Source organism: Peromyscus maniculatus, chromosome 22 (assembly GCF_049852395.1).
Source record: "Peromyscus maniculatus bairdii isolate BWxNUB_F1_BW_parent chromosome 22, HU_Pman_BW_mat_3.1, whole genome shotgun sequence".
In the NCBI taxonomy this organism is placed as follows: Eukaryota; Metazoa; Chordata; class Mammalia; order Rodentia; family Cricetidae; genus Peromyscus; species Peromyscus maniculatus.
This window is the reverse complement of record NC_134873.1, coordinates 8516975-8796373: the sequence shown is the minus strand read 5'-3', so window position 1 is coordinate 8796373 and position 279399 is coordinate 8516975. Positions and strand designations below refer to the sequence as shown.

Here is a 279399-nt window from a genome sequence, read left to right as displayed (position 1 = left end):
TGACCCGGCCTGATCTAGCAGAGGGAAAACACAGACAACGAAAACTCAGTAGAGCTGCAATCCTGTGGACCCCAGACAAGCGGAATTCCTCGCCTGATCCTTCATTTCTCCATTCTGGAAACTGACCATCTCCTGGCCCCCTACCCCCAGCACACCTTCCCTTCCATCCCTGGGGTGTCAAAGGAAGTTCAGCCTGGTTCTGGGACGGTGACGTTTGTAAAACGCAAAGTTGAAGCGTTTTCAGTACAGAACAGGAAGCGTTTTGATTTATAGTCATTGAAAGAAGCTTTGGCGGCAGCGGCGGGGGCTGCATGGCTTCGCGGAGGCCAATCAGCACCAGGTGGGTCGCGGCCCCAGGCAGGTTAAGCAAATGCGTCACTTTAATAACCCGTGGAGGTGGCTGGAGCCATTAGTGAGAGGGGAGGATAAATACCACTTGAAGAAGCTCTGGAATCGCCGGTTTTATCACCCAAAATTGTTCCCGTGCTATTTACTTTCAATTTAGATTTTCGGGAAAGTGGCTCTGGGTACAGTTATGTATGAAGGAGGGCGACCGGAATTGAAAAATGACCTGATTTCGCCTTCTGAGCCTCGTGGTTGCTTTTGAGTCATTGTCCCTGTATCTAGTGGGGACCAGGCTCCGGTGCCGATGCTTGAAGAGCCACTTGACATCCTGTGGCCTCAGCTGGCTTGCTGTTGGGGAAACTGAGCCTTGGAGGGAGGTCCTCAGGGACAATATGGCTCTGTTTCACAGCCTGCTCCCACACAAGAGCTTTCATGGGCTCTCGTGGTCCATGGGAGAAGTCTACTAAAGTTACATTTCACACCTGGGTGTGATGGGGCCACACCTGTCATCCCAGCACTGGGGGCTGAGGCAGGAGGATGGTAAGTTTCAGGCCAGCACTGACTGTGTAGTGAGATCCGAAGTCAAAACTAAAAGCAAATATACAGACTGAAAACAAGAACTGAGAAGTGGCCCCACGAGCAAAGGCACTTGGCAGCAAACGTGAAACCCGAATTTGATCTCTGGGGTGACCATAGTGAAAATACAGAACTCCTGATGAAAATGAGCCAGGAGCACAGGTTCACAGATTGCACCTCCAACAAGGAGGAGCCTGGAAACTGCTAGGCTAGGTTAGAAACACATGCAGAATGACAGACAGAGATACAATTGCTGTGGACAGGGTTGGTGGGAATGCAGACCACAAGGAGGGATTGCTATGTGCCTATCAAAAAGCTCAAAGGATAAAAACAAGGCAATAGAAATCCTGGCAAGGAGGAAAGAAAGGATTGTTCAGACACTGCTTAGGAGACAGCATCACAGGACAGGGTATACACACAGCACACGGAAGGCACTGAGACATGCTGTCATCACAGGGCTGGGCAAACTCAGACCCCAGCCAGCCCCGCAGCCCCTCACTGGGAGATTCCAGGCAATGGGATAACCACAGAATAGCATCTGTTCTTGGTTTCATGAGAGAGGCTCACCTTGTCTGGCTAGGTTGGGCTCAGACTCACAGTCCTTCTGCCTCTGTTTCCTGAGGGCTGGGTGGCAGGTGTGCACACCTGTGCTTGGTGGCTTGCACAAGGCCAGGGAAGTTGGCTTTTTTCTGTTAAATTGCTACTCTACCTCCCAGCTTGGCATCAACTGGGAGTTCACAAGTCTGTCAGCTTTCCATTGCTGTGACAAAATGCTTGAGATACTCAGTTTAGAAGGACGGAAGTTTATCTTGGTTCACAGTCTCGGAGGTTCTAGTCCATGGTCAGTCAGTCATGATGTTTTGGGTGTGTGGGAGAGGCCATGAATCATTACAGAAAAATGTGATGGGGAGAGCTGATTACTTCATGAGAGTCAGGACATGGGTGGAGAAGGGGAGAGAGAGAAAGAGAAAGACAGGACAGATGAGAAGAAGGGAGAGGGAGAAGAGATGAGACAGTAATGGGATTCTACAACCCCCTTCAAGAGCAGTGACCTAACTTCCTGTCACTCACCCCCACCTTACAATAATGTCATGGGTTGGACACCAAGTCACCAACATTTGTGCCCTTTTTCCAACATCTCAACTACAGTACCGCATAAGGGCCCAAAGCCACAGATTCCATCCTCCACCTTCAATTCTTTCTATCTTATCTATGGTTTGGTCTTCCCGGGCACAGGAGATCCCCTGTGTCAGCAGGTGTATGGGAATGGTGGCTTGGGACAACCCCCTCCCACTGTTGTTAACAATCCCATGTCAGCTGAGTCATGATCCCTCAAAGATATCCACATCCTGATCTCTCCAACTCATGACAATATCACCTCACAGGGAAGGAGGGGTTTTTATAGCACTTCTTGAGACAAGAAGCCATCCTGGAGCATGTGGTGGCCCAGTGACATCACAGGGAGGCAAGAGGACCAAAGAGCAGCCAAGGCAGAGATATTAGCTGGGACTGAGTTTACCTGGCAACCAGGAGGCTGTAGGTTCCCACCCTAGAATAAAACATCCCAGAGATCAGCTTGCTTAGGGACTCTAAACCCATCACCATAGGCAGCACCTCAAAGTTGGAAAATACAAGGAACATTACTCCCTTGGAGCTTCAGAAAACATTGCTCCCAACACATTTTAAAGTTCCAGCCTCCAGAAGTCTAAGATAAGAAATGTGTTATTCAAAGCCACTATGTTTGTGAGAATTGGCCGCTGCAGCCGCAGGAGATGAAGACAGATCCCACGTGGGGAAAAAAATGCTATGACTCTTACCCACATCCAATTGGCCAGATCATATCACATGATCACACCCAAGACCACAGAATCTTGGGAGTGCATTCCATGGCTAGTCTGTCACACCCCAGGCGATTTGGTTTTGTGAGATGGGGGCGGATTATTGGTGGGTGTCAGGTTTTCTGTATTCAAGGTCAGCCCAGGCTATGTGATGGGGTGTGGGCCGTGAGGAGAGCCTCAGGAGGGAAGAAATTGAGCTGGTGATCATTAAGGGAGCACAGGAAACCCAGCCACATGAAGCTAGCCATGTCAGGAAAGATGAAACACAGTCTAACCATGTAGGGACACAGGGAATGGGCCTGTGCCCTTTTTCCCAGGACAGTGCCCAAATCTCTCACCTCAATCCCTGAGACCTCCCAAGCCTGGCCTCTTTCTGTTGTCTCTCCACCCGCTAGCCTTTTCCCACAGCCTCTCACCTCTCTCCTATCACCATCTCCCCCAAAACTGTTTCTCTCAGCCCTGCCCACCCCTCCACCTGCTCATCCTGGAATTCAGCTGATTCAGTCTCTAGCTCTTGGCATCAAATTCTTGCCCACATGGTGCTCCCTGCCAAGCACAGCCTCCTACTGGTCACCATTTCTTCAGCTTTCACCATGATAAGATATGGAGGTGGAATGTGATTCGAGGACTTGTCACCGAAGGAGCTAGGGTTGGAGGGTGATTCAAGTGCAGAACTCCTGGGGCAGAATGCACTTGTGCACCAGGAGGACAGCAGGGCAGTTTGTGTGACTGGAATGGTGGGAAAATTTTTGTTTATGTTTCATTTGTGGTTTTTGAAACAGAGTCTCATATAGCCTAGGCTGGCTTTGAACTTGCTACATAGCCAAGAATGGACTTTGAACTCTTGATCTTCCTGCCTCCACCTCCCAAGTACTGGGATGATAGGAATGCAACCAGGTCTGCTGATATTTTTTAAGATAAAGATGGAATCCAGGCTTTGAGCATGCCGGGAAAGGGGTCTACCTCTGAACTTCCCAGCCCTAGAAGTTGGAGCTTGATTTAAATGCAACAAGGGCTTTGGTATGTCTTTGTGCAGCCATTGCTCACTATCGCCTGGTGCATTTGAAGGACTCAGTCTGTCTCCCCTCACCCAATGTCCTGAGCCCCCAGGTTCTCTCTCAGAAACCTGTCACCTGAGCCCATTGGCAGTTGTTGTGGTGGCTGGACCTGGTGCTGGCTCTGTCTTGACACCACTCACACAGACTCACAACCAAAGGCTCAACACAGTTATTATAAAATATTAAAATTACTCACAAAATAAATTATTCACACTCCTCATGTTCCTGCTTGCAGGTGTTTAGGGGCTAATGAGGGTTTTATTTCAGTGCAGAATGGAGACGGGTCCTCAGGAATCAGAGTCACGGGGATGGGCCACACCTCACACCACAGGGACACTGAGGCACAGGGGAAGTCGGGCAGGCAACTGGCTCCACGACCTTCTGTGTCTCAACTAATCTTAGCAAACTGGTTGAGGTGGGGTGGATGAGCGGAGTTTGAGGTTTCCCCTTCCTGAGGGTGCATATAGAAGTGCATGGAGCTTTGAGCATCAGGAAGGGACGAACAGACAGACAGACAGACAGACAGACAGACACACTTGGGCAGAGAGGAAGTCACTGAGCTGGAATGAGTCACAAAGGCTGAGCAGTTGGACTGTGTCAATGCAGGAATTCTCCTGCATCAGCTGGAAGCTGACTTTGGGCAGGGAAAGCCCCTTTCAAGGCTACTAGTAAGAAGTAGGGGACACACGGGCCCTCCGGGACCCCCAGCTACACTGCACACACTAGAGACTGGATGGAACCCAGTCCCCAATGGCTCCACACTGCACACCTGGGTCAGACACAACACTTGGCTTGTGGTCCCAGCCCCTCAGCATCATGGGCAGCAACTCACTGTCGTCCATGCCAGGGAGCCCTGCCCCCCCTTTACTGTTGAGTAAAGTGAGGCTGACACAGGCTCCATCTCAGAACCCAGTGCCACCAGGTGGGCCCTTCTAGGCAGTCACCTGACACCGCTGTGCAGTGCCCTCGGGAAGCCACACGTCCTCTCTGCCCAGGGTGTGTGTGTGTGTGTGTGTGTGTGTGTGTGTGTGTGTGTGTGTGTACGTACCAGGGAGGGACTCTCTCTCACACATGACGGGGCTGTCCTTAGGCTGAGGCCACAGACCACAGGGTTTTGAGCAATTTGGGGTACAGGGCTCTCTGCTTGGGAAGCCCCTGGCTCCTCTGGCCCTGCTCTCCCCCTGCGGGAACATACTCGCCCACATGAATGCCTCCCTCACCCACAAGTCTCTGCCACTGGCCAGCACCCTGTCACACTGGCGGTCCTACTGAACGTCACCCCATTGAGCAGGAGACAAGTCCTCATGTCACCATGCATGGTCGGTGTCTGCAGCCCCCCTCCAGCCCCCTCCAGCCCCCTCCAGTCCCCTCCAGCCCCCTCCAGCCCCCTCCAGTCCCCTCCAGCCCCTCCCAGCCCCCTCCAGCCCCCTCCAGCCCCCTCCAGGCCCCTCCAGCCCCCTCCAGTCCCCTCCAGCCCCCTCCAGCCCCCTCCAGCCCCCTCCAGCCCCCTCCAGCCTCCCTCCAGCCCCCTCCAGCCCCCCTCCAGCCCCCCTCCAGTCCCCTCCAGCCCCCCTCCAGCCCCTCCAGCCCCCTCCAGCCCCCTCCAGCCCCCCTCCAGCCCCCTCCAGCCCCCCTCCAGCCCCCTCCAGCCCCCCTCCAGCCCCCCTCCAGCCCCCCTCCAGATCTCTCCACCCTCCCTCCAGCCCCCCTCCAGCCCCCTCCAGATCTCTCCACCCTCCCTCCAGCCCCCTCCAGCCCCCTCCTGATCTCTCCATCTCCCCTCCAGCCCCCCTCCAGCCCCCCTCCAGCCCCCTCCAGCCCCCTCCAGCCCCCTCCAGCCTCCCTCCAGCCCCCTCCAGCCCCCTTCTAGTCCCCCCTCCAGCCCCCTCCAGCCCCCTCCAGCCCTCTCCAGCCCCCTCCAGCCCCCCTCCAGCCCCCTCCAACCCCCTCCAGATCTCTCCACCCTCCCTCCAGCCCCCTCCAACCCCCTCCAGATCTCTCCACCCTCCCTCCAGCCCCCTCCAACCCCCTCCAGATCTCTCCACCTCCCCTCCAGCCCCCCTCCAGCCCCCCTCCAGCCCCCTCCAGCCCCCTCCAGCCCCCTCCAGATCTCTCCACCCTCCCTCCAGCCCCCCTCCAGCCCCCTCCAGCCCCCTCCAGCCCCCCTCCAGCCCCCTCCAGCCCCCTCCAGCCCCCTCCAGCCCCCTCCAGCCCCCTCCAGCCCTCCTTCCATATCTGGGGAGAGGTGAGAGTGGCAGTGAGGTGCTGATGGCCGGGGTGGTTATTTGACTGATAAGAGGCTCTGCTGCGACATGATGCTGGCAATGGCTGGCGAGAAGCGTTTCCCACAGCCTCCTGCCCCCTTCTCCTCCCTAAGCATTATCCAGCACATACTATGTACCACCCCAGTGCACACAGCAGGCGCTATGAAATGCACCCAAGGCGCTCTCTCCTTCAAGACCCATCGTCTCAGGAAGCCCACCATGTGATGAGAGGTCTCCCTCCCTCCTCCTGGCGTGGGCGGTGAGGGACTTCATCTGGTCCCCACGGCTGTCACTCAGCCCCAGTCAGAAAGGCGACAACATGGTTGCCATGGAAATGAAGAAGCACCCCCTCCCCCACGGAACAGATGTGTGAACCAGGCACAGAGTGACCCAGGCTGGTGAGTCAGGACTAGGGGGTTTCTGGCTCCCCCCTCCCTGCCCATCTCTGGCTCCAGGGGGGAGGCAGCTTCATGGTGCACAGTGAGTCTGTGAGAACCCAGCTTTCGACCCAGAAAACCTGGCCTTTCCGTACCTCAGTTGCCTTATCCAGGAAATGGGCATGAGGACCACATCTGCTTGTTCACTCCCTCTCACACTGGAGAAGCTGGGCTGGGCTGGGCTGGGAAAGAGGCAGCGACCCTCACAGGCCTCTAAGCGCTATGTCTCATCTAATCAGAGTCTCTCTGCTCTCTTGTTCTGACAATGGAGAAACAGAGAGGGCAGGACACTGTCTGAATGTCACACAGCCTTCTATACTGAGCTGAAGTTCCAGGCTCTGGCTATTTATGCAAGTGACAAATACTGACTGACTACTGTTGGGAAAACTTCTGTTCCCTCCAGATCCTGGTCTGATTCCACCCCACAGAGATTAGCAGGAATATCACCATGATTGGTTCAGGGTGACCATGTGACCTGGGCCAAGCTGACCAGGATAAGCCATACACAGTCAAAAGGTCAATTTCTGCTTCTCAGCACTGGGGAGGCTGGGACAGGAGGATTGCCACTACCCAGAGGCCACCACACACGACGAGGGGCACATGGTGTCGGCTCATGGAACCAGCCGGACCTGAACACAGAAACTTCTGGAAACCCCGGCTGGACTCCTTCGTAGGAAATAATGGTGACTATCATCCAAGTTTTAAAAACTTTGTTTTTAGCTATGTCTGTGAGGGAGGCGCCCGCGGAGGCGGGAGGTCAGGCACCACAAAGCCCCCATCTCAGGCGACTTGAGCAGCCCAAGGCGGGTGCCAGGACTCAACTCAGGGTCTCTGCGAAGAGCGTCGGGCACAGTTGACCAGGGAGCCCCCGGCACCTCAGTTTTCATGTCATTGTCGCCCTTGGACACCCTGACAGAGGCGGATACGAGCCCGACACCTGCCTGACTTATCAGGGCCCTTAGCACAGAATGTCCCCGTGTCCCGCACCACCCACCGCAGCCTGCGTTCTGCCACTGGACATGTGAGTCGCCGCTGTGTCCCACCATGCACAGAGCCTTTGCACGCGCTGTCCCAGGCCTGGGGCGCGGCGGGGGCGAAGGAGGTGACCGTTCTTGTTGCTGCACTGTGGGGAGAGGATGATTGACAGGATGGGAGGATTCAGATGAGCCGGAAGGGACTGGAGTGGCCGTTTGCAAGTTTTGGTATTCATTTAGTTCGTCTGAGACAGAGTCTCCTCACTGTGTAGCCCAGGCTATCCTGGATCTCTCTCTGCAGACCAGGCTGGCCTCTGCCTCCCGCGTGCTGAGATTAAAGGTGTGCGCCACCACCCGGCTGGAGCATCCGTGCGGAGAAGTCGGTGGGTGCGAATGTGGCCCCAGCTGGGACCTCGCAGCCCCCAGGGAGGGTTATGGAGGTATCTCCGTCATGAAGCCCTCTGGGGTTGCCCCAGCTAACCCTCAAGGGCTCAGATCGGTCCCCCAAGTCCCCCGCGGGGCTCTCTGACCTTGGCACACACCGAGGGTGGGTTTTTATCCCAGGAGCGTAACCCAGAGCAGGTAGCATGAAGTGACAGGTGTCCCTGGGCCTCAGTTTCCCCATCTGAGTCAAGGCAGAGCACTGGTATTCGTGGGGGAATGGGCTGCCCGAAGGCTGCACGGTTGCCATGGTTACGCAGCAGGCACCCTCCCCCACACCCCCCCAGCCCCTCACCCTCGGACCAAGCCTTTCCAGGGACCAGCGGCTCCCGGTGTCATGGCAACTGTTTCCCGGCACCCGCTGCGCTTCCTCATTGGCTGAGCCTGCTGCCAGCAAAGGTCAGCCCAGGGGGTCACTGCTAGGGCCCCCGCATCTCCCTCCGAGGTTTGGATGGGAATCTCGGTTTTAACTCTTTGGCTCCCAGGAGGCCCAGGGACCGGATAAAACCGCCTCAAAGGAGAGTTTGTCTAGGGGACCCTAAGCCACGCCCCCTATACCCTCAAATCTCAGACGCTCAGGAACAGTCTGGGCCTCCAGGCGACCTCTCTTGCTTCTAGAACCTTTATCTGGCACTGGAGTCTGTGGAGACAGTAGGATCAGGGCTAGCCTGGGCTACTCAGCTAGACTCTGTGCCCCCCACCCCTAAAACCATCAAGATGGCCGGGGTGTGGCTCAGCCACGATGCCTTGCAAAGGCCCCGGGGCTGCACCTGATGCGGACACGAACCAGCCACAATGGCCGCGTGGCCCAGGTAGGGGTCAGAGGGGAGAAGCAGGGTGCGCGTGGTCGTGGGGTGTCACGGTGCAGACGTCATCGCTGGGCCTCCCGCCATTCCGGCTCCCTCCAGCTGCCAGCCACATGTAGCCCAGATGTTCCATCCCGGGGACATCTGTCAGGCAGCGCATAGCAGGAGCTCGTTGCGGACAGAAAAACCCGCAGCAGGGTTGGGGGCGGACCTGGCCCCAGAACCCAGCAAACTTCTCCCTCTGTCTTTGACTCATGCAGGTGCTGAGCACCGACTGTATACCAGACACAGTCCCAGGACCAGACAGTGAACAAAACAGCGGCAAAAGTGTCTGTCGGTGACTGTGAGGGTCAGACAGAAAAGGAGCAAGGTGACAGCCGCTGGGTTCAGCAGCTGTGCAGAGGCCCAGGGGCGGGGCCGGGGCGGGGGGCCGGGGCCGGGGGCGGGGGGCGGGGCCGGGGCCGGGGGCAGGGCCGGGGGGGCGGGGAGGGGGCGCTCATCACTCATGTCCCCAGCTGTATCGTTCTGCCGCTTTCCCGGTGACTTACCAGGGAACACACAGGAACCTCTCCAGTTTCTAGAGCTCTGCCATGTGTCCGCAGAACCGAGCCCAAGAGTGTGGGTCCCCGCTTTTGCTCCTGCACCCAGCAGGAGGGAGCCAACCTCGGGGGTGCGTGGGCTGTTTGTGGAGATGTGTAGTGGTCAGCGAGGCCGTGCCAGCCTGTGTAACAAAACCGCTTTCAGATCCCAGGCCGCAGCGCAGGTCGGCCTCCTGCTCACAGGTGCTCGCTCTCTGTCCTCTGAAGGACTTTCTAGCAAACGCTTCACTCGAATTCTTTCATGGATTTCCAGTCGGTACAACCTTGAGGCTAGGGAGATGGATCACTGGGTAAAGTGTGAGGGCCGAGTTCAAATCCCCAGAACCCATGAAAAAAGCTGGGTTCAGTAGACATCCAATCCCAACACTGCAGAGGAGACAGGAGGGTGAGTCCCTGGACCTCACTGGCCTGAGGAGTGAGAAACCCCCGAAATAAACCAAGGCAGGCGGATCTCTGAGTTCAAGGCTAGCCTGGTCTACATAGTGAGTTCCTGGCTAGTTAGGGCTATGCTCTGAGACCCCGTCTTAAGAAAACAGAGCAAATAAAACACCAAATAGCTCTTCTGTCTTACCAAATCCTAGCATCCCGCAGTGCCCAGCTTCCATGGCCCCAGAAGCAGCAGGGGGAGACTTTCTGAGCACAGTGTGACACTCTGCAGCCAGGATTTGCGGCTCTGGGGAACACATCCTCACTGGACATTGTCCCCAAGAACGCGCTGTGACTTCAGGCTCCCATGCTGCTCTCTAGGACCCCAGCTGAGCCGGGAGACCACAGCTGCCAGGTGACCACGAACCATATATAATGATGTGCGGGGTGACATTAAAACACTTTCCGCCATGGTCTGGGCAATTAGACTTGGGGCCATATATATAAAGCCATGCTAATCACTTGGTTCGGACGATTAACGGACTTCAGAGACTGATAAACTCGAAATGTCACCAGCCTGGGGCGGGGGCCAGGTGAGACCTAGTCTCAGTCCGTCACATGGGTCAGCTCAAGTTCCATGGACAGAGAGGTCAACTAGCAAAGGAGATGTTTCTAGAACACCCTACCCTCCCACCCCATCTGTGACATTCTCTGAAAGCAGCCACTGGCTGCAGAAAAACAACAGGGCTGTGTGTCAATAAAACTTTATTTATAAATACAAGCCAGGGGCCAGATTCACCTGAGGGCCACAGTCCTAGGTGCTGTGAGTGATGAGGGAGTTCCTGGTGGGGAAGGAACTCCTGTCTGCCCTGATGAGATGTGTCAAGTAGGCAGAGGATGTTCCAGATACAGGAAACTGTTCTGAGGTGGGAGCTGGGAAGGAACTGCAGGGGAGAAGAGTGGGACCCCCTCTGTGCGGCAAGTCCCATGGTCTCCTTGGCTTTTGTGGGTGACAAAATTCTCGAAATGGGCCTGCAGCACACAGGGACACAGGAACCAGTCTCTGCTGCCTCCAAAGAGCCAGCATCCATTGAGCACTTACTGTATGCCAGGGCATGCAGACAGTGAAAATTTAAAACTTTTGTGGTGCTGGAGACAGCTCAGCTGCCAGGGCACCAGCGGTCCTCACTTCTTCCCACAGCCTCTGCCCCTTAGAGGTCCCACCACCTCCACCAAGTAGAGCCATGCTGGGACCACACCTGTAACCCACAGGCCCTGGAGAACATTCTGGATCTCAACTACAGCAGAGGCTCGGCAGGGGACAGCCTCCCCATGCCTAAGTCTCCCTGTTTGCCACATGGAGTTGACGGTTCTGCCCGCAGGCATTTCTTCTGGGTCTGTGTCATCCAGGCTGGCCCAGAACTTGTATGTAGCCCAGGATGGCTCAGAATCCCTGATGCTCCTGCTTCAGTCCCCAGGCTTCTCAGAGCTGAGAAAGGGCCTGGAGCCTCCTGGGACTTCGCAACCACCCAGCAGGCCTCCCCCCGCCCTTGCAGGAGCCCCTCGGTGTCCCCATCCCGGCGTCCCCATCCCGGCATAGCCCCGCCTTCCTCAGAGCCATTTAACCGATTACAAAGATTCTATTTTTATCTCCAGGAAAATTCAATTATAGACCACGACCTTTACATTTCTTCCCAGGCTCACGTGGGCCAGGCCAGGGTGCGAAAGGCTTACGCTTGCGCACTGAAGGTCATCACTCACACTGGGACGGCAGCCAGGAGAGAGGAGGCTGAATGGGGAGAGGGAGAGGAGGAGGGAGGGGAGGAGCAGAGGGGAGGGGGAGGGAAGGCTGAGGGGTGAGAGAAGCTGAAGGGGGTGGGGAGACTGAGGAGGAGGGAGGCTGCGGGGAGGGAGACTGAGGGGGGAGACTGAGGGGAAGGGAGGCTGGGGGGGAGAGGCTGAGGGGAGAGAGTCTGGCGGGTCTGGGGGCTGACGTGTGTGGGTGAGGCTGGGCACAGGCCGGTGCCGGGTGGCTGATAGGGATCCCAGGCCACTGAAGTCTTCCAGGGGAAGGTGTCTTCTTTTCCATTGTTTCTCTGTTGATTACCATTTTCTGCACACAGGTTCACTCTGTAGCCCAGGCTACCCTTGAAATCCCCATGTGCTGGTCTTTCTCCATCGCCGTCCACACTGGTCTGCAGCGGGCCCGTGGGAAGGCCTCTGCAGCCAAGGCACTGACCGACCTCATTTGCCAGACTGTGACTATAGTAGGTGCTCAACGCACGGGCGCATCTGCCTTAAAACAGGGCTACCTCACAAGGAGGCTGAGGGGAAGAGACACGGGACCGTGGAGACTTGGGGAGGCAAGAGAATCTGAGCATTGCCATCCATCCGTCTGTCTGTCCATCCATTCACCTACCCATCCATCCAATCATCCGTCTGCCCATCTGCCCATCCATCCATCCATCCATCCATCCATCCATCCATCCATCCATCCATCCGTCCATCCATCCACCCATCCACCCATCCATCCATCCATCCATCCATCCACCCACCCACCCACCCACCCATCCATCCATCCATCCATCCATCCATCCATCCATCCATCCATCCATCCATCCATCTGTCCATCCATCCACCCACCCACCCATCCATCTGTCCCGTCCATCCGTCCATCCATCCACCCATCCATTCGTCTGTCCATATGTCCATCCATACATCCGTCTGTCCGTCCATTCATCCATTCATCCATCCGTCCGTCCATCCATCCATCCGTCCGTCTGTCCATCCATCCATCCATCCATCCATCCATCCATCCATCCATCCACTCACCCACCCAGTCGCCCCCTTATCATCCCATCTATCCATTCGGTTCCTCCCCGGTCCATGGCCTATCACCTGTCTTTCTCCCACACCCTGGCTCTGGTCCCTCCTCTGTTGCTCTGTCACCTGCACCTGCTTCTGCCCCAGCCCCGCCCGGGTTGGTGTCCTGTGCTCTGCTTTCCTCCGCTGCCTTCCATGTCACTGGCTCCCCCTTCTGCTGGGGACTCCCAAGGTAATGACGTTAGGTGCAGGATCCCACATTTGGCCTCCTCTCCAGTCCCAACGCCACATCGCTTCCTGTGTGCCATCTCCAGTCGTCTCTAGACTCAGTTTCCCACTCTGGACATTGGGGTTCCAGGTACCCCATCCAGAGAGTCGCCCTGGGATGTAAGGGTGTGTTTTGTGGTTGAGTCTCCCACCCCATGACAGATGCTCCGTTCATCTGTCTGTCCTTTTCTTGGGACACAGAAGCCATTCGGCTGCCGCCCCGTTTCTGCGAGGAAGACACCAGGTTAGGTCCTCATGGAACCCCTGAGCTGTTTGCTTCTGATCTCCAGGAAGATTTAAAAAGAAAATTCTAGGAGCTGGAGAGATGGCTCAGTGGTTAAGAGCACTGGCTGCTCTCCCAGAGGACCCGGGTTCAATTCCCAGCACCCACATGGCAGCTCACAACTGTCTGTGACTCCAGTTCCAGGGGGCCTGACACCCTCACACCAATGCACCTAAAATAAATTAAACAAATTTCTAAGTCTGCTTTCACAGGCCTCGATCCAGGAGCTGGGGGTGGGGGTAGGGCACCAGGGAGAAGCCACCTTGCTCGGCCTGGGACTTCCTTGATTGTCTGGCAACTGGTTCCTCTGAGAGGATGATTAGGAAGCAGGAGACACCTCCCCTCCCTGCCCCTCCCAGGCCCGGTGTGGTGGGAGTACCCCTGACCTGAGGGACTCGGTTTCCCCAGGTTGCGTCACCTGCTCCGAGGCTGGTCCCTGGAGGCAGGGGAGGGAGAGAAGAGAGGAAGGGGTGAGGTCACCAGCTAGGAGATTACAGGTGCCGACTGGGGCTGGTGCCAGGAGCCTAGGAAACCCGCTCAGCGCAGAGGAGTTGTGCTAATCTGCTCTGGCCCTGAAGAGCACGCACTGTCCTCGGGGCTGGCTGCTCCGCTGGGCCATCCTGCTTTGTAGATGAGGACAATGCATGATGCACAGAGAAGGAGTGATTTGCAGAGTGTCACACAGCAGCTCACAATCATAAAAGAGATTTTAATCACATTTCTCTGCTGTTGCGGATTCAAATGAATTTACAGGGTGCCAGCCACACAGCACCCTGTCCCAGGGGCCACTATCACAGTCACCCCGAGCGTCTGGGCCCACATGTTTACCCACCATGTTCTGGTTTTCCTCACATTGTGTCCCCTGTGTTCTTCTATACAGTCACTTTTTTTTTTTTTTTGACAGGGTTTCTCTGTGTAGCCCTGGCTGTCCTGGAACTCACTCTGTAGCCCAGGCTGGCCTGGAACTCAGAGATTCACCTGCCTCTGCCTCCCGAGTGCTGGGGTTCCACCCAGGAGGGGGGCTCCAGTTTTCTTTCTGCCTTGCACAATTTCACAAGCAATGGTGCACGGAGCTGATGCTGGGTACGGCGACTGTCACCTGGCATCCTGGCACCTGGGAAGCTGAGGCAGGGGGACTGCTGTGAGTTTAAGGCCAACCTGGGCTACACAGTCTCAAGACGACACCTAGGCAGGTCCACTCTGTGACCAACTGAACGACTTGTCACAGTGTCCCCTCTCCCTCTGCCTTGCCGGGGTCCCTGCCAAGTGCTAAAATGGGCAGTGCTGTCCCAGCCACCTGCAGACATAAACTGGAGGGACACCAGGCCAAGACTGGGGGATGGCCAGGCTCGGGCAGGGGTGGGCCAGGCCAGGTGTGTGGACAGCCGCCCAGGAGAGGCTCGGGCCAAACCCTCTCAGTTGCCTCTGTCTCAGCAGTCTGTTGTTACCAAGTGTGGACGTGGGCAAGGAGGGCAGAACGCAGGTGCAGGATGCGGCTGATGGGCTCTGAGGTCTCCAGGGCAGCGCTGGCACCAGCCTGGGGCTGAAGCTGCAAGTGAATTGATTTGGACACCACACAGGAGCCTGGAGCAGCCAAGTGGCAGCCAGGCCACCCGTAACCCCAGGCCGGCAAGGTTGCTCCATCCTCTCTTAGAAGAGAAAATGGAGGGCTAGAGACAGGAAGCAACTTAACCCACAGCCACAAGGTGAGAAGCCAACATGGAAGGTTCCACTCCTACCTGTTCAGATAAGAACAACAGCAACCCTCCTAATGCCAGCCTTGGAGGTTACAAAGTGGTTTTCTGAGCAGAAGCTGCCCCTTGCTCCTGGGAGCACGTGGGTGTAGCACACAGACCACCATGTCTTAGTCAGCTGCTGTGGCAGACATCACTAATCAACAACGGAACTCTCCCCAGGAGCCAATGAGCAGACATCACTGGTAGACTGTAGCACTTGTTTTCCTCTGAGACTGATGCTCAGAATATTCATTATTTTTTAATGAGACATGGTGTCAGGTAGCCCAGGCTGGCCCTGAGTTCACTTTGTAGCCAAGGATAGCCTTGAACTCCTGATCCTCCATGCCAGGTGAGCACCACCACGCCAGGTTCCTGCGGTGCTGGGGACAGAACCCAGGACCTCTTCCATCCTGAGCCAACACTACCCACTCAGCCACCTCTCTTGTCCTCAGAATCCTGACACCGCGGCAGAAAGCTTTGGGGGGGGGATGCTGCCCCTGCGTCTTCCAGAACTCTCTTTTTAAGCTACAAATGGAACCCACCCCCCTTCTCAACAACAAAACTAAAAAGCAAAAATGAAAGCAAAGCAAAAAGACTCAGGGAGGGTCCTGTGTGGACCCCGACATGACCCCGAGGACTCTGGCCTCGCGGGTCTCTGTCCAGAGTTGGCACTGAGCCTCGAACTCGCGCCAGCCCTGAGCAGTCGCTTTGTGGCTGTGGAGGACCCAGCGCTGCAGTTGCAAGGCCAGGAAGTGTGTGTTTTTACACCCGGGCATTCCCCGGCCTCCGCTGTGTTGGAATACCCCGTCCCTTTCTCCTCCTGAGAAAAGAGGATTTAAAAATAATTTTCTTTTTAGTTTTTCCGCCATCACTCGACTCTCAAGTCTGCATCCGAGGGGGACGAGGCCGACACATGCTGACTGCGGCTGACACCGGGAAAGTCTCAGTTATACCACCAGGAGTGTGTGTGTGTGCGTGTGTGTGTGCGTGTGTGTGCGTATGCGTGCGTGCGTGTGTGTGCGTGTGTGTGTGCGTGCGTGTATGTGTGCGTGTGTGCGTGTGTGCACGCGTGCGCGTGCGTGCGTGTGTGTGTGTGTGTATGTGTGTGTGCGCACACGTGTGTGCGTGCGTGTGCGTGTGTGTGTGTAAGGTTGCCCCTGGGCTGACCTGGTGACACCGGTGAGCAGGGTCATAGGAAAGCATAGGAGGAACAAGGGGACAATGGAGGCTGACAGGGACAGGAAGCTGTGTGCCAGGGTCCGGGTTCAGCCAGAGCGGGGCCCCGGTTCCGTCTTAACAGATAAATATTTAAAATGTGTGTAAGTCCTCGTAGGGTCCCAACCAGCCAAGGCCCATCCGCACCGGGAGCGTGGAGCCCGTCCTGGAAGCGTGCGAGCCGGGCCTGCCCCGTGGGGGGCTCCCGGGCGGCTTCTTCTCGGGAGCCTTTGATGCCAGGGCACAGGGGGCCCCATCTGGACGTCCAGCCCCCGCCTCCCTCCGCCCAGGCTTGAATCAGCTGCATCCCGCGAACGAACAAAAGATGGGTTTCCTCCCCTGGCTGTGCTGTGCGACGCCAGGCTGGTGTGCAGCCTCTCTGCGCCCGTTCTGTTCACAGAGCACCAACCACGCGCGGTGCCGGGAACCGAGGGGGGAACGGCCCTGGGGTTGCGGGCGGCTCCTCCAGGGTCCGTCTCCTGCAGCCGCCACCAGGGGGCGCCGGTGAGCAGGGCCCGCTCCCTCGGCCCTGCGCTCCACGGCTCCACCTTCCAGGTCGTGGGCCAAGACCTTCCAGCAGCCCACGCTGTCCACGCTGCCCGCCCTGATCACGCTGCCCACGCTGCCCACGCTGCCCGCCCTGGTCACGCTGCCCACGCTGCCCACCCTGCCCACGCTGCCCGCCCTGCCCACCCTGATCACCCTGCCCGCCCTGCCCACGCTGATCACCCTGCCCGCCCTGGTCACGCTGCCCACGCTGATCACCCTGCCCACCCTGATCACCCTGCCCACCCTGATCACCCTGCCCACCCTGATCACCCTGCCCACGCTGCCCACCCTGATCACCCTGCCCACGCTGCCCACCCTGCCCACCCTGCCCACCCAGATCACCCTGCCCACCCTGCCCACGCTGCCCACGCTGCCCACCCTGCCCACCCTGATCACCCTGCCCGCCCTGCCCACGCTGCCCGCCCTGCCCACGCTGATCACCCTGCCCACCCTGCCCACGCTGCCCGCCCTGCCCGCCCTGCCCGCCCTGCCCGCCCTGCCGCCCGTTCTCCCGCTCCTCCAGCTCGGGGCCCCGCCCCGGACCTTTCACAGCAGCGTCCTGGCCCCGGGCTCGGCTCTCACATCACGGGCGTCCGTGGAGACGTCTGGGCCGCTGTGTGGCGCATTCAGGGGGCCGCGGCTGCAGGAGGGGACGTGGGAGGTCAGCCTGGGCCAGTGTGACTCGGTCTCAAAAAATCAAACAAAACCGAACTCGGCCCAGAGCCCGACAACGCCTTTCCTCCCCGAGCCTCAGTTTCCCCAGCTGTCACAGGGGCAGGTGACGGGCCGCATTTTCTGGGTACCCCCGTCACGCCTGGCCGTCCCGACCCGGTCCCAAGCCTCCCACGACGGCAGAGACTTTGTGTTTGTCGGTGTGGAGTGTCCGTCCGGGGATGGAACTCAGGCCCTTTGCCCAGGTTATGCCCTGACCCTGCCCACAGCCCTCTCTCTGTAGCTCAGGCTGCCCTTAGGCTCACTCCACAGCCAGACTGGCCTTGATTCCCCGACCCCCGCTCTGTCCCGGGTGACAGGCCGCCACGGTGCTGGGGACACGGCCCAGGACACCGCAGGGGGTCACAGGGCCCCACCGGGCCAGAAGAATCCTGTCTGGAGACGCTCGGTGCTCCCCCGAATCTCAGCAAAAAAAACCACTCGGGAAATAATTACCCGGTTCTGGAAGTTGCCCAGAGGAGGGTGGGCGTCTGGGGAGAGCCCCTCCGCCCCACGCGTGCAGCGGGGAGGGAATGTTCCGGAGCGCACAGACTCCACCCAACAGTGAGTCACACCCCCCATGTGTCAGGGTGGGCAGAAACCAGAAGCCTGGAGCCTAGGTCAGGACACCTGCCGGGCCCAACCGGGCCCCTCCAGAGAAGACTGGATCCCACCGGTCTGCTCAGGCATGGTGGCTGCCCAGCGCCTTCCCTCAGGGGCTGCAGGCACAAAACCCACGTCGCAAAGTCGGGCATTGGTGCATCTTGTTACCTGAACCAGGCTTCGAGCCCCTCACTGGGGGATTCTGGGCGGGGCTTCACCCTGACCACGCCCCCAGCCCTCACTGGGGGATTCTAGGCGGGACTCCAGCCTGACCACGCCCCCAGCCCTCACTGGGATTTCTGGGCGGGGCTCCACCCTGACCACGCCCCCAGCCCCTCACTGGGGGGATTCTAGTCGGGGCTCCACCCTGACCACGCCCCCAGACCCTCACTGGGGGTTCTAGGCGGGGCTCCACCCTGACCACGCCCCCAGCCCCTCACTGGGGGATTCTAGGTGGGGCTCCACCTGACCACGCCCCCAGCCCCTCAGTGGGGAATTCTAGGCGGGGCTCCACCCTGACCACGCCCCCAGCCCTTCACTGGGGGATTCTAGGTGGGGCTCCACCCTGACCACGCCCCCAGCCCCTCACTGGGGGTTCTGGGCGGGGCTCCACCCTGACCACGCCCACAGCCCCTCACTGGGGATTCTAGGCGGGGCTCCAGCCTGACCACGCCCCCAGCCCCTCACTGGGGGTTCTGGGCGGGGCTCCACCCCGAGGTGGTTGGCAGGATGCCTCTCATCCTTCCTACAGCCCCAAGTCCCCAGCCCGGAGCCCCACACACACAGGACATCAAGGTGCACAGAGTAGGGAGACTCATGGGAAACCAACCACGGGTCCTCATGACATCATTCCTAGGAAACTGACAGTCACTTCAGCACAATATTGAGAACAATCTGTCAGGAATGGGGGTTGGCGAGGGTCGGTTCTGGGCACCAGGCTAGGGCAAGGGCACAGCGTGTGCGAGGGTCCTGGGGTGGCCCGGAGCCTGCGTGGGAGGAGCGCGGGGGAGGCCCTGTGGCTGCAGCCACGCAGCACGGCGGGCCGCGGCTGCATGGATAACCCACTTTGAGCTGATGTATTGTGACCTGTCCGCGCCCTGTCAGCTGCAGGCCGATTGTCCTGTCTCTGCTTTCCTGTACATTGCATTTAACACGGCCTGGCTGTGCGGGTGGATGAATGGCCGCCGGAAGCTTCCAGACGCTCAGACCCGCGCGCTTTACACGTTCCCCTTCACTGCTCACCAGGACCCGGGGGGCCGAAGCGGTTACTCAGCTCGGACAGACAGGACGAGACCTGGTTCCCTCCCTGATGGACGGCCGGCCCTGCAGGCCCCCAGCTCCACAGTGTGCGTGCCTACCGCGTGCAAGCAACCATGCCAGACAATGCAGGGGAATGCCAGGCTGGGCACCTACTGTGCGCAGCCAACCACGCCGGGCATCGCCACGGAGCGCGCAGGTTTCAAGTGCCCAAGCAGCCACACCAAAGCTCCGGCACCCACTGTGCGCAGCCGGCCTCGCCAAGCGCTTAGTGTGGACCGCGCAGGGCAGACAGGGTCACCCCGCCAGGCAAGAGGACAAGCGGGCCCCGCAGACAGACAAGCCGGCCTCCCTCGCCCGGTGCCGGCCTGGGAAGCCCTGTTCTTAATTTAGGCGCCTTGTCAATTATTCATGACACTCTCCCCGGTTTATGACCCGGTCCTCCCGCCCGCCCGACGCCAGGCTCTGGCCCAGCTCTCCAGCCCCGGCCCGAATGAATGGATTCTGCAGGGGAAAAACCCGAATTGTAAAATAAAATCGGTTTGTTGCCTGAGGCAGGAGGATCTCGGTGTATAGCCCAGGCTGGACCCGCAGCAATCCTCCTGCTGCTGCGGTCTGACAGGCCGGCACCCCCACGCCCGTGACAGCTTTGTTTTGAGGTTGCCTTCAGTCTTTTGCTGTGTTTTTATTTTTTGGCATGTCTAGTAGCTCCGCTGACATGCGTGTGCACATGTGTGTGGAGTCGGGTTCCGCCTCCCTCTGTGGGACCTCGGGGATCGAACTCAAGCACTCAGGCTTGGCAGCCAACACCTCTATGCACCGAGCTATTTCGAGCCCCTCTTTGATCTCATGTCAGGGTCTCGAACTCATTGTTAGCCCAGGCTGTCCGGGAACTTGACATCCTCCTGCCTCAGCCTCTTAAGCCAGCAAGCCCGGCTTGATGGGAAAGATTTTAGGGAAAGGATCTTTTGCCCAATGGCAGCGGAACGGGAGGGCGGAGGCAGGAGGATCAGGTCGTCCTCGGCCACACAGAATTCGAAGCTAGCCTGGGCTACAGCACACCTTGAGTTTGAAGGGAAGGCAGGGAGGCCGGCCGGGCCCACGTGTCCCGCGCCCCACGTGCTCCCGCGGCCCTCTAAAGGCTCCCACGGCACGTGACCCAGCCGCGCCTCCTCACTGGGCCTTCCGCGGCACGCATGCGCAGTTCCCCACACGGCCAGCCCCGCGGCCGCCGCGGCGGAAGGGTGACGTCACCGGCTGGGGGCGCGCGAGCCGCAGTGGGTTTTCGCCCCGCCCGCCAGGCAGCTCGGGCCGCGCGCGCACGCGGAGTCGCCGGAGCCCGGGCCGACCCGGTGCCGGGAGCAGCATGCGGAGCCCGCAGGTACCGGGGTGCACGGGGCGCTCGGGGGTGCACGGGGGACACGGGGGCGGGGCGGGCGGCGCCGGCTTTGTGCTCCCAGGCTTCTCGGCCTTTGTGCTCCGAGGGGGTCCGGGCTGCAGCCCCGTCGGATTCTGCAGAGGGCAGAGGGATTGGGGGACCGGGGAGGATGGGGATGGAGGGAGACGGGGACCGAAGGAGATGGGGACCGAGAGAGATGGGGACCGGGAGGGACGAGAACCCGGAGGGATGGAGGCCGGGAGGGACGGGGACCCGGAGGGATGGGGACGCGCGGGCGACTTGGCGGGTGCCCAGGGTCGCCGACTGCACCAGCCGGGCGGGGACGCGGTGCGCGGTGTCGGCGTCGGGAGCTGCGGACGGGGCCGGGCACCTCGGCACACCTGGGGCTCCAGCCCCACCCTGCCGCGGCCCCGGCACCCGCCCCGACCTCCCCCAGGCCCGGGATCGGGGCTCTGCGTCCTCCCGTCCTCGCGGTGTGGGGCCCCGTGGGGATCCCCGGAGAGCCAGCCTGCGGCCCTGAGCCCCCCCCACGCACCCCGGGAGCCCCCCGGCTGTCTGAGGGAGGTGACGTCACCGGGGGCGGGGCCTGGGGCGCAGGTGGAAAGGGGGTCCTGGAACGAGGACCCCGGGTTGCAGCGCGCGCTGGGTCGGGGCCAAGTTCCCCGGTCTTTGTGGAGCCTCCTCGCCCCCCAAACCCGGGCACCACTACACACTAGGATCCTTTTGATTGCCACACCCCCAAAATCCTGTTCCTTTACCCCGTTTCCCTGCTCTCCAGGTGCCCCCCGAAAACCTGCAGCAGGTGTAAGAGCGCCCACATTCCGGGTCACCCCCCCACCTATCCCTCCATCCAGTCGAACCCCCTAATGGTCACTTCCCTGGGGTGTCTCCTGGCCTGCCTGGGATTCCCTCACCCCCACTTCATCTCTCCGACCCGAGCCAGGAGAGTCCTCCCTCCTCAAAAAGCGTCCTTGATGCTCAGGGGGAGACCTCTGAGGTGTCCCCATCCAGGACGGGCACTTGAGGACCCTACAGAGCAAGGGGTACTCCGAGGGCCTTAGACTGGGGGACACGGCGTCTGCGCCCGTCTTTCTGCACTGGGTCCTGGCTTCTGTGTCTCCCTCCGGGTGCGGAGAACCCGCCGGCTGTCGGCTTTGTCTGGGCTAGCCTGGGACCCTCCTCCTCGGGCTCCTCATCCGAGGCCGGGCGTCGGAGCTGCCATTTGCATAGCTCCCCTCCCCCTGCCCCGTCCTTTCTCCGCTCTTTGTGTCCCGCCCCCTGTCAATCTCCAGCTGCCTTCTGTCCCCGCTCCTGCCTTCTGCCAGCTGATTTCTTGGCGGTGGCAGGCGGGCAGCTGGGGCTGGGGGCGGCTTCGCGCCCGGCCAACCGCAGAGTCCCCAGTTCGGGACAGTGGGGGGACACTCGGGTCCCAGACGATGTCCGCGCCGGGCTGGCTCTCCGCCTCCCTGCCCATCACCGCCGTCTCCTCCAGAGACCCACAAAGTCCCGTCCTGTCCCCTCCGGGGCCCCAGGGAGGACGAGGGGGACACACCCTCACCATGACATTGCATTTCTTCTTGGGGACGGCTCCCCCACCCCCAGTCCCCCGGGGGGAGCAGCCACCGCCACCGAGACCGCCCCGAGCCGCCTCCTAATTGGGCTCAGGGCGGACAAACCGCGGCGGGAGCCCGGGCCGCCCGCCCGCGAGCGCCGCATCCGCCGTCCCGCCGGGAGGTGACATCGGTGTCCCCAGGGCAGGGGGCTGTGGCGGGTGCCGGTCCAGAGGCGCCCGAGGGGGCCAGCGCCGCCGGCCGGGCGTGGCCGGGCAGGGCTGTGTGGTCCGTCCCGGGGGTTGCCGTCAGGGGTCCCCGTGGTTAGGGGGGGTCTTTGTGGATGGCAGGCGCAGAAGGGGACCCCGCACCCCACGGCCGCCCTCGGTCCCCGGTTGGCACCAGCGCGTGCACCGTGACCTGTGACTCGCGCGCACTTGACCCGACTCGGGGCCTCTGGGGCTCTTGTCTCCACCACCCTAGGGAGTCGGGGTGTCCCTCGTCCCTCCCTCGTGGACTCAAAGGCGGCCGAGCCCCTCTTGGTGACTCGGTTTCCCCTGCCGTCCTGACTCTCGTTCTCCACGGTGTCACTCGGTGTCTGCAGACCTGTGGCTTCACTGCCGTCTCACCCGCCGGGTGGCCCCGCCGGGTGGCCCCGCCGTGGTGGCCAGGAGGATGCGCTGTGAAGGCGCGCGGTGGCTCCGGTGGCCGCGGCCCCGCAGCGCCCCTTGGCCCCGCTCTCACCTGTTCCCCGTGATTGTCTCAGCCGCCGCGTGGGGGGGAAGGAGGGGGCGTCGAGAGAGTTCGGGGTGCGGGCGAGCCCGAGGAGACGCCTAAGAATAAAGACGGATATTTATAAACCCGCCGGCTTGGGGCACAGGGAGCGGCGTCTGCCGCCCTGGACTTGGGGTCTGGTTGGGTCTGTGGACCGTTCAGTGGCCGTGGCTTCCTTTTGGGGGTGTCTCTGGCTCCTGCGGGGAGCCCTCCGCCTAGGGTTCCTCCACACGAGGGAGGATGTGCACCGAAGGCTGGCTGTTTCCCGTGTGCTGTGCGTCCCCGGGCTCGGCTCTGGCCCTCTCTGGTCCAGCGTTCCCGGTGCACTTGACATCCCAGAGCCTGGAAGTCCTGGGTGGAGGAGGCCCCGGCGCCCTCCCTCTATCCTCGGTGGCCCAGCTCGTGCTGGGGGCGCGGGGCGAACGGGACGGGCGGCCACGCGGTGACCGGACCCACCGAGGGGTCCCCAAACAAAGGCGCGGGCTGCGGGAACAGGAGAAATCAGGAGAGGGGGAGGGGCTGCTGGGAGGGAGGGGCTGCTGGGGGGGGACCCCGGGTGGGGGTCGCCCGCTCGGTGTTCTCACCAAGGGACACTTGGACTTTAGGGATTAGGAACTGCGGTGTGCGGGGGCGACCAGAGAGGGTGACTGAGTCCGAGGCCGCACAGCACGCCAGGGAGGTCGGGGCTGCCCCACTTGGTGTCCGGGGACGCGCGCCCCTTTCCTTATCCGAGGAGGGTGCCGGATAACCCGCGCTCTTCTGAAGGACGCAGATCGGGGGTCCGGCGGCCGGGCTGGGCGAGGCCTGGGGCGCGCCCCGAGCCTTGGCCCTGGCCCCCGGCGGATCCGCGCGCGCAGGCCGCGGTGGGGGCCCCGCGTCCTCCACTTCCACCTCTCGCTGCTGTCATTTTGTCCTCGTCCCCTTCCTTCTGCGCTGACTCCCCGCCCCGCCTCTCGCCCTGGCGGAGGAGCTGAGGCCGGGGATTGACGCCATTTCAACCCCTAGCTGAGAGTGGAAACCCGGGTTCGCCCCCACCGTGCCCCTCCTTTTGGCCGGTGACCCCCTTTGCTTTTCGGTGACCTCGCTGCTCCCTGGTGCTCGCGCTGTGCAGCCCGGCTGGGTTCCTAGGCCTCTCTGTGCCTCTGTGTCCGCCGCCGCCCACGGCTGTCCCAGGCACCCAGCGGGGAACCGCGACCCGGTGACCTTGCACGCCCGTGGGCCGGACGTCGCCCCCGTGGGGTCGTCTCCTCGCGTCTACACCCGTGACCAGCAAATCGGATGCGGGGTGGTGCCGCGCCGCCCGGGCCGGGGTCTTCGTCACACAGAGGCCGCCCGGGGACCACGGTTCAAACCCCGCCTCTGCTGCTCTGAGGCTGTGCGGCCTGGGGCAGCGGCTGGACCTCTCTGTGCCGCGCATCGCTGCGGATGTGTACAGTGGCCGCTCAGCAGCGTGGGGGTCGCGGTGAGTCCCTGGCATCCCCCTGCCTCATCCCCAAGCCCTCGAGCCCGATGACTCAGCGTTGCAAACTGGGGCGTTCCCCGCCGCTGGCTGCCTAACCAGGCCACCCCACTTCCGCGGGGAGGCGGGGGGTCCCCAGACGACGCCCAGAGCCGTGGAGGGGCCAGACTTGGGGGTTCCAGGTCATCCTCGCTGTTTGGCAGTGCGGGGCTAGCCTAGGCTAAGGTGAGCGCTCGCTGCCAAGCCCGGGGCCCTGAGTTCGAGTCCCAGGGGTGGTCTGCCCGCGGAGCGCCCTGCGGCCCTCGTCACGCGCGGGGCGCACGAAATGGATAAAATGAACCATTGAACAATTAGAAGAGGAAGCCCTCGGCCGTTCCCGGAATTCTCCGGGGTTGAGCAGGGACGCTGGGTCCCAGGCCACACGGCACCGGAGCAGGGGAAACTGAGGCAGAAACCCAGACAGGGCAGCTGCTCAGAGCCCGGCAGTCACCCCAGGAGGTGGAGGCATCGGATCAGGAGTTCAAGGTCGTCCTGGGCTACATGGGGGTCTGAGGCCAGCCTGGGCTACACCGCGTCACTCAGTTGTCTCACCGAGTCCACCCGTGTTTGCTCCGGTCCCGGGTCTCGGGCCAAAACCACCTGATGGAGCCGCAAGACCTGGGGGCACCCCGCTTCCCTGCACCCCGCTCCCCTGCACCCCACACCCCGCTCCCCTGCACCCCGCTCCCCTGCACCCCGCTCCCCTGCACCCCACACCCCGCTCCCCTGCACCCCACTCGCCCGCACCCCACACCCCGCTCCCCTGCACCCCGCTCCCCTGCACCCCACACCCCGCTCCCCTGCACCCCGCTCCCCTGCACCCCGCTCCCCTGCACCCCACACCCCGCTCCCCTGCACCCCGCTCCCCTGCACCCCACACCCCGCTCCCCTGCACCCCACTCGCCCGCACCCCACTCCCCTGCACCCCGCTCCCCTGCACCCCCACTCCCCTGCACCCCGCTCCCCTGCACCCCGCTCCCCTGCACCCCACTCCCCTGCACCCTGCTCCCCCGCACCCACTCCCCTGCACCCGCACCCACTCCCTCGCGTCCCACGCTCCCCCGCACCCCACTCCCCGGGAGCCACGCACGTGCCTCAGTTTCCCTGGCTGGCAGTGGGCTGCGCCTGCGTCACCGCAGGGACCCTTCACTGGCGCCGGGTGACTGACCAGGCCACAGAGAGGGTCGCTCAGCCCCAGGGCCGGAGGGGGACCCGAACTCCTGTTCCCGCGGCCCTGCGGCCGGCAGCTGGGGTTCCCGCCCCCCCCCCCCAGGGACGCGTGCCAGGGACGCTGTGTGGCCGCAGGCGCGCAGTGCCCTCTCTGAGCCGGTCTGAGGGGTGGCTGGTGACCCCGTGACCCGGGCGCTGTGGAGGCGGAGTCAGGGGGCCGCCTGGGACTCGCTGGACCCACCCCCAGCCAATCAGCGAGCTCCCGCTGCAAGTGGGACGTCCCTGACAGCCAGAGGTCCCAGGTTCAAGTCCCGGGCCCGCCTCTCGGGCCTCAGTTTCCCCTGAGGCCTCAGGCAGCGTGGGGGTCCTGTTTCCCTCCCGTCCTCCCCCTGCCCCCTCCCGTCGTCCCGCGCGGACAGCGCCGCTGGGGCCTGGGGGAGGGACCTCCTTCCCGAACTCAATTAATGAGCCTGTTAAAAACTATTTATTTTCCCTGACATTTGTTTACGGAGGAGAAAGAGATAAATTGGCGGCGGCGCCAGAGGGGCCGGGAGGCTGCGGGTGGCTGGCGCTGGGGTCCCCGCCTCGGTGGCCCCGTGGGGCCTGCGTGGCCTCAGGTCACCCGTGCGTCCCCTGCAGCGTCTGCACCCCCTGGAAATGTGTGGAAAGGGGAAAACGGCTGGAGCGTGGAGGAGGTGGCGATGGCAGGTGCTCACGCAGCTGCTTTTGAGCCACGAGGCTTCGTGGGCCTTGCGGGTGGGAAGGATCACCCCGAAAAGCCGGGGTTCTCTAACTCAAGCGCTCTCTGGGAACGGTTCTCAGGCCCACGAGGGTGATCACGGTGGACTAAACCTAGCAGGTACTGGTGCTGTCCCAGGCTCCCCGCTGGGTGCTTCGAGCACAGTACCCTCCAGAATGCGTCCAGCCGGGCTCAGGCTGACGCGCTCTTGGCAGGAGAGCCCTTGGGGACCCCTCCCTGTTCCCTAGCGCCCCCCACCCTGCCTGTCCGCACCCTCGGGCCTGGCTCTGGGTCTGTCAGTCTCTTGCGGCCTGGGACTTTGAGGGGAAAAGCGGTTTCCAGTGTCCCCAGGCCCTGCGAAGCCCCCCTCCCAGCCCCCCTCAGTCAGCCCCACCTCCTCTGCGCACCCCCCTCCACGGCTCCCACTCTCCCCGGGTCAGAACCCCGGCCCTGCGCCCCCCCAGCCTCCCCCAGCTCGGGCTCCACCGGCCCCGGGGCCTTTGCACGGCCTCTGCCCCAGGACGCGCGTCCCCCCTGCACACAGGACCCCCCTCTCCACAGGACCGGCCCGCCCGCCCGGCAGGGGCAGCGGCCCTGGCTCTGTCCTGGTCCCTCCCGGCCCTGGAAGTCCCCGGCCGCAGCTCCTCCTCCCGCCCCCTCTTCTCACCTCGGCCTCCAGAAATAGCCGCGTCCCGAGTTCCGGCGGCGCTGCCCACGGATGTGACGCGCTGCCCCGCGGCTGCAGAAATAGCTGCTGAGGGGATCCCCACCCCCCGTGTCTGAGGAAGCCGGGCACCCACGGGGCCACGGGGGGCCGGGGCCGGGGCCACCGAAGGGGTCCAGCTGGCAAGCGCAGGAGCGCGAGTGCTGTGTGACCCCCGGCAGCTCGGAGGCCTCTCTGTGCTGGGCAGCGGGGTCGGTGGCTCCCAGGCTGGGGTCGCCTCCTGCCCGCCTGGGGTGGGGCCAAGGCCACCCCGCCCGATGCCCCCTTCCGGCCTCCGTGGGCACGGCACCCACGTGCGCAGACACACAGAAGGATAAAAACGAATCTTGTGTGAGAGCGTCTTCGGGGTGTGAGTTCGGGGCCGTGCAGCCAGCTTGGCACTCACAGGACCCGAACGCCTGGATCCCCAAGTCAAGTGGCCTCTAGGGGTGCAGAAGGCTGGGTTGTCTGAAAGGTCGGGGCTGCGGGGCCGCGGCCCAGAGAGGCCAAGCTGCTGCCCTGAGGTCGCACAGCCAGGGCGCAAAGCCCCGGCTGAACCCAATGCTCCAGGTGGTTCGGGCCGGAGGCGGGAGGTGGGGAGGGCTCTGAGCCGAGGGGCGGACAGATTGTGGTGTGAGGGACGGGGCTCAAGTCAGAGACCGGGCAAAGGCAGCAAAGTGGAAGTACTTAGTCCAGCACTCAGCATGAACTCAGATCAGCACTTGGGGCAGGCAGCCTGGGTAGGAAGCTCTGGGCTGCAGGGTGCTGACCGAAGGCCACTCAGCAGGCAGACACTCCCTCCCTCGGCAGACACCCCCTCCCCCAGCAGACACCCCCTCCCCCGCAGACACCCCCCTCCCCCGCAGACACCCCCCTCCCCCGGCAGACACCCCCCTCCCCCGGCAGACACCCCCCTCCCCCGGCAGACACCCCCCTCCCCCGGCAGACACCCCCCTCCCCCAGGCCTATTCCCACCCCCGGGGCTGCCAACCCCAGCTCGGTAGTTTCCAGACCCACCTCCCCGTCTGCAGCCAGGCCGATGCCAGCTGGCCAGGGCCCCGGGGTGGGCGGCCCCCTGCCTCCGCCCGGGGTTCCTCCTGCCCCCCTCGCCTCCCCCTGTACTCCCTCCGATGAGGGAGGGAGGGGAGGGAAATTACACGCGAACATGTAGAATTAGTTTAGGATCCGGGCCAAGAGCCACTTGCGCTTGGCCGGGCATTGTGGGTAATTCATCGCTCATCGCCGGAGAGGCCGGGGCGGCAGACAGCCGGGGGCTTTTGTTTGAGATTCTGCTGAATATATGATCTCACTCCGGGCCCGGGACCCCTCCCCGTCCTCAGACCCCCGCCCCGGCCTCAGCCCGTCCTCAGCCCCCCAGGGCCCCCCACCCCATCCTCAGACCCCAGACCCCACCCCATCCTCAGACCCCCAGGGCCCCCACCCCGTCCTCAGACCCCCAGGCCCCCACCCCATCCTCAGTCCCCCAGGGCCCCCCACCCCGTCCTCAGACCCCCAGGCCCCCACCCCATCCTCAGTCCCCCAGGGCCCCCCACCCCGTCCTCAGACCCCCAGGCCCCCACCCCATCCTCAGTCCCCCAGGGCCCCCCACCCCGTCCTCAGACCCCAGACCCCACCCCATACTCAGACCCCCAGGGCCCCACCCCGTCCTCAGCCCCCCAGGGCCCCCACCCCCGTCCTCAGCCCCCCAGGCCCCACCCCGTCCTCAGCCCCCAGACCCCACCCCGTCCTCAGCCCCCCAGGTCTCACCCGTCCTCAGCCCCCCAGGGCCCACCCCGTCCTCAGACCCCCAGGGCCCACCCCGTCCTCAGACCCCCAGGGGCCCCCACCCCGTCCTCAGACCCCCAGGGCCCCACCCCCATCCTGAGCCCCCCAGGGCCCCACCCCCATCCTCAGCCCCCCAGGGCCCCACCCCCATCCTCAGCCCCCCAGGGCCCCACGCCCATCCTCAGCCCCCCAGGGCCCCACCCCCATCCTCAGCCCCCCCAGGGCCCCACCCCCATCCTGAGCCCCCCAGGGCCCCACCCCCATCCTGAGCCCCCCAGGGCCCCCACCCCCATCCTGAGCCCCCCAGGGCCCCACCCCCATCCTCAGCCCCCCAGGGCCCCACCCCCATCCTGAGCCCCCCCAGGGGCCCCCACCCCATCCTTAGCCCCCCAGGGCCCCACCCCCATCCTCAGCCCCCCCAGGGCCTCCCACCCCATCCTCAGCCCCCCCAGGGCCCCACCCCATCCTCAGCCCCCCAGGGCCCCCCACCCCATCCTCAGCCCCCCAGGGGCCCCCCTACCCCCATCCTCAGCCCCCCAGGGGCCCCCCCCACCCCCATCCTCAGCCCCCCAGGGCCCCACCCCGTCCTCAGACCCCCAGGGTCCCTCCAGAGAAACTGGGCTCAGCATTCAGTGTCTCCCACCCCAAGGGCCCGTGTGGGATCCTGAGGTCTCAGGTTATCATCACCCTTGGTGTTTCCCCACCTTGGTGGTTTTTGGGTTTTGCCGGTTTTACACAGTTTTTTCGTTTTTCAAGACAGGGTTTCTTTGTGTAGCCCAGGCTGGCCCCAGAGATCCTCCTGCCTCAGCCTCCCACGCTGGGATTCGAGGTGTGGCCACCGTGCCTCGTGTCTTGAGGGGCGGTCTCTGGGGTCACGGCCCACGCCTGGCTTCTTCGGTGGGTGCTGCTTTCCATCTCAGGCCTTGCTCATCCCCCCGTGTGCTGTCTCCTGCCTGTAGCACCCCCTTTCCCTGCAGCGCGGGCTTGGGGTTCGGATCACGTGAGCCCTGAGGCGCTCCTGTAGCCCAGGCTAGCCTCCAACTCCTGGCAATCCTCCTGCCTCAGCCTCCCGAGTGCTGGGCTGACAGGCATCTGCCGCTATGGTGACCGGACCCCTTCTCGCTCTCTTTCCGGCCACTGCAACCAGGATGCACTTGTCCCCATCTGCCTTCCGTGTTCAGCTGTGGCTGCCGGGACAGTGTGCGACCCTGCCCTGTGCCTCGACTGCGTCACCCCCAGTGTGTGTGACACCCTGTGTCCTGGACGGAGTCACCCCGTGTGACACCCCGTGCCCTGGACGGAGTCACCCCGTGTGTGTGACACCCTGTGTCCTGGACGGAGTCACCCCGTGTGCCTGTGTCCTGGACGGAGTCACCCCGTGTGCCTGTGTCCTGGACGGAGTCACCCCGTGTGTGTGACACCCTGTGTCCTGGACGGAGTCACCCCGTGTGTGACACCCTGTGTCCCGGACGGAGTCACCCCGTGTGCCTGTGTCCTGGACGGAGTCACCCCGTGTGCGACACCCTGTGTCCTGGACGGAGTCACCCCGTGTGTGACACCCTGTGTCCCGGACGGAGTCACCCCGTGTGCCTGTGTCCTGGACGGAGTCACCCCGTGTGTGTGACACCCTGTGTCCCGGACGGAGTCACCCCGTGTGTGTGACACCCCGTGTCCCGGACGGAGTCACCCCGTGTGTGTGACACCCCGTGTCCCGGACGGAGGCACCCCGTGTGTGTGACACCCCGTGTCCCGGACGGAGTCACCCCGTGTGTGTGACACCCCGTGTCCCGGACGGAGTCACCCCGTGTGTGTGACACCCCGTGTCCCGGACGGAGTCACCCCGTGTGTGTGACACCCCGTGTCCCGGACGGAGTCACCCAGTGTGTGTGACACCCTGTGTCCTGGACGGAGTCACCCCGTGTGTGACACCCTGTGTCCTGGACGGAGTCACCCCGTGTGCCTGTGTCCTGGACGGAGTCACCCCGTGTGTGACACCCTGTGTCCTGGACGGAGTCACCCCATGTGACACCCTGTGTCCTGGACGGAGTCACCCCGTGTGTGTGACACCCTGTGTCCCGGACGGAGTCACCCCGTGTGTGTGACACCCTGTGTCCCGGACGGAGTCACCCCGTGTGTGTGACACCCTGTGTCCCGGACGGAGTCACCCCGTGTGTGTGACACCCTGTGTCCCGGACGGAGTCACCCCGTGTGTGTGACACCCTGTGTCCCGGACGGAGTCACCCTGTGTGACACCCTGTGTCCTGGACGGAGTCACCCTGTGTGTGTGACACCCTGTGTCCTCGACAGCGCATTCCCCCCCCCAAGTGCCCTGCACTTATTTCTCTCCCTTCCCTTGAAAACAACTCCTGGCCTTTAATCCCAGCACTCAGAGGCAGGAGCATCTCTGTGAGTTGGAGGCCAGCCTGGGCTACATGGTTAGTTCCAGGACTTCCCGGACTACATAGTGAGGCCGAGTACATAGAGAGGAAAGAACCCCTTTAGGCTAACTGCAGCGGAGCAACCGCCCACCCCACCCCTGCAGGCTGACTTCTCCGGCCTCACAGGTTCGCCCCGGCAGATCTGCCACCAACCCCGCTGACGGACTCGCGACTCTTCCTGTGGGGACCCCAGTGTTTTCTTAGGTCATCGCAGAGAGGGTGTCAGTCACTTTGCCAGTAACACTCTGCTCAGAGCCTGGTATACAGTAAGCACTCTATAAATGCTCATCATGATTGTTGTTGACCCCTCGAACACTGCCCCTGGGTTTTGCCCCTCCCCCGTCCTCTTCTGATTGGCTGTTCCAGCCACAGGTCCTTTGTTCTTGCTTGCCTGTCTCAGGACATCACCGTTCCTCCCTCTTCACGGAGGACATTCCCTGGGATATCTGAGTCTTGCCTCGGTTTCCCTAATCTTCATAGATCTTGAAGGCATAAAATTCAATCCCAGCCACCAAATAGCTAAGGCTCCTGCGCATGCACCAGGTGGGGGAAACTGAGGCCAGAGAGTAGCAGAGGCTTGCTCAAGGCTCCAGAGATGCCCCCTCTTCCAGCCGGGCTGTGGTGGGGGGGGACGACGGGGGGGCGGAGGGACAGGGACGGACAGACGGACGGACTGCAGGACTGCAGTCCCCGTCCCCCCAACAGGCGCTGAGGTTGCTGGGCCACAGTGGTGTCACTGGGGACCCCAGCTGCAGCATTCGGGACCTTCCAGCACCGCAAGCCTGGGGGTCTGTCGCCCTGGTGTATGCAGTTGGCGTCTAATGTGAACCTGTTTAAGGCAGAGCCACGTGGCACTGTTCAGAAGAGCCCACGTGTGGCGGGGCTGTCTGGGGGACCCCACCAGTGCCCTGGTGCCGAGTGGGTGTGACGTGCGTGAGGTCGGCGAATGGGGTGCTGTGACCCTGGGGACCTGGATGACACAGCTAGGTTAGAGGTCGGCAGCCGAGGAGGCTGCGAGTCCCCAAGTGGCACAAAGAAGTAAAACCCAGGAACGTGTGGAGGAGGGTGTGGGGGTGAGGAGGGCCCGGGCAGAGGGTGCAGCTGTGCAAAGGTTCTGGGGTAGGAAGGAGCCTGGCATGGTGGAGGAGCAGAGAGGGAGGAGGGAGGAGGGAGGAGCAGGGAGGGAGGAGGGAGGAGCAGAGAGGGAGGAGGGAGGAGGGAGGAGCAGGGAGGGAGGAGGGGGGCAGGGAGGAGCAGAGAGGGAGGAGGGAGGAGCAGAGAGGGAGGAGGGGGCAGGGAGGAGCAGAGAGGGAGGAGGGGGCAGGGAGGAGCAGAGAGGGAGGAGGGGGCAGGGAGGAGCAGAGAGGGAGGAGGGAGGAGCAGAGAGGGAGGAGGGGGGCAGGGAGGAGCAGAGAGGGAGGAGGGAGGAGGGAGGAGCAGAGAGGGAGGAGGGAGGAGCAGAGAGGGAGGAGGGAGGAGCAGGGAGGGAGGAGGGAGGAGCAGAGAGGGAGGAGGGAGGAGCAGAGAGGGAGGAGGGAGGAGCAGAGAGGGAGGAGGGAGGAGCAGAGAGGGAGGAGGGGGCAGGGAGGAGCAGAGAGGGAGGAGGGAGGAGCAGAGAGGGAGGAGGGAGGCAGGGAGGAGCAGAGAAGGAGACAGGGAGGAGCAGAGAGGGAGGAGCGGAGGGAGGAGCAGAGAGGGAGGAGGGAGGCAGGGAGGAGCAGAGAGAGGAGGGAGAGAGGAGCAGAGAGGGAGGAGGGAGGCAGGGAGGAGCAGAGAGGGAGGAGGGGGGCAGGGAGGAGCAGAGAGGGAGGAGGGAGGCAGGGAGGAGCAGAGAGGGAGGAGGGAGACAGGGAGGAGCAGAGAGGGAGGAGGGAGGCAGGGAGGAGCAGAGAGGGAGGAGGGAGGCAGGGAGGAGCAGAGAGGGAGGAGGGAGACAGGGAGGAACAGCGTCACTGTGCCTAACCACACCTGAAAGCCTTTTGGATTTAGCCCAAAGGAAAGGAAACCCATGGTGCCCTCGGGTGGGCGGACCTGGCAGGTGACAATCGCTGGCAAGGAGCAGGGTGTGCCCCGAGGCTGTGCGCATGGGTGGGGCAGGCGCAGGGTCCAGTCGGCACACGCTCCTGCCCCGGGTCACACATTCTGTGCTGGGCGGGGCAGCTGGGAGGACGCCACAGGGATGGGCCGGTTCTTCAGAGGCCGCTGCCCCCGGTGTGGTGTTGGGTGCTGATGGGATCGGGGTCCTGCCCCTCCATGTTGCCTGCGGACCCCACTTAGAAGCAGATTCAGATGCACAAGAACGTCCCAGTGAGTCACCCCGTTATCAGACGTCTTCGGCCCAGACCATGGGACACGGGGACTCCATAGTGAGCCTGGCCATGTGCGTCATGGGGCCCTCGACCATACTCGGGGACACTCTGGCACGTGGTCGGGAAGATAAACCCCGATGTCAAATTGAGGTGTTACCAGGCGTGGTGGTTGAGGTCTGTTGTCCCAGCACTTGGAAAGCTGAGGCAGGAGGATTGCTGCAAGTTCAGGACCAGCCTGGGCTACAGAGTGCGTAGAACAGAACCCAGTGCAGACATAGGCCGGAAGGAAGTAGCTGCCTCAGGGCCTTTGCACTGTCTGTTCCACCCCACTGTAGCGCTGTTCCACCCGTGGGATGGTTTTGTCTGACTCGGTGACTTCACCCAGGTTTAAACTCAAAAGTCACCGGGGGACAGTGTCCGAGGGGACCCAGTGTCGCCCAGCCCTGGAGCCTCCGGGCGCGTTTCCTGTCATGTCGTGCCTGTGGTGGGGCTGCTCCTGGCCCAGCCCCCCCCCCTTGTCCTCAGCAGCCCTGCACGGAGTGGGTACTCGGTTCGTGTTCCCAGGAAGGACTGGATGCCCACGGCCAGGGACACTGTTTCTGCCCTGGCCCTGTGGATTCTGGGTAACTTTTATTTTCCCCTTTCCTGCGGACGTCTGCGGATTTTTTTTCTTGCACGGGACTGTTTCATAATTAGAAGAAAAGTTATTTTGAAAAAACAAAAATTACCCCCCAACATCCCAGCTGCGGGAGCCGCTGACGAGATCCGTGTCCCTGTGTCTGTTCCCCAAGGGTGGCTTCCTCTTGGTGGCGATGGAGGATGTAGTGAGGACAGGTTCCGGAGCCCCTGGGGTCGGTGCTCACCTCCGAGGGGGCTGGGTGCTGGCTGGCGCTGGTCTTCCCTACCCTCGCTTCCCATAATAACCAGTCCCTGGAAAACTCACGGGGGCTTTGGAGTCTACCCGGAATCCACCTGCCCGGCCTCCATCCTGGCCGCCTGACTCTGACCCCTAGTCTTACCCTCCTGCCCACGGCTCTGTGGCGCCCACCGCCCTCAGGGTTAAAGCCCACAGAACCCTGCCCTGTGCCTCCTGCTTCTGCTTCTCTGCCCTTGGCTCCAGCCACAGGACAGGCTCAGTGCTCCCCGGGGCCTTTGCTCCAGTGCATCCTCTCTACTTGGAACATTCTTTTCCTGGCACCCCCTGGCCCGCCTTTCCATATGGATCCCATTCCCACACAGCCCCTCATTTATCCACATCGCTTGTTCCCCACCCCAGCCGGCCGTTTCCGGTCTGCCTCTTGGTCTCTGAGGTGATCGGCTCGCTACAGTAGACTCTGGGAAACTTTGTTTTACCGGAGACACCGATGTGACAAGGACAGGAGTGAGGTGGCTCTCTGCTGAGAGCTTCCTGGGTGGCCCGCCCTGTCCTGATGCTGGCCGGGGTGGGGGTGGGGGTGGCAAATCCCAGCTGCTCCCGTCTGGGGCCCCTCTGATATAGAGACGGGTCCTGTGACCAGCTGATGATGTATAGGGCCGTGAGCACTGTGACAGCGTGCTTGGGGTTCCACAGACCGGGTTGCCCAGTAGAGAAGGACACCTGGCCCAGATTTCGCTGACTCCCATGGTGGTGGCTGTGTCCCAGCCCAGTGCGGTTACCATGGTGAAAAGGGGCGGGGTGTCAGTTCCATACCCTTGGCAAAAAAAAAAAAAAAAGACCCAGGCTGGCTGGGAGTGAGCCGCTAGTCCTTGGCTACTGTCCCCTGTGTGCTGGGTGGCCCAGGGGCTCCTCCCTATCCGCACCACTCAGCCCAAGGGGCTTGGGCTGGTAGACATCCTAGCGCGTGCTGTGGGTTGCCTGGGCCTCTGCATGCCTGGGCCCGGCCAGGCAGGCATTTTGTTGATTTTGGAGACAGGCTGGCTTCACACTTGCTATGTGGCCGATGGGGCAGGCGTCTGGCCCGGGGTTGTCGTCTACAGGTCACTGTGTCCTATACCAACTGGGTGGCAGGGGACTCCAGCCTTGCCGTGTCCCAGATGTATCAGAGGGCCCTTAAGCTCGTGGTGAGCCGTCCGGTTGTGTGTGGGTCGTCCTGCTCTTTGGGACCCGGGGGAGGGGTGAGAGCACCGAGTCCCCTGCGCGGCCCCCAAGCCTCCGCCAGATCTGAAGCCAGATAGGCTGCGCGCAGAGGGTGTGGGAAGCAGCATCTGTTTCCAATCTGGCCCGCGGTTGGGCGGGAGCCGTGGCCACCAGGTCCCCACGTTACGGCCCCTAAGATCCCAGGGGAAGCCAGGGTGCGGGGACCAGAGGTCTGGGCTGGCTTGGGGCTCCTGGACCACCTCTGGCCCGGGCTGCATCTGTTGCTATGCCGACGGTGCGGCTGTGAAGCGGGTCTGGGGTGTCAGTGGAGGCCATCCCCCTGCTGAGACTCACGGGTCATTCTGCCTCACTTCTGGCCGGGTCCCGCCCCCTGTCCCCCACCCCACCCCCAGGCCCTCAGGAGCCCGGGCGTGTGCTATAGCGGAGCCAGGCCTCCGGGAGCCACGCCTCCAACCCGGCTTTGTGGCAGAAAGCCACGCCTACCGAAAGCCCCGCCCCATAGGGCCCTACAGTCCACGCCCCCAACCAGCCAGTCTCTCCCAACGCCATCGGAATCTCCGCCCCTGGGAGGCCTTGGGGTCTCCTAAGCCCCGCCCCCAGACGCTCACCAGAAAGCCCCGCCCCAGCCCTTCCCTCCTGCCTTTGCTCTCAGCCTGCCACAGCGAAGCTCCGCCCCCGATTAGCCTTCCTCGGGAGCCTCGCCCTCGGCCTTCCTCCAAGAAGCCCCGCCCCCGGCCAGCCTCCTCAGAGGCCCCGCCCCAGAGCTCCCCCTTCCTCCTGAATCTGCCCTCCGTCTGCCACTGTGAGGCCCCGCCCCCTAGCCCTGTCTCCTCGGAAGCCCCGCCTCCTGCCCCCTCTCCTCGGAATCTCCGGGCCGCGCCCCCGCAGGCCAGGCTCCGCCCCCGGTCCGACCACTGCTCCGCTGCCTGCGCCAAGTCTCCGCGCTGCGCTGTGCCAGCGCTGACGGACGCGCGGACGGACGCGCGGACGGACGGACGGTGCAGCGAGCGGCGCAGCCAGGACCTCGCAGCCGCGGTGAGTCGCTCGGGCAGGTCGTGTCCCCCGCCCGGCCTTTGTCACCGTCCTGGACTCCCCCACAGAGCCTGGGGACCCCCGCGTCCCTGCGCGCCCGACTTCGGGAACGCTCGGCCGCGATCGGGGACGCTCGGCCGCGATCGGAGCCGCTCGGGTCCCCTCGGCCACGCGCGCGCACCCGGCCCGCACCCCTCTCTTGGCTGAGCTCGGGACCGTTATGCTCCGCGGTCCCCTCCCCCACCTGGGGGCGGAGCCCGGGGACCGTGGAGGGATCAGGAGGGGGAGGGGCGCACGGAGCACAGAAACTTTCCCGCTCGCCGCCGCGCCCCAGGGCTGCCTGCACCCTTGTGCACCTTGAGGGTCCTGAGACTCCAAGGGGCCCCGGCCACGCCCACCGTGCACCCCACGACTTCACTCCTGGGTCCCTCCTGCCCCCAGGTCTTCAGCAGGCTGGCATCTCTGTCTCCTGCCCGCAGAGCTCCGCTCTGCACCCTCAGTTTCCCCTTCTAGAGCAAAGGGGTGCCTTGGATAAAGCGTCCAGCGAGGTTCGGGTATGCAGTAGGCGTCGATGTGTGTGCTGCGACTTTGGTTTTAGTCCTTGCCGGGGAGGAGTGGGGGCGGGGCTGGGAAAGCGTATTTGGGACAGTGTTTTTGAGATTCCACCTGGGGTGTCTAGGTTGACGACCCGGAGGGCTGCGGGCTGGGCTTTGATGCGGACTGGGGAAGGACGTGCAGTTTGCAAGGGAGACAGCAGGACGGACTGTGGTCGTGGTGGACGTAGATGGGAGCCACGGAGGATTCTGGAGAGGAACTGAGACCCAGCCCTGACGGGGGGCGGGGGGGGGGGGCGGGGGTTGTCTTGAGGCTTGAAGGATGTGTTGTTGGGGCCGTATCTGAGAAGGGGGCATCTGGTAGAGGCTCTGAATCGTGGGTAGTATGGAGAAACTGCGGGATGGGTGAAGGCCCCTGAGGGCCAAGCCCGCAGCCGGGAGGACCTTTCTCAGCAGCCAGGGACGGACGGCTCCTCCAGCCCGGCCCTTTGGGGACAGCAACCCCCTCCTCAGCCTCAGTTTCCTTGACCGGTAGGTGTGATGGGTTGTTCTCTGGGGTGGGGCTTGGAGCTCAGGCGGCTCCCACCCATTCCTGGCCTTCATGTCCACTCCTCAATGGATCCCTGGTAATTAGAGCGGCTTCTGGGCAGGGGAGGGGGGGACAGGCCTGAAGGACTAGTTGACTAGCGGGTTCCACTGCACATCCCTCTTGGCTGACCCCCCAATGATGGGGGGACACACCCCCACACCCTGGTATCCCTGAATTCCCTTCCAGGGCCACCCAGGGAAGGGGCTTGAGAGTCATGGGACTGTCGGGGGCTCCAGCTTCCTGTTCCCCAGGGCTGGGAGAGGCATGTCTAGGCTCCAGGAGACGCCCCTTGTGCGGGTGACCCAGAGCCTGTGTGTTACCCAGCCTGGGTTATAATCACCCTTTTATGCTCCCGGGCCGCGTGGGCACACAAAGTCGGCTCCAGGCCCGCGTGACCTGCAGCCTGGTGCCTGCTCTTTCCCTGAGGTGCGGTATGGGAGCCCCAGAGCTGGCTGGCTGGCAAGACTCAGTCCAGACTCCTCCCAAGCTCACACCCCAGCTGAGGCAGCCTGGGAGAGCTCTAATGCCTCCCTGAGCCTCAGTTTCCCCTTCTGTAAAGCAGGTGGGACTGCCTCTAGCCAGCTTTTGAGAGCAGTGAAGTCCTTGACTAATGGCTAAATGGGTGGCCAGGACCTCAGTTTCCCCAGCTGATAATGATGGATCTACATCCAGCTGTGCACAAAGGCCCTGGGACATGGTGGACCAACTTGGGGTGACACAGTGTCCTCCCCCCCGAAAGCCTTCAAAGAGGAATGAGGTGTGACACCCTAGAACTTTCAATATGCGTGGGGATGGTGTGGGGACTTCGCTCAGTTGCTCTTCTCTGCCTCCACCCCACATCCCATCAGGTCTCAGGGTGGATGTAGGGGCGCCCTCCCGTCCCCTCCAGCCTGTGTCCCCATGTGGCACAAAGCTGGGACCCCGAGAGGCCAGAGTAGTGCCGCCTTGGGGAACATCCCCTATACATGCCCCATCTGGGGTGTTAACCTTGGGACCTCCCGGGATTTGAGCTTGGCTGCTTCCTCAGTTTCTCCAGAGGTTCTCCCAGGGCTTGTCCGGGTGGCCTGGGCCTGACTGCCCTTGTCCTCGCTGTAGCCAAGCACAGGCGCCTTGGGTTGGGCTGGCATGGGCAGCCGGTCGCTGGCTGGCATGGCTCTCCTTCCTGAGTGTCTGGGGCTTTGTCTGTCCACCTGGTTGCCAGTAGATTGAGTCCGTGGGTGTTGTGTGCAGTCTGACCGTGTGGACCTGGGGCTGGACTGCTGCCCCCATGGGGCAGGGGCATAGCTCTGAGGGCTGTGTTTGGTGAGAAGGGCCTGGTGGAGGACACCCAGCAAGCCTCACCCCAGCACCCTTGAAGGGGGTACTGACCCTGACCATGCGTCTCATAGCTGTGGTCCTGGGCCCTGCTCCCAGGGACCTCTGCATATTCGCCTTGTGGTCTGACTGTGCAGAATCGGACTGGATATGGAAGCGAGGGCATCCTCATCTTGGCAGCCTGACTAAGTGAATGTCAGGGTCTGATGTCTCTGTGTGTCCACAGCCTGACTATGCCCAGGTCCGCCCGTCATCTGACTGTGTGCCTAAGTGTGTCTGCTGTCCGACTGGCCGTGTGTATGTCTGTGTGACTGTGGTCTGACTGTGTGTGTAGCTAGCTCCCTCTTGCCCTCTCCCATCCATCCTGGCTTGCACTAGGCCGTGAACTGGCCACTGCAGGCCCTGCCCTCTCCTGGAGATGGGTGAGGCAACCACAGCTGGGTATTTTGGGAGACACAATCACAGGGCCACCCCGTCATTATGTGCCTCTCTCCTCCCAAGGCCACAGCCTGGACCTTCCTGGGGTGTGGTGGTCACACTATCTGGCCTCTCCTTGGCCTTTCTGCCCCACTGCCTTAGCTTGAGGCCAAGTGTGAACTTCAGGACATGGGAGAGCAGCTGGTCTTGGGTTCGAGGTGTGCCGGAGGGATGCTGTACCCGAGAACTTAGGTCTTTATAGGTGGGTGAGCTGGAGACTGGCCGCCGTGTGGGATGCTGGGTAAATCTGTCATTTCCGGACTGGACAGTGGACTGGCTTGATGAAATGGGACTCCCCCGGTGGGGGAGAGGCAGCATCAGCTGCCCTGGGGGCCCTAGGAGCAGAGGCTGGGCAGGGCAGGGGCGTGTAGAGATGGGGGGGGTTGGAGACAGCCCACACTAGAAGCCAGAAGGTCAAGGTCCAAGCTTGGCAGGTCCATTGGTGGGTGGGGCTCAGTGTGTGGGTGGAAGTGCCCACAGGGCCCTGGCTTCCACCCCAGCACCAGGGAACTGGGAAGCTGGAGGTGGAAGGGTCAGGAGTTCAAGGTCATTGGCTGCCCAGCAAGTTGGAGGCCAGCCTGGGCTACAGGAGATGCTCTCTAGAATTGTGTGCCCACCCAGGACAGGGCAGTGATCCCATCCAGACCCCACGCGTGGGTCCCTGGGTGTGGCTCCCTCTCCCAGAGCCACCTGCCGGGCATCCCTGGGTTCCTGCTCCACACTCACTGCCGCTCTGCTGTCTCCACAGACGCTGCCCCTCTGGACACCTCCGCTTGAGGCCTCTCCGTGAGGGACGGGGGGTGGGGCGCCGTCCCCCACCAGGGCGGAGGCCGCAGGCCACTGCCAAGCATGGCGCCCACCTGGAGTCCCAGTGTGGCGTCCGTGGTGGGTCCCGTGGGGCTCTTCCTCATACTGCTGGCCAGAGGATGCGCCGCGGAAGGTAAGAGGCTGGAGTGGGTGGACCTGGCTCTGTCTGTTCCAGGCTGTGTGTCTGTTCCAGGCTGTGTGTCTGTTCCAGGCTGTGTGTCTGTTCCAGGCTGTGTGTCTGTTCCAGGCTGTGTGTCTGTTCCAGGCTGTGTGTCTGTTCCAGGCTGTGTGTGTGTGCCTGCAGCCCCCAGCCCAGGACTTCCCGACGAAGCCCAAACAGAGCCTCCGTGCTGGAGGAAGGGGCCTGGTGCCTGGATGTGTGAAGGGCCTTCTACAGCAGAGGTGGTAGTGACCCCCAGTGGGTGGCTCCGTGTCAGGTCAGGGAGAGAGGGCACGGGCGCCAGGGTTTTGGAGGCATGTAAGAGTCTGATGACACTCTTGGTGGAGTTGACTGACCATGGAAAAGTCTGGAAATAAAAAATGTTGATGGTCTGGAGTGGTGGCACACGCCTTTAATCCCAGAATTTAGGAGGGAGGGAGAGGCAGGTGGATCTCTGAGTTTGAGGTCAGTCAGCCCTGGCTGATTAGTGAGACCTTGTCTTTTAAAACAAAAACAAAACAAAACAAAACCAAAACCAAAAGGGTCTGGAGAGATAGCTCAGCGGTTAGAGCACCAGCTGCTCTTCCAGAGGACCCCAGTTCAGTTCTCTGGCAGCTCACAACCATCTGTGACTCCCATTCCAGGGGATCTGATGCACCCTTCTGGTTTCCAAGGGCGCTGCGTGTGCACACACAAATAAGTCTTTGAGAGTACTGGTGTACGTTAGACACAGTCGGGATCTCATTTTAGTTATTGTGGAGACGGATGCAGGGCCTCAGTGTGAACTCGACACCAGGATCCATCATCATGTAGGAGACCCCTACCCAGGTGACCTTGGAGGGTAAGGGCAGGCCAGACCACTCTCCTCGGAGGAAGGGGCAGAGCGGTGAGGCAGCTGTAGAGGACGGGGCACTGGGGACCCAGACAGCTGGTCCGGAGGTGTGAGGAAGGCGGCGGTCCTGGACAGGAGGACCAGCCTGGGCGTGGGTGATGTTCTGTGGCCGGTGTGTGAAAGTGCAAGCCAGGTCTGGTCTCCGAGGCTGCGCTGTTCGAGCCCGGAACATGGGTCTGTCCAGCTGGAGGCCCTTCACCTTGAGCCTGGATGGTCACAGGCACCGGGGCCGGCGCTGAAGTATTCAGTGGGTTCAGATGGTCATTTCTGATAGAGACATGGCTCTGGGTCCAGGGGACTGTCCCAGGCTGGCGGGTGGGGGTGGGGGTGGATCTAGGGCAGATGTCCTGTCCCAAGCCCCGATTCTCACATAGGCAGAAATAGAAAAGCTGAGTCTCTATAATGTCCGACCTCCTGTGTGGACCTCAGTCCCTTCTGGTGATGGGGCTGGGGGACCATGGCCCCCTTTATATAGGAGTTGCTGTCTCAGAAGTGGAGTCCTGTGGGGCTGGGTTAGACCCTTGCTCTGCCCAGCGTGAGCTGGGGGCCGGGAAGGTTGGTGCCCCTCTGGGCCTCTGCACAAATGAGGGTGAGGATCGCCGTGAGCCCATCCAGGCCCCGTGCCGAGGGGACGCAGTCCCTCAGAGCTGTGGGTCTGCCCTCACAGGCCCAAGGGGGTTTTCCTTTTTGGAAAACACAAGCAGAGATGGCATGAACCCACAAGATCCTGTCTACCGCAGCGGGTGGAGCAGACTCTGCAGGGTTGGCTCAGCGCCCAGAGCCAGACGGACTGACGGACGTCCACTGGGCACCAGGGGTCAGAAGGCAGAGGATCAGGGACGCATGTTCTTAGAGGTCACCTTAGGGGTCACAGAAAGAAAGAGAGGCGCTGTGGGGACCTGGGCTCACCAAAAGGGGTCGGTAGGAGGGAACAGTTCCACAGGGCTGGCTGGACTGGAGGACGTGCGGGATGTGTCCACCTCTGAGCAGGGCGGTCCAGCCCAGCTGGGGTGACTCTCCCCATGCCTTGGATAAAGACATGTGACCCCAGGTCGTTCCTGTGGGCATCGGAGGACAGGCCCCATCTCAGGGCTTGGACCAGACCTGACGGGGGCCAAGGGGAAGCAGAGACCTGGGCTGTCAGTTCTGAGTTCTCTGGAGATCCTTGTGGAAACCCATTAGTACCCCTAAATCTGTAGCAGGGGGTCACACGCAGCAGCCTGGACACTCTCTTGTGGGGGGAGAGGAGGCCGGTCAGTCCACGTGGCAGCCCTTCCTGTTGATGGCTCAGTGGGCCCCAGAGGCCAGTGGACCCCCTCTGCCCAGTCCTGGCGCACTCGCAACGCCTTTCCCAGTTCCCCTTTGTTGGGTGCCTATGTCGCGTCCCCAGCTTTGCGTTGGGGACTTCGGGGAGGAGGTTGCAGCTCAGCTGTGATTGATGCACTGTATCCAGGCCTGGGCGACGCCGGGCTGCTACCAAACAGCCAGTGAAAGGGAAGCCTGGCAGAGCGTCTTCCCGCCTCAGATCCCCGGGCGGGCGAGCATCAGAGCAACACAGGCCTGGGGAGTGGGTGGTGGGTGGGTCCGCTTGGGGCCCCTCCCCAGGCCTGTGCCCCGCCTCACGCCACTCTCTGGGGCCCTGGGTTCTAATCCTGACTCTGCTCATCTTTTACATTTCTTTTTGGTTATCGTTTACGTATTAATTACTATGTGAGCATGGGCTTGCCCAGGCACGTGACCAGGAGTGGGAGGGCCTGGTGGGCCCGCCAGTGCCTTAGTTTCTCACGAGTCCCATTAAAGAATTAGGGGACGTTTTGTTTCTTTTGGGGGTGAGTCCAGGTGTAAAAGGTCATCACTGAGGTGACTCTCGGGTCGCCGAAGGGCCGCGTGTGCACGTGTGTGCGTGTGAGAGTCCCTGAACCCTCAAAGCTCCCCTCTTCTGAACCTCCAGAGCCACCCAGGTTTATCAAAGAGCCCAAGGACCAGATCGGCGTGTCGGGAGGCGTGGCCTCCTTCGTATGCCAGGCCACAGGCGATCCCAAGCCACGGGTGACCTGGAACAAGAAGGGCAAGAAAGTGAACTCCCAGCGCTTCGAGGTGAGCTGGGGCTGGGGTGGGGGTGCCACAAGGCGGCCACAGCTCCCATCCTGCACTCCCCACACCACAGGGTTCCCTGGTCCACCACTCCATGCTGTGTGTCGTGGAGCAAGGCCTTGCCTTTTCTGAGTCCAAACTCACACCCCCACCTGGGAGGAAAATTCGCCGAGCTGAGCACACGTGACCACGTGACCACGTGACCACGCCCTGTAATCGCTGTGGGCTTCAGGCTCGGCTCCATCCAGGTGTTTGGCGTGGTCCTGTGGGCGTCTCCTGGCTCCTCCTCTTTAACTGTGACTGATCCTGGGTGGTGTCTTATGTGCCCAGGGACTCGCGTGTCCCCCCAGCACACACGTGACACCCAGCGCTGATGGGTACCATGTGTCTGAGGCGGCTACTGTCCCCACCCCAGCAGCCCAGTCCTGCTGGAACCCGCCCTGGGCCCGCCTCGCCTCACTGCTCACCTGTCCCCCGTTGTGTGTCCCCCGTTGTGTGTCCCCGTCCCACATCCCGACCCTCCCTCCCCGCAGACCATTGACTTTGACGAGAGCTCTGGGGCGGTGCTGAGGATCCAGCCGCTGCGGACGCCCCGGGATGAGAACGTGTATGAGTGCGTGGCCCAGAACTCGGTGGGAGAAATCACTGTTCATGCGAAGCTGACCGTCCTCCGAGGTACTGGCCCCCGGGCGCACAGTCCCCGAGCCTGGAACCCTCCTCGTTGCCCGTTGCTTTGTTCTTTAAGGACTTGGGTTTGTCCGCCCCCAACACGGCCCACCCCTGTGGTTTGTGTGGTTTAAATGTTTGCACTTGGTGGGTTTCAGGCTCTGCTTGATCTAGGTGTTCAGTTAGTGCTGTCTAGTGTCTGTCCCTGTGTCTCCTGTGACCCTCTGTCCCCAGGTAGCTTGGGTCACAACTGCCCTGCCACTCAGAAGCAGATAGCCATGGTTGGTCTCACATCCACTGGAGCCACCAGTGGGCCAGCCCCCACAGAAGAACGTGGCAAAGGGTGGGCCCCCCAAAGGCAGGATGGAACAAGCCCAACAGCCTGAGCCCCGACACCCTGTGCCCTGGCTCTTTCTAAGGGACACTGAGATGTCCCTTTAACACTGGCACCAGACAATGGTTCAGAATCCAGGGCAGCCACTTTGGATCTGTGTAACCCGGGCCGGGTTAACGAACCTGTCAGAACTGGGGTGTCTGTCCCTTAGGGACATTGCATTGTGGCCATGAGCGTCTGCCCAGGGGCATTGCAGGTCCCCAGGGGCTCTCTTGTGAAGCCGGGACGCAGGGCCAGTCACATTGGTGAGAGCCCTGAGCCACCCCAGGGCCCTGTGCTATCGGGGGATTCCGTCACTTCTAACAAGGGGCCCCACAGTGCGCTCTGCGGGCAGGGGCGGAGCTGGGCAGAGTCCACACCCCCCAGGGCCCTCCTCTCCCTTCTCTCTTTGGGATATTTTTCGCCTTGACCTTTCCCGGCACAGACTGGGCAGCCAGCCTCCTGCTGCCCCTGCCAGCTCCATTGTCGACACTCGCAGAGTTGGGACTCACTGCAGCCATCACGCACAGATCACTGGGAGTCTGGAAAGACTCTCCAGCCCCCTCAAGCCCCAGACACCCGGCCACCTCCCTTTGTTCTTTGACCATTGCCTACTTCCCACACACACTCAGGAGGCCCCAGGACAGACACCCCCCCCTCCCTCCCCGGCCCTCGCAAGCCAAGCTATGCCTCCTGCCCCCTGTGGGCTGCTGGAGCCAAAGCCATTGCGCCTGCCTCCCTCCCTCCCTCCTTCCCCTCCATCTAATGATGACCCAGGGTGTGGCGTGTGGGGACACCGGGAAGTGGGCCCTCCCCAGCTCTGTCCCCAGCTGGCTGCTGCAGTGCACACATGCACACGCACACACACACGCACTCACACATGCACACACGCGCACACGCACACACACATGCACACGCACACGCTCACACACACACACACACACACACACACACAGGACCCTTCCGGGCTGTCTGGAGCCTGCTACACCTTGGTTGTGTTCCCTACCGGGACAGTGGCTTCTTGTTCACTTCTGTCCCCTGCCGCCTTCATGGTGCCACCACCCCAAGCTTGTGACCGTTACGCTCCCCTCCACCCACAGCACCCCGAGTGCTCCTGAGAACCCAGGCTTCCCCCCAAACACTTTCAACCACAAGCCAAGCGGCTCCCATTGCAGACACCAGTTTTGGTGTCATGGCCAGGGACGTGCCACCCATGACAGGGCCGCCTGCGTGAGAGGCTGTGCCCGTCACACTGTTAACACGGCAGACGGTGCCCCAAGTTCTTGGTCCTTGGTTTATCCCGTCTTTTTCTTTTTCTTTTCTTTTTTTCTTTTTTCTTTTTTTGGTTTTTTGAGACAGGGTTTCTCTGTGTTGTTTTGCGCCTTTCCTGGGACTCACTCTGTAGCCCAGGCTGGCCCAGTTAGGGACGTGTCTGGTGGCCCCCATGCTGGCTCTGGTGTCCTGTTGCCCATGTGCGGCACGGGCCCCTGCGGTGTCTCATTTCCACCTGCCATCGCCAGGGTCAGTGGCCCAGGCTGGTCTCTCCTCTCCGTCCTGGGCGACGGGGTGTCGGACTGGGATTCTGCAGTGACGTGGTCAGGTCCCAGTAAACTGGGTTTGACATTGTGGAGGGGACGTTTGGGTTCTGAGAAGTTCTGGAAGGATCTAGAACAAGTCCAGGGGACGTTTGGATGGAGGCAGGTGTGGGGTTGAGTTGGGAGGAGGGGACTGCAGGGGTAGGAGGCCCGGGGAAGGGTGACGGCTGCTCCAGCTGGGATGCTAAGGGGCCGGTGTGGGTGTCACCTCTCCACGACACCCAGTGTCCCCATCTCTAACTGTCCCAGGAGCAGTGTTAGCCCAGGTTAGCCCAGGTAATTGGGAGCTGTAGCAGGTGATGGAGAGCCCTCTGTGCTGGACCGTCAGTCGAGCCCATGGTCCTCCAGCTCTACCTACAGCAGCCATGGGGGTCTCGGGGCGTAAGCCAGAGGGGGTGGCGGGAGGGTGGCGGCTTGGACTGCGGCCACCCAGGGCCCATCCTTAGGGCGTTTCCCACAATAACCAGACTCCTGTCCCTTTTTCTCCCCGTCTTCACACCCCCAGAGGACCAGCTGCCCCCCGGCTTCCCCAACATCGACATGGGCCCCCAGCTGAAGGTCGTGGAGCGCACACGCACAGCCACCATGCTCTGTGCCGCCAGCGGGAACCCTGACCCTGAGATCACCTGGTTCAAGGACTTCCTGCCTGTGGACCCCAGTGCCAGTAATGGGCGCATCAAGCAGCTTCGATCAGGTGGGCACAGGTGGCCGACGGGATGCGGGTGCCGTCGGGTAGCAGAGGGCCCACACCTGGGGCCTGGTGGGGATGGGCTGGTACGCGGCATGGGTGGCCGTGACCCGAGGATGGGACGTGGTGCACACGGAGCTGGCTGGGAGCAGAGCTCAGGCCCAGCACTCAAACCGCAGGGCGCCGCAGAGGCCCGGGTGGTGCAGGGCTCTGGGACAGGCAGTGTGCACTGTGGGTGAGGGCGGCGGTAGCCAGTGGGTGACTGCAGGGCACTGGCAGTGAAGGCAGGCAGGATGTGATCAGTCAAGGTAGTGGGGAGCCACGGGGGGGGGGGGGGGCAGAGCAGTCAGGTGCAGGGCGCCAGGGGAGCTGGGCATGGCGGTGACCAAGGGTTTGCAGCACCAGGAGATGGAGGACCCCAGAGGCTCCTGGGTGTCCGCGGTGCTGAGGGCGTCAGAACCAAGCAGGTAGATGAGTGTCTGTCACGGTTTCAGCCAGCTGGGGAGGCCTGGGATGGAGGCCAGGCTGGACTGGTGAGGCTGGGTGGTTCATGGTGATGTTCCTGCAGAGACCCCACTTGGCCCATTGACCAGTCTGTGTGTCCGTCTGGGGCACGGTGCTCCCTGTCACTTGTCTGTCTGTGTGCGTGTGGCTCCCTGAGTGGCTCACCCTGCCTCCCGTGTGTGGGCAAAGGACAGGGACTGGGCCCTCCGCACACGAGCGTCCGCTGGCCCGAGTGTCACCTGTGACCCCTGTATCTCTTGGTCTCCCCAGCACCCCACGCCAACCTCTTCACATTCTCCCTCGACTCCCCCAGCACCTCCCTAGCAAGGTCGCCCCTCGTCCTCGGGAGGGCCACTCCGCCCTCCCGCCCCGAAGTCCCCGAGATGGCTGCCCAATGGCAGCCGCAGTGATCTGCTCACAGCTCGGGAGCCCTGGTCCTCTCAGGTGTCCCCTGACCACCCCGTGGCCACGGTCCAGGGGCGACAACTAAGCATTGTGTGAACACACCACCCTGGGAGCCGTCCACACCCTGTGGTCCCTCCTCCCTTGTGCCCATGAGCAGATGCCCAGTGGCCGCCCTGTGACCTTCTTCTCTCTTCTCCTTCTCTCTGTAACGCTCAGAAAGCTTTGGTAAGTCCTCGCCTCTCTGCCACGCCAACCTCTAACGGTCCTGCCACCCCTCTGCCCCACACTAACAGCCACCGTGACAGTAACTGACCCACTGCGTGTGGCATGTGTACTAACGCCCTCTCCTGCCCCCCACGGCGGGCTGAAGACAGACCCCACCCATAAGGAAAAGAGGAAAAACGCCACCGGCCCCCAGGCTGGGGTCCTCGCACCTCAGGAGCCCCCGCTCCCAGCGGGTGGAGTGGGCTTTACTGCCGAAGATGCTGTGTCTACCTGGAGCGTTCATTCTGACACCAGCTGCCAGGCCAGTTCTTGCTAAAGTTACAGTGACTGGTACCAGCTGATACCCAGAACCATCTCAGTGAAAGTGGAAAGGAAACGGTTCCTTTTCCCTGTGGGGATCGCAGCATTAGCAGTGCTCTGGACCTCGGCCACTGTAGTCCACGCAAAGTTAGAACCCATGTGGCCGTTCCTGACGCCCACCACACCGCTGACAGGGTCCCATTGACTCCCACTGACAGAAGGTGGGGAGGCCTCTGTCCCTATGGGGCATCATGGTTACACGCCTTTAACCCCAGCACTCAGGAGGCAGAGGCAGGAGGATTGCAGTGAGTCAGAGGCCAGCCTGGGCTACAGAGTGAGTTCCAGGCCAGCCAGGGCTGCACAGACCCTGTGTGGGATATGAAGGGGGTAGCAAGCACACAGATCAGGGAGGGTTCGGGGTGCATGTCCACAGCTCAGAAGGTGTGAGACATGGTGTCCAAGCCCTGATGCCTTCTGCCAAGAGGCTGCTGGCCCTGCTTGGCTTTGGCCCCGGGAAAGGAGCAGCATTAGAGGCCGCGTGGGCACTCCAGCCTGGAACCTCCTCCTCCCTGGGTGTGGCCGACCCACAGCCGGCTTTTTCCTCTTTTCCTTCGGGATCGAAAGAGGCCACGGGCTCCCCCCACCCTCTGCTCCCTTCCCACATCTCCCTCTCAGCCTTGGTGACACCTGTCCCCACGGCACCGTGCCCGGCGCTCTAGTGCTAACTCCTGTCCCTCCCTGGTCACTAACAAGACTCCTGGGATCCTACCGCTACCCACCCCTCCCCATTTGGATTTCAAAGCAACCCCTTGCTGGAACCCCCAAAGTTACTTGAGGGAAGAGGCGCAGTCTCCCTGGGGACGCACCCAGACCTTGGGAGGCCGCCTGCAGGAAGCACCCGCCCCGAAGTCCCACAGCCCCAGCCGGGAGCCCTCAGGAGCTGGCTGCAGCCGCACTGCCCGGCAGAGGGACAGGGGCGGCTCCTGGCCCCGCGGCCCCTCTCCTGTGGCATTCACCTGTCTCTCTCTGTTTCCCTTGCAGAAAGCACCCCCATCCGAGGTAAGAGGTCTGCCCCTCACCAGCCAGCCCTCAGATCTCACTAGCCCCCACCCGCCACACGGCTCCCCCCACATCCCTCTGGTGTTTGTGTCTGTCTGTGGTTTGGGCTGAGTGTGGCTGCAGGGGACCGTGTGGGCACCCAGCTGCAGGGACAGGCGCTGTCTCCGGGGTCCACCTGAACCCCTGCGCCTGCAGAGTCCACGCACAGCCATCTGCCATGAATTGCAAAAGGGCCTTCTGAGATTTAGGGGTGATCAGACTGGAGGGATCAGAGAAAGGAATTCTCCAAAGATGGGTCTGATACCCCGCTTCCCCAGGACACATGAACACAGACCCAGTGCTGATATACTGTGCTGCCTCAAATAGGTTTCCTACCCTCTCTGGTCTCTGCAGTAGCCTTGAAGTCGGTAGGAAGCATTGTATGGTGGCCATCATCCACCACCACCCAAGAGTGGACGTGGGTGTCTCTGGTCCCCGTTACTCCTGGGGTACAGCTGTCAGCAAAACCAGAGAATGTGAACAGCAAGTCTGGACCAGCAGGGCTTGGAAGCCCAGGGTTCCTGCACGTGGCTGTTGCTGCATGGATCTCAGGAGGAGCTGGGATGCAGGCTCAGTAGGAGCTGGGATCCGACATACTGAGCCAGACTCTCTTGCCTTTGCTCTGCCATAAATCAAGCATGGTGAGGCAGGCCTTTGTGGCAGGCGTGGCTGCCTCCACCTCACTTTCTGTTTTTAGTTTGTAAAAGTTAAACTGTTTCACCGAGGCTGAGATTCCAAATGTCCCTGTCTGCTGTGAGGGGGAGAACCTGGCTTTAGCTTGTTTGAGATGTCCTTGGGGGGAGCGTGGCCTCCTCCAGGGCCCTGTGGGTGCAGGTGACCACAGCTCCCTCTCTGGGTCCTCCGTGTTGTTGGAGTTCCGTGTTTGTTGGACTTGGAACGAGGTCTCTCGTAGCCCAGGCTGGCCTGAGGAGCAGGCTGATCTTCCGCCTTGGGCATGCACCTGGCTCAGAGGGCTGGGACCTCAGATGTGGGTCGCCCTGGGCCCCAGGCCCTGGAGTGAGGAGGCTGGGGCTTATCGAGGTCTCTCCGCCCTACGCGGGGCTTCAGACTTGAGATCTGACCCACGCCACTATGCGTGGGACCCCAGTGCTTCACCCAGCAACTGTCACCCTCGGCCCCGAGGGAGGACCTGTTCCTTTCTGCTGACCAGCAGCTGCCCTTGAGGGGAAACCTGGGCTCACTGCCACCACATGCCAGTCTGGGTGGCCTGTTGGCCCACAGGAGGCTGGGGTGGCCTCTGTTTCCTCCCCATGACCCTGGGAGTGGCACCCCACGATGCTGTGTCCCGTGGAGCCCCTTCGTCGGTGGGCAGTACAACTGTGGCACCAGGGGGTGCTCGTTGGGCCCAGCCCTGACCCAGTGGTGTCAGTCATGGCCACGGTCCCGTCCCTGTCCCCGCAGGTGCCCTGCAGATCGAGAGCAGCGAGGAGACAGACCAGGGCAAGTACGAGTGTGTGGCCACCAACAGCGCCGGTGTGCGCTACTCCTCACCCGCCAACCTCTACGTGCGAGGTAGGGAACTCCGCCAGGCAGAGGCAGGGACCCACCGTCCCACCTTCCCATCCCTGGGCTCCCGGCCTCCCGGCTCCCCTGTCCTGTGCCGACCCGAGCAGGAATGCCCTGACCCCATCCGCGGGGTCACTGGAATGACAGTCACAACACTTTGGGGGTCTCACTGATGGCAGGGTGGGTGGGAGCAGAGCTGGGTTTGGGGGGCCGGTCTCGGGCCTGCAGGGCTGGGGGAGCCTGAGGGCCACCGCCCGCCCCCCCCCCGCCCCGTCACGTCCCCAACCCCCAAGTTGGCTTGTGTGGTGTGTGTGCCCTCTGTGTCCTGCTGGCTTGCTTCTCTGACCCTGTGGCCTCCTCGTGGCTCCCTGCTTCCCTCCCCGTCCGTGTCCAGTAGTGAAGACTGGGGGGCTGGGGTCTCCAAGCTACCCTCCACTGGCGTCCAGAACCCAGTGCTCGCTCTAGAAGGAATAAACCCAGACCGTGGGAGGCCAGGGCCACGGCTCTCACCCGTGCCTGTGGCTTGGTGGCGAGACATGCTGCCCAGCCCTTGGGACCCCATGTGGGTCTCAGAATCCCAGGCTCGCTCAGTTGTGGCTGGAAGCCTGGGGTCCTTGGCAGCCGCCTCCCCATGCCTCTGCCCCCAGGGGGCTTCCCGCAGGACCCTTGGTGCGCCCTCCTCCATGTCCCGCGGCTACTCCGGGGACGCCCATCGCTTGTATCAGTTGACCTGCTCACCTTCCTCCCCCAGCCTCAGTTTCCCTGCAGCGCCCCTGGCCTTCATCCCTTTCCACCCAGGGAGGCCGGCAGGCTGTCCTTCCCCCTCCAGCCCTTGCCTTCCTCAGCCCCTAGTCAGCTCCTTTGGGTCCTGGCTGTGGGTTTTACATCTTGGCTCCAAGCAGGAGGCCGTGTGGCGGGAGGGTGCAAGTGGATGGGAGGGGGGCCAGTCTGATCTTCTGCCACCCCGGCACCCGGTGAGTTGTGGTCCCTGCAGGACTCTAGCGACCGGTCTTCATCTAACTTGTGTGTGTCTTCGTGGACACTGGGGATGGGGGGTTGTGAGTCTGGTTCAGAAAAGAGGGGACGGCAGGGGTGGAGCGGGGAGGGTGGAGCCCTTAGTGAGGGTGTGAGGAGGGCGGAGGGCCCTGTGTGTCCCGGCCGCCCCGCCCTGGGGGCAGGTGAGGGTCGGGAGAGCTGGTCGGCCCTGCCGGCTGTGCTCGGCGCTGAGCCAAGACAGGGAGCTTTATGTTCTTTTTCCTTTTTTGATTTTAATTTTTTTTATTTTTTTGGTTTAAAGAAAAAAAAAAGCAAACGATTGCAGCTTTAGCCGTGGGAAGTCCTCTTTTTACTCTCTGTATCTCCCCTATTTTTTCTCTTCTCCCCATGTCATTGTGCGCATCAAACCCCCTTTACATCCCTCAGAGCTTCGAGAAGGTTGGTGTGGTTTTTTTCTTTTTTACTTTCTTTACCCACATTTTTACATTCTGAAAAAAAAATAATAACAGCTGACACGTGCTCACACACAAGAAGCACACGCAGACACCGCGCAGACACACGCACACACGCACACGGAAAACGAATAGCAAAACAGACGTAAAGTGGAATGAGGTACCGAGCCTAAAGCAAACAACCCAGAAAGACACACAGACGTAATGTCGGCCGCCGGCGCGGCCGGCACACGCGATGCTTGCATTGTGGTCGCCTCTGCATCCCTTGGTAATGTTGTTGCTAAGTTTTTTGCACTCCTCGTCGTCATGGTAACTTGGGCCTGATGCATGCTGGGAGAATGTAAAAAAAAAAATTTCTCTGCATGCCACTCCCGTCAGTTTGGTGGACCCCGGCCTTCTGTTGGAGTGTTTGTCCTGTTCGTTTGTTTTCCTGGTTTCTTAATTTTTTTATTTTTTTAAACTTTTTTTTATAAGTTTCGTTTTGGGGGGATCGATTGCCCCCTCCTCCGCTCTGCCTCCCTTCACTGGACGCCCTTCTCCCCCAAAGCGATGTCTTTGGTTCTGTCTTGTTTTGTGCTGTTTGGTTTTGGTTTCCTTGGCCTGAGCTGTTGTGGTTGTTACCAAACGCATTGTGAGTTCAAAGCCAGTGTTCCTGTCCCAGCTGTCACCCAGAGGGCGGAAGGGGTCCCACAGCTGGGATGCTTTGATGAAAAGTGACCACGTAGGCACCACAGGACGGGCAGGAGTGGGGGCGCCCGGGTCACCTGGCTTCTAGTTGACGTTTCCCGTTCCCTCCGGGCGGCTGGCAGAAGGACATCCCCAAGGGCATTTCCCATCCTCCTGCCTCAGGATATTTAACACCCTGCTCTCCCAAAGAATGCAGCCAAGGGCTGCCGGTGCCCGAGTCCCGCTCAGTATCGGCCAGCCCGGAAGAGTGGGTGCTGCAGCATCAGAGTCTGGAGCACTTGGCGGAAAGTGCAGAGTGACCGGCAGTGGCTTCACGCGTGCCGGCTGGGCTCATCTGGAACTGCCCGTGGGGGGCGGGGAGGTAACGGGACAGACTTTCGGAGAATCCCTGGCCAGCGAGCTCACTCGTCTGGTCTGCAGCGCGCGCCTCTGCCTCCAGGGCGGTGCTAGCTGCTGCTCCCTCCTCTCAGGCTCTGGGTGCAGCCACGGGTGTGCGGTCCCTCAGCGTGGTCACTTCTGGTCACCCAAGCATCAGGGCTGTGGGATTCCCGAGAAGACCAGGGGCATTTGGGGCGTGGCCGCTCCCCACTCTCTCTTTTCCTCCACTCTCTCCCTCCCCTTTTGTCTGCCCCTCCCTCTTTCTAAATTCCGTTTTTCCTTCTCTCTCTTAGCTCTCTCTTGCTCTCTCTCGTTCTTCTGAGATCCACACATCCACTGTCTGTCCTATCCACAATAATAAAACCCCTTTCATGCCCAATTCACTCTCCAGCTGAGGACCAAGCCCACCCCCCCACCCCCGCCAGGTCACCCTCTCTCCAGCCTCCTCTCTGCCTGCAGCTTATTACATCCCAAGCGCTGTCAGCAAAGGTTTAGATGCCTCAGGAAGGGACCTTGTTGCTCCTGCTCTCAGCCTGAGCCCTGGCAAAGGAGGTCCTGGCACACTGTACTTGGGTGACAGGGACCCCTGAGGGCCACCTGGGGTTGGTGCGCAGTGCCGTCAGCCCGAGGCAGGTGCTGATGTCCACATGTGTGACCTTGGCTGTTCCTGTGACTTCTTAGGGTTCCTGGTCCTCATGGGAACTGTGAAGTTCCTGATTGCTTGCTGGCTCTAAGAGCCAACGGCGTCATGTGCCCTGGGTGGAGAAGAACCCGGGTACTCACAGGAGTTGAAAGGCGGGGAGCAAGGGCCCCCCTCCAGCTGTAGGTGGTCAGGTGCCCCCCCGTGCCCTCTGTTTAAATGTGACAGCTTAAGGGACCGTGGTGAGACTTGCCTGGCTGCAGCCTGTGGGGGCTGCCTCAAAGAGCATCCCAGTGCAGAAGCCAATCCGCTAGCCCGGGGCTGTATGGTCTTCACTGGTGGTTTCCCCAGCCCTGTCCACTGCGGGCAGGCGGCTCCTCTGGGGCCACTGATGTCATTTTCCCCCTGTGACTTTCTCTGAGGAAGTCCTGGGGCCCAAGAGGCAGACAAGGGAGCCTGGAGAGACAAGGTCCCTGGCACAGAAGTAGCCACCAGGAGAAGAGCAGCTGGCCTGCGAGGCCTGCAGAGTGACAGAGCCCCAGCCACCCCCCCTAAGTGGCAGGCTCAGCTGCTGAGGGGGCCCAGGAGCTGTCCAGTCCTTGACCTCTGAGGACTAAATGGCCAGAGCCCTATACACGACTATTTTTGAGTACACATTCTGTACCTCTCTGGGGTTTCCCTGAGGAAAGACAGTGCCAGGAGACAGACAGATGGCGTCATTGCAGGCTGTTCACATTTTCCTCATCAGTAATTTAAAGCTGTGAGCCTTTAACAGGTTCTCAGTTTAACCGAAAAAGATGGCACCCACAGGCACCCATCGGGGTACAGCATCACTGAACCATGATGCACCTAATCCAGTTAATGGCACCTCCCCACCTGCTGCAGAGGGCAGCCTCCCACCTACAAGGGCCTTGAGATGGTGCACATTCAGGCTGCCCAGTCCCTGCTCGGCCCTCGGGCTCACCTGCTCTGTTCCTGTTGCCCGGGGAGACGCGTTGGCCGTTGGTGAGGCCGCACCCATGTCCTGGCATTTGCCTTCTAGGTCCCTCCATTCCCAGAGTGGGGCTGGGGATAATGGGGCCGGGCCCTCCTCTCACTTCTCATGTCTCCCCGGTGCTTCTGTGGGGTCTGTTGGCCAGCTCCCCATTCCGACGGCCCCTGACCGGGGAGGTGAGGGTACACCATCCCCATCGTCCTGTCGGGTCTCAGGGTGGGGAGACTCCAGCGGGGTCTGGTGGGGGCGCAGGGGCTGCCCCACAGGAACACTGAGCACTGACTGACATGTGGCCTGCTGCCTGCCTCACCCCTGCATCTGTGTCCCTGTGGCCGGGTGGGACAGACATTAGATTACACCTGGTCCTTGGGAGAAGCCACAGTGTCCCACGGCCACAGTGGTGGGTGGCGATGGGGCCGTCACTTGGCAAAAATGTGAGGGAGCGAAGAGGCTGAGACTGGGTCCCCCATGGGACAGCTGGGAAGTGATCTGTAGTGGAGAGTAGACCCAGCAGCCTGCCACAGCCACGGCTCAGGGCCCTCCGGGCCTTCGTGGGGCAACCTCATGGCCAAGGGAGCTGGTGGCAAACAGGGAGGCAGTCGGGGAGGGTCTCAGGAGAGTGAGGGGGGAGGGGAGGGAGATGAGCTCTGAGCTTGGCCCCTCCCGTCCGTGACAGGTGTAATCTAAGCTTAACTCACCCCCCACCCTGGAGGCTGCACAAGCCCTCGGCACCCCACCCCCCAGCTCCCATCCACATATCCATTTTGGAGTTCAGAGAACCAGCCACGTTTTTCTCTCACCCCAAAATGCCCCATAGACCCCCCCTCCCCCACCTGCAGCTTGCTCGATGTTAATCATGTGACACTGTCGGACCCCTTACCTAGCGCTTCAACCAGATCACCTCACTGTTTTGAGTTTTCTTCCCCACTCACCCCTCCTGTCCCTGCCCACCCACCCCTCACCCTCAAAACCCCACTTTTGAGTTTTGGTTTCTGCCTCTCTTCCTGCCTGGGGGAGGGGCTGTCTCCTGGTTGCTTTGATGGTTTTTCAGTTGGTTTGATTTTTGTTTTTTTGCCATGTGAATCGGGGTTTGAAGCGACCATCCCCTCCTGACCTGCCACCACCACCCCCACCCCTGCCACCCCACCCTCCTGACCCCACTCGCCCACGCGGGTTCCCCCTGCTGGGACCCTCCCGGCTACTCGGTGACCAGAAGCGCTGGGGACCAGAGCCAGCTGGAGCGTGCCGAGGACCAAGGCTGGTGTTGCCCCTTATAACCCGCCTGGACCCTCCTTTCAGGTCGGTAATTTGGGGCGGGGGTCCCGCGGGGCCTGTCCGTCCCGTGGGCTCTGTGCCCACTTTATATCCTAACGTGCACCTCAAGCCTGCAGCCGAGGGGTGGAGGAACAAGGTGGGCGGGCGACGGCCCAGAACTGGGCAGAACACAGCATCAGCCACCACCCCACGGGCGGAAAGGTGCACAGAGAGGATCAGAGCCCACAGCACCTTCCCCGCAGACTCTGGCACACCAACCCACTTCCTGAAGGACATAGGAACCCACACGGGCCGTGGGGCCAGTGGGCAGCGTGGCGTGACTGCCCCAGACACCTTCGCAGCCGATTGACACGTCCACGTAATGATGGGGCTGTCCACTGATAGTGGCTGCCGTTGACCTGAGAGCCGCCGGCCATTGAACCGGCAGGAGCTGGCCATTTAACCTATAGAGGCTGGCCGGTTAACCTATAGAGGCTGGCTGGTTAACCTATAGAGGCTGGCCGGTTAACCTATAGAGGCTGCCATTTAGCTGATAGCCACCGGCCATCCAGCGGACAGTGGCTAGCCACATCAGGGACAGTGGACGTGTCCTTGTGTTCTTGTGTCCTATCCAGCATTTAATGGCCGCAGTCACAGCCCTGGATGAAAACTCTATATTCAGGTTGCCTGTGGCTTCTGTATTCTGGAAGCTGAGGTCTTTTCCACACAGCAGTGCCCTCAACATAAACTAAAGTCGGGTCAGGAATGAGCAAGGCCTCCGGAACAGACATCTGCTCCTTTTTGAGGACAGAAGTGAGCCCTGTAAGCTCTGGGCTCTGCCCCTTTGGGGTTCCACACATTTGCATAGGAGCCTCTTGCGTGTGACAGATACCCCTTGGCCAGGGCCACGGCTCACTTAACTGAGGGCTTTTGCCCTCTTCTGAGTCTCCAGTAAAGACGCACGTTTAACAGGACCCAGATAGTGAGAACGGGACATTCAGCTGTCCTTGCCGGTCGTGTGCGAGTGGCGGAGTTTATCAGGCTTTGAGGGCGGCAACTGCTCATTCTCATTAGCTTCGTCACCTCTGACCTGCTGTCTCCTCTGCAAACTGGGCTTGTTGAATGGGATCCAATGAGGCAGATGTGCAACGAAGACCTCCAGTTCCAGTGTCCGGCTCACAGGCAGTTGTAAAGTGCACATCTGAGCTGAGGCTGACCCATTGCCTTGAGATAGGCCAGCAGCCTGGGCTATAGAGCAAGACCTGTCTCAACAGATGGCTGTTGACTGACTGAGATAGCAGATAGGTGACAGCTGCTGGGGTGATCGATGGCAGCCATGAGTGATAATAGGTAACCAATTGAATCTCTTGTCACTGGGGGCCTGGACAACAACATCGGCAGCCACCTTCCTGGGTTGGGCGCCCTTGTGGGCTCTGTCCCCTCAGAGGCCGTTCCTGCAGGTCACCTCTGCTGATACACGGGGGACTTAGACCGGCGGCGGCGGCAGCGGCGGCCTCTGCCTCTGGGTTCTAGTGTACTGTGCCCTGAGCGAGGTTCAGGGGTCTAGAGAGATGGGGTTCTGGGCCTGGGTTGGTCTGCCCTGAGGAAGCCTTCTCTGGGGGCTCTCGCCCCTTGGGTGCCTCGCTGCCCAGCCGAGGCCCCTGGGTGCTGGGTGGGGAGGCTGGATGCTGTGTTCTGCTGGCGGGGAGGGACCCGGGCATCTCCCTGGGGCAGCCACGGCCCTCCTCTGTTCAGACCCCGATTTTCAGCCCCACACCCATTCCATGTTTCTTCTTGCTTGGAGTGTTGTTCCTTTCAGGCACTTTTGTTTGGTCTTTAGATTTCTGTTTTTGCTTTTTTATTTTTTTTTTGAAATTTGTTGCCTCCCCCACCGCCTCCTGGTTTTGGTTTGGACGTCAAATGCCGTTTTCTGTCCTGGATTAATTAGCCTCTCCACACTCATTCCCACTCATTCCGTTTCCATGACAACGCAGCCTCAGCATCTCCCACCCTGAGCCTCGCTGTGGATGCTGGCAGCAGGTGGCCGGCTGGACCCCGGTGCCGCCACCCCTGCTCCTCACCCTCCACCCAGCCCTGTCGGAACGGTGCCCCCATCCCTGCCCCGCCTCTCCCCTCCAGCCTGCATGGCCCCATGTCTTCCCTACCCCTCCCCTCCATCCCGTGTCCTCCATGACTCTGGACTTTTTGTGGGGCTACGTTTTCTGAAGGGCTCCAGCCCGCAGACCTTCACTCCCATCTCAGTGGCACCCCTGTCCCTGTCTCCTTTGACTTCTGCCTGGATTCTGGAAACAACCTGGGGTGTCCACCTGAAGGGCCAGGCTGGAAGGAACGGCACAGGCTGGCTTCTCCCCATCAGTAGAGCAGGCTAACCCTCTAACAGCGGTTACTGGCAAGTGCCCTCAGGCTGTGCCCCAAGAACTGTGTGACAGAGGCGTGCCGATGGCCTTCACATGTCCTCCTAGGTTGGGACTCAGCTTGTCAGAGTCTCCACACACCTCAGCTTTCACTCCTTGACTTCCTTGGGCTCTGGCTGGGTGTCACTCCGAGCCTCACCCCTGGGAGGAGGCTACTCTTTGAAGCTCGGGTCCCTGTGAGTGTCCCACACCCACCTCAGAGCCCACCCAGCTTCCGAAAACGGAGCCCTGGAAATGTCCTGCTGCCTTCCAAGCCCAAGAGGCCCCTGCAGAAGGTGGCATCCATCCCCACCCTCTAGGAACGCAGCGAACATGCCCTGTCCCCAACGTTCCAGCTCATCGGCTCCTTACTGTTAAGAATTCTCAATTATGAGTTATTATTAAATATCCTATTTATGGTTCTGCCAGGGCTGATGTGGCAATGTGGCCAGTCACATTGCGTCACATCTGCTAGAGTACCATGCAGCACTGAAGTGGGTCCTTCCCCTGTCTCTCTGTCCCTGTCCCCATCCTTCTCTCTCTCTCTCTCTCTCTCTCTCTCTCTCTCTCTCTCTCTCTCTCTCTCTCTCTCTTCTCTCTGCTTTCTCCCACCATCCTGAGATCCACACCCTCCTTTCATCATCCCCCCTCTCCCTTCTGTCTGTCTATCTATCTATCTGTCTATCTATCTATCTATCTGTCTATCTATCTCTTCTGCATGATGTTTGTGATTTTTGAGAGCTGCATCTATTGACGGAAACTTGTCCAATCCGACAGAAGCTTCAAGCTTTAGGAGGGTTTCTAACACCCCAAAACCACAAAAATTTCATTAGCATTTTTCTCATCTTTCCCTTGGGGATCGGATCAGAAGGCCATGGGGTTCCCTGGTCCTCTGACCTCCCAGGCTCCGACCTTTCACGATCAGGTTCTGTCCTCGTCCCCAGGAGGGTGGCAGGCCTCACCCCTGCAACTCCAGTGTGTGTCCCCCAACCCCAGCACTTGGCACCAGAACCTTCTAGAACCTTCCATGGTAGTTGCCCCTTCTCGGGCGGCCTCACGGGAGGCCTCCCACTGGAGCCACATCTCTCCACAAAGATGAGAAACTGCCGATAAATTTTTGTGTGTACCTCTGTGCTGCGGCCAGCAGCTGCTGGTCGGGGAAACCCTGTTGCTATGAGATAACGCTTCCTGTCTCACTCTCGGTAGCTCTATATTGTTTGTGAAGTTCCTACCTTTGAAGTTTCCTTTGTGTTGGAATTTGTTTTTATAATATGTTTGGTTTAATTTTTTTTTGTTGTTGTTCTGTTTTCATTTTGGGGAATGAACGACCTGGGGACTGTAATGGCCCTGTTTATATTTAAATGGTTTTCTACCCTTTTCCCCCTTTTTTCTCTTTCCTCCTCCTCCTCATCCTGTCCTTTCCTCACTCTCCTGCCAAAACCGCCGCCTGCGCCCCCAGTCCGCCGTGTGGCACCCCGCTTCTCCATCTTGCCCATGAGCCACGAGATCATGCCCGGTGGGAACGTGAATATCACCTGTGTGGCTGTGGGTTCACCCATGCCCTACGTGAAGTGGATGCAGGGTGCCGAGGACCTGACGCCCGAGGATGACATGCCCGTGGGCCGGAATGTTCTAGAACTCACGGATGTGAAGGACTCAGCCAACTACACGTGTGTGGCCATGTCCAGCCTGGGTGTGATCGAGGCGGTGGCTCAGATCACTGTAAAATGTAAGTCGGGTCCACAGCGGGGGGTGCATGGACGTGACACTTCCCTGACCCTGACACCAGGGTGGGCGGGGCTGAGAAGCAGCCTGTGCCTGGCTAGAGGGTGTGGGACTCATGCTGGGGATGACCCCAGGCCTTCAGAACTGAGGCAGGAGGGTTGGAGGATTTGAGGCCAACTTGGGCCTGCACAGCAAGCGTGGGACCCCCGGGTGAAGCTCTCGTTTCCCAGCAGGGTCAGGTCTGCGGAGGGGTCGGTGAGGTGGGAGTTGGGGGTTAAACAGGTGGTTCAGACACTGGTGGGGGGCAGCCTGGGCCAAGACCCTGGACCCTGGAGGGGACCAAAGACCCCAGTGGCTTGAGTTCTCAGTGAGAATCGGGGCCCAAGCCTGAGGGCTTGTGAATGCCGGCCCTCCACTTAGATGAAGTGAGGTGTTTTGAAGTGGCATCAACGTTTGCTTGTATCTCACGGCTGTACGGCATCGAGGCTGTACGGCATGGGTTCGGTCCTCAGCTCAAAAAAAAAAAAAAGTTGGATATGAACCCCGGCTGGTGGGAAAACAGGTGGAGATGACAGGAGTGGGTGTCATGATGTGAGCAAAAGCTGGGGAGGGCAGGAGCCACGTCTGTGTAGGGACAAAATTGTGGGGACGAAAGTGTGGAGGGGAACTCCTGAAAGAGTGACCCACAGGGAGAAGGCAAAGCCACACACAGCTCCTAACGAGAGACACAGCTCCTCTGTAAACGTCTTCTGTTTCCACAGACTGGGGGCAGGACAGGGTCTTACTGTGTAACCCAGGCTGGCCTGAATTACCATCCTCCTGCCTCCGCCTCTCAAATCCTGGGATGGCAGGTAAGCTCCATGACACATCCTGTAAATGCTGTCCTGGTGGCCCATGCCCACTACCCTGGCACTCAGGAGGTGGGGCAGAGGGTCAGTGCAAAGCCATCCTCAGCTACATAGTGAGGTCAAGGCTAGCCTGGGTTACCTGAGGCCCTGTGATTTTATTTTTTGAAGTAAATATCTTTTAACCTTACATTAACTTTTAGTTTCTACCGTGTCCACTCCTCTGACATGGTTGTGTGAAAGTCAGCCATTTACAGGGTTGTTATGCTCTAATAAAGCTTTACTTAAAACTTTGAAAACACGAGTGACAAGATGCGATGGGCGGGGTTATCAGGCTTGTGTATTTGCTGAGGACGCTGAGCTCAGATGGGTGTGTGATCTCGAGTCATCCTCCCTCCCTCCCTCCTGCAGCTCTCCCCAAAGCCCCTGGGACTCCCGTGGTGACAGAAAACACGGCCACCAGTATCACGGTCACCTGGGACTCAGGCAACCCCGACCCTGTGTCCTACTACGTAATTGAGTATAAGTCCAAAAGCCAGGACGGACCGTATCAGATCAAGGAGGACATCACCACCACACGTTACAGCATCGGGGGCCTGAGCCCCAATTCCGAGTATGAGATCTGGGTGTCGGCTGTCAACTCCATCGGCCAAGGCCCCCCCAGCGAGTCAGTGGTGACCCGCACAGGCGAGCAGGCGCCGGCCAGCGCTCCCAGGAACGTTCAGGCGCGCATGCTCAGCGCGACCACCATGATTGTGCAGTGGGAGGAGCCGGTGGAGCCTAACGGTCTGATCCGCGGCTACCGCGTCTACTACACCATGGAGCCCGAGCACCCGGTGGGCAATTGGCAGAAACACAACGTGGACGACAGCCTGCTGACCACCGTGGGCAGTCTGCTGGAGGACGAGACCTACACCGTACGCGTGCTCGCCTTTACCTCCGTGGGCGATGGGCCGCTGTCAGACCCCATCCAGGTCAAGACGCAGCAGGGAGGTGAGGTCTGGGGAGCAGGTCCCCACACACCTGCCAGGGGTTTGTGTTGGAGTCAAAAAGGACGGGATCAGCCGGGCGGTGGTGGCGCACGCCTTTAATCCCAGCACTCGGGAGGCAGAGCCAGGCGGATCTCTGTGAGTTCGAGGCCAGCCTGGGCTACCAAGTGAGTTCCAGGAAAGGCGCAAAGCTACACGGAGAAACCCTGTCTCGAAAAACCAAAAAAAAAAAAAAAAAAAAAAAAAAAAAAAGGACGGGATCTGAGCGCCCGGCTTCCCGGAGGCCGGCTCATCTGTTTATCGCTAACTGCCAGCTGCCCCCTCCCCCACAGTCACGGGGAGGAGACCCCACACGCTGTCACCACAGTGTGTCCCTTTCCAGTCATAAGTGATGCACAACTTGAACCCCACCACGGAGGGAAGGGGCAGAGGCAGGCAGGTCCGTGGGAGTTTGAGGCCAACCTGGTCTACCCAGCAAATGCCAGGCTAGCCTGGACTACACAGTGAGACTCTGTCAAAATAAAAAGAATGGGTGAAAATAAACGCCCAGCCCCAGGCAATTTCCATTTGTCCTTTCCCTGCAGTAATTAGAAAGGGTGGCAAGTCCCGAGCAGTGTTCCCCCTGCTGGAAGAGAAGGGTGGAGGTGACTCCAGGGTGTGGGCACTCAGGGGAATGCAAACCGTGGCTGGTTGTGGGCCGGGCCGGGCCGGGCCGGGCAGCAGTGTTGGGAGCCTGGTTTGGGGTTGGAGTTCCCTGGTGAGTCAGGTGGCCTGTGGAGACCGGCTTCCCCACCTTCCCCCCGTCCTGCTTCCCCCAGTGCCTGGCCAGCCCATGAACCTGCGGGCAGAGGCCAAGTCAGAGACGAGCATCGGGCTCTCGTGGAGCGCTCCGAGGCAGGAGAGTGTCATTAAGTATGAACTGCTCTTCCGGGAGGGCGACCGCGGCCGAGAGGTACCTGGGCATGGTGGCTGGGAGGGGACAGCTGGGGTGGGCCACCCACGCGGGCCTCCATGGCCTCCGGTCAGCACTGGCTCCTCACTCACCCCTGCCTCTCCATCTCTCCTGCCCACTCTGCCCACCTCGCCTCTCTCCCGCGTGTCCCTCACTTTCCCTCTCCGCCCCCCACTTCTCATGGACTCTGTCTCCCTGCATCACCACTGCCCCCCCCCCCGCCCTGCGTCCCTCCACCCACTCCCACCCCCCATTCTCAGGTGGGCCGCACCTTCGACCCAACCACGGCCTTTGTGGTGGAGGACCTCAAGCCCAACACGGAGTATGCGTTCCGGCTGGCGGCGCGCTCGCCGCAGGGCCTGGGCGCCTTCACCGCGGTCGTGCGCCAGCGCACGCTGCAGGCCAGTACGTGTCTCTTGGCGCCTTGTCCTTGGGGAGGGGGGCCGCAGTGGCCACTGACACGGCCAGAGCCCCTGGGTGGGGGCGGGGGTGCCTCCCGCCTGGCCTGCCTCAGCCTTGGCCATGTCTGCCTGCCGTGCCTCAGTTTCCCCAGAGCAGGGCGGGTCTCCCCATGGAGGTGAGACCAGCACTGAATGGCCACCCAGCCACTGGTTCCTCCTACTCTCCCTGGACATGGAACCGGTCCTGTCCCCAGAACGTCCCTACAGGGCCCCAAGGCTGTCCTCCCCGAAGGCCCAGGATGACTGTCAGGTCCCCCTCAGCTCTTCTCACCTCATAGGGGACGTGGCTCTCGAAGCCTCAAGACAGGGTCTCCTGTGGCCCAGTTGTTCAGCCATATCAGTGGGGGGGGGGCACGTGTGGCCTGACACAAGGTCCCGGGTCCCTAAAGCAGTCTGCTGTGCCTGCCCAGTCCCGTCACAGATGAGTCCCCTGTCACTAGGTTGCCGTCTCTGGGCCACATGGTGGCCCTAATGTCCCCCACCGTTCCCACCGCTCGGCTCAGCCCTCACGGCCCCTTGGGGCCGCCTCACCCTGCCTGCTCTGCTCAGCTTGGCCGGCGGCGCGGCCTCTGCCGCTGTGGCTCCCTGCACCTCCCCTGCCCCCCCAGCCAGTCACGTGTGGCCACCAAATGTGGTTCCGGAAGCTTCTGCACTGTGGTGGCCCTCACCCACATGTGTGTGTGCATGGGACTCGGGTCCCTCAAGGGTGATGTAGACTTGGGCCAGGGTTTCTCTGAGGGCATGGGCCACGGAGACCCGGTCCCCCGCCAGCCTGCTCCCCCACCCCCTCGCTGAGCCCCAGGTGGCTCTGAGGTGGTGCTTGCCAGGTGGAGGTCAGTGAGGGTGGCCTGTGGCCTGGAGCCACCGAGCGGCCGGTAGAGGTGGCCCACAGGTGAGTATCAGCCGGTCTCAAGCGACTCACAAACACAGCCCACCCTGCGTGTCCCCTGTCTGCCCTGGGCCACACACGTGGCCCAGAGGAACCTCCAAAGAACCCCAACTGGGTACCATGCAAACATGTCCCCTCCTGAGACACCATGCAGGTTGGGCTGGATTGTGAAGGTCGTGACCTCCGAGGTCACCCAGAAAGCGTCTTCGGCCCAGCCATGTGCGTTCCAGGGCGGCCCCGGACAGGGAGTGGGGGAGCAGGCTCCCCACTTCTCACCCCGAGACCCAGGGCCAGGCGTGTCCCCGGGGCTGTGGGCTCATTAGGCCCTGCCAAGGGTAGGTGCAGGTCTGCCTGCTGGCCACTGCGGGTGTCCCCAGACCCCGCCGTTCCCCGCCGGCCGGCCGGCCGGGAGCTGCAGAGAGTCTCTCCCGGCCATGGGCCACCGAGAGCTCATAGCCTTGTGCCCGGCGCCGCTCCCTCTCGTAAGAAAGTCTGTTAAGTTAGCGCTTGAAGAAGTGGAAGGTAGGTAAAGACCAGGCGTCTCTGCGAGGCGTCTGTCTGTCTGTCTGTCTTTCTTTTATGATTTTTTCCATCATCGCCACCATCACCCTCACGCCTTGTTTTATTATTTCGGTTTGGTTTTATCGCCTTACCTTCCTCCTGTTCGCAGCGGAAGCACCCTTCCAGCGCATCCCCCAGCGGCTTATTTTGTTTCCATCACCCCTGCCTGACTCCCCACCCCCCACCCCGGGCACTTTGGATTGGGGTGACTGGTCAAGAAATGGACCCTGCCCCATCCCATGGCTGCCGTCCAGTGTTCAGGAAGGGGCTGGAGGTCATTCCCGGGCCCACAGCAGCCACCATCTTTGAGGACACAGCTGTGTTTGATTCTAGGTCCCAGCGTGGAAGGTCAGGGACGCACGCAGCATCACTGACTAGAAGCCAGACTTAGGTATGGCAGGTGACCCGCCCAGCGAGCCAGGGCAGATGCCGGCAGGTGCAGGTCCGTGAGCCGCCTACCTGCCACCTGCACAGGCTGAGGTCTGTGGTCTGCAGCCAGACCACCATAACTGACAGCTGAGCCTGAATCTGAACCTGCTCTGATGGGCTCTGAGGTGGTACCTGCTCTTTCTGAGACTGCTTCACTGCCTGCAAGATGAGATCTGCCCTGGGTTTCCAGGGGCATTCAGAGCTAATGCATAAGTACAGAGTGGAGTCTGACACCTAGTAGGTGTGCAGCCAATCCCAGCAGCCAGATCAGTGGGCTGTGGAGCTGGGTTTCCTGTCTGTGGCCTGAGGCAGGGTTCAGGAGTGATGACTGAGTGTCTGTGGGTCCTGTGTCGGAGCCTCCCCTATGTCCAGCAGACCAGGCCACCGAGAGCCAATGTCAGGACCCATTTCAAGCCCCAAAAAGGCATCGGGTGCTGTGTGCACAGTAGGTACATGGCATATATTATCAGTAATTTCCACAGTTTAGCCTCTGGCCCATAGTAGGGCTACAAATGTTCCCCAGGGCCCTTGATGTATACAGTAGGCACGCCATTGAGAGCAAAGTCCTGATGACCTGCCCAACAGATAGTAGGTGCTCCTTAAGGGTTATCTGAAGTTTAAATACAGATCAGGACATAATCAGAATGAAAGCCATCAACCATTGGAGACCAGCTAAATCTGCTGCCGGATGCACAGTAGGTCCTAGCACACGGGGCTCTGACAGTCCTACAAGACTCTGTGTCTACAGTGAGCACTTAGGCCCACTTGCTGTAAGGAAGTTGGCCTGGTGTCTGACACACAGCAGGTGCTCATATCTGTGCCTTGTTAGTCTGGAAAGGGACTTTGTGGCTCAGGGTTTGCTCAGAACAGTTCCTGCCAAGGTCCTGGCACTGCAGCCATTCTAGTGTCAGATCATGACACCTGACACACAGTAGTAGGTGCTTCGTATGTGGACGTTAGAGTCCCTACCACCTGCACTGGCACACCTGACACACAGTAGGTGCTTCGTATGTGAACGCTAGAGTCCTTACCGCCTGCACTGGCACACCTGACACACAGTAGGTGCTTCGTATGTGGACGCTAGAGTCCCTACCACCTGCACTGGCACACCTGACACACAGTAGTAGGTGTTTCATATGTGGACGCTAGAGTCCCTACCACCTGGACTGACACACCTGACACACAGTAGGTGCTTCGTATATGGACGCTAGAGTCCCTACCGCCTGCACTGGCACACCATAGGTGCTTAAGCTAAAGCTCCTAATAGTACCTGACATACAGTAGGTGCCTAATAGATGAGAGTTCTTCATGTTTCACAGGGTAAAAATAGCCCAGTGCATTTAATATATGGAGACAATTACTCCAATGTCTGGCATACAGTGGGTGTTTAATTTGTGTGAGCTGTTGGTCCAGTGCCCACATAGTAGGTATTTACCATGTGTAGATTGTTCCTGTTTCTCAGTAAAGCCTCTGGCGTAATACATGACACATAGTAGGAATTTAATGTGTGGTCACTGTTAGCCCAGTCAGTGCCTAGCATACAGTAAGTGTTTAATGTATGGATATGACTAGCCCAGTGCTTGGCACACTGTAGGTATTTGATACATTAGCTCAGTGCCCAGCTCACAGTAGGTGCTTAATATGTAAGAGTTCTTGATACTCTGTAGAGTCCGCGGTCCAGGGCCTCACACACAGTGGGTGGATAAAGCATGGAGCCTTCTTTTCAGCAGAGCTCCTGGCACAGTGTGGCACACAGTAGGTGATTTACCTTCTGCAGTCTGACTTTCTGCACAGTACCTACCACCCAAGGGAGTGCTTACCATGTAAGGGCTGCTGGCCTGGCGCCCTGGCACACAGTGGGTGTTTGATGTTCAGGGACTTGGCCCAGTGCCCAGCACATAGTGCATGTCTCATAGGATATGTTCAGCACCTCTGTTACTACTTTGTAAAGCACCTGGCATGTAACCAGGCACACATTAGGTGCTCAGGACACCCATTTTTGAGCAAGGCCAAGAGGACAGTGGTGTCTGGAGCTGGTGTTGGGATGGCCTCAGGGCTCAAGTAATAGATGAAACCTAAGAATATTTAGCCACTGTATTTTTTAACCCTAAAATACTTCAGCACCATGCAAGGCATGCAGTAGGTGTTCAAGGAATAAGTGAATCTGCTGTTGTCTAAGACACCTGGGTGTGATATCTTGAGCATAGTAGGACCCTGCTGATTGCTAATCCCCTTGGCCAATACCCAGCACCTAGTAGACCGTCAACACAGCACATCTTACTCTGTGAGGCCCTTGTCCTTCTCCCCACTTGGCATGGTACCCAGCACATAGTAGGTATGGAGGTAGTAGGTGATTTTGCTCCCATTCTTTGAAGCCCTTGTGGGGTACCTGGAGCATAGTAGGTCCTCCGTTGTTGGAGCTTAGTCTTGCCATGGTGCCTGGCACATAGCAGTGCCCAGCTGAGTACACCCTTTGTGTATTACTATATGGAGTGCCCTGCATGTGCTTGGCCCGCAGTAGGTATGCAAGAAATAGGCGCCTGCCATTCTCAGAAGGACATGAGAAGTGTCCTAGCAAACAGTAGGTGTTTAGTATGATTCCCCTTGTGGTGCCAGGCACATAGTGGGAGTCTGGAAAAATGACTTTCCTATTATGTAAAGTCTGTGGCAAGTAACTGGTACACAGTAGGTCCTCAGGATGTGAGGCTTCTCTTGTGGTTTCCTTTGTCGTGGTGCCATACACAGAGTAGGTGCTCAATAACTGCTTTCTCTATCCTATGAAGCATGTACTACATTCATGACACACAGTAGGTATCTGATGACACACAGTAGGTCTCAGGCATACAGTGGAGCCCAGTGGCGAGAGCCCTCACCGCCACCCGCGTCTCACGCTGGAGACCTACTGTGCACCTGGCAGTCACCTTCCCACAGCTAGCGCAGCAGTTCTTGGCCAGCCCTCCCGGCCCCGCCCACTACCCATCTCACCTTTGATTGACACCCGCTTCTTTTGGGTTCGATTTCTCTTTGGTTCGTTCTGTTTTGTTATCATCTTTTTATTTTCTCTTTCCCATCTTCTGTCCCTGCCCTCCCTGCCCATCCCACCTCCCCGCCCCCACGCTCTTCCCAATAGAACCGTCAGCCCCCCCTCAAGACGTTAAGTGCACCAGCTTGCGCTCCACGGCCATATTGGTAAGTTGGCGCCCGCCACCGCCAGAAACTCACAACGGGGCCCTGGTGGGCTACAGCGTCCGCTACCGACCGCTGGGCTCAGAGGACCCGGACCCCAAGGAGGTGAACAACATACCCCCGACCACCACTCAGATCCTTCTGGAAGCTTTGGAGAAATGGACGGAGTACCGTGTCACCGCCGTGGCTTACACAGAGGTGGGACCAGGGCCCGAGAGCTCGCCCGTGGTCGTCCGCACCGACGAAGACGGTAAGCACCGGCCCTGGCCGGACCCAGGGCTGCGCCCGCCCGCGGGCTGGGGTCAGAGCGGGAGCCAGGAAGCCAGGAGCGAGCTGTACCTCCGGGGGCCGCGCCACAGGTGCCCTGCGCCCCGGGCGCCCTCCATCCCAGGGCCGCCTCCGAGGTGGCCTCCTTAACCCGAGTTTTAGACTCCGTGGCCCTGCGTCATCCTGCCTGGAGGCAGGCGGCCACCTTCACCAGCAGACACCCTCGGTGGCCTGTTAAGAGTCCGGGTAGCTTGAAGCAGGAAAGCCATGTGACAGGCTAGTGTGAGCTGCAGGCTCGGTGCCCAGCATCGCGGGACCAGCGCCGTCAGTGCCCTGCGCGGGGTGGGAGGTTTTGGCCTGATGACAGACGAGTGATGACAAACAGAAAAAAGATGCCAGCCTAGCAGGCTAGGGGCGATGCGTTTGGACTGCCTGCCTAGTGCGTCCCAGCTCCGGGATCACCTGGGACCCCGGATTCCGTTTCCCAGGCCTCAGTCCCCTGTCTGTAGACCGCAGAGGTGACAAGGACTAAGAAGGGGCCTTGTGTTGTACAGCGGCAGGTCCTGGGAACGTGGGGGTTGGAGGGGGCCACGCCCTCCCGGGCCAGCAGCTGCCCAGTCTCCTGGCCTGGGGCAGGGCCTGGCGCCCCGGTAACAGCCCCGCCGCCCCCCTCCTGCCCGCCAGTGCCCAGCGCGCCCCCGCGGAAGGTGGAGGCGGAGGCGCTCAACGCCACGGCCATCCGAGTGCTGTGGCGCTCGCCCACGCCCGGCCGGCAGCACGGGCAGATCCGCGGCTACCAGGTCCACTATGTACGCATGGAAGGCGCCGAGGCCCGCGGGCCACCGCGCATCAAGGACATCATGCTGGCAGACGCCCAGGTGGGCGGGCACGGCGGGGTGGCAGGGGTACCTGGGCACTGTCTCCTCTCTGCTCCCCACTCTGCGGCCGGCCCCCCTCTCACGTGCCTCCTCTCTCCTCTGCCACCGCCTCCCGCTCAGTGGGAGATGGACGACACTGCCGAATACGTGAGTAGTCTCCGCGTCCGTCCGTCCTGCTGTCCGCACGCTGTGGTCCCCAGGTCTCCTCCCCCGTGCCCCCCACATGACCTCTAGCTTCTGATGGACCCAGGATGGGGAAGGACAGCTGTCAGGCTGCCACACCAGAGCAGAGTGGACTTGCTGTGTGTCCTCTGGCAGGGCACTGCCTGTCTCTGGGCTGCTCTCTGGTCTGAAGTTGCCACCGACCTGGTCGGGCCCCAGGGGAGGCCCTCTGTCCTCCTGCCTGTGTTTCTGTCCCCTCCCCACTCCTGTGTCCTGAGGACTCAGCTGCCAGGCATGCCGTGCGTGTGTGCACGTGCGTGTGCGTGTGTGTGCGTGTGTGTGTGTGTGTGTGTGTGTGTACACGTGCGCACACACGTGCAAGAGTGCACCCCGCACATGTGCGCATCTTGTGTGCAGGACATGTCAGTCACCACTGTTGAGCTGACTGTGCTGTGGGCTCAGGATGGGAGGTGACCAAGGCTGCCCAGAGTCCCAGGACGGGGTATGCCAGGGGCGACAGGGCCCGGTGTGGGACACACTGCACCCCAGCGTGGCATCACACCATCCCTGCATGGGGAGAGCCCCAGGCGGGGCAGTCCGCACAGGGTGAGGCTGCTGCTGGGGTTGTTTGTGACACGGGCCTCGGTCCCGGGACCTCTGCAACCTCCTCCGCCCTCTGTGTCCACTCCAAGTTTATAGTTTGTCTTAGCATTTGATGCTGTCAAATGCTTTCAAAATTCCAGATAGTGAAACGCGAATTCCTCAAGTTGGTTGTGGGCTCAGAGGGGGGCCAAGCCATGCAAAGGCCCTGGGGCACCCAGAACGCCGGGTGGGGAGCTGAGGGAGAGGGTGGGGAGCAGGCCTGGTGGGCCGTGGGGCCTTGGGCAGAGGGACGACGGCTCACAGTCCTCTGGTGGCTGCTGCCATGAGAACAGGCGCTGGGGACCTGGTGGTGACAGCGTGGTCCGGGGTGTGTGTTGGCAGGAGTGAGCACTGCATGCTGTGGCCTGTGCATGCGCTCTCCGGCATGTCTCCCCGTTGTCGAGGGGAGAGGGTGGGCAGAGCCTGCCCGCTGCTGACCCCCTCCCGTCGGCATCCACAGGAAATGGTGATCACGGACCTACAGCCTGAGACCGCTTACTCCATCACAGTAGCCGCGTACACCATGAAAGGCGATGGCGCTCGCAGCAAGCCGAAGGTGGTGGTGACCAAGGGAGCAGGTACGAGACTACCCACGGCACGTCTATGTAGTTAAAGGTAAACCAGACGGAGGGCCGGGAAAGGCACGGCCGCTTCTCAGAGGTGCCAGGTGCCACTGCTAACCAGTGTCCATCTCTGCCCGGACGCTACTCATTCGTGCGCCTCTCAGGGGCAGTGTGGGAGTCAGACTTCCGGTGCATGCCCCAGGGATGTTCTCGTGCACCCCGCCCCTCCAGTCCAAGCCTTAGCTTAGAAGAGGTCCTTCCTAAAGAGCGCCTGTAGTGAAGGTGGGGCCTTGCCCGGACTCCCCTAGTGACGGGCTGGGGGCGTGGTCGGGGGGCTGGGGGCGTGGTCGGGGGCTGGGGGCGTGGTCGGGGTGAGGGTGCCCGGTGGCGGGCTGGGGGCGTGGTCGGGGTGAGGGTGCCCGGTGACGGGATGGGGGCGTGGTCGGGGATGGGGGCGTGGTCGGGGATGGGGGCGTGGTCGGGGATGGGGGCGTGGTCGGGGTGAGGTGCCCGGTGACGGGCCGGCCCTGGCCGCTGGGCAGCTGACCGTCTCTCTGCAGTGCTGGGCCGCCCCACCCTGTCGGTGCAGCAGACCCCCGAGGGCAGCCTGCTGGCGCGCTGGGAACCCCCCGCGGACGCGGCTGAGGACCCTGTGCTCGGCTACCGCCTGCAGTTCGGGCGTGAAGACACGGCCCCGGCCACGCTGGAGTTAGCGGCGTGGGAGCGGCGGTTCGCAGCGCCTGCGCACAAGGGCGCCACCTACGTGTTCCGGCTGGCGGCGCGCGGTCGCGCGGGGCTGGGCGAGGAGGCGGCGGCGGCGCTGAGCATCCCCGAGGACGCCCCGCGAGGCTTCCCACAGATCCTGGGCGCCGCGGGCAACGCGTCCGCAGGCTCCGTGCTGCTGCGCTGGCTGCCGCCCGTGCCCGCCGAGCGCAACGGCGCTATCATCAAGTACACGGTGTCCGTGCGGGAGGCCGGCGCCCCGGGGCCCGCGACCGAGACGGAGCTGGCGGCTGCGGCCGAGCCGGGGGCCGAGACGGCGCTCACGCTGCAAGGGCTGCGGCCGGAGACGGCCTACGAGCTGCGTGTGCGCGCGCACACGCGCCGCGGCCCCGGCCCCTTCTCACCCCCGCTGCGCTACAGGCTCGCGCGGGACCCAGGTAGGCGCCGCCCCGGTCCCGGCCCGCTCCTCCCCGCAGGTAAGTCTCGGCCTCCGCGGACTCAGCCCAGGCGCCGGAGGCTCCGGTCTGCACAGGTGGGATGCGGCTCGGCGGCCACGCCCCTCCCGCTTCTCTCCGCAGCAGCAGCAGCAGCAGCACCATCTCTGCAGCAGCAGCAGGCACTGGGGACAGGGCAGGCAGGGCCGGGCCAGGCAGGAAGGCCGAGGGCACAGCGGACCGCAGGGACGACAGGGGCCGCCCCACGCGCCCCTCAGCCCTCGCTGGCGCTCACCGGGCCTCTCTTTTCTCTCTTCTCCGCTTGCCGCCGCCGCCTGCAGTCTCCCCCAAGAACTTCAAGGTGAAGATGATCATGAAGACATCGGTGCTGCTGAGCTGGGAGTTTCCTGACAGCTACAACTCGCCCACGCCCTATAAGGTACCGCAGCCACGCGGGGCCACAGAGATCCAGGCTCCGGCTGGCTTCAGCAGTCAAGGGCAGCCAAGGTCGGGATTCAGTGACGCTCGGTCTAGGACCAGTCAGGAATCACCGTCTAGTTTGAGATTAAAGCACAGTTTGGGGTCAAGGAAGAGTCTGGTCCCATCAGGTCTGAGACCAAAGATGGTCGGTCGGTCAACGTTGGGTGGACCAGGGATCGAGGCTTAGGTTGGACCTGAAGTTGAGCCTAGGACTGGGGCACAGTCAAGACCAGTCCTGAGGAGGAGCAGCCTGAGCATTCTGAGGTCGGGGCTCTGCTGGGGTCAGCAGCCTCCCAGCGCCACCCCTCGCTGAGCCAGCCCCGCCCACAGATCCAGTACAATGGGCTCACACTGGACGTGGACGGCCGCACCACCAAGAAGCTGATCACACACCTCAAGCCGCACACCTTCTATAACTTCGTGCTCACCAACCGCGGCAGCAGCCTGGGCGGCCTGCAGCAGACCGTCACCGCCAGGACCGCCTTCAACATGCTCAGCGGCAAGCCGAGTGTCGCCCCGAAGCCCGACAACGACGGCTTCATCGTGGTCTACCTGCCTGATGGCCAGAGCCCTGTGACCGTCCAGTACGCCCACCCTTTCCCTCATGACCCTCCCCTTAGCTGTCAGCCTACTGTGTGACTGAGTCAGGCCCGTGCCCCGTCCCTACCCCCGTTTCCTCACTGAGATGATGAAGGTCAGCGAGCCCACCTCATGGACGGTCCCCACAAAGCCTGACTTTTCCTGGGCACCTTAGACCCTCTGCGAGGATTTGATCCTGTGCTTCCAGGCGGGGGGGGGGGGGGGGGGGGGGGACGGGGGGGGGGGACTAATTAGTCCCCAGAGAGGAACCAGAGTGCTGCCTGGGGCAGGGAAAGGGGGTGCACGAGTGTATGGGCGCTGAAACCTGGGCTTTGAGGGACACACAGGGGTTGAAGGGCTAGAACACCATGAATTAGCGGAAGGCATGTAGCCAGGAAGTGGGAGGTGGAGTTGTGGTGCTGTGTGGGCGGGGACAGGTGCCATCGAGGCTCTCTCCACAGGAACTACTTCATTGTCATGGTCCCACTGCGCAAGTCTCGGGGCGGCCAGTTCCCAGTCCTGCTGGGTAGTCCCGAGGACATGGACCTGGAGGAGGTAAGGCCAGCACCCGACTCCACACCCCCAGGCCTGCACCCCCAGGCTGTGGTGCCCCCAGGAGCCCCGGCCACCATGCCACTGTCTCCACAGCTCATCCAGGACATCTCGCGGCTGCAGAGGCGCAGCCTGCGCCACTCACGCCAGCTGGAGGTGCCCCGGCCCTACATCGCCGCCCGCTTCTCCATCCTGCCCGCTGTCTTCCATCCTGGGAACCAGAAACAGTATGGCGGCTTTGACAACCGCGGCTTGGAGCCGGGCCACCGCTACGTCCTCTTTGTGCTCGCCGTGCTGCAGAAGAACGAGCCCGTGAGTCCTCCTTCGCCGCCCGCACGCCAGTCAGGCCTCGCCACCAGCCTGGCAGTAGATGTGGGTGGAGGCACAGAGGCCCTGGGCTTGGCCCGGTCCCCCCGAGCTGGTGGACAAGGGGACCTCCCAGTGAGGTTGGCCGCTGATCCCGGAGGCCGAGCAGAGACCTCCTCAGAGGGAGGGACTTGAGGCAGGGACCCCGAGGGCTCGTCCTGGGGAGGGAAGGGCAGTGGAGCACAGCAGAAAAGTGTCCCACCATCCCTGTGCTCCAGAGAGCGCGGGAGCAGGAGGCGGCAGACCAGCTGGAGGTCAGGGGTCAGGGGTCAGGGGTCAGTTTGTGGCCAGCACTGATGGCAGCCACTCCCCTGCAGACGTTTGCCGCCAGTCCTTTCTCAGACCCCTTCCAGCTGGACAACCCAGACCCCCAGCCCATCGTGGATGGCGAGGAAGGGCTCATCTGGGTGATCGGGCCCGTGCTGGCCGTGGTCTTCATCATCTGCATCGTGATCGCCATCCTGCTGTACAAGAAGTGAGCCCTGCAGCAGAGGTGGGGGATGGGGGGCCGGCAGCAGGGAGGGGCGTGGCCATGTGGGGTGTGTAGCCGCTTAAAAAAAACCGTGGTGGGGTCCAGACGAGAACAGCAAGCCCCACTTGCCAGGGACTGGGGGTCAGCAGGGTCATGAAGCCACTGCAGTCACAGCGGGGGGCGCTGCCTGACCCCCCACAGCCTCACCTGATGTTCTCTCCTCTCCTCTCCCCTGCACCCGCCTGTGGACAGCAAACCCGACAGGTGAGGACCGTCTGAGGAGGATGGTGGTGGGTGGAGCTGGGCTCATAGGGAAGCCTGGGATCGTGGCTCAGTCCTGATTTAGGCCCCAGCTAGAATCAGGGTCCATCTGGGATTGAGCCTCCGTCTGGATTTGGGGCTTGGGATCACGGCTCCATAAAATTAGTGTTCAGTGTAAATGGCCCCCTCCTTGCCTGGGACACACATCCCTGAGTGTGCACACTGTACGCGGGCACACTGGGCGCGGGCACACTGTACGCGGGCACACTGTACGCGGGCACACTGGGCGCGGGCACACTGTACGCGGGCACACTGGGCGCGGGCACACTGGGCGCGGGCACACTACACAGGCACACTGTACGCGGGCACACTGGGCGCAGGGCACACTGTACGCGGGCACACTGGGCGCAGGGCACACTGTACGCGGGCACACTGGGCATGGGGCACACTGTACACGGGCACACTGTACGCGGGCACACTGGGCGCAGGGCACACTGGGCGCGGGCACACTGGGCGCGGGCACACTGTACGCGGGCACACTGTACGCGGGCACACTGTACACAGGCACACTGTACGCGGGCACACTGGGTGGGGGGCACACTGTACGCGGGCACACTGTACGCGGGCACACTGGGCGCAGGGCACACTGGGCGCGGGGCACACTGTACGCGGGCACACTGGGCGCGGGCACACTGTATGCGGGCACACTGTATGCGGGCACACTGTACACAGACACACTGTACGCGGGCACACTGGGCATGGGGCACACTGTACACGGGCACACTGTACGCGGGCACACTGTACACAGGCACACTGTACGCGGGCACACTGGGCATGGGGCACACTGTACACAGGCACACTGTACGCGGGCACACTGTATGCGGGCACACTGTACGCGGGCACACTGTACACGGGCACACTGTACACAGGCACACTGTACGCGGGCACACTGGGCATGGGGCACACTGTACACGGGCACACTGGGCGCGGGCACACTGTACGCGGGCACACTGTACGCGGGCACACTGGGCGCGGGCACACTGTACGCGGGCACACTGGGCGCGGGCACACTGTACGCGGGCACACTACACAGGCACACTGTACGCAGGCACACTGGGCGGGGGGCACACTGTACGCGGGCACACTGTACGCGGGCACACTGTACGCGGGCACACTGGGCGCGGGGCACACTGGGCGCGGGCACACTGTACGCGGGCACACTGGGCGCGGGGCACACTGGGCGCGGGGCACACTGTACGCGGGCACACTGTACGCGGGCACACTGGGCGCGGGGCACACTGGGCGCGGGGCACACTGTACGCGGGCACACTGTACGCGGGCACACTGTACGCGGGCACACTGGGCGCGGGGCACACTGGGCGCGGGGCACACTGTACGCGGGCACACTGTACGCGGGCACACTGGGCGTGGGCACACTGTACGCGGGCACACTGTACGCGGGCACACTGTACGCGGGCACACTGTGTTGACCCAGGCCATCTATCCCCCTCGCTCTCCTCAAAGTAAACGCAAGGACTCCGAGCCCCGCACCAAATGCCTGCTAAACAACGCTGACCTCGCCCCCCATCACCCCAAGGACCCTGTGGAAATGAGGCGCATCAACTTCCAGACGCCAGGTGTGTGCTGACCCTGGGGCCAGAGGCAGCTGGGGTGGGGGTGCTGTGCCGGGGCCTCCTGTACCCCCTGAACAAGCTGGGTCATGATCGCAAGTGAGGCCAGTACTGTAGCAGCCTGAAAAGTCAAGACAAAACGGATCAGGCAGAGGGCAGCGGCTTTGAACCCCGTAATGGCCCTCGGGGTAGGGTTTCGAGGGTCATCCTGGCCATCTTCCACGCCGGCCTTGGGAGGGGTCTGCACACCGGCCGTGCCGGAGCTTCCTCTGTGGCGGCAGACTTGCCAGGCCCACAAACGCCCTCCAGCTTCTTCTCTCTGAGCAGACAGCCTCCTGTCCAACTGACGCCGCTGCCCTGCAGTGCACCCTGGGACCTCTGTGTCCCTCTGCTGCTGCGTGCTCTCTTCTCTCTCTCTCTCTCTCTCTCTCTCTCTCTCTCTCTCTCTCTCTCTCTCTCTCTCTCTGTCGCTCTCGCTCTCGCTCTCGCTCCACCCACCACCCCATCGCTAGCTCCAGCCAGCGAGGGTTTTGAGTTCGAGTCTAGCTGACAGCTGTGTTCTCCCGATTGCCCAGTCTCATGTCACCCCAAGGTCCAGGTCTGAACTAGCTCATAGCAGACATTCACACTCTAGTGAGAATCCCCAGCATTTAACAGATAACTCGTCTTCCTGAAAGCTCCTGGCGTGGTCCTTGTGTCCTCTACCCCTGGGCATCTTCCGTCTCCCAGGCCCCTGCTCCATAGGGACCCCCGGCCAGGTCGGTGTGAGGGAGGGGTACACAGCCAGATGAGCCTGAGTTTTTGAGATCTCAGGTTCAGAGCTAAAGAAGAGCCCTGGCCACTTGTCGCCGTGAGTCCCCACAGGCAGCTGCTGCCATGGTCGCCTCCTCCCCATGGTGAATTTGTTGTCTGCTGTCTCACAGGCTTGGGCCTCAGCCGGGGTGTCTCTTGGGTCCTCATCCCTGTCCCCACTTCCTCGCATGTTTCCCTTTGCTTTCCCTGTCCTGGTGTCTGTCTGCTCTTTGCGCCCGCTGCTGCCTGGCCTTGGCACCTCACAGGGCAGGACCTGGTTCCCCTGCCCTGGGATGGCTGGTGTGACTGCGCCCAGCTGGATGACAGGCAGCCACGAGGGGGTTTGAGGGGCCTCTCAGGGTCTCAGATCAGCTGGGGGTGCCCACCACCCTGCAATCTCCGGGCCAACACTGTTGGCAGGGCCTGGGATGCCGATTGGAGTCCAGTGGATCTCCACACCAGGACGTGAGACCCCAGTCACCTTCAGGACACGTGGAAACGGGAACAGCCCATCACACCACACGTAGCACGCACTGTGCCCACCTGGAGGACGTCCTTGCCCTCTGGTCTTGGGAAGGGCAGCGCCCCAGGCCCCTGTTTCTGAACTGCACCAGCTGCATCCACTTCTCCGTCTCTGCCACAAGACATTGGGACCTTGGAGCCCCGGGCAGTGCGGGGACCAGGACATCACAGGCCTCATCCTCTAGCTGGGCAGTGGGGACACCACCCCAGGCTTGCCCACCTGTCCTCTAGCCACAAGGGCCTGCGCCCTCCAGGCCTGCGCCCACTGATCCCACCACCCACTCATCTCCCAACAGGCATGCTCAGCCACCCGCCCATCCCCATCGCAGACATGGCAGAGCACACGGAGAGACTCAAAGCCAATGACAGTCTGAAGCTCTCACAGGAGTACGAGGTAAACTGGGGTCGTTACAGGGCCTCGCCTGACCTGGTGCCCCAGCACCCCGACCCACCATACCTGAGCCTGCCCTTCCCCGTAGTCCATCGACCCCGGGCAGCAGTTCACCTGGGAACATTCAAACCTGGAGGCCAACAAACCGAAGAACCGCTACGCTAACGTCATAGCCTACGACCACTCCCGAGTCATCCTGCAGCCCCTCGAGGGTAGGGGCACCTGCCTGCGTCTGCTCTGGGCTGTCACGGTTTGGGGAGGAGTTGCCATAGCGACAGATGTGTGGAAAACCGGAGCGCCTGGCTCCACAGTGGGCCCCGTGGAGAGCTGCAGCCCAGGTGGCCGCGGGCAGCGGAGCAGGGCACAGAGGGCCAGTCCACCGCGGCCGCAGTGTGCACTGGGTATGGAGAGGCCGGAGGGGGGGCGGCCCCCACAAAGCTGTCCCCGGCACCCTGCCCCCTGCAGGCATCGTGGGTAGTGATTACATCAACGCCAACTATGTGGACGGCTACCGTCGGCAGAACGCGTACATCGCCACACAGGGGCCCCTGCCCGAGACCTTTGGGGACTTCTGGAGGATGGTGTGGGAGCAGCGGTCAGCCACCGTTGTCATGATGACGCGCCTGGAGGAGAAATCGCGGGTGAGGCGGCAGCACCGGCAGCCTGGCCCCGCGCCTGCCCCGCGGCTCCCGAGGCACCGGCCGACTCCCTAAACTCACCCCTACTCATCTTGACGCAGATCAAATGTGACCAGTATTGGCCTAACCGCGGCACGGAGACTTACGGCTTCATCCAGGTCACCCTGCTGGACACCATGGAGCTGGCCACTTTCTGCATCAGGACATTTTCCCTGCACAAGGTGTGGCCTGGGGAGGGGAGGCGTTCCACAGAAAGTGAGTGGGTCCCAGACGGCCAGCACTCCCGTAAGCCCACGTGAGCCGTGGACAGCCCCAGTGGGAGCAGCCACAGCCACAGGGACAAGGCCAGCCCAGATCCCTGGCCGCCGCGTGCCCTGGCCGCCGCGTGTAGGGTCTGCCGTGCTGGCCGCCCTTAGCCCTGTCTCTCAAATGTGGCCCTGCCTGCTCCTGAACTGACTGGGGTCTGTCACCCAGGAGCCCTGTCCCGCCGGGGAGGGACACGGTCATCTGTCTGTCTGTGCACATCTTCAATGATGGCTGCTCTTGGTGTTTAGCTGAATCTCTTGGGTCCGGTTGTTCTCACTGGGTGCGGTCTACGTCGTGTTTGTTGGGGGTGCTAGGGCCCATGACGCCCCCTGCCACGGGGTGAGTGACCACGTGGCAGGAAGGAGCCTAAGCGTGCTGACCTGAGCGGCCCACCACAGGAGGGCCAAGCACACAAGTGTCCTTCACCACGTGACGGCTGTGACCGTTGGAGCACGGGAAGGAATGGCCGTGGTGTCGTGGGAGGGGCCATAGGAGGCCTGGGCATCCCAGGCCTGATCGAGGATGGCCCAGCACTGGAGGAATGTGGAGGGCAGGAGGGCCGGGCAGGGCCGGGCAGGGAGGATACGGACTTGCCTTGACTCTGAGGGAGGGGGGATGGGAGGACCACACTCGGGAGCTGCAGGCCCGGGGGCAGGGTGGGTGACTCCTGAGTGAGCACTGGGCTGGTCCCCAGGCTGTGGTCAGTGCAGTGGGCACAGTGGGTGACAGGGCCCCGTAAGAGCCGCTAAAGCAGGGCAGCGTGGACTGAGGGGTTCTGGAGCGCACTCAGCCCGCAGTGACAGCCACTGTCCCTCTGGTCCCCAGAATGGCTCAAGCGAGAAGCGTGAGGTGCGCCATTTCCAGTTCACGGCGTGGCCGGACCATGGGGTGCCCGAATACCCCACACCCTTCCTGGCATTCCTGCGCAGAGTCAAGACCTGCAACCCGCCCGACGCTGGCCCCATCGTGGTCCACTGCAGGTGCCACAGCGCTGCCCCGTCTGTCCCCAGCCCGGCCTGTCCCCCGGCCCCGTGTCCTGACTGTAGTGTCTGACCCCACAGCGCGGGCGTGGGCCGCACCGGCTGCTTCATTGTCATCGATGCCATGCTGGAGCGAATTAAGACTGAGAAGACGGTGGACGTGTACGGACACGTGACGCTCATGCGCTCGCAGCGGAACTACATGGTGCAGACGGAGGATCAGTACAGCTTCATCCACGAGGCCCTGCTGGAGGCCGTGGGCTGTGGCAACACCGAGGTCCCCGCGCGCAGCCTCTACACCTACATCCAGAAGCTGGCCCAGGTGGAGCCCGGCGAGCACGTCACGGGCATGGAGCTGGAGTTCAAGGTGAGCACACGCAGCCCAAGCCTGGCAACCCGTGTGTGAGCCGCAGGACCCACGGGCGGACGGGAGGACTGACTCCCACAATGGGGGGGGGCTCTCCCTGTGCCCCCCCCTTCGTCCTGACCAGCCCACCCCTCACCCACAGAGGCTCGCCAGCTCCAAGGCGCACACCTCCCGCTTCATCACCGCCAGCCTGCCTTGCAACAAGTTCAAGAACCGCCTGGTGAACATCCTGCCCTACGAGAGCTCGCGCGTCTGCCTGCAGCCCATCCGGGGTGTTGAGGGCTCGGACTACATCAACGCCAGCTTCATCGACGGCTACAGGTGCACTGGCCCCACCTTCCGCCCCCTCCACCCCAGCCTGTGCTGCCCGATGAGACGCCAGGGCGACTTACAGAAGAAAGTCTGGGGCTGAGGGTTTGGGGGGTCAGGCGGGGGCCATCATGGCGGCAGGCAAGGCACTGAAGAGCAGCTTGCACATCTTACCTGCAAATTGGAGGCAGAGAGGGAGAGACCTGGGCCTCTGAACCCTCAAACCCGCCGCAGTGACCCCTCCTGACCCTTCCCCAGCAGTTCCGCCTGGTGGGGACCTGAGCCTGTGGGGTGTTCTCACCCAGACGCCATGGCTGAGCAGCGGCCCCCAGGGCTGCCCTGGCACCGGGGATTGAACTCGGGGCCTCATAGGCACAGCAAGCTCTCTGCCCACTGAGACTCCTCCGTGGTCCCACGCCTGGCCTTGTCATTGCAGGAGTTAGAGCCCAGAGCCCCCTCAATGACACCAAGCTAAAATTAAAGTTTGGCCTGGGACTGAGAGGCGGCTCAGTGGTTAGAGCTGCTCCTGCAGATGACCCTAGTCTGCTCCCTAGCACCCTATAACTGGTTCCTGGGAGGACGATGTCCTGGCAGGGGTGAGAGGACTCTGTACGGCCCGACTGAGCGTGTCTGATGGCTTTGGAGAGTGGACGGAGGGTGTGTGTCTGACCCCACACTCCCCCCCCCCCCCCCCAGGCAGCAGAAAGCCTACATCGCGACTCAGGGGCCGCTGGCGGAGACCACGGAGGACTTCTGGCGGGCACTGTGGGAGAACAACTCCACCATAGTCGTCATGCTTACCAAGCTCCGAGAGATGGGCCGGGTGAGTGCGCTGGGCCCCCCGGGGGGGGGGGGTCACGGGCAGGGCCAGGACACTGACCCCGCCCTCCACCCCACAGGAGAAATGCCACCAGTACTGGCCAGCTGAGCGCTCCGCCCGCTACCAGTACTTCGTGGTGGACCCGATGGCAGAGTACAACATGCCGCAGTACATTCTCCGAGAGTTCAAGGTCACGGATGCCCGGGTGAGTGGTGGGGCGGCTGGGGGGTAAAGTCTGTGATGACTTGGGTGGACAGTCCAGCTCCGTGGCCCCTGAGGCGGGGGGAGGGGTGAAGGGGCGTGCGGGCCAGCGACCAGCCCCGGGCCCAGTGAGAGACATCATAAGATGGGGAGGCAGGGGGAGAGCCTGGAGGCCGGGGCCTGGGGTGGTGCCAGCCAGGCTGAGCCCTGAGTGCCTGGGGACGGACACTCGGTGAACCAAGAGCCCCCGAGTGACGTGGGGTGAGGTGGACGAGGCCAGGCATGTTCAGGAGAGGTCGCCAGGAGGCGGGGGCAGCTGGGCACCGCTGGGAGCTGTGGTGGGTTTTGGTGATGACCGGGTGTGACCCCGGCAGCTTTGGGGTTGTGCCATAGTCAGCTGTGTGGGCGGCCAGCATCCACAGAAGGTGGCATCTTGGATGTCGGATGTCAAAGGCTCTGGCCGTGTAGGAGACGCCATTAGATGGCGGAAGGGGTTTGTGACCGGGCTGTCCTGTCCGTCCCCGCCCCAGGACGGCCAGTCCCGGACCGTTCGGCAGTTCCAGTTCACGGACTGGCCAGAGCAGGGCGCCCCCAAGTCAGGCGAAGGCTTCATCGACTTCATCGGCCAAGTGCATAAAACCAAGGAGCAGTTCGGCCAGGACGGGCCCATCTCGGTGCACTGCAGGTGAGCGCCGCGGAGGGAGGGGCGGGCGTGGGGAGGCGCCGGGGCCGTGTGACCCCGTGTGACCCCGTGTGACCCCGTGTGGCCGCACCCCTCCCCCTGCAGCGCCGGAGTGGGCAGGACAGGGGTGTTCATCACCCTGAGCATCGTGCTGGAACGGATGCGCTACGAGGGCGTGGTGGACATTTTCCAGACGGTGAAGGTGCTTCGGACCCAGAGGCCCGCCATGGTGCAGACGGAGGTATGGGAGTGTGCGCAGATGCCCCCGCATGCTGAGCCTCAGTTTCCCTCTTGGTCCCCTCACCCCAGCTCCACAGCCCTGCAGGCTGTGTCGGCCTCTGGATCACAGGTCTTGAATCTCGTGATACTTGTGTACAGGTGGGGAAACTGAGGCCTACACCAGGCTTTTTATGGGGGGCCACCAACCAGCCCCCGAATCTTGACGCGGAGACATTGTTAATTATGAATGCTCGGCCTTAGCTTAGGCTCGTCCCACTGGCGCTTACAACGTAACCTGTTTCTCTTCGTCTTCGTTTTGCCTCAGGCTTTTTACCTTCTCTCTCTCTCTCTCTCTCTCTCTCTCTCTCTCTCTCTCTCTCTCTCTCTCTCTCTCTTTTTCTTTCTTTTTACCACTTTTCAGTCTGGCTGCCTGCTGGTCGCCTCAGGCTCCAGGCCCTGGGCACACATGTCCGTCTCTTCCTTCTCTTCCTCTTCTTTCCTCTCTAGCCCAGATTCTTCCTCTTACATATTATTCTCTGCCCGCCAGCCTCACCTCTCCCTCTGCCGCTTAGCTATTGGCCGCTCAGCTTTTTATTGGACCAATCAGGTGCCTTAGGCAGGCAAGGTGACACAGCAACACTGGATCTTTACATAGCTAAAGGCCGCAGAAACAAATGTAACACACTTTCAGAGTTAAAATAATATTCCACAGCAGAGGCCAGGGAAGGGCCAGGCTGCAGGCCCTGGGGGAGGACTCGCTACCGCCTTGGGAACCCTCAGTCCCTGGAGCAGGTGCCTCAGTTTCCCCTCTGCCCTGCAGGACGAGTACCAGTTCTGCTTCCAGGCGGCGCTGGAATACCTGGGCAGCTTTGATCATTATGCAACATAAGCCATGGGCCCTGCCCGACGCCAGACCCTGCGCCAGACCCTGCGCCACGTGTCCAGATGTGACCCAGGCCCCGCAGGGCACGAGGAGCCCGGCGTCACAGGGGCCCAGCTGCTGCCTTCCGAACTCGGCACACTCCTCGCTCCCTTCTGATTCCAGATGAGGTTCCAGGGTGGGGGCGGGGTGGAGAGCCAAGAGGGGTGCAGCCTCTGCTCCCCAGGGCCGAGCTCTGCGCCAGTGCTCCCCACCGGCCTATCGGCAACATTTTCTTTCTTTCATTTTTTTTAATAGTGTATATTTTTTTTCCTCATTTTTTTTAAGAAGAAACAAAATCGTGCCGGTCAAAACTTTGAAAAACAAACAAGATCATTATGTGCGCCTCCGAGGGAGGCCTATTTTTTCACAGTCAGCTTGTCATGTGGCAGTTACGTGCGAGTGTGGGACTGAGCCCGTGACATGTCCCTCGTCCCTGTGTGAGAGCCACACTCTTAGCTCTTCTTTTAGTTTTTGGGTTTTTTTTTTTTTCTAAACCAATCTTCAGACATATCAGATATGGAGGGTGAAGTTGGGGGACACTCGGGCCAGACTGCAGGAACAGGCCACCGAGGACACTGGTCCAGCCTCGGCCACCAGGAGCGTCCTCATCCACTTGTGGCCTCCGTGCCCTGCGTGGAGGACCCGGTCCCTGGGACTGCAGGACACTTGGGGACATCTGACTCCCTGGAGCAAGTGCAGAGCAGGTCAGCTCTGTCTGCGCCGTTTTTTGGGCAGAAGCAGTGGGCGCTGCCCTGTATGTAGATAAACCGACTTTGTATTAAAGGAAGATTCGTCCGACCTCAGTGTGGACTGGTCCTTGATGCCACCCATGGGGGAGGAGCAGGCCGGGGTGGGGGGTGTGGCGACCACTGGGCCCAGAAAGAAGTGTTTGTCCTCCGAGGTCACACAGTGACTGAGGAAACAGCTTAGCAGATAAAGCACCTGAGTTCGAATCCCAGCACCCACATAAAAAGCCAGGCATGGTTGCAGATGCCTGTCCATGCCGGCTCCGGGGAGGTGGAGACAGACGTGTTCCTGGGGCTCACCAGCCAGTGACGTGGGCTGTTGAGGGGCTGGGAAAAGTCGGGAAGACACTGAAGAAGGCAGAGTGATTGGGACAAGTCTGCCTTAGTGACCCGACCTCAGAAGTGGAGGAAACAACCGAGGGAGGAGCCAGCTTAAGCCTGGCCTTCTGGAATGTTCTGCAATCTGACCAACAGGCTATGGAGCCTAAGCAACTCCTACCCAATCTTCAAAGCCCAGTACTAAAGCCCTCTAAGAAGGCGTCTCTGAGTTTTCCCTTCACAGGCCACCTGAGCCTTGAGTGCGTCCCTCTGGACAGATTGAGGTGGAAGTGTCTTGTATATCGGGTGTGGGTTCGGGTGTGGGTTCAGGCGTGGGTCATGGGAAGAAGGCACAGAGGCACTCTAAGGGTGAATTTTAGCCTTTTCCAGCTGCAGGGGGACCAGCCTCTGGAGGACTGACCCTGTCCCTCAGCAAAGGGCTTTTTATTGTCGCACAGTTCACACCTTCAGCAAGTAACTTTCCACACACCAACACCTCATACCCAAGCCCCTCAAAGAGACCATGCCAAGTGCAAATTCTCAATACAGACCACGTTCCCCAACCAAGTTTTGCATAGGCTTTGAATACCTAGGAAACTCTCAGATGAAATTTCCATACTTCAAACAGAGAGTACGGGACACAATGTAGCAGCCACCAAAGGCAGCTCAAAGCTAGGTGCTAACACTCCGGAATCAAACCGGCTACAGAGATCTGCAGGATCCCCCTTTTTAATATGCAACAATTAATTATATCAGAGATTATGTAACTTTACAGCAAATACACTTTTTTCTGTTTTACACTCTTATGTAAGTAAGGCAAAACACATTTTAAAGCCAATACGGTTACTACAGGTAGAGCAAGAGCAGTACTTGCTAAAACAAGAACTCTGTTCAAGTGAGGCACAGGGTTAAGGGAGGCTAACGTATCTGCAACCTTTCCGTAATGCCCGTTCCTGTCATTACCAGGGAACCTTTTTGTAAAAGTTTTCCTAATTTCTTGCTGTAAATCATAAGTCATTTGAGAAGAATTAGGGTGACCCATCAAATGCATCTTAAACTTTTTCCAGTCAAGCTTGCTATCATTGAACTTTAAAGGTATAATGCAATAGGCTGTAACATTCCAATTGCATTTTAATTTTATCTGCTTCTTCCATATTTCCAGCTGGTCCCCCAACATATAACAGTTTGTCTCACATCAGCTATTCCATCAACTATCTCACTGTTTTATTTTGTTGAGTCCAAAGTTCTGGAGATTGCTTGTGCCAGTCTCTAATGAACTCAGCAGTTTGGCTTTCTTTTTGAAGGGCCAATCCAGCTGCTGTAGCAGTAGCAGCCAATGCAACAATGCCCATAACTACTGCAATAATCAGTCTAAGCATTCAATGTGTTCTTCATAATATTCTTTCAGTGAGCTTCTGCACTGTGGTCATCACAGGTGAGTCTTGCCATGGCCTTGACGACTTCACTGGCATCCAGACTGCTGGCCTTGCTCTAAGAATGTATAAACTTTCAGAGGTTATATCTAAAGACATACTAGAATTAACACAGGTATGAAGGGTACAGTGTTCACAAGTGATGCTGTAATTATTAGGGTGCCATTGTACAGGCCCCTTCAGGAGCTAAAACGGTAATGGTATACATTCTATAAAAGGATGGCTTTGATTTAGTCTAAATGACAAAGTTTCATCCTTAATGTTTAACTCTCCTTCCCACCCTTTAAGAGGGTGGAAGGTACTTGCTAAATCATTCAAGTTAGTCTGAACTGAATTGCCAAATTGTAGGAGAGGACTTGACATTCCAACTCCATGCCATTGTACAGGTTCATTAACAGCAGAGCTAATTTCTATAGTTGCATTGAACTATATTTGTGTCATCTTAATAATGAGTGAGAATGTTTTCCTTGAGGGGAGCCATAAGGGCTCCAATCAATGACATCTGCATGGGAGATACTAATTAGCATCCGAGGTTTCTCACCTTTCCATGGTTGCCCATGTATCCAGTCAGATTCCTTGTTGGAAACCTACATCTCTCAGAACAGTAGATTTGTGGAACTAGTAGCATTAATCTCCTGTCTTCTAAAACCAGATGCATGAAGAATATAAAACTTATTATGATAATCTTGGGTAGTATTAACTATAGATAGCCACACTTGAAAGGTTATATTTCCACATTGACTTCCATTTCCTATACAAATAGGAATTCCTTGCACCCCCACAGTGTAATTCCTAATTTCTTTCCTCTCTCTCCTCTGTAAGCTGAGCAGGATCTTGTTTGTCATAAGGACCAGGTAGCCAAGAAGATTCATTAACCATCACAGGAACATGTGCATCTCCCTACTTACTGCTAAGTTAGTGGAGGGTTAGGGACACAGGCCCAGGAGTATGGTCAGGTCCCCGTTACCGCACAGTCACCACGGCACGGAACAACGCTGTAGCATCCCGAGGATTCTGAGTTGTTCGAATTATCGCCTCCCCTTTGTGGCATACATGCTTAAGCCGTGCCCAGGCGGGAGGATCTGCTGTCTCCCTCAAAGGCCCGCTGTATCTTTCCCAGAAGCATCTCAGCCGCCAAAGCATCCAGGAGCTCCTCTTGCTCATGCTCGATGTTTGTCCATTTTGATGGTATCCACAACTTCTCGTTCCTCCTGTACAAACATAAACATACCCTCGGCCCCATCTTAGCACTGTCCCTGGGCTCCATAAAGATGTGAAAACATCTTTACCGTACACTGGCTGACCCAGTTCAGCAGGTTTTCACAATCCAGTGTCTTTCAGCAGCTGTAGTTCCTGCTTCAGCATCTGACCTGGGGGCTGGGAAGGCTGAGGGCCCCCCAGAACCCTCACTCCCTAGGTGTCTTTCATGGCTGTGTAATACTCCCCTCTGATTTGAGGCTGGACTTCTGAGATCCTCATACAGAGGCTGGAAATACTATGGGATGTGCACAGACGATACCAGACATGCATCTTCCAAAGCAAGATGCTCAGTGAGGGTGTCCTAACCTCGAGTAACGGCACCTGAGCATGCACCAAGAATTTCATACCCTGGGCTAAGCAACTTTGTCCCCTTCATCAATGGCCTTATGTCATTCCCTATTGAGACCAGACTGGTCTTGAACTCACGACCCTCCTGCCTCAGCCTCCTTGAGTTGGGGGATTATCGGCGTGTGCAATCGCCCCTGGCTAAATGCATCTTCAAGTGACAGTGGCTTTACTTGGTCCCAAGGGCCCCTGCTCTGGAAATAGACGCATGATTGTACAGCAGTGAAGAGAGCCAGGGGCCGGCTTACTGACCCTGCTTGTCTCCCCATCTTTTTATTCCAAGATTAAGCCGTATTTTTCCAGGTGAGTGTGGCACCTGTGGACAGTGAGTTCCTTTCTGGTTCTCACCATCACCCTCTGTCCTCTGTCGAGGTCACTTTACAAACCAGAAGGAAAAGGTAGGTGTGGGGAACACAGAGCCATGCCTGCAGAGGGAACTGTTCCAATAACGAAATCTCTTCACTAGGCCTGGCTGTGTTCAGCCTGTGGCCTGGACCCGGAAGCAGGCAGGAAGACAGGCCACAGCTAGGACAGTCTCACCTTGCCTGTCCCCTATCCCCTCACAGGGCTTCTCACAGCCCTCCACCGCCCCACGCTGCCCCTCTGTCCTCCAAAGCCAAACCTCAGGCAGATGTGGGAGACACGTCACAACATGGTTGAGGCATGAGGATCATCAGTTCAAGGTCAGCCTGACACAAAAGCAAAAACTATCGAAATGTCTGGGGAGAACATAAAGGTATGTGTGGCACTGGAATATCATACAGCCATCAAGAAGATAAAGTCCCTGACACTGGCCAGTGTGGAGGGACCAGGTGCTGGAGAGAGACCCAGACACAAAAGCCACACTGTAGACTCCATGACAGGAAGTGTCCAGGGCAGGGATCCACAGACAGGAAGTTGGTTCCAGGAGGGCTGGGTGGGGGGTGTTAGTCACTTTTGACACAGTGGACAGTTTGAGAATCAGAAGGAAAGCCGTATGATTCTGTGGATGTTAAAACAAGAAAATGACACTGTAAGCCGGGCGGTGGTGGTACACTCCTTTAATTCCAGCACGTGGGAGGCAGAGGCAAGCGGATCTCTGTGAGTTCGAGGCCAGCCTGGGCTACAGAGGAAGTTCCAGGACAGCCAGGATTACACCAAGAAACCCTGTCTTGAAAAAACAAGGATTCTCAGAAAGGCCCTCCTTTACCTGACCCTGAGGACTGGCTGCCTGGAGATGCTCCTTAGCAAACTTTCCATTTTGTCTTTGGAGAAGTTACACACAATTAGCCCAAGTAGATGATAAACAAAGATATAGGAATGTTCTGGAAGGAGTATTTGTTTTCAATTAGAGCTGAGGACAGGGATGTGGGAAGCCTAGGGGGCATGGTCAGGGTGGAGCCCCGCCTAGAATCCCTCAGTGAGTGAGGGGCTGGGGGCGTGGTCAGGGTGGAGCCCCGCCTAGAATCCCTCAGTGAGTGAGGGGCTGGGGGCGTGGTCAGGGGTCCCCTGAGTCTGGTGTCAGCCTCTCCCACCCTTCCTCTCTGTGTGGACCTGGAGATCTTGCAGCCGTCCAGACCACCACCTCATTCCTCGGCCAACAGCACAGGGATGATTAGTTTTCTGTAAGATTTGACTCAAGTAATTAGTCCCCACATATCAGCCTGCGCAGTGAGGAAGGAGGCAGATAAATCCCGTCCGGCCTCAGTTAGTCTTTTAAAGGCAATTAACTCGTCGTTATTAGCTGTTAATTAGGGTGATTATGTCCTCATCAATACAGTTATTGCGGTTGTTAGCAGACAGATGTTGAGGCAGACGTTTATCAGATGTCCCCTGCTGTCCCACACAGGGTTCACTTACCTCCTGTCCCTTCACCAAATGCCACACCAGCCGGGCTCCTCACCGTGACCCTGCTTGTGACCTGGCCAATGAGGGGTTCCTCCTGCCCTCCCCATGGCGTGGTGACTACGTGTTCTGGGTTCGAGGCCTTCCCTCGAAATCACGGGTGAAGGCGACTGTAGAAGTTTTTACAAAAGCCTCGTTTCACAGCTGTGAGAATGCACACCGTCACCCCAGCTCGTGGCAGGCCGAGACAGAAGGATCGGGAATCCAGGGCAGCCTGGGCGTGGAGGGTCCTGATGCTGGCTCACCTGGGTCAGTGCTGCCCCAGATCCTGGAGGGCACGTGGGTGAGGAAGCCTCTCTCAGACAGGCCCTGCTGATTTTAGGTCCCACGGAATCGAGAAAGAGCTATCAATCTGTCAATCCTGTCCGTGTCCGTGACCATCACAAGGAAAGAAACACAACACCCCAAAATAACCACAAGCTCGACGTGCATCTGCAACCCTGTATCGTCATCACTCCGTTAGTGATCAAAAAGTCGCTGGTCCTGGTAGACGAGCCCACGGCCAGGAAAGAGGAGCAGGCCAGAAGCTGGCCGGGTAGAGGCCCAGTGGTTCTGAGAGACAGAGGCCAGGCAGGAAGCGCTGGTGGTGACTCCGAGTGTAGAATATTCTGGGGAAAATGGTCTCTCCAGGTTTTCTTGTGGTCAGTAAACAGTATGCATTGGTCAGACTTACCCACACTTGAAGGGTACGGACGCCTGTTATTTAGGACACCACTGAAAAAATTTAAAACAACGAGATGGTATTAAATGTGGGACAAGGGTGATTAGTGACCAAAGAAATGTCCACAATTAAACATAAACGGAGAAGTTCACAACCTTACATTGTAGAAAAAATGGCTCTGCAGGGAATTGTTACCTAATGGTGGATAACAAATTATCTCCGAGACTAATGCTTCAAACGCGTGTGTAGACATTACCTCAGTTCCTGAGTTCCAGGGCAAGGGGTATGAGTGCGGTTCCCAGCCTCATGATTTATGCACAAGGTTCCATATCTGAGGGAGCGATTCAGATCCCTACCCACAATCCCCCAGTGAGGGGCTAGGGCGTGGTCAGGGTGGAGCCCCGCCTAGAATCCCCAGTGAGGAACTGGGGGCGTGGTCAGGGTGGAGCCCTGCCTAGAATCCCCAGTGAGGGGCTGGGGGCGTGGTCAGCGTGGAGCCCCGCCTAGAATCCCCAGTGAGGGGCTGGGGGCGTGGTCAGGGTGGAGCCCCGCCTAGAATCCCCCAGTGAGGGTCTGGGGGCGTGGTCAGGATGGAGCCCCGCCTAGAATCCCCAGTGAGGGATGAGGGCGTGGTCAGGGTGGAGCCCCGCCTAGAATCCCCAGTGAGGGCTGGGGGCGTGGTCAGGGCGGAGCCCCGCCTAGAATCCCCCAGTGAGGGTCTGGGGGCGTGGTCAGGGTGGAGCCCCGCCTAGAATCCCCAGTGAGGGTCTGGGGGCGTGGTCAGGGTGGAGCCCCGCCCAGAATCCCCAGTGAGGGGCTGGGGGCGTGGTCAGGATGGAGCCCCGCCCAGAATCCCCAGTGAGGGGATGGGGCGTGGTCAGGGTGGAGCCCCGCCTAGAATCCCCAGTGAGGGGATGGGGGCGTGGCCAGGGTAAAAGGATGGCTAATAGAAACTCTAATGACAAAGGACCTTGTGTAGGTTCTGGGGCTGGGCTGCCCTACTGCAAATATTGACTGACACAGTAAGTGAACTCTTCTCAGGGAATCTGGAATGTCAGGCCTGGGTGGGCATGCTGCTGTGCAGCGAGGGTTTCTGGGTGCTTGGTGAAAGCTATAGGACATGTCATGGGGAGAAGGGATTACTTACACTAGCCGCTTGGGGCATTTTCCGTCAGGCAGATGTCTGCAAGGCCTTACAGATCGTCTGCCCCGTGACCACCCCCAGCCACAGCCCACACAGCCCCTGCAGCCTTCTCCCGTGTGTTTCAGAATGTGGTCCAGGTGCTGTGAGTGTGGGCTCTGAGCACAGATATCACGGGGTCAGATCCCAGCTCTGCCCCTCGCCCTGTGTGCGCCTTAGGCAACTGAAGGGCTGTTTCTCCATTTCCACAAATCCTTTGGGATAGACTTCTTGGGCTGGTTTTGAGAGTCTGAGCCATAGGTAAGTACTGGGCCCCATCACTCACCACACCCCATCACAGACCCCGAGCTGCCTCAGCAGGCCCGGAAATGAACAGTGACTGTTCTGTTCCTGTGATCAGACACCATGCAAACTAGAACAGAGTCTACCATACCGGGGCTCACGGTGACGGGGCGAATCCATGACTGTCATAGCGGGAGCAGGGCAGCAGGCAGATCTTTTTACTCATCCACAACAGGAGACAGAGAGGGAGAGACAGAGACACTGTGCCTGGCATGGGGCTGTTGAATCCTCAAAGCCAATGACACACCTCATCCAGCAAGACCACACCTCCGAATCCTTCCCAAACAGTTCCACTAACTGGGGACTAAGCTTTAAAAAGATATGAGCCAGGGGCTGGAGAGATGGCTCAGTGGTTTAAGAGCACTGACTACTCTTCCAGAGGACCTGGGTTCAATTCCCAGCACCCACATGGCAGCTATCTGTCTGTAACTCCAAAATCTGACACCCTCACACAGACATACATGCAGGCAAACCACCAATGTACATAAAAATAAAAAATAAATTATATATTATATTAGCCAATGGGGGCCATTCTCATTCAAAGCATACTGAGCAACAACATGGAACTGAAGGATAGAAGTAGTGGAGGAAGCATTCCTGGAGGGAGAGCCTGGTCTAGCCTTTGCTATCCCCTGGAAAAGTGAAAGCATTCAGGTTTGAGGGGCACAGGTGCAGAGGTGTCAGGAACAGAGCATTCAGAGTAGGGCAATCGTGCTGTAAACGTGGATGCCACTGAGCCGAGTTCCCAGTGGCCTCGCAGACTTGGGATACTTCAGGGAAACTACTGTTTCTACAAAACTCCAACACACCCTCAAGAATAAAGGCCCAGGAATCTATGAGACGCTGACAACTCAAAGGCAATGCATGTGCCTCAAAGACAGCATTGACCAGCCCACATGTACGAACATGTCTGTTGCCTTCTAATTATTATTAATATTATTTTGGTTTTTCGAAATATGTTTTTTGAGCCGGGCGGTGGTGGCGCACACCTTTAATCCCAGCACTCGGGAGGCAGAGGCAGGCGGATATCTGTGAGTTCGAGGCCAGCCTGGTCTCCAAAGCGAGTTCCAGGAAAGGCGCAAAGCTACACAGAGAAACCCTGTCTCGAAAAACCAAAAAAAAAAAAAAAAAAAAAAAAAAAGAAATATGTTTTTTGTTTGTTTGTTTGGTTGGTTGGTTTTTTTGTTTTGTTTTTGTTTTTTGAGACAGGGTTTCTTTGTGTACCTTTGTGCCTGTCCTGGAACTCACTCTGTATATCAGGCTGGCCTCAAACTCACAGAGATCCGCCTGCCTCTGCTTCCCAAGTGCTGGGATTAAAGGCGTGCGCCATCACCGCCTGGCTTGAGAGACAGTTTGTAACCAATTGTGGCACTGGTGTGTGGGTTCACACGGATCTATGGAAAGAAGACTCAAAGGTATCTTAAGAATGAATCTAGCCTTTCATGGCTGCAGGGGGGTCCAGCCTCGAAGGACTGAAGCGCTAACCCGTTGCCTAGGGCAGTTTTATTTCTCTCCAATACAGTTTAGCCAGTTAATTTCCATATGCTCAAAACAACCTGAAAGGGGCTCCCAACAATGCAATGCCAAGTGCAAATTCCTCCATTTCTCAGGTGCCACGGTTTTCCAGGTTTCCTGAACCAAGTTTTGCATAGGCCTTAGTATCCTTGGGAAACTCAGAGACAGGATTCACATAGAGGGCAACAAGGAAACAAAAGGTGTCTGCTAAACAGAAGATGGGTTAGGGCTGGGTGCCGCTCTCTGGAGCCAGGCCAGGGGCAGCTCAGCAGGAATGCAGCCACAAGGGTTTCTCTGTGTAGCCCTGGCTGTCCTGGAACTCACTCTGTAGACCAGGCTGGCCTCAAACTCATAGATCCACCTGCCTCTGAGTGGTGGGATTAAAGGCATGTGCCACCACCGTTCAACCTAATTAGTTTTTCATGCACATTCACTGGCATCACATCTGTTGTGTTTAGGTTTGTGCCATGTTACCTCCTCAATATGGGCCAAGGGGTCTCTCAGACACAGAGAGACTCCACCCGAGACCTTCAGGGACCCCTCCAGCACCCCAGATGGATGTCTGGACCTGGGCCACCAGGCCTCTCAATAACAACTTTTTAAAACTATTTTTAAGACTCATTTTTAGAGCTGAGTGGTGGCACATACCTTTAATGCCAGCACTTGGGAAGCAGAGGCAGGCAGATTTCTGTGAGTTGAGGCCAGCCTGGGCTACAGATCAATTTCCAGGACAGCCAGGGCTACACAGAGAAACCCTCTCTGGAAAAACCACGTATTTTCAAAGAAACACATCTGATGAAATTTAATGTTTTCTTTATAAGTCAGGTACTGTGAGAGGAGGCATAAGATAAAATACATAGACTCAGGTGCACAGAATTCTGGGACAAGGTGTCTTAGGGTTTCTATTACTGTGGTGACAGACCATGATCAAAAGCAACCTGGGGAGGAAAGGGTTAGTTCAGCTTACACTTCCAGATCATCATCCATCATCGAAGGAAGTCAGGACAGGAATTCAAGCAGGGCAGGAACCTGGAGGCAGGAGCTGATGCAGAGGCCATGGAGGGTGCTGCTTACTGGCTTGTTCCCCATGGTCTGCTCAGCCTGCTTTCTTTTTTATTTTTTGTTTTTAATTTCTTAAATCTTATTTATTTATTTTCCAATTTAGTTCAGTTACAGTTTATTGCCAAAGAATGGAATATTTCTTGAACATCTCTGTTTGGACAGATGTTTGATTTGTAAATTTTTTTTTTTTCGAGACAGGGTTTCTCTGTGTAGCTTTGCGCCTTTGCTGGAACTCATGCTGGCCTTGAACTCACAGAGATCCGCCTGCTTCTGCCTCCCGAGTGCTGGGACTGCTGCTGCTGCTGCTGCTGCTGCTGCCGCCACCCAGCTTTTTTTTTTTTTTTTTTTTTTTTTTTAATGCCAAATGCCGTTTATTGAGGGAGGGAGGAGGTCTTAAATACAGGCTTACAGCACAATGGGAGAACCCTGGAGGGCAGAAGTTCACTACCAATGTTTTACAATCTTGCATCTAAGCTGTTAACGCCCATTATGCAGGATACACAGACAAGGAACTTCCCTTAAGCATTCAGGAGGGTGGAACCTGGCAGGGAATTAGCATAGGGAGGATATCAAGGTCAAGGTCAGCAAGCAAGGCAACAGTTACCCAAAACGGGGGCCAGGGACCTACAGGTCCCCCTTTTACTAATAAATGAGCTTCTGACTTAGGTTGCATGGGACGTCAGCAGGTCACCTTACCCATCATGGAGACGCCTGCCCAGGCCACACATCAGCCTGCTTTCTTATAGAACCCAGGACCAGCAGCCCAGGGATGGCACCACCCACAGTGGGCTGGGCCTCCCCATCAATCATCAATTAGGAAAGTGCCCTACAGGCTTGTCTGCAGCTAGATCTTAGGGAAGCATTTCCTCAGTTGAGGCTTCCTCCTCTTCCATGACTCTACCTTGTGTCAAGTTGACATAAAACCAGCCAGCCAAGAGTGTCACACAGGTCACACTCTCACTGCAGTGACCGTGGCCTCCTGTTGTTCCCATAACTCGAGGCAACACACTGTACCTTTAGGCTGATGTGACCTTTGACCTGACCATGACCTCTGTGACACCGTGACAGTTAACAGATCATACAGTCACTATGAGTACACAGCCCAGATGCTACACAGGTGGAGGACACACATCCGTCCTGGGATGTGGTACAAATGACGTAAGATCTCATTACACACAGAAAGGCACGTGCAATCATTCATTTCTGGCATTTTTATTTAATGTTTACATCATGGTGAACTATGTGTGTAAGTAAGAGGGGAATATTGTTTCATTTGTACATGACATTTGCAAATTGTTTTTGTTTTGTTTTGCAGCCAAGGCTAGTCTTCAAACTCCCCATGTAGCCAAGGGTGAGTTTGAACTCCTGACCCTTCTGCCTCCATCTCTGATAATGAACCTGGGCCACCAGGCCCTGCGATGACAACTTTTAAAAACTATTTTTATGACTTATTTTTACAGCTGGGCGGTGGTGGCACACGCCTTTAATCCCAGCACTCGGGAGGCAGAGGCAGGCGGATCTCTGTGAGTTCCAGGCCAACCTGGTCTACAGAGTGAGATCCAGGACAGCCAGGGCTACACAGAGAGACCCTGTCTCGAAAAAACAAACCAACAAATAAATAAGAATAAATAAATAGCGGCTCGGTGGCTGGGAGGGGCTCCCCCAGGCGTGACAGCAGCCCACTCAGAATCAGAAGGCCAAGGACACAGCTGAGCCTCACGCCGTGAGCTGCGGGTCTGTGGCCACCAGCCCCAGAGGTGACAGGTGACAGGCTTCCGGGACCTGGGCCTGCACGATGTCGGGTTACCCTGTGACTAAGCAAGCAGATGAGACTCCAGCATTCCACCCACAGACTTCCTGCCGGAGCTGGATGGAAAAGTCACCCTCAGAGGCTGCATATGACAAGCCAGGCTTCAGGCCTCCAGTCAGGTGTCTGGGCTGCAGGGAGTCAATCACCATCAACTCTGGGGCTGTAACAAGAAATCACATGTTATCAGATTTCAGATGGATGATTCCAGAAGAATCCGGAACACTTCCCTGGCTGACACCATTGCTACACAGCCATTGTCATGCTTGGGCTTATTCTCTAACCCACAAGATTTTGCAACATCATGCTGGTAGCCTGAGATTGGCCATGACGGGACAATTTACACAACCAACCCCCGAGTGACCTCATGAGCACTTAGCCTCACTCAGGACTGTTGATGGCTGCTGTGACTCCAGCCATCACACCACATTGCATATAGGAGAAAGGTTGGTGAATGACAGAAACGGTGGCACCGCCTGACCGTCTGTTGTTCTTGGGGAGAAGACAGAGATGTCCCTAGAATTCCACGGCCACTTATGCTTCATTCCCCAGAGCTGTGTCATGTGACCGTGGAGCCTGGCCAAGGAGCCTGGGAAACAACTGTGATTTCCTGTCTTCTGCATAGAAGCCAACCAGGAGCTGCAGCGAGGATGTCTGCTGATCGTGACTAGTCCTTGTCCACCCTTGATTTAGGAGCCACAGGGCATCCTGCGAAGATCAGAGGGGGGACAGCTGGGGACACCAGGAGGGGCCGCTGCTGTATGAGCTCAAATCTCACCCCACTTTTCTCACCAAAACCCAGATTCCACAGTGAAGAAAACGCAGGCCATGACCAGAGAGTGGACCGCAGGGGCACAAGCCTGGGGACTCAGGACCCGACCCATGGGGAACGGCAGCCAGGCATGGTGCTGAGCACTGTAACTCCAGTTCTGCAGACCCGAGGGTCTCCTGGGCTCGCTGGCCAGACAGCCTGGCTGAATGGATCAGCTCTGGGCTCAGTGAGGGGAGCAACCGAGGGAGACACCCAGTGGTGACCTGTGTCCTCCACACACACGCATGCACATGGAGCAGTCAGAGGCCTCCATGCCCTCAGACCATCAGGAGGCTGCAGTGATGCCTCATCCTCCTGCCTCAGTGTCCTCGACCCACAGAACACTGTTCACTGAAGGCTGGAGGGCGGTGGTGGCGCCACTCAAAACCTCACACTGCTAGGCAATGGTGACAGCGCACGCCTTTAATCCTAGCACTCGGGAGGCAGAGGCAGGCAGATCTGTGTGAGTTCCAGGACAGCCAGGGCTACACAGAGAGACCCTGTCTCAAAATCAAAACAAAACTCAATGACAAAAAAAAAAAAAAAAAAAAAAATCAACTACATCTGTGGACTGTAGGCAGACTTCTGTCCCCAGCACTGTGTACGAACCGGGGTGGTGTCCTCAGGTGTCCTGCTTCAGTAATGTTTGAACTAAAAACATCGGCCACGTCCAACACTAGATTATTAAAAAACAAAACCAAACAAACCAAGCACACAAAACATCTGTGCAACGCAAAATCCAGAGGCCACAACTGGGCAGTGGGCACCACTTCAGCCAGGGGCCGTTTGCCTGCTCCTTCCTCCAAGATCCGCAGGAAGCTGTGGAGTACTAAACCCAGCTTCCTAGAGTGACAGTTCCACCCCGACCACGCCCACAGCCCCCTCCCTGGGGGATTCTAGGCGGGGCTCCACCCCGACCACGCCCCCAGCCCCTCACTGGGGATTCTAGGTGGGGCTCCACCCTGACCACGCCCCCAGCCCCTCACTGGGGATTCTAGGCGGGGCTCCACCCTGACCACGCCCCCAGCCCCTCAGTGGGGATTCTAGGCGGGGCTCCACCCTGACCACGCCCCCAGCCCCTCACCGGGGATTCTAGGCGGGGCTCCACCCTGACCACGCCTCCAGACCCTCACTGGGGATTCTAGGCGGGGCTCCACCCTGACCACGCCCCCAGCCCCTCACTGGGGATTCTAGGCAGGGCTCCACCCCGACCATGTCCCCAGCCTAATATCTATTTTACCTTTTTCTCCCATTACCTGTGGATGAGGCTTTCCTGGGAGAAGGTATGTTTGCTGAGGGTGCTGCTGGGCTGAGGGGCTGGGCTGGTTTGTTTGAAAGGATCTCAGACCTATGCTAAGAGTCTTTATGAGAGACCTCCGGGGAGACAGATAAAAAAAAAATCAAAGCTGTCCTGACTCATTCCATGTCAAGGATCCTAAATTGAGAAAATGCCTCCATTATATTGGGCTGTAGGGCATTTTCTTAATTAGTGATTGATGGGGAGGCCCAGCCCACTGTGGGTGGTGCCATCCCTGGGCTGCTGGTCCTGGGTTCTATAAGAAAGCAGGATGAGCAAACCATGGAGAACAAGTCAGTAAGCAGCACCCTCCATGGTCTCTGCCTCAGCTCCTGCCTCCAGGTTCCTGCCCTGCTTGAGTTCCTGGATCATGAACAGCAATGTGGAGGTGTAAGGTGAATTAACCCTGCCCTCCCCCAAGTTGCTTTGGCTATGGTGTTTGATCATAGCAATAGAAACTTTGACTAGGACACCGAGCTAGGAGCTAGAGCAATCATGTCACCAGCCAAGAGATTCAGGATTCCTGTAGGCTGGGACCATGGAGCCTTGGGTTGGGCATAGCCCTGTGGGCCCTCGGCTTGGTCTCCAAGCTTCCAGCTTGCAAGGACTATCCCTACTTTGTAGCCCGGACTCCCAGCAGCCCCAGAAAACGAAGAAGCAACAGGGATGTATCTGGCTGCCAACGTGGACGCTCAGGACTCATCTAAGCAGCCAAAGCTTGGGTTCCGTTTCTTGAGGATAAAGCTGGGTTGTGTGGGGACAAAATGGACATGAGTTCTCCACTCTGCTCAGTGTCAGCAGTGGGGGACATCTGTCATGGCAGGAGCCCTCTGAAGCCTCTGCTTGGCTGCCAGGGCCCCGAGGCAGTCCCCTTGTGCCTGCTTTGGTGACGTCTCTGGGGTCCGTGACTCAGGCCCTCAGAATGGTTCTCCACAGGCCTGGGCGGCTGAATGGCCAGCTTTTCAAAGGGATGCAGAGCAGTGTGGGAATGTCTGATGAGGGAGAAGAGGACATGGCCTTCCAGGTTGTCCAGGAGGCTGAGCTGTGACCACTGGGTTTAGGAGCCAGGGGGCTGCACTCATCTGTGGAGCTCACTGGCGGGACAAGGATGGAGGCCATACCGTCTCTCCACCCTGAGCTCCTAGGTTCACGCAGGAATCAAGTGTTCTCCAAACCCGAGAGCCTGAGTGACAGGAACAGAGGGGCAGGGGCAGGGCCGGGTGGGCTTTGACTGAAGAAGGCAGGCACGGACTCAGTGTTCCTGGGCATCCCCTGGCTGCTGCAGGAAGAGATGGCTGCCAGGGCACGGACTGTGCAGCCAGTAGCTCAGGTCCAACCTAGGTTCAGCTTTCCAGGCCAGGCAATCACACAGCAATCTGAGGTAGGCCAATGGTTGCCACATGCAAATAAATATCACAGTGGCCCATGTGCAAATAAAACTTTATTGACAAGAAAACAGGTCTAGGGCCAGACCTGGCCCAGGGCTGCAGGCGTCTGAGCTCAGTAGGATGTGCCAGCCAGGGTCAGAGCTAGTTAGATGTCCCCTCCTGGAACAGCACCCTACCTCCACAGGATCCTGGCCATGTCCCCGCCAAGGCTGCCTCCCCTTTCCTCCCCAGAGCTTTCGCCTGTCCCAAAGTCTTTTATGTTTCAAAGAGGAATGGAAAACAAGGGTCATCTGCCCCACCTGGCTGCCTGCCGCTGACATCCCTTTGTGGGTACCCTCTAGGCTTCTACCCACAGCCTCCATGGCTCCTGCCCTCCTCCGTCTGTCTCCCCTGCAGCCCACCAGCAGGCCCCTGCCCCCACCCCTCCCTCTGTGACTCTTGCTGGGCTCCCTCTGCTTGACTCCAGGACCTTTGCTCATCTGTGGCGCTAACTAGCATGGGAGGCAGACGGGGGCTGGGCTACTGACAAGCAAGGGGAGCCAGGGAGCCCTGGCGTCCTGTGGGGACACTGACTCAGCCCCGTGCCACTGGGGTAAGATGGAGATGTCTTGCGGATGGCGTCCCACCTCCTGGCAGCCCCTGCATCCAGACCAGGACACGCTGTTCCCATCACCCTGGCTAAGGAGCCCTCCATCCTGAGCCCATCTGGCCCTGGCCAGAAATGAGGACACAGCCGTGGCCAGGCGGGAATAGGAGGTGCTCCAGGGCTTTAACTGATACTGAACTAGAGGCCTGAGACTGAGGCAAAAATACGACATCCTTCATGTGGGGTGGGGAGGAAAGGGGGGTGCGAGGTTTGTTGTTTTGTTTTGTTTTTGCACAAAGTAAAACCCAGGCCTCTGTGAGGAGTGTGTGCAGGGCTCTGCAGAGCCCGCGAGGGACGCAGCCCGAGACCTCTGTGGCCCAGCCTCTTCCTCTAGGCCCAAGCTTGGGCCCTTTTTATCTCTTTACAATATAAATAGAATTTCAAAGTACACATGGACACGGCGGCCACTGGGCACTCAGGAGAGGCCCAGTCCCTCCAAGTACCCAGCAGGTCCCCAGGCCAGGCCTGTCTGTGCGGTCCTCTGTCACTTACAGATGAGCCGTCCATCCTGGGGACGGACTGAGGCGCTAGGGGGGCAGTGGCCTCCAGAGAGACAGAGCTAACCCACAGGCAGCGCCACCCGTGCAGTCTGGGTCCCTGTCTCTTGACTCCCGCTCCAAGGGAAGGTGGCCCCTGCTTCCCCTGCCTCAGCCGCAGAGGCTCCTCAAGGGTGAAGGCTCACGGAACCCCAGGCCACAGCTGTGGGGCTCAGTCACCTTGGAAGCCTGGCTCACCCCTGGGGACAGCTGCCATCCCAGGCAGTGGAGGCAGAGTGAGGTGGGCTCTGCATGGGGGGCGGGGGGGCAGGACGGGGAAGGGACGCACGCTCCTGCAGGGCCCACCCCCCCAGCAGGAAGCAGAAGACACCACAAGCAGCCACCACACAGGTCACTGTGCCCTGGGCTGTCATCCTCCAGGGCGACACCTGTACAAAGTACCTCTCCACCTGCTCAGCAGACAGATGACATCTGCAGGCGGCAGACAAGGACGAAGCTTCTCTCTCCTCGCATCTCGGTTGTGAGGAGAACGAGGGTTTCCGCTGTCAGTTTTTAAAGCCACAAATCTAGAAAACGGGCTGGGGCTATGCCCCAGCGTCCTTGGCTGGCGTCTGTCACAGGAGGCTCTGGGATGCCCCGTAGCACCTTTAGGAGAAAAGCACAGCCAGGCCGGGTCCCACGGAATCGCTGCAGTCCAGGGACACTGGCCCCTCTCCCTGAGTCCGGCCATGTTGGATCCTGCTGGTCCTGTTGCCCAGGTAGGTCCCGCAGTGGGGACAGGAGTGGGCGGCATCTAGAAGGGTGCCCCAGGTCGGCCCTGGGCCTGCAGCAGGCTCTCCACGAAGGCCAGGTATTCTGGGCTGTGCCCTGTGTCCTCCGTGGTGGTGGCCAGCATGGTGGCCACCCGTGGGCGCTTAGCAGCCTTCACATCCTCTCCAGAGAAGCTAGGCTCCTGTGGTGTGCCAGTGCTCAGCGACTAGAGACAGCGGAGATTGTTGTGGAGATCAGTGTAAGGTTGTCACATTCATGATGCTGTGCAATGTTGTTTACTGATACAAAGATGTGCTGCATTCTTTTATATTACATTTAATTCAGTAAAGCATTGTTACTGTGTAAAGCTTGCCTAAAACACCTGATTTTTCTGTTAAAGAGCTGAATGGCCAATAGCTAGGCAGGAGGGAGAACTAGGTGGGGCTGCCAGGCAGAGAGAATAAAAAGAAGAAATCTAGGTTTAAGAGAGGAGCGGGAAAAGGAGGAGAGGAGGACACCAGGAGCCAGCCACCCAGCCACCCAGCCAGCCACGGAGTAAGAAGGGAAGGAAGATACATAGAATAAGGAAAGGTAAAAAGCCCAGAGGCAAAATGTAAAGAGAAATGGGATAATTTAAGCTAGAAAAGGTGGCTAGAAACAAGCCAAGCAAAGGCCAGGCATTCGTAAGAAAGAATAAGTCTCCGTGTATTTATTTGGGAGCTGGGTGGAGAGTCCCCAAAGAGCTATTAAAAAAAAAAAAAAACAAACCAAAAAACAAGAAAACAACCACAGAGATGAGATGGGTCAGGCTGTCGCCCTGGCAAAGCCCCTCAGGACCACGCTTGCCACTGCACCCTGACTCACACCCAAGGTGTGGCCCCCACTTGTCCCGAGATCTGCAGACTCTGCAAAGTAGACACCTGTCCCCTGGCTGAGCCGAGTCCAGAGTCGTGAGCCCTGATGCCTGTGGTCAGTGCCGGGGCATCACTTATGGCGAAGGAGGAGGGGGCAGCCTGTCTGGGACAGCATCTTCCACGCCCCAGAGGGAGGTGCCCAGGACACTTACCAGCCGGGACCGCACCCTCTTGGGCAGCTCCTCTTCTAGGGTGAAGATGTCCCCACGCTTCACCGTCAGCTGAGACCCGTCCTCAAACTCCACCTGCAGCAGCAACATGGGGTCTCAGCATGGGGAGGGCCCCAGGGTGCTGGCCCCATACCCACCAAGAGCCCAGAGGTGGCAAAGACTCAGGCACCCTGGGGTCACAGAGCTGTGGACAGCTGGCCAAGCCCGGGGCTGCCAAGGTCCTGAGCAGGCCCTGGGTGGCAGATGGCTGACATGGGTGAGACGCGCCTTGGCAGCAGCGCTGTGGCCTCCAGGACCAGATGCCAGGTCTGACTGTGCAGAGGGCAGGGCACAGGTCCTGGACGGGGGGCTCAGGGGGTCCCCAGGGTCCTCAGGACCTGCTTTCCTCAACTCAGAGTGCAGCTTGGCGTACCACCCCAAACAGACCCCTCCTCCAGAAGTGATGCCCAAGGGATGGGTCAGGCTGCTGGGCTGGGAGGTGGACACCATGGGTGCTCCAGCATCAGGCCATCTTCCCTGGTGACAGCAGTGAGGAGCCCAAGTGACCAGAGGCCTACGTCCAGCCTGGCCTCCTGGCTGGGTGAAGTCAAGTGGTGGAGGCCAAGGCTCCTCCGGTGCCTTTGAGGGGACACTGGAGCAGGGGTGAGCAGGGGTGAGCCTGGACAGGAGGCCTGCTGGGAAGCAGCTGGACTGCACAGTGTGGCTCTGACAGTCCCGTACACTGAGAGTCAGGTTCCCCAGGAGGAGGGGAGTTCTGGAAGGTGCCCACTGCCACCCATCTGTGACACTCCAAAGGGCAGGCTGTGTGACCACGCCCCCAACATTCTGAACAGCTACCGCCCTCAGTCCAGGCTGTCTCCTTGGGCTCACACAGGCTTCTGGAACTATCTTGAGAGGAGTGTGATGGACAAGTGAATACACCCATCCCCTGGCTGTTGGGCTCCAGGGTGGGGTAACCCGGCTGGCCTCCCGCTTTGTGCCAGCATCTTGCTTGGCCACACAGCGTGCTGTGTGTGTCCCCAAGCTGCCTTGTCTGCAGGGAAGGGATGGCTGGGCTGGACCCGTCCCTCCCGTCCTGTCTGCCCAGGTGGCTCTGCGCTTCCTGTTGCTGCTCTGAGACCAGGAGTTGCTGCACAGTTCAGGCTGCCAGCTCCACCCCAGGCTGCTCTGGGGGTAGCTCCCCAAGCCCCACCCCGGTGCGGGGCGTCCCCAGCCCTGGCCTCCACGGCACAGGTAGCCTGTGTGAGCACTGACATGGGGTAGGCTGGAGGAGTGAGTGTCGCCGGAGGGCCGCTGTGAGGCTGCTCACCTGGTAGATGAGGCTGGTGGCCGCGGAGATGAACCTGGCTCTATACAGGTTGCCGTCTGTCCACCGCAGCTCCACCAGCTCGCCCTCAGGAGGCGGCCCCAGCCGCAAGCAGTCTCTGCTCTGCAGGAAGCACATGGTGAGGTCCCGGTGGACAGGCCGGGGATGCCCGCCCTGCCCCGCCGCGCCCCGCCCCTCACCGTGATGCTCTCTGGATACAGGTTGTCGCTGTAGGAGCCGTCATCGAAGTTGACCTCGTAGAAGGTCTGCGCGGTACTGCCAATGACGCGACAGCGGTAGTACAGCCCGTTCCTGTTCTTGGTGATGACGACCTGGCCCAGGGACACAGCGCGCAGGAGCTGACCCTGGGGGGGAGGGGGGAATGGCATGTGTGGGCGGGGTTTTTCCTAAGTGGGCGAGGCCAGGTGGGCAGGGCTAGCCCACATGGGCGGGGCCCCTCACGTAGCCGGGACTCTGGCCTCAGCACTCACCCCAGGGCCACCTGCTCTGTGCTTGAGGCAGGTGATGGACACTACATAGGGCCAGTCGTCGGGCTCCATGAGGACACCAGCTGCATGTGCGCAGGTCACGTGGAAGGACGTGGAGCAGTGCTCGTAGGAGCACTGGATGCAGGCGCCGGACACCTTCTTCATGCGCTTGCGGCAGTACACACACTTCTGCAGAGGATGGGGTGCAGGGTTACCAGCAAGGACAGGGGGGAACCTTCCAGTTCAGGTGGGAGTCGGGGACAACCACAGGCCAGGCCTGGGGCTTGATGGTATCTGAACCCAAATCACCTCATCTCAGGCCTCCTCCCTGCAGCCCAGAGCTGGGTGTTTGTGTGTGTGTGTCCTAGTGCGGGTCATCGGCGTTTTAAATTGTCAGGACCCAGGATGCCGAGGCCACATGATGGATTTGTAGTCAGCATGCCATCCACCTGAGCCATAATGCTCTCATTAAAAGGCGCCCAGCTGTCAGCCCCTGCTTCGGAAAGGCTCTGAGGCCATCCACTGGGCCCGCTCAGGTGGCCTGCACTTGGGCTGGAACATGGTGCCAGGCCCCTGGACTTGTGACCCTGTCACCGGCCACGGGGAGCCCCGGCTCTGGCTGTGAGGCAGCCCAGTCCCTACAGGGCTCCGCGGCAGCCGTCCACCCAGTGTGCGGGCAGCAGAACACGTACAGGACGCTGTCCACGCCCCTAACTGAGGGCCTGGCCTCCGCACTGGTGTGGTGCTAAGTGCCCCGAGCAGAGGCTACCCCAGGGTCCGAGCTGAGCCATCTCCATCCCCTCATCCCCTGACTTCCAGATGCAGGAAGCCCCCTGCCCCAGGCCTCGGACACAGGTTAGGCGCCCACTCGCTGCAGCACAGGCCTCAGGTGGCCACCTGCGTCCCGGCCCCACTCAGCCCACACCCAGGGGCACGAGAGGACGCTGGGGCAGGGGGTTGCCACAAGACAGGCCTGGGGACACCGATGCTCTCCAGATGGCCTTGGCAGTCCACTCTAGAGGTGCACTGTACGTGGGCAAGCACACGTGGACCTCTGACGCCCTCACAACCCTGTTACAGGGGTGTGTGTTCATTAACGAGCCAGAAGAGGCAATACTCCCAGGAGCCTCAGCGTGTACAACATGGAGTGCGTTCCTCAGATGCTCGGTGACCCGGCTGGAAATGGGTCAAGCAGGGGCCAACAGTTCTCAAAGGAGCTGGATCCAAGCAGGTGCCTGTGTGCGGTCACGAGGGGACCCTGAGACGGTGGAGAGGGGCTGTACAGAGGCTCAGGATGCACCGTGTCCCTGTGCCCCGACGGTGGAGGAGGGCTGCATGCCGAGGGCGGGGATGGGGACCCCGGAAGGGTTCCTCAGTTTCACAACCGTGTGACAACCCAGTGTGCTTGTGGCGTGCATGCAGAGACAAGAATGTATCTGCTTCTGACTGTGGCACCAGCATCAGCATCACGGCCTCTAAGATGCAGGGGCGGGCAGGTGAGCCTGGCCGCTCAGCCATGTACAGGAAGGAAGGGGGGGGGGAGCTGGAGAGCTGGCTCAGCGGGAAAACACTCGTCAGCTCTAAGGCCACGGGTTTGAACCACCAGAACCAGGCCAAGCCGGACTCCTGGGGTGACGGGAGGCGGAGCTGGGGACCTGTGGGAGCTGAGTGGCCAGGGAGCTGGGCGTCCGTCCACACGGACAGACCCCACCTCAAGCAGGACGGAGGGCAAGGACTCACACCTGTGCTTGTCCTCTGGCTGCACAGGTGTCTGCACACGTGTGCACACACACAGGGCACACTGCTGTGTCTGTGACACAGTGGAGGAAGATGAAGCTGGGGATGTCACTCTGGGGGGTTAGGAGTCCAGCACAGACAAGGCTCCTCTTCCCCAAGTCGGAGAAAGCAGGCACCACGGAGGGGCAGGCTGGGCGGTGGGAAGGCTGCAGCGGCTGCATGCTCTGGAGGGATGGCTCCCATGCAGCACGAGCATGCTGAGCTCAGGCACTAACAGTGTCTGGAGCGAGCTGGGACACCTGTACCAGGGCTGCGGGGCTGCACCTGGGGCCGGTGCCCTGCACACTCAGAGCTCCCCGGCCTGCTGCAGGGCTTCGGTCTGGAGAAATGGCAGCCCTGGGCTGGGGCTGTCTTCCTGGGGTCTCTTAGTCCACCTCAGGACTACGGTTGGTGGCCGCAGCCTCGGGGACCTACCAGTTTCCACCGCTGCTCAGGGATGGCACTGACGTCCACAGGGTTGCGCTCAATCACGTTCAGGAACCGTACCTCGGGGACTGCAATGGCGCAGATCACGTGAATCCACCTGAGAGGTCAGGGCAGGGTCACAAGTGCACTGCTGACAGTTCCGAGGGCCAGCCAGGCTGGGGGTGGGGGTGGGGGTGGGGCAGGTGAGGCTTGTGGGCATTCAGGACACTGCTCCCTCACGGTGGGTACCTTGCCTCTCTCCAGCCTCCAGAGAAGCTGGGCAGGGAGACGGGGGGTGGGGTGTGTGTGTGTGAGGGGCAGGGCAGGGCACACACCTGTGCTCCGTGGTCGTCTGCAGCGCTCCCCCGCGGAGGTTGCACAGACAGCATTCCTGGGGGACAGAGCAACAGGGTGAAGTGCGGCCACCTCCACTGTGCGCCACCCCACCCAAGGGACACCCTTGGGATAGTGAGTGTCAAGCCCCAGCCTCAGCACAGCTAAGATCAAGACCACTGGCCAATGGACGCCTAGGACCTCCCAGGCTTTAGATGCCACCCAGCACAGGTGAGTTACCGCAGTCCAGGCATGGGCCGCACACCGGGAGCATGTCCAGCCCTCCTTGGCCAGCTCAGGCCGGACACCGTAGCAACCTGGAAGACAGCGGAGTGCTTGGATCAGACCAAATCTGTCACCCCCCACACCTGCAGCCCCCCACACCTGCAGCCCTCCACACCTGCAGCCCTCCACACCTGCAGCTCCCCACACCCGCAGCCCCCCACATACCTGCAGCCCCTCACACCCGCAGCTCCCCACACCTGCAGCTCCCCACACCTGCAGCCCCCCACACCCGCAGCCCTCCACACCTGCAGCCCCCCACCTGCAGCCCTCCACACCTGCAGCCCCCCACACCTGCAGCCCCCCCCACCTGCAGCCCCCCACCTGCAGCCCCCCACACCTGCAGCCCCCCACACCTGCAGCCCCACACCTGCAGCCCCCCACACCCGCAGCCCCCCACACCCGCAGCTCCCCACACCCGCAGCCCCCCACACCCGCAGCCCCCCACACCCGCAGCCCCCCACACCTGCAGCCCCCCACCTGCAGCCCCCCACACCTGCAGCCCCCCACACCTGCAGGTCCCCACACCCGCAGCCCCCCACACCCGCAGCCCCCCACACCCGCAGCCCCCCACACCCGCAGCCCCCCACACCCGCAGCCCCCCACACCCGCAGCCCCCCACACCCGCAGTCCCCCACACCTGCAGCCCCCACACCTGCAGCCCCCCACACCTGTATAGCGTAGCCTCCTGGTCCAGAACCCTGCACAGTGCCCTCCTGTCCCCAGAGCCCCTCACGCCCAGTTGCTGTGCAACACTCACTGGCGTGGACCTGCAGGCAGCAGTGGGCACAGGAAATGAGTGGGCTGGTGCCATCCTCGCCGACATAGGAATTGGCAGGCAGTGGCTCCGTGTTCTCCCCACTCGAAGTGAAGCACATCTCAGGGATCAGTGGTCGTGTCCTCTGGCCACTTTTCGAGGGTGGCTGGACAGTGCTGTCCCCCGGAGTGGCCGGGATCTCCCGCTCTGTCTGTACTGACTGCAGAGGTACGGCCATCAGGAGGTCACAGTGAGTCCCATAACCAGCTCAGGGCCACAGGAGCCTGCTGCAGCTCCCCCTCACCTAGCCTCAGAGTCTGGGCTGTTCACAGCTGCTCTCCCCTGAGGCTAGGGCTGCAATGGGACTGAGTGGGACAGACGAGACGGCAGCCACAGCATCAGCATGGGGAGGCCCAGCTCACCTGGCTGTAGGGGTAGAAGAGCGTACAGACGGCGCAGTAGGGCTCGTGGAGGGCGGCTGCCGCATTGAACTTCCTCTCAGCTTGGAAACTGGCCGCCTTGTTCTTCCACTGCAGCGACAGCAGGGACTTCAAGGCCTCGGGGTCACTCACATCGTCCTCTCCTGAGAACAGGAAGCCTTCTGTGATGGATGGGGGGCTTGAGTCGGAAAACAAGGCCCCAGGGCGGCAGCACCCCGCGGCGGCGGCACCACCCCACTGCGGCCCCACCCCACTGCGGCCCCACCCCACTGCGGCCCCACCCCACTGCGGCCCCACCCCACTGCGGCCCCACCCCACTGCGGCCCCACCCCACTGCGGCCCCACCCCACTGCGGCACCACCCCACTGCGGCACCACCCCACTGCGGCCCCACCCCACTGCGGCCCCGTCCCTCGTCTGCACGGCCCTGGCTGGTACTTGGTGGGCTGCATTCCTAGCTTGGAGGGAGGGGCTGGTTTCCCTCCATGGTTCTCCTCAGAGCTGAACCTAAGGCCTGGACCAAACATGCCACCCTCAGACACAGGCTCCTGTCTGTGAAGCTGGGCACAGTGCTGCCCACCTGCCTGGGAGCCTCAGCCACAAGGCTGCTGAAGCCTGGCCACCTGTGCAACAGCCTGGCCCACCTGTGCAGCAGCATGGCCCCCCTGTGCAGCAGCCTGGCCCCCCTGTGCAGCAGCCTGGCCCCCCTGTGCAGCAGCCTGGCCCCCCTGTGCAGCAGCATGGCCCCCCTGTGCAGCAGCCTGGCCCAGCTGTCAGCAGCCTGGCCCCCCTGTGCAGCAGCATGGCCCCCCTGTGCAGCAGCCTGGCCCCCCTGTGCAGCAGCCTGGCCCCCCTGTGCAGCAGCCTGGCCCACCTGTGCAGCAGCCTGGCCCCAGATGGGCGAGAGGACAGAGGGAGGGACAGGCAGAACTCACTCCATTCTCATCACCTTACACCTCCAGCCCTAGGAACTCCTCGAAGTCTGGGACCCCTGCCTAGTACCCAGCCTGCTCAGCCTGGGGAAGCCTCACACAGCCAGGGCTGTGCTGTGTTTGGGCCCTGCCGGCTGCCACGAGACACTCAGGGTAAGGAGCTGGGGGAACCCTGCAGCCCAGGACTCCCCAGAACGCCTTCTGGGGAGAGCTCAGGGGGGAGGCAAGAGCCTGTCACTCCTGTGGTGAGGTTTTGGGGTCCTGGGTGATTCCAGAGCCACCCTGTGAGCACAGTAAGGCACGGCGTGGAAGAGCAGCCAGCTCTCAGACTCTGCTAACAGCTAAGGAGGGGCTGAAACCCACCGCCTGCACACAGGCCTGCTCCACCTGCCCTGCAGCCAGCAGACTCTGTACCCAGGGCTCAACCAGCAGTGGGGAGGCCCCGTGGGGCTGCCGCCTGCAGTCACCAGCCCCCACCATCCATCCGCAGCCACACCCTAAGCTGGCATCTGTGCCGCCCAGGGGACAAACCCTAGATGCCTGGTTCTGCGAGCGCTGGTGAAGCTCCTGTGCAGAACTGAGGGGCTCTGCCACAGACCATTACCATGGCCCCAACACACTGCGTCCTCTGTCACCACTGTCTGCACGCTGCACCCTGTCACCACTGTCTGCACGCTGGGTCCTCTGTCACCACTGCCTGCACGCTGCGCCGTCACCACTGCCTGCACGCTGCGCCCTCTGTCACCACTGCCTGCACGCTGGGTCCTCTGTCACCACGGCCTGCACACTGCGTCCTCTGTCACCACTGCCTGCACGCTGCGTCCTCTGTCACCACAGCCTGCACGCTGGGTCCTCTGTCACCACTGCCTGCACGCTGCATCCTCTGTCACCACTGCCTGCACGCTGTGCCATCACCACTGCCTGCACGCTGCATCCTCTGTCACCACAGCCTGCACGCTGCGTCCTCTGTCACCACTGCCTGCACGCTGCGTCCTCTGTCACCACTGCCTGCACACTGCGTCCTCTGTCACCACTGCCTGCACGCTGCGTCCTCTGTCACCACTGCCTGCATGCTGCGCCCTCTGCACAGGTGCTAGCACCAGGCCTCGGCCACCTGTCACAGACCCTGGCTCCCTCCATCTTCCCACTGAGACGCTGCACGCTGCAGCCCATTGCTTGGCCGGGGAGTGGAACTATCAATGGGTCTTGTGATCTGGGCCCTCACTAGTCACATCAAGTACTGGTGGGATGGTGGGGTGTGGTGGACGCCCTGCAGGCAGCAAAAAACTGGGGTGGTTAAAGGCATGGGAGGTGGGCAGTGGTCTCTGCAGATGTGAAGGAGCAGAGAATTCTGTGGTGAGTTTCCCGCAGCCTGGTGACGAGGGTGCCACAGTGTTGGAGGACCCGACCCAAGGGACCGGATGGGTGGACACGGCACCTGTGGAGGGCTGGCCTGGGCCCCACGCCAGTGCAGGAAAGCAGCATGGGGGCCGGGGCCCTGCTCACCTTCATCACTGGAAGCCTCCTGCTTGACCACAGACAGTGGGGACCGTGTGGGTGGCCGACCCAGGGGGTGACGACGGCTCTTTTTGATTTCCACCTTCAGCTTAGAGAAGGAGGACGGGGCCTGAAAGACACAGTGCTATGAATGCTGGACCCTGTCACCCACAGCGTGCACATGCGCACTCACGTCCACTCCTGTCACCCACAGTGTGCACACGCGCACTCACGTCCACTCCTGTCACCCACAGTGTGCACACGCGCACTCACATCCACTCCTGTCACCCACAGTGTGCACACGCGCACTCACATCCACTCCTGTCACCCACAGTGTGCACACGCGCACTCACGTCCACCCGTCACCCACAGCGTGCACACGCGCACTCACGTCCACATCTGTCACCCATAGCGTGCGCACGCGCACTCATGTCCACATCTGTCACCCACAGCGTGCGCACGAGCACTCACGTCCACATCTGTCACCCACAGTGTGCACATTGCACTCACGTCCACTCCTGTCACCCACAGCGTGCACACGCACACTCATCTACATCTGTTACCCACAGTGTGCACATTGCACTCACATCCAGTGTCATCCACAACACACACACTGACTCCAGTTGCTACCCTGGCATCCAGATGCTACACACAGCTGTGGGCAGAGCCACAAATGCACCTGGTGGCCATGAATCACCCACCTGCGCACTGCCGGCTTGGGCCTGGCCTTCGTCTTCCAGTCCCAGCTCCATGGGTGCCAGCTGAGGGTGGGCAGTGCGCTCCCGGTCCCCATCGGTGGTGTTGGTGCGGGGAAGCACATACAGCATGGGGATGATGGGCCTCGGCCGCACCTCTGCCTCCTCACCCGGTGCCCCAGGAGGCACCACATTGAGGGGTGCTGGTGGAGGACCCCCCTCTGCGGCCATGGGGCCCATGGTTGGAACCGGAGACTTGGGTGGGGGTGGTGGCCTCAGGCCCTCCTCGGTGGGTGACAGGGTTGGTGGGGCAGGCGGCAACAGGGGTGACAGGGGGCTGGGGGTCTTCTTCTTGCTCCGGGCCTTGGTTGGCCGGGGCTTGCCTCTGCCATCCTCTGGGGAAAGAAAGCACCATTTAGAAGCAAGTGGAAGCAGACAGAAGCAGGAGACTATGGTCTGTGGCGAGGAGATCACAGCTGGCTGGGGACTCAGTATCCCCAAAGCTTGGGCAAGTTCAACCTTCCAAAAGTGCCCAACACTGGGCCACTGCACTAAAAGAGATTCCTGAGCCGGGCAGTGGTGGCACACGCCTTTAATCCCAGCATTCAAGAGGCAGAGACAGGAATTCTGTGAGTTCAAGGCCAGCCTGGTCTACAGAGTGAGTTCCAGGACAGGCTCCAAAGCTACAGAGAAACCCTGTCTTGAAAACAAAACAAAACAAAACAAAACAAAACAAAACAAAACAAAACAAAACAAAACAAAACAAAACAGAAAAAGACAATCCTGAGGTAATGTAGAGCTGCAGCCTGCCATCCCAGCATTCAGGATGTGGGGGAGGTGTACAAGGGCTAGCCTGGGCTCATAATATTCTGTCTTAAAAAAATAAAGGGAAGGAAGAAAGAAGACAGGAAGGAAGAAGGAAGGAAGGAAGAAGGAAATAAAGAAAAGAAAGAAAGGAAAAGAGGAGAGAAGGAAGGAAGCAGGAGCCTTTTGGAATAGGTCTCGGAGGGGAGCTGGGCTCTCAGAAGTGGCTGTCCCAAGCTGTGGGTCCTGCAGGCCAGCGCAGGTCTGGGGAGGTGCGGATAACAGATCACACCGCTACCAAAGAGGGACCCAGCAGCAGAGGGGCCTGAGGACCTCCCAGGTGGTAGCCTCTGGGATGAGGGCTGGAGACAGTTCCTGACAGGGACATGAAGAAGAGGGGCCGATGGGACGTGTCGCTGGTGGTACTTTAGTTTGGTGCCACGATGGCTGTACAGCACATCACTTAACCAGGGACAGATGGCGGGGACAGAATGATCAGGGCCTAGTCACTGGTACCCTGACATCCAGGGGTTAAGATGTCACCTGAGGGTATTAGGGGACTATATCCTGCTGTGAATGGCCTGAGTGCAACTTGTGTTTTAGGAGCCCTGGGCTGAGTGGCTTGTGGGTAACCTGGCACCTGTCCCGTCCGGCCAGGCTGCTGATGGGAGAGGATGGGAAGGAAGCACACTGGAGTCAGGCATCTGGAGTAGGCCACCTCTGTGTGCCACACCCTCACAGCTTCAAGGCCAAGGCTCACTAACCCGGATGACAGCTCGCACTTTGCTGGGTCTCCAGTGCATCAGAAGGATGGCACCACCAATGCCTAAGAGACTTGGCCCCAATCTGCAATGGGACATGGAGGGGACAGGTGGGGTATCCCCCAGCCCCAGGACAACAGACCCCCTCACTCCCATACTGGAGCAGTGTGGTCACCAAGGACCAGGATGAACCCCACAGGATGTGCTGGGGTTCGTGGACTCAGGGAAGAAGGTGCTGAGTACGGCCTCGGGGATCGCTCCTGTGACCACGGAAGCTGCTGTGGAGTGGCCACGGTGAACACGGCCCTTTCACAGCCCCCGACCCTGGGCCACAGGCTCCTGCCCTGGTTTTCTTAGGACCAACAACAGCTGTGGACAGCTCGGCATCTCCGGACTCTGTATGGCCGTGAGACAGCCTGGAGCCCTGAGCAGGAGAAGCCCAAGAAGGGGACCCCAAAGCTCATCGCCTCGCCACAGACCCTCAGTGGCCACATCAGTGGGAGCACACCTGCCCGGGGTCAAGGAGAGGGACCGAGGGTCCCAGCCTGGTCCCACTGGAGTGCTGGGGTGGGAAGCCTGGTGGACAGTGCTTCAGGGGTGACCAGGAGCTATGGCCAGCTGCCCCAACACGCCTGGGTTTATCAGCCTGCCTGGCTCAGGGCCACAGGAGGCTGAGGCAGGCCACACATCTACAGGTGTGGGCCCTGCGCTAGCTCCCGAGGCTGGGCACACGTGGAGGGCACAAGGCATTCTGCCGCCTGGCTTGGCTGAGCCAGGACTGACCCGTCACGGCCCTGGTGAGGGTCACCGCGCCAGCGCTGACCCGTCATGGAATCAAGTCCAGCTGTGCTGCTGGGGGAGTCCATCATCCGCCACCACCAACTCAGACAGGCTGTGGGACATGGGGACAGTGCCCAGCACCCTGTCCTGAAGGCTAGGCTGGCTCCCTGTGGCACACCCAACCACAGCCCTCAGAGCAGCAGAGGCCCTGCTGTGCCATGGCCACTGTGACCATTTCCAGTCGCTCAGGTGACAGCCAGGCCTCCAGATAAGTGGCTCAACTGCACAGGGGAAGAGGCGGGGGTGTGGCTGTCCCCACACAGAAGACAGAATAGCAGATGACAAGAGCATTTGATCCACCCTTCCTGTGCCCCTGACTGACCAGGTCAGGGAGATGGCCTCTCGACCACTCAGAAGACCCTTGCCACACTGTCCAATTACAGTGTGGATATGGGGACATGAGCTGTCACCCCCACAGGCCACCCTGTCCTGCCAACAGCCTGGGGTCCCCGCTCTGCACATATAGACCCCTCAGGGGACACATCATGCTCCAGAATACATCTTAGAGGTCACCAAAAGACATGGATGACTTGGTGCTGAGGGCAGTCTGGTGTCTTCACAGGAGGGGCATGAGGCAGGTTTCCCTGATGACAGAATGGCATGGGGCTGGCATTCCTTGGGCTCAACCACTCCTGGATCCTACACTCTGACCAAATGTCAGTCACAGTCTGTGGACCTTAGATCCCTCACACGAGGAGACATGGCCCAGAGGCCCACATGCATGCCCCACCTTAAGGACTTGGAATTGATGGGCGCGTGTGACCGTGCAGGGTGACAGCGGGTGCCCATGATGCACAGAGCTCTGGCTGAGGGCCTCTTGGGAAGTCCCAGCACCCTCTTTCTCCACACCTATAGGAGAGGACATCCTAGGTGCCATGTGAGTCGCTGTCCAGCAGGAGACACGCCACGTCTGCTGCCTGTCACCATCCTTGGTGGACCCAGTCTCTGCTGGAATGCCCTGGCAAATACCAGGTAAGAAGTGCCTGCTCACCACAGTAGAGGCAGCCCACCCCAGATGGAGGGCCACAGCTATGGCAGGCTGAGCTACATGGCCATGGTCTGGTGTGTCTCTTGTGGCCACCCCACTGACTACTGGGGTGCCATGGATGAGACCTAGTCACCTCCATCTGCTCCAGCAACCTCCTGCCTAGCGGTTCCTCTTTCTCCTCTCTGAGGAGCAAGGCTTCAGATGCCAGCTGGACGTGCTGACTATCATCCACGTGTTCCACAGGACAGACACTGCTTCTACTTTACGGTGACTTAAGGTCAAGGAGAACCCTTAAGTCAGTGGTAGTGAAAGCCCCCCAAGACAGTCACACCCTGCCCTGGGGCCGAGGCCACGTCACCTCCCATAGCTGAAGGGACTCCTTAGATAGGATGAAGCCAAGGACTCTGAGGTCACCACAGGATCCTCAGAGGAAGCAGGATGAGAAGCAAAGAGATGGGGATGCCACTCTGCTAGGTGAGTCAAGGGGACCACCCTCTCCCTCACATCACACTCAGGAATTGGGGGGCACCTGACACCAGATCCACAGGGAACAGACACACACTTTAAGGTGCCAAGGTCCCATAACCAGTTGCCTGGCTATAGGGACTCATATACAGTGTGGAAGGTGGAAGCAGGGAGCCCAGGCTAGACCCTCAACACACTGCCTGCGTCTTGTGGCTTCTGCGTGTATTTGTGGCTATTGCATCACTCCATCCCTCAGCTCCTGAGGAACACATGTGGCCGTGACGATCACAGACAATCCAGAAGGACACAGGGATGTCCCAGCGTCTCCACTCCTGCAGCCCCCTGGCGTCCCCCGCTTCTGCAGTAGCTTGCTATCGCCGTCACTCCCAGTGCAGGGCAGAGCAAGGCCTCGTGCATGCCAGCAGGCACCCCACACCTTGCCCCAACCGTGATCAGGCATCTAGCCTGGAGCCCCTGGATCTGTGGCCATCAGCTTCTTCCTGTCAGCCTTAATTTGCAGTGTGGCTGGTTCTGACTGGTTCTTATTGGCTGGGTGGGAGCTGCTGTCCACCAGTGCCCTTGCTCATCCACAGTGCCTGCAGGTCCTGAGTCTCTGCTGCAGCCCCAGGGGTCAGTCTGTGGTCACATTACATTGTGACCACCCTGCTTCCCCTTGTTTGGCCTTTCTGGGCTGGAAGACCGTGTCATGGCGTGCTGTGGAAAGGTCTCTGTAACTCTCCCCAGCAGCCAGTGGGAATCTGAGACGCTGTGTTGATACACACCGGTCCCTGGCCTCACACCCCTGCCAGAAAGGCTACAGAGGGAAGCCCTTCCCTTCCTCGGGGGCAAGGCTGAACTGAGTGGAGGCCAGCGGCAGGAGTGAGGCACACAGGGCAGGTGGGAGGGCTGGGACACTCAGGGCCAGACTGCAGCTCACGCCCCGTGCACAGGCGCCTGAACAGCCCGCTACCACCCTGGGCCATGGCGCGGCCAGGCCAGCAGGAGCAAGATAGCAAAGCAGGACCCAAGGGACCCAAGCCCACGCTGCTGGCACTGACCTTCCATGCATGGCCCGGCCTCGTGGCTCTGTGAGGGCAGCATTTCCTCATCCTCATCCTCGTCCTCAGGTGTGGCCTCCTCCCGGGAACAGCCCCCAGCCTCGTCCAGACCAGCCACCCCAGCCGCCGCCTCCCCAGGAGACTTGGAGTCTTCGGGCTTGCACTTCTTGGGCTGGCTCCGTCTCCGGTGCGACCTGGAGGAGGGCACTGGTCAGGCAGGGGGGAAAGGGAGGAGACTGAGGTAGTCCAGGATGGGCAGGGAGGAGGGCCAGGGAGGAGCAGGGCTGGGGTGAAGCAGGTGATGGTGGCACGGGATGGGCAGGACGCTGTGGACTCGAGGGAGATCACTTACGCCGGCCCTGGCCTCCTGGTCGGCTCCCGCCTCCTCTCTAGACTCGGCCTCCTCTCCTCCTCAGCCTTTCTCCAGGGTCTGTTCTCCTTCACACTAATTTGTCTAGAATGTAAATTTCAGGGTTTTCCTCTGGCTCCGGGGTCCTCTCTACAGCCCTTCACATGGGGCTCCTAGGCCCCACGCCCAGCCTGAGCACAGGCACGTGCCACCCTAATGACAGCAGGGATGGCCCCTGGTGCCACAAACCGGCTCCACTGCATGAGGGGGTGGGGTGAGCATGTGCAGCAGGGGTAGAGGCAGGACCTCCCCCACTAGCACCTAAAGCTGCTTTGACTGACAAGGGTGACCGTCTTCCTGCAGACCTGTGTCCCTAGGGTCCCTAGCCCAGTTGCCCTTACCCATCACAGCCCCTCAGTGGCCCAGAGAGCTGGGAATGCCCAGCTCTGGGTGGTGGCCTCTAAGGTTCTGACCACGGCCTGCCCTCCTTTCCCTCACTCCTGAAACACCCTGACCAGGGCAGGACCCCTCAATGAATGTGCAAGCCCCAGAGATGACAGCAGGCAAGCAGGTGGCATTCCGAGGAGGACACAGGCAGAGGCGAGGTGTGCGTATACGGTGGCTGCGGAAGGACGGGCTGGGGACAGGCAGGAGTGAGGGGCAGGAGGCACTGACGGGAGAGAGAAGGGAGGTTGGGGACACTCCACCCCTTCTGCTCTGGGTGGGCAGCCCCAGCGAAGGGGTGACTTGGAAACACCGAGTCAGGGAGGAAGCGCAGTGGCTCAGACCCTAACTGTTGCCCCCAGGGTCCAGGGCTGCTCCTGGTGGCTCCCAGCTCCAGACAGCAATCACAGCCTGCCAGCAACTCACTGGGCCACAGCTTCCTGAGTGGCCCTGACCCCACTGTGAGCCGGTCCTGGAAGCCACCCCAGGGGTCCACCCGGCCCTTGCACAGCTGACTGGGACACTCAAGGTCTCACACCACATTATTTACAACTGAGCACAGCAGCCTGCCTGTTCCCATAGTCACAGTGCTCAAGGCTCCAGGAAACGGGGCCTTAGCCCACCTGTGCCCCACACCAGAAAATAAGGGACCCAGGACTCAGGAGTGTATGCTGCACCCATCCAGAGCAGGGAGAGCCACTGTATGCCAAAGAATAGCCATGCTGTATTATGACAACGAGCTGGGACCCAGTCTTGTGCCAACTATCACATCCCACACTGACACCCCTCCCAGAGACAAGGCCTGACCTCTATCTTTTCCTCTGCCGCCCGCCCCCACCAGGCCTAATACACACAGACATGGCCACTCTTCTATAACAGCTTCCCTTTAGGCAGCCCGTGTTCTCTCCCATCTGGTGACCCTGAGCTGGGGCAGCCCGACTCTTGGGGTCTGCTTCAACCCTCTTCTATTTGATGACTAATACTTCTTGGCATCTCCAGATGCTCTGGGCCCCCTCTAAGCCCCTAAGTAGCTTGTCACTGGCTCCACGCTGGTGACCCTGGCACCCTGCCTGTTCTAGATGGCATACGTCGTTATGGCTCTGGCAGGGTGAGCCTCCGTAGGCCTGCAGCAGCTTCCTCAGGAAGAAGTGCCCTGTGGAGCTGCAGGGCTGAAGCTGTCTTTCCCGGGTCTGGCAGGCGGTCAGGCTGGGGGACCCTGGGAGGGGATCCTTGCTCTGCAGCCTTTAGCCTCATGCCAGGATCTCTCTGGAAGCTCTGGGGACCGCCTGCTGAGGCCGGGTGAGGGACCCATGGGTGTGTTCTACCTCATGGGTGGCCATCACCCTCCCCAGGACCAGGCTGCACACAGCCACTGTCTGCTTCTCTGAGAACTCACTGGAGGCTGGACTCCTTCCTCTACCTCTGTTCGGCTTTCAGCACCCACCTTCCTTCCTTCCTTCCTTCCTTCCTTCCTTCCTTCCTTCCTTCCTTCCTTCCTTCCTTCCTTCCTTCCTCCCTCCCTCCCTCCCTCCCTCCCTCCCTCCCTCCCTCCCTCCCTCCCTCCCTCCCTCCGCTGCCTGGTGCTTCTGCATTCCCCTGCAGCATCCTGGGCCAGCTGTGGTGGCTTTGGAATCTCCTTGAAGGCCGTGTCTGCCCATCCTGGCCCCTGGCCTTGTTTTGAGCTGGCATTAAGGCTGCACTGGAGGATGTGTGAGGGGCTTGCTGACGAGGCAGATGGAGGAAGAGGTGGGAGGCTTCTTGGAGACCATCGTTATGATCAGAGTCACTAGCTGGGAGCTGTACTCAAGATGCCAGTCTTGTGCCATGAGATGAATGGCATGTCCCGGGGAGCAGGCCTGGCTATGGGGGCGCAGGAAGGAGAGGCTAGGACTCCTCCACACCAGGGCTCCCCCTGACCTCCTCAAAGTTCTGGCCCAGGCCAGTCTGCTCTAGAAGGGCTCCTGCTGCCCCCTCAAGCACACCCCAGTGGGATCAGCACGTGGCTGAACTGGGTATCATTCTGCCGTTTTTTAGAAGTCAAGTGCTGGTATGTGAATGACACAAATTCTTCTGAGATGAAAGCAGGTGCCCTGGGACTTGAGTGACAGGCGTGTCAAGGAAGCCTACGGCCTTCACTGAGAGGCATGGCACACACGATAAGGGGTGACAGCTGCAGACACATGGTGACCTGTGCCCACAAAGCAGCCAGACTGCCCACAGGCTCTAGCTGCCCTCAATTTGCTCCATTCCAGCCACTAAGGCAGATCTATGAGTGTTTAAGATATCCCCTGGGAAACTGAGGTACATTCTGGGGTTCAGGAGACATTCGTGAGGCCCTGGCTGTGAGTGGTTCTGGACCAGCAGATGCCTTGAGGCATGGGCCGACTGGTGTTGAGGTCAGCAGGCTGGGGTGCCACACTGTGAAGCACCAATGCCTCCTGACCCCAACATGTACACAGCAGGCCAGGCTGGCTGAGGACTGTGGTCAGCTCACCTGTCAAACTGTTGCAGGAGACAGGAGACTGGGAATGGGGACAGGGTGGGCACAGGACAGCGAGAGCTTAGGCCTGTGCTGAGGGAGCTCCGTGCAAGCGTCCAGGGGCACAGAAGGGCGACCCTCGTGTGGTGAGGAGGCCAAGTACAGCTCTGCTGGTCTAGAGCAGCTCCCAGCAAGGGGCCAGTGGGGAGTCTCGTGTCCGGGGTTGTGACGGGGACACTGCACAGAAGGCAGAGAGGTCAGGATGCTCTCAGCTCCTGCTGACAACAGTGGCCCCAGGCCCTCGTGTCTCAGGGAAGAAGACACGTGCTCTGGCCCCACTCTGAAGCCCTGACGTGCCTCAGTTTCCCCAGGGGAGTCAAGCATGGGGACGAGGCACAGCTGGGAGAAGCTGGTACATGCTCACTGCAATCTCAGCACCACATGCCATGGACCGTGGCAGCGGTCTCCCGCAGAGACCCGGGACTTCACAAGAAACAAACAGCTCTGGCCTTGTCCGTTTCAACAGCTTTACAGGAAATCATGTCCTTGGGAGTGGGCCTCATTGGCTATCAACCACTGCTGCATTAGCACGGCTTCCGGAGAGGAAGGATGGGGTGCTGCTTGGGGAGGAAGCCCGTGAGAGGATGGCTGGAGGCGTGAGGGGGGCAGGTACCATGGGCCACTTCCTCTGGCCACAGGGTCCCATCTCTGGATGGCCCTGGTGTCACTGTGGTTCTGGAATGGGATCTGTTTACCGGTTGCCTGCTCAGCTGACCCATAAGCCCAAACACTGAAAAACAACCATCATGAAATCATCCCAAAATCCTGCAGGCACACTCAGGCCCCACCACAGGCTGTCATCTGACTGCTAGGTGCTGCCAGAATCTGCTACGGAATGTTCTAGAACCACAAACTGCTCTCCAAGAGAGGAGGACACAGAGCAGGAAGTGGGTGGGTAAGGCTGCAGCACCCATTCTGAGGTGTCGAAGAGGACATGGTGAGGAAAGGCTTCAGACCACAGGTGAGCACCCCAGACACAGTCCCCATGGCCTGTCTGCAGAGCAGTACCCCATGACCAGGGCTAAGGCAGCAGTGACCGCGAACTCGCCAGGAATGGAAGGTGGCAGGCCGCCCACATCACAGCCAATACGGGTGCAGGCTGCATCTGGTTCCAGAAGACGCCACGGGTTCTGTGACACTTGGAGGCCATCCTAAGGGCAGTGTCTGCAGGCCAAGGCAGCAGCTGTCTGGTCAACGGTGGTGGCTCCTGAGTGGCAGCCAGAGACTGGCCTGCAGGGTGCAGAGTTCTTGGGCCCCCCTGGCTCTTCACAGGCAGACAGCTGGTTCCATGCAGTCCCACCACTGTGGCCCTAGCTCAGCTCTAAGGGCTGTCCTTGGCCTATCAGCAGCTCACACCCCTGAAGCGCTGCCCTGCCGGAGGCAAGGAGTAAGATCGCCATCCTGGAGGGAGGGAGGAGTGGGCCCAGCCGTGCAGGCCTCCCTCTTAGACCTCGGAGCCAGCTCACTCCCTCAGCCTGCTACCTGTACTGCAAATGCTACAGGCAGCGCTCAAGGCTGGAGCAGCCCTGCCCAGGTCCCCAGTCACAAGCGACCACGAGTGGCCACACTACTGTAAGAAGAGGCCAGGAGGGTCCAGTAATCCTTAGGAGCATGGCATCTGGTATGGGCTCTTGGCCATATGAACGCTTGCAGGGGACCTGCCAGCTCTCAGAGCTGCAAGGGTACCAAGATTATGTCACCAGGGGAAGCAGCAGTGAGCTGTTCATTTGGATGCCCAGACCCCTCCTGTTATAAAAGTGGAAATGCGAGACAGACAGAGAACAAGAAAGAGGAAGAGGGAAGGGGAGGAAGGGGGAGGGCGCTGGGAGGTGGCCACTCACCTGCGCAAGAGCTTGGCCTTCAGTGAGGCCCGTGAGGCGCTCCAGGAGCTCAGCTCAGGGCTGCTCAGGGCTGTGGGCCGAGTGTGGTCCAGCACAGTGAGGTCGCGGCCCTGCTTCCACTGCTCATAGCGTTCGGGCTGCAGGATGCGTACGAACACATCCATGGAGATCTTGACCATGTCCTTGCGACATGTGCACTGTGGGGACACACACACACAGGCACTGAGTCTCATGCGAGGCACCTGGCTCCCATACTGCAGACAACTTGGTGCGAGGATGGACTGCTAGCCCAGCGCTTTCGTGGCCCTCACCACACTCAGGCCAGACCAAGAAACCCCCAGATGGAATGCCCATCAGTGAGTGGATGCCCAGTCTTGCCCAACAAGAAGCAAAGAGAAAGGTGGACACAGACCCTTTCCAGAGGGCAACATGGTCTTACAGATCAACCACCCAGGACCAGGCAGTCTGGGTGCCATCCTAACAGGCCCAGAAGATGCTACACAGGACTTGAACAGATCCAAAGCAAGGACGGGCAGATCCAGACAGTGACGGAGCAGTCAGGGCCTTGTGCTCACTCCCCAGGCTGAACACTTCCGGTCCGTCTCCTCACCCAGCGAGGTGGACACAGGCCTCTCTACCCACGGGCTGGCCCAGAGCCGAGCCCTGGCCAGCAGCTGACACACTCCTGGCTTTTCCTGAGGGACTGCGGGCAGTGATGGCGCAGATAGGGGGCTTCCTGAGCCCATTCCACAGCAGCTGTGGCCGTCTGGGGAAACAGGTGAGTATGACAAGCCCTTCCCAGTGTCCCCATGAGGACATGTCCCGCAGCTCCTGTCCCTCGTCGCTTGGCGGTGGGAGTGGGGGGCTTGGGATCTGTCTGGGCCCAGCATGCTGAGCGAGGGGGGTATTTATGGCTGAGTGGGAACGTGCAGGTTAGTGGCTCTGCAGGGCCTGGGCTGGTCGGCGGCGGCCACTAATAGCGCCCAGGTTGCACATTCCTGGGCCTGGCCTCCCCAAGCCCCCATCAACTGCAGATTAAGGGATCTGTGCCAAGTGGCTCAGCCATTGCCTGCCGTCAGTAATTAGCAAAAGCACCTGAGTGCTCCCACGGGGTCCACAGCCACCGCCACAGCCAGCATCGACTCCATGGCCAGCACCAGCGGCCAGGATAGAGCTGCCAGCACAGGCTGGCCCTGCAGAGATCTGGGGAGTGTGAGCCCAAAAGCAAATGTGATGAGGAGAGCAGCTGGGTCTGGGACTGGAAGCGTGGAGACCTGGTGGATCTAAGACAGGCACAGGGGGAGGGGGTGGCCTGGGGCTCAGCCACAGGGAGGCCCACTCCGAGGTCCATGCAGCTGCCTAGGGCTCTGCGTCTGGCCCTGGCATTTTAGCACATCAGCACAGGAGACGGCAGATGGCTGTCCACAGCAGAGTCACTCTGTCCTGATGGACAGAGAGGTCCATCTGTGCAGAGGGCCTGACTGGACCCCCAGGCTGGAGCCGGCTCAGGCCTGGGTGTCACCCAGTGAGGTACAGAGTAATGTCACCCTGAGCCATAAAGAAGGAAAGCGGTGTGGCACCAACCCTAACCCACTCCAAGGTGGGGCCTAGGACTCCATCATCTCCTAGGGACAGAAGTGACCTTAAGGCTCACCCACCAGTGCACTTCAGGCTCTCCCCTTGGTGGGCAGCTGTCACCTGGGCACCATACTGCCACAGATCTTCCTGGTGACCCCAGCCAGTGACTGGGGTGAGGGGCCACACCTGCTGGGATAAGCAAGCTCTCTGATGACACCTGGCACCACCTGCAGGGCCCAGACTCCACTTCTGCACTCTGACCTTGCACTCCTGTCCTTTGGTAACCAGAGCTCCAACATTGAGTCTCGGGTGACCCCACACTCAGCTGAAACCAACAGCTGCCTCCCAGGAGCCCCTGGTCAGTGAAGTTTGCTAAGAACCTTCCAGAACCTGAGGCACAGGCACATCACCCGGGCAGCCCCTCACTTACACCATCCCTGCATGCCACTCCTACCGACAGGACAGTCTTGCAAGTGGCTAAGGGAGACACTCCAGCAGACACACAGCCTCGTTTCTGAGCCTCTGTCTCCCGTGGCTCTGGACGCAGCAGCACGAGCGGCTGTGACGGTGGCCACGGCACTGACTGGTGCCACACCCCGGCCGCTGGGCTCCACACCACGGGTGAGAAAGCAGCCAGATTACCCTGCCGCTTGGCTGGGCCGGTGGCTTTCTGCTCTGGTGGCCTCCCTGATGAGGGCTGGGCGTGGGAAGGCCAGGGAATTCCCGAGCCACTGACCTGGACGAGCTGCCTGCTGAATCTGCCTCAGAATGGGGCGTGGGGCGACGGGAGGAAAGACTCCCCTCGTGCCCCCCTTGAGGCTGCACTGGAGTCCTGAGCAGGAGTCCTGTCACAGACCTGTCGAAACGGCCTAAGCTGAGGTTCAGCGGAGACAGCTGTCACTCATGCATGACAAGCTGGGGAGTTACGACAGGGCGCAGGTCACCATCTGTGTTCCCCAGCCGCCTGCCCACGCTGTCACTGGGAGATCAACACATCTGACAGCCCAATGTCCCCCAGGCCACTGGGGTCCAGGGAGTGAGTGAACGGCAAGGCGCCAGCGGCTGCTGCTGCTCACGGCCGTGCAGCACGTGCGGCTGGGATGACCGCGTGACCCAAAGTGAGCGAGGGACTCTCAGTGCCTGCCGAGGATGTGGCAGGGCTGTTAGGAGTGCAGGGTGAGTCCCAGGTGGGTAACCAGAGACCCGCCGAGCTGCCTCAGGGTGCCCGTAACAGTGCAGCTCACAGGGCAATGTCCAAAACGGCTGCAACCAAGCCTCAGCCTGCATGCCATCTCCTTCCTTGGGGCCAGGGCAGGGAATCGTGGAAGGAACCAGAAGACACCGGCTCTCCCCCACCTCTCACTCTCCAGGACCCCAAAGCTGACCGCAAGCCCCCTGTCCTCTAAGTGTGGACACCCGGGTGCCTCATGCCGGCCCTGGGGAAAGCACAGAAATTCCTTCTGGACCTCCTGCTGCTGGGGCCGTGAAAGAGGGGGATACCTGCCCCCAGATCCTGGGACCCCCACTTCTGCTCCCTGTCCCTCTCTATCATGACCTGGAAGTAGCCCAGCTGCCCACACTGCTATTCTCAGCTCCACTGAGATGGCTCCGCTAGGAGCCTCCATAACTGTCCAACAGGAAGTGGCCATGCTGGACAGAGCCGGCCGGGGCTTTGGTGAAGGACGACACACCTGAGGCAGGGACTCTGACCCGCGCTTCCCAGGCCTGCTCACTGCTCTCCTGCCCACCGTACATGGCAGCCTATCAGGGGCTACGAGCCACAGTGGCCTGGCTGGGTGCCCAAGAGGCTCAGCCGAACTCACAGGCAAAGAGGAACTGGACTGTACGGTGCAGACAGTGAACACAGACTGGCCCGAGGGACTCCAGGCACGAAGTGCTCTGCAGACCCAGAGGATGCCCTGGCCTGCCATGTGCTTCTCAGGAGGTGGACACCGAGCCAACCTGGACCAGCCTCCAATTCTGCATGCAGACTCTAGGGAGACCTGCGACCCCCCCCCCCCCGCCCGCCAGCCTCGTCTTTGTGAACAAATGGCATCCCACAGCCACCACTCTGCACCCTGCTGCAGGCACAGGGCCACTACCCAGCCTAGGTGATGTCCGGCACCTTTCGGGCCTGTGTGATGGTCCAGAGCTTACCATGCCCACACATAGCACAAACACCTTCAACATGGTACTGCCCAGAAGAGCCCACCTGTGTTGACAGTGGCACCTTGCTTCCCCAGGTGGCCCTCAGAGCATACAGCCTGCTCCTGCCCTAGTCACGTCACGTTACACTGTCTGTAAATAGTGTTCTTTTTCACACTGTCCACTTCCCCACACAGGGCCTGGCAGAGACCCTCTGCCCACCCCGCAGGTCCCTGTGGCCGGTGACTTGTCTTCCTAGGCTATCCAAGTCATGGGGGTGAAACACGGGTGTGGCTGGCAAACACAGGGCACGATCAGCGGCTTGAGGCCCCACACTTCCCCCCCTCGTGGCTGGACCAGGGCTCTGCACTTAGGTGAGTCTTGCTCCCTAGGATCAGCCCCGTGAAGGGACTGTATCTGCCTGCCAGGCGTCTCCAGCACCTGAGGAGTGTGAAAGTCCTCGTCTGTAGTGGGGTGCACACACGCTTACTCCTGCCCCACTGAGGGCTTCTAAGCCCATGGCTCCCAGCTCCTTGTGGGCTGTGTCAGGCATGGAGGTTCTGCTGTGCCCTCAGGGTTCCCACATCCTCACTCTATTCCCACTGCCGAAGCTGGGCTGGGTGTACAGCAGCGAGGCCACCTGGGCTCCCAGGATCCTCTGTTGGCTCTGAACTCTGGCCGGAGGCCCTTTTGTTCTGAGAGGCTGGGTTACACTAGAGCTCACTCATGGACAACAGTGAGCCAGGGATGGCGGGGGCTGGAGAGATGATTAAAATGCAGCTCAATAAAACCACCAACCGAATAGCATGTCACTGCAGGGACCCCCCAGTGTGGCAGTGACAACTCTCAGTCATGGTACAGGAGCCAGGGCGGGACACTGAGCCTGCTGCCGGGTGGCTGGCTCCTGCTGGGGGTGAGGGGTGGCACCCCTAAAAAGCACCAGTCCTGAGGGGGACAGCAAAGCTGTCCCCAGTTGATCACCATGGTCACTTGTGGCTGGACATGCTCTGGTGTGACTGTCCCTACCCTCACCCAGGTGTGTACTGCACGCCCTCTGCGCAGACAACACAACCTTACGGGATCCCTGCCCACAGGCATCCTGTCCCTGCCGAGATGTCCCAACGTGGCCTCCAAACTCAGAACAAACCCAAACTTCTCAAGCAAGCAACGATGCCAAGTGGCCCACCACCCCCACTTTCCCTGGGCCTCCAGACTTGTCTGGAGATGGGGGTCCCACAGTGTGAACATGTGAACTGGCTGGGGTCCAGCAGCACAGCAGAGGCTACACTGCCCACCCCTGCTGATCTGATGGAGACTGAGCCTCTGGATGCTTGGCTCAGGCCCGGTTTGTCAGTCCCCATAGGTGGACTGTGCCGAACCATGGCACGTCAGCTAGCTGTGGCTACATGCACCCTTTCTCAAGGCCACCATGGTTTCCCAGGTCAGAAACACCTTTTACAAAATAACATAGCCCAGGCTGGCCTTGAACGTGGGGCGATCTTGCTGCCTCGGCCTTCTGAGTGTTGGGAGGACAGGGGTGCACTGGTACCCTAGCAGGGGAAGGCTGACTCGGGGCGTGTGAGGAGACACTTCTGCAGGTGCTCCAGACCACTAAGGGTTAAGCACAGAGCTCTGGCTGTGGCCTGGCCCATTTCTGCTGTGATTACCAGCACTGCGACAACATCCAGTTCATTAGGCAGCCACAGGGACCTGTGCACAGGACCATTAGGCCCCTGAGCAGACGCTGGAGTCATGATGCCCCTCCCGTGGCACTGTGCCTGTGACAACATCCACCTCACCCCCTCTTGTCCTGGATGGCATGGGGCAGCCCTGGGGACAGACAGTGGGCAGGGAGTGGCAGTGCCGTCCGTCTACTCCTCCTGCACCGCTTTGACTGGGTCCTTCCAGCTCTTGCCGTCTGCAGACCTCAGTGTGACCACAGTGAGCCAAAACCCTCTAGGGCAGCCTAGAACACCCAACATCCCTCGACATGGACACTCCTGGAGCCCCATTTTGTTCATGGGGAAATTGAGGCACAAGGTGGCAATGCCCAGGACACACAATGTGGGAGTGTCCAGGGTCTGCATCCTCCATCTACTACGCACTCAACCTACTGAGGAGTCAGGGGCCCATCGGCAGGTCCCTCCCCAACCAGAGGCCCCAGTGACACTTGGGATCACTGTGGCCATGAGGGCTGTGGGAGCTTCTGGCATGGGGTGCAAGGCTAAGATACCCCACAGAGGACGCCAAGACCATGTACAGTGCTGGGGAGCCCATGCTAGGCCACCTTTTCAGATCCTTCCTCTCCCAATCATGGGCCAGTTGTGCCCTGCACAGGACCCTTGGTGCTCCCAGGGGCCTTCTGGGCACGTCCATGCTTAGAGACATGGCCAGGGATGCACGGTCTAGAAGACTGTGACAGGCAGCGAGGGGGAAACACATTTCACACAGCAATTTATAGCCAGCCCTGTGCACACAACTCTTCCGTGGCACAAATCAGGGGTCAGTGAGGCAGGGTGGCTGCAGCTAACCATGCATCAGCATGGAAGATGCCGTCACCGACAGCAGGGGAGCATGGTCGTCCGCTCTCACCTGGTCATTAAGCTCAGTGCTCCCTACCCAGTGACTGCGGCTGCCAGCTCACCCCAAGGGCATGGTGACACGGCACCAAAAGGCCTCCAGACTGTGACCCCCAACTCTGCAGAAGACCCCTCAACTCCCTGTCTACCTCCCAGGCGTGCCAAGCATTCCTGTGGAGGGGGCAGCCAGGGCCAGGCTCTTGACCACATCCCTTGTCTCATGCATCCCAGCTAAGCCTGCTGGAACCACGGCAAGTCCCGGATGAGAAGAGCCCCTCCCCTGAAGTATGCAGGCCAGGGCTGGTGCGGCGGCCAGAGAGGAGCTAGGAAAGAGAGGCTGTGCAGGGGGCATCCCCTCCCTGGAGAACCCTTTGGTCTCCTGCTCCTGACCTAGCAATGGAGAGGTTGCTCCAGCCTGCCAGGCTGGCAACGTGGGCAGGCAGACTGTGCCACAGACCAGCACAGGTCACCAGGACTGGAGAACTCTGAAGAGGAGTGCTGACCTGGAACACCCCCAGAAGCTCACCCTCCGACACACACACACACACACACACACACACACACACACACACACACACGTCTGTTGAACACGCTGGGAACCTGGAGGGCATGCTGGACATGGTGCCTGCTGTGCAGCACTGGCAAAGTTGCTTGGCCTCTCTGTTCCTGTCTGTCAGCCCAGGGTGAACATCCCATAGAGGCTGCTAGCTTCATGGAGCCAAGAACAGGCCATTTCTACGGGGAGCACATGGAAGTGCCTGAGACTTCGTGGGCACTCACCCCAGCCCTACCAGGTACTGGCAGCCTGCCCCAAGCTCATTCAAGGTTCTTGCTGTACACGTGGAGGGCAACGTGATCCAGCTGGGTTACTGAACTTTCTGGATTCTCAGCTTTGTTTCATTTTTGCTTCTGAGACAGGGTCATGCTCTTTAGCTCAGGATGTGACCAAGCTCAGGGCAATCCTCCTGCCTTAGCTTCCTGGGTGCTGGGACTCCATGTATGTATCAGGCAAAGCTCAGAAACTTCTCTGTAAGGATGATGCTACCAAGGCAGAAGAGACCTTGAGGGATTTACACCCAACACAGGCCTGTGAGGTTTCATATAAGCCTCTCATGTAGGCCAGGCTAGCCTCAAACTCACTATGTAACGGGAGACAGCCTTGAACTCCTGATCCTCCTGCAGCTACCCCGGGTGCTGGGTGGCAGGTGTGCCCCACACCTGCTCTCTGGTACAGGGACAGAACCAGGGCCTTGTGTGTGCCCGGTGAGTTTCTGCCCCATGACACGTGGAACATCTGTTTGACTTTTAACCCTCACCTCAAAACCAAACCAACAAACCCGCTGCCAACAGCTGGTGCCACATAGAACAGAAGAGGCTCTGCCGCGGTGCCCACCAAACCCAAGGCCATGCCCAACCGCCCTGCGGTCACCATGGAGGAAAGCCACAAGAAGACGCAGGCAGAGAGAAGCTGGCTCGCGCTTTGCAGCTGACCCCATCTCCCCACAGAGCCAGTTCCTACCAAACTGAGAGAAGGAAGGCCCTGCCCTGTCCCACACAGAAGCGGGAGCTGAGGCTCATGGCCAAGGCCCTGCTCTTTAAGCCGGATCACTGGGTCACCTCTCCACACCACTGAAGTTGGGACACGCCCCATGAGAGAGCTCATTTGATGGCTGGGTAGTAGTCCCTGAGCACCTTTGCTGGGGAGGCCCTGGTCGGTCCTGTTTGTGAGACCACACTGCACCTGTCCCAAGACAGAATGGCCAAGGCCACAGGTGAGAGGAAGCATGACTTGTGAGGTGGCCTTCTGCCATGAAGGGTTCATGAGTTGCTGCAGCTGACCCAAGGCCTCTGGGGTCTGTGCCCCAGATCCCCCAATACCAGGCTTCTCCCCGTCCTCAGGATAAGCTTGAGCCTTCTACCAAGTCTCAGCTCACATGTGCACAATCTAGAAAATTGTTCACTTGGGGAACATAGCTGTGCTTAGCCCATGAACAGCCTGCATGCCTCCACCCAGTCCACATAGGAGTGGTGGGCGGCCTCCACCCAGTCCACATAGGAGTGGTGGGCGGCCTCCACCCAGTCCACACTGGAGTGGTGGGCGGCCTCCACCCAGTCCACATAGGAGTGGTGGGCGGCCTCCACCCAGTCCACACAGGAGTGGTGGGCGGCCTCCACCCAGTCCACACAGGAGTGGTGGGCGGCCTCCACCCAGTCCACACTGGAGTGGTGGGCGGCCTCCACCCAGTCCACACTGGAGTGGTGGGGCGCAGGAATCTGGGGCTACTCTGGGGCTGTGACTGGAAGATCTCCTCGGGCCACCAGAGTGTTGCTTCCAGCCATGGACGCAGACTGTACTCAATGAACAACTCTAAAACACTCACAGACCTACAGGACCCTCAGTCATGTCTAGCCTCAGAACACACCATCACCCCATCAGGGAGCCCTGTCCCTTCCTCAGCCCTGGCACCCCCACTTCCGCCTTCCCACCTTTGAATCCCCCGTGGGGGTGGTCTCCAGCAGAGTCCACACCACGAGGCTTCCGTGTGACTGAGCATGACAGCTGAGAAAGAACTCCACAGGGCAGTGGGTCAGCGGGCGGCCCCCTACACACGGCTTGCAGGGGCGGGCGTCTCTGCCCTCCCCTCCCCACTATCTGCCTTGGCACCTTTTTGACAGCCACACTTGCTGGCGTGGCTCAGCTGGCTGGAGGCGAGCCGACAGAGGTGTCCCCACCCCATCTTCATGATGTCAGTGGTCCTTTCCCTGTGCCTAGCCCCTCCCTTCCTGGGGAGTCCTACACTGTCCCCGGGGACTTGGTGGCCTCCGTACTGACTGGTTCCTCCCAGAGGCTGGCCTACAGCTCCAGTGAGTGTGAGCACTGTCTCCCACTGCAGAGCCCGAGGGCTGCCCATTCTCCGGGCTGGGACCCTCAGTGCCCCTCTTATGAAGGGAGAGGCGTGCGGATGCGCACAGGGCTGGGCAGGGTTGAAGTCTCAGGAACGCAGCCAGCAAGCGCCTTCCTGGGAGACTCAGAGGGGCTGCCAGGCTGCAGAGAGGACCTGGTTTGGCACTACAAGGACCGGTGAATGACTCCCATGCTGGTGGCTCCTGTGCCTTTGGGACACACAAGTGGAGCTCCAGTGCCTACCACGGACCATGTGTTCCCCTCTACACCCTCCAGCTATTAAAAATGCAAAGTGGTACCTGCCCTGCTGCTGGGCAGAAGAGGGAGGAAGGCAGCTTGCCTGCAGCTTCCCACTGCCACTGTGCATGTGGGAGAGCAGGTGAGGTCCCGGGGAATAGGGATAAACCACAAAGTGCATGCAGGCTGGAGGTGGGGAGCGGGCGATGGCCACCATGTGGGAACAGCTGGGCCGGAGGTGGCGGTGGAGGGAGACAGGAGAGACAGGCACTTGCCTGCCCAGGTGCCTTGGGACTCAGACCCTGTCTTGCCTTGCCTGGCTTGGCACCCCTCACAGCCTCTGTCCACACTGGCTGAGGAGCAGCAGTCCTGGTTCCCAGTCCCCGCCATGAGACCCAAGAGTCCTCCTTACTGGTGGGCACCGACACTCGAGGGCTGCCTTGGCAGCTGGGTGTGCCCGGAGGGTGTTGTGCTTGCCACCCTGCCCTGTCCCTGGCTGGTCTGTGGTGCCGCAGGCCACTTGTTCCCTAATTTCACGCTACGCCGCCTGACAATGTGAGCATGGCGCCACTGCGGACAGCACTCTCCAAATGTTGCTTGTTGGTGAACACATGGCTGCGCCTGGAATTGCTTTTACTATCTGGGCAGCTCCTGTTGTGACTGCGGCTGAGACAGTCCCACAAGCACAGGCCCCGCCATCACAGCCCCGTCTGCCCCAGGTGCAGGTGACCTCAGCTGCCATCCCACCAGCCCTGACCATTTAAGGTGTCTAACCAATCAACACAGGACACAGGCCCCAATCCTGGGTCATGCCACCTCCCCCCAGACTTAGTGTTTCATGAAGACTGAAGATGTGCTCCAGCGACCCTGGAGCACATCACCAGGTCCATGCCACGTTCTTATCTTAGGGAGCACTGCCCAGAGCTCAGATCCTGGCTTCATGACCAGCCACAAAAGGCGACAACTGCCCCACAAGGCAGAGTGAGGGCAGCAAGCAGGGGAAGATGGGGAGATGGCCCAGTGGGCGAAGCAGCTGTTGGCCTGACTTCTCATCCTCAGAACCACATAAAGTCGGATGTACCGGTGCATGCCAGTGAGATGGGAAACCCATAGGGCGTACAAAAAGCCATGGCCAGGAGACCCTGCCTCACATAGGAAGATGACAGACGGTGGAATACATGTGCACACACATGTACAAGAAAAGCAGCAACACAGATAAAAGCTAAATGATGGCTCAGTCCCGGGTATGGGGGCATCCTGTGATCCTACCACTAGGGAGGATGAGGCAGGACCAGGCCAGACCATGTTTGATGTCTCAAAATCCAAAACAAACTAATAAACAACTTGGCTCAACAATGAAGGCCAGCTTGCCAAAGCATCACTGCCCAGAGAAATGGTCCCTGCAGAGCACTAAGAAATGAAAAACCAAGCCAAGCAGTCGTGGTGCACCCCTTTAACCAGCACTCTGAGTTTGAGGCCAGCCTGGTCTACAGAGAGTTCCCGGGCAGCCAGGGTACACAGAGAAACCCTGTCTCAAAAAAACAAAACAAGAAGGGGAGGAAGAGGAAGAGGAGTAGGAAGGAAGGAAGGAAGGAAGGAAGGAAGGAGGGAGGGAGGGAGGGAGGGAGGGAGAAAGGGAGGGAGGGAGAGAAAGAGAGAGAGAGAGAGAGAGAGAGAGAGAGAGAGAGAGAGAGAGAGAGAGAGAGAGAGAGAGAAGAAACGAAAAAGCCAAAGGCCGGGTTCCTTGAAAAAGACAGACCCCCAAACACCAGCCCCTTGAACACTGCCAGCAGCTGGGCTGCACCCGCGTGAGTACAGGGCTGCTCCCCCCCACCCACCAAACGCGCTGCACCTACCTGTGTGGCCACTTTGCCATAGTCAATCCAGCGTAGCGTGGCAAAGTTGGTGGACTCTGCACAGTTGAAGCCATGGTTGAAGCCCGCGTGGTAACCATAGGGGAAAGTGATCATGAACTCCCCAGCTTCCTGGGTGATCTACGGAGAAGAGGGATGGACTCAGTGGGCGAGGCTGGCTCGAGGGTGGCCCACAGCCGCTGGAGCCCTGTGATGAACTTGTGGATCAGCAATGGCACAGAGCTCAGGAACCTGTGGGACCCTGCCACCTGCCAGGCTTAGAGAGTGTGGGTTTAGGGCTGGCGAAATGCTCAGTGTTAAAAGCGTTTGCTGCCTGCCCGGCCGGACAACCTGGCTTCAGTCCCCAGGTCTCGCACTCATGCCTGATTTCTATGGGTTATCTATCCTCAGACCTCAGCATGCATGCTACAGCACTCACACCCACAAAATACATAAAGTTTTGTAAAATGAGAGAGCTGGGCATGGTGGTGCCCACCTTTAAACCAGCACTCAGGGGCAGGCAGATCTCTGCGAGTTCCAGGCTAGTCTGGTCTACACAGTGAGGCACTGACTGTCTCAAACAAGCAACCACAGAGCAAAGCTGTTATGGTGGAACATGTCCATCATTCCAGCCCTTGGGGGCTGAGACAGCAGAGTCACCTAGTTTGAGACTAGGCTGGTCTTCATGAAAAGACCTGGTTCCAGTCCTGGCCACCGAAGGACACAGGGCAAGCACCATGCTCCCCACTCTGCACTGTGGCCACCATGGCCTGGCCATCCCACCCAGCCCAAGAGACGTCGTTCACCAGAGTGTAGCACTGGGCCATTGACTGCCATAGCCTCAGCCACGCTCTCTGAGGCCAGGTCACAGCACACGCAAGCAGCGCGTCCTCTTGTGCACAGGGGGTGCCCTACAGGACATCACTGATGCAGATGGCTCTCCCTGAGGCAGGTGTGGACACAGCCCTTTGTTCCAGGGACAGCACTCTGGAACACCTGCCAACCTGCAGACCTCCGTCCCTCAGACGAGGCTGCATCACAGCGCAGGAGAGACGGAGGACACACACTCCTCAGAGGAGGGACAGAGCCTCATCTGTGATGGGGAAACTGAGGTTCCAGGAGGAAGAGGGTGTCTCTTGGAGGTTGCTGGGTCCTCACTGTCCACTGTGCAGGCAGAAAGGTTTGAAGAGCACAGATGTCTAGGATTCTGAGCTTGACATGTGTCAACAAAGGAGGAAGATTCCAGAGCCCTGGAGAGGCCCTGCCACTCGGCCTGGCTCATTCTGCGACCCTGGTCACCCTGGCTCCTCGTCTCAAGCACACAGGAGATTCACTGGTTTCTGAGCCTCCACTGACGGCCCGGATGAATGGCACCACCCGGTTTGTCTGCCACAGTGGCTCACTGTGACAAGGACGGCCCCGAGATGGTGTCAGGTGTCTTCTCTCTGAGCACTCAAGTCACAAGGACACTACCTAACTCCCCACCCCCAACCCCTCACCCTGGGCGGCCGAGCTGTGTCCCCCAGAGGCCACCGAGTCCATGTCACTGGATTCCTCTTGGCAACTCTGGGGAGAGAGTGGACACTAGAGTGGGGGACTTAGAGCACCAGACACTCCTCAAAAAAACCATCAAAACCAACACGGCCCAGAGCGTAGTCTGCCCTGGAGAAGGCACCAATAGTTTTCTTTTCAAATAATTAATTGCGCCAATCAAGGGAAGTCAGCTACATTAAGTTATGTTTTAAAATTCCTGCCCAAGTGACAGCCCCTCATGGCAGAATGAAGGATGGCTGACTGTGACACAGGGGTGTCCCTCGGGGAATCTTAGCCGCTTCACCGTGAGCGCTAAGTGGGCGAGGGGAAGGGAGGTCTGGAGCAGCAGTGGTGGCACTGCTCACAGCTGGAGACCACTGCTCACAGCTGGAGACCACTGCTCACAGCTGGAGACCACTGCTACAGCTGGAGACCACTGCTCACAGCTGGAGACCACTGCTCACAGCTGGCCCTCTCCAGCTGTCCAGCATCCACGGTGCACACATGTGGGGAGCTGTAACATTTTGGGGCGCAGCATACCATACATGCTGAGGCCAACAGCAAGGATGCAGGTATGGGCAGACACCACGGCCACGAGAAAGTCCTGCTCAGGCAGGCGACAGAACCGGGCCCCTGGCACAGCCACTGTGTCCCGATGCCCTGGTCCCCTGGAGCTGCCTTCCCGCCACTGCTGTCACCAGAGCCCAGGGATAAATTAGCAGGCTTCAGATGATGGATGATTGTGCGGCAGAGTCACAGGAGCCAGGGCCGGCGCCAGTCAGGGAGAGAGCTGGAGACGCTTCAGCAGGACAGATTACAGAAATACACACTCTTAATTATTAACGAGCTGGCTATTGATCAGTTTTCCCTTCTAAGAGTAAATACCATTACAGACTCACAAGTGCAGTGTGCAGCTGCTCGTCTGCAGGGTGACAGGAATTCTGATGAGGGCACCCACAACTCGTGCAAGAGGACGCTCATCTCTCGCCTTTGCTCTGTCCTCAGATCCCATCCCAAGATGGGGCAGCTACCTTCTGATGCCAGACAAGGGCCTTCACCCACAAGCCTTTGGGGCAGGTCAGGCCCCAGACACCCAAACCAGCAGTGGGGGGGCATGGTTCTCAGTGTCGCAGCCTCTGGGGTCTGGAGGCCAGCCAGCTGCCTTGGGCTGGGCACGTGTGTGCCATCCATGGTGCTGCCCAGCACTGCCCCGGGGAAGGACCAGGCAGTCACTGTCCACAGGGTCCCTGTGCATGAAGCACCAGCCTGCAGAACATTCCCAAGCTGGCTGCAGACACTTCTCACTTCCACAAGCAACAACGCTGCCATCTGACATGGGATCTGTGCTTCTCAGAGCCAGAGCCGGGAGCAGCCTCCGGGCTGCACCAGCAGGAAGAACACAGCGGATGTTGCGGGTGCCTTGATTGAAATGTCAGGAGCAATTTCCAACATGCTGACGCCCTGTGTGGGCACGGAGCGAGGGGGTCTCATCACAGAACTAGCTCCTAGGCTGACAAATTGCTCTTCAAAGAGACCTTCAGAAACAGCTGTCCTGAGGGCCCTCTCAGCTCCCTGGTCCCCAGAGCACACCGGCTTATACTCCTCTGCTGACGCATGCCCAGTTGGGCTAGCCTTCCCTGCTGGGATGTGCACCAGGTTGCCCAAAGAAACCTGAGGCCCTAGGTTTGTAAACTTGTCGATCCAGGAGTAGGAAGCCCATTGCCAACTGTCCCCCAACAGCTGCCACAGGGCTGGCTCACCACCTGGGACATCCTCCGTTACAGCCCCCTCAGCGGCACACTGAATGGACTCAGTCTCCATGCTCAGGAACGACGAGCCACTCATTGCTAAGCAGGGCACCTGCACTCTGTGGCCAGCCACCCTGCTGGCTGTAAGCAGCTAACACTAGATGTGGCCTGGGCAGTGAGGGACCTGCACTTGGGCACAGGGCTCTGTGTGGTTTGGAGACAGCGAAGACCCTGCCAAACCCACACTTGTCCCATGCCCTCCCCCACTTCCCCTGCAGAAGAGCAAGAGGTCACCTGACAAGACCAGTTGGTCACCATTCTAGAACCTTCTCTGGGGCCTGTACATACCCGGCTGAAGGGGATGCCATACTTCTTCAGGATGATGGGCGAGATGAGTGTCATCTTGTGCCTCAAGAAAGCATCACAGCCCTGTGAGCTCCCAGGGAAGAAGCCTGGGGTAGAGGAGAGCAGTGTCAGAATGGGTATCAGTGTGGGGAGCAGGGGTTGTTGGCCTCATCCTAGGGAGTGGGCACTAAGCTGGGACCTCAGACAGGTCTCAGACCAGTGCCTCAGCCCCAGGCTCAGTGGAGTGGATCACAGCATGTCACTTGCCAGCACTGTGCAAGACAGAAGCAGCGGCCACGTAGGTGACTGCCCAGCAGACATCTTTCCAGCAAACTCTTCGGAGCGTCTACCCTGTTCACCAGGACACAGCATCCCAGCACCATATGGGTGGGCATGGCAGGCTCCAGGGATTAGCTCCTCCCTGGAGGGTACTGGAAGCTCAGAGGAACAAGGCTAAGACTCAAGGTCACCACCGAGAGACAACACAGGTGTAACAGTTGTGAGTGGCCTCTAGGTCCCAGCACCTCAGGAGCCCACAGAGGAGAAAGTTGAGGCCCCAGGATACAACTAACCTCAGGACAGGGAGCAGCCTGTGATCCCACTGGGGTCCCCTTGCTTCCCCATTTGCCTCAGAGCAGGGACGGCTGTCTCAAGGCTCAACCACGCCCTAGGGTCCCCGCCCTAGGGTCCCAACATGGATCCTGGCCTTGGACTCCTGGGGGTGAAATGCACAGTTCCCAGTGTGGAGGGAATGTGCCTTCAGAAGCCAAGGGTAGGCTGGGGCTCAGCCACACCCCGTCAGAACCAAGATGGGCAGTACAGGGAGAAACCAAGGCAGGGCACACCCAGCCCCTAGAGAGCTGCTCACCACACTGGCCTGCGCATCCTCAGAGCATGCCTGCACGCTATCACCCTACCACAGCAAGGGTCACAGAAGTCTGCTGTGGGCAAAGCAGAGGCTGAGGATAGAACTGGCCCACAGCCTCAGTCTGGGGAACTTTCCAGAATCCCACACAAACATGCACCCTAGCCTCCAGGCTAGCATGCCCCTGGTCGGTCTCTGATTCAAGAGCACATGTTCATGGGTGCGAGCGTGCGTGCGTTTGTGTGTGTGTGTGCGTGCGTGCTCACAGACACGTGCACAGATGCATAGGGAGAGGGCTTGGAGGCCCTGGCTGCTGGCAGGAGGCTAAGCTGGAAGAGCAGGCTCTAGAGGGGATGAGGACGCATCCCCATCTTTCCTTCTTTGATGCTAAAAGCGCCTTGGTTAAAATTATGACTGCCGCTGCCAGCCGCATGTCCCCCTTTTAATGCACGGCTTAAGTGACTCTCATTAGGGCCCTAATAAAGGCTCGCATCTGAAGTGATTAGCGCCCCCACATTAGTGCTCTCCCGCGGGCGCTTCTCCCCGTAAGCCCATTTACGGCTCAGCTATTCATTTTCTGTGCTAACTGTGAGCCCACTCCAGCCGGCTCTGCCGTGGGTGGCATCAGTGGCGCATGCCCAAAGAAGGTCTCAGGGCTGCCAAGGCCAGAGCTGTGGGGGAGCTAGCTGCATGTGCCTCTTGCAGACACTGCTGGGTCATGCATCCTGCCTCCCTGTCCTGTCCCCAACCTACCACTCCCCTGAGCAGACTGCTCAGTCCTTTCTCTGGTTCCAGGCAGCTGCCCCACCCTGCTGGCTCTTTTCTTTAGGAGGCAGGGTCTCACTAAGTGGCCCAGGCTGGCCTGGAACTCACAGAGATCCACCTGCCTCAGCCTTCTGCATACTGGGATTAAAGGAGTGCGCCACCATGCCCTACAGGCCTGATGTTTGAAGCAGCCACTCAGGAGCCTCAGAACTGAAATTCTGCAGCTGGCTCTCCCTTCCCCCAGCTTCTGCACACACCTTCTGGGAAGGCAAGCTGCTACCTACATCCCCTGCAGGCACTGGAAATGGGGATGTGGCTACTGGGGTGGACGGAGGGCACTGAGATTCTGACCATTTATCATTCTGAGGTCGGCCTCACTTCTCCAGAGGAGGCCCCAGAGCAAGAAGCACCTGAGCCTGGCTCACTGAGCCACATCACATGCGGAGGAGACACTGTCATGTCGGCAGGGGCCAGGCAGGAACTGGGAGCAGAGGAACTAAGCAGCATCAGCTCGCTCACGACACTCCCCAGGACCTGTGGCGTCACTTCCAGGGCCAGAAGAGACTCTGCAGTTGGCCCAAGTGAAAGGCCCTGAGCCGGGAGCATCCTAGATCACCCTGGGCCCGGCATCCTCATGGCCCTCAGAGGGAGGCGGGGGTGGGGGGAGAGACAGAGAACATGGCAGATGCTGTACTGTTGGCACTGAACTAGGAAGAAGGGGTGGAGAGCTGGGGGGCGCGGGGCCTCTAGAATGGTGGGCTGCAGAACTCCCAGGACACGCTGCCATGTCTATGTCTATGGACTCTGGACTGTGGAGGTGCCGTCTAGGCTGTTTACAATGACCAAGGCTGTGGAGTGTGGGCACAGTGGGGCTGTGAGGCAGTGGCCAGCGCTGCCTCAGGGACCACACTCCAGTCCACACTGCGAACACTACAGTGGGGGATGTCTAGGGCTCCATCTGCAGCTGCGGGTTTCCAGCAGATGGGTCCTCCAGGACTCAGGTTAGCCTTCCTGAGGGGCTGCACAGCTGAGAATTTCCAGAAGCTCAGAGCTGCCACAGACCTGACTGCCCACCAAGGCCATCAGAAGGGCTGTGTGGCTAGCTAGTCCATCTCCGTCCTGACAGCCCTGGCGAGCAGAAGATGACACCAGTGTCAGGGCAGCTCTGGGGATGACAGAGGACAGACAGACCTTTCAGTAGTCAGGACTCGCACCTCTCAGTGTGTGTCTGAGGTTCCCACATATAGATTTACACCGGGTGAAGGGAATGGGTGAGCTGGGCATGGTGGCACGGGCCTGTCACCCCAGCATTTGGGAGGCTGAGGCCGGAGGATTTTGAGTTCAAGGACCAGCCTGGGCTACAAAGTGAGTTCAAGACCAGCCTGGGTAACTTAGCAAAACTCTGTCTCAAAAAGCCAACAAAAAGCTGGGTAGTAGTGGTGCACGCCTATAATCCCAGCACTCAGGAGGCAAAGGCAGGTGGATCTCTGTGAGTTCAAGGCCAGCCTGATCTATACAGTGAGTTCCAGGGCAGTCAAGGCTACACGGTGAAACCATCTGGAGAAACCAAAAACAAACAAAGCCAACAAAAGAAAAACCAACGTGGCTGGAAGTGGCTCAGCGGCAGCTCAAGGCCCTGGGTCCCCTCTTGTACCAGAGCATGGGGGAGAAAGGAACAGCTCAGTCTGGTGGCACACACGCTTGCCCCAGCATGTCCTAGATTCAGGCAGGAGGATGGAGAGTTCTCCACCAGTCTGGGCTACAAATCTACAGCCGGTATGAAGACCAGGCCTGGCTTGCTGCACCCCATCTGGGGATATGTCACTGGTGGGAGACTGAGCTGCACCCCACAGACCTCAGAGAGCCAGGCTAGGCCATGCTGTCACTCAGCACCACCAACAAGGTGACTCTGTCATGTCTTTCCCTGCACTTAGGAGCCCTGGAGTCAGGGTCACACACACACACACCCCCCCCCCAAACACATACAGTGTCTCTAGCCGGAACCTCTCTGCTGCCTAAGCCCTGGAGTCAGGAGATCCGGGTCATACTCCCGCCCCCCCCCCAAAACACATCCAGTATCTCTAGTCGGAACCTCTCTGCTGCCTGAGCCCTGGCTGCTTAGTTCCTTTCTGACAGTCAGTACCCAAAGCGTTGCCATCCATCACCCCAGGGAGAGGGCCCAGAGGGGTGACTGCAGGGTGGTCGTGTGAGATCCACCTGGATGGGCCACCTGCCTATCCATCTCTGTCCCCGTCCCATTGGGGCTCAGATACCTACCTATGGCCAGGCGCTCCAGGCGCTTGCCGTGCTCCGGTGGGATGGCGTACCTGTGAGAGAAGGGAGGCACATCAGAGCCGAGGACCTGTGGCCAGCGCAGTCCACACTCGGACGTCTAACAGACAGGGCCGTCACCACCAAACCGTAAGGCAGGGAGTCACACTGGAAAACGTCAAGGCCAGACACAGGCTGTGTCTTGGGACATGGTGGCTGTCACACTGGGGGAGCTCCTGGAGTGGAGCAGGAAGCCTGGGGTGTGGCTTGGCACCCTTCAGGGCTCAGACACAAGAGGATGCAGGAGCCGAGGCAGAGGAAGCCCACACAGCCCAGAACTGAGGAGTTTTCCAGTGAAATAAAGGTGGTGGGAGACTCAGCCACTGTCCTGCCACTGCATCTACAGAGGACACAGTAAGGAATTTTCAGGAACCCCCAGGACGCTGTCTGAGGAGACCTGAGCACGCTCGGCTGCAGGGTTACTCCAGAATTTCCATGTCTGGACAAGCTGAGGCCACGCTTCTGTCCAGGTCTCTTATCTCTCATGCAGCGATGCTGAGTTCCTCACAGCTCAAAGCACCGTGATTCTGGGAGCCATAGGGGTGGGGGCAGGCTTCTGGGAAGCCACCCGAGGCCTGGAAGGAACCAATTCCCAGCTCTGGCCACAATGATGAATGCGGCATCCCCAGTCCACAGTGCCTTCCACTTAATTAGTGCCTGTAATTAGGAGTTGTAAAGATAAGATTAATTGAATCTGGCGGCTGCTGGAAGTTTAATACATTGGAACACGCCTGGCGTTATCGGGAAGTGCAGCCTGCAGGCCGCTAGCCAGGGGTGCAGAAGGGCGGCCCTGGGAGACAAGCTTGTGGACGGGTGGCAGGGAGCAGCAGTGCTGGGAACCTCTATGCTTTGCTACAGTCAGATGAGGCCACAAAAACTGTGCCCAGCTGAAGGCCACAGCCAACAAACACCTTGACCCCCAAGCTGAGGCCAGGGGGAGGGTCCAATGCGAAACCTGGAAGAAGCTGCAGAAGTCAGGGCAGCCAGGCCCATCTTGAAGGACAGCTATGGGTGGCCACAGACAAGTGCAGAGTCAACCTTCCCATGGATCCTGTGGGGCTCCCAGAGTAAAGCCTCAGTGGCTCCATACCCACACCCACAAGAACCACGCCTAGGCTTGGGCCAGCTCTGTGCCGGGGCATCACTGACACTCAGGCTTGGCTTTGCAAAGGGCAGTCTAGGCTGGGAACCATGCACCACCCTGCCAAGGATCAGGAGCCACCTCAGCACCCTGACTCCATCTCAGAGCTGCAGCACAGGCAAGTGCCCCCAGCGCAAGGCCCAGCTCCCCACAGCATCAATATCCTATGCCCTAGCAGCTGGGACAGACAGCAGCAGCACATCTGCACAGACAGCACCCACACTGGTCCCGGGCAGCAGCCCCGTCGCAGACTGACCCAGGCTCTCTGGTGTGTCAGCTCCGGTCACTGCTTGCACGCCGCCCACCTTGGCACCCCCACCTCACCTCCGCTCTCCCACCTGCATCAATGCACACAAACATGTGCACACATCCACATGCCCCACGTGTCTCACTCCTGCTCCTCTAGGACCGACTGCCCTTGTCTCCACTAACAGCTGAGAAGCCTATACCTGCCTGGACAAGCCACCCTGGGGTGCCTCAGCATGGCAGAGAAGCTTCCAGCAGGCTGGGCTCTGTGGACACTGTGGGCTGCCCTGGGCTGTGTACTGGGTCCAGGAGGACCCTTCGGGGGCTAAAGGGAGCCTTCGAGTTGGACACTAAGCAGGCCATTAAAGCCCTAAGATTCTGAGGTTTAGCTGGCTCTTCCGAGGAGATGCATAGGTCAGAGACCTCATGTCAGGCGGGCTGCATCCTTCTCAACAGTTCCCATAGTCCCCTGGTACCTGCCTCCATGTTCTAAAGCCTTTGCTGTGCACAAAGTACTTCCAGGAGACCTGCAGCAGAGACAACCCTGTTCTGTGTCTCTAGCATGCGTTACGGACTTGGTTTCCCTGGCAACCGTACTGGGAGACTGCACTGGCCATCAGGAGACACCAGCTCTGTGCCTGTATATGGGGGGAGGGGGCTATACTGAGGGACCCCTGGGAAAGAGACTCAGGTACGAAGCAGAGGAGCAGCGCCTTCTGGGGGAGTGTGAGCTGCTCCCGATGCAGCCCTGAGAGGGGTATGCGCGTTGTGGCCATTCTCCCCTATTAGTGGTTCAGGACTATGCGAAAAGCCTGAGTAAGGGCAAGGGTGAGTTTGGAATGAAGGTTCTAGAAGGAAGCAAGAGCTGGTGTCTCCAGGAAGGACAGGATAGTTGACCTGGCTCCTTACCTTTAAGGCAAGTCCTGCCTCCCCTAAACCCTAAGCTGAACCCACAAACTCATGCCAGGGCATGAACGGTGACTCAGCCCTGTCTGCACCCACCATGGCCGACTCTGGAGTGACTGAGCCACGTGGGGAAGGTTGGCCTGGGGCAAACTGGAGCCCCAGGAGCCCCAGGTGCCTCAACATGAGGCCAGGGGAGGGGGAGTTATGAACTCTGTGCCAGGCTTATGGTGTCAAGGGGTGCTGAGCAGCCAGAGCCAGCTGGGGGACACATGGCAACGGGCCCTGAGGGTACAGTACAGGTTTCAAGTAAGTGCGGGATCTCGAGGCCCCAGGGTGCCATGGGTCTCCAGGCCTGTGGGTGGAACTGAGCAGCTGAGCCCTGGTGCTACAGGGTAAAGAGGCCTCAGCGGACACACTGCTCTCCCTTCCTGCCCTACTGCCTGCCTCCCGCCCACGGAGGAGGCCACTATTAATAGTGCAATTTCCGCGGTGTTCTGTTTATCCCCGGAAGGGCTGATGGATGTGAATAATTACCAGACTATAAAAGCCAGCGTATGTGCGGCTCTCTATCGCTCTAAATCATCAAACAAATAAAGCAAGAAACAGCGTTTCTGAATATAATTTTCCCCTCTAATGGCTCAGAATTATTATCAAGAACAACGAAAATAAATAAGCAAAAGCCTCCCCAGTTAAAAACTAAATGACTGTGTCAGAAAGGGACACTGTAGCCTGGTGGGGAGCAGACTCGCACGGAGACCCTCACCAGGGTGACAGTGAGCCATGGGCCATGCGTGCCAGCTGCTCTAATGTGCTCTGAGCCCTCTGGCCTTGGTGGCCTCTGTCTGGCTCCCACAGGTGAGGTACCTACCTCACCAGGCCTTTAGTCCCATCTGAGCCCCAAGTTCCCAGGCCCTGCTGGGGACCATCCTGCTCAGTCCCCACTGATGGCTCTGAACTGGGGACAGGAAGCCATCTGAGCTGAGCTCAGGGCCGTGGTGACAACACTGAGACCGTGTGCCAAGTGGTGGGCAATGAGGGTGCCCTGGGCAGTGCCCGCAGCTGAGGACGAGGGCGGTGACTCCATAGTGCCCGGGCAGCACCAGGCAGGACCTCCAGACAACAGCAACTCGTACAGACCCAGGAAGAGGGACAGGGTACTCATTCTGGCACAGAGGCCAGGCCACATGCCACATGAAGGCCCCTGGCACATGCATGCACACACGTATGCTCTCACCATAACCCTGGATGCCACTGTAGATTCAACGGCAGTGGCTCTCCAGGGCCCCAAGGGCTGACCTGTCATGGCCACCCTCAGACACAAAGCCCCCTGGGCTGAGAACAACAGGGCAGCTCCCGTTCTGGGGTTTGCCAGCCCAGCAGGATGGCTTTCCCTCCCCATGAGCCTGAAGCTGCCCGAGCCCCAAGGTGGCCCTCTGCTTGCACCATGAGACTCAAAGGCCAAAGACAGTGGAGACGTATCTGACGATCACTGATCTGCTGACCACATCCAGTCCTCCTTGGCCCCTGCACACAGTACCTTAGGATAGGTGTGGTGTCACCCCTGGGGGGGCTGTTTAAACATCTTGGCTCGGAGGATGAGGTCAGTGTGTCATCCACTGCAAACAGAACCTCAAATGGCCTGGGCCCATCAGAGAAGCAAGCACCAGGTCATAGGCCTCCCTTTGGAAAAAGCCGTGGCCCTGGCCACTGAAGATGTAGGGCCACCTGCCCACAGGCTGTGGCTGGGGAGAAGGCCAGGTGTTATCAACTGAGTTAGGGGCCCTGGCAGAGATTTCTTAGTGGAAGAGAAAGGAAGGACAAACAAAAACGATGCTGTCACAGGGATGTGTCAGGTAACAGGCCAGCCCCACAGCAGGGAATCGGCCAGAGAACCGACCCCCTGGGCTGCTAGAAAACTGCTCCGGACAAAAACCTGTACAAAACGCCAGGCCAGCCGGGCGTGATGATGCACTCTTTTAATCCCAGCACTCAGGAAGCAAGGTAGGTGGATCTCTGTGAGATCAAGGCCAGCCTGAGCTACAGAGTGAGATCTTAAAATGAAAGGAGAGACAGACAGACAGACAGACAGACAGAGAGACAGAGAGGCCAAACAAACCAAGCCACTCCACATAAAAGCCTTCGGACAGCCAGGACAGGTAGGACGGTGTTCCCAAGCGTTCCTGCTGTAGCAAAGGGCGACACTGAAGAAGTGATCAGGTGATCAGGAGGGGTGAGTGGCCCACAACAGACACCCCAGCAGCTCCACCCTGGAGGCACCGGCAAAGGGACCCAGCAGGAATGAGACAGCGCTCAGGGAGAGACAAGAGCAAAGGCCCAGAGCCAGCCGCACCCTCAGAGCCAGGCCAGGCCGCGGCACCTGCGCCCTGCCCACAGCAGAAGGGACTCCCAGAGCGCGGGGCTCACAGAGGGCAAACCAAGGCTGCCTGGAGTCCGAGGTCCCTGTCCTCTGTGTCCCTAGCAACAGGATGCAGACAAGAGTGGCAGACAACCCCTCCCCCGCCAGGGGCTTTGAGGCCTGTGGTCACACCAATGGCAAAAGTGAGAAAGGGTGACCCCCACCCTAGCCACAGCCAGGGACACCTTGGAGAGCAAGTACAGGGGACATCTTGGTGTGACTAAAGAGGTCACTGCAGCTGAGTCACACAAGGAGGGAACCCACAGGTCAGAGTAAAACCTGGACAGGTATTCAAGGTACCCTTGAACTCGGGCATCTGGGCACCCAAGGCACACTGGGAAACCCACTGTCATCCACCCGCTGCCCACCCTACAGAGGGACCTGAGGATCTGACACTGTCATCCACCCGCTGCCCACCCTACAGAGGGACCTGAGGATCTGACACTGTCATCCACCCGCTGCCCACCCTACAGAGGGGCCACAGAGGATCTGACACTGTCATCCACCCGCTGCCCACCCTACAGAGGGGCCACGGAGGATCTGACAGTCATCCACCCGCTGCCCACCCTACAGAGGGGCCACGGAGGATCTGACACACATGGGAAAGGTACATGGGGGCTGCAAGCAGCTCCATATGAAGAAACAGGCTTCTGTGTACCCAATTTGACCATTGCTACAAAAGGGGTTCAGTTCACCTGAGCTAAAAGGGGCTTCTAGCCAGGAACTGCCTGGCCTCGCTGGCACAAGTGAGCCCTGCCTATCTGCACCGGGGAACCCCATCTCTTACCGCCTGCCTGCCTGCCTGCGTGGGTGGTACAGACACAGACTGCAGTGAGGACAGCAGCAGCAGCAGAGCCGGAAGGTTCTCCCAGGGTGGAGACTATTGAGCTGCGGGCTTTATCTCTAATGGATCGTTTTCTGGGACAATAGGCGGTAGAATTTGGTGTCACACACCAGCAGTGTCAATGGCTTCTTGTAATGACATTTTTATTGAAACACACAGGGGATCAAGAGAGCTGGCTTGGAGAACACAGAGAACTGGAGACGGAACCAACCCCTCACAGGGAAGCTGGTGGTGTTGGGGGAACAGCATCTTGGTGGCCGGGGTGGGGGTGGGTGGATATCTGTGGCTGTCACAACTCCCTGGGGGCCCGGGGAGGAGGTGTGGGCACAGCCCGTTCATGTCCACCCATCTCAGTTAGCAGATGCGGCATGCTCAGCAGAGGTGTGGGACCCTACCCCAGCCCGGCGATTGTTTAGCACAGGACCAAGATCAACGCCTACACGGCCACCCGCGGCCCTGAGTTGGATGGCGCCTACCCCGCACTGCCAAAAGTCTGTGACTTGGTCACAGGAGACGGCTGGAGAGGCAGGTCCTGGTGACGGTGCAGAGCTGGCAAGGAGCCTGGGGCTGCAGGCACGGCATTTGGACTTGTGGCTGTGGGCACGCAGAAGCTTCCAATTCCCGTGTTCCACTGCCCCGGACCATGGCTTAAACAACCAGGAGCTCACGCAAAGACACAAGCCTGGACTCCACAGTCCACGCATGAACCTGCAGCACTGGTCTCCCAAGCCAGCCACGTGCTCAAACACTGACAACCGAGGATCAAGGGCAGGTCCTCTGGGAACCAGCGGGGTTGCTGCTCAGGAGGGAGAGGGCATGGGTGGAGACAACAGGCTGTATTCGGGGACACTCCTGTGACACTGTGGCTGGCGTAGTAGGCAGCATATGCACCAGGCCTCCCTGGGGTGAGCCCAGTGCAGACCCAAACTGGGGACATTGTGAGTGGCCCATCAAAAGGACTCCTCTCCCACGGCTCCCACTGCACATCCAGACACATTGCTCCACGGGGCTCCAGGTTCCTGCACTACAAGTGGCTGGAACACACATGGGTCAACTCTCCCCCAGTCCTCCACTCTCAATATCAGGGCAGGAAGCCACTGAGCAGGGCCATAACCCCATCAGAAGCCAAGGCCGTGGAAGGGGACACACTGCACCAGTGACTGACTTTTGAGCAGAGACAAGGCAGGCACTCTAACTCAAGCAGTGGTTGCTGTGGAAACCAGCTGCTGCGGGGGGGGGGGGGGACACACGACACGGACACAAGGCTCTTTCCACTGCAGGCTCCTACTTCAGAGCTACTCTGGATGACAGGACAGACCTCCTGAGTGGTGGCCAGATGGCTGGGGACACACCTAGCCAGTTCCAGATAGACTAGGGGCATCTAGCACACAGACCCTGTGGTCTCCTGCACTGAGGTTGTCATGTCATGGCGCTAAGCCTAAAGATGCTGAAATGATGCAGGGTCACCTGCTGCCACCAGACCCAACCAGAGACGCTGGGGACATGCTGGTCATGGCCACAGGCACTGGTGTCAAACAGGACAGGACCACACTTGTGACCATCTGTGGGTCCCAGAGCCTCCCGCATACTAGGGAACCTTCCTCGAAGGCACTCTGCACTGTAGGGACTCCTCACTCCTGACCCAACCTCCTCTTCCAGCAGTGCCCCCGTCTCCCACCTGTACCCTGGCGGGCGGGGGACAGGCCACAGACCCAGAGTAGGTGACATCAGACCTAGGGTGGCCCAACTGCCTCGTGCTAGTGAGTATGCTGACATTTACGCTAGACCACTCTGCAGGGCCCCGGTGGAGGGCAGGCTGGAGCGGGTTAAGGCTGTGGACCTGTCCAGGGGCCAGTGTCGGCTGCCTGCCCACCAGCAGTCCTGAGCTACGCTGGGCCACCAGGTGCTGGCCCACTAGCAGGGAAAGCAGCAGGACAAAAGCCCTTCTGAGCTTTCTCAGAAGCAAGGACAGTGTTTTCTGAGTGAGGCTCACAGCCAGGTGACGTCTCTCCACCTACAGCAGGGGTGAGGGTGGCAGGTCCTGTGCCACCTCTGCAGGGGCAGCCCAACCGTCATCAGCAAACCCTGATACAGCCCTGAAAAGGGGACTTCCCAGCAGGAAGGTGTGCCAGGCACTGCTCCCCCTGGCAGAGCCAACTCTCGCCGCAGGTGGAGACAAGACTGGCCTGTTTGTACAATGTTTGGAAGCGGCCCTTGCCAGGCCCTGCAGCCCAGGGACAGATGCACAGACCACAGGCTAACGGGGGGCAGCTCAACTCCTCAAAGCCAGGAAGGACGGCAGTGCCAAGTACAGAGGGTAAGGAGGATGCTGCAGAGCGCTCTAGTCCACAGCACACACGCCAGAGTGCACATGCACACACACCATGGCCCTGAAACCACCTGTCCTCTGTCCCACAGGAAGGGATGAGGGGTTCTCCATGGCACATCTGGAGCCTACCAAAAAACTGAGCAACTCAAAGCTAGAGAGATGGCCCAGCAGTTAAGAGCATTGGCTGTCCTTCTAAAGAACCAGGGTTCGGGGCTGGAGAGATGGCTCAGAGGTTAAGAGCACTGCTTGTTCTTCCAGAGGTCCTGAGTTCAATTCCCAGCAACCACATGGTGGCTCACAACCATCTGTAATGAGATCTGGTGCCCTCTTCTGGCCTGCAGGGATATGTGCAGGCAGAACACTGTATACATAATGAATAAATAAATCTTTAAAAAAAAAAAAGAACCAGGGTTCAATTCCCAGCACCCACATGGCAGCTCACTCCAGTTCCAGAGAATCTGATGCCCTCACATTGATATACATGGAGGCAAAACACCAATGCACATAAAATAAAAATAAATACGTCAGTGAAAAAAAGAAACTGACTGACTCCTGGGGTGGGCCTGGCCTTGTCAGGGGTCGGTCTCTCCAAGGTCAGGGCTGCTAGAGCAAGGGTGTTCCCATGCAGCCTGGAGGCAGGAGCCTGCTGTAAGCCACCTGGAGAGCCTGAAGGGCCCATACACTCTGCTTCTGAGCCATGGAACCCCAGGCGAGCGCTCCATCTGTGATTCCTCTCCGGGAAGAAGGAAAGGACTCAAGTCGGCGCAGCGCTGGGCCCAGCTGCCAGCCTGGCACGGAGCCGCCCTGCTCCTTCCTCTCTTGACTTCTCTGATAATTAAAACATTTCATTTCACAGAGTTCACTTCACCCCAGAGTGCAGCGTGGGGAGCTGCCCTGTGGGAGAGGACACCAGCAGACAACCTCAGCCACACGGTCAAGGACATCAGCAGGGCTGGCCTGTGATGGAGGTGACCACAGAGCACACTGTGCTCCACATCACCAAGGCCACAGGCACAAGGGAAGTCAGACAACAGGCTGGCCCAGAGGAGCCAAGGACACTTTGCAACTCTAGATGGAATCCAGGAGCCAGGGGACTGTGCAGGACGCTGACGAATCTGCGCAGGGCACGGTCTTCACCAGCCAAGAGCCACAGCAGGCAGGGTCTATGGATGGCAGGAGTGAATCATGGGAAAGCTGAACTGTCAGCGCCTCATCAACAGACCCACCCACCTGCACCATGACAGGAGGGAGGAAGAGGAGTGTGGGGGGGGGACAGAGGGAGGAAGAGGAGTGGGGGGGACAGAGGGAGGGAGGAAGAGGAGTGGGGGGGACAGAGGGAGGAAGAGGAGCAGGGGGGGGCGGAGGGAGGGAGGAAGAGGAGCAGGGGCAGGAGGAGGAGAGGACAGAGGGAGGGAGGAAGAGGAGTGGGGGGGACAGAGAGAGGGAGGAAGAGGAGTGGGGGGGACAGAGAGAGGGAGGAAGAGGAGTGGGGGGGACAGAGAGAGGGAGGAAGAGGAGCAGGGGCAGGAGGAGGGGGGGACAGAGAGAGGGAGGAAGAGGAGCAGGGGCAGGAGGAGGAGGGGACAGAGGGAGGGAGGAAGAGGAGCAGGGGCAGGAGGAGGAGGGGACAGAGGGAGGAAGAGGAGCAGGGGCAGGAGGAGGAGGGGACAGAGGGAGGAAGAGGAGCAGGGGCAGGAGGGGGAGGGGACAGAGGGAGGGAGGAAGAGGAGCAGGGGCAGGAGGAGGAGGGGACAGAGGGAGGGAGGAAGAGGAGCAGGGGCAGGAGGAGGAGGGGACAGAGGGAGGGAGGAAGAGGAGCAGGGGAGAGGAATCCCCAACCAAAAAAGTAGGCCATATAACCAAAGAGATAAACTCACAGGCCATCCCCCCAGCTCAGCAGTTGGCCCAAAAGCCCAGCTCAGTTCCAACTCCTCAAATCTATTGCAGGGAGGCTCCATTACCTGCTGCAAGTTAACAGCCCTGTTTTGGGCAAAGAATACAGACAGCTTCCTGCTCAGTGCTTCCGAGGCAGAAAGGCTGGGGACAGTCAGTGGAGGCCCTGGGAGCCCCAACATGCAGTGATGGCCGTTGCTCTGACTCCGATCCCAGGGACACAGCTGCAGCTACAGCCACCTCTCTGGCAAGGGCCGGCTGTGCAGAGGACGAGGAATGGGATGGCTCATCGAGCTAATGGGCACAGGCTGTGACTCAGAGCCGCACCCTGCCGTGTGCACCAGATTCTCTGAACTGCCTGCCATCATCAGAGCGCCGCAGTGGCTAATGACAGAGCTCATCTAGCTGTACCAAGGGCCCCAATGCCCCAGTTTGAGCTCAGGCATGTCACCAGGTTCCCAAGGTAGCTGAGATGTACAGCACAATCTCAAGAAGCAAAAGGCCAGAGCAGTGGCATCGGGACAGAGTGACTGTGGCCAGAGTGAGGCCAAAGGCCCAATAAGGAGGCTGCAGGGGCACCGGCCAGGGATAACACAGCCGTCCCTCACTGGCTTCTGTATGTCTGGACCAAGCAGCTGAGCTGGCCGGCATGCCAACCCCTGCAGGGCAGAGCCTCAACGCCAGCTGGAGAGCACCCCTGGCTGGCTCTTGGTCATCTTGCCATTTGGGGTTTCCTGGCTTCTAGCAGCCCCAGCGGGGGGGGGGGGGGACGGGGGACACACAGCAACCTGTGGGCTGACCTTTTGCCTCACACGCCTGCAGTGTCTGAGACAGGACAGGTCAGCGGAGACGGAGATGTGGACTGGGTAGAGAAAGTGTCTGCTGGGCTGTCTGACTTCCTGCCACAGTCATAGAAGGTGCACCAGCAACACAGCCCGAGTCTGCTGCTACGCTCTGCCAGCCCAGGGGAGCCACCGGGGACAGCTGTCACCCTCAGAGGAGGCGCCTTCTGCACACAGCTCTGCCTCTCATACAACTCCTAGGATAGCCGAGGACAGGCACCATGGCCAGGTGCTCTGGAGAGGACAGAGCGGCAGAGCAGGGACCAGGGAAGAGCCCTCCCCAGTGGCCACCATCACAGCCACGGGCTTCAGGTGGAAGCAGCAACCTTACATTTCCCTAGTAGAGAGCATCCACACCTCACAGGCGTCATACAGTGGAAACAGGCCAGGGGAGGGTCACGTGATGCAAGCCAAGCTGCCTCCTACTGGCTTGGTCGTCAGAAGAACCTGGTGCATGACCAGTGCAGAGGGTCATGCCTACGGTGAGGTGCAGGGACCATCTTTGCTCCCTGAGGATGGGGACTGCAGGCACTCAGAAGCCAGTACCACCCCAGCTGACACAGGGTAGGTCCCCAGCAGGTCCAGGTGTCCCCTCGGGCCTTAGGTGGTGATGTAGGCGACCTTTCCTCGGCTAGAGCCCAGGGTTTGACTAAGCAGTGGCCACAGATTACCCAGGGAGGGGGAGGGGGAGGGGGAGGGGAGGCGCTGCCAAGTGCAGGGCTCCTCACTTCCCACACAAGGTCCTGTCCGCGGGGGCCACACTGCAGCCGCACATGTGTGCCTGTCCCTCCAGAGACCCCAGTAGAAACAGCTTCCTGTGGAGAGCACAAGATCCCATCCCACCTCCACCTGCCGCAACCGTTTCCGGAGGACTGCACAGAGCCTGGGGTTCTCTACTCTGCCTGCTGGGGCAGCACATCCCCCACCACCTTCAAAGTCCCTTGACCCTGATCACATCAGCCAGGCACAACAGACCCCGAGAAGCTTCAGAGGACGCTGGGACCTGCAGATGCCCTCATGCACCCCAACCCATCACGGTGCTGAGGCAAAGCAGGCACAGCCCATGCAGAGGCTCCGATGGGGCGGGGTAATAGTTCCCTCGGGCACTGAAGCCTTTTTCATCCTGCAGGAGCGCTCTTTAAATAGGAGGGTAAGCGACTCAAAAGAGCTTCAGGAAGTCTCCGAAACCGACCAGTTTCACTAGGCCCCTCCCCACCATGAACAATAAAAGCTGAGGCTCCCCTCAGGAAGCCCAGCTGCCTGGAAGAGGCTCAGACCAGCTGAGGCACCTCGTCCTCCAGCCTGTCCTGTGGCTGCGGGCGGTGTGATACACTCCTGGTTCCCAGCTCTGGGAGCCGTCACCATGCTGGGGTGGGCCTTGGTGACGCAGCTGTCGCCCCTCACCCGTATGCCTGTCAGTGACCCCAGGAAAACTCACGTTCACCAAGCAGGCCTTGGTGGTGTCCATACTTTCGTCTGCTATAGGCTCCCTACCTGGTGAGTAGTCGTGTGTGTCCTGTCTCCTCGGGAAGACTCTTTCTTGTCATACAACAGGGGGAGACAGAAGGGCTCAGCAGTGGGGACTCCCCAGTTTTAAGCCGTGTCCAGGGAGCAGCACCCACATGTCCAAGAGGGAGAATGTATTAACTCCAATGGTGTAACAAGGACCTGAGTAGGGCTGACCCCTTGGTGGTCCCTGCTGGAGCCGGGACACAGATGTATCTGAAATCCTATCCTTCTGGGGCCCATAGGGAGAACCCAAGTCAAATGCACACCTGGTCTGTGTGTCCCCAAGGATACATGGGTCCGGTCCCATCCTGTAATGGTCAGCTGTCAATGTGACAGGTGTAGATTGCCCTGGAAGAGCCACTGAGACAATGCTTCCGTCAGACTGGCCTGTAAGACGGTGTTCTGATTATGAGCAGAGGGGGAAGGCCCAGCCCACTGTGGGAGGTGCCATCCCCAGTGGTATTGGGTTCTATAAGAAAGCAGGCTGAGCCAGCCATGGGGAGCAAGTCGTAAACAGCCCCTCCATGGCCTCTGCCTCAGCTCCTGCCCTGACTTCCTGCCATGATGGAGTACTGCTAGAACGTAGAAGCGGAATCAGCCCTCCTCCCCACACTTCTTTGGGTCACGGTGTCTACTGCAGCAACAGAGAGCTCTAACTACAGCCCTTCCCTGCCGTGGGAGGAGGGTGACAGGGCGGACGCTCACAGTAGGAGACTCTTGGTCATGGGCAACAGGGCCTCCCTCACCAAGGCTGAACTCTGCCGGAGCTTTCTGTCCATAAACAAGTGGCCAACGTGTTCACCACTAGCCCTGATGGCCACCCCCAGTCACAGCAGGACACAGGGCCTGCACCCAGTGTGCGGGGTGGGTGACTGGTGGTAAGAGGCCAGCCCGTGGCACACTGTGGATTCCCGCCACAGACAGCTGTCCACGTGTGGCCATCACCTTTCAGGGAGCTCCAGGCCTCACGGGCTGCAGGGCCATGTAGTCATGCATGGCCCAGCACACCCTCAGGCAGCATGGTTCTCACTGTCTTTGTCAAGGTGCTCCCCAACACTAGGGATGCCTACTGCGGGCCCACCAGCCTGTCTCTCTGGGGCTGGCACCCACTTCACTGGCCACTCTGACGGCTCCTGACAGCTCAGGGGTCTCTCTGAAGCTAAGCAGTGGGTGCTAGCCAGGTCCCATTCTCAGCCTCACGCCGGGGGCTGGCCTGGTTTCTTTTTCTCTGTTTCTGCTTGGTTGAGCTGTAGCCTCCCCATGTAGCCCTGGCTGGCCGGCCTGCAGCTCTTATTCTTCACTCTTATTTTCTGAGGGAGGAAGTGGGGCTGTCTCCCCATCCCGAACACAACAGGCAGCCAGGGAGCGTGGTTACAGCACCAGGAGCAGCCAGGTTGGGAGCCAGGGAACGGCTGCCCGTCAGAAGGGCGGGAGTGCCACCTAGTGGCCGCCCGGAGCAGGACTTGGTCCCAGCACATGCTAGTTACACTCTCACCTGCAAACACCGCTGTTCGTGCAGGCCACTGCTGTGCACATGTGGGGGTCTGCAGCAGGAGCACCCGCGGGCTGTCTGTGTCCAAGGGTGTCCCTAGACCTGCAGGACAACGCAGCCACAAGGAGCAGGCCACTGCCACCCAGCCTATCACAGTTAACACCAGGCTCCCACAGACAGGGATCTTGTCGGTTGAACTGACAGAAATCGGTGGCATGCACAGCTTAGACACCCCAGCAGGAGCCCACAGTGACCAGTGCACTGGGCGGCATTATCTGTCTAACGGACAGGGTCCAGAAGCACGAGAAACAGGCCTCGAGGAGGTAAGATTGCCCTGTGTGAGCGGCGCCATCCCTTGGGCTGGGACCCTGGACCACAGACAAGAAGGAGCTGCACCAGCATCCATCTGGTCCCCTTCCTGTCATGTGACCATCTGCCTCAGCACCTTCCTGCATGGCGGTGGAGCCAAGGTAAACTCTTCCTCTTGCTAGCTGCCTTTGCCAGAGGATTTTGTTGCGACGGGAAAAGCAGCTGAGAGCCAGGGCTGGCAGAGTGCTGCCCACGCCCCCCTGACCTTCTCCCAGGCCTGTGGGAGATCACCTCCCCATGCACAGGGGACTGTCCTGGACTAACTACCAGTGTCACCACAGAGTCCTCAGAGGCAGGCAGGGGGTCAGAAGCAGACTGGGAGAACGGATCCTGCCCCAGGCCAGGGAACACAGGGCCTCTGACCCTGGGGCAGCGGAGTGCAGGGAACCAGGAAGTGGCAGACACAACACTTCAGGGGTGTCTCACTTCTGTAACTATGGGGGAACAGTGCTGGGACTCACACAAGACATGAGAATGTCAGAAAAAGGGACAATTTGGGGTTCACTCGCCCGTGCAGCCCTAGTTCCGTTTAGCTCAGCGATGGCTGGCTGCACGTGGGAGGCACACATACAGTGTCCTCCAGGGGAGGAGAGCGGCCCGGGGCCGAGCACGGACTCCACTGGAGCGGGGAGGACTGTGTGCCTGGGGCTGAGTGCAGAGACACCCAAAAAGAGGGCACTCTCAGCGTGGCCCTCCACGGGCTCGGCACGCAGTCCTGTCCACAGTGGGCAGCAGAGGGGGGCCTGTTGAGGACAAGGTGTCCCTGTCACACCTGCGACATCAGGGAGGGGCTGGACAGTAGGGGACACAAGGACCACATTGTGTGGTCGAGGGTGCAAATAAGGGGCACCAGAGCCCAGTGTTCAGGAGGCAGCAGCCCCGACTCGGAAGACCTGAGCCACCACCTTCCACTGAGGGGAGACCGCAAGAGCCACGCAACTGCCCCAGATCCAAAGCACTTGAAGCCAACAACGGGGCTCCCTGCACCCCGAGCAGAGGCCCAGGGGGACGGAGAAAGAGAGCACTGCTGGCACACCGGCACCTCACAGCCTCCAGGTCCAGCGGGAACTACGCCCTGGGATGCGGCCCGCAGGTGGCACAGCCATTGGTCGGTCGGCGTGGCAGAGCCTCAGGCAAGGACACAGCTCTTGGTTTGCTGCCCAGAATGACAGGACTGCAGGTGGGTACCTGGTACCGCCAAAGCCACTGTCCTAGGCCAGTATATCTCCCCCAGGCCTGAAGGGGGAACAGGAGGCGCCCCGCAGTAACCTGTCACCAGTGGCCAGAGCTGTCCACACCTCACACCCCGGCACTCACCAGGACTTGGGCTCGCCGAAGTGCAGGTAGTTGATGCTGTACAGGTCCATGTCTTCAGTGTGCCAGGCAAAAGTGGTCTTCCACATGCCGAAGTACAGGTAGGGTGTGTTCACACCCTCGATGATGGTGCCGCACTCACGCTCCACCATATCCAGGATGGTCCTCAGGTTGCCGATGTTCCACTGGGCCACGTCCTGTGGGCAAACAGCAAGTGTGTGGTCAGCAGAATCCTCCCAGGACATCTGTGCCCACCCGACCCCTGGCTGCAGTCACCTGGCGTAGAACGGGGCCACTGAGGTGTCAGCATCAGGTATCCAGGCTCCAGCTCGTCATCCCAAGAGGTTAAGGGGACTAGGGTCATGGGCAGACTAGAACTGCTCAGACCCTGAACCTGCCACCCCAGCATGTTACAGGCAACAATCTACAAGCCAGCATGTGCCAAGGGACAACTATAGCTTGGAGGTGACCTCCACACCTCTAAGTAACACAGAAGGAGAAAGGCAGTCTCCATGTGAACCCATGCCCAAATGACAGCCCTTCCAGAACTTTCCATCAGACAAGACCAGACTACTTTAGGAGGGTGCAGGCAACTATGGATGCAGCCCCCACCTCTACCCATGCTCTCATCAAACACTGCTAGCTGCAGCTGAGGCAGAGCAGGAGCCTCAGGCGCATGCACCTGAGACCTCTCCTCATCCCAGAGTCACCAGGGTGCCTCTCAGCATCTCCACACAGTGACCCTGGAGGCGGCCATTCCCCTGCCAAGAGGCCAAAGACCCAAGTCTGGAGGGCAGAGGCTGCTGAGGTCACAGCAGCATGGCAACAGGTCACCAAGCATACAATGGCCTGGCGGCCCTGCCTGCCACCCAGGACAGTCACCACATGGGACATGTCATAGGCTACAAGAATGGGACCCAGGTACAGCCTCCCGGGGAGAATTTATCCCACGGCTGGGTCAAAAGTCCTCTGCTCTGGTCCTCAGTTTCCCCATCTGTAACAGATCCTGTACTACTCTAGGTGAGGCCCAAGCCACAAGCTTCCGGGCGGCCTGCGGTAGATGTGGCCCAGGGACTGGCCTTGGCAGCGGAAGCCCGTGTGTGGACAGAGCCTTCCACAAAGTCGGCACACTGGCTGACAGGAGGGGGGGCAGGCCTAAGCCCAGACTCTGACCTCACGCAGCACTACCCCGGGAGCACAGAGGACAGCACAAGACACCTACTAGAGATCGGTGAGCCCAAAACCAAGAGACAAGAACACATGGCCACAGACCCAAGGCCTTCCTGCCACCCGTGAAGTGGGTGAAGCAGACGAAACCACCGAGAGACCCCCCCCCCAGGGTCCCCCATCAGAGGGCAGAGTTTTGCTCACACAGGGTGCACTGCTGGGCACCGTGAACAGGGCACAGCACACGGGCACTCAGGAGGTGGAACGGGAGAGTCAGGAGTTCAAGTCATCCTCAGCAAGTTCAAATCCAACCTGGGCTCCGTGAGAGCCTGGCTCAGGAAGGGCGGAGAAAGAAACCAGCTGCAGAAGGACTTGTGGAATGAACAGCTTCCTCCTCGGGCCCCGGCACTGGGCTGGGAGAGCCGCATTCACAGGTGAGCGCACACACTTGAAAGAAATGAACCCTCAAGTCAGAAAGGACATGGACGAGTCCTCAGCCGCACGGCTGCGGGACAGAAGCCCTGGAAGAGCTGTGCCTTGATTCCAGTCCTGAGACACTGTAGAAAAGGAACAAGAACGGAGGCAGGACGTGGGGGCAGGGAGGCAAGAGGGCTGCAGGGTCCCCGCGGGACTTCATTAACTATTTAATTACCTCTGTGTGAATGTGTGTGTGCTCTCCGCAGGACTTCATTAACTATTGAATTACCTGTGTGTGCAAGTGCAGCGCCCACAGGGCCAGATGCCCCGGAGCCAGAGCTGGAGGCGGTGATGACGCACCTGACCTGGTGCTGGGACTAGAACCCAGGTCCCTGAACCAACAGAAGTACCCTGAACCACTGAGCGTCCTCCCAGCCCTCAAACGGAGGTTTCTGCTCCATTTTGCTGTGGACTTAAGACTGATTTAAAAAAAAAAGTGTATTATGCCGGGCGGTGGTGGCGCACGCCTTTAATCCCAGCACTCGGGAGGCAGAGGCAGGCGGATCTCTGTGAGTTCGAGGCCAGCCTGGTCTACCAAGTGAGTTCCAGGAAAGGCGCAAAGCTACACAGAGAAACCCTGTCTCGAAAAAACCAAAAAAAAAAAAAAAAAAAAGTGTATTATAAGAACTTCGGTCATCCCAGCACTCAGGAGGCAGAGGCAGGTGGATCTCTGTGAGTTCAAGGCCAGCCTGGTCTACAGAGAGTTCCAGGACAGCCAGGGCTGCACAGAGAAAGCCTGTCTCAAAGAGAACTTTTGTCCCATTTATTTCTTTTGTGTGTGACATGAGGAGTCGAGGGGCAGCTCGGCCCCCTCTGCAGTGGGCGTTCTGGGACCAGACAGGGTTGTCAGGTCATGGGAGCTGGCATGCTCCCCACCTGAGCCACCTCGCCAGCCCATAAACAAACCAACATAACCAGTACTGACCTAGAACTCCCCCTGGCATCCGCACCATGCCCTGGGGTAAAAGCATCTCTCCAGTAGCTGATGCTGGGCCGGTGGCTCTCTCTCCCCACCGACCTGGGTCTGATCCCAGCTCACAGAGCAGCAGACTGAGGACCAAGGCCACTGAACTCTCAGGAAAGGGACAAGGCCAACCCTTCTTGTCTGTGGAATCAGCAACAGGTTCTTAAATGTGACACCAAGAACAGAAGCAAAAAAAGGATTATGTGGACTCTACCAAGTAAGGCCACGCCAGGAAAGAAAAGCACCAGGCCTGTGGTCCCAGGCATCAGAAGTGCAAACAGAGTACGACAGGTGTGACTCTGAGCACCGGCCCAGCAGGCACAAGAGCCCCACAGTCCATCCCAGCACTGAGGCAAAGACGACTGGACAGACAGACAGACAGCTCCCCGAGCAGAGTCAGACAGGCTGTAGATGGCCTGCTGGTGACGGACTCACACCCACAGCTCAGTAATCTAGAAACATGCTCCCATGGCAAAGAATCTACCAACAGAGAGGCATGGAGAAAGCAGTGAGCGCCCAGCAGACTCGGCATCCTGTCAAAAGGAACTACTACACAGCAGTGCCTCTCAAGCCCTGAGGGGCACCCCAGATATGGACCTCGGAGAAACAAAGCCCAGACCACATGGACCTGGCAGCACCCACAGCTACCTCACCTCCCAGAGCCCAAGTAGGCTGATAGACAAGGGCATGCTGTGTGGTCCTCCACACTAGCGTGCAGGGTCCCTGAGGACCTCTAGAATCAGACACAAGAGGCCTCAATGTGGAACACTACAAACAGGAAATGTCCAGACAGACGTGGACTCCTGGGTCTGGGTCTGGGGAGGGGTGGTAGGTGAGGAATCTTTATCACTGTGGGTGCACTGGAGCCCACTGAACCCTGTGCTTTTAACTGCTATAGTGCATGGCATGTAGGCTACACAAAGCGAGGAGGCTGCCTTTAGCAACAATCACAGCCACTGAGAGGGCTCGGCATGAAGGTGCTGCCACCAAGCCTTGTGACCTGAATTCAGATCTGCAACAGAGGCGGGACATGCATGTCCCTGAACACACACACACACACACACACACACACACACACACACACACACACACACACACACACAAGAACAGACACCCACACTTATACCACACACAACTAAAAAACAAACAAACAAACCAACCAACCAATCAACACTGAGGAGACGGCTCAGTGGGAACCCTGAGCCCAGCCACCAGCACCCATCCAGGAAGCTGGATGCAACAGTGTACACTCGCAGTCCCAGCTCTGGACAGACACAGGGGAGTCCCCATGGTTTGCTGGCCAGTCAATCCAGCCTAGCGGGTGAGCTCCAGGTTCTGTGAGACCCTGTCCCAGAAAATAAGGCAGGGTGAGGGCTGGGGAGATGGCTCAGTGCTTAAGAGCACTGACTGCTCTTCCAGAGGACCAGGGTTCAGTTCCTAGAACCCACATGGAGGCTCACATCAGCGGCACTCCAGTTCCGCGGCATTAAACATACATGCAGGCAAAATACTCACACACAGAATTAAAAAATAAGTGAAAAACAAGGTGGAGCAGGTAACCCCAGCACTCATGAGGCAAGCATACCTCCTTGAGGTTGAAGCCAGCTTGGTCTACACAGTGAGACCCTGTCCCCAAAAAAAGCAAGGGAGACAGGACCACGGTCTGAGGAAGACATTCAAGATGATCCGCACATACACATATCATCAACCAACAGAACCTTCCAGAGCCATGTAGTGAGGTGCTAGCACCAACATGGCTCTGCCCTGGGCTCCTGAGGTGGCCCTTCTTTCTGAACTTGACAACTGAGCCTGGGCAGGGAGGCTGCAGGTGGAGGTGGTAGGAGCCACCACCAAGCGGGGATCCTGCTACAGCTCCAAACCTCAGCAGCCACCACTGAGGTAGCCAAGACCTCGAGGCCACAGACACAGGAGTCAGAAGAGGCGGGACCCAGAGTCCCCACCATCACACAGAGCAGTCCAAGCTGTAGCCTCCTGTTCAGCATGCCACCCTGGGCCAGAAGTCAGCACAGTCCTGCCAAGCAGTGTCCAGGAACATGGAGGTGGTGGGAGCCACTGGAGTCAGTGGTCCTGAGCACTCTCCTCCCATCCCCAGAGCCCACAATGGCAGCCACCACAGACACTTACATCATCATACAGAGAGCCACTGGAGTCAGTGGTCCTGAGCACTCTCCTCCCATCCCCAGAGCCCACAGTGGCAGCCACCACAGACACTTACATCATCATACAGAGAGCCACTGATGTCGGCCCCGTAGATGGGCGAGACGAAGGTCAGGTTCTTCCAGTACTTTCGTTCCAGGTCGTCAAAGTCTTGGTGGCGTGGGGTACAGTACCTGGGGACAACACGACAGCTTGCATCGGGCTCTAGGCAGGGTGACACCCTCTAGCCACCTCAGAACCCAACCCCAGAACCGAGGCTGGCTGTGGCAAGGAGAGGCCCAGAGCTTCGGAACCAGGGGCAGTTGGAGCCGAGAGCCCGGGGACCATGTGTCTACACATGGTATGACTGTAGGTCTCAAGATTTGCAGAGCAGGAAGTTGGGGGACCTCCACTGGAAGGCTATCAGACCACACACCGGGATGAGGGAAGCCCCTGGGGACAGGGAAGGGGTGAGGGGCCCTACGGACCAGGAAGTGGGGAGTCTGAGCAGCAGGGAGACAGCTTGTACCCACATACTTCTCACTGTTGGCCAGGCGGCGGTACTCGCCCACGGTCATGGCCTTCTTCTGGATGTTATACTGTGTGAAAAGCCCCGACTGGCCTGTCACCACCTGCTGAATAGGTGCTGGGATGACCACATCATCAATGTCGTCATACGTCTGCCGTGGCTTCCACTCCTTGGGTGGGATGATCTGTGCGGGCCAAGAAGGGTGTGGGTGATGCAGCTCCCAAGGGTGGGAGATCCCAGGTCCCCCAGACTAGTGCTGCCACACACAGGCACCACACGACCATGACAGCCATGGCTGCCGAGGCGGTAGCTGGGCCCCACTGCAGCAGACACGGGAGTCTGGGCCACGAGCCAGGGCCGAGCCGGGCACGGTGTGTGTGGTTCTAAACTGAGCCCGGGTGCCCCGGCTGCAGGAGACCGCAGGCACACATGGCAGCACGCCGCAAGGGAGTGCACGAGACAAGGCCAGAACCAGGCTGGGACCCCAGGGAGACGAGCGGGTGCCGCCGCAAGCAGCTGCTCCGAGGAAGCTGAGGCACAAGGGCTCACAAACCCAGCCCCGAGCACTGGGATGGGGACGGGGACGGCACTCAGGTATACAAGGCAGGGGACACCTGGAGGGCCAGGCGGGGCCAGGAAGGTGGCACTATCACCCCAAGATGGGAAGCGTCGTCAGAACTGTCCCAGCCCTCCTTGAGGGGAGGTAGAGGGCACAAGGCCTGCGGTTCTCAGGGCCGCTGCACCAAGCCTCACAGGCCTCCCTCTCTGCTCTGGCCACTAGAACAGGACTGGTGGCTCCAAGCTTGCTGACAGCTTCGGACGGCTCAAGTCCCCTGTGGTCCCCATGGACTCAACAGGCACACAGGCAGCAACTCCAGTCCCCACGCTGCGTGCAGGGAGGGAAGTCTCAGCTGGGGCTTCTGCTCATGTCTAGGGATGCCTGCGGCTGACACGCACTGAGGGCATCCTGTTCTGCAGTGGGTGGGGACACTGCTCAGTACCTGCAGTGCCCAGGACAGCTCCCCGGAGAACCAGCCAACTCCATGTCCACAGTGCCAGGACGCAGGGGTGGGCATGGGGGACCGAGACCACACTTCACATAAGGCTAACAAGTGGCCGGTGAGAGGTGGCCACAGGGCAGCAGCCATTCTGACAAGCCGCTGAGCTTCCTGCTGGCCCCCATGGGAAGAGCCTGACTTCCAGGAGACCCCAAGCCAGCACCTCCAAGGCTCTCACACCCAGTGTTTACCAAGCAGCCAGGAAGCCCTGGTCTGTGCACCCTAGCACATACTCAGAGCACTCCCCACCCTTGGGTGAGTCTGGTTCTCACTGCCTACAGCAAGCACCCTCTGAGCTCTGGGGCTCACAGATCCTGTGGAGGTGGTGGGGACAGACATGTGTGCACATGCACACACACACACACACACACACACACACACACACACACACACACATTCACACATACTCATTCTTACAGACACACATACACACATTCGTACACACAGACACACGCACACTCATTCTCTCTCTCTTCTTTTCAAGACGGGGTTCCTGGCTGCCCTGGAACTCACTCTGTAGCCCAGGCTGGCCTCAAACTCAGAGATCCACGCCTCTGCCTCCCACGCGCTAGGGCTCAAGGCGTGTGTCACCACGCCTGGCTACACACACTCACATTCTTACATAAAACACATGCACATGTATTTGTGCATCTGAGCACGCATGTGCATACACACACACACACACACACACACACGCACATGCACACGCACACACACACAATGGTTGAGGCTGATGAACCCCATGCTCTCAGCTTGTACGTGGCTAGCAGTAGTTCCTCAGAAGGCAGGAGGTGTGTGTGCTTGTGCTGTGCTGCACATGTGTGTCCAGTGCTCAGACTGAGTCAGCCTCCCCAGGTTTCTCTCCCATGGGGTACCACAGATCCCCAAAGTCACAGGGAACCTGAGCCACAACCTAGTGTGATGCTCCACTCAGACAGGCAGGCAAGAGTGGGATGCCAGGGTGCGGCCGAGCAGCACGGTCCCCGAGGACAAGGTGAAGGCAGAGGAAGGGAGGGCCAGGAACTCGGACACAGCAAGAGCAGGCAGCCCTACAAACCCATGGAGGAGCACGCACGTGCACGCGGGCGCACTCTCAACGCTAGAAATGCCAGGGGGAGGCTGCACCCGCACAGGCCGTGGCGGAGGTGGCAGGTCAAGATGCCACGGTCTCGTTTGCAGGGACCACAGCAGAAGCAGAGGACAGTCTACGGTGGCGGTGAACAGTGGCCTCTGATGGAAGGCGCTGCAGGCAGGGAAAGGGGCTCACGGTAGGACGTCACCCAGTCTGTGGCCACGCGGGCAAAGGAAGGGGCAGGAACTTGCAGCTCAAAAACCATGGCTCAAGAGCCTCGAGGTGGCAGACTCCAGCTGAGCCTGGGGGCAGGAGTGTCTGCCGAGCACTGGCATCCTCCCCAGGAAACCCAAGGCCAACCCCAGGACTGTAAAATGCCTGGAGGCCGTCTACAGGTGGCATATGTGCAGGAGTGCACGCACACACGCACACACACACACACACACACACACACACACACACACACACACACGGCTGGGTAGACACTCAATGGGTAAGGACATTTGCTCTGAAAACTTGAGGACCCGAGTTCTAATCCCCAGCACCCATGTAAGGGGCTGCACACCTGTGACCCCAGCACGGGGAGACAGATGGGGACAGCCTGACAGTCGGCCTAGCCAGACAGTGAGCTTCCAGTTCAGGGGGACTCTGTCTCCAGGCAGAAGCGGGGGAAGAGTGAGAGCGGAAGACGCCCAACCCTCCGCTCCGGCCTGCACATGCACACATGCACACGCACACATGCACACGCACACATCACACGGCTGCACGCCGTCTATACGCACATGGGCGTGTACCAGTCAGTCTACCTGTGTCCCCACGAAAAGGCATTCATCTGTGGTCCTCGCCTGCCAGGCCAAACAGGAGGGAACACTATGAGCATGTCGTTAAGTGCTTCCAGGCCACAAGGAGGAGAGCCACCGGACCAGCGTGGCAGTGGAGCAAGGCCATGGGGAAGCCCCACACAGGGGAGGGCAGACACAGCCCAGGGCCTGCGAGCTTGGGTCCAGGCCCCATCCAGCCCCTGTGGGCTTTGCACAAGGAAGGTGTTCACTGAGAAACTGGACTTGAGGAGGGACAGTACTCGACAGCTTTCGAGCTGGGGCGGTGGCTGGGAGACAGCCTGCCCCCTCAGAGGGCACTGCTGCCCTGAGGACGGCCATGTGCCTTTTCGGCTTTTTGACTGGCTTATTTATCATGGGTGCGCATGGATGTGCATGCACATGGAGGTCAGGGGGACACTCACAGGCGTTAGCTCTCTTCCTAGTGTGTGTTCTGGGGGGACTAAGTTCAGGCTTGGTGGCACAGTTACCTATCCAGGCCCATTGTCTGCCTGGGAATAGAGTTCCACAGGCACCTGCCACCTGTCCTGGCCTTCTGGGGCGCTGGCTCGACTCCAGAGAACCAGGTGTTCTAGACAGCATGGTGGCCGTGTGGGGACCCACAAGCAATTGTTCCAGGTGTCCCATGAGCAAGGCCAGGTGTGAGGGTGCTGGCCTGCCCTCTTAGTGCCTGGGTGGTTTCAGAAAAAGTCCTGAGGCTGGTGTAGCGTTTACTTGCACATGAGAAGCCTGGAGGGGCCGTTTAGGAGCACACGGGAAACCTGGCACATGCCAGCGCTAAGGAGAAAGAAGAAATGAAGCGGGAGGCAGAGAGCTGGCTCCCCGTTCAGAGCCCAGCCCCTCATGAGGAGGCTCACAACTGCTGTGGCTCCAAGCCGCCTTCTGGCTTCAACATGCACCACACACGTATGCACACCCACAGACACATATATTTTGTTTTGGTTTTTCAAGACGGGGGTTTCTCTGTGTAGTCCTGGCTGTCCTGGAACTCGTTCTGTAGGCCAGGCTGGCCTTGAACTCACAGAGAGATCTGCCTGCCTCTGCTTCTTGGCATGCACTGCCACTACCTGGCTCTTTTTTTAAAAAGGAAAAAAAAAAAGATGCAAGGTGACCCCAACACCCTTCTGTAGGTGTCAAGGACACTCCACTATGCAAGGCCTTATGCCTACACACACACACACACACGCACACGCGCACACGCACACGCACACGCACACGCACACGCACACACACACACACACACACACACACACACACGACTCTCTATTCCCTCTCGCTCTGGGTCACTGCCACTTAATCAGGAATTAAAGGTGTCTCCTGGCACCACTGCCCCTAGGCATTGGGTTCCCTTCCGTCCTAGGCCTAGCGTGGCCCTATCCGTCACAGCAGCAGGCTGTGTCCCACCCAGGCACCCACACAGAGCCTGGTGCCTCTGTGAATGTAAAGAGGCTGCAGCAGCAGTGACAAGGCGTCTGGGCACGAAGCACACTGGGAGGACATGACCCACCTTGGCTAGGCCTGCGCGGTGGGCACCTTGTGACTCGATGTAGGCCACGTATCTGTTGAAGTCCCGGAACTCGTCCATGGTGGGGCGGAAGGTCATAATTTTGCAGCTGGGGTTCTGGGCGCTGTGGTCCTCGGACCCCATGGCTGCAGCGATGCAGAGACACACCTGTGAGAGAAGAGTAGTCAGTGCACCCTGCCATCACCACAGTCCTGCCATCACCACCGTCATGTTCCCTCAGAGGCAACGAAAGCACCCCCAGCTGCAGGAGGGGAACAGCGACAGCTGGGGCCCGCAAGCAAACCACAAGACCCTGTCACTCCCACCAGCCTGAGCGCCAAAGTGACCCCAGCTGACTAAACGCACGGGTCCCAAAAGCTGCGCGCTTCCTAACCAGAGGCCCCTCGAATGCAGAACTGCTCTCAGCAAGGTCCTTCCTTCCATGTGGACCCTGTGGCCTTGTGGTCAGCACATCCCCCAGGAGCCCTGTGCACACGAGGTCATCCTGGGAAGGCTGAGAATGTCCCACTTGTGCACAGGGCCAACTGTTCACAGCCTGGGATCCATCGAGCTATTCAGGGAACCCATGAGTCAGCTCAAGCCACAGCCAGCACCGACCGACCCCCCTGGGTGCCAGCATGGAGGGGACGTCACAGATGCTGCAGGGAGGCAGCACAGCTGGTCTCCTTACTGCCCCTTGGACAGGAACCTTCTCAACCCGTGACCTCTCCTCATTGGGAGACCATGTTATAGCCTGCAGCCCAGGGTCCAAGAAGGGTTGTCAGAGTCCCCTCCTGGAGATCTCCCCTACCCCCAGCTTTCACGCACTTTCCCAGGGTGGCCACCAGGTAGCAGCACATGCCCAGGAATGGAGTGCAGGGTTTGATGGGCACAGAAAAGATCCAGGCCAGGGTTTGGAGGCCAGGCACCCAAAGGCCACCGCCCTGATGGGCTCTGGATAGGAATGAGGCTGCATCACCTGGGAGCCCCAGGGCTGTATCAGACACCTGGGTGCCCTGGGGTTCTAGTGGACACAGCTCTCAGAGCCACAGTGCCATGTGATAGGACATGGGGCTGTCAGACACTGTCCTCCAGTCCTAGGGCACTAGGGGAGGCCCTAGCCACACACTAGAAGTTATCCTGCTGGAGATCTGACCCACCCCAGGTCTCGGGGCCGCTACTGTCCCCACCAGCCCCACATCAATTGCTGAGCCCAGGATCTAAATGTCTACCTGCCATCCCACCACCCCATGCAGAACTGAGAGCTGGGGGAGATGGTACAGAAAGAATCATGTCCTCGGGGACCTCACAGCCTAGAAATCAACAGCCTCGGTGTGCCTCAGTGTTCAGGTGAGCAGGTAGGAGGAGCATGGGAGGGCACAGCAGCCACGAGCAGAGTTCGGCCCTGGACAGGGTCCGCCTCGGCTGCCCAGCAGGCCACATTCAACGGTGGAGCACTGGTGTCTTCTGGATGCCACGAGGACAGGACATTTCCTCTTCCACGGCTTACTGCTGAGCCCTGGCACACAGGGCAGTCCCAGGGTCTGAGTCCCCACCTTGTATGATGAGGCTTCCTGCACCTCCGCCTCCCTCTCCCACGGTTCTCCTTCCCAGGGACTACGTCCGCCCGGGCTGCGGCAGCACACAGCAGTCCTTCCTCCTGCCTGTCTCTTGCTCAGGCCTGCATGGCCAGCCGAGACCAGGTTGTCACCAGGGTCCTGTGTGGGCGACTGTGATGGGCATGGGACCTGAGGGCTGAACTCCATCGAGGGCAGTGCAGCAGAAGACGGTGGGAAGCAGGACCAGGGCACAGCAGGCTGTGCTGTCCAAGCACATGTGCAGAGGTCAGCGGACAAGCTGCAGGAGTCAGCTGTCCCTCCCACCGTGTGTGACCAGGGACGGAACTCAGGCTGTCAGCCTTCGCAGTGGGCGCATCCTCCCGCCCGGGGCCTGAGATCGTGAAGGTCCCGCTGCAAAGAGTCAGCAGAGAGCTAGGGCTACAGCGACCCCTCGAGCTATCCTGAGCCACTGCGGAGGTGTGGCCCGAACTAGGGACAACGGGATGCCACTCCCCGGGAAGCCTAACCCTGCAGCTGGGACAGCACACCCAGAAAAGGGCTCTTAAGGCGGGACGAGGGACAGACGGGGATCAGCCAGGGCTACCTGGGCAGCGTCATCACAAGGGAGGCAGGGCCGAGGGCTCACATGCCACCAGAAGCTGGACAAACCGGAAAGTGGAGTGTTCCCGGGGTCCCCAGCAGGGCCAGACATCTCACCTGCTACCACACAGACGCACCACAGACTAGGGCACCATCTGAGGACCCCCATATGGGGCAGCAGCCACCACGTCTACGGCCACTAGCCGCAGAAGCTAGTGGGGTGCACACAGAGATGGAGGTGCCAAAAGCCTGTGATGGGCCCAGCACCATGGGTATGCCAGGTGCCACTTGTTTTGAGAATCTGAGGTAGGCGGAGCTAAGAGCCTAGTAGTTGGGAGCAAGCGACCTAGCAGCCAGGCAGAGCTGGGAGCTAGGGCTGGAGCTGTGGCCGTGGGTCTGGACCTACTAGCCCAGAGTGTGTGTGTTGGGGGCTGGAGGGAGAGGACGCCCAGCCACCTCACGCCAGCTGCCAACAGCAAGCGCCCTGACTCCCCCTAGTGACAACAGCGCCTCACTGCCCACGGAGAAAGTGCCCTCTCTGCCTCCTCACCCCACCCCCCCTACAGGAGGTTGTCCCCACTATCCAGGGACACGTGTCAAGACCGGAGCTTCCAGGCCAGCTGGTTGTGGAGCAGCGTCTGTCCTCAGAGGGCCACTGCAATGGCCAGGCCGTGTCCCGACACCTGCACCCACTGCTTGCGCACACCCGTCCCACCTGACTCAAGCCCCAGAGCAGAGTCCCCGGGCAGACTAAGGAGATGTGGGCAGGGCTCCAAAGGTCCTGAGAGTGCGGTGACAGCCCGGGCTGAGCCCCTGGTGCGCAGCAATGGACCGGTACCATGAGGCCAGCACAGCACAGGCTCTCTGCCCTGGTCAGCATCCTGGGGAACACAGAGGAGCACAGGAGGCTGGCCCGCTCCTCCCAGTGGCACTAAAGGCACCAGTCCCCCAATTGTGAGTGGGGTTCCCAACCCCACTTGCTCCTGAAGGTCCCTACTGCTGAAGGTCGGGCCACTGGGTGACACCCCAAACTCTGGTGAGTTCTGGCTGGCCATGGGCCTGGACCACCATCTTGACAGGCTCCTCAACGTAAGCTCAGTCCCCAGCAGGGAGGTGGCCATGACTCCGAGCCTGGTTCAGGAGTGTGGCTAGACTCATGTTGGGGTACCCCACAGCTCCAGAAGTCACACAGCAGGAGAAAGTGGGTTTCCTGACGGGTCCCGCCTGCAAAGAGGCCCGGCAAGGTGAGAACGATTTGCCCCTGGAACTGTCTGCCCCCTTCCCCTGCCCCCCAGCTGTCTACCAGTTGTGCGTGACCCCTGAGCACAAAGAGTCCATATGCTGTAACACAAGGACCTCCCAGTCCCATGCATGCAGCCTTCCCTAGCAGCCCTGCCCTCCTTTATCTGAGCGAACAGCAGGGGTGGGGTGGGAACAAGAAGGGCAGGCACAGGATGAGCCCTGAGGGCCTCACTTGGTCAGCCAGACCACAGGATGGCCGCGGGGCTGAGGGATGGACGGCAGGGGCTGCGGGATGGACGGCGGGGCTGCGGGATGCGGGGCTGCGGGGCTGCAGGATGGACGGCGGGGGCTGCGGGCTGCGGAGCTGCGGAGCTGCGGGCTGCGGGGATGCGGGACAGCAGGAGCGGACAGCACAGGGCACAAGGGCCAAGGCCAAGGTCTGAGAGCTAGGACTGGTGGGCTGAGAACTTTGTTATTTAACTTCTGGGATGAGGAGGCTGGACACCCAGGCCACAGAGATGTGTGGGCAGTGGGCTGGGCACAGGACCAAGAGGAGATAGACCAGCCGACTAAGCACTCCCTGAAGCCAGCTGAGGGGTGGTGCCGTCCCAAGAGCAAGACTCAATGCTGCCAGGGAACTGCAGGGACCTGCCATGTTTACAGAGAGTATGTGGGACATCCAGGCCAACAAGCCACATGAGCAGACCCCCTGGCTACCCCACAGGAGTAACAGCCAGAAGACAGCAAGGTTGCTCTCTGCAGCAAGGACCCGCCCTGCCATCCTCCTGCCTCAGCATCTCAAATGCAGATCAAGTGCAGCGTCCACATGTCCCCTCCTGGGTGATTGGCTGGAAGCCACCAGAGTGAAGGGAATTGCTGGGCAAGCTCCTGACCATGAAGGCCTGGGCCACTTCCACACTCTTGTCTGTTAAAGGAGGAAATAAAAGACAACGTCCTGGACACACCAGCACAGGAACAAGGGTCATGACCCTTGACATCACACTGGGCCACTCCCCAGAGCTGCTCAGCTGCACCCATCTGTGAGCAAGCACAGAGCAGGTGTCGGGTGAGGCTGAGGCAGGAGGCAGAATAGGATTAAAGTGGAAGTGTGACATGAGCTCTGACTGAACTGTGGTCCAGGGCTGCCAGCAGCTGTCATAGCCCAGATCACAGCTTCTGAGAAGGCGGGAGCAACTCCAGATGATGCTCCAGGCATTTATGCAAAGGCTACGACCGTTTTCACTGCAACCACAGAAGGAAGGTGGGCAGCCCCTGGGAATGCCTGCTAGCTCCAGAGGCCTGTCCCAGCCACTGTTTTATCACTGTGAGGAGCCACCACGACCACGGTAACTCTGAGAGAGAAAAACATTTAATTGAGGGCTTAGTCCATGATCATCATGGCGGGGAGCGTGCTGGAGTGCAGACGCGGCATGGTGCCGAAGTAGTAGCTTGTTTATATCCTGATCCACAAGCAGCAGGCAGATCTGAGACACTGAGTCTGAGATGAGCTTTTGAAAGCTCAAAGCCCACCCCAGTGATACACCTCCAACAAGTCCACACCTCCTAATCCCACCTATTCAAATATAGGAGCCTATTGGGAGCCATTCTTATTCAAACTACCACAGCCCAAAGCTACTGCCACCACAAACCAGAGTCCAACACTAGTTCAAGGAGTGACTTCATGTCCCACACAGCCACCAACACAGACAAGACACAGGACAGGTAAGAGTGGCCCAGCCATACACTGGAATACCAGGCAGCCCTGAACAAGAGTGAGACTCAGACACACACAGTGTGGAGGGCCTGAAGACCAGCTTCAGTGTGAGACCCAGAAACAAACGGCCACTCATGCTGGCTAATTTTACATCAACCTGACACACGCTAGAGTCACTTAAGAGGAGGGAGCCTCAGCTGAGGTATCGCCTCTGTGAGATCCAGCTGTAAGCGTTTTCTCATTTAGTGATCAATGGGGAGGCCCCGTCCATTGTGGGTGGTGCCATCCCTGGGCTGTTGGTCCTGGGTTCTATAAGAAAGCAGGCTGAGCAAGCCATGGAGAACAAGCCAGTAAGCAGCACCCTCCATGGCCTCTGCGTCAACTCCTGCCTCCAGGTTCCTGTCCTATATGAGTTCCCATCTTGACTTCTTTCAATGATGGACTGTTACCTGGAAGTGTAGACTGAATAAACCCTTTCCTCCCCACGTTGCTTTGGTCGAGGTGTGTCAACACAGCAATAGAAACCCTGACTAAGTCAACACTCAGTGTGGGAATCTGTAACAGGAAATTTCCAAAACGGGCCAATCCACAAATGGGAAGCGGATTTGTGGGTGCTAGAGGCTGGGGAAAGAGGTAACTGCTCATGGGGATAGGGCTTCCTTTTGGGGTGGTGGGCTGGATGTTCTGGAACTCGACAGTGGCGAGGGCAGACCACTGAGCTGTCCACTCTTGCAGTGGGCCTGAGTGGACACTCCTTACAGAGGCACCCATAGGACCTGCCAAGCCCCGCCTGTCCCAAGCACCATCACTAGGCAAGGCCTCACTGTGGAGTCCTTAGTTTCCCTCTGGGGAGCTGGAGGGAAAGCCAGGCTCAGCATGCACTCTTCCGCTCCCTGGCTCCCTGCGGCGTCCCTGTCAACAGCAAGAGGAAAGGCCTCCCCAGTTCCAGTCTGCAGCGGCCTGCCCAGCTCAGTTGCCCTGCACAATCACCTTGCTGGGACGCGTCCCTGAACTAGGAGGTGGCAGTTAACCCAACTGGCAGCAGCATCTCCACTGCCAACAGGAAGCCCAACCTGAACCCCCCAATGTTTACCACAACTCAATGGCCCCATCCTGGCCTTTCTCAGCCCTGTCCCCTTCCTGGGGAGCTCTGGGCCACTGCAGATGCCTCTGTATTAGGCCTGTCCAATTTGCAGAGTGGTGTAGTGGTTGTGTTCAAATTCTGCACAGAGGGTCCTGGATTGTGTTCCTACCCCTCACCTACCCCCCCCACACACACACACCCATATGGCTTCCTTGAGGTGTGAGAGGGTGGCGGGATAGCAGTACCTCACTGCACTTCAAGGGGATCTGAAAAGGACATGCGTAGAACCAACATCCCATGCTGGGCAGGGACTCTGAAGGCCACCACAGAGACATGGTGAGCACTGGACAGTGCAGTTAACATGATTCATACTTCACAAGTAGGCTGGGTGAGGCTTGGTGCTAAGCATGGGCCAGCATGCACAAGGCCCTGGGTTCACCCCAGCCCCAGAAGCACATGCACACACGTGTGTATGCACACATACTACCCCATAAACAGGCTCTTTCAATTTTTAAAATTTTTAAAGATTATATGTGTACATGTTTGTGTGTGTACATGTGAGCAACAGCAGTGCCCTGCACAGTGAGATGAGAGCTGTGTGTGCACGTGCGTACAGGTGCCTGCAGGTTCCGGAATGCTGGACCTCTGGAACTGGAGCTACAGACCGTCGCAGGCCCCTGACGTGGTGCTGGGAACTGAAGCCAGGTCCTCTGGAAGAGCAGCATTGCTATTAACCCCTGGACCATCTCTGCAGCCCCACAGCCACTAGGGTTCTGTTGCTGTTATTTTGTCTTGTTTTTCTTTTTTTTTCAAGATAGGGTCTTACTATGTTTGTTGTTCTGGCTATACTAGAACTCACTCTGTAGCCCAGACTGGCCTCAAACTCAGAGATCCACCTGCTTCTGCCTCCCAAGTGCTGGGATTAAAGGCATGGGCCACCACCCTTGGCTTACATCCAGTCTTCCCAGTGTTTTAAAAGCTGTCTCCCACTGCTGGAGACCCTAGCCCCATCCCTGATCCCAACTTCCTGCTGTAGGTGGATGACGGAAACAGGCCCCACAGCGCCATAGCCCCAAAGAAAGTGTCCCAGAGACCAACATGCACAGGCCAGATGGTCCTGAGCTGCAGGTCCTACCTCAGTGCAAGAGGACCCCAGTCATCGGTGCTAAGAGAAGCCTGAGTCACTGCTGGACAAGTGCACAGACAACTCCACCCACAGTCACTAATGGACAGGTGCACAGACTCCACCCACAGTCACTGATGGACAGGTGCACAGACTCCACCCACAGGCCACTAGGCCTCAGCACTGCCCATCTCGGGACCTATGGACCCACGATCAGGCTGCCATCTGGAGCCTGATCTGCACTTACCTGGAGGTTCCAGGAGGTTCCAGGGGGCTGAGGTGGCCAAATGACCCAGGCTCAAGGAAGCAGTCAGGGTTGCTTTCTGTCAGGCACCTCCAGTGACAACAGTGTCCTGCAAGGAACAGACGGAAGTGAGGACTGACTGACGGAAGTGAGGACTGACTGAAGGGCTGCGGTCTCTGCCTGTCCCGTCCTCCCAGCACAGCCTCCGCCAGGACACTGGCCTGGTCCAGCCCATCCAGCCCTTGTCACTTCTCAACAGCATGCAGGCTGTCCCCAGCTCTGTGCTGGCCCACTGTGAGCTAGTGCAGTGAGAGCCTGGACCAGCCAAGTGACAGGAGAGAAGCTTCTAGAAGCCAGAAGCCACAGACAGCTACTGATTTTCAAGTTTAGTTAAGTGTGATGGCACATGCCTGTCACCCAGCACTCAGGAGGTGGAGGAAAGATGGAGGGACCCGAGACCAGCCTCAGCTACACACCAAGTCTGAGGCCAGCCTGGGCTACTTAACACTTGGCCTTAAAAAGCAGAAAGTGCCTGGCTCCTTCCAAAGTCTCTGGCTTCTAGAGGGAGGTCAGTGGGTCCTTGCCAGTGAGTCGCCTTCTAGTGTACAGGGACTCAAATGCTCAGGGCTTGGTGACAGGAAGAGCCGTTGTGGCACTAGGACCTCATGATGGGAACCTGTGGCTGAGGTCACCAACCTGCAACCTCTGGCCCCCACCCTTGCCCCCTATTGTCCTGGGCTCCAGCTGCCTTCACTCCTGCTCAGGTGTCCAGTCCTGGCTGACATGGCCCGGGTCCCAGGGAAGCTCGCCCTGCACAGTGTGAGGCTGATGATCCCCTCCTCGTACCCACAGCCGTGACACGCCCCACCCCACTGTCACCGTGCATCTTCAGGTCTAGCACCAGCCAGGCCCCTCCTCCTCTGCTCTCTGTAGACTGCCTGGGCCCCTGCATGCTCCTGTCCTGACCCTGGCCAGTGCACAGTCACCGTTTCCCCACCCCCACTCTGTTCCCGGGCCTGTTGGGTACCAAACCGCCAGCACCAGCTCACAACCTTCTCCCTGAAAGAGCAGAGACGCCAACAGAGGGCTAGAGAGGCAGCTCAGGGGGAGGGGCTTGCTGCGCTCCACGCGGACTTGAACGTGAATCCCAGCGCCTAGGTAAAGAGTGGCGCTCAGCTGCCACTGAGGCTGGGGCTGGGGGCGTGGGGACAGGAGCCCTCTGGCCACCAGCCCAGCAGATTATGATGAGTGCCAGGCTGAGACCCCAGGGAAGGCTCTACCCTCCCAGGCTAGTCTGGGGCTCTCTGGACAAGGTGGGAGAGGTCACTCAGGCTGAGCATCCAGACAGGACCAGATGTCAGATGGCTTGGGGTGGCAAAGCTACAAGAATTTAACAAATAAGGGTGGGGGTGACTCCAGGGGCCCTGGGTTCCAGTCCCAGCACCACCAACCCTGGCTAAGGGCATTCAAGAGCGACCAGAGTGGAGGTTCCTGAACAGAACAGACCCACATGGAAGGTCTGTGTGAAGGCTGGTCTAGGGAGGGGGTGGGTTTTGTTGAAGAAAAGGTCCTGCAATCTATGTGGAAAAGAATGAATTCAGACCCTGACCTCACACCACACAAAGTTAATTCTAAATGGGTCCAGACCAAATTTTAAAATCAAACATCAAATTCTTAGAATACAAATATTTATGGCCTTGAAGCAGGTGGCCTTTAGACAAGATGTAAGAGGAAACACGCACTGGGCTCTGAACTCAAAGGCTGCCGTGATGAAAGGAAGAGAGAGTCGGGGAACACCTAACAGCCACAGGTCTAAGAAGATCAGCATCCAGAACATATGAAGAGTCTTCACGGCTCAACCAGAAAACAAGGGGCCAGTATCCCGAATATACAAGGAGCTCACCATTTGTGCTGGCTGGCTGCATGTCACCTTGACACACGCTAGAGTCATCAGAGGAGGGAGCCTCAGCTGAGGAATCGCCTCCGTGAGATCCGGCTGTAAGCGTTTTCTCAATTAGTGATAAATGGGGAAGCTCCAGCCCACTGTGGGTGGTGCCATCCCTGGGCTGCTGGTCCTGGGTTCTATAAGAAAGCAGGCTGAGCAAGCCATGGGGAGCAAGCCAGTAAACAGCACCCTCCATGGCCTCTGCCTCAGCTCCTGCCTCCAGGTTCCTGCCCCGTGTGAGTTCCTGTCCTGACTCCCTTTAACTATAGACTGCCACCTGGAAGTGTAAGCTGAATAAACCCTTTCCTCCCCAAGTTGTTTTAGTCATGAGGTTCATCACAGCAATAGTGACTAAGACACCATTCAACAACAAGAAGACAAGGGGCCAGCATCCAGAACACAGAAAGGGTCCTTGCCACTCAACCAAAGACAAGCCATGAAAAGTCAGGTGAGGGTCTGAGCACTTTCTCAGGGATATGTGTGGCCAACAAAGGCAGCTGCTTGGCATCACAGCAACGGAACAATCACACCAGAGATGGAGGAGCTTACTCTCGAGCTGGCATTGGGCACAGACTCTGCGGTGATTCTGAGAGGGACATGGGGTAGGGGAAGGACTGAGAAACGAGCAGTGGCCACTACTCAGCTGGATCACAGCTCTTGCACAGTGCTGTTCTCCCAGCAAAACGTGCGTCATCTTCACTGGATCAGCGGGGCTCATGGACCCCACTCACAGAGGAGTGTGGGGAGGGTCATGGGAGCAGCACCTGAGTATCCAGCTGCTCCTTGAGCCATCTGAGGTGACTCTGCCCTAACTGCACATGGTCTCAGAGAGGGTAAGGGCAGGGGGCTCCATCATCCATTAAGGGTGCAGACTTTCCAATATGGCGGCTTTAAGGGCACCCACACCACTGCCCATAACCCCTTCCCCTCCCCCTATGCTCCTTAAGTGAGCCCAATAGTCGTTGGAGAGATGGCTTAGTGGTTAAGAGAACAGCTGCTCTGGCAGAGCATCCCAGCGCCCCAACAGTGGCTCACAACCATCTGTAACTCCAGTTCCTGGGGATCTGATGCCCTCTTCCGGCCTCCAGGGGCCCCAGGAACATACATATACACAGAACACAGACATACATGCAGGCAAAACACCCATATGTAGGTAATACACATGGTAATACAATTTTAAAAACAATAAAATAAAAATTAAAAAGTAAGCCCAATAAAGCCATTAGTTCCCCAGACTGGGCGTCCGGTTCGTCACTTGGCCTAACTGTGAGGGGCAGACATTGTCTAGCACCCTCCCCCCCCCCCCCCCGAGAGAAACCCCCCAGCAGGTCTGTAGCTGTGACTCCATCCATTAGGGTACTCACATCTGCCCCGCCCAGGCTGCACACCAGAGAGACCAAGGGGCCAAACAAAGCCACCCCCTCAGCAGGCAGCAGCCGGTCAGGACAGGAGTCCAGGAGCCCCACCTCCCTGACTCCAAACTCCTCCCTAGCTGAAGTCACCAAGATGCAACCCAGGCAGGATGGACTGCCACGGAGAGAGGTTCCCTTGGTGGCTAGAGCCAGGCTCTGCACCGCACAGTGAGCTTTGGGGACACGAGGAGATGTGTCTGTCCTCAGTATCCTTGGGATGTCACTAGAGTCAGGTCACAGTCCTCTCCGTGAGCCTTGGCTGAAGTGATACACAAATGCCAGGCAAAGAGCTCAAGGGGACGATGCTAGGAACTCCTCGGCAGCCTTCCTTCAGGACGGGTCAACAGAGCTGACCAGGGACAGGCCACACAGGCTTGCCCATGGCCCCCGCTGTGATGGGAAAGAAGCCAGGCACCCGGCACCTGCCCCCAAGGCAGCAGGGGTGGGAGGGCGGGAGTTATGGTGAGGACACAGAGGCTGGCCCAGGGCACGGTGGGGATGTTGTCCACAAGGGGGACGAGGCACGGCTCGCCCACAGTGCCAGGAAGACAGAAGGCTGCACCCGCACCCTGTCCCAGGCAGCAGGGCCCCCGGCCACACCATTCCAACCCGTCGTCACTGGAGACCCGGGGCAGAGGCAGGGCCTGGCAGGTGGGCAGTGAGGAGGTCCAGGGCTTGAAGCCAAGGAAGGGTGGATGTGAGGCCAGAGCATCAGACAACAGGGTGGCTGCAGATGGCAGGAACAGCCAGGCCACTGGCTTCTGCCAAAGATAAGGGCCTGGCACAGGGTGATGCCCAGGAGAACTCAAGAGCACAAATCCAAGGCCCTGTGTCCCCAACAGCACACCGACCACCTTCCAGAAGGACACAAGCCATCCATCCATCCACAGCCCTACCCCCTTGAATTCTGATGTTACTGTTGTGGTCTAACCCATAATAATCACCTACCACATGGGCACAATAGGAAATGCACAAGCCACAGAAGGGTCACACAGAGGCCTGAGGAGACAGGCAACAAGGCACATCATGGGGACAGACATCTTAGTGGAAGTGAATGAAGGGTAAGCTACTGTGAGTGCAAACGGGCATGTTTTAAATTATTTTCATTTCTTTCTCTCATATGTGAGTGTACATGCCATGCCACAGATGTGGAGGTTCCTGCCATCACGTGGCCAGGCTTGGCAGCAAGCACCTGACCCCCTAAGCCCTCCTGCCAACCCCAAACTGCCTTTTAAGTCGATCGTACTGGTCCCCAAAATTGCTACAGCAACAGAAGATGCAGAAGCAGACTGGAGTGTAGCTCGGGACGATGCATGCCTGTCATCCCAGTCATCAAGGGCTGAGGCAGGGGCTTTATGAGTTTGAGGCCAGCCTGAGCTACACAACCAGACCCTGTCTCAAAAAACAGCAAAAATCAAATTTTAAAGTTTTTAAAACTGTCAGGCATGGCACACACCTTTAGTCCCAGCACTCAGGAGACAGAGGCAGGCGGGTCTCTGTGAGTTCAAGGCCAGCCTGGGCCAGGCCAGGGCTATACAGTAAGACCCTGTCTTTAAAAAAGATAGGAAGGGATAGGAAGGGAGGGAGGGGGAAGGAAGAGATGAAGGGAGGGAGGGAGGGAGGGAGGGAGGGGGAAGGGAAGGAGGGAGGGAGGGAGGGAGGGGGAGGGAGGAAAGGAGGGAGGAAAGGAGGGAGGGAGGGGGAGGGGGGAGGGAGGGGGAAGAGGGAGGGAGGGAGGGAGGGGGAGGGAGGAAAGGAGGGAGGGAGGGAGGGGGAGGGAGGAAAGGAGGGAGGGAGGGAGGAGGAGGGAGGGAGGAAAGGAGGGAGGGAGGGAGGGAGGGGGAGGGAGGGATAAAGGGAGGGAGGGAGGGAGGGAGGGAGGGAGGGAGGACATAAAGTAAATGAAGGCGGGAGGGCTGGGAGGCGGCTCAGTGGCTAAGCACACTGGCTGCTCTCCCAGATGTGCCTTGTCCCCAGCACCTGTTTCAGATGTCTCTCAATCACCTGTAGCCCAGGTCTAGGGGACCCGACACACTCTCTGGTCTCCACAGGCACTGTACTCACACACACACAATTTAATTAAATACTAAAATGTAAAAAGTATAAAGTAAGTAAATCAATAAAGTTGGCTGTGAGACAGTCCATCAGGTGAAGGCACTTGCAGCCAAGCCGGGCACCCTGCATGGTGGGAGGGAGGCCGACTCCTTCCTGCGAGCTGTGCCTGAGCTCCCACACACTGAGGAGGGCCACCCCCCCCCCCCGTACACTCAGAGGGTAGGTAAGTAAAGAAATAAACCAATGCAATTTTTAAGAACTAAATAAAAGTTGAAGAAAGGTCAAAACTCCCCTAGAAAATGAGTGAACGGCAAAAGCCAACTTCTTCAGGAACGACAGGAAGGTGGCCTTACTCTGACAAGGTGGCTGGCCTTGCTCAGGAGGTTGACACCAACCAAGAGGTCCCCGCAGTCCAGACTGCAGGCACTGTGAATGAGAACAGCGCATCCTGGTGGCGAGGGGGGGGAATGGCATGTGGATGGGGGCCCCAGGACCCCAGGAGGCCTTTGTAGCAGGCAGGGTTCTCCTCGGCATGAGGGGCGAGCTCTAGCTGTGCTTGACAGGGTGGCGCTGCAGACCCTGGGGACCCAGGCTGGGCAGAGAACGCTGGCGGCACTGCACACCTGTGGGCTCCACCCCCACGTGCTGACAGCAGGGCGGGAAGTTCAGGAGCCTGAGCCTCTGAGCGGGGGCGGTGGGCGGGGCAGTGACACTGGTAGCATGCCCCTTCCCAACAGACCCAACACTGACCCTCGCTCACCTTCCACATTCCCAAGACATCCCCAGCAAGGAGAAACTGAAGGCAGAGGTGGCCCTGCTCAGACAGGAGAAAAACCAAAGAAATGACGTTTTTTCGAGGAAACAGCATGGCCAAGTTAGGGACATGACCACAGAACTTGCACAGAAGCCTGAACTGTGTGCCCCAGGACAGACAAACATGGAAGATGCCACTCCTCGGGGGCTCTCAGTGCACAGGGTGGACCCCACTATCAGCAGAGGAAGCTGAGGACCGACGCTCAGCTCCTTCCGCACCTACACTACAAGGACACAGTGGCATCTCTCCTGCCACACCTGGGGCCCAACCTCAGGAAACCCACACAGGCTCAAGGGACTGTTCCCAGTAAAAAGGAATAACAGGACATGGGCCACTTGGAGCCTGGATTCTCTTTCTACTGACAGGCCACCAGAGTCAAGATGGGGCCTGTCAGTATCATAAGGAACAGATCTGACAACCTGGTCAGGAGTCCCAGCCTGGAGGGAACACGCACTTAATATTAGAGATACAGAAGACTCTGCCCACAGTTGCCTGAGACGGCTCAGGCAAAACAGAGAGGAGAGCCAGACATCTGCAGAGGGCCCCAATGTGAGAGCCTCAGGAAAGACACCCAAGAGTCCTTCCCGAACCCTTTGCTAGTGCTGGCTCAGGGTGGCCCACAGGTGCCTGGACCGCAGAGCTGTGGGGAGGCACAAGCAGGTCTTGCTTGCGGCGGGCAGGCCAGCCTGGCAGGTAAGCTTCCGGTTCATGAGGCCTTATCTTAGAGACTGAGGCAGAGAACATGCATGGGAACACACATCTGCACACTGACCCCACCACGAACACACATGAGCGAGCACACACACTCACAGTCACACACACTCACTCAGGCTAATAATCAGTGTAATCAAATAACACCAATCAGGCCAGGGTGACTTGCCTAGGACAAACATAAGAATGGCCAGACAGCTGGGTGGTAATGGCCTTTAATTCCTTTAATTCCAGCACTTGGGAGGCAAAGGCAGGAGAATCTCTGTGAGTTCGAGACCAGACTGGGCCCAGACTGGGCTACAGAATGAGTTCCAGGGCAGCCACAGCTGTTATACAGAGAAACCCTGTCTTGGAAAAAAAAAAAAAAATGACCAGTGCCCACCCGAAGCCCCAGGACCTCCTGCAGTGGACTCCGTCCACAGGCACAGTACATAAACACACACAACATAAATACGCTAAAAGTTACAAACAAAACAAAAACAAAAACCAATAAAATGAAAACTAAGTCAATGCTGGAGTATGGACAGGGGTATGGACACGGCTGCTTAGCCCCTGGAACCCCACAGCCTTGCGAGAAGCCAGGGCCTGCCAGTACCACCAGCTCAGAGGGAGGGAGCAGATGGGTGAGAACCACCTGTCTGTCCCTTGCCAGCACCCCAGCACCCAGCACTGCAGATGAGAGGACCCCACAAGCAGCACCGCCTCCTGCATACACCGCAGGCCTCTGGGTGCATCCTCAGCTACTGAGTGCCAGCCTTGGCCAGCGTCTGTTTAACCTGAGCAAGCCCTGCACTAGGTACCATAACCAGTGTCTGTGGGACCAAAGATGAAGCTGGATGCCCTGCCATCCCTGGGCTCACTGAGCCCAGTGGCCTAGGACAGGTCCCTTCACCTGCGACTACCTCAGAGCTACTGCTCAGGGCAGGGCAGCTAACAAGGCCAGTCAGGGGAGTCTGCTCCACACACACATGCACACCGGCACGTACAAAGATGCATGGACATGGACGGACACACACATGCGCACACTCACAGATGCTGCCTGCCCGGCACCACAGCCATCTGAAGAGCACCATGACTATACTGTCCTAGTTGCTGAAGGAGACACAGGGCAGGACATGGCTTGCCCAAGGCCACCCAGAAGTAGGGGGGATGGGGGGCACAGGAGACGACAGGACATGGGTGGAAATTCTGAGAACCAAAGTCCCAGCCCTCAGAGGAGCAGGGAGGAGGCAGTGCCACCCGTCACCTCCCTGAAGAGGTCATGGAGTTGGAGGAGGATGCATTCCGTGATGCGCTGTAAACCTTCCCAACAGCTCAGGAAAATGAAGGTGAGAGCCAGGGGAAGTGATGCAGGACACCAAAGGGACACAGCGAAGGTCGGACGCTGTGCAGTCAGACATCAGTGACTGCCATTTGGACCAGGAAATGCTGATGCCCAGGGACTCCCCTCCCCTCGCCCACAGAGCTCTCAAGCGCACCCCCCACCCACCCCGTCCTGAGGCATGATGCAAAGTCTCCACAGCCACAGAAAAGGGCCGGGCTCACCAGCACTGCCGAGGGCTCTTCTGCCATCACAGGGTCATCCCGACACTCCCCGAGGCTGGCATGGCCTGTGAGCCTTGGGCACGCCAGCTCCTTCAATGGCAGCACCACCCCAGGCTTGTACATGTGTGGTCTGTCTGTCCTGGGAGTCTCTGCCCACATCACCTGCAGGACACCTGGTGCAGGGGCCGTGACCAGGAGGCCTCCATCCAGCGCTCCCTGGTGCCTGCCCCGTTCACACCCCCACCCTGTGCTAACGTCCCAGCACCTGGCCTGGCACATGACGACTCAGCTCAGCAAACAAACTCTGCAGCTAAGTCTTTATAGATTATACATTTTTACTTTTTTTAAATAATTATTTTAAAATTTAACTTTATTTTGTGTGCATTGGTGTGAGGGTGTCAAATCCCCTGGAACTGGAGTTACAGAAAGTTGTAAGCTGCCATGTGGTTGCTGGGAATTGAACCTGGGTCCTCTGGAAGAGCGGCCCCTGAGCCATCTCTCCAGCCCTTTTTTTTTTTTTTTTTTTTTTTTGAGACAGGGTTTCTCTGTGTAGCCCTAGCTACCCTGAAACTTGCTCTGTAGCCCAGGCTGGCCTCAAACTCACAGAGATCCGCCTGCCTCTGCCTCCCAAGTGCTGGGATCAAAGGCGTGCGCCACCACCGCCCAGCTACAATTTCTTTTTAGTATTTATTTTGGAGGAAGTGGAGGACAACCGGCAGAGACTGGTTTTCTCCTTGCACCCTGTGGACCCTGGCAACAGAACTTGGGTGTCAGGCTTCCCAGCAAACCCTCTGCCCACCGAGCCACGTCAGTGGGGCCCTGCAGTTGGTTCCACACCACACTTTCTGGGTGTAAGGGAACAAGCCTTGGGCCTGGTGTGCTGGGGCTGGCACTCACCCCTGATCCTTGCCCTCATGCCTCTAGGCAGCTGGTGACAGCCAGATGACTGCAGCCATGCTCAGGTCACAGGTACAGCAGGTGGAGACAGGAACGCTCAGCGTCACAGTCCGTGAGTGTGAGGCCTCCTGCTCTCTCCCCCATGGTGGAGAGGTGGCTCAGGGGTTAGAGCACCAGCTACTCTTGCAAAGGACCCGGTTCAGTTTCCAGAACCCCCAAGACAGCTCACAGTTGTCTGTAATTCCAGCTCTGACACCCTCTTCTGGCCTCAGCAGGCCCTGCACAGATACACACACAGGCAAAACATCCATATACATGAAATAAGTAAAAATTGTTACAAAGCAACATGGAGGAAGACACCCATGGCTCACTGCTGCCCTGGCTGCCGGAGGCTCGCACTGAGGCCAGGCTCATCTGCTCTGCTTTCACCTTCTGCTGTGGCTCAGAAATGTGAAGGCCAGCAAGAGGACTCAGCAGGTAAAGGTGCTTGCTGCCAAGCCCGACCCCCAGACCTCCACATGTGTACCCTGCCCCCCACAATAAATATTATTAAAAAAATTAAATCCAAAGCTAACCGTTTCCTAAAGCACCTCAGGCTAGGGCAGTTAACTCTGATGGTGACGCCCTGCATGTGTGAGGGCCAGAGCTTGCTAGGTCCACAGTGGGGTCATGTTAGTGGAAGGTGATCCCCAAACACCAGATCTGGACACAACAGGGTCACTATCATGCAGCTGTCAGACCTCCCAGGTCTGTGTCTAACCACTGAGCCATCCTCCAGCATGGGGGAGGGAGCAGAAGGCCTCACACTGCCTGTGACACTGAGCACTCCTGAGGGAAACCCACTGCCCATCCCATGGGGCCCTGGTGCTAGGGGGCCCCAGAAACCGAGACACCCCACAGTCTAATACCACACCTCCTCCTGGGCTGCCTCTCAGGGTCTCCAAGGCCACGACCCTAGCACCCCTTCCTCCTTCCTCTGCCCATCGTCAACCCGGATAGACAGCTATGGCCCCAAGGTGCACCTCTAAGAAACTACGACCATCCCCCTGGCCAGCTGTCTCTGGCCTGGTCACCCACAGTGCCAGGACAACCTGTGCACATCGGGCTCTGGTCACTGGCTGCCACCGCTCTTGCCCTAGGCACACTCTGCCCAACTACACAGAGGGAACAGGAACAGCACGCCACCCGGCTGCCGGCACTCCAGGCCATGCCAACCAGCTGCAGCCAGTCATCTGGTGCAGAGCCACAGGGACAGGCAGAATCACAACACCGAACACGAAGGTTCCCTGTGCCAAGTCAGGCCACTGTGTCTCTGACTTGGGATGCTGTGGCTCCCAGCTACAGTCTGAAAGCACTGCAGTGGACCCCTTTAGGTCCCCAAGGTACCAGTGACCCCTAGGGGGGGTCCTAAATTCCTGGGGCTCTGCTCCTACAGAGGCCATGGTTCCCTGTCCCCTGCCCACACCTTCTCTGAGGTGGTAGCACACATGGAACCCCTTACGGCTGACCCTCTCTAACTGAAGAGTGTAAACAAAAAAAAATCTCATGGAGGGGACACAGGAATTTAGGGGAGCTGCTGAGACCCACTGGGCTCCCCAGTCCTGGCTGCCCCTTCTCTTTCACCATGCCCAGGGGTCCCTGGCACATCCCCCACCCAGGGAGGCTTCTGCAGCTCTGTGGTCAAGGTGACCCCAGGGACCCACCACCTTGCAGCCTCTCTCTCCTGCAAGGAATCTCCTGGCTCCACATCCCATCCCCTAGGACAGGGCCAGCCTCGGCCGCGAAGGGGCCCAGTGCCTGGAGCTACCCGGAAAGGCACTGAGGCTGGAGTCTGCCCTGGAGTCCCACCTGCAGCAATCATACCCAGCGGCCCCTCGGGCAGGCCCACAGGGCAGGCTGCAGGCTGCTGGGCTCCCTTCTGTCCCTGAGCAGTGACCACAGCCTGCTTTACACACTCCCTCTTTGTCCGCTTTCCAAGGACGACCAGCCTGGCACTCCAGCCTGGGCCAGGACAGCCAGGATAAAGCACCTCAAGCATGAGGACCTGAGTTTGAATTCCCAGAAATCCTAACAGCCGGGCACGTCGAGCAGGCCTGCAATCCCAGGACTGTGCAGGGGGAGGCAGGAGGATCTCCAGGGCAAAAGCTCTAGGATCTCTAGGACCTCAGTGGGTCAAGTGCTTGCTGTACAAGTATGTTGGGCTGAGTTCAAATACCCAGAAAGCAAGGAGCAGCTTCGAGGCGGAGACAAGAGCTAGAGGGCTAGCTGCCCTGGTGTGTGCACTGGGAGACAGTGGAAGCAAAGATCCACACCTAAGGCTGTCCTGACACACGTGCGCACACACAGATTAAAAAAAAAAAGACCACAGGGCCCACAGCGCACGGATGGCGTGGCAGGGCCTTGTCGCCCAAACTGTGCAGGCTGACACTATTGGGGGGAGGGGGGGGCAGGCTGAGACCAGGGGACATGGCCAGACAGGATCACGGCAGGCACCCAGGGCAGTGGCCCTCACCCAGAGCTGCGGCGGAAGCCACCTCTGGGGTGATGGTGTTCTCCCACGGCCACCAACACTGACTCAGAGAGGCAGGGGTGCTTATGACCTGTCACCCAGGGGAGCGGGGTTCCACGAGGCCCAAGGCTAAGTATATGCCGGCTCCTGTGCTGCTCACACCACAGGAATTGTCGTCACCCCAAGTGAGGAAGGCAACACACCACACTAGGAAGCTGTGCCCTCGATGTCACTGGCTGGGGCTGGAGGAACCCAGGACCTCGTGTGTGCGCGAGGTGAGCACTCGCCACCGAGCTCCACCCCCACCCAGCCTTGTTTCTTTAACGGCTGTGGTTTTTAGGGTGTGCGCGCACGTGTACGTGTACGTGTACGTGTACGTGTGTGTGTGTGTGTGTGTGTGTGTGTGTGTGTGTGCACGGTGGAGGCCAGAGGTCAACATTGGTGTCCTCCATCCCCCTCAACCTTCACCATCTGACCCAGGCTGGCTGCCCTGGGCCCCTCGTGTCTCCAGCCACCAGTGGAGGCCGGGCTGCAGGCATGCCTGGCGATGGCTGCCTTGTAGGTGGGTGCCGACATCTGAACTTGGGCTGTGCTCGCACAGCAGCGGCTGCCATCCTTTTCCCAGCCATCGTTTTGTGGCTGTGTTTCGAGACAGGGTCTATGCATCCCAGGCTAGCCTGGAACTCTCCATTCTCCTGCCTCCATCCAGAGTGCTGCGATCCACACCCAGTTGGAACCCAGTGCTAAGCACATGCTAGGCATGCATTCTGCTCACCCAGCGCTGCCCTGGCCCCGAAGCTTTGTTTTTTAGTAGACTTCACTTCTCTGGAGTGGCTTTGGGTGTCGATGGCTCGTGCTCTCCTGTCCCCACTGGGACAGGCGCAGCAGCGGGAGAATGAGAGCCGAGAGAAGGGTCCTAGACCAGACCGTACCCAGTGGGGACAGAAAACCAACTCATCTGAGACTTCTTTAAAAACTAATTCACTGCTGCAAAGTTGTTCTCGTGGTGCTGGGGTGGAGTCAGGTCCTCATGCCTCACCATTAGGACCCACTAGACACTAAGGCTTAGCAAGTCACTGGGTCTCTGTCACCCTCTCTGAAGCAGGCAGCGCAGGAACACCCCATGAATTCAGGGACATCATTGTGGATGAGAAGGCTAAGGTTAAAGAAATGAGTCAACCAAAGTCGATCAGCGGCAAGTTGACCAAAGCCACAGGATGGGGTACAGCAAAGGGAGGGTGCTAGTGCCGCCTCTACAGAACCAAGGCAGCCAGAGAGGGACCTGCACAGGGTGGGCGTGGGGGTGCCAAGGCTGGTCGCAGGAAAATCCCATCTGTGCAGTCACAGCCTGGACTAGAGACTGGACCAGTGGGCAGTGGAGCAAACAGATCCACTAAGCAATGGGGGTGGGCAGGTGGAGGGTGGGCTATCTGGGACAGAGAGGAAGGAGGATCTACAGGACTGAAGGCCAAGCCCCAGGTCTCATGTGGAGGGACTTAGATGAGGTCCTGGCCAGGGGGAGGAGGACCAGCCGCACACTAAGCACTCTGAATGCCTACCCTAAGTGTGACCTGGCCACAGTGGACTGACTGAGCCAGTGGGGACAGTGGGGCAGAGCAGAAAGCTTCCAAGATCCTGGCTCCTTGCGCTTGACCCTCACGGCCACCTGAGGGCAGGAGCATGCTGGGCACCCACTCTGCAGATGGAGAAGGAGCCAGGACGCTGGACAAAGCAAGAAATGCAACTACCTGCCTGTAGGAAGGACCTCAACCCAGACCTCTGGGACTCCACCATGGCCTGAACTCCAAGCATGGCGGACGGAGCCCGGCAGCCCACCCCCAGGCCCCGCAGTGACAGGTCTCTCCAGAGGCTGGCCATCTGCTGCAGTCTGCTTCCCGCCCCCTGCTCCCAGGAGGCTTGTGAGGACGAGTGGCCCTGACCTTGGTTCTGGAGCAAGTGACAAGCCTAAGGCCACCAGGCCTAAACCCTGCACTCCAACTCGAGACCCCTAGACCACCATCAGGAGTGCCTCTCGCCCCACACCTCTGCCCTGAGCTCACCACTTGTGGCCTCACTGTCTGTGGGTGCTGGGCTGGCCCAAGCAGCCTCCTCCCAGCACTCCCAAAGAGCCCCGGGCCCCTGGAGTGAGGCTTTGCACAACCTGCCAACTGATGGGCCAGGTGACTCCCCACAGGTGTCAGGTGGCACAGTGACAGATGGCTACCCCGCGCTGGGGCTCCCCTAACAACACGGAAAGGGACAGGCAGAACACGGGGGCCAGAGGCCAGCAGAGGAGGGGAGCAAGGACCAGAAAGAAGTCTAGGTCAGAGCTGGGTGGGCTGGGAGAACCAAGGGCCCCTGGGACAGGGAAGGAGGAGACAGGCTATGGGTGGGGGACAGCTATCCAGAGGACAGTGACTGGGTCTCTGCAGACCCCTCTGTGTAGTCAGCAGCCATCATCCTGGGAGGAAGGAATTAGAAAAGCACTTGTCACTCAGACCTGTACATTCCCGGGTCCGAGCACACACACTCACAGGTGCACCTGACCACACTCACAGGCACACAGCCCCTGGCACAGGAACACTTCTACTCCAAACACCAAAACACACTATGGCAATCCGGGCAACCCAATCTCTTGCCTCGGACTTCGTGTCCTCCCAGGGAGAGCATGGAAACTCTCCCAGTGTCTTCCAAAGGGACCCTGGGAGTCTCTACAGGGCACCCACAAGATTTGGGGAAAGAAAGGGGAAGATGACAGCAGGCTGCTGGCGCAGGGTGGGAAGCAAAGTGCTGGCCCTGTCTGGAGACACGCCCTCCTGGTGGCTCTGGAGGCAGCAATTACTGGAGAACTAAAGAGAGTGATTAGCCTTTCCTGGTGTGTCTCTGTGTGTGGGGGGAGCCTCTGAAGACCCACGTAATGAGCCCATTTTGAGGCAAGAGCTGTTTGGGGACGGTGCAGCTCCAGCCCGGGGACTGTCAGATACACAACTACTGGGCCACAGAGACGTCCCCGGGCCCCGAACCTTCTGCAGCCAAGATCCTCGGAGCCTAAGAAGGTGCAGGCAGCAGGCAGCAGGCTGAGCGAACCCCACTTGCACACAAGCAAAGATACACTCTTTGCTTTTTGAAACATGTTACAGGATCCACCCTCTCGCTAGTTGAAAAAACTAACCAGCAACTCGGACAAGCCACTTCCCCAGGTGTTACTGAATTATTAAAGCAATGCCATCCTTTCCCCTCCCCCAGTCAGACAGATGGGACAAGGGGAAGCCCAGGAGTGGCAATGCCCAAACCGCACCGTTGACACCATCAAATCTGCAAACCAGGACCCAGGCGGACCAGAATCCCTAATACTCACACCTGGTTCACCGCAGCCCCCCCAGACTCCCCCGACCCAGAAGCCTCTAGCACACGACGGTAGGAAAGCCATGCCCAGCTGTCCCCGGCTCTGCTGGCTGCTGGCTTCCCAGGAAGGAGGAACGGGCTGTCTGCCGGGGACGCCCTGGACGGGTGTGCACGCAGGCAAAGGCACAATTCATGGCTTACAGAGAGAAGCGGCTGGAAGGCAGCGGGACCTGGGGACGGATGCGAGGTGGGAAGACTGCCATCGCAACGGCAGATACGTGGACTATTTATTTTAACTTTTAAAAACAGGCAGATTACATGGTGATTTAGGGATTCTGGGACAAGAGGGGTCAAGTTTGGAAGGCATGATGGATGGGGTGCTTGGAGGGGACAGCATCGGTGTCCCCTAAAGGGAATCAAAATGCAAGCGGGGGGGAGCAAGGGCTTGGAGTGGGTTTTTTATTTTTAAGGATTTGGGAGTGCTGAAGGGATGGCTGGACCGGGCCACCCACGCTGTCATCTTTTGTGCCCTGGAAAGGGGACGCGGCGCCCCGCCCCCGCCCCGCCTTTGTCCGGCCCCATCGTCCCCCCCAAAAAACACACCCTCCTTTCCCAGGCACACAATCGTTTTGTCGCTCAACAAACAGCAGCTTCTGCCGAGCGGACAAAAGCCCGGCGTACCCCACCGCCCTGCGGAGCCGAGTAGGCCGCAGCCGAAGCCTCGGCCTAGAGTATGCGCGGTGGCCGCGAGGCGCGGCGCGGGGGCAGGCATGGCGGCTGCGCGGCCCCCGGAGGGGCCTGGGAGCTGCGGAGCGCCGCGGCCGATCGCACACTCACCTGGCGCGGCGCGCGCGGCCCCGAGTGTGGACAGCGGGCTGAGCGGCGCGTGCTCGGCCGCCTGGCGTCGCCCCCGCCGGGCCTCGCTCGCTCGTTCGGGCCGCTCGGCTCCTGACTTGGCCCCGTTCGCTCGCAGGTTCGATCGTTCGCTCGCTCGCGGCCGAGCCCTCAGCAAGCGCCTCGGGCGGGGAGGCGAAGCTCCAGGGGGCGGGGTGACGGCTCCTCCTCGGCCGCCATTGGGCAGCCAGCCCACGCCCGCACGCTGATTGGTGGTGGCTGACAGCTCCGCCCCTCCCCTCATCAACACCGCGCGGCCCCGCCCTCCGCGACCTGGGGCGGGCACAGGCTCACGACCTCTTTCCTTCATTGGTCCGACTATGAGGACGCTTCGGCACCCACTCACGTGCCCGGTGACCGGCTCGACTCTCAGTGGGTGCTGAGCACGCCCGTCTAAAGGGACGCAGCCAATCGGCAGTGGTCAGGTCTGGGATACCCCGGAGCTCAGGCAGATTGACATGCTCGTTCTCAGGGACCCCGCTGCGAGCAACACGGATTGGTGTTTGGTACCGGCCTCTGGGCGCTGATTGGTTGGGACTAAACGTCAATCACTGTCTTGGCTGCTCCGGACTCCGCCCTGTTATCAGGCGGCTGTTGAGTACGTGATACCCTGCACAACATCGGCACCGGGTCCGAGACGCCGGGAGACAGTAGTTCGAGACCCGGTGGATCAAGATCCGGAGTCGAGATTTGACCACAGCTTTGCAAGGGGCCAAAATGGGATACAGAGGGTCCCCAAAGCACCGTTCCCTTTAACGTGAGTGAGATCAGCCGGGGCCGTGCCTCTGGGGAAGTCACCTAACTGGGCTTCTGTTTCCTCCCATGAAATGATAGCGGTGCCCGCGTAAAATTTCGCAATAATTCAATGAGAGGTTCTTTTCTCTACTTCTGTTTTCCTCCGTTCTGCTCTCTCCAGCTCAGTATGTTCCAAATTGGACAGCTGGCCACCCAGACTCCAGCTACAGCTGTGGCTCTGTGGAGTGTTTATTATCACCATCCCCATCAATATGTATTTATAGTTTAAATTTTTATTATTCTGTGTATGTGCTCTATAGTCAGAGGGCCACTTGGGAGTTGACTCTCCTGCCATCTGGGTGCCAGGATCAAACTCAGTTTGTCAGGCTTGGTTGCAAGCCCTTTACCCACCGAGGCTGCTTACGGGTCCACCATCATTTTTTTTTTTTATGTACTTGAGCAAGCAAGGGTGAAGGTGTGCCCATTTTATGGGACAGGACTGTAAGTCCTTCCATTTTAACATCTAATATCTGGAAAATACCCTCCTTAGAGCAAGGTGTTTGCTCTGCCCCTCCCCACTCACTAACTCCCAAGGTTTATTCCATAAATTATTCCAAGCTGGATGGCTCTTGAATTCTTTTCCTTGCTCTTCATTGTGGGATAATTGTAAGGGAAAAAGCCATTACCATGTCTGCCACCACCCTGAGCTTTGTAGAGTTGGAGGCAGCCTGTCTCTTCAGCTAAGCAGTGGTGGCACACTCCTTTAATCCCAGCACTGGGATGCAGAGGCAGGTGGATCTGAGTCGAAAGAGCGAGTTCCAGGACAGCCACAGATACACAATGAGATTTACTGGAAAAACCAACCAACCTGTATCAACAGGCAGGTGAGACAGCTCAGTAAGCTGAGCTGGCCAGAGCACCTGTCTGATCCCAGGCCCCCCACATGGTGAAGGAAGTCCTTTGTTCTGGCTTCCACAGATGGCACATGTGTGCCTGCACAGGCACACACAGAGGAAGAGAACCACATATGGTCATCGCCACCATGTTTTCAAGGGCACGCGACCTCTGTGAAGTAGTGGTTTGTTTTGGGTTAGGAGTGGATTTTTACTAAATCCGCTCTGCCTTCAGGATCCCTGTCGAGTGTTCTGGGCACTCGTCTGATCTGGGGAGGTAGCTCAGGGGTTAACATGGTTATCCTGCTCTTCCGAGGGCAGAGGTCAAACACCAGCCCTTTTGTCAAGTGGCTTACAACCAGCACCAGCTGCAGAGAATCCAACACCTGCAGCCTCCAGAGGCATCCACTCACATGCTCATATGATGAAAATTTTCTAAGCCGGGCGGTGGTGGCGCACACCTTTAATCCCAGCACTCGGGAGGCAGAGCCAGGTGGATCTCTGTAAGTTCCAGGCCAGCCTGAGAAAAATCTTGTCTCAAAAAAAAAAAAAAATTCTTTTCAAAAATATTTTATAAGGTGGCCCATGCCCTCAGCTGTAGCACTGGGGAGGTAGAGGCAGGTAGATCTGAGTTCCAGGTCAGCCTTCGATGGTACCATTGTGTTTTGGCTTTTTTTGTTTTTCTAAGACAAGGTTTCTCTGTGTAGCCCTGACTGTCCAGGAACTTGTTCTGTTGACCAGGCTGGCCTCGAACTCACAGGTCTGCCTGCATTACCATGCCCAGAGCTTTTTGATTTTGAGACAGGGTGTTGCTATGTGGCTTAGGCTAGTCTTGAAGTGAAGATCTTCCTGTCTGGGCCACCCGAATACAAGCTAACAGGCATACTGCACCACACCCAGCCATGCCGTTTCCTAAAAAGAACCTAGTTGTTGGTGGGACGGCGCCATGTGTATATAAAGGAACTTCCGCTCAAGCCTGACCACCCAGGTTCCATCCCCAGGTTCCACACAGTGAAAACGGACTCCCAGAGCGTCTGGCTCACACGTCCTAACACTGGTTTAGACTTAGGTGTCGGAGTGTTCTGCCTGCACATTTTGTGTGCAGTACCTGCAAAGGCCAGAGAGGGCATCAACGCCCCGAAACTGGAGTCACAGGCAGGTTGTAGCATCACTATGTGGGTGCTGAGCATCAAACCCAACTGCTCTGAACTCTCCAACCCCATTAAGCGTAAATTTTTTTTTAAAGCAAGACTCATCCGGGAGCGCCCCGCCCCGCCCCGCCCCCCATACCATTCTGAGCAACCTAATGTGCTGTGGGTGGGGGACATGCCTCCAGTGTGCTCCCCCATCCACTCCACAGGAGCCCAGACCCTTCTGCCACCAGCAGTGCCCATACCAAATGCAAGCACGCCAGCCACACCAGAAACCACAGAAGCCCTCCTAACCCCCACCATGGGCCAGGGGCTCCAGACTCACAACTTAGCACTGCCTTTTCCCTACACATCTTCAACATCCAGTTTTCTATAAACCTGTGGTGCCATCTATACAACGATAGAACCTTCCAGAACAGAGCCAGCAAACTGCTAGTCAAAGGCTAGATGGTACTGTTCTCCGCTCTCAGAACTGCGGAGTTTGTCTGACTACTGGATGGTGCTGACTGCAGCAAGGGCCAGCATGTATGCGTGAATAGCTGTCTATATAAAACTTTATTTGTACAACCGAGCTGTGGCCCTGGACATCAGAGTGCCCTTATGCCCACTGTCTCATCAACCTCAACTCGTTTTCTTGACAGCGCCAAAAGCAGTTTGAAAACAAGCAAACACAAACATCCAAATATCTGCAGAAAACAAATTTATTCTGAGATCTAAAATCTGAACAAAAATATTGAACTTTAGAAAATATCCACATGGACACATGGAATTTCATTTTCTTCCCCAATATGTTAACAATCTAAAAAAAAAAAAACAAAACCACAAAACGTGACCCTTAAAACAGTGCTGTCCAGTCTGCCTGCGGCTACGTGTTCACTTTCCATGTTCTGCTGAGGTACGGCCTGCTCACTTTGGTCAAGTTACAAGTAACAAAAGAAAACGAAAACAAAACACACAGTCACAGTCTTCCTCAGTACAGGCTGTAACTACAAGAGAAATTCATCGAGGAAACCATTCATCCTGTTTTAAAAAATTACAAATACAGAAACCCTCATAATTCTCAGTTGCTGAGTTAAAAACAAGGTGAAAACTGGTCACTGCACTCAAACCTCCACGACACCCAGCCAGCGAGCACCCCAGTGGCCAGGCTCCCGAGGCAGGCATCCGACGGTTCAGTGCCGCGGACAGTGAGGGGCAGTGAGCCAAAGGCACGTGGTCAGTTTCGCTCCAGCTGAGGCCCTGGCCTGAGGCCACAGTCGAGTCCCGCTGAGGTAATGTCAGCTACGCCCCAGAGGACCCGTGAGGATGGCGAGGCCAGGGTTGAGGCTAGCCCAGGACCCCCTCCAGGTCTCCTGCGAAGGCATGAAGGCCAGCTGCTGGGGCCAACCCCAGAACCAAGCACCCTGCCAGCTGCCAGGAGAATATGCCTGATCTCTTCAAAGATGGTGGCAGGACTGTTCTAGGCAGCTGGTCTCGGGATGAGAACTCCTGACATGACACTGAGGTCTGGTACGGGGCTGAACAGTTTCTAAATCCTTCTTCAAAAAAGAAAAAGGCAGGTTTTTTTTTCCCTTCTCTTGGAGAATTAATTGCAGGCTTTGTATTAAAAAGAGAGAGAGAGAGAGGAGAGAGAGAAAAGGAAAAAAAAAAAGAAATGGAAAACAAGATGTCCAACTGGTAGCCAGAACACGGGATTCTTGCAGGTGCCTGGTTAACTGGCGACCAAGGCAGACGGGTCGCCAGGGGCAGACATGGAAGGACACCACCTTCAAGCTAAGCCCACTACGAACTCGGAGCAGGGCCAAGAGGCCTCCGCCTGGTTCTCAGCATCACCGGCCGCTGCCGTAACCAGGGAAGAGCTGGTTGAGAACGGTCTGCAAAGGCTGATTCACCCGGGTTGGAGAACTGTGGTCCAGGTCACAGCGACAGGCTGGGCAGCTGAACACCTCGGCCCGGAAGGACCTGTCCAGGCAGTCCTGCATGAGACATGAGCGGGGTGAGGGGACAGCCGGGAGCGGCCACGCAGGCACTCAGCTTCCGCCTGACTCGCAGGCGCCCACTCAGGACTCCTTCCTCTAGTCCCTGGTGATGGCCCAGATGGGGTGAGTGTATGGGAGCCTGGGGTCTCTACAAAGGATAAGGCTGAGGCAACAGTCATGCACCCCAAGAGTGCAGGCAGTGAGTGGTTCAGGCCACCTTCCCAAGCCTCCCGCCCGCCTCCTCACCTTGCAGACATTGTGCTGACACACAGTGGTGACAGGCCGGAACACCAGCTCCTGGCAGCAGATACACTGGAAAGCCTCCTTCACCTTGCTCAGGAAGACCTGATACTGCAGAGTGGGTGTGGGAGGGCACACTTCCATCATCCTCACCCCAGGCACAAGACAGAACCCCGCACCCCCATCTGAGCCTGAGAAAGACTGAAGATGCTGCAGTGTGAGGCAGGAGAAGCCACCTGACAACACAGGGTGCTGGCCCTGTGCAGGTGACCGGATCAGAGCCTCAGCTTTCAGCCCTGAAGGTACAACACGCTCTGGACTGACTGACTGGGACTCCTGGGCCATAAGGAGTAGAAGCTTCATCCTGCTGGACCCTGAGTGAGCCAGCGAAGCTGGCCTCACCAGGACAGCAGCCATCCTGGCAAGACCCCACACTGTCCCAGCCTGGCCGATGGCAGCGAAGCCCTAACGGGTTGATCCTCATCAACACACACTCCCACTCCTGGGACACACTGAAGCCAAGCACAGCAGAGGCTAAGGGACAGCTCACACCCAGGTCTCAGTGGCACAAGAGCAGCCCACGGGACCCCAACGGATGGACAGTCACTGGAGAAGGCCGTCTACCCACAGAGGGAGGAAATCACTCAAGCAGAAAAGGGAAGGTGTTCTGACATCCACTGTATCCAACATAGATGGCCCCGGAGACGTGAGCAGTCACAAAAAGGCAAAGCCGCCGGGTCCCACTCCCAGAAGGTCCCTGAAGTCAGCGAGTCACAGAGGAAGAGGGATGGTGGGTGCCAGAGCTAATTAATGCTAAAAGGTGGCAGAGCTTTAGTGTGGGGACATGGAGAGTTCCAGGACAGCTGCACGCGCACAGGAATGGGCTGCGAGGCCACCCTGACCTGGCGTGCTGCAGCAGGCCAGAACAGACTGACCCAGCTTGCCCTCAGAGGGATGGGACCCTGCGGCTCACCGGCCCGTCCTGAAGGGAACGCAGCACGTCGTCCCACAGCTTGGCGTTGCTCTTGTCCTCCTTGATGAGGTTGGCCTGCTGCTCCGGGAGTGTGTAAGGCTCCAGTTTGCTCTTCTTGGACACACGGGTGTTAGTGGCCGGGCCTGGGGGACGGGGGGGGGGGGAACAGAACAAGACCTGTGAGGAGTACAGCAGTGCTAATGAAAACACTGGGCATGTGGGATGGACAGGAAGTCATCAGGACACATAGGAAGTCGGGATGGACGGCTGGGCTGGCGGGCGGGCACCCACCTGTGGTCTTCCGCTTGCACGAGCCTGTCTTGGAGGTTGTGGGTTTTTGTTCCACGGCCTTGGGTGGACGCTTCCTGCTCTTCTCCTTGTTAGCCAAGGCCTCCAAGTAGCCTTCGGGGTACTGAAGGGGGAGGGACGGTGGACAAGAGTCAGGACTCAGCCCACCCTGCAGAGGCAGAGTGCCATCACCCGGCGAGCTCTTGGGCACCGGAAGGTATTGCTGGATAAGCATGAGGGCCAGGTGTGGCAATGCCGGGATCCTAACACTCGGGAGTCAGGAGGGGAGAGTCCTGTAACCAGCCTGGGTTATGTGAGGAAGATCCCTACGGAAAACTAAAGCCAGGGGTGATGACACTCATGTCACCCGCACGCACTAGAGGTCAAGAGTGTCAGGAGTTCAAAGGTCGCAGCAACTTCAAAGCTAGCCTGGGCTACATGAAGCCAGGTGTGGTTCCTGAGCATCCAGGAGACCGAGGCAGATGTTAGGAGATACAGGCCAGCTAGGTTACAGAATGAGATCTTCAAAACCCAGAAAGAAAAACTAAATTTACCAGCCCTACCCCTGACCCTGCCCAGCCTCTTACCCCGCGTGCGCACATCCGCAGGGGTGAAACAGGCAGACTTCTGCACATCCCGCTATACACACTCAATGCAGCCCCCAACACCTGGGGACAGGTGCCATCACGTCCCATGGGTACTAAGATTTCTTGAATAGTTCCCAACACGATGGAAACATGACTAGAGCCCCAGGGGGAACGTCCACCATGTGGCTTATGAAATGTTCTAGCTGCAAAGAGGTATGGTGGCTGCTAGGGACTTGATATCCTTACCTGCCCACCCCCACTGCCTGTTTTCTATCAATTCTGGTAGCTTCCTTCTGCTGATGCTGGAGGGGTCATAGGTCAGAGTTCAGAGGGGCAGAAGCAACATCAGCGACAGGTGTGGCTGGTGAGATGTGTCACCTGTGTGCCCACACCTACCCGTAACCTGGAGGTTTGGATTTTTCAGTGTATGGTGTGTGTAGTGTCTGCAGAGGGGGACCAGCCCTGGGCCTGGAGTTACACATTCCGTGAGCCACCACGTGGGTGCTGGGAATCAAACTGCTTCTCTGCAAGAACAGCCAGCGCTGTTAACTACTGACCATCTCTCCCGCCCCTTATTTGAGTTTCTTGATATAGGCCAGGCTGGCCTTGATCCTGCAAGATTTATGTGGTGCTGGAGACAGAATGCAGACTTGGTACAGGAGAACGCTCTACCCCCTGAGCTGCCGGCCTAGACCTATTTTCATTGTTGAGAGGGTCTTGCTACGGCCAGGCTGATCTCAGCCTTCTGAGGACCTGGACCACTGTTCCTGATTCTGGCAGTTGGTTTGGAGGAGACAAGGACCCTGGGAAGCCTGGGACCTGGAAACAGAACAGGCGTCTCCACTCCCAGTTCCCACCATGATGGGCAACAAGCTCCAAAGAAGACAGCCTCACACACACACCTGCATAGTGAGCCCCAGCTGCCGAATGCGGTCCTTGCCCTCCTTGGTCCAGGGTTCAGGCTCCGTGTCATCCCGTCGCAGGAGGTAGCGCCACACAAGGAAGCCAGATTTACCCTTCTCTGGCCAGTACTTCACCACCTGTGGAGAGGACAGCATGGCTGGTGCAGTGTGGCTCAGGAACTTCAGGGACACGGGCATGAGGACAGGCGCTCACCGCTTACCTTGTAGATGCCATCATATCGGTTGCCCTCCGCAGGTGCGTACTTGCTGTATTTCCCCCCCTTCATGTTGCGGACCACACGTACTGGCTTCCCCTTGCGCCAGTCCCTGGCCTCCGATCCATTCTCACTGATTTCGGCATCACAGTTGAGCGCCAGAGCCCTTTGGGGAGACAGGACACACATGAGGGAAGTTATACATGTCCTCCCAGAGAGGCACACCCTAGCATCCATAGACACGTGGACCTCACCACCAACAGGACATCAGGACAAGGTCACTGGCATTGGCCAGAAGCTGCCAGAGGCTACTGTCTGATCTAAGCGTCCCCAAAAGGACCTGTAGAGGTTTCTCAGTGGTTCGAGAACTAGCTGGTCTCACAGAGGACCCAGGTCAATTCGTAGCATATACATGGTGGTGTAACTCCAGACCCAGGGGATTCAATGCCCTCTCCTGGCCTCTGTGGACACTGCGCCCAAGTAATGTAGACTTGCAGGCAACATACTCACTCATACACATGAAATAATTGTTTAAATGTCCCCCAGAAGTCCCTGTGTTGATGTCTGGTTCCCCAGGGTAGAGGGAATGGAGCTTTTAAAGGGCGGGGCCCTTAAAGACTCCAGTGTCTTCTTCCTTCTCACGCCCGGCCCCCATGCCACACTCTTCCCCATGTGTTGCCCCCTAGTGGGGGACCTCAAGACAACAGCTCAACCAAGGCCAACCCAGGTGTGCAGCCCGGGGACATCCTACCTCAGGACTCGTTACAGTAACAGAAACTATCCTGTCTATAAACAGGGGCTTATTACTACAACAGAATCCTTCCCTGGGCTCGCAGTTGTCAGGATTTGTTACAATAACAAACCTTTCCCTCTCAATAAGCTGAGATCTGAGGCACCCTGGCTGCAGAACAGAATACAGAGGACCCTGACCAGCACACCACCCCCAGACCGAGATAGAAATGATACCCCGGGTTGGGATGGTAAACAGGACAGAGCCATCATGAGGTAAACAGAAGAAGTGTGTCCCCATCACCTGCTGCCAGGTGGGGCCAGCACCCTTGGTGGAGCGCCAAGCTCCCACACACCTGTTGGTGTTGGTGAGCTTCTGGTCGGAGGACTGCCCTGCAGTGCGCTTGTTGCCAGAGAGGTCTCGGCCGCCGCTCCCCGTGTAGGTGAAGAAGTTGCCATTGTCCTGCAGTGGGAAGAAGGGCTGCATGAGCCCTCGGCATGGGGGCGAGCCTTGCCCGGCTCAGTGAGGACGAGAGGGGTAGCCCCGGGAGGCAGTGAGGCTGTGGCAGCAGGAGTGAGGGCAGTGGCACACAACCGGCCACCGTGCCGCAGTGACAGAGGACCAAGCACAGCTCTCTGAAACGCCACTGAGGCCTGTTCCAACATGGAGGGACCTTGACGGCACAATGAGCCGTGACCTGAGCAGACACGGGAACAGACAGCACAGGCCCAATGCCCGGGACCCCGGAGTTTTCAGACCCACAGAGAGGGGGTACAGTGCGGGCCAGGGAAGGGCGAGAGGGCAGACTCAACAGGGGAGGGACAAGCTCTAGAGGTGGATGGTAGACAGGGCACCTGACGAGGCCTCGTGCTGCTGAGCTTGCCAAGAAGGGGGGTCGGACCACCCCCTGCACCCATGGGTGCAGAATGTTCAACCCACCCTGTAATTTCCCACCTTCCCTTCTAATTAAGCGGCCATCCCGCCCCACACGGCAGCCCTGACTGGGAGGCAGCCTGGCTCCTGTCGCCCTCACCACACTCAGCTGCAGCATCCTCAGTTTATTTTTCTCTCCTTGTAAAATCGAAGGACTTATTCTGTGCTTACAGGTAACACCTCATGACATCTCTTTCTCCGACAGAAATGAACCACGAGTGTCGCTGCCCCTGCTGTCTGGGGACACTGTTAGGTCCCACAAGAGTGACTACAACATGTTGACAGCATGGCCTGGCAACTCTGGCCAGCGCTGAGGGCAGGCCCAGTGCAGAGAGCGGACAGAATGATACAGAACTCCCAGCGGCCACTCAGAGCTGGGCCTGACTCCTGATGATCAATCATGGTGGCTGGCACGTGAGAGCCAGAGTGAGAGGCGGGGGGGGGGGGGGGGGGGGGGGGGGAGGCCAAGCAATAATGGGCGGAGCAGTGCTCACCACATCATCCTCGTAGCCGCCAGCCAGCACCAAGGAGTAGGCACCCTGACTGCTCCGGCCATGGATGCCCGCCACATGCGGCCGGTGCACACCGGACTCACTGACCTGTAAACACCGCCAAAAGCCGCATTCAGTCTCCTGGTAACCCCAGGGTGACAGTCCCTGACAAGACCACACTAGCCCAAGGGCTGAGTCCAGCTACCATAACAGAGCTGGCCATGACACGGCAAAGGGTCATGCCCCAGCCTGGCCCCCTCCCGCAAGCAGGCATCCTCCTGACCCCACTCAGCAGCATTTCCTACCCCCAACCATATTTAGACACAAACTCAACAGAAGCATTTGAAACCCAGTGGGATCAGCAGATACCTGGACTCTGAAGCGCCACATGGTGCCCACAGGGACGCCGGGGATGGGCCCAAAGTGGTTGGCGGGCACGATGGTACACTCTTTGGTGCGGCCCACACACGCCATGCCCTGCCACGTAGAGAGGGCTGTGTGAGCTCCAGGAGTGGGGAACAGGGACAGGGACGGGACGGGATGTGGGTGTGCCTCACCTTGCCCCAGTCTCGCCGGGAGGACGAGGTGGCCGATGCCATCTTCGCCTTCTTCTTGCTCTGCTTCAGCTTCTCCCCGGCTTGTACCACCTCGCTGGAGTCGGTCCGGCAGCTGGGGCAGTACCTGGGACAACAAGAACATCACCTGCATATGGCCTGATGCCCAAGTGCAAAACAGATGGTGTCCTTTCCCCAGACACCACACAGGCCAGAGACAGGGGACACACAGTCCACATAGTAGTTCAGAACCAAGGTCAAATCATAAACTTGGGTTCCCTGGAGGTGTAGACATGCTCCATTATCCATGGGCACATGGTTAACCTCTAGGCTGAACCATCCCTACAGAATCCCTACAAATGTTCTAGAGGACATGGGTTCCTCAGCCTTCCGCTAAGAGCTCTCTGCCTGCAGAAGGCCAGTGAAATCATCAGTGGGTAGAGGCTTGCCACCAAGTCTCAGGACTTAAGTTCAATCCCCCAGACATACGTGGTGGAGAGAACTGACTCCCAAAGTTGTTTCCACACACACTTACAAAAACAAAAGTAACACAAAAAATTATTTTAAGAACCCCAGAGCCAGGCATGGTGGCGCACACCTTTAATCCCAGCACTCGGGAGGCAGAAGCAGGCAAATCTCTGAGTTCGAGGCCAGCCTGGGCTACAGAGTAAGTTCCAGGACAGGCTCCAAAGCTACACAGAGAAACCCTGTCTCGAAAAACCAAAAAAGAAAAGAACCCCACAGAAAACCATGGTGGCGCACACCTTTCCCAGGGAAGCAGAGGCGGGCAGATCTCTGTGAGTTCCAGGTCTACACCCAAGTTCCACGACAGCCAGGGCTACAACAGAGACCCTGCCTTGAAAAAGAAAAAAAGAACCACACAGAGCTAAAGCCCCAGCCCCTACCACTTGAATTTATAAGTAAAAACTTCAAAGCCAGGCAGACTCGCTCAAGCCTATATTCCCAGCAAGTCAGAATGACGAGAGCAGAGGCTGTTCCGGGTCAAAGCCGGCCGGGCGATAGAATGAGGCCCCCACACAAAACCCAACAGAGCTGGAGGGATGGTGCAGTGGTCTCGAGCACTGGCTGTCCTGCACAGCACTGTGGTTCGGTTCTCAGCACCAGCCTCACTGGGCTCATTGGGCTCCTGCAGGACGTGACATCTCTGGCTTCTGTGGGCACCCTGCCCACATGCACTCACAACACAAATATAATTTAACTAACAGTAAATTTAAAAAAAAAATCAAACAAAAGACTGGGCGGTGGTGGTGCACGCCTTTATTCCCAGCACTTGGGAAGCAGAGGCAAGTGGATCTCTGAGAGTTTGAGGCCAGCCTGGTCTACACGGAGAGATCCAGGCAGCTAAGGCTATATACAGTGAGATCCTGTCTCAAAAAAAATAAAAACAAAACAAGAACAACAACAACAACAACAAAAAAAACCCCAAGCAAATCCCAATGCAGAGTGATGGAGAAGAAACGGGCATGTGGCGGCACCCGCCTCTCTGTTAGAGTCCCCGTTGGTTTCCCCTCTGCACACCACTCTCAGGAACACAAGCTCCCCAAGCGGCCAGCCACCGAGCGGGGCAGGCACACAGTGGCAGACCTGAGGGGCACGAGCCGGCCTCCCTGAGAGCACTGCAGCTTCCTCTCGCTGAGTCTGCAGCCCAGCTGGCAGCCGGGGGGGCCCAGCCATCCTGTCACTGCCCCCCCAGCACTGGGCTCCCAGGGCCGTCAAACAGCCACACTCAGCTTTTGATTCAAGTTCTGGGTGTGAACTCAGCACAGCAGAGCTGTGAAGCGAGGCTGAAAGCCACTCCGTGGCCTGTCTAGGGTTGTTCCCTTCTGGGCACGCGAGGTGACCCCGGAGGTCCGCCACTCACCATTCGGGCTCGGGGGGGACGCAGGTGAGCTGTGGCTGCAGACAGTACAGGTGGAAGGCCATGTCACACTCGTCACACAGAACCTGCTTCTCAGGAGCCTCCCGCCCGCCGCACACGTGGCAGGCACACTTGCGACACGGTTTGTTCTCGTCATCCTTGCAGTACTGGCAGGACGGGCCGCTCTTCCCTGTTTTCCGGAGGGCAGGAGGGGCTGCAGCGGGCCACCATGCCACCTGGGTCTGCTCCCCCCCACCCGGGTGTGCTCGGGGCCCGACCAGCACTCACACTGCAAGAGGCCCTCAATCAAGGGGCTCCTTTCATTAGGGGGCTCAATCTTGAAGACTTCATCCACAAACATGATCCGGCAGTCGTTGAGCTGAGAATCGTTTCTGCAGAACATTCCCAAACATTAGAACAACGTGGGGCTGGGTGAAGCAGGGGGCAGGCCTGAGCCCAGCTGGGTTCTTCCCATTGGTTTCTGCGTGTGTGCATTCTCTAACAGTCAGCACCCCCAGGGTCGATCCTTGACTGCTGGCTGCACTTGTCAGGCTGGCTGGCCCTGGACGTCCAGGGATTCCCACGTCCCTACGGCACTGCTAGCCATACAAACTGGTGCTTCTGCCTCGTGTCCTCATGTTTACACAGCACTGAGCCAAGAGTTTAAAGAGACCCCGGGCAAGACAGTGAGATCTGGTGCCCTCTAAATGAGGCAAATGCCCTTGGCCCCTTGGAAGTCCCCACGCATCCACGAGGCTAAGTCAGGCTGGCAGGCTTCCTAGAACCACTCAGTCCCACACCTTCCCAGTGTGGGACAACATGGACAGACACACAGAAGCCTCCAGAAAGCCAAGTCTGAGGGCCACGGAGCCAGACGAGGCCAGGGGTGGCCCAGGGCGAGGATAAGGGTGTCAGGGTCCCTGTCCAGGCAGGCCACTCACACAAGCATGATGTTGCCATACAGCTCCCGCGCCGTCCTGGTTTGACGCTTCCTACATATCTCCACGTCGTACCAGAAGCCACGTTTCCTGGGGTAGTCCACGTTATAGTTGACCATCACCACCTGGCCGACCTCCAGGTCCTCCCACGGGATGACAGTGCGGGCACGAGCACGGATATCCTTGGCTTTGATGACTTCCACTCCGTTCTCTGGGTAGCTGCAAGCAGAGGCCCAACCTCAGATGCCCCAGGCCGCTACATGGTGTCCCTTCACAGGCCCAGAGATGGGGTAGCATGGGGGACCATATTCTGGGTGACCCTGGCCATCTATGCCGGTGGGCCAGGTATGTGGGACATGTGGACAGATGTGATCTCCCAAAGTGGCTCGTCCCCATCCCAGCAACCCGGGAGGTGGAAATCTGGAAGCAAGGCTTTTGCAGCGAGGTGGGCCTGATAGAGCAGGGACAGCCCTGGGTTCTCAGAAGTGACAGACAGAAGGAAGCATGTGGCACAGATAACAGCAGACACCATAGTGAGGTGCCCATGTGCCCAGGAATGCCAAGTCAGGGCAGCTTGGGACAGCTGGTCTGGGAACCAGACTTTTGGGAAAACTACAGGAAGGGAAAGCAAATGTTTCTCCACGTCCACATATAACGCAACCTCCATGTGTGGAGGCATATAGAATAAATATTAGACTGCACTTGAGGTGAGCTCTCTAGGCGGCTTTGAGCTACACCACCTCAGATTCATTCCCTTTCAGGTCCGTCACAGAACTCAGTTCAGCAAGCATCTTCACAAAGGACCTCCACACTAAATGACTAACTATTTCAATGAAGCTTTATCAGCAGCAAGCAGAGAGCCACCAGTGATCCCAGAACTGTAACATGGGAATCACAAGACGTCAGTTTATACTACTGGGATCTGCACCATCCACGGCCCTGAGGGAGCAACCCTAGGCAGGTGAGCGAGCCACCCAGGCCATGTACGGAAATGACAGCACCCCTTCCTCTAGTCAAGGCTGACACCAGAAACCCAGCAACAACCAGGAGAGGGAAACGGTTCAGCAAAGGCCTGTGGGCGGGCGGGGGCCTCCTCCACCTATGGGATGCTGGCCTGACAAAGAAGCGCTGTGGCCTCCCCAGTTCCAGGGACACAGATGAACATGGCTTAACTGCCTGCCTGAGGCCGCATCACCACTGTGTCACCATGTGGAACTTGGACCTGAGATGCTCTGCTGCCCAGGGACTGAAACCTGAGACCCTGAGATGGCTGGGACCACGGACGATCTCAAGGGACCCTCATGTCCTCAGACTGAACAGAACTGATCAAGGGCAGCTCATATCTGGCTCCTAGGGAAAGAGGGCCCTTCCTCTAGTCTCAAATGGAAACAGGGTGCCGAGGATGGGCCAAGAGTAGCCTTCTGAGGCTTCTCCACCCTTGTCCCCTGGCAGCAGTCACTTGGGGAGTGCAGGGCAGGGGTCTGGACAGCACTGGAGACAGGACAAGCTCACACTGGCACTCACTCATCATATCTGATGTGATACATGATGTCATCATCTGGGGTCAGGCTGGCACTGGAGCTGCAGGGCTCCTCCTGGGACGGGGCTTTCTTCTGTACCTGGACCACCTGGGCCTCAAACCACGCCCCCAAGGTGTTGTCACGCACGTCCACGTACTCATTAACCTACAGGAAGCAAACAAGGCTCAGGGGACCCAGTGGCCGGGCGGGACCAGGGTCAAGGATTTGGGTTGTCAGACAGAGGTCACAGGGGCACACATGCCAGGCAAGTGTCTGCACCCAGCTATGCCTACAGGTCTCACTCCGTAGCCCAGGCTAGCCTCACACAAACAAGCGTGCTGCTACAGAGTGGAGATGGTAGATGTGAGCCACCACGCTCCACACGGGAGGAAACCTCAGCACTGTGGACGGTGGAGGGACCGGACTACTCTGAAGGGGACTCGGGTCAATGCCACCCTCTGTGGGAGACTTTGCTCTGATGGCTGTGAGTATCTCCAGAGGTTTGTTGATAGAAATAAGCAGGGACCACATGTGTTCCCAGGGCTCCAGGTGCTGAGCACATCCCACGCCTCCACACTCCAGACCAGGATCCTGGGGAAGAAGTCATGCCTCCACGAACCACAGATACCAGCAGGGGATTCAGAGCACTGTGGTCATAGAGCAGGTGATGGGGCTGGTCAGCCTCAACCACACGGGCTGGGATTCCCAGGGAGGCTCAACCTCCAGTTGTCAAATGCAGACCTTTCAATCTTGGCAAAACTCCCCGGAGAGAGTTCAAAATGGCAGGTACTGGCTATTGTGGCTCTCTGGGTCACCAAGGAGTCCCAAGAGACCTTGTGTGGCTCTCACTGTGCTGAGGGGCAGGGAGGCCCAGGCACTGTCAGGGTGGGCAGAATCTGAGTTGGGGGCAAATCCACACAGCCCCAGGGAAGCTCACCTTGTACAGCCCCAGTTCCGTGTCCTCCCACACAGTCTTGTCGTCCCCTTCAGCAGCCCCTTCACCGTGCGTGGACGACTTGTCTGACTCGCTCTGACCCACACCATAGCCAGAGTCCGAGTCAGAGAGCTCCGAGTCCCGTTCCTTAGTGCTGGGAGGGAGGGCCAGACTCTGGCGCACCAGCAGCTGGATCGTGTCATTGAGGCGCACGTCATAATCGAAGAGTGTGTGGCCATCCTCCATCTGTGGAGAAACCCAAAGCAGACTGTCTTCCACGGAGGCCTGCATGGGGCAGGGGTAGATGGAGAATACAGGGCCAGGCAAAGCCCTGTCCCACGCCCAGGCTCTCCCAGTTACTCCTGGGCAGGCAAGCACAGAGCACTGTCAGCACCACAGAAGGCCACGAACATAAGCCACACAACCCTCCATGCCGTGGACGTCCAGGGGTCTCCCTTCCAGGAAGATTTGCTGAATTAATACTAAGTGGGGTTTAGGGGTTCAGGTGGGGTCTCACATAGCCCAAGCTCATCTCAAATGCCTGGTCCTCCTCCCTCCACCTCCCAAAGGCTGGGGAGGCAGGCAGAAGGGCCATTAAGCCAATGTATGTGTTGCTGGGTGGTGTGTCCAGGAGAGGAGCTCCTGGCATTGAGGTGCGTGCAATGGCCAGCACGCTACACTGTAGGGCCCAGGAGGCCCCACAGGGACAGACTGAAGCCTGTGTCCCATGGTGTCCAGGGCAACCAGGGAGAACCCACAACACAGTCCCCAGAATCCTTTAAGGCTTTCCTCCAATCTCCCCAAGGATTGCTCCTGAGCAGCAGGTGGCCAAGAGCTGGGGGCCAAAGAGTCATCTGTGGCCCCACAGTAGCCCCCTCATGTCACACCTCATCATGGGCTCCTTCCCCACTCTAGGCGAAAGGCACTAGGAACAGGTCTTCAGGACTCTATGCATTCGGGAACCAGCTCTGTGGGAGTCCTCGGGAATAAGACTGCGGAAACAGACTTGGCGGGAGGCGGGAACAAACTCAACGGGAAGGAACAGACCCGGCCCGCGGGAACCAACTCCGCCGGCGGGAACAGGCGGGAACAGACCAGGCCTTTCCCGGCCTTGGGAACAGGCCAGCCGGCGGGAACAGACCTAGCCTGCGGGAACAGGGATCAGACTGGGCGGGAAAGGGCCGCTCTTGAGGAGCATGCTGGAAAGGGACTCTGCAAGAACTGGAGTCTACAGGAACAGAGCTTGGGGGACAATGTGGTCAGCAGTCCATGACTGCTCTGAACACTTATATGGAAGCCAGGACCACACTCCACCACACCTGTCACCCAACACACGGGGACTTTGCACCACAGGCCAGACTTGGGGATCCCGAGATGGAAGGGGGTCTGGGAAAAACACACTCACCGTGCCCCGTGTACAAAGCCCTTCCACAGATGGCCAAGCACTGCTATGTGCCATCCACACAGCAGAACGCTCCTCAGCCATGAAGGAGCACAGCTAAGTGAGGCCACCTGACATCCATGTACATACAATGTCACACACAGACACGCACATGCCCAAAAAGTTTTCAAATACAAAGCACAATGCTGGGCCCAGGGGCTGATGGTCAGCGCTGAGGCGGCCAGGAGGTAGGGCCAGCAGGACGGGTAACCAGGGTAACCAGACCATACAAGCACCCCAGCAGTCCTGGTGTCTGGAGCCCATCAGGCTATCCCACCATGGTCACAGTCCCCCACAGTCAGCATGCAGGACAGGATATGGCTGGGCCGGCTTGGGGCAGACTCACCCTGCAGTCCTCACTGTAACTAACTCACGAGGCCGGTTGGGCAGCTTCTGGCTGCTGCTTCTGGAACTATCTGGAAGAGCCCCATGGAAGGCAGGCAGAAGCCTGCACTGGCACGTGACTAGGGCTAGGGGAGGGAGTAGTCCCCCCACCCATACCCCACCTGCAAAGTGGCTGGCTAGGAAACTCAAGCAGCAGGTGAGCCCAGGTTCCGTCACCTTGGGGCCATCTGTCACAAGGGACAGGACACTGTAAGAGCTTAAAGGTCCAGCACTCAGTCACACATACCTCCTGCTAATTTCTAACAGTGAAAATTAAACCCAGGGTAGGGCTAAGTGCACAGCTGTGAGCCCAAGGCCCTGGGCTCCGTCCTCAGCACTATATAAACCAGGGGCTAACACATGCTGTCACCCCATCTCAAGAGAAAACAAGTACTCCGGGCTATCCTTGGCTACACTGTGGATTTGACTACAGCCTGGGCTACATGGGACCCTTCATCAAAGTAAATAAGGGCTAGTGAGACGGCTCAGCAGGTGAGAGCACTTGCCCTGTGAGTCTGAACCCCAGAGCCCTCGAAGAACCGCGACTCGCAACGCTGTCCTCTGACCTACACACACACACACACACACACACACACAGACACACACACACACACACACACACAGACACACACACACACACAGACACACACACACACAGACACACACAGACACACACACACACAGACACACACACACACACACAAAGGCGCACACGTGCACAGCGAACTGAAAAATCAACAATACCATTTCCAGACACGGCAGCTGAGACCCTGCCTCAGCCTCCTGAATATCTGGGTAACAGGAGCTTTGGCCCATCTATTTACCCAATATGTCTGGTGGCTTTGGTCCACACTATTGGAGGGTCTGCTGTGCCTCCAGCGAAGGGGGTACGGCCTTGCCTTACTTGATTGTCACATGATCCTGGGTGGCGCCTTACGAATCACTCTTGCAAAGCAATGGCTCTGGGGCCACTGCCATGCTGAATCACCACAGCCTGAGGCAGGCCTCGGCCTGGCCACTCTGTTCCCGGCACTTTTTTTTTTTTTTTTGAGGGGACAAGGTTTCGTGTAGCCCAGACTGACCCTGGACTCCACAGGTAGAGAAGACTGGCCCAGTGAGGACATGGCAGGGTTACAGGGTCCTGGGGACTCCAGGTTTGTGATGCCAGGCCAGTGCTGGACCAACATGGCTGACATCAATCACCCATGAGACCAGCTGATGTGAAGGGCGAGAAGCATCCCAAGGGAGTCCTGGGTGATGTCTGGAGACAATGGAGACGCCTGCATGCCCTGTGGGGACCCTTGGTTGATTTCTGGTGCCCCCATCACCAAGCCAGGACCCGCTGAACCCATAACACATCACCACACGCAGTGACAACCGGTCAGCCACGTGTGTTATTTGGGACATGACAGTCAGCTGTCCCTGAACAGACAAGCAAGGCACTCAGTGACATTAAAGCCTGCATGTACTGGGCACATTGAAGGTTATTTCCACAGGTGGTTTTTAAGATAACAAAAACGGGTCAACCAGACATATCTCACTTTGCCCTGGCAGGGACGATGGCCAGAGTCCCCTCCCACATACCTGCCATCGTGCTCAGAGACGAGGGGCGAGCACACACCAACTCCCTGACACCAGCCTGCTCCTTTTAGCAGCTGGGCCACAAGAAACAAGGAAAAGGCCAGTGCACCATGAACATTCTAGAACCTTCTGTAAGAACGGCCTATTTGCATGGTTTCTGTTGCTGTCTGTCAACCACCAGAAAAGCAGCCTTTCCCCAGCCCTCTGCTTGTCCCACCTCCCAGCCCTCGCCCCCTCCCCATGGCCTGCTGTGTCCCCAGTAGCTGCAGGAGCTGGGGAAGTTGCGTCAGAAAACCAGAAGCCACGGCCTGCTCCCTGACAAAGCTGCCCCACAAAGGGAGCTAGGAAAAGGAGTCAGGCGGTCGCGTGGGCTGCAGGTGGGCACCTTCGGGAGGCAGAGGCAGGGGGATCGAGTTCAAGGCCAGCCTGGGCTATGTGAAACCCTGCCTCTCGATAAAAGCCTAACACTGCTCAGCAAGAGCCTGGACAAGCACTTCCACCAGTCCGAGGTGGCCCCAGAAGTGAGTGAGCGCAGTGACTTGACAGAAGGCAAGCCGGTGGCAGGCCGAGGGGCCGTACCCAATCTCTGCAGTGGGTAAGCCAACGAGGTCCAATGTAAATGTGACCAGCTACAGCTCCCAGGAGACACACCGCTAAACTGACAAGCCGGGCACGGAATGAAATGAGTGGTCGTGGCGGGCAATCAGACATGGTGCCCGCACCCCAGCAGCCCAGCCGGCTGCACCCAGAACACCCCACGCCTGGGAAAGGGGGAGGGGAGCACAGCGACACTGCCATCACCTGGGCACAGCTAGTTAAAGAAATGAACCACGGGACCCGGACACCAGAGGGCAGCAATGCCCTGCCCAACCACAAGAGCGGGTACAGGCCGGGAAGTAGGGACTTCGGGTCTGCTACCTCCCTTCCCTGATGGTGCAGTGCACCCACCTCCAATCGGACCCTTGCGAGCACGTACCCCACACCAGACCCCACTGCCCCCACGTGCTCTCTCAGCACCTCAAGACATGAATGAAAAAGAAAGCCCAGCCTGGTGCCAATGATAAAAAGTCCCAAGCGTGGGCAAATGGGCTGCAAAGATGGCCATTTTAAAGGCCACAGAGAGCTGGAGAGACTGGATAGAGGTGCAACAAGGTAGCTACCCCCCCATAAGGGCCACTAGCCCCATTTTCCTCATAAACCTAAGCGAATAAATTTCTAATTCATGAGTAAAGTGGATCCTCAGGGGGGTTGATGTCTCATGGGAGCAAGCTGTGGGCGATCAGGGTGAATTTCAAAAGGAAAACCTGGTCCCCTCTCACTGCCCCCACGTGAAGACTGTTGGGAAAACTAATCCGCAACCCCCCTGAGCCCTCTGTGGGCCACTTCAAACTTTCTCCTGACGAAAAATGATTCAGGAGACTTTAGAGGGTAATTAAAAAGGTAGCAAGCTTTGCAGCGCAGAGGCCAGCCACAGCCGGTGCAGAGGCCGGCCACAGCCGGTGCAGAGGCCTGCCTTTGTTCACCCTCCCCCCAGCATCTGAAGTCACCGACAAGGGGGGGGAGTAAGTGGGGGGGTGCTATCGCTTGGTGGCTTGGAGAGGCAGGGTGCCTGAAACAAAGCTCAGTGGGCGGACGGAAAGCTGCGGCGGTCAGCTTACCTGTTTGCCCCTGTAAAAGAGTCTCTGCAGCTGGGGTTCCACGTGAAACAGCTCCGAAATCTTTTTCCTCAGCTCCTGCACTTTGGTCAACCTGGACAGAGAGTCCACGGTGTGGGTCTCCTTCCCATCCATGGTCCGGACCTGGATCCACATGGTGCCAATATGCTGGAGGGACAGAGAGAAAGAGAAAGGGTCACTGTGGCCGGCCAGCGGGTGGGGAAGTGGGGGACCCTCACCCCAGTAGCTTTCTTTTCATCTGATTGAGCAAGAAGCAGCTCCCAGGATCAACCTCCTGGCATCCTGGCCCCTGTGCTCGGCCAGACGGCACCTTAGAGAACCAGGTGGCATAAATCACGCGCTTAGTGTTTTCAAGACCAGTGAGTGAGTGGGGACACTTGAGCGTGGACCAAAGACATCCTGGGCGACCCACGACAATCCACCACGTCTTCAAAGAGGAGGAAGAAAAAAAGCAATATCCGTGGCGAGAGAAAGGGACTGGTCAGGCTGAGTGGTCGCAGCTGCTCATTCATTCGTTCACCCATTCATTCATCCCACACAGTCCAAGTCCCAGCATCGGGAACTCGCCAACTCCGAAGCGGACCGGAACTTCTTAAGTCCCGGGAGGGGGAACTAGGTCACACAGAAGGCAGGACCCCCCCCACACACACATACACCTCACTCGGGACGCCCCCCGGAGTTCCGGGCCGGTGCCCCCTGCGCGCGTGCGTGGAGCAGCCCCCCCCCCGGCCGTGGCCATGGCAACCCGCAGTCCGGGCCCGGACACCCCCGCGCGCGCGCTCGTGGCCAGAAACTCACCTGGGCCCCACGCACGACTAGCTTCCCTAACCTTCCCCCGAGACACTGACCCTGGCCTCTTGGAATGGCGCTTTAAACACGCTTTAAAGACCCCGAGGCCCGGAGCCCACGCCCACACCCTCCGCCGCCGCCAGGGTCGGACCCCCGGAGCCGCGCCGTTTAAGTTCCGCCCTTCCCGGAGAGCCCGCTGCTGATTGGCTCCGCCCGGGTGGCACGCCCCGCCCTCCTCGCACGCGATTGGCCGAGACGTACTCGGAGAAGCCAGGGCGCGCGAAACCGGACTCGGGCGCGACAATTGAATCTCGAGCAGCGTCCGCGCGCAGGCGCGGAGCCGCGTGTAGCCCCCCCCACCAGACCCCACGCGCTTCCCGCGGACTTAGCGGCACTCTGGAGGGTCAAAACCCAGGTTCATCGTGGAGGACGCCACTCAGGTTGCCCCTCAACGGACGGAGAAGCACGCATGCGCGGTGGCTCTCTGCAATGCCCGGAGCCACGCGCGGGAAAGTTTTGCCAAGTTTTGGGGTGTAACCGTGTATGTGCCCGGGGCCTGAGATGGGGACCCAGCGTGGAGGATACAAATCGGATCCCCTTACACGCGATGCGGAAGCACGCGTGGGCAATGGTTCTCTGCAAATCTCAACCCACGCACGGGAAAGTTTACAAAGTTCCCCCCTCCTCCAACCCGGGGCGTCAACGTAGTGCGGCTAGCCAGGAAAGGGGTTTAGCGTGGAAGACTGGGAAGACCTCGGATCCCCTGAAGCAAGCCCCGCGGCCACCCGTGGGAAGAATTCTTTCCAGTTTTGCGCAGTGCCTGGCCGTGCCACTGTGTGAGCACAGCCCGCTCTTCCACTCACCTCTCCCGCGGCAGCGATCCGCACTGTCCTCTCGCCTGGAGTGCCTGGCTCCTGGTTAGGGCTCTGGGGCTGGGTGACCGAGGAGGGAGCGGCGGAGTGACCGGGAGTGGCAGAGGACCTGAGTGAGCTCGGCAGCGCGCGATCCTTCCAGCTGCTAGGGGTTTTCTTTTTCCCGCGAAAACTCAGGGCGTTTTTAGAAATGTGCACAGACTGCTGCGAGACTCTGCCACTCGAATGGGTGGAGGGGGGCGGGCTCTTGATTCCTGATTGGCTCGCGCTGTGGCGGGAAGCGAGAAAGAGTGGGGGCGTCCCCACGACTAGGGATCCACCCCACCCCCAGCTCCGCCCAGCGGGCCACGGACCTACCCTAACCAGCAGTGCCCAGTTTACCAAGGCCCAGGTCTTCCAGCATGCAAACCATATAAGAATCCCGGGAGAGATCCCCCCCCCCCCCCCCCCCCCCCGCGCAGAGACCGGCGCAGAGAGACTTCTGACCTCAGTACGTGCCCATTCCCCTTCTGCTGGACACACTTTGACCTCTTAAATCTATGACCCGAATCTCTGACCATATACCCCAGGGGAACTTGAGGGGTGCCTCTCCTCCAGACATCCTGCACCCCATATCCTGAGCACCCCCAGACGCACTGAGCGCATTGAGTAACATCAGGGCGCTGCTAGTGCCTCCCCCATGCTACCCACCCGCAGGGCTTCTTTTCCCGCCTGATTTTTTTCCCGCCTTCTGCGAGTTGTCCAGGCGGGCAGCGCCTCCCTGCCCCCTCCGCCCCGGTCCGCTCCATTCTGACCATTCTTGGCGGGCACTCGGCTCTGGGCATCTGCAGTAACTGATGACCGGAGAGACCAGAGCTGCAGGGCCCAACTGCATGGGAGGCACACCCTCCCCTCCGGCATTTGGGGTCTTTAGTAAAGCAAATTCTGGTTAAGGAACCAAGCAAGAGAAAAATTCATGTCTAGAGGACAATTCCAGGTACAACCACAAGCCATGAGGTCGGAAGTGACCAGCGGCCACTTGGGGGCTGGGACAGAGGCACTTCCGGCTGGGGAACGCCAAGGACACATAAGGGAGTGGAGGAGGCTGGGGGGGGGGGCAGAGGAGGCCCCTGGGCTGGGACAAAGGACAGGTAAGACCTCAGAGGCCACAGGAAGGACTTTGGCCTCTGACTTTTCTACCTTGGAGGTCCTTAAGCAGAAAACTTCCAATTTTTTGTTTAACTGTTTTTGTTTTTAGAAACAGGTCCCACATAGCCCAGGCTAGCCCCAACTTGCTTTGTGGCCAAAGATGATTTTAACTCCAACCTCCACCTTCCTAGTTCTGGGCTAACAGTGGTACACTACCCTCATTTTGGGGAGCTCTTACAAGGTTGTCCCTCCAAAAATGTTTCAAGTATCTCCCTGTGACCTCCAACGGTATCCAGGCCCTCATCTCCAAGGTCTGGGAGAAAAGGGCCTTCCACAGTGAGGTAGGCTCTACAAGTGTGGCAAAGGATTTCCCAGATTGAATAGCCTGGTGGCACACACCTGGTACCCCAGCACTTGGACAGTAGGGGCAGAAGGACCAGGAGTTCAGAGTCATCTTCAGTTACATGGCAAATTCCAGGCCAGCATGGACTACATGAGACCTTGTCTCAAAAATACAAACAATAAAATAACATTTTAACATTAAAAATCAGGGCATACAAGGTAGCTTCAGCCGGCGGAGGTGACTGCTGTCAAGACTGAGGAGATGAGTTCAATCCTGAACACAGATAGGGGAAGAAAACTGACTTCCATGAGTTACAACCTTCACATGTATGTGCCCACGCACTTACAAATAAAAAAAAATTTAAATTTTCATTAAAAAAAAAAAGCAGGGAGACATGATGTCACTGTCCACAAAAGCAATCACACAAGGCAAGTCAAGACAGACCACAGACAAGGAACAGTCCCACAGAGCATCAGGACGTCTAGCTCAGAGCTCAGACTTCAGTGTCCAGAAACTCACTACAAGCCCCAGGATGACCCCAAACTTGGCCATCCTCCTGCCTCACAAGTGCTGGGATTAAAAGCATAAGCCCCCAAGCCTTCTGGTTTATTTTATTCCAAACTTCACACAAAGTTGCCCAAGCTAGCCTTGAACTGTTTTGAGCTTCCTGCCTCAGCCTCCTAAGTTGATGTGGGGACAGGCCTGGAGTCCCAGGCCCAGACTGGAGGGTCTTGGTTTTCTATGATGTCCTAGGGAGCAAGGGTCAGGACTGGGGTGTGATGGTCCCAGAGATGAGGGAGGACCAGGAATTCAAAGTCATCCTTGGATACCAAAAGAGCTCAAGGCCAACCTGGGCTATCAGAGAACCTGTCTCCCTTCCCGGAACTCTGGGTGTAGTGATATCACAGAGGTCATCACAGCTGAGTAGCCCAGGGGGACCTGGGTGGTACTCGGGGGAGGGAAAGGATGTGTCTCCCCCCGCCCAACCTCCCATGACTGTGGTGAAGTCCATCGAGGTGGTGCTGCCCCAAGATGCAGTCTACCTGGCCGGTTCGAACATAGATGGGCAGGTGGTCCTCATCCTCAACAGCACCCTCGTGGACCCTGTTGTGAAGGTGGAGCTCGTGGGTAGGGGTTACGTTGAGTGGAACGAAGAAATTGGACAGAACCGCGATTATAGCAGAGATGTTATTTGCAATAATAAGGCAGATTACGTACATAAAACAAAGACATTCCCAATAAAAGGTAAGAAAGCAGCCTGGGGCTGGAAGGCAAACACATCTGCTAGTCAATCAACAGTCCTTGGGAGTATCATGGATTAGAGATAGGCAGAGGGAAGTTATGTTAAATACTGACCAGTGTGAAGATATGAAGACTCAGGAATCACACAGGACAGAGACATCCCAAATGAACTCCTGGGAGGTATTATATTCAGTCCCACAAATGGCTGTGAGGGGCCCTCGAAGAGACCATTCTTGTTAGAATTCATGAACATCTCCCTCTGGTGCTGAGACTCCAGAAGATCCAGAAAGAGGTCCTGAAGGTCACATGGGAGGAGGGGAGGACAGAGAACTCAGGACAAAGATTGTCAGCCCTGCCAACCCGGCTCTGACATATGCAAGCATTATAGTTCAGATGGAAAGGTATCCTGGAAGTCGGGACCCAAGAAATACCACAAAGTCACACTGCACAACAAACCTCACACAAGAGATTTACTGGGAGGGGAAAATCCAGGAAGGTGGCTGCCTCTGCTCAGGCAAGAAATAGCAGGGAACTGAACAGAAGGCAGGATTTATATCAAGTTTCTTGGGGTGGGGGGACGGAGCTTTTTAGGATGGGGATTGGTTGGATTTCAAGTCCAGAACTTGGGCTTTTTACTCTGTAGGGCACTTAGAGTGTTCTGTGGGTGGAACCTGGCAGTTGGAAGGCCTCAGGAGGGGGGCTTACATCATCACTGGGAACTCTGGTTCCTTCCCAAACCGTGTTATTGGGTTGTTGCGGGTGTTCACAGGGTTTCTAAGTTTGAGGTTTAGTTTAGTTTTGTCTTTTTTGAGACAGGATCTCATTATGTAGCCCTGACTGTCCTGGAACTTGTTCTGTAGACCATGCTGGCCTCAGACTTAGAGAGAACCTCAATCTTTCAGCAATCCTCCTGCTTCTGCCTCCCAAGTGCTGGGGTTGAAGTGTACTCTATCGTGCCCTGGGTTTGTTTTTAATACTTTTTATATTTAGTTGTTATATGCATGAATATTTTGTTTGTGTATCTGTGCACCATGTATATACTGGTGCCCAAGGAGGTCCGAAGAGAGCATCAGATCCCAGGAACTGGAGTTACAACTGGTGTGAGCTGCCAAGTGGGCACTGGGAATCCAACTTGAGTCCTCTGCAAGAACAGCCAGTGTGCCAGGCAGTGGTGGCGCACGCCTTTGATACCAGCACGCCGGAGGCAGAGGCAGGCAGTTCTCTGAGTTCGAGGCCAGCCTGGGCTACAGAGTGAGATCCAGGATAGGTGCCAAAGCTACACAGAGAAACCCTGTTTCGAAAAAACAAACAAGCAAAAAAGAGCAGCCAGTGCTCTAAGCGCCATTTCCAGCACCTTCCTTTGTTTTTAAGAAAGGGTTTTACTCTGCACCATCATGCCAAGTGTTGGGGGTGTTTTCTTCACTGAAAGAGCTAACACTCAACTGGGTACAGTAGCACTCTGGAGGCTGAGGCAGGAGGATTGCTGAAGGTTTTGAGCCAGCCTATGGCACAGAGCTCTGGGTTCCATCCCCAGCACCACATTACCCAGGGGTGGTGGTTCACACTGGTCACCTTGGCGCTGGAGAGGGAGGCAGGAGGGTCAGGAGTGCAGGTCATCCTACGAAGTGACCTCCAGGCCAGCTAAAGCTCATCCTGAAAGACGCAACACAATACCTTGTGTCTCATTCAGCTACTTAGGGTTTTACTGAGCATGGACTGTTTTCCAAATGTGTGCTAAGTGTTGAACCTACTACTCTGAATACAACAGATAATGGTCCTGATGTCTCGGAAATTGCTCCGGAAGGGAGGCAATAGCAGCTTTGGAGGTGGACAGCGGTGGCACACGCCTTTAATCCCAGCCCTCAGGAGGCTGAGGCAGGAGGATCTCTGAGTTTGAGGCCAGCCTGGTCTACATAGAGAGACCCTATCTTTAAAAAAAAAGGGGGGGGCTTAGAGAGGGTCCATCAGATAAGGGCACTTGTTGCCAAGCCTGGAGACAAACATGCTCGCCACACACAAACAAGTAAATGAAAATGTAATAGCCACACGGCAGTGATGGCGCTCACCTTTAACCCCAGCACTTCGGAGGCAGAGGCAGGAGAGGCAGGTGGATCTCTGAGTTCAAGGCCAGCCTGTCTTGAAAAACCAAAAAGAAAAGTAATGAGAGAGAGAGAGAGAGAGAGAGAGAGAGAGAGAGAGAGAGAGAGAGAGAGAGAGAGAGAGAGAAAGCAGGCAGAAAAGAAAAAACAAGTTCACAGAAAAGTAGGCAGGGTAGGGTAGGAGGGCCCAGCGTTCTCAGCTGTCCCTCAACAAAGATGGGGGTATGGCTCAGTGGTTAGGCCCTAGCCCCAGTTCCCCCACCAGACAAGGTTCTGGAAGGTTCTCATACACGGCCTCGGTGTGTTTTGCTTACAGATAATTGGTTAAGGGCAGGCAGCCACACCTTTGACTTCCATTTCAACTTACCTCCCAGGCTCCCGTCCACCTTCAACAGCAAGATTGGCCACGTCTCCTACTTCGTGCAGGCCCTGTGCATGGGCCGGGAGCATATCCTGGCCAAGAAGAAGCTGTACTTGCTGGTCCAAGGGATTTCTGAATTCCGCCAGCGGAACCTAATCCAGGTACTCAGGAGACGGGAGCGGGAAGGGTAGGGCTGCTGCTGACCCAGGTTCCTGGGTGATTTCACAACAGGGTGCTGGGGTTGCAGGCAGGACAGGAACAGGGCTTGGTAAGTAGAGGTGATTATTGCCAAGCGTGGTGACCTAAGTTTGAATCCCAGGGCCCATTTGCAGAGAGAAGGAGAGAACCAACTCCTGCAAGATGCCTCTGACCTCCCCATGCATGGTGAAGCCTGGGCTGCTCTCCCCTACCACCTTACACACACACACACACACACACACACACACACACACACACACACACACACTAACTGATCAGAAACTTTAATAAGCCGGGCGGTAGTGGCGCACCCCTTTAATCCCAGCACTCGGGAGGCAGAGCGAGGCGGATCTCTGTGAATTTGAGGCCAGCCTGGGCTACAGAGTGAGACCCAGGACAGGCACCAAAACTACACAGAGAAACCCTGTCTCAGAAAAAAAAAAAATTAAAAAAATGTAATTAAAAAAGGTAACTCAGAAACCAAAGCAAGAGCCTAGCAGGTGCAGTGGCTCTCGACTTTGCGATTTTACGCCCTGGGATATTTGGCCCTGGGACATCTTGCAGATGAGTGGCCGTTGGGGGCCACTCCAGGCCTGCGGTTCATAATGGAGCCCCCCCCCCAGCACTCCCAAACCTCCCCAAAGCCAAATGAGGGCATTTGAAAGAAAAGTCTGGGCGAAAGTGACCGCCACCGCACTGGAGAAGCTCCCGGCATGGAGTGTGCAGAGCCAGGGAGGCCCGACACCCCACAGGGCCCAGGACACTCACAGAGAATGATCCGTCCTTCCTCAGTGTCCCTGAGAGAACCTTCAGCATGCCCAGGCTTCAGCATTCATGGCCCAAGTGACACTATGGGGGACCTCCTGACAGAGAGAGAGAGAGTTCTAGAAACTTGGGCCTGGCTTAGGCCAGTGACACAGCCCCCACATAGAGGCTGTCACCTCCACAGCAAAGGAAGCTTGTGATCCAGCCAACCACAGGGGAGATGCTGGGGGCGCTCAGGACCTGAGCACCTGCCCCCCGGGTGCCCTTGGTGGGTCGTGCACCCTCTCTGGGGTCTGCATGAGAACCAAGGTGACTCATGGAGAACCGTGAGGGAGCAGCAAGTGGAGAGCACAGCCTGTGCAAAGGCCCTGGGGTGCACAGAGCCCAGTGGGAAGGTGTGGTGAGGAAGCCCGTGTGTGAACCCCCCAACTTTGTCCTCACATATGGCAGTGGGCTCCTCATGCCTGCAGAGGCCCTCTTGCGCCTGGGAAGTTGAAGTTTTCACCATATGGGAGGGGCTCAAAGGGGTTCTCTCGGCCTTGACGTAGCTGGCAGAGAGATATGGACCCTTGTTGAGAAGGCTGGAGAGATGCAGGGGTCAGAAGTTGAGAGTGGAAGATGATGTCAGAAGGTCAAAGGTTGGCTAGACCCTGGACCCCAAGAGGACAGCTTGTGACGCTGACTGTACTTTATTTTTTTCTTCCTCTCTTTGCATTTCTTTACCTTGGTGGAGGGCTCCATAGCGAATGGATGGGCGTCAGAGGACACCTGTGGGGGTCAGTCCTTTCCCTCCACTGTGCGGGTCCCGGAACTGAACTCAGGCAGGCGCTTTTGCCCATTGAACCGTCCCAGGGGCATGAGCCGCGGCCCCACGCCATGGCTTTTATCGTTCAAATCAAGGGTTGTGACCTCTGAGAAAGTTGCAAAAATCGATTTAGCACAAACTGCGTGTGGCAGTGGACCCCTGTCATCCTGGCACTTGAAAGACTTAGGAGGATGGCGGTGTGCTAGAGGCTACCCAGTGAGGCCATGATCACAATAGTGGTAACAGAAATAAAAACAGTATGCCGGGCGGTAGTGGCGCACACCTTTAATCCCAGCACTCGGGAGGCAGAGGCAGAGGCAGGCAGATCTCTGTGAGTTTGAGGCCAGCCTGGTCTACAGAGTGAGATCCAGGACAGGCACCAAAACTACACAGAGAAACCTTGTCTCAAAAAACAAAACAAAACAAAAAAAGAAAGAAAGAAAGAAAGAAAGAGAGAGAGAGAGAGAGAGAGAGAGAGAGAGAGAGAGAGAGAGAAAGGAAGGAAGGAAGGAAGGAAGGAAGGAAGGAAGGAAGGAAGGAAGGAAGGAAGGAAGAAAGAAAGAAAGAAAGAAAGAAAGAAAGAAAGAAAGAAAGAAAGAAAGAAAGAAAGAAAGAAAGAAAAAAAAACCAGTAAATTTAGACAGGAGGATGGCGGTCTGTTAGAGGCTACCCAGTGATACCATGATCATAATAGTGGTAATAGAAATCAAAACAGGAAATTTAGACAGGAAATCATTGTACAAATGCACGGGATAAGGGACTAAAGCCGGGTGTCAACTCAGAAATGCCTACGGATTCAAGGGAGCTGAGACATCCTGCTTTCAAAGTGTACAAACTCAATGAGCAAACCTCTTAAATACTCCAAGAAGCATTCTTGTTTCTTTTGAGACAGACAGGGTTTCTCTGTGTAGCCCTGGCTGTCCTGGAACTCACTTTGTAGACCATGCTGGCCTCGAACTCACAAGAGATCCACCTGCCTCTGCCTCCTGAGTACTGGGATTCCAGGCGTGCCCCACCACACCTAGCTCTGCCCTGTGCTTTTTAAAATAGTCTCATTCTATAGCCCAGGCTATCCCTTCTGTAGCCCAGGCTGGCTTTGAACCAACCATCCTCCAATCTGAGCCTCCTGGTGCTCCAAGGTCCCTAGGGCTGGAGACACAAGTCCAGGAGACAGAAGTCCGGGTCCCAAGTCCCCCCCAGTCCCCCCCAGCCTGCAGGAGCTGCGACGATGGGTGCTCAGCGGGTCACCCTCTCCCCTTCTAGAACCCCCTGTTGGTGGAAGCCGAGAAGAAGGTATCCTACAGCTGCTGTAGCCAGGGCTGGGTAAAGCTGCAGGTACAGATGGCCAAGAACACCTTCGTGCCGGGCGAGAAGGTGACCTTCACGTCGGAGATCCGCAACAACACGGGCAAGTACATCAAGACGGTGGTGTTCGCCCTCTACGCCCACGTGCAGTACGAGGGCTTCACGCCCAACGCCGAGCGGCGCCGGAGGGCAGACAGCAGTGAGCTGCTCCGGCAGGTGGCCAACGCCCGCATCCCGGCCTTCAACAGCACCACGGTGGTCAGTGCCTTCACCTTGCCCCTGGTGTTGTCCGTGAGCAATGGCTCCCAGGAGAATGAGCTCATGCAGACCAGCTATGAGCTTGTAGTGACTGTCCACCTCCCCTGGTCCTTGTCAACTGTCAAAGCCCGGCTCCCCATCATCATCACCAGCACCAGGGAAGACCAGGCCAACTGCCCCCAGACGGATGAGTCACCAAACGAGGATCCACGGGTTTGAATGCCGGAACTTTAAATATTAAAAGCCTATTGTAACTCTAAGTGAGTTGCTTGTCTGTTAGGCCTAGGGCTAGCCTGGCATGTGCAATGCCCGAGGCTCTATACTGGATACCCTGTAATCCCGGTGTGATGGCACACATCTGTCACCCCAGCACTCAGGAGATGGAGGAACAGGAGTTCAAAGCCATCCTCAGCTTCATAGCGGGGTGCGTAGCAAGCTCCGGGCTAGCCTGGGCTATATGAGACCCAGTCTGAAGGGAACAGAGACGTCTCTAAGGTCTTGGCAGAGCAGCCACTCTGGGCCAAGTTCCCGTGGATTGAGTATCTACCTCTAAACAGAGATCACCAAGGCCTTTGGCATGGTGGCACACGCCTGTTGTCCCGGTACTGGGAAGACTGAGAGGTTTAAGGTCATTCCCAGCTACATATGGATTGCCAGCCAACCTGGACTATGTGCGACCCCATGTCAGAGTTCACGCCACAGCTGCCATCAGCAACCCAGCTAAGGCTTTCTGGACCATTCTCTCCAGCTCCGCAGCTTTCACAGGGAGACTCCTTCCCCCTCCACCCCTGAGACTCAGTGACCCACAGGAGCAAGCGTTGGGGACACTTCCTGTGTGGTGACTGATGGCACCCACCATGCCAGGTGGGCTAACGGGAGAAGGCAGCTGGGGCCACCCTGCTTCCTGTCCCCCGTGGAGGGGCCCCTCATTCTTCCTGGCTCCCAACCCCCAAATAAACCCCCTCCCGGGAACCTAAGCCGCTCACACAGCTGCAGGCTCCGGGGAGAGGTGGTTGCTGCTGCTACCCAGGGACTGCCCGGACTGCAAGCCCCAGTCACCAGTGCTGTGACCAGGCGCCCCACCATCTAGGGCTGGTGAGAGAAGCCCACCCCTCTTGTCAATTAGAGGGACTTGAGGGTCCTATCCAGCTGGATGCCCCGCCCGGGTCCAATGTGACACCTCCATGTTCGCTTATTCAGTTTCAAGGTGGTCACCCGGACAGCAGCCCCGGAACAAAGAGGCACCGGAACAGCTTGTTCCCACCGGCATGACAACACACCAGGATGTCCCGGTGGCTGGCAGTGCTCTGAGCGGCCGGCCACGCCAGGCCACTCTGGGCCAGACTGCCCTCTCTGGGGACTGGGAGGGCTGTGGTCCCGGAGGGATTAGGTTACAGGCCCCACAGGACACAGCCCTTGGGCCCGGCCAAGATATTTACAAAGTGAAGCCTGCCCACTGGCCCGCTTGCTTTGAAGTCACCTCAGGAGCCACCCGGCAGCCTGCATGGTTTGTCTCAGAGCCCAGAGAAACAAGGGGCCTAGGAGACTTTAGTGGCTGCCTCTCACAGGAGCCGGAGTGGCCAGGATGCGATGGCCCACGGGGCCTGGAAGAGCTCGGCCAGCCTGGTGGGCCACGGGGTCTCAGAGCTGTGCCCCTCCCCCAAGACCACCGCAGCCTCTCACGGGGACAGCGGGCAGCTGGCGCCAGGAGGCCCCGGAGGGAGGGCGGGGACAGCCAGGGCCTGCATGTTAAATGTCCCCCAGCTTCCTGTGGTGAGGGGCAAGATAAAGCCCTGGCCACAGAGGCCACGTGAGTAGAAGCCGTGGACAGCAGCTGGCTTTGCTGAGTAGAAGCAAGGACTGTTGACGGTGTCCTCCAAAGAGTGAGGACATGATGGCACCAGGACTCTGCAGACAGAGAGCTCTCTCTCATCTAGAGTCTTTGTTTTTCCTGCCTCAAATCTCATGTAACCCAGGCTGGCCTCCAACTCACTGTGTAGCACAGGCTGCCCTTGAACTGACCCTCACCCCCCCCCCCCGATTCTCCCCGCCCCCAGCTCCAGGGTGCGGGGGTGACAGGCATGCACCATACCTGGTGGATATAGCGTTGGAGACAGAACCCAAGTTTGAGGTGTGCTGACTGACCAGTCCAGCCCAGCCCCCAATTTCTTCTAAAACTAAAAGATGCCAGAAGTGATTGCATATGCCTCTCATTCCAACACGGGGAGACTGAGGCAGGAGGATGGCCTCAGTCAGTGAGACAAAGGGAAAGTTCCTTGGAGGCCAGCAAGATGGGTCAGTGAGGGAGGGAGCTTGCAGCCAATTCTGAAGAGCTGAGTTCAATCCCCAGGCCCCACCAGGCAGAGAGAAATGACACCTTCCTGCTCCTGCCTGACTTACACACACTCAATAAATAGATGTAACACGATTTTAAATATCCCAGGGCTTCCCTCCCCCAAATAGTGTTTTGTTTTGTTTTGGAGACAAACTCACTGTGTAGCTCTGGCTGTCCCCTACAGTCTTAATCCTGTCCTTCTGGCCCGTCTCCCCCTGGTCTCTGAGTGCTACCAAGCCAAGAGGGTCCAGACCATGTCCCCAGGGCTGCCCTGCAGGACCTTGGTATACCGTAGGTGTCTAATAACTGTTGAATGCCTGTGTACACAGCCAATGAGCCACAGGCCAGGCCCAAGGTTACTAGTACATGCCTGCAGTCTGGGCAGTCTGGCCCAGAGAGTCGCAGAGGGGAGGGCGCCATCGGGAGTCACAGGGAAGGGGCACCCTCGTTGGCACAGGGGAAAGTGTGTCTTCGGAGTGGGGGGGCACAGAGGGAAGGGGCGCCACCGTCGGGGAGGCAGGGCGCCACCTGGCGGCAGTGTGCCCCACCCCTCCCCAGCCCCTGCAAAGGCGGCATTGTTCAGGGCAAGCAAGATGAGGAACTCAGTCATCAAGGCAACCCAGAAAAAGGAGGTCCGGGGCGGGAGACAGGAAAGGTTTGAGGTGCCTCACCCTCCCCAGGTTGGGAGCACGTTCGCACATGCGCAGTTGCAAACGCCTGAGTCCATTTTTCACCATAGACCCGAGGGGCTGGGGGAGCAGCACATGGGTCACCCCCTTAGCAAACACATTCCGTTCTTTCTTGGCCTCTGAGGCTGTCTGAGGTGAACCCCCTGGCTTACAGACCATGGGGAGGAAGGTTTAGGAAGGCGGGCAGCTTCAGGGACCGTTTGATCCACAGTCCGGGGACCACAGGTGGCCATCTCTGGGCCTCAGCGCCTCGCCCACCAGGAGGCCTGGGCACGGTGAGCGCCTCCGGCTGGCTGCGAGAGAGCAAGCTTTCCTCTAGGGCCCCGTCGGGGCTGTGTGTACTCTTGGCTATGGCTTCCCCGCGTCCCGATGGAGACTATCCCTTGGCACATCCGAAGGAAGACGTCACTCAGCCATCTCTTGGATCCACAAGCTCTTTGGGGTCTCTGGAAACATGGGGAGATCCAAGGACCCCCAGAAATCTCTCAGGAAAGGACATTACACAGGGTTTCCTCTCTCCCCTCCACCCAGGACCAAGGCTCTAGGTCCTTCTGGGATTCAACTAACCGGCAACCTGGTCTGGGTCTCCTGCGAAAGGTGGGCAAGTGGGCGGGACTAAGCCACAGGAGCCTCTGATTGGTCATCTGTCCTGTCACTCCCAGCCCCTCCCCTCCCACGGGATCCACTAGGCCGCCCCGCCCCTGTCGGGCAGATCCGAGCTTGCTTTGGGAGGGGAGGTGTTCCTACCTCGACGCCCTGAGAACTCTGGTGAGACCGGGATGGGGGTGGTGGTGGTGGTCCAGGGTCGAGCTTGGGGTGCCCCCGGGGAGGAGAGAGACACGAGGCTTTGCTGGGGGAGGATCAGAGGCCCCCAAATCTCTGCATGCTAGAAAACCCCACTTTTACAGGAGACTAACTTTTACCCGAGGCTCGCAACTTTTACAGCGCGTCCAACTCTTGGCCTGGCCACCCTGGGCCTTTAGAGATGGGAACTGGGTTCCTGAGTGCCAAGGAAGGTGGATTCGACCGTCCTGGGTCCCCAGAGTTAGAGCTGTGCTCAAACGCACGTCCCGTGCTTCCTGGCCTGCGGCTCCACCCTCCTCCCCCGGTCCTGGGTCCGCTGTCCCCAACCCCCCCAGAGCAGCGACCCCAGCAGCCTCGGTTGTAAATAGGTTTACCAGCCCAGCTGGCCCGAGCCGCTAGGGTGCGCGTTGGGGTGGGGTGTCGGCGGGGAGGGACCCTTGCATAAAGCCAAGCCTGTTCCACAGGAGGTTATGACCTGCGATCTTGTCCCCAGCCGGGCCTGGTGCCGCCCTCTCTTGGAATCTCTCACATTCAGCCTTTTGTTTCTGTTTTGGTGATTGGTTTTGGAAATGGGCCTGCTCTGTAAACTAGGGTGGCCTGGAACTTGCCATCCCTCTGCCTCCACCGGTATTGCTGGGATGACAGCATGTCACCAAACCAGGAAGACAGACTCCCTTGACTACTTCTAAGCCCTGGCTACGCAGCAACCTTTGACCCTGGGGGCTTCTTTGGCTGTCTCAGCAAAGAAAATAATCTCGTGGGCGGGGTGTGAGGGGGAGGGTCAGTTCCTGGCAGCTGGAGTCAGCTGCAGGAAGGTCACAGACCCCAAGAACTCGGAGAGCGCTTCCTGCGGTGGCCCCCACTGCGGGGGCTGGGGGGGGGGAGCTGCAGGGTGTCTGACTTCTAAGGGATCCGTGAGACTTTGCTGCCCACCTGGTAAGGTGATGGTAACGGCTTAGGTGGCATTCACAGGGCCTGAGGCATGGCCCTCATCACCTGACTCCGCTGTTGGGAAACCTTTGGCACCAACCGGAAGCTGCAGCCTTCCCTATCAGCAGTTAGGCTATGGTATGCCAGACCGGTTTATTGAGCATCCCACAACCAGTCCGCTAGTGTCTGGGCTATAGATCAGGGCAAGCAAGCTTCCCAAGGGGCCGAGTCCTCGGAGCTCCTCCCAGGGGCCTCCAGAGTTAGCATCAGGGGCCTCTGAGATGGCGGCAGACGGACACCTGAGTTTGATGTCCGAAACTCTTGGTGGAATGAGAAAATCTACTGCAGGTTGTCTTGTGACCTTCACATGGGCACACGATGGTGAGCACACACACACACACACATGGTAAACAATAAATAAGAGAACTGAGGTTGTGGCTCACTGGTGGGTGTTTGCCTAGCATGTGATAAGACTCCCTGGGGCTGGGCAGTGGTGGCGCAAGCCTTTAATCCCAGCACTCGGGAGGCAGGCGGATCTCTGTGAGTTCGAGGCCAGCCTGGGCTACAGTGAGAGATCCAGGAAAGATACAAAGCTACACAGAGAAACCCTGTCTCGAAAAACCAAAAAAAAAAAAAAAAGAAGACTCCCTGGGACCCACCCCAAACATTGTATACACACACAAACACACACACACACACACACACACACACACACACACACACACACACCAGAACAGATCTAGCATTCTAGAATTACTGGATTCAGACTTGTCACATGAGAATTTTCTGGGCCGCCAGTGTCTGAATTAGGGGCAACTTTTAGACTCAGTGTTGATGTGATTAAGGGAACCGGGTAGGGGTCTCATGCAGCCCAGGCTGGCCTAGAATTCATGATGTAGCCAAGGATGGCCCTGAAGTCCTGACCTTCCTCCCAAGTGGTGGGGTGACAGGCATGTGTCTGGTTTCTGTGGTTCTGGGGCATGCTGGCTCTGCCCACTCACCCAAGCCCCATTTTTTAACTGGCTTTGAATAGGTGATATTACTTACCTGACCTAAAATTCAGGCACCTGCCTTCTACCCCCATCCTCTATCCGAAACCTGACCTTAGTCTGTTCATTTTCCCGATCTTCTAACATCTATGTAAAGACAATCAGGCTGGAGAGGTGGCTCAGCTGTTAGAGCACCTACTGCTCCCTCAGAGAACCTGGGTTCAGTTCCCAGCACCTTCTTCAGGCACCTCATACCACCAAACTCCAGCTCCAGGGGATCTGATGCCCTCTCCTGCACTCTGGCAACCACTTATAAGATTTATTATGTTTGTTTTTGGTTTTTTATTTATTTATTTTTTTTTGAGACAGGGTTTTACTCTGTAGACCAGGCTGGCCTAGGACTTAGCGATCCTCTTGCCTCTTTTCCCCAGTGCTGGAATTAAAGGTGTCAGCCACCACCCCTGGCTTAGCTGGGTTTTTTTGTTTGTTTTTTTCCGAGACAGGGTTTCTCCATGTAGTTTTGTTGCCTGTCCTGGATCTCACTCTGTAGACCAGGCTGGCCTCGAACTCAGAACTCACAGAGATCCGCCTGGCTCTGCCTCCCGAGTGCTGGGATTAAAGGCGTGTGCCACCACCGCCACCCGGCCCTTAGCTGACTATTTTTAATTATGCATAGTGAGTGTGGTGCCCATGGAGACCTTAGATGCCCTGGAGCTGGAGTTACAGGTGGTTGTGAGCCCCCTGCCATGAATGCTAGGAGTTAAACTCAAGTCCTCTGGAAGAGCATATATGCTTTGTAACTTCTGAGCCATTCTTCCAGCCCCCAAAATACTCTTTAAGAAGAGAGAGAATCTTTAATGCTATTTCACACATCTGTCTCTGAACGTTTTGGCCTGTGAGAGTTCCCTTGATTTGAACACATGGGGAAAGTGTTAGTTGTTTGTTTTTTTTTAAAATCCCCCTCTGCTGGGCATCTAGGTTGTCTCTGCTGTCATGTTGGGACCCACAAGGGGCAGAACAGGTGTGGCATCAGTGTCAACTGTCCGATAACCTGGAAGAGGGCTGTGAGGGCAACAGTACCCTTGAGAGGTATTAGACCTGACCTTTCTCCTTTAAAGAGGCTGATCTGCTAGGTGTGGCCTAGGACCTCAGTCACAACCATCCAGAGTTGGGGTTCTAAAGTAAGAGGTTGTGTCTGTGGTCAGGGTGGAGCCCCCTCGTAGAGTCCCCCCAGTGAGGGGCTGGGGGCGTGGTCAGGGTGGAGCCCCGCCTAGAATCCCCCAGTGAGGGGCTGGGGGCGTGGTCAGGGTGGAGCCCCACCTAGAATCCCCCAGTGAGGGGCTGTGGGCGTGGTCAGGGTGGAACCCCTCCTAGAATCCCCCAGTGAGGGGCTGGGGGCGTGGTCAGGGTGGAGCCCCGCCTAGAATCCCCCAGTGAGGGGCTGGGGGCGTGGTCAGGGTGGAGCCCCACCTAGAATCCCCCAGTGAGGGGCTGGGGGCGTGGTCAGGGTGGAGCTCCGCCTAGAATCCCCCAGTGAGGGGATGGGGGCGTGGTCAGGGTGGAGCTCCGCCTAGAATCCCCAGTGAGGGGATGGGGGCGTGGTCAGGTGAGGGCCTGGGGGCGTGGTCAGGGTGGAGCCCCGCCTAGAGTACCCCCAGTGAGGGGTTGGGGGCGTGGTCAGGGTGGAGTCCCCTCCTAGAATCCCCCAGTGAGGGGCTGGGGGCGTGGTCAGGGTGGAGCCCCGCCTAGAATCCCCGTGAGGGGCTGGGGGCGTGTTCAGGGTGGAGCCCCGCCTAGACTCCCCAGGGAGGGGCTGTGGTGTGGCTCAGGGGTGTAGCTTCGCTGCATGTTCCTGGAGCGCTGAGTTGGTTCTCCAGCACCAAAGGGTCAGGGGTCGGGGAGGAGCTCCGGTGAGCTAGGCCCCACCTTGGTCCTTCTGAATTGATGACGGGTCTCTGAGAGGCTGAAGGTTCATAGATCACTCTGCTTCCTGCGTTCCTGGGGCAGGCTGTCACTTGACTGTCTCTTCTGCCTGCAGCTGAAACCATGTCTAGCAATGGGACAGATGCCCCGGCTGAAGTCCAGGCTGCTGTGGAAGAACCTGTCCCACAGGTAAGGGGCCTGGGCTTCTGAGGGTGCTCTGTGGCATCTTCCTGGGGGCCGAGAGGGGCTGGCCAGGACAGAAGTCAGAAGCCTGCCTCCCTCTTCCTGCCTTCCTTTTCTTTTCTTCTTTTTCTTTTTAGCTTTGAGACAGGATCTCACTCTGTAGCCCAGGCTAGCATGGAACTCACAGAGATTCCTCTGCCTCTGCCTTCTGAGTGCTGGGGATTAAACACCTAGGCCTGTCCCTTCATTTTTTTCTTTCCTTTCAATACAGGGTCTCATGTAGCACAGGCTAGCCTCAAACTCACTATGTGACTGAGGGTGATTTTGAATTCCTCTTACATGCTCCCCCCCCCCCACTCTCTGTCTCTGTCTAGACCAATTTACTGTGTAGCCCAGGGTACCACAATCATAATAGAACCCTCAAGGCTCCAGCCTGTGCTGAGTGATATCATGTGCCATCACCCCAGGTTTCTGGAGTTGCGGATGGAATGTAGGGCCTGTTATGTGGTGAACCAGTGCTCTCACAAAAATGGGGTTCCTCTGTCACCGCACTGCCCGACACTTCACTGGGTGGTCAATCCCGTGCTCAAACAAGTAAGCCACCAGAAGCACGTCATGGAACCTCCAGGTTTCCTGCCTTGTCCAGTTGTTCATACCAGGCATCACAGAGCCCAGCTGGTCTGCTCCCCCAAAACGAGAGCAGGCCTATGGGCGCTCTGAGCTCTTAGCCCAGTCTCCGCCCTCCACAGCCCAGCGTGGTGGACCGCGTGGCCAACCTGCCTCTCATCAGCTCCACGTGTGGCATGGTGAGTGCTGCGTACACCTCCACCAAGGAGAGCTACCCCCAAGTGAGGACCCTGTGCGACGTGGCGGAGAAAGGCGTCAAGACCCTCACTGCGGCCGCAGTCAGCGGGGCACAGCCCATCTTGTCCAAGCTGGAGCCCCAGAGTGAGTTGAGGACCCCAGAGTGTGGAGAATGCTCCTCATGGCCATCTTTGGAGGGAATCACCCCCATTTCTGAACTCCAGTCCCCTGAACTGGCCCTGGGTGGCTTTCCTTGCCTCTGAAGGGCAGTTACAGTGGCTGTGTTTTCTCTGGTGTCCTGCAGTTGCATCGGCCAGTGAGTATGCGCACCGAGGGCTGGACAGATTGCAGGAAAGCCTGCCCATCCTCCAGCAGCCGACTGAGAAGGTCAGTACTAGGTCAGTTGATTCTGTCTTGAGGCCCTGCCTGGACCTGCCAAGTCCTAGCTTTATACACAACACACACATGACAGTCCTCACTGTCCCCACCCGCACTGGCCAGAAAGGTCTTGAAGGGTGGCCACATCCAGTCAGAATGCCATCTGGATCCCACCGAACACAGAGCAAAAGGCTCGCAGTTTCCTCTGGTCTGGCCCCTCAAGCACAATGCACAGTTTAGGTGGGTACACACCCTTAGAAACAGAGTCGTAAGCCTTTGGAAAGGACCCTAAACCCAAGAAGGCAGAGGGTGTTTGCATGTGCTGTTCTTTTTTTTTTGGTTTTTCGAGACAGGGTTTCTCTGTGTAGCTTTGCGCCTTTCCTGGAGCTCACTTGGTAGCCCAGGCTGGCCTCGAACTCACAGAGATCCGCCTGGCTCTGCCTCCCGAGTGCTGGGATTAAAGGCGTGCGCCACCAACGCCCGGCTCTGCATGTGCTGTTCTTAACTGAACCAGAAACTCAGCTCTCTGATCTCCAGAGCATCTATTAGCCAGATCCAAACCAGTAGTGTGTGTGTGTGTGTGTGTGTGTGTGTGTGTGTGTGTGTGTGTGTATGTGTGTATGAGAGAAAGAGAGAGAGAGACAGGGTCTTACTTAGATAGCCCAGGCTGTGTACCCTGTTGACCACGCCCCAGTCCCCACTGGGGAATTTTAGGCAGGGGCTTCACCCTGACCACGCTCCCAGCCCCTCACTGGGGATTCTTCTAGGCGGGGCTTCACCCTGACCACGCCCCCAGCCCCTCACTAGGGGATTCTAGGCGGGGCCTCCAGCTAGCCCTCATCTTGTCTGGCCTCTGAATCAAGTACTGTGTAGCCACTTTCTGTGGGGACACTTCATTCTCATGTTCTTGTGGGCTGGGCCCCTTCTGTATGCCATGCCCAGGAGTAGTGTCAACCCCAGGACAATAGGACAGGCCTCCGCTTCTGCACAGAGGGCCCACATCTGGCTGTAGTCGCAGCTGCAGGCCTCCTAACAGCCCTCTCTCGCTCTGCCAGCACTTTTTCTCCAGACATAGCTCCGCTTCAAGGTGTCCTTCACAGTGCTCCCTCCCATCACAGAAGGCAGCAGTCAGGGTCACACTCTCCTGATTCTTGCGACAGAGCCTGTGTCGTTCGAATCTTAGAAGGTCTTTTAATAAGAAACCCAGAGCCAGATATCAGGGTGGAAGCTGACAGATCCGAGAAGCAGAACAGCCAGCCACTAGTTCTCACCTCTACGAAATCCTCAGCCTAAAGAGAATGAGTTCCTGTTTCTTCATGCCATATCACTTCCTGGGATTAAAGGCCTGTGTGCTTCCCCAGCAAAGGCATGAGATCTCAAGTGCTGGGATTAAAGGTGTGTGCCGCCACAGCCTGACCTCTATGTCTAATCTAGTGGCTGGCTCTGTCCTCTGGTCCTCAGGAAAGTTTATTAGGGTATACAGTATATCACCACACGCTTGTACAGTGGTTCTGGGCTTTGCATTTGGGAGGGGCTGAGCTGTATTTCACATTCTGGGTGCTGGGAGGTCATTTTTACCCTCTGAGTCACATGGGACCAGCACGTGGCCAACACGGCACTTGAATCTGGGCTATTACATAGACCGTAGCTACACAGCGAGTTTAGGGTTGGAGCCAGCCTGGGATACCCAAGGTCAGGAATAAATAGGGCCAAGATAGTTCATTGAGTAAAGGCAGTTGCAGCCAAGCCCAAAGACCTGAGTTTTCTATCCCCAGGCCCCACAGAGTAGGAGAGAACTGAGTCCTACACGTTGTCCTCTGACCTCTACACACGTGCTGTGGCACCCAGGCACAGACACAGAAAGAAATTGGTTTGCTTACTCACCTAATTACTTACGAGGCCAGGGAAATAGCCCAGTGGCCAGGAGTGTTGGCTGTTCTTCCATGGAACCTGAGTTCAGTTCCCATTGCCCATTTCAGGGAGCCCACAACTGCCTGTCACTCCAGCTGGCCTCTGGGGGCCCTGCACACAGAACAGACACTTATATAGATGTACACACTGACATAGAAATAACAAATCTTTCTTTAAAATGTTTAACTGATTGGGAAGGATACAGGTTCAGCCAGGAACCCCTTCAAAATACAATCAAAGGGACAGAGAGATTGAGTGACTTGCCTGAGACCAGGTAGCTTGGTGACTGGAATTTGGAAAGTTGCTGTGCTTTGAAGTCTATTTTTGTTTTTTGAGATAGTAACCTCGGGCCAGGCGGTGGTGGTGCACGCCTTTAATCTCAGCACTCGGGAGGCAAGGCAGGCAGATCTCTGTGAGTTCCAGGCCAGCCTGGTCTACAGAGTGAGATCCAGGACAGACACCAAAGCTACACAGAGAAACCCTGTCTCAAAAAACAAAACAAAACAACAACAACAACAAAAAAAGAGATAGTAGCCTCGGAACTCACTGTGTAGCCCAAGCTGGACTCCAGTTCACAGAAATCCACCTACCTCCCCAGTGTTGGCATTAAAGACGTGTGCCACACTGCCAAGCTGTGAAGTCTTAACCACACAGGGGCTAGGATGACCCCCACACACACACACCGGCTCTGGCCTCCCTGGGTGGGGGATCCTGGTGTGGCGGAGGCTGATGTGTCCCATCCTGCAGGTTCTGGCAGATACTAAGGAACTGGTGTCGTCTACAGTATCTGGGGCCAGAGATATGGTATCTAACTCAGTGACCAGTGCAAAGGACACAGTGGCCACCCGGGTGACCGGAGCAGTGGATGTGACCCGGGGGGCTGTGCAGAGCAGCATGGACATGACCAAGTCGGCGGTGACCAGCGGTGTCCAGTCGGTCATGGGCTCCCGAGTGGGACAGATGGTGATTAGCGGAGTGGACACGATGCTGGTCAAGTCCGAGGCCTGGGCGGACAACCGCCTGCCCCTGACGGATGCAGAGCTGGGTGAGTGTCCTTACCCCGGCCTCTGGTCTCAGTGCCTAGGCTTCGTCCTCCCCACAACTGCCCCCAAGAGGGCGCCCTCCTCTGCCCACAGCTCTCCAGGTACTCTGGTAGATTCTGTCCGACCACCACGTGGGTTCCAGGAATCAAACTCAGTCAGGCTTGACAAGAACCTTTAGACTCACCCAGCCACTTCGGGTTCAAGATGATAGCCCTGCCTCCACTTACCAAGTACTGGGGAGGGAGGCGTGCATCACCACCCAGGCATCCATAGAGGTCTCCGTTCCTCCTAGGCTGGCCGTGAGCCTGCTGTTCTGTGGGTTTTGAGTGGCACGTATTCATTCAAAGAGCAGCGCTCACTCCCAGCGACAGTGACCCTCTGCGGGGGAGACCCGGCTGCACCTCAGTAATCCCCAACACAGACTCCAGCCTGGGAGAGGGTGGGGTGCAATGCATAAACAGGAACCAGAGGCTCTGTGGAGGCGGCTCCTGTCTGAGCAGCCATGGTTAAACCACTGCTCTCCCAGATGCATCCCTGTGAGGACATGTGTCCTATAGGACTCAGGTGGCTTGTGGGTAACACCAGGTAGGGTATAGCGGAGGCAATGTGGGAGCTAGCTTTGTAACCTGAGCAAGGGGGCCTGTACCTCTCACCCCAGCACTTGGGAGGCTGAGGAAGGTAGATGGAGACGTTCTAGGCCAACCTAGGCTACATCACAAGACCCTGTCTCAGAATACAAGCATAAGCCTCAGTCTGGGTCTGTAGGTAGAGCGTTCACCTAGCATGCACAAGTCCATTCCATCCCCGGTACAACAAAGCCAGGTGTGGTGGCTCACACCAGTCGCCCCAGCACTCAGGAGGTGGATGCTGGGGGAGGGGGCTGTGTCCGGAGTTGGAGGCCAGCCTGAGTCTTTTCCACCACTTCTAGTTCAGGCCAGTTGAGCTGCCTGTCTCCCAGGGACACAGGGCCTGTCCCTCTGCGTCACGCCACTCTCTGCCCATGGCTTCCTGCCCTTGCCTTGGCTAAAAGCACAAGGCTCCTTTCACTTCCCAGGGTGCAGCCCCCAGCTTCCAAGAAAACTGCTACAAACCAGCTGGCCGGGACCAAAATGTAGCCGTTTTGTTTTGAAATCCACTGTGTAAGGAGAAATGGGAAGAGGAGAATTTTTTTTTTTCAAAACATAGGATTTTGCCTGGCATGATCCCACACACCTTTAATCCTACTTGGGAAGCAGAGGTAGGCGTATGTCTATAAGTTCAAGTATAGCCTGGGCTACACAGTGAGATGCTGTCTCAAAATAACAAAACAAAAAGCCCCAGGATTTGACTTTGTCCCTGAATGTCTCAAAGGCTTCTGAGTGCGTGTGCCAAGGCCACAGGACGGCCTTGTCTACCCCAGCAATTCTTCCCCGTGTTTTTTGAGACAGGGCATCAGGGACTTGGGGCTCACAGACTTGTCTAGGCTGGCTGTCGAGGGGAGCCGGGGAGGGGGGGGTCCATCCTCCTGTCTTCTCTGAAGCAGGCTTTCTTGGACCGCCAGCCCCCAAATCATGACACGGAGATTTATTATTAATTATGAATGCTCGGCCTTAGTTTATTTAGGCCTGTCCCACTGGCTTCTGTAACTTATATTAATTCCTGTTTCTCTTCACCTACATTTTGCCTCGGGGCTTTTTACCTTTCTTTGATTCTGTATGTTCTACTCTCCCGCTTCCTCTGTGTCTGGCTGCTGGAGGCTGCCTGGCCCCGGGTGGCGCTTTCTCTTTCTCCCACATTTCTCTCTGGAGCCTAGATTCCTCCTCCTGCTTATTCTCTCTGCCCACCAGCCCTGTGTATCCCTCTTCCGCCCAGGTATTGGCCATTCAGCTTTGTATGAGACCACTCAGGTGCCTTAGGCAGGCAAGTGAAACAGCAACACCTCTTTATATAGTTAAAAATTGTTCTGTAGCTCCAGTGCAACGCCTCTGTATAGAGTTGAAGATTCTGTTCCACAATGCTCCTCCCTAGTGCTGGGCTTACAACCTTGCCGCTCACTACCATCTGCTTTTCACGTTTTTAAAAATACATTTCATTTTCATCATTGGAGGTTTGCCTGAGCTAGGTGCTCGTGGAGCGTCCACAGCACAACTTCCGGTTGTCGGTTCTCTCCTACTGTGGGATCCACGGACAGAACTCAGTTTCCCAGACTTGGCAGCAAGCATCTTGGCCCGCCCAGCCATCTTGCCAGCCCAGTCCGGGGGGACTGGGTCCCCTGTAGCTCAGGTTGCCAGGGACTTGCAAACCTCCTGCCTCAGGTTCCCAACCCGCCTCCGCAGGGTTTGCAGTGTGCGCCTGACCACTCTCTCCCTCTGTGTCTTCAGCCCTGATCGCCACTTCCCCAGAGGGCTCAGACATGGCCTCACTGCAGGAACAGAGGCAGGAGCAGAACTACTTCGTCCGTCTGGGCTCGCTGTCGGAGCGCCTGCGCAACCACGCCTACGAGCACTCCCTGGGCAAGCTGCGCCATGCCAGGCAGAGTGCGCACGAGGCGCTGCAGCAGCTCACGCACGCACTCAGCCTGGTAAGCCTCGGGTGTGGCCAGGGCTGGGGCCTCCTTCCTGCTGCCCCCCTCCCTCCGTGAGCTGGGATCGCACCTGGTAGGAGGTGGGCTGGGCTGGCTCCCCTCAGCTAGCTTCCACCATACAATGAGTCAGCTCAGGCTGCGTAACAAAGTGCACGGTCTGGGCAACTGAACCAGACACGTTCATTGTCCGACCCTGTCAGAGGCTGAAGTTCAGTTGAGACGGAGTTGTGGACTTCGATACATGAATACAGGGTGACTGTCTGCTCCAGGGTGCATGGGGCATGGGCCTCTCTTTCTCTACCTGGGTGGCTAGGGGTGCTGGTTGCTGGGTCCTGAGGCCATCTAAGGCACTGTTGCATCTTATTCCTGTGAAGCTTATGGTGGTTGCCATTCATTGCCCAAGGGGAAAAATAAAAGTGCGGGACTCCTGCGGGCGGTGGTGGCGCACGCCTTTAGTCCCAGCACTCAGGAGGCAGAGGCAGGCGGATCTCTGTGAGTTCGAGGCCAGCCTGGTCTACAAAGTGAGTTCCAGGGAAGGCGCAAAGCTACACAGAGAAACCCTGTCTCGAAAAACAAAAACAAACAAACAAAAGTGTGGGACTCCTTGGCCCATGCCTCTCATCCCTCAGAGGCCCAGCCTGGTCTACATAGTGAATTCCAGGCTAGCCAGAAAAGAGAAAAAAAGATGTAAATGAAGAGCGTCGACCCCATTGCTGTTGTGCCCGACTGGAACCAGCCTCTGGGACACAGACTCCCTTTGATACAGGTCCCCACCCCTCTCTCTCTGCGCTGCAGATGGAATCCGTGAAACAAGGCATGGACCAGAGGCTGGGGGAGGGGCAGGAGAAGCTGCACCAGATGTGGCTCAGCTGGAACCAGAAGAGCCCCCAGGATGCAGAGAAGGACCCCGCTAAGCCAGAGGTAACCGCCGGGGCCCTGGGGTCCCCGTGTCTGTCTCCATGCCCTGCCCTGTGCACACTGCCCTTCCTGTCCAGCCCCCCACCTCCGGTGACCCACAAAACCCATGATTCTCTTTTGTTTTGGCTTTTGTTTTGTTTTTCTCTTGGTTTCTCAAGACGGGGCCTCACTATGTAGCCGTGGCTGTTCTGGAACTCTCTGTAGTCCAGGCTGGTCTCCAACTCACAGAGATCCACCTGCCTCTGCCTCCCGAGTGCTGGGAGTAAAGACATGCGCCACCACCACCACCTGGCATTTTGGCTTTGGTTTTCAATTTTTGTATTTTTATTATTACTGTGGGCAGTTGCTTAGTTTGATTCTGAGATCACAGCTGTGCAGCCACCACATCTGGTCCCTCGGTGTCCACGTTGTGGTTTGATTTGGGGTTTGTATATTTGTTTTTTGTTTTTTCGATTTTTGCTGTTTGGTTTTTGTCCCTCCTGGTGGCTTTTGTGTCCGATGAGTCTAGATTCTAGGCGTCTTCCGGTGTCTCCCTGTAAATCTATTTTGAAAAGGTAACAGGAGACGAGTCCCTGTCCCCCACACTGTCCCCCTGCTGGCCCTCACCCCACCCCACTCTCCTTCCAGCAAGTGGAGGCCCAGGCGCTCGGCATGTTCAGGGACATCACCCAGCAGCTGCAGCGCACGTGTGCGGCCCTGGGGGCCAGCATCCAGGGCCTGCCCGGCCACGTCAGGGAGCAGGCCCAGCAGGCCCGAAGCCAGGTGGACGACCTTCAGGCGACCTTCTCCGGCATCCAGTCCTTCCAGGACCTCACCACCAGCGTTCTTACCCAGACCCGTGAGCGCATAGCCAGAGCCCGAGAGGCCCTTGACCACACTGTGGAGTACGTGGCTCAGAACACACCTGTCACGTGGCTGGTGGGCCCCTTCGCTCCTGGAATCACTGAGAAAGCCCCAGAAGAGAAGTAGTGGGGAGAGGGGGGGGGGGGTCAGGGGCAGCATGCTGGCGAGTCAGCTTTTCCCAACAGTCCTGTCGCACACCCTGAGTCTGAAGACGTGTTTACGCTTTTCTCATCAGTCTTTTAAAGCAAAAATATTTTTTTCTAGAATTTTTAAGGAATAAAATTTCTAGAATGCCCTAGAAAAACAATTTTTTTTTCCCCTTAAAAAAAAAATAGAGTTGCTGCAGGGCGCAGGAATATCATAAGAACTCAGCTGGTTATGGCAAAGTCACTACCTGGAGGGATCAGGGAATTCCTCCAGAGGAAGCCAAATCCCAAGGAGTTTTTGGTGTTACTTGGCTTGTTATATATCAGCTGTATTCTGTTATGAAAATCATGTGTGCCTTCATAGTTTTCCCAATTGACTTTCCCCTAAGAAGGACTAACAGTGTGGACTAATCACTCTCTGGACATACACATTCCAGGTATTTGGAGAACAGCCTCAGGAAAGGCTTTCTCTGGAATCAGATTATCTCCCTTAGCCACTTTCAAGGACTACAGGAAACACCACCCAGGTGGACGCCCAACTTCCGAGGACTAACAATGATAACAGCCCACCTGCAAGTCTCCTGACTTACGGTAAATTCCACAAGGAGACACCGCCTAGGAGAGGTGGACGTTAAGTAATAGCTTTACACAATTTAGCTCGGACCCTCCATTTATATACCGAGACTTCCAGGGCACAAGACAGAGAAGAGAAAAGAGAATGAAAGAACTAGATGGGTAAGAACTTGAGAGGAACAAACTGAGATGGGGAAGAACTAGATTAAAGGGCTAGAAGAGAGGACAAGAGGAACGAGATGGAAGACGAGGAAGAGCCAGATGGGGAAGAACAAGATGAGGAAGAGCCAGATGAGACAGGAGACGGGAGAGGAGCTGATGGGGGAAAGAACTAGATAGATGAGAACCTAGAAGGGGCAGAACTAGATGAAGGAATTAAGATAGAACCTAGAGGGGACAGTAGATGAATATAGAGAGAAATCAGGCAAGAAAGGAGCTAGACATGAGAACAGAACTGAAGCTGTGTATAAAGGATGTTATGCCAGAGGAATTAAAGCAAGTGGACTATAGAGCTCGGTGTGCTGAGATTCTATTTCCTGAAAATAGTCCTCGCCGTTAGTAGTTCTCTCTCCTGAGCCCCTGGGATGTATAATATTAAGGCTGGTCCTGCTAATATTATATAAGAAGAGCAACCAGTAATGATGGCACATGCCTGTCACCCTGTGCCGGCGCTGTGGCAGCTGAGGCAGGAGGGTCAAGAATTCAAACCCAGGCGGCTGCACAACGAATTCAGTGATAGCCTGAGCTCCTTGTCGTGACGTACATCACGCCATGGTGATATTCCATTCTGGTGCCTTCACTACGCCATGGCCTACAATAATAAACGCTTTGCTAACAGACGCTGATACCTGGTCCGGAAAGCTGGCCTCCATGACGGTGGACAGCGGGGATGTGAACATCGTTTCAGATCAGAATGGCTGAGGGCTGAGTGTTCAGTATTGCTTCAATAAATTTACGTGGCATCAGAGGCCAGGCCGATGGTGTGTGTGCGCGTTTCTTCCCCAGCCGCTGGGCCACCCTGCCAGGGTAGCAGGAAGGGCTGCTGCCTGGTGACTCCCCTCCACTGAACTTCCTGTGAGGTGTAGGGGAGGGTCGGTGCAGCAGACTGAACATCACCTGCCAAACATGCTCATGTCTGTTTCCCTTGACGGAGAGATGGGAGGATAAGGAGTTCAAGTTCATCCTTGGCTACATAGTAAGTTTGAAGCTAGCCTGGGCTACATGAGACCCTCTCTCAAAACAGCAAAACTCAGGAACAGGAGAGATAGTTCCAGTGGTCAAGTGCTGGAGTGTGACCAAGAAAGACACTCCTGCTAACCCCTGACTCCCACAAACATGCACATGAGGAAAACAGGCCCTTCTAATTCCAACCCTGACTCCCACAAACATGCACATGAGGAAAACAGGCCGTTGTAATTCCAACCTCCAGAGGTACGGAGGCATCTTGTTCAGTGACATGAGCCAGATACTCCTGTCTCGAATCTCCTATTGAGGGCCTGGGGGCGTGGTCAGGGGTGGAGCCACCCAGTGAGGGCCTGGGGGCGTGGTCAGGTACAGCTCCCCCTCTCCCACCTAGAATCTCGCAGTGACAGGGTGGGGGTGGGGTGGGTGGCTCATTTGTGCATACCACTTCCTAATTGTCCCCTGTAAGCTGCTTCTGCTTTTCCGTTTTCACAATTGAGTTTCATCAGTTTTAAAACATGCCTGTAATATAACCATCTGGGAGGCTGAGCCTGGAGGATAGCCCAAAGTTCCAGGATAGCGTCATGTTCATACAAAGAGGCTTGCTGTCCTTCGACCTACACACACAGACACACACACATGAAAAAACTGAATAAATAAAACGCTAAAAAATATTCTCAACCAAATTGATTTCCTTTGTAGATTCCAGCACTCTTGTTTACTTATTTTGTATTTATTATTTATTTATTGGTTTTTCAGACAGGGTTTCTCTGTGTAGCTCTGGCTGCCCTGGAACTCACTCTGTAGACCAGGCTGGCTGCGAATTCACAGATCCATCCACCTGCTGCCTCCCGTGTGCTGGGATTAAAGGCATGTGCCACCACCGCCTGGTCTTTTACTTTTTTTTTTTTTTTCTGAGATGAAAGTCATACTGTGTGGGTCAGGCTTGCTTGGAACTCAGGGCAATCCTCCTGCCTCAGCGTCCAGTGTGCTGGACTGATAGGTATAAGTCACCAGGGTTCCTGTGAACTTAGCCACATGATGCATGGTGAATCCCCACAGTGTGTCACTGTGGCCACCATCCCCTAGGTCTCTGGGGGTGCGGGTTCCTCCTTCCTCTGCCTTGGCGCCACACAATGGGAGCCCTGCCTTGTTCCACGTGGCACTGGGCGGAGGGCAGGGCCAGGTCCGTCCGGGGCGCCCTGGGGACTTTCCCCTCTGGGGCGGACACAGCTGACTTCATCTGCTCCTCCCACACACGGAAGGGGTGGAACCGTTCCCTCCTCTTCTCCCTCCTCCTCCTCCAGCGGCCACCAGGAACCCTGAGATCCACGAGCCAGGACCCCACTGCCAGGTAGGATGAAGGCTGAGGGGACGGCAGGGGCAGGCCGGGAGGGCCCTGGACAGCCTGGGTGGCACACTGGGCCCCCACCTGCTGCCCATTCTGCTTCCTCAAGCCATTTCCCATGGACACTCAGATCCGCAGCCCAACTCCTGACCCTCAACCCATCCCTGCGATCCTGGGTGCTTCCTCAACCCCCAGTGACCCCCAATTCCTAGATCTTCCAGCTCCTAGGTCTCCTCCCGCCACAACCCACCCCACCCCCAATCCCTCCCCTGTTCTCTATTTCCTGACCAGATCTACTTTCTCTACCTCAGTGTCCTCTGTCAAAGCCCCTGTCCCCAGAGTAACACAGGCGCCGGCTGCTAGGTGTGGAGACTGGCCTGGTGCACCCTTGCAGCCAGCTGCCCCTGCGTCCATGCGGGATCAGCTGGGAACCATTCCTAGTTCCCTGGCAGCTCTCAGTCCCTGAGTCCCAGAGCTGACAGTCACCAGGACTGGGGGAGGGTTGCCCTGTACCACAAGAGACTGTCAGTTCTGCCCGAGGGAGGACAGGCAAGAAAGAAAGGGAGACCCACCCACCCACCCACCCATTCATCCACCCACCCACCCACCTATCCATCCACTCACCCATCCACTCACCCACCCACCCACCCATCCACTCACCCACCCATCCATCCATCCACTCACCCATCCACTCACCCACCCACCCACCCATCCACTCACCCACCCACCCACCTATCCATCCACTCACCCACCGATCCACCCACCCACCCATCCACTCACCTACCCACCCACCCATCCATCCACTCACCCACCCATCCACTCACCCACCCACCCATCCACTCACCCACCCATCTATCCACTCACCCATCCACCCACCCACCCACCCATCCATCCACCCACCCATCCATCCATCCATCCATCCATCCACCCACCCATCCATCCACCCATCCATCCACTCACCCATCCATCCACCCACCCACCCATCTATCCACCCACCCATCCATCTACTCACCCACCCACCCACCCATTCACTCACTCATCCACCCCCCACCCCTCCCATTCACCAGTCCCAGTTCATGCTAGGGATACAGCCCAGGGTCTCATGCATGCCAGATGAGAGCTCTACCAACTGAGTACCTCCACCCCGCTCTTAAAAATAATAACTTTTATTTTTATGTTATTTATGTTATGTTGTCATTTATTGTGTCTGGAGACAAGTTTTCACTATGTAGACCAGGCTGGCCTAGAACTCACCTAGGCTAGCCCTGATCTCTTGCTCTCAAGAAATCCTTCTGTTTCTGGGCAGTGGTGGCTCACACCTTTAATCCCAAAACTGGGAGGCAGAAGCAGGTGGATCTCTGTGAGTTCAAGGCCAGCCTGGTCTACAGAGCAAGTTTCAGGATGGCCTAGGCTATAACAGAGAAACCTTGTCTTGAAAATCGAAAGGAAGGAAGGAAGGAAGGAAGAAGGGAGGGAAGAAAGAAAGAAAGAAAAGAAAAGGAGAGAGAGAGAGATCCTCCTGCCTTAGCTTTTCAAGTAGCTTGGATAAGAGGAAACTGACACTCTTAGGTAGTAGAGGCAGGAGGATCAGAAATTCAAGGTTATCCTGGGTTACATAGTGCAGGCCTGCCTGGTCTGTGTGTGACATCCCGTCTCAACAACAATAAAAAGCAAGCAATAAAATCTAAAACTGTGCGTGACCTGCTATATTTTGCCTGTTCATTGCTTAATTGTGTCAATAAACACTTCTCTCTCCTGGTTCTGTCTTTCTCTCCTCTCCCCGCTCCCTTTCTCCGTCCCACCTCTCTCATCCTGGCACTGGGAGTTCAACGCAGGGCCTCATGTATACAGACAAGCTCTCTATCCACTCAGTTGCATTTCCAGTCCTCAATAAGCACTTATTAAGCACTGACTGTGTACCAGGTATTGTCCTGTTCATGTATTATTTTTTCTTCCTCCAGTGAAAGGTTATTTTATTTATTGCTGTTGTTTGAGACAGGGTTTCTCTGTGTAGCCCTGGCTGTCCTGGAACTCACTCTGTAGACCAGGCTGGACTCCAACTCACAGAGATCCACCTGCCTCTGCCTCTGAGTGCTGGGATTAATGAGGCCCAGCCGTTTGTTTATTTATTCATTTTATTTTAATTTTTTTCCGTCTTCCTTCACCACATGGGTCCAGGGACTGAACTCAAATCATCCAGCTTGGCAGCGTCAAGCATCCTCCCCCACTGAGCCATCTTGCCAGCCCTCAGTCAGCATTTATTATGCACCTGCTGTGTGTCAGACACTCTGGATACTAGGAACTAGTCAGGTGTCCCTGAGCCCTGCCCCTGCGGGGTCCCAGATTGGTGTCTGGTGTGGGACTTGATGGCTCTTCCAGGGCATGAAGTAAAACTCAGTATGAGGTCCTGAGGAGTGGAGAGAAAACTCCGGCGGGTGGGAGCGAGTGCAGATGGGTATGAGCGCTGCCCTGCCGGGGAGGGGACTGCCCTGAGGATGTATGCAGAGAGGGACAGCCATGCAAAGGCCCTGAGGTATGACAGCATGTACGTGACAGCATAGCAGGACAAGTCCTGGTCGACTGTGACACTGTCTGCTCTGCCTGGTGTCCCCAGAACCCTACAGTCTGTCTTCCCCATAGCAAGCAAAGGGAGTTTCCTCCCTAGGGTCTCTGCCCACAGCCCGCCTGGGCTCCCACCTCCCTCAGGGTCAGAACTGCCCTGGCCGCTCCTCCCTCTGATCTGGTCTACTCACTACTCCCACAGGCCAGGATGCCCCTGCTCTTCAGGCTGCGCCCCGTGCCCCAGGCCCTTTGTACTCGAGCTCTGTGGACTACCTCACCTCCTTCAGGGGTGCGGCTCCATCGTGTCCTCTCCAGGGCATCCCCACCCCAGGTTGTCTCAGGTTCATTTCCTCCATGGCACTTTTATTTCTCGAAATGATTTTAGGTGATTTTTTTTTTATCATTTCCTGTTGCTCTGCCTGCCGCCCGAGTGTGTTCCCCACTCCATGTGCAGGATCTCCCACGGCAGTGCCCAGACTCTGTGGGAAATGTGGAGCACAGGGAGGCACTGCGTGGGTGTGCGGGGAGAAGGAGGGACGTGAGGGCAGGGGTGGACATCCTAGATGTGGCTGGGAGATCTTTGGTGTGGTGGGGACACCAGGACAGGCCTTTAGTTGGCAGGGCTTTGGCCCTGGGGCAGTGCCTTTGCGGAGCTGTGTCCTCTGCCCCAGGGCCTTTGTACGAGTGGTGCCCTCCCCTTGGTGGTCCCTCAGACGTCTTCATTTCCATGTCCCGTGCAGCTACTCACCTCTGAGTCCTTAGGACTCAGGTCTGCCAACGTAAGCCTTAATCCTCGGAGTTCCTGACCCTTCTTCAGGCTTAGTCTTGCCTGCAGCCATGATGGGCGGGCAGCTGACCAATGTGAACATCACTCTTTCTCTGTCCGCCAGGTCTGAGCTCTGTTTCCTTTGTCCCCACGGTCACTGCCTCTGTCCTCACTTTCACACCTGACTGCCTCACCTCCCAGCAGCCACGGACAGGGTGGTGCCCGTGCCTGCTTCCTTCTTGGCTCTTGCTCTTTCCAGCCTCTTTTCCGTTTTCCTGGTCAGCTCTCTGCCGTCTGCATCCCCACCCTCCATGCTCCCGTGACTCTGGCTCGGCCCCTCCCTCTGCCTACCTGGCCCCCTTACTTAGCCCAGCCCACCTCTGCTGCTCAAAGTCCGGTCTCTGAAGGCTGTTTAGTTACCTGTGTGCAAAGTCTGGGGGTTGACTGACGAGTTGTCGACTTCTGATCTAGACCACGGTCCCTCTGGAGCATCCTGGACATGTGCGTGGCCGGGTCATTCTCTGTGGGGCATTGTGGGCCCTGCGGGTGCTGAGAAGGATCCCTGGCCTCCACCCACTCCATGCCAGGGCTGTCTGGTCACAGCAGACAGGGCGGGACGGGAGCGAGCCCCATCCCAGCCTGGCTGCGGAGGGAGGTCAGGTGTCAGGGCCACCAGGACTGACAGGCTCCGAGGTCTTCTCAGCTGTGAACAGGGAGCTGGGATGAGTGACAATGGTGGCCCTCCCACCTGAGGATCCCTGCGAGTGTCCTGTCAGTCACGGAGAGTTTTATGCCAGTTCACACAGCCGCTCACCCACTCATTCGCTCACTCCCCACACCTGGTTCGTGCAGCTTGCATCGTGGAACCTGGAGCCCCATGAATGCTTGGCCAGTGCTCCCCCTCTGTCCCCAGTGCTCCCCCTCTGTCCTCAGTGCTCCCCGTCCTCAGTGCTCCTCCCTCTGTTCTCAGTGCTCCCCCTCTGTTCTCAGTGCTCCCCCTCTGTCCTCAGTGCTCCCCCCTCTCCTCAGTGCTCCCCCTCTGTCCTCAGTGCTCCCCCCTCTCCTCAGTGCTTCCCCTCTGTCCCCAGTGCTCCCCCTCTGTCCTCAGTGCTCCCCCTCTGTCCTCAGTGCTCCCCCCTCTCCTCAGTGCTCCCCCTCTGTCCTCAGTGCTCCCCCCTGTCCTCAGTGCTCCCCCTCTGTCCCCAGTGCTCCCCCTCTGTCCTCGATGCTCCCCCTCTGTCCTCAGTCCTCCCCCTCTGTCCTCAGTGCTCCCCCTCTGTCCTCAGTGCTCCCCCTCTGTCCTCAGTGCTCCCCCTCTGTCCTCAGTGCTCCTCCCTCTGTTCTCAGTGCTCCCCCTCTGTCCTCAGTGCTCCCCCTCTGTCCCCAGTGCTCCCCCCTGTCCTCAGTGCTCCCCCTCTGTCCCCAGTGCTCCCCCATCCTCAGTGCTCCCCCCTGTCCTCAGTGCTCCCCCTCTGTCCTCAGTGCTCCCTCTCTGTCCCCAGTGCTCCCCCTCTCTCCTCAGTGCTCCCCCTCTGTCCCCAGTGCTCCCCTCTGTCCTCAGTGCTCCCCCTCTGTCCCCAGTGCTCCCCCTGTCCCCAGTGCTCCCCCTCTGTCCTCAGTGCTCCCCCTCTGTCCCCAGTGCTCCCCCTCTGTCCTCAGTGCTCCCCCTCTGTCCTCAGTGCCCCCTCTGTCCTCAGTGCTCCCCTCTGTCCTCAGTGCTCCCCTCTGTCCCCAGTGCTCCCCCTCTGTCCTCAGTGCTCCCCCTCTGGCCCCAGTGCTCCCCCCGTCCTCAGTGCTCCCCCTCTGTCCTCAGTGCTCCCCCTCTGTCCCCAGTGCTCCTCCCTCTGTCCCCAGTGCTCCCCCCTCTGTCCTCAGTGCTCCCCCTCTGTCCTCAGTGCTCCCCCTCTGTCCCCAGTGCTCCCCCTCTGGCCCCAGTGCTCCCCTCTGTCCTCAGTGCTCCCCCTCTGTCCCCAGTGCTCCCCCTCTGTCCCCAGTGCTCCCCCTGTCCCCAGTGCTCCCCCTCTGTCCTCAGTGCTCCCCCTCTGTCCCCAGTGCTCCCCCTCTGTCCCCAGTGCTCCCCCTCTGTCCTCAGTGCTCCCCTCTGTCCCCAGTGCTCCCCTCTGTCCTCAATGCTCCCCCTCTGTCCTCAGTGCTCCCCCTCTGTCCTCAGTGCCCCCCTCTGTCCTCAGTGCTCCCCCTCTGTCCTCAGTGCTCCCCCTCTGTCCTCAGTGCTCCCCCTCTGTCCTCAGTGCTCCCCCTCTGGCCCCAGCCCTCCTGCGGATTTGGAGACACCTCATGTAGCCCTGGCTGGCCTGGAGCTCACAGCAGTTCCCCTGCCTCGGCCTCCCGGGGTGCTGTGCTGGAGTTAAGGTGCTGTGCTGTCTTGTTTGGAAAGTCACGATGAACTCCCAATTCCACAGGTCTGCTGCACTACCCTCCAGGACCTCCTGCAGCAGGGGACAGGCGGTGCAGGAGGCTGTTGGTCTGGAACATGTCTCCACCTGCCCCAGCCTCTGTGGCTCCAGGCTTCACCTTCCCCCATCCATGGCCAACCCAGGCCCATCACTCCATGGCGCCTTTGATATTCTAGAAGCCATGGGAAGGGACAGGCTGGCCCACCTGAAACACAAGTTGGGGAGTCTGCATCCAGGCAGCCAGGAGTCCAAGCTTCTTCACGCCATGGTGCTCTTGGCTCTGGGCCAGGACACCGAGGCCAGGACCGCTTTGGAGTCCTTGAAGGCGGACACGGCGGCCCGGCTGGTAGCCCGCCAGTGGGCAGGTGTGGACAGCACAGAAGACCCTGAGGAGCCTCCAGATTTGTCTTGGACTGTGGCTCGCCTGTACCACCTGCTGGCCGAGGAGAACCTGTGTCCGGCTTCCACAAGGGACATGGCTTACCAGGTGGCCCTCCGTGACCTCGCCTCCCAGGGTGACCACCTGCTGGGCCAACTCCAGAAGGAGGCCTGGGATCGGTGCAGTTCATTCCTCATGGGGGGCTCCCGTGGCTTCCAGCCACTCCACTCTGATCTGGGTGGCCTGCCGCCGTCTTCGGCATCCCCTTCGTTGACCAGGAGCCAGCCTCGACCCATTGATACATCAGACTGGAGCCGGGGCCATTCTCTACACTCCACCGGCAGCATGGCCTCCCTGGCCAGCCACTTGGAGATCAGCCAGTCACCCACCCTGCCTTTCCTCTGTCCACAACGTGGGACCCATGGGCCCAGCAAGCTCTGTGGCACACCCCCGGCCTCCCCTGAGCCTCAGCTTGTCCCTGTAGGCTGCCAAGAACCTGAGGAAGTGAGCTGGCCCCCTTCAGTGGAGACCAGTGTCCCCTTGGGGTCACCACAGAGAAGTGGGGTCCCAGAGGTGTCCCCGGAGGTGGCTTCGGCCGTCCTCCCTGACTCTCCGGCTGCTCCAGACACGAGTGTCCACTGCCCTGTTGAGTGCACGGAGGTATCTGCAGGCTCTCAGTCTCTCCTGCCACCCACCACGGAAAGCACTGGAAAACAGCTGTCTATCACAAGTCAGCTGTCACCTCCCGGGTCTGTAGGAGATGACAGTCTGCAGAACACCACATCCAACCCCCCTGCCCAGCCACCGTCCTCCCAGGCCCCCTCTACACTGCCTCCTTCGTCCTCCTCCCCTCCGTCCTCCAATTCCTCCTCCAGCGGCTGCTCTGCCCCCCCAGCCTCCGCGTCCCCCATTCTGGGCCACTTGGAAACATCTGAGCAGAAATTCTATAACTTCGTGGTCATCCATGCCAGGGCTGATGAACACGTGGCCCTACGTATCCGAGAGAAGCTGGAGACCCTTGGGGTGCCCGATGGGGCCACCTTCTGTGAGGAATTTCAGGTGCCTGGGCGGGGTGAGCTGCATTGTCTCCAAGATGCCATTGACCACTCGGGGTATACCATTCTGCTCCTGACCACCAACTTCGACTGTCGTCTGAGCCTGCACCAAGTCAACCATGCCCTTATGAACAGCCTCACGCAGTCGGGAAGGCAGGACTCTGTGATCCCCCTCCTCCCACTGGAGTGCTCCCAGGCCCAGCTCAGCCCCAGCGCAACCAGCTTGCTCCACAGCCTTGTGTGGCTGGATGAACACTCCCCGATCTTTGCCAGGAAGGTGGCGAACACCTTCAAACCACAGAAGCTCCAGGCACACCGGATACGCTGGAAGAAAAAGCAGGAGGCCAGAGCCCTCCAGGAGCAGAGCGTACAGCTAGAGGCTGAGCGGCAAAGGGTGGCTGCCGTGTCGGCTGCCTACTCGGCCTACGTCCAGAGCTGCAGCGCCTGGCAAGCGCAGATGGACAGCCTGCGGGGGGCCTTCGGGAAGGACTTGTCAGTGGGGACCCCTACATTCCCCCGTTGGCTGGGATGTCCAGAGCCGACACCTTCACATCCACAGCAGGGTGGTACCCCAGTTTCTTCCTATTTCCCGCAACCTCCGTCTTTCCCGCAGCCTCCGTCTTTCCCGCAGCCCGAGTCATTCCCGCAGCCTCCCTCTTTCCCGCAGCCTCCCTCTTTCCCGCAGCCTCCGTCTTTCCCGCCGTCCCCGTCTTTCCCGCAGTCTCCACCCTTCCCACCTGCCTCCTCCGCAGCCCCCCAGACTCCAGGATCTCTCATTATTCACCATGCCCAGATGGTTCAGCTGGGCGTCAACAACCACATGTGGGGCCAGACAGGGGCCCAGTCGGCGGATGACAAGACTGGGTGTCTGGAGGAACCCTGCATGGGCCCTCCGAGTGACCAGGAGGGACCCCGACTTGAGCCTCCAGAGTGATCATGTTGGGGCCCCACCTGGATTCCTAAAGTGACCAGGCTGAACCCAAGCTAGACTGCCAGAGTGGCCACGCTGGACTTCACCTGGGTCCCTAAAGTGACAGTGGGGGAGGGGAACCTCGCCTGGGCCCTCAGTGGCCGCGAACTGGACCCAGCTTGGTACTCTAGAGGGCCGGAAGACCTCGCCTGTAAACTCAGGGCCTCGGAAACATCCAGAACCCTAGTGAACATTGGACAGGACTCTGTGGAACCGCAACCTGCATCCTCTAGGTGGACAGGAGACGGTGGCCATGGGTTTTTCCGGGGTGCTCCCAGCGGCCACGTGTCCATTTACTGTGGCACGTGGTGTCTCTGGGGAGGATGTGGTGCTGGGACAATAGAGGGGGTCCTGCCACTATAATAGTTATTGACGGCTGAGTCACGAGCCTGCGTCCCCCAGCCAACACCGCCCTCAGGCTAACAAGCAGGAGACTCAGCTCCGCCAGGACCGGAATCGGAAAGGAGCGAGCACCGGCCGCTCGGCTCCCTGAGCAGCAGAAACCGGACGTTGTGAGTGTGTTCTCATTCCATTGGTCAGCGCGGGCCACGTGGCCTTCTGCTGCAAGGGACTTTGGGAAATGTAGTTTTTTGGGGGAAGTCCTATCTTAGCAAGTCTTGTAATGTCAGAAAAGAAGAAAAAAAAGACACGGGGAGTTTCTGGCGGTTTTGATTGTTTTTATGCATTTATTTATGTAGTGCATGTGTGTCGGGCATGTGTGGAGGTTAGAGGACAACCTGTTTGAGCCGGTCCTCTTCCTCCATGTGGGTCCCCAGGATAGACACGTCAAACCCACCCTCGTATGTTAAGAAAAGTTTTTTTTGTTGTTGTTTTGTTTTTTTAAACAAAACATTTATTTTGGCAGAAATTGCTACAGTGAGGTTATCTTTGGAGTGTGAGCATGTGGTGAGATTCAACCAAGGCTGTGCATCTCCAACCCTCTGCCATTTCATCTCATTTATTGGTTTAATTTTTTTCAGATGTATTATTTTTATTTATGGGTATGCATGTGAGGCTGTGTGAAAATATGTGCACTTTGTAAGAACAGAGTGTGTCAGTTCCCCTGGAGCTGGAGTTACAGGCAGTTGGAGTCCCTTAATGTGGGTGCTGGGAACCGAACCGGGGATCCTCTGCAAGAGCAGTAAGTGCTCTTTTATTTTTTAAAAAAATTTAATTTACTTATGTATTTTATGTATATAGTTGTTTTTATGCATGTATGCATACCAACAGAGGGCCTTGGGTTACAGACAAGTAGTTCTCAACCCGTGGGTCGCGACCTACTTGAAGCTCTACGGTTCTTTCCCAGTGGTTGCCAAAGACCACTGGGAAAGAGATATTTACATTATGATTCATAACAGTAGCAAGATTACAGTTATGAGGTAGTAACGAAAATATTTCTATGGTTGAGGGTCACCACATGAGGAACTGTTAATACATAAGCAGGCGCGATGGTGGTGCACACCTTTAATCCCAGCACTTGGGAGTCAGAGGCAGGTGGATCTCAGTGAGTTGGGAACCCCTCGTTATATATAGATACGTTGTTGTGGTTGCTGGGAACTGGACTCAGGACCTCTGGACCAGTGCTCCTAACCGTTCAGCCATCACTCCAGCTCCTATGCATTCATTTCTTATTTTACTTATTTATTCTGTTTTTCCCCCATTCTTTTACTTATTTGACTTTAGTTTTAGACAAGGTCTCTTTACATAGCTCCGGATGAGACAAGGGTTGGTGGCGCATGCATTTAATCCCAGCACTTGGGAGGTAGAGGCAGGCGGCTCTCTGAGTTCAAGGCCAGCCTCGTGGACATATCGAGTTCCAGGACAGCTAGGGCTACACAGAGAAACCCTGTCTCGAAATCCAAAAGAGATTTTAATGTGCCCAGATATCTCAACCCTCCAAACAAGCCTCTGTGAAATGTGGACTCACTTTACAGATGACGAAAACTGAATTCCAGCCCTCAACATCACTCTAGTTAGAATTTAGGGGAGCTTAACGTGAGACGCCAGACTTCCAAGGACCAGCAACTGCGGGTTCATCCCACAGCCAACTCTTCCGCCGCAGGAGGCATGAGTCACTCCCCTCGCTATTTTAGTCTGAGTCAGACCTAGTCAGGGCTGAAGTGAAACCCCAGCATCATAGTTCTGAGATTCGGGGGGCGGGGTATGTAAATGAAGTCCTCCGATCTATGGTGTATGGGATTGTCCGGTTGCTGGGGTGAGGGTGCCTGGAAAGGTGCTAGGCTCTACACTATGGGGTTCCAGGGTGGGGAAGTGTAAAATGAGGCATCAGTAAAGCAAGCAAGGGGACTGGGAAAGCTGGAAGGGACCTGGAATAAGTAGGGAGTCGACAGCCTGCCCCAGGGTGCATGTGGGCAACACAGCCCAAGCAAAGGCCCTGGGGCAGGACAGAGCCAGCATGTTAGGGGTGTAGTGGGAGGAGGGATGGAGGGGTGCAGGGAGGACAGGGTAGAGAAGGGCAGAGTGCAGCCTGTCAGTTCGTTTCCACGGGGTTTGAGGGGGCAGAAAGACGGCTCAGCTCGTAAAGGTGCCTGTCGGGAGCCTCATGACCTGAGGTCCCTCGCCAGGCCCCACATGGTGGGAAGGGAGAACCGACTCACTCCTGCCAGCCGACCCTCACAGTTGCACATGCGCACACCCGCAATAAATCAAGAAATGTCATCTAATCATCCTGGCACTTGGGAGGCTGAAAAAAGATCAAGAATTAAAGGCCAACCTTGGCTACTTAAGTTTGAGGCCAGCTGGCCAGCTGGGCTGTGGAAGACCTTGTCTCAAGTCAGAAAATTTAATTTGTAAAATTATGCTTTTTTAATTTATTTGTGGTGCTAGGCAAGTGCTCTAGCCCTGAGCCACAGCTCCAACCCTACAGGAATTCTTTCCATGAGTCATTTAGTACTTATGCTAGGCACTGGGGCACAGCAAGGCCATGTGTATGCATTTACTCAGCCATTAGACAGACAGCCGCAGGGCTGTAATGAGGCAAGAGCTGGTGGGCGGCTCCATTAAAGGAAGTTTCTGGAAGAAGGAAGTCTGGGGGGCAGGAACCATGGCTGGACATTCTCAGACCTCCAGTCTGATATCCCCTGGTGGCAGCCGCAGCAGGGTGTGTCCCTAACCAGCTGGGAATTCAGAGGGCCAGCTCTGCTCACAGCCCTGACTTTTTTTTGGGTCGGGGGAGGGGCGGAATGGGTCTCACTCTGTAGCCCTGATTGTCCTATAGACCAAGATGGCCTCACACTCAGAGATCCGCCTGCCTGCTTCCAGGGATGCATGCTGGACTTTTTTTTTTTTTTTTTTTTTTTAATTTATTATGTATACAATGTTCTGTCTGCATGTATGACTGCAGGCCAGAAGAGGGCACCAGATCTCATTACAGATGGTTGTGAGCCACCATGTGGTTGCTGGGAATTGAACTCGGGGCCTCTGGAAGAACAGCAGTGCTCTTAACCGCTGAGCCACCTCTCCAGCCCCGGATGTTCTTCAGGGATTTTTGTTTAACAAATGTTCTCTCCAAGCCAAGAAGAGAGTGTTGGGTTGTGTCTTGCAAGTCACACACCGTATGTGGGACTGGTGTTTTTACATTTCTTTTGTGTGAGCATGTGCGTGGAGGTCAGAGGACAATTGACCGGGGTCAGTCCTCTCCTTCCGCTGGGTCCTGGGGCTCAAACTCAGGTGGTGAGGCTTTGGGTGTGTGCCCCACAGGCAGCAGAGGGGTCTCCTCTGTCTGTAGATGGCTGGGGTGAGCCAGGGAGCAGGAACAGACGTCTGCTCATCTGCAGCTTGTTCTAGAAGCATCTGGCAACCCCCCTTCCTGGGCCCGGAGCACACTGCTGGGCAGAGTCCAAGGTTATCAGAACCTGGCTCCAACCAGCCTTGTGGTCCTCCTCAGGGAACTGAAGGAGAAAGTTGTACCACCTGCTAAGGCCCTCCTGGCTTCTGCCCATACTGGGCAGAACTTTCTGGAAGGTGATGACAGCCCAAGAGGGGCACAGTGGGTTCCCACAGGTTCTGTTCCAGAAGAGACTTAGATGCAGTCCTGGGTGATGCTCATCAACACCCACCTGGCCGGCCGCTGCAGGGACTGCACCCGCTGAAGGTCGCTGTGACCTTGTGCAGGTGACACGTCCCTCCTCATCCTCTTCTCTCCAGTAGTTGTTCTTCCAGACGCTGTCCTCTAAGAGAGGACCTGTGTGACTCTGGATGGAAAGCTCTCCCCCTGGATTCCTCCACTGCTCCTTCTTAACGTCCGCAGGATTTTGCTAAACCCAAGTTCTTGGGGCTGGAGGGACGGCTCTGTGGTCAGAGCATGGCTGCTCTTGCAGAAGACCTGTGTTCAGTTCTGGGGGATCCAACCCCCTCTCTTCTGGCCCCTGTGGGCACTAGACATGCATGTGGTGTAAAGGCATACATGCAAGCAAAACACCCGTAAGAGGAACTATTAAAAACAAAAAACCCAAGGTTCTTCCTAGGGGCTTTTCCAGCCACTTCATTTAAAAGCCATTGCTCTGGGGCTGAAGAGATGGCTCACGGATAAAGTGCTTGCTGTAACAAGAGGACTTGAGTTTGATCCTAGAACATGAATTAGACAACTGGTATGCATCTACGACCCCAGCACTGGGAGGCAGAGGCAGGAGGATCCCCAGGTTCCCAGCCAGCCTGGCTATACAAACCTGTAGGCTAGGTCAGAGAGATTGGCTCAAAACCAGCCTTGGCCACTAGAGGGCTCAGCCAGCAAAGACACTGTGGTCAAGGCCGCTGACCTTGGCGCCATCCCAGGCAGGAGAGAACCAAGTCCCGAGTTGTCCTCTGAACACACACACACACACACACACACGATTATTTCTGGCACTGGGGATCAAACCCAGGGCGCCAGCACAAGGCGGACAAATGCTGTACTGCTGACATATGCCCCAGCACCAAACTCACTTCGACCACCATCATTTAACCCAGGCCAGGAGCTCATGCTCGCCACCTAGCGCTTCAAGTTAAAAAATAAAACATGCCAGGCTAGCCTGGGCTACATAGTGAGACTCTATTTCCAAAACAAACAAAAACAAAAACAAAATGCCCTTCTGCCTCACCTAATCTTCATGTTCCCATTACCACGCACAGCTATTTGGGATAAACGACCATCATTCACTATCCCATCCTCTGGTACTCAGTAAATGTTTGACCTTCAATTGATGTTCAGCTCGGTCTTGGTCCATCTTGACTTCAGATTCCACGCTGGTCCCTGTTCCCTTCCTGCTGGCTGGTGGGTCTTATTTGTTCTAACCATCCACTCGTGGGACTTTGAAGTGTGAGTTAAGCATGTGTGGTTCCTGCTTCCACCTCTGTGAGGTCTGAGTTCCCTTGCCAGTGGTGAGGATGCTGAGGGGACAGTAGGAACTGGAGGTCATGACTCCACCTGGGGATGCAGGGCACAGCTCAGGAAAGAGAGTGTGGAGCCTCTGAGGGGCCCAGGGCAGCCAGTGTGTCCATCCCCAATGGATCAAGAGTTCAAAGTTGGGCGGTGGTGGTGCACGCCTTTAATCCCAGCACTCGGGAGGCAGAGGCAGGCGGATCTCTGTGAGTTTGAGGCCAGCCTGGGCTACAAAGCGAGTTCCAGGAAAGGTACAAAGCTACACAGAGACACCCTGTCTCGAAAAACCAAAAAAAAAAAAAAAAAAAACAAAAAAAACAAAAAAAAAACCCACAAGAGTTCAAAGCCATCTACAGCTATACAGTGAGTTTGAGTTCAGCCTGGGCAATGTGATGGTTATGACACATTAAGGGATGTTGGGGATGGTGGGACATGCCAAGGTGGCACTGCCATGAACAGACCTTTCAATCAGGGGGCACCCAGGGCAGCAGCCTGAGCTCATGAGCACAGCCCAGACTGCTGATTATTTCAGCCCTGGGACAAAGGCAGCAACAGTGGCCATCCAGATACTCTCCCCAGAGAGGCGAAATGCTCCTTTCCAATCTTGCAGGCAGGGAAACTGAGGCACAGAGAGGGTGGCGTCGATCTCCAAGATTGCAGGGTGATTGAATGCTAATTTTCTACCCTGATATGGGCACCCAAAGAGGGCAGTCTCTTGCCTGGCTCAGTTTCCTGCCAGATGCCAGAATGGGCTTTTATTTTTAGCCTGTCCTGTGGCCCAGGCCTTTAGACAGCCTTGGGATGTGGAAGCAAGAAGGGATTTTCTCTTCCCTGAAGACTTAGGCTCACCACTCCCGCCCCCGGGGGCTCAGACTCTCACTGACGCTGGCTGGTCCCGTGGCTGCTGTCTGCAGCTTTGACACTCCCACCCTGAACGCTCATTTTGCAGGTCCCATCTTCCTGGTTGCTGCTGGTGATCCAGCCTCACTCATCCCACACATCTGCCACTACCGAGCCCTCCTCCTCCTCCTTTTAAAAGATTTACTTATTTATTATGGATACAGTGTTCTGCCTGCAGGCCAGAAAAGGGCACCAGATTTCATTACAGGTGACTGTGAGCCACCATGCGGTCACTGGGAAGTGAACTCAGGCCCTCCGGGAGAGCAGTCAGTGTTCTTAACTTCTAAGTCATCTCTCTAGCCTGAGCCCTCCTTCTTTAGGTAAACTTCACAGTTTTCAAAAAGTATCTCTCTCAGTGCTGAGGGGTGAATCCCAGGCTCCATCCACAGATACTTATCGCTGACCGCACTCCAGGCTTGGAAAATCAAGCCTGGAAATAGCAATGGTTGAGTACCCCTGAGGATACGCTAAACACCACTGAGGTGTAGATGTGAAAACAGTTTTGCAAACTGAGCATGATGGCACATGCCTGTCATTCCAGCACTCTAGACAAGGCAGGATGATCAGGAGTTCAAGACCAGCCTGGGCTACATGAGACCCTGACCAAAACGGCTAAAAGCAAAAAGGGCTGGTGAGGGCTCCAGCTGGCCGGATACGTCAGGACACGTCAGGCCTCTGCCGACATGTCAGGCCTCTGCAGACACGTCAGGCCTCTGCAGACACGTCAGGCCTCTGCCGACACTGCACTCACATGCACGCCCCCAAAACACACACGATTTAAAAAGCAAGCCAAGCAGCTGGCTAAGAAGGAAAGAGCCTGGAAGGCAGGCTGTGAGACTCAAGAGGTGACCTAGGAAGGCTTCTTCCGGTCAGGCTCCATCAAGCTCACTTCGTGTTTTATTTCTGTTCCCAAGGAAGGTTCTCACTGTAGCCCTGGCTGTCCTGCCTCCCAAGTGCTGGGACTGAAGGCGTGTGATAGACACCGGGTTGAAGCCCACATCGTGACAGGCTTTAAACAGGTTGTGAGGGCTGAGGGTGGGGAGCCCCTGCAGCGGGGTCTCCTCTGACCCACACCTGCTGTGCCCATCAATCCTCCTGCCGTTCTCTCGGGCCCTCTGTCCAGCTGGTGCCCAGTGATGTGGCTCTGCACCGAGCTATGTTTAACCTGGGGTGTGATGCCCTACCTAGAAATAGCAGACCCTGGTGCAGGCCACAGGGACAGGCTGTACCACTGCCCTCATCCATATGAACAGAGACCGGAGAACACTCCAGACAACCGCAAGCACCAGTCTGTCTGTTGTGATGCCAGCCAGAGCGGGAGGGGGTGTAGCATTAATTGGGGGGGGGTGTCTCCCACCTGTGACTGACACCCCCATGCTGGGGTTGGTGTTCCCCGGGTTTCTTGTTCCCAGTCTGTCTGCACACCCCCCAACGGCGGTGTGATCTGAGGGGTAGAACTGGGGTCTCACGGGTGGCACACACTTACCCACAGAGCCATCTCTCCTGCATCAATCTTTCTTACTTTTGCAGGGGAGTCTCTCTAGCAGCCCTGGCTGTCCTGGAACTCACTCTGTAGACCAGGATGGCCTGTCTTCCCAGTGTCCGGGTTAAAGGCCTGTGCCACCCTGCCTTTGGTTTCTTAGCTCCTCCCCAGAACTCCAACCGTATAACCACAGGGTCTCCAGTCACCGCAGCTGACTCAGGCTACTGTGATTGGCTGAAGGGTGTACAAGCGACACAGGCCTGTCCAACTCCAGGCACCACAGTGTCAAGGCTAGGTGGACCCTGTGGGGACTTGGCAGGACATCTCTTTGATCCTGCTGTTCCCACCAGGGATAGCCCAGCTGGAGGGAGCCACTGGAAGCAGCTGGATCAACACTCTCAAGGGAATGTCCAGCAGAGCCAGGCCCCATGAGACAGATAATCAGGGTGCTGAGGCAGGGGCATGGATCTGGGCACGTCAACTGTTGAGATGGAGGGTTCGAGTCTGGCTTTTTCTCACCTGCTCCATGCCCCGAGGCCCACACTTGGTGGTCTTAACCTCTTTGAACTTCTTCACAGACACCGGAAGGGAAGCAGCTACAATAGAAGGCAGCTGCCGTGACGTAGGCAGTCCATTTTAGCACTTGGGGTGCAGTGGGGTTCAGTAAGTGCTCACTAGCACCATACCTCATAGGAGATGGTTTTGAGGTGTGTGTGGGGGGTCTTGAAACATTGTCTACTGTTACCCCAGGCTATGCTTGAACTCACTTGGTACTCTAGGATGGCCTCCAACTTGTGAGCTTGTTGCCTCGGCTCCAAAGTGCAGAGGGGCAGGTGTGCGCCACCATGCCTGCCTGGCAAGCACTCACCTGGCTCCCCACCCCCAACCTGCCCACATCAAATAACAGCTAGGCAGAGTTCTTCACACACCTGCACTTTAATCCATAAATATCAGTGCCAAGACTCGCAGGGTCTGTGTCTGCCCTGGGCTTGGGCAGGACAGGGCAGTGAGGCTGCACTGTGTGGCCTGAGGCTCGTTCTGTACAGAGAACAACCTACCTAACACTGCAGTCGCACACCCTATCCTCAGTGAGGGGGCTGGCCTCTCTACACTGGCCTTTCTCTCCTGCAGCTGGTTCCCCCAGGCTGGGGATGAGCACCTCGTGCCTTGGTGTGATCCAAGTTTAATTCCACTCGCCATCAGTGACAGGGGCAGAAGCTGGTGGAGTCACAGGTCGGTGCTATTCAGGTAGTTTGTTGTGCTGGGGCCGCACTCGAGGGCCATGGCAGCCCTGGCTGGCAGTTCTCCACCTCCCCATCTTAGTCAGAAGCCCACTCCTGGCAGCTACTGGGGAGACTATGGACTCCTCATGAAGACCTGGGCTCAGGTCCTCAGAGGTGGGACAGGACAAGGGTGGCATGGATATGAACCTGATGGCTGTGGCACCTGCCAGCCATCACAGCTGCAGCCTGAAGTTGGGAACCCTGTCAGTCCCTCAAACAGGGTGGGGCTGGAGGCACTGGTGTCTGCCTGGCTGTTCCTGTCACTTGCTCTGGCCCTTCTTGGGGACAGTCCTGTTTCTAACCATCATGGGAGTGAGGAGGCTTCCCAGGACGTCGGTCACAGATCTGCACTCACAGCTCATGCTGATCTCGGTCTGGCCACTGCAAAGTCCCGGCAACTTGAAACTAAGTCATTAGTGAGTCCAACAAACAGAAACCAAGGAAAAAAAGAGCAAAAACCTCAAAGTGTGGGCTCCAGGCTGCCGCCCACTTGCTTAGTAAACAACAAACCAACCGCAAACATCTAGGTGGCAGGTGCTGGGGCTGCCCCACCGCAGGGAGGAGCCGACGACTTCTGACCCCATCTTGACAGTGTTGGGTGCACAGGACTCCAGGACAGGCTAGCTGGGGGCTGGGTGACGGGGCAGAGGCCTCCAGACCCAGACAGATGCCACTGGGGAGGTCCGAGCACCCTTTTGCCACAAAGACCGTCTTCCTACCACATGACCCTGAAGGCTTCTAGAACCACTGCCCCCACTGGCCGCAGGCCAAGGGGATGGGATGCTTCCACGTGGAGAAGGTCCACGTGCACCCAGGTGGCAGGGACAGGCTCAGTGCAGCTGGATGAAGGCCTCTAGCTCCTCTGGGATGAAGCCCTTGTAAGGGACCTTGTTCCTGTCCAGGGCGCGGGCGGCCAGGCACTGGAGCGTCACATAATTGAAAGGCTGCACGGTGCTCTTGGCCAGCAGCTTCGCGTCCAGCAGCTCATAGGCCGTCTTCTTGAAGGCATTGGTGGCATCCATGTGGGCCCCAGCTTCGATGAGCGCATCCATGATGGCTGGGCAGTTGTTCTGGGCGGCGATGTGCAGCGGGGTGTTGTTGTCGAAGTCCCGGCTGTCGGGGTCGGCCCCGCAGTCCAGCAGCACCTTGACCACGTGCAGCGAAGGGAAGACTCCCACTCGGTAGCGGCCCACGTTGGTGGTCTCCTTGTCCACCGCCATGTGCAGTGGGGTGAAGCCGTTCTTGCCGCGCGGGGCACACTTGAGCAGGCGGTAGACGGTCTGGTGTTTGAGGTGTTCCTGGCTAGGTGTGCACTCCACCTTCTCCAGCAGGTACAGCAGGTGGAGGATGATGGCAATGGCTTTGGTGAACTGCGCCGAGTCGCCCGGCTCCTTGGGCAGCTGCAGGGCCCGCTCCACCTCCCGAACCCCTTTGCTGAGCACGCCCATGAGGTCGGGGAAACCGAGCTGCATGCCCAGGTTGCCCTTGGCCGAGCGGTCCTGCAGCACATAGGAGAAGAGCTCCGCAAACGACAGGAAGCTGCTGGCAGTCATGGGGCTCAGGGGCTCCAAGTTGCTCTGCTGCATGTCCAAGGCATATTTCCACAGACGGATACAGCGCTCGAAATTTCCCGAGTCCGCATAGACAGCACCCCGGTACCTTATGTAGTATGAAGTGTCGGGGTGCGAGGGGCCCAGGATCCTCTCCCGTATCAGCAGGGCCTGCATCCGCATCTCATCAGGATCTGTGATGAGGGCCTCCAGCTCTTGGGGCGTGGTCACCTCCCTGGAATAGTCGTAGGCGAGAACCAGCTGTTGGGGCTCGGGCTTGGGGAGGTAGTCCCCACCCTGGTGGCGGAGTTCCATCGCCCTTCTCCAGTGCTTCAGGGCTCCAAGCAGATCCCTTTTCTTATCCACATAGGTGGCTCCCAGAAGCTCCAAAGCCTCCACAGCTGCTTCCCGGCTGGTGGGGCAGCAGCTCTCATAAGGCTCTGCTTCCTCCAGGGCGGAACTGCCGCTGCGTGCGCCCTGGGGGGGCCCCTCCTCGGGCAGCTCCGTCCCTGCGAGCTGCCCGTGGCCTGGCTGCTCCTGGATGAGGTACTCCACGATGTTGGTGTGTCCGGTGACGCTGGCGGCCAGCAGCGGGGTCATGCCATAGCCGTCGCGCTCCATGCGCGCGTGGCAGCCCAGCAGCAGCTGCAGGATCTCCAGGCTGCCGGACTCGGCACAGTCGTGCAGGGCCGTGTTGCCCTTGGCGCTGCGCCGGTTCACCTGCGCGCCGCGCTCCAGCAGGTAGCGGGCGATCTCGCGGTGGCCCTTGTAGCAGGAGATCATGAGGCACGTGTGGCCGTGGCGGTTGGCGACCTCCAGGTCGGCCTTGTGCTCGCCCACCAGGTAGCGCACCACATCCAGGTGGCCGTCGAAGCAGGCGGCGCGCAGCGGCGTGGAGTTGGTGCGCGTGGTGCGGTTGACCGAGGCGCCGCGGCGCAGCAGGCTGCGCACCACGGCCAGGTGGCCGGCGGCCGACGCGGCCCAGAGCGGCGGCGCGCCCTCGATGGTCTCGCCGTCGAAGTGCACCGAGCCGCCCGCCTCCACGCTGGCGCCGCAGCGGTCCACCAGGAACTCCACCACGTCCAGGTGCCCGCGGCGCGCGGCGATCAGCAGCGGCGTCCCGCCGCCCGCCACCTCCCCCAGCAGCTCGTCCAGCTCCTCCCGCCCGCGGCCGGCCAGCAGCCTCTGCAGCAGCTGCAGCTTGCCGTCGTGCGCCGCGTTGTACACGGCTGTGTGCAGATCCATGCCGGACGCCGCGCTGCCGGCCCTACCCCGGCCGCCTGCCGCCAGGAACAACCTTCACCTTCTCCCCCGCCGCCATCTCAGCGGCCTCCGGCGGAACAAAATGGCCCCCGCGGCGGGGCGCGGAGGGACGCTGCGCAGGCATGCTGGGAAATGGAGTCCCGCGAGCACACCCCCGCCAGAACGCGCCGATGTAAGCGCGGGTGAGAGAAGACTACATTTCCCGAAAGGAACTGGGAGAGCCGCTGGGAACCGTGGGCAAAGTCCCGACGGAAGACCAAGCATGGCCAATGGTCAGCGCGACCCTGGGGAATCGGGAGACGGACTCCGTTACTGCGTGTGAGGCGGGCTGCAGGAAGCACATTCCCGCTCCGTCGTTCCCCAAAGGACATTTCTCAGAAAGTCTCTCAGTTTCCCTTATAGGGCAGGCTCTAAGGTTGTGTGCGGCCCTGGGAAGATCGATGACGCACTTCCGGCTGCCGTCACCGGCCGCGATTAGACGGAAGGCAAGCGCGCTGCCCCCTAGAAATGACGTTTCCCGGAACCGTCGGCACGAGGCGTGCAGGTGGCAAGCCGTCCCGGAGCCCGGAAAGCCTGTTCCGTACTTCCGGTGGCGTGCGGGCCGCACCCCCCGCCGCGAAGGCTCCGTTTCCGCGGCCCGCGGCGAACCAGGGCACGGTGGGAACTGTGCTTCCGGTGACGGAGCGCGGAGGTGGAAGCCCTGTCCTGCAAGATTAAGTGGGCGTGCGCGTGTGCGGCACTGGGAAGCGGGGGTCCGCACTCCTGCAGCTCGGAGGACGGGCATAGCCGTTGAAAGACTACAGTTCCCATCATGCAACGCTGTGCGCCGTGCTTTGAGGGGCTCTGAGCGGGTCGGCCCGCTGATGACGTACTCCTGTTCCTGTCGGTACCGCCCAGAGCGCAGGAAAAACGTGCCCGCCTGCCCCAAAGAGACTACATTTCCCAGAGGGCCTTGGGCCAAATGTAAATGACAGGCGGCACACTGTGTGCGACCCTGGCCAGTGTTGTGACGCACTTCCTGTTTTCGTGTCCGCGCAGTGACTACATTTCCCAGCAGGCACCGAGGGTGACGCGAGCCTATCCGCAGCGACGTCGGGTCTCGGGGCGCGAGGAAAGCTTTGTGTGATGAAGCCGCTGACCAGCAGGGGGCGCGCCGGGTGTCCGCGCAGATCTGGCCTCGCTGGGCCACTGAGGCAGAGACGGGGACCCCACTCGCCCTGAGCGTGCTTGGCGGCACGTTAAGCAGTCCCGGGTTCCATGCTGGGTAATACTCTCTTTTTTTAAAGAAGCACGTGTGCCAGCCACATGGGCGCCGGGTCCCCTGCAGCTGGGTCCACGTCACTGCCCGTCATCCCCCAGGCCCGGAGTGAGATGACTTCACGTAGCTCGTGCTGACGTCAAGCCCCCGCACCCACGTGATGGAAGGTGAGACCTGGCTCCCAAGGGTTGTCCAGTGACATCCATCCATGTGCTGCTCACACGGGCACACACACCCAGAGCGGAAAAAGGAAATGCCGTTTAAAATTGTGTTGTCGTGTATGGACGCATGCGCGCCACCGCACACAGCTCTCTCCTTCCCCCACGTGGGCTCAGGGGATCGAACTCAGGTCTTCAGGCTCGGCAGCAGCATCTTTGTCCAACCGTCCCCCTGGTTGTTGTTCTTCATTTTCAACCTTTGTTTCTCTGTTCCCCCCTCAAGCCTCCAGGGGGGTCAGCTCCGAGGAGACCCAGTGGGGGCTGCATCCTTGCGTCTGTGCCTCATGAGTCTGTCCCTGCCCTCTCTGTCTCCTCCTCAGCTTTGGACATCTGCCTGCCGCGCATGGGCACGTTCTGGGCTGCCTGCCAGGCGCATCCCACTGGGTGTGATTAGCCATAAACCACCTCCGAGACCCTGCCCACCACCTCTCATGCAGAGCTGGGCCTGAGCCGCCTGCTCCAGCCACGCAAGAGACGGTTAGGGGTTTGCCGGGCCTCTTCCCGCGGGGACCTTCACAGTATGTTTAATGAAAAAAAATATATTGTTTTTAAACATTCAGAAAGTAGAGGAAATGGTAGCACAGACCCCAGGGTGGCCAAGCCAAGATCGGAATAGCTTTGCTCATGCTGTAAATTTTTATTGATTGGATGCCAGGGATGAAAGGCATTTAGAAGTGGGTGGTGGCAGCCAGGACACAGGACCAAACCAGAGAGAGAGGGAGGGAGGGAGAGAGAGAAAGAGAGAGAGAGAAGAAAGGAGAGAAAGAAAGGATCCGAGAGGGAAGTGGGGAGGTACCTGGGAGGTTAAACCAATGTGCCATGGTGGATCTTCCTGGACAAACCCAGGCTGGACCGCTTCAACTCTGACTTGTTCTCATGGTGCTGCGGAAGGGTCCTCTGCAAACGCCAGGCAAGTGATGGCCACTGACCCACTTCTCCAACACATTGTGTAGTCTCTAAAGACACGTTTCATTTTTATTAGTGTGGGTGCAGGTGCCCTCACAGGCCAAAAGAGGGCGTCAGATCCCTGGAACTGGGCTTACAGATGGTTGGTTGAGCAACCGTGTGGGTGCTGAGGCCAAGCTCCACCCTCTGCAAGAGCAGCCCATGTTCTAACCACTCAGCCATCTCTGCTGCCCAGCATCCAGTCTCTGCCTTGGGAGGCTGAGATAGCAGTGGGTCCCACACCCCACAGTCATACTCCAACCGCCTCACTTTACCTGCAGAGTGCACTTCCCGGCCCTCTCCTCCTCTTCTGAGTTTGGGATTTGTTGTCAGAGCATTTAATCACAGCTACGGGAAGAGAAATGAAGACACCTTCTAAACTGGGGACACTCTAGCTTGAGTTTTTCATGTTATTTTATTTTTTTGGTTTTTTGAGACAGGGTTTCTCTGTGTAGCTTTGTGCCTGTCCTGGATCTCACTGTGTAGCCCAGGCTGGCCTTGAACTCAGAGAGATGCACCTGGCTCTGCCTCCCGAGTGCTGGGATTAAAGATGTGCGCCACCACCGCCCGGCTGACAACTTTAGATTCTAAATGCTCTTTGAGTTGTGTGCGGCCTGCCATCGCTGTGCACACCTTCATCCCAGGATGGGGCCGGGGTGAGGCAGGAATATGTTGAGCAGGCTAGCCTGGGCTATATAACAAGACTCTGTCTCAAATTAAAAAAATGTGTCTGACCTGGTGAGGGCCCTAGGGGGTGAAAGTGCATGCTGCCAAACATGACGACCTGATTTTGACCCCAGAACCCACGTGGTAGAAGGAGGGCACAAAGTCCTGCTACATGCCGGGCGGTGGTGGCACACATCTTTAATGCCAGCACTCGGGAGGCAGAGCCAGGCGGATCTCTGTGAGTTCGAGGCCAGCCTGGTCTACAGAGCCAGTCCAGGACAGGCTCCAAAGCTACAAAGAAACCCTGTCTCGAAAAACAAAAACAAAAACACCCAAAAAAAAAACTAACTTAAAAAAAAAAAACAAACAACCAAAAAAAACCCCAAAATAAACAAACAAACAAAACAAAACTATATTGAATCTGGACAGATATATCTTCCCCACTTCTCTCATTTTTTGCTTACTATGTAGCTCAGGCTGCCCTGGAACTCACAGAGATCCACCTGCCTCTGCCTCCTGAGTGCTGGGATTAAGGGCTGAGGCATCATATCTGCAGATGTATGCTCTGCCTGTGGTCCATAGAGGTTGGACACTATTTACACCGAGGCCAGTTCTGAGTCAGACAGAGGTTGGAATCTATAGGGATGAGCAGGCTGTGGGGAGACACCGTGTTATAGGTACCAGCAGCCGGGGAGAGACAGAGAAACTCAGAAAACACGTGCTGACCTGAGTAGCCGGGAGAAAAAAATCAGTGTTTGATGCCAACTTGTTATGGAAAACTGGCACGTGTCCCACGCCTGTCATCTCCAGCACTGGACTGGAACTGCCAAGGACTGGAAACAGAGGTGGGCTGCACTAGCCCCAACTCTGGTGGACACCAAGTTGGGACACCTTAGCCTGATCTGGGCTCCTCCCAGCCTGCCCTAAAAGCCAAAGGTGGCTGCAGTTCCCATAGTGGACAGCAGGGGGCAACAGCCCCAATGATCACAGACCTTGGAAAGCCCAGAGTCAATGCCATAAATTCTATTGAGTGGATGAAAGGTAACTGAGGCTTACTTTCCACAGCCATGGCCCTAGACCCTCACTGGTGGATTCTAGATGGGGCCACATCCAGAGTCATAAGCAGTTTTTCTGCGTTTCCTTCAGCTGGATAGACCAGGGTCATGCTCCCACTGTGCACAGGCCAGGAAGCTGCACCCACTTACAGGTGTCTCTGTGGTCTCTGGCAGGCATCTCCCTGGCCCTCGGGTTCAGCTGTGGAGAGACTGGCTTCCAGAAGTATTTATGGGAGGGGGAGGAAGCTCGGGAAGCTGCTTCCCTTTTGCTGCTGCCTGCCTGTTGCCATGGAAACCAAAAACCACTCTTCTGAAGGACCCATTAAGGAGTAGGAAGTAATCAAGGCTCTCTGGGCAACTCCCACCCTCCCTGGGGTGGTGATCTCTGTAGTTGCTGAGCAGGGATGGGGGGCTGGGTTGTGGAGGTAGGGGGATGTCATTGGACTTCTGAATCGTACCTTCTGTGTCTCCCAAATAAAATTACACCATACAGCAGATTCCAAGCAGAGACCTTCAGGGTCCTGGTGTCTGGGAATGACTGATGGAGTCATCACCTCAAGCCCCTGTTCGGGAAAGTCAGAGAGACCTCATCAGTGTTATGCGGCAGTCAGGCTTCATGACTGACTCATAATCCCCTCACCCCAGAAGCTGAGGCCTGGAGGACCCAGCCTGGACACCATTGAGAGGCTATATCTCAGCAAACAACACAGACCATGATGCCAGGGAACACCAGACTATCAGAAGTCTGTAAAGTATCAAAGAACCTCGTAGGATTGGGCCCCAAGCTGAATGGATCCCAGTTGCTTCCTTCTGGCTGAGCTTCCCTGAACCACGTGCTTTACCTCTCTGGACCTTAGCCTCTTAGGTAAAAGGCTACAATATAGCATCTGCCCCCAGGTCTTCAGGTGAGATGGCTCAGCAGTTAGATTACTGTCTGCTCTTGCAGAGGATGCAGGTTCGGTCCCTGGCACCCACATGGCGGCTCACAACTGTAACCGCAGCTCCAGAGGGTCCCATGGCCTCTGTGAGCACTGAAGTCATGTGCACAAACCCTCCCCATCACCAATACAAAAGGAAAATACATATTTTCAAAGAGTGGACTCAAGCAATGAAGCATTACTCAACCATGAACAGGAGCAAAACTACCAAGGACAGACACTGTGCTGAGTGCGAGACCCAGACACAGGATTTCACACAGCACAGACAGGGGAATCCAAAGGACAGAAGAGGACTGTGGGTGCTGGGAACTGGGGAGAGGATATGATTGCTGCCTCTAGGGATGGATGGCATAGGGTGACTACTTATGGGGACTGGGTTTCTTTTTAGGTTAATGGAATGTTCTGGAATTTGGATGTGGTGATGATTACAGGACACTGTGAATGTGATATGGGTTGGTAATTGTCATTTAAATGGTTTAAATAGCCAGGTAGTTGTGGCTCACTCCATTAATCCCAGCACTCGGGGAGGCAGATGCAAGTGGATCTCTGAGTTCAAGGCCAGCCTGGTCTACAGAGTGAGTTCCAGGACAGCCAGGGCTACACAGAGAAACCTTGTCTTGAAAAAACTAACTTGCTAAATAAATAAATAATAAAATGTCTTAAGAGGGCATTCTATGCCAATTCAGCTGGGAGGAAGAGGAGGGTGGATGGCAGGCTGGGTCATGCAGAGAACAGTGTTGAACCTACAGGCCAAACGTGTGTGTGTGTGTGTGTGTGTGTGTGTGTGTGTGTGTGTGTGACAGAGAGAGGGGGGTGTCAATGGCAAGCTGGCTTGTCTCAGCTCCTTGTAGCTGGGGTAATTGGGATAAAATCCGGGTCTGTGTGACCCAGATGGTCCTATGTCCGTATGACCCAGCTCTGAAGAGGCTCAGAAAGCAACAACTCCAGGAAGGAAAGTGGCTAGATGTGGACACAATCAGTCTGCATGGAAACCCTGCAAGCTTGATCCAGAGTAAGACCCACTGGGGTGGAGCTCACCTGTCATCCCAGGACTTGGGGAGATGGGGAGGGAGGATCATGAGTTCCAGGCCAGCCTGGGCTACAGAGTGAAAACCTGGACTCATAAAACAAGCAACACAAAAAATGAAAAGCCAGGCTGGGGCTGTAGTTCAGTGGGTAGAGCACTTACCTGGCATGCATAAAGGCCTGGGTTCAACTCCCAGCACCACACAAGCCAGGCATGGTGACACACACCTGTCATCCAGCAGGAGAATCAGGAGTTCGAGGTCAACCTAAGCTACATAGGGAATTTGAAGCTAGCCTGGGCTATGTGAGACTGCCTCAACAGCATATGACGTACAGTAAGTGTACAGATTTATGGTGGCTGGCACTCACCAGTGAGTACTCCATATCACCCAATTCTGACAGTGACCATGTCCATCTCCCCAGAAAGAGAATCTATCCATTATGACTTTTTACAGTCATATATTTGAGAGACCGAGGGAGGAGGATCTTTGTGAGTTTGAACTAGCCTGGACTGCAGAGTAAGAACCTGTCTCAGTAAAACAAACTATTCTTCTTCTTTTTTTTTTTTTCTTGAGACAGTTTTTCTGTGTAGCCCTGGCATTCCTGGAACTTGCTCTGTAGACCAGGCTGACCTCAAACTCAGAGATCTGCTTGCCTTTGCCTCCCAAGTGTGGGGATTAAAGGCATGGGCCACCACATCTGGCAACAATACAGTTTAAAAAAGGGTTTGGGCCAATGAAATTGCTCAGTGGGTAAAAGCGCTTGCTGCCAAGGCCCCACATTGGGGAAGGAGCCAACCCGCTCCTGGATTTGTCCTCTGACCCCAACACATGTGGGCACTCACACTGGACCCTGGGGCTGCAGTGTGGTCCTGGCAGACAGATGCTACTCTGGTGTGGTAGTGGCATGACTGTCATTTCCGATCAGATTTGACACCTGCTCTCCTGAAAACCTGGTCAAAAGCCAGTGCCTGGGGAACTCATGGGGCCTGACAACTGTTGTCTTCCTAAATGTACAGAAATGTACCCCAACAAGGGCAAAACCTCCCCCACCCCCAGAAGCTGGCTCACTCTCCCTCGCCAGCCCATCTCTGCCTTCAGTGACACCAGTGGCTGACAAGGGATATCTAATCACACTGTGAACCCTGAAATTGCATTATTGACTGAAAAAACCTGCTTCTAGCTGTGGCCTGGCTCAGCCCTAGCACACACCTTTAATCCAGGAGCTTTCTGCTTACTGTAAATAGGATTAAATGAAGTCAACCAATGGTCTAGAGGTGGAGCAAGCAACCAGCTGACAGGAAGTGAACAAGAAAAAAAAAACCATAGAGAGTAAGAGGGAGTCAGGAGGATGGAGAGAGACACACAGGAAGTAGAAGGGAGAGACATTCAGTTTGAGTTTTTGTTTATTTGAGACATAAAAGGAGAAAGGGAGTCTTTTCTGGGATGATGATGATGGAGGAGGAAGGTCAGTGGGGTGCTTTCTCGGCCTCTCTGAGCTAGCAGGCTTTCACCCCAGCATCTGGTTCCCGAGTCCTTATTGGTAAAATAGAGCGAATGACATTTAGGAAAAAACATCAAGTGATGCCATTGTGGGCATGTGACAGACCCCTCCCCCCACTCGTGTGACTGGTGTGGGATCGCAGATTGAGCCCTACCCTGTGAGCTAGAGAAACTGCGGGAAGTTCTCACGCAAGGCCTTTGGGTCTTGCTCCCCCTAATGGAGCAGAGAGTAGATACCACGCAAGTCCACCATCTGCTAGGGGGCAGGACAACCAAAAGGGAGCTGTGTTGTTCCTGGGTCTGTGGTGAGGTTCTTAAGGAAATCTCCAGATATTTGGGAAGCCTTACTGCTTTGTAAGAGGATGGTAAAGCCAGGCATGGCGGCTTGTGTCTGTAATTTCAACACTTGACAGACCGAGGCAGGAGGATTGTTTTGAGTTCCAGGCCACCCTGGGCTATAGAAAGGGACATGTCTCAAGTGAGAGAGGGGCCAGTAAGACGGCTCAGCTGGAAGGGGGAGCTTGCCACCAAGCCTGATGATCTGAGTTCAATCCCCAGGACCCGCAGAGAGACAGAACTGAATCTCACAAGTAGCGGGACTTGCACATGGGAACAGCCGCACATATGTGAGTGTGCTCAGTAGGTAGATCAATAATAAATGTAAAAAAGTGAACGTCCCTGAGGTCTGACGGCCAGTGCTGGCCGCTCACCTCCACAGACATGAGCAAGCACTCCAGCACATGTGTAGATCTAGGAATGTGCACACACATGCAGATCCACGCAAGTACATGCCGGGAGTCTCCTTCAAACTACACATGGAAGCTACCAAGACAGGGTCTGAGCAGAGCTGTGTCCCTCCCTCACAAAGCTGGTCAGGCTTCAGAAGGAACCAAGGAAAGAATGATGGCGCAGGGTGGATCCCAGGCTAGCCTCACACTCACCGCGTGCAAATGTGGAGGGTCCATTCCTCACCAATATTACCTTTTCATTTTATTTTATGTGTACCAGTGCATTGCCAGCATGTGTGTCTGTGCTCCAGGTATGTGCTGGGTACCCAATGGCAGCCAGGAGGGGGCATCAGCCCTGGAACTGGCATGTGGGTCTTCAGGGAGAGCAGCCGGTGCTCTTAACCACTGACCCATCCCTGCAGCCGCTTTCCTGAGACTCTTGCCAGCATTCCGTGTAGAGGTGGGAGCGCCGCTCTCTAGAGTCTGTTCTTGCCTTCCACCATGTGGGTCTTAGGAATCAAACTCGGGTCCTCAGGCTTGGCACAAAATGTTGTCTTCCTACTGAGCTTTCTTGCTGTCTGTGATGGTCTGAAGGAAAATGGCCCTCAAAGGAAGTGACACTATTAAGAGGTGTGGCCTTGTTGGAGAGTAGGTGTGGTCTTGTTGGAGGAAGTGTGTCACTGTGGAGGCGGGCTTTGAAGTCTCATATATGCTCAAGCCACGCCCAGTGAGACAGTCTACTTCCTGGTGTCTGCATATCAACATGTAGCAGCTCCTTCACCATGTCTGCCTGCATGACGCCGAGCTTCCCACCATGATGATAATGAACTGAACCTCTGAACTGTAAGCTGCCACCTCAAACGTTTTCCTCATAAGAGTTGCCATGGTCATGTTGTCTCTTCACAGCACTAGAAACCTTAACTAAGACACTACCAATTTCTTCTCTTTTCTACTATTGTGATCTGCAGAGAGACAATGGAAAAGCAAACCTAGGGTGCTTCCTGTTTCTATGACAAAGAGCAAAAGGAACTTGGGGAAGAGAGAGTTTACTTGGTACACAGGTTAGAGTCTATCATGGAGGGGAACCCGGGGGCATGGAGGCGGCTGCTTATGCCTAATTCCCTACGGCTTGCTCAGCCTGTCTTTTTATCCAACCTGCCCAGGTGGCCCCACCCACACTGATCAATATCAAGTAAAGAAATCACGGGCCAACCTGGCGAGGCATTTTCTCAGCTGAGGTTCCCTCTTCCCGGATGACTCTGGTTTGTGTCAAGTAGAGAAAACCTAACCAGGGCAGTGTCCACTCCTGGAGCCCTGATGGTTCCAATCAAAAGGATGAACTTGGGGTGAGTACAAGAAATGTAGAATTAGCTGGGTGGCGGTGGCACAGGCCTTTAATCCCAGCACTTGAGAGGCAGGCTAGTCTCTGTGAGCTTGAGGCCACCCTGGACTGCAGAGCGAGTTCCAGGACAGCCAGGACTACATAGAGAAACTCTGTCCCCAAAAAAAGAAAGAAAGAAAGATAGAAAGGGAGAAAGAAAGAAAGAAAGAAAGAAAGAAAGAAAGAAAGAAAGAAAGAAAGAAAGAAAGAAAGAAAGAAAGAAAGAAAGAAAAAGAAAAATGCAGGGCAGAATTTCTGAAACATGGTTGTGGACACTTGTTCCCTTATCTCTTAATCTTCATGATGCTCAGTACATGAGAAAAATCTTCTGCCGGGTGGTGGCGCACGTCTTTAATCCCAGCACTTGGGAGGCAGAGCTAGGCAGATCTCTGTGAGTTCAAGGCCAGCCTGGTCTACAGAGTGAGATCCAGGACAGGCACCAAAACAACACAGAGAAACTCTATCTCAAAAAACGAGAGAGAGAGAGAGAGAGAGAGAGAGAGAGAGAGAGAGAAGCTTCTGCTGTGCAACTTAACCCAGACATCAAAGGCCTCCCTGGATGCCCCCATCCATAAGACCTCTGGCATTTAGGCATCATTAATCTTATTCTCTCAGCTTGTTAATGGGCCCACTGAGGCAGGACTCCCAGGAGAGAGAAGATTTCGTTCTTCTGGGGTGAAGGAGGGAGACAGGGCCTGCCCCAGCTAATTAGGAATCAGTGTCTCCTAAGTGCTAATGAACGGAGACCAGCTCTCTCCTGGGGCTGTTCTTTCATTGGCCAGCCCCTGAGTATCCAGAAATTTAATTATATTTCCCCGGGAGACACTGCCATCGCTGTCCCTAACAGCTGCTCCCTCTTCGAGCCCAGACAGGAATTGCAATGTGTGTGCGGTAAACATATGGATTTTGTTTACTGATTGCTGTGTGGCTGTATTCCTTGATGCCTCTGTGGGTTCAACACACATTTATTGAGCACCGGTTGAATACCATGTGTTGGGTGGGCACCGGGGAAACACAGTAGCATGCCGGGCATCACAGGCCATCACCCTAGATTAGGGGAAATAGAAACAGGAAGAGCCTGAGTCCAAGGCCATTCAGGGCAGAAGAGCATGATGTTGTCAAGAAATAAAAGATAAAGCAAGGCAGAGACAGGTGGGCTTCTGAATTCCAGGCCAGCTTAGTCTACATAGTGAGATCCTGTTTCAAAAAAATTACAAAATAAATAAAAGCTAAAAGTGGTACTCATCAATTGAGCCCCTGCCTAGAATCTACACTTCTCACCTGAAACCCTTCCTGGTCTTTTATCTCCATGCCTTGGTTTGGGTCATGGGTTGAGCTCTCACCTAGAGTCCCCCAGTGAGGGGCTGGGGGCGTGGTTAGGGTTAAGCCCCGCCTAGAATCCCCCAGTGAGGGCCTGGGGGTGTGGTCATGGGTGGTGACCCTGACTGGAATCTCCCAGTTGAGGGTCTGGGGGCGTGGTCAGGTGTGGCACCCTGATATCTTCTAGTGGGGGTTTGGGGTGGTGCCATCCCTGGGCTGCTGGTCCTGGGTTCTATTAGAAAGCAGGCTGAGCAAGCCATGGGGAGCAAGCCAGTAAGCAGCACCCTCCATGGCCTCTGCCTCAGCTCCTGCCTCCAGGTTCCTGCCCTGATTTCCCTCAGTGGTGGAGTGTGAACATCACTGTGAGCCAAATAAACCCCTTTCGTCCCATGTCACAGCACCAGGAACCTGGGGAGAACCCCACTGGGGTGGGGGTTAGTGACTGCATTTGGGTGTCACAGGTGATGTCTGATGAATGTTAAGGGGGCCATGACCCGCCAAACACAAGTCCACATTTTCCCGGGCTCAGTCATGCAACTAGTGGTTGGTGTGTGGGGGACACAGAAGTTTTATTGAAAAAGACCCATTGGGTCTGGGTTGGGACTCTGTGGGTACAGTGTGCAGGCAGTGTGCTTCAAACTCCAGGTCCAGCACCACGTACACTGGACATAGTGTGGACACCACTCGGGGAGTGGAGGCAAGAGGGCCCAGTGGTCAAGGCTATCCTTGGCTATATTCAGAGTTAGAGGAAAGCCTGGGCAAACAGACAGACCAAGTGGGAGGAAGGAAGAAAGGAAGACAAGAAAGAAAAAGTAACTTCAGGGTGCTTTAGAAGCACCTCCTATGCCCATCCCTCTTTTAAAAGTTTTACATGTGTTTCTTTGTGTGTGAGAGTGTGTGTGTCACAGTACATGTGTGGTATCCAGAGGGCAGCCTGCAGGGGTTGTTTCTGTCCTTCTCCCACGTCGTCCTGGGAACCAGACTCGGGTTCCCAGGTTCTCAGCAGCCCCTTTACCACCAGCCCACCATTCCCTATTTGATTCTCCAAAAAAAAAAAAAAAAAAAAAAAAAAAAAGCATCGTGAGGTGGCTCAGGGCCTGAGGTTGTGTCTCCCATTCTGTCCTGTAGAAGTGTTTGAGTGACAGGCCAATAATATGTGTGAGACGTCGCTGCACTCTCAGGACCTGCGACCTTGCCAGACACCCTCCCCCGCCAATGCCCCCCTCCCCCCTCTCCCCTTCCTGCCCCAATTTCCTGCCCCAACTGCTTCGTGTGTTTCAGGAGAAAGGTGAAGGGAGTCCACGCTATGAGGCCGGCTGTGACTTGTTGTCATACCACATCAGAACAACAAAATCACAAGTCTTCCATATAGCACTGGCTCACGTGCTCAGCCCCTGGTCCTTGTCCTGTGCTGGTCCCGCGTGGAGAGGAACAGGCCACATTGACTTACCATGTCTAAGCCTCCCTTTCCCATTCCGTCCCCGACACAAGAGAGATCTGTTCTCTAACCACCCAACCCACATCCTGCTGCATCAGCAATGTGGGATTTATTGATCTAGGTGTGAGCGGCACACACTTGTTACCCCAGCACGCAAGAATTGGAGGCAGGAGGATGAGGATTTCAAGATCATTCTTGGCTTCACATAGAGTTCTAAGTCAGCCTGGGCTACAGGATAATATATATATATATGAGAGAGAGAGACCCTTTTATAAAATAAAAAGAACATGAGATACAAAGTTAGATTGCCCCTCACCACTTCACTTGGGACATCAGTTCACCCAGTGGCACTTATTCCATTGACAGAATGTCTCTCCCATACTCTGAGTTTGAGGCCAGCCTGGTCTACATAGTGAGTTCCAGGACAGCTGGGGCTATGTAGAGAGACCCTGTCTCAAAAAAAAAAATCCCCTTTGTACAGGACAAGTGTCTCAAACTGTTTGAGGTCTCAAACCACCCTCTTCCCTGCACCCGCTCCACCAGAACAGACCCCAAGGCTGTCTCTGAGGCTGAGTACTGTGAGCTTTGGTGCCGTGAGAGGCCAAGTCTCCTTGGAGGCCCGCTGGGAGCTGTTCGGGCTGTGGGTGCTGAATCTGAGCGCCCTCCCTGTCCCCCACCCGGCTAGCGCTGTCCGCGGCCCCGGTGCTGAAACAATTAGCCATTCCTCCGGTTGGGTGGGCGCAAGAACAGGCTCCCAGCATCCGCCTTCTGCCCGGATGCCCGCGGCTTGAGTCTGTCCTGCCTTGCAGGGTCCCATCTTCGGTTTTGATCCCTTCCCATCGTCCCAGGGAGTTCCAGGAGGGGGACCGAGGGCGCCAGGATCTTACCTGCTCCCACCTCCCAGGGAGACAGCCCCGGCTCCTCTCTCCTTCCCAGATAGTCCAGTTGGCCGTCTGGAAGATGAGCCAACCTGCATTATCCCCAAGGTCCTCCTCCCCTCCCCCAGCACCTATTTCTTCTCCCTTCATGCCTCACCTGCTCCTGTTCAGCAGCATCTGCAGGTTTCCGGTGGCTGCCCAGGTCCGGATGTTATACTTTTATGTGCTTGAGAGGAAGGCGGAGCGCAGGGAACCCTGGGCGGGGCTTGGCCAGTGGACCAATAGGAATAATCCTCGAATGAAGCTCCAAGGATTACCTCATAGGTTGGGGCCTTGGCTTCAGAATAAAAGTCTGGAATCTGTCCAAAAAATGTATATATATATATATATATATATATATATATATATATATATATATATAGTTTCCAGATGGGGATGGGGTACAATCACTGGGCTCATGAAGTCTCCATGTGAGAATCACACCCACCCCGATCATTGAGCGTCCAGCAGCATTAGGGATCTTCCGGTATGTGTCACATAAAGTCCAGTTCTACACAGGGAAACTGAGATTTTTGGGAAAACGAGGCTCACAGATGCTTATGGCAGAGGCAAAGCTCAATCCCGGAATTTGTCGACTTCTGTTTTGCTTTGAATCAGGGTCCTGATCTGTAGCCCAAGCTGAACTCAAACTTACGATTCTTCTGCGTCAGGCTCCCATCAAGCATCTGAGGTGCTAAAGCTGGAACTTAGTGCTTCCTGATTACTAGGCGAGTGCTCCACCCCTGAGCCCCAGCCCCAGCCTCCCCCTGTGACACAGCATCTCACTATGTAGCCCAGGCTGGCTTTGAACTCCTGATCTTCCTGCCTCAGCCTTCTCAGCACTGGGATGACAGGTGTGTGGCACTGCACCCACCATCCTTTACATGGCCTCATTTGTACCTCCATACTGACAAATTGGGGATGATTCACAGTACGTATTCTACCAGCTCCCCAAGGCTGCAGAGCTGACAGTCCCAGCCCATTCTACAGACCAGTATAGTGAGCAGCTGTGGGAGCTGGGATGAGAACCTGGAGAGTCAGGTGCAAGGTCTAAGCTGGTCAGTTGTCCCTGTCCCTTTCCCTTCTAGTGGTCTCTTGTGTAAGCTTATATGGCTCCATCTTTCTCTCCTCTCATCCCTCTCTGGGTTAATCTTGAAATCTCCCAAGGTACTAAGTCATCTCTCTCAAATTATATATTTGTTTATTTAAGCACCTGCACAGAAGTCAGCAGCCAGCTTGTGCTTCCTGGGGTTATTTTTTTTTCCTGTGGCTTTTAAATTTTTGTTTATTTTTATTTTATATATATTGGTATTCTGCCTGCATGTCTATGTGAGGGAGTCATATTCCCTGGAACAGGAGTAATAGACAGGTGTGAACTGCCATGTGGGTGCTGGGAATTGAACCTGGGTCCTCTTGAAGCGCAGCCAGTGCTCTTAACTGCTGAGCCATCTCTCCAGCTCAGGGATCCACACTTTAAAATGTTATCTTAAACCTTTGGAGAATTCTTTCTGGCCTGAGGGAGGGTTCTCTGGTGGATTCCTTTTCTCACATTTGTGAAGCTGTGTGTTCCGTCCCAGCACATACGAACAGATAAATAGAGAAAAGGTGCCCTTGCTTGTGTATGCACGCACACATGTGCACACACACACACACACACACACACACACACACACACACACACGCTGTGCTGCACACCTAGGGCTCAGAACAACTTGCAGGAGTCGGGTCCCTCCTACCAGGTGGGTCCAGGGATGGAACCAGGTCGTCAGGCAGCAGGCATCCTCCGCCCTCTTGACTAACCTCACTTCTTTCAGTATCAAGACACAGTCATTCCGTGGGTGGACTTTGTCCATCAGGTGTTTCCTGGTTCAAGGACTTTGAGTTCGGACTACTACCTTGTTTGGACATCATGAAGGAAACATACAAAAATATCCACACATGTGCTTCTGCAGCATGGGCGCTATTTCCACTCCCTTTCTTTATATATTTTTTTCTTTTCTTTTCTTTTGAGACAGGGTTTTTCTGTGTAGTCCTGGCTGTCCTGGAACTCATTCTGTAGACCAGGCTGACCTCAAACTTGGAGATCCACTTGTCTCTGCCTCCCAAGTGTTTTATTATTATTATTATTATTATTATTATTATTATTATTATTATTGGTTTTTCGAGACAGGGTTTCTCTGTGTAGCTTTGCGCCTTTCCTGGAACTCACTTGGTAGCCCAGGCTGGCCTTGAACTCACAGAGATCCGCCTGGCTCTGCCTCCCGAGTGCTGGGACTAAAGGCATGCACCACCACCGCCCGGCATGTTTAATTATTTTTAAATTATTTTCATTTATTATTTGTGTATGTGTGATGTGTGTGTACGAAGGATTCCACACACACAGACACACATAGGGAGTGGAGTCTGGCGGCTCACATCTGTGTTCTCCTAGACCACTCTCCATATTATGTCTTGAGACAGGAGGGTCTCTCACTGAAGCTGGGCCTGCTGGCTGCCACTAGGCTGTGTGGCCAGCAAGGTCCAGCTCAGCTTCTGCGCAGGAACTGCAGCATGTACAGCCACGCCTGGCTTCGGATGGGTGCTAGGGGGAAGCTCAGTCCTTCACATTTGCTCCTCCCAGCACTGTGTTTTAACTCTTCAATACAGGGCCTCCGCTCTGTAGCCCGGATTAGTCTCATGTTTGAAGTCCTTCTGCCTCTGCTTTCCAAATGCTGGGATGGCAGGTATGGACTGGCCTCAGTTCCCTCACAGTTCTGTCCCCCTTTCTGATGCACGCTCTGCTCCTATGTCCTGGGAAACTGTGCTTAAAGTAAGGGCCCATGGTTCCACTTTCTCCCTCTGGGAGACCCCAGGTTTGCAGTGTACCTCCTGTCGTGAGAGGTATGGGTGTGGGCAGACACAGCAGTGAAGGTTTTTAATAATCACCCACCCACACCCACAAGACACTGAAGTTGTGAGCACTAGCTAAAACTGGTGTACTCTCTGAAGCCTGTCAGCCTCACACTCTGGAAGCTGAGGCAGGAGGATTTTGGGAAGCTTGAAACGACCCAGGAGTAAAGAACTTTAGAGACCACCTATTAAAAAAAAGGGGGGGGACATGGGGCTGGAAGCAAGCAGAAGGTGTGTTTGCGACCCGGTGGGTAGTTCACTCTGGTAGTGAACAAGGGGCTCTGGATTCTAGGTTAGCCTTGGCTCCACATTGAATTTGAGGTCAGCTTGGGCTACTCAAAATTGAATAGGTTAAAAAAAATAACTAATTTTTTCTTCAAATGCCAAAAGGTAACAAAATGTATTGAAGAAGAAGAAGAAGAAGAAGAAGAAGAAGAAGAAGAAGAAGAAGAAGAAGAAGAAGAAGAAAGATCTAGAAGCGTTGTGTCTCGCTGTGTTCATCTGCATGCCCTGCCTGGCATGTGAACACCCACGCGCCCCCAGCCCCTTACTCAGGTTGCTATGGCGACCTCTGCCCTCCCCCTAAGCCCAGGCACGTTTAAACACAGGTCTGCACAGATGGTGGCCTTAACCGGCCTGTTGTTCCCTCTCGAAAGGACAGTTCCTGCGGCCCCAAGGATTAAGGAAAATAGAACTGCTCTGCCCAACATCTGCCTGGGCCCCACCTGAAACCTGACCTGCCTGGCAGGGGGAGATTAATGGGTGGACTGGCTCTGGAGACGCCCCACACCACCCAGGACCACACTCAGGCTATCCTACCACTGGAGGCCAACAGGGATCCCTCCTGATGGTCTCAGACCCTACATCCCCAAGTCCTATCCCCCTAGCCCCAAAGGCTGTAACTCTTCAGCTCGCTAGGCAAAGGAGACGATTGAGAGTGTTTCTCTGAAGGATGGCGAGAGGCCAGTGGTGACTTTGACACTAATGTTTTCTCAGCTAGGCCCTCAATGGGGACTGGTGTTTCTTTTTCTGCTGTTCAGAGTGGGAAAGGAGGTTTGATATTTTGAGTCAGTATCTCACAGTGTAGGTCTGGTTGGCCTCGAACTCACAGAGATCTGTCGCTACCTCCCAAGCAATGGGAGTAAGAGTATGCTGAGATTTTTTTTTTTTCTTTTTCGAGACAGGATTTCTCTGTGTAGCTTTGGTGCCTGTCCTGGAGCTCACGTAGTAGACCAGGCAGGCCTCGAACTCACAGAGATCCACCTGCCTCTGCCTCTCAAGTGCTGGAATTAAAGGCGTGTATCAACACTCTCCGGCGCTAAGAGATTTTTAATTCTTTTTGTTTTTACAGACCTGGGGATGGAAACTAAACCGGTGCACATCAGGGAAAAGCCTTTATCAGTAAGCCACGCCCCCCAGCCTCCTCACTGGGGGATTCTAGGCGGGGCTCCACCCTGACCACGCCCCCAGCCCCTCACTGGGGGATTCTAGGCGGGGCTCCACCCTGACCACGCCCCCAGCCCCTCCCTAGGGGATCCTAGGCGGGGCTCCACCCTGACCACGCCCCCAGCCCCTCACTGGGGATTCTAGACGGGGCCCCACCCTGACCACGCCCCCAGCCCCTCACTGGAGGATTCTAGGCGTGGCCCCACCCTGACCACGTCCCCAGCCCCTCACTGGGGCCTTTTAGATGGGGTCTCCACCCTGACCATGGCATACTCAGATCGCTTAGGGAGTGGTGAGAATTCCGAGGCTAGCACACAGTGATGGCGAGTGCAGGCTTGCCCCATTTGGTGATGCACATGCGCTGCTGTTGCCCGAAGCCTCTGTATCAGCTCAGCATTGCTCAGCCTCAGCTCTAAGGCCATTAGGGACAACAAGGCCTTTGATTTGAGGGCATACTTCACCCTCTGAGTGCTAGGAATTCCACTAATTGTGCCAGCCACATGTGTCCCCCGTCATGACACAGAGTCCCTTGGAGTCAGAGCTCCCTTGAGAGAGGGCCCCTGAGAGAGGGCCCTTGCAAGGTCTCTGGGAAGTGCTGCGGAAGAACGACGGTGCAGCCATTCCTGAGGAGCTAGACGTACAGACAGCGTGAGTGGCGAGGGCGCGAGTGGTCACAGGCTTCAAACTAGGCCTCTTGAGATCAAGTTCACTGGCCCCACAAATGTGCACATTTAAGGCCCTCTGCGGGCCACCAGGCACCACCCTGAGATTACTCGAAGCTCATCCATCAGCTGTTGCTCTGCGGATTCAGGTGCCTCCATCACCAGCTGTGACAATGCCAGGCTCATATTTCCTGCCCCTGAAGCTGCTGTCAGGCCTGGGCAGGTGAGGGCCCCTGAGGGCCCTCTTAATCCCAGTGTCTTTCTAGTTCCTTCCAATTTCCCAGCTTACTTAGAAGGCCAATACAGGAGCCGAGAAACAGGGAGAGTTTGGGGGACGCCCGTTTGTGTGTCTCTGTGAACAGGCGTTAACTGGGCATCAGCGGGATAACCATCACAATCAAGGAGTAGATGTGCATCTGATTTTCTCCTGGTTCATTGCTGTTAATTCCATGAACACTTAATAACTACTGTATCCAGTAGCAGCAGTCAAGTGGATGATCACTGCTCTGTCCAAAGGAACGTGTAAGGTCATCTTGTCCAGTTCAAGAGTGATATTTCCTCCTAGAATCCCCAGTGAGGGGCTGGGGGCGTGGTCAGGGTGGAGCCCCGCCTAGAATCCCCCAGTGAGGGGCTGGGGGCGTGGTCAGGGTGGAGCCCCGCCTAGAATCCCCAGTGAGGGG

At 58.0% G+C, this 279399-nt stretch overlaps 7 protein-coding genes and 1 long non-coding RNA gene across 27 annotated transcripts; 4 read left to right on the top strand and 4 right to left on the bottom strand.

The window, feature by feature from the left end:
* Positions 1 to 20396: 20396 nt before the first annotated feature.
* Positions 20397 to 84720, top strand: Ptprs (protein tyrosine phosphatase receptor type S). Of its 14 annotated transcripts, XM_076559206.1 has the most exons (35): positions 20397 to 20529; positions 40326 to 40517; positions 43388 to 43533; positions 44064 to 44205; positions 46670 to 46858; positions 50807 to 50917; positions 60186 to 60455; positions 61708 to 62289; positions 63104 to 63237; positions 63498 to 63642; positions 68708 to 68766; positions 68899 to 69013; positions 69715 to 69908; positions 70029 to 70055; positions 71173 to 71290; positions 71836 to 72474; positions 72774 to 72871; positions 73243 to 73496; positions 73953 to 74046; positions 74140 to 74355; positions 74727 to 74884; positions 75134 to 75145; positions 76667 to 76779; positions 78384 to 78481; positions 78567 to 78690; positions 78944 to 79119; positions 79218 to 79337; positions 80248 to 80402; positions 80484 to 80769; positions 80912 to 81090; positions 81775 to 81901; positions 81978 to 82103; positions 82630 to 82784; positions 82887 to 83022; positions 83821 to 84720. In XM_076559206.1, the coding sequence occupies exons 2-35, from the start codon at positions 40427 to 40429 to the stop codon at positions 83887 to 83889; spliced, it is 5658 nt and encodes a 1885-aa protein (XP_076415321.1). In that variant the 5' UTR covers positions 20397 to 20529; positions 40326 to 40426; the 3' UTR covers positions 83890 to 84720. The 14 variants fall into 14 exon arrangements, with proteins under 14 accessions (XP_076415321.1, XP_076415322.1, XP_076415317.1 ...); XM_076559207.1 differs by lacking the exon at positions 70029 to 70055 and having other exon boundaries at positions 71836 to 72435; XM_076559202.1 differs by having other exon boundaries at positions 68708 to 69013; positions 71836 to 72435.
* A 15247-nt stretch (positions 84721 to 99967) lies between these two features.
* On the bottom strand, positions 99968 to 189657 carry Kdm4b (lysine demethylase 4B). Of its 4 annotated transcripts, none has more exons than XM_076558671.1 (24): positions 189518 to 189657; positions 173451 to 173556; positions 165885 to 166049; positions 161417 to 161592; positions 160959 to 161073; positions 156118 to 156311; positions 140760 to 140809; positions 136856 to 136959; positions 133230 to 133367; positions 121930 to 122126; positions 117109 to 117210; positions 116757 to 116950; positions 111847 to 112235; positions 111155 to 111275; positions 108700 to 108878; positions 108281 to 108497; positions 107479 to 107555; positions 107241 to 107296; positions 106915 to 107023; positions 104707 to 104892; positions 104416 to 104580; positions 104219 to 104338; positions 102892 to 102984; positions 99968 to 102051 (listed from the first exon to the last, which is right to left on the bottom strand). In XM_076558671.1, exons 3-24 carry the CDS (start codon positions 166023 to 166025, stop codon positions 101869 to 101871), a joined length of 3306 nt encoding a protein of 1101 aa, XP_076414786.1. In that variant the 5' UTR covers positions 166026 to 166049; positions 173451 to 173556; positions 189518 to 189657; the 3' UTR covers positions 99968 to 101868. The 4 variants fall into 4 exon arrangements, with proteins under 4 accessions (XP_076414786.1, XP_076414787.1, XP_076414788.1 ...); XM_076558672.1 differs by having other exon boundaries at positions 108700 to 108860; XM_076558673.1 differs by lacking the exon at positions 117109 to 117210.
* A 3381-nt stretch (positions 189658 to 193038) lies between these two features.
* On the bottom strand, positions 193039 to 212582 carry Uhrf1 (ubiquitin like with PHD and ring finger domains 1). Of its 4 annotated transcripts, none has more exons than XM_006982252.4 (17): positions 212251 to 212582; positions 210581 to 210745; positions 205520 to 205762; positions 204587 to 204747; positions 203066 to 203281; positions 202413 to 202516; positions 202128 to 202338; positions 200249 to 200372; positions 200061 to 200168; positions 199695 to 199799; positions 198623 to 198729; positions 197544 to 197703; positions 197323 to 197460; positions 195837 to 195957; positions 195546 to 195688; positions 194579 to 194683; positions 193039 to 194329 (listed from the first exon to the last, which is right to left on the bottom strand). In XM_006982252.4, the coding sequence occupies exons 2-17, from the start codon at positions 210731 to 210733 to the stop codon at positions 194183 to 194185; spliced, it is 2346 nt and encodes a 781-aa protein (XP_006982314.1). In that variant the 5' UTR covers positions 210734 to 210745; positions 212251 to 212582; the 3' UTR covers positions 193039 to 194182. The 4 variants fall into 4 exon arrangements, with proteins under 4 accessions (XP_006982314.1, XP_015856312.1, XP_006982315.1 ...); XM_016000826.3 differs by having other exon boundaries at positions 202128 to 202314; positions 212251 to 212461; XM_006982253.4 differs by lacking the exon at positions 212251 to 212582 and adding an exon at positions 211397 to 211595.
* Positions 212583 to 214633: 2051 nt separating this feature from the next.
* Positions 214634 to 221023, top strand: Arrdc5 (arrestin domain containing 5). Its single transcript, XM_006982251.4, has 3 exons — positions 214634 to 214975; positions 217388 to 217593; positions 220464 to 221023. The coding sequence occupies exons 1-3, from the start codon at positions 214723 to 214725 to the stop codon at positions 220980 to 220982; spliced, it is 978 nt and encodes a 325-aa protein (XP_006982313.4). The 5' UTR covers positions 214634 to 214722; the 3' UTR covers positions 220983 to 221023.
* A 3435-nt stretch (positions 221024 to 224458) lies between these two features.
* Positions 224459 to 238770, top strand: Plin3 (perilipin 3). The gene is made up of 8 exons (XM_006982250.4): positions 224459 to 224555; positions 228549 to 228622; positions 229366 to 229564; positions 229725 to 229807; positions 232457 to 232754; positions 235113 to 235312; positions 236111 to 236236; positions 236861 to 238770. Exons 2-8 carry the CDS (start codon positions 228557 to 228559, stop codon positions 237200 to 237202), a joined length of 1314 nt encoding a protein of 437 aa, XP_006982312.2. The 5' UTR covers positions 224459 to 224555; positions 228549 to 228556; the 3' UTR covers positions 237203 to 238770.
* Positions 238771 to 240217: 1447 nt separating this feature from the next.
* Positions 240218 to 248435, top strand: Ticam1 (TIR domain containing adaptor molecule 1). The gene is made up of 2 exons (XM_006982249.4): positions 240218 to 240331; positions 246074 to 248435. The coding sequence occupies exon 2, from the start codon at positions 246198 to 246200 to the stop codon at positions 248433 to 248435; it is 2238 nt and encodes a 745-aa protein (XP_006982311.3). The 5' UTR covers positions 240218 to 240331; positions 246074 to 246197.
* Positions 248436 to 257151: 8716 nt separating this feature from the next.
* Fem1a (fem-1 homolog A) lies at positions 257152 to 260443 on the bottom strand. The gene has a single exon (XM_042267469.2). It carries the CDS (start codon positions 260310 to 260312, stop codon positions 258348 to 258350), a length of 1965 nt encoding a protein of 654 aa, XP_042123403.2. The 5' UTR covers positions 260313 to 260443; the 3' UTR covers positions 257152 to 258347.
* Positions 260444 to 262426: 1983 nt separating this feature from the next.
* Positions 262427 to 274007, bottom strand: LOC121825164 (uncharacterized). The gene is made up of 4 exons (XR_006067304.2): positions 273841 to 274007; positions 264931 to 265035; positions 263027 to 263099; positions 262427 to 262762 (listed from the first exon to the last, which is right to left on the bottom strand). It is a non-coding gene; the product is annotated as an uncharacterized LOC121825164 (long non-coding RNA).
* Between the last annotated feature and the right edge of the window lie 5392 nt (positions 274008 to 279399).

Bases quoted from the DNA above. Each gene is read 5' to 3' on its own strand.
- Ticam1 (XM_006982249.4), top strand. From the start codon at position 246,198: ATGGCCAACCCAGGCCCATCACTCCATGGCGCCTTTGATATTCTAGAA.
- Ptprs (XM_076559197.1), top strand. From the start codon at position 40,427: ATGGCGCCCACCTGGAGTCCCAGTGTGGCGTCCGTGGTGGGTCCCGTG. The intron at 43,534-44,063 runs GTGAGCTGGGGC...CCCTCCCCGCAG, and splicing joins TGAACTCCCAGCGCTTCGAG to ACCATTGACTTTGACGAGAG. The intron at 70,056-71,172 runs GTGAGTAGTCTC...CGGCATCCACAG, and splicing joins TGGACGACACTGCCGAATAC to GAAATGGTGATCACGGACCT.
- Fem1a (XM_042267469.2), bottom strand. From the start codon at position 260,312: ATGGATCTGCACACAGCCGTGTACAACGCGGCGCACGACGGCAAGCTG.
- Arrdc5 (XM_006982251.4), top strand. From the start codon at position 214,723: ATGACTGTGGTGAAGTCCATCGAGGTGGTGCTGCCCCAAGATGCAGTC. The intron at 214,976-217,387 runs GTAAGAAAGCAG...TTTTGCTTACAG, and splicing joins AAAGACATTCCCAATAAAAG to ATAATTGGTTAAGGGCAGGC. The intron at 217,594-220,463 runs GTACTCAGGAGA...CTCCCCTTCTAG, and splicing joins GCCAGCGGAACCTAATCCAG to AACCCCCTGTTGGTGGAAGC.
- Plin3 (XM_006982250.4), top strand. From the start codon at position 228,557: ATGTCTAGCAATGGGACAGATGCCCCGGCTGAAGTCCAGGCTGCTGTG. The intron at 229,565-229,724 runs GTGAGTTGAGGA...GGTGTCCTGCAG, and splicing joins GTCCAAGCTGGAGCCCCAGA to TTGCATCGGCCAGTGAGTAT. The intron at 236,237-236,860 runs GTAACCGCCGGG...CTCTCCTTCCAG, and splicing joins AGGACCCCGCTAAGCCAGAG to CAAGTGGAGGCCCAGGCGCT.
- Uhrf1 (XM_006982252.4), bottom strand. From the start codon at position 210,733: ATGTGGATCCAGGTCCGGACCATGGATGGGAAGGAGACCCACACCGTG. The intron at 205,763-210,580 runs GTAAGCTGACCG...GTTTCTCCACAG, and splicing joins TCTTTTACAGGGGCAAACAG to ATGGAGGATGGCCACACACT. The intron at 194,684-195,545 runs GTGAGCCGCAGG...CCCACTCTGCAG, and splicing joins GTTCCCTTCAGGACGGGCCG to TATCAGGTCTTCCTGAGCAA.
- Kdm4b (XM_076558671.1), bottom strand. From the start codon at position 166,025: ATGGGGTCCGAGGACCACAGCGCCCAGAACCCCAGCTGCAAAATTATG. The intron at 161,074-161,416 runs GTATGTGGGTAC...TGTTGTCCCCAG, and splicing joins CGCCTGGCCAACAGTGAGAA to GTACTGTACCCCACGCCACC. The intron at 104,893-106,914 runs GTAGGTCCCCGA...CATCCTCTGCAG, and splicing joins CTGAGCAGCGGTGGAAACTG to AAGTGTGTGTACTGCCGCAA.